Here is a 288,358-nt window from a genome sequence, read left to right on the forward strand (position 1 = left end):
AAAAAAATGAAGTAAGAGAGATAAAGATAAGGAAAAAGAAAGAAGTAAAGTAGTAGAAGACAAAGGAAGAAGAAGAAAGAAAAGAGAAACATTTAAAGAGGGCAAACTTGAAAAATTCGACTACACCTCACTCAAGCATTGCATTTACTTAAATATGAGAGTGATTACATGATTACAAAATTACCCCCAAGGTTCTCAATAAACTACACTCGTACATATTTTAATTAACTTTTCACACTCCTCCTCAAGCTAAGAAATATGCATCAAATAATACCAGTTTGGAGCACGAGGTATCACACTAAGCTCCATGCAATGCCTTAGTAAATATATTTGTCAATTGATGTTCAATTCTCATATGAGGGGTTATGATTCTTCCACTTAGTACACTTAATCTTTGGTGAAATGACCATATAATTTGATGAACTTCGTTCGTTCATAAAAAACAAGATTATTGGCTATAAAGATAAAGGTCTGATTATCGCTTGATAACTATCAATCAAATTTACCTCCACACCAAATTTTGACAAAAGAGATTGCATCTGGATCATTTCACAAGTGATAGGTGCCATAGATTTGCATTCAGCCTCTGTACTTGATCTTGCTATTACTTCTTGTTCATTTACTTTTCAATGCTCCAAATGTTCCCAACAAAGGTACAATAACCAGTGCTTGACTTCATGTCACCTTTCATCCAACATAGTCTCTAGCATAGTAGTCCATCACTTTTATGTGATGCTAATACTTACAAAATATTTTCTCCCTAGTCCTCCTTTTAGATGCTAAAGTATTCATTGAACAACCTTTGCATGAACTTTTCTATGTTTTCCCATAAACCTACTAACTAGTCCCACAACATACAATATATCAACCTCATCACCAATAACATATATGAGCTTTCCAACTAAGCATATATAAGAAGTTAGATCTTTTAAAGGAGGAAAACTAGCATAAAATAAATCAAGATTAGGTTCTAGTGGTGTATCAACTAGTTTAGCTCCCAATAATCCAATTTCACTTAGAAGATAAATTATAGATTTCCTTTGAGACAAAATAATACATGATTTGTTTCTTGCCACATCTATTTCCAAAAAAAGTATTTAAGAATCCCAAAGTTTTTAATTTGAAAATGCTTTTGAAGATAGGCATTAATCTTAACAAGTCCACCTTTGTCATCTCCAGACAAAATTTTATCATCACTATCAATATCACACAACTTGTTACTCTTTCCAAAATAAATATAGATTGATCATAGTTACTTCTATGAAATCCAAACCCTAGAACAACACGATTGAATTGCTCAAACTATGATCGAAGGGTTTGTTTCAACCCATAAATGGCTTTATGCAATTTGCATGCTTTACTTAACTCTCCCTAAGCAACAAAACTAGGTGGTTGTTCTATATAGACTTTTGCATTGAGATCGCTGTATAAAAAATGTCATCCAATTGTTGAAGTGAGCATCCCTTTTTCACAACCATAGATATCAAATTGGTTTGAATTTAATTTGGCAACTAGGAAAAATCTCACACGATAGTCAATGCCGTAAGTTTGTATGTAATCTTTAGTTACCAATTGAGCTTTGACTTGAATGGTAAAGACCCATATGCAATCCACATTTTTGGCATTTAGGGGAGGAATATAAAGAGATACCAAGTACTCTAAGACACAAGAGCAACACTTTCATCTTCAATTCTAGATTTTCAATGAGGACTCTAAAAAGCTTCGACACAACTAATGGGAACACATGAAACATCAAGAGTAGACAAAACAAACCTTATAGCAAGAAGAGAATCAATCAAATGATGACAAAAACTTTGAGATGGGAAATCAAGTACATTGTCTAACTCCCTTACTAATAACAACAAGCAAATGCAAATTAGGAAATAAGGAAGAGGAGGACTCTCCTTCGGAAGAAATGACTATAGGGAGCCTTGAAGAGGAGCATCACAATTCTCAACTCTGCCATTATCTGTATCTTCCAATGCATTCATTGGTAGGACAATAAGTACTTCCCCATGAGAATGATATTTGAACATGTTGGGCCGGTAGTTAAGGATTATCTTAAAAGAAGGAAACATATATCGAAACATACTAAGTTCTACTTTGAGGGTCATAACATCTATATACCCTTTCTCAAATCTAGGGTAACCCATGAAAAACACTGAATGGATCAATAATACATTTTTTTTCTTGGATGGACTTGAATTATTATTAAATTCCATGGTTTAATCCATATGAACTAGGTTTTATAACTTTATATAAAATTTGACTTTTACGATCTTTAAGGTCTTCCACTTTACTTGCCATCTTCATAATAGTTTTCTTTCAATTTTTTCTTTGGGGTATTGACTCAACAACTTAAATCTTCTATTTTCTCGCTCCAACTCATACCATAGGCCACTAGAGTGTGTAATAAAGGGTATGTATCTAACAACATCAATACTTTTCTTCACTTCAATTTCCAATTTAATGCACAATTGATGGCAATTCAGCTGTTGTAAGAGATGATTTAGTTAATTTTGATAGTTGCATAAGACATTAACATCAACGCTTAACAATCATTTGTGTCGACTTAGGAAAATAAAACGGTGAGAAAATTATTTTTTCTTTTACTAATTTTCTCATTGGATGATGTTTTTATTGACAAATTCCCTTAGAAAATTTTCTTGCATTTGTGACGCCATTGAAAATAAAATAAAATAATAATTACGTAGCTCCAGTGTTTACCATTGGAACAAAATAAGAAATTAAATATAGAAAATGAGCGATCAACATAAATCTTCTTGGCTTACTTTTCCCATGATATCAGATTAAACAATAAGAAACATAGTTATTTTTTTTAAAGACAAGAAGATAAAAAAGAAAACTTTTTCTATTCATTAAATAGTGCAAATATTAGAAAAAAATTCAAAAAAGAATTCCTCTATTTATTTTTCTTATAATGTTCTATCGGCATATACACACCCTTAAATTTTTTATGACTCGTTACATGTAATCTCCATAACATAAGTAAAATATGTGCTAGCTAGGGTATACCTTATTATTTTTCAATCATGTTTCTCATGACCTCCACAAACCTGAGGTTACATTGTCCTCATCAAAGACTCAGGTCCAACAAATAATCAAAACTAGGAGTGTGCGAAAAAAAAAACTTAAATTCACTTCGTTGGGTGGAGAAGGGATAGAAGGGGAAAACCCTAAGTTCAGGTCAAGTTTGGGACTCGAGTTCCAACACAAAATCAAAGTTAGGAGTGGGCAAAAAAAAAAAAAAACTTAAATTCACTCCGTTGGGAGGAGAAGGGATGGAGGGAAAGAAACCGAAGTTGGAGGTAGGCTTGGGTTTTCCCAAATTTGACCTAAACTTGATGGAAATACCTTATTGATATTTTTTTAAAATTAAAATAACATATATATAAAACTTATCTATTTTTTTATTTTTTATTATTTATATTTTGACATTGTATAATAATTTTATGCATTGTATTCTTTAACTATTTTTATATTTAAAAAATATTTTAATTGGAGAATTACTAGGTTGATTTGGGAATGAGACAATGGATAATGTTTGATTTCTAAACCGTTCGGATTTCCGAGTTGGGGTTCGGGTTCTCAAAACCCGAACCATGCTTTCCCCTCTGAATTAACCCGCTTTTTCTTTGGCCGGACCAGCTCAAACGGCGTTTACTATCGCTGGTTTAGACGAATCGAGGCAAGCAGGGTAAGAAGTCTAGGTAAGAAGTCTGTGTGTTTTTTTTCTCCCTCATTATTTGGGTTTTTATCGACCTCGCGATTCTGCAACTCTGCTGCTGTCTTCTCGTCGATGGCGGTTAGGGCGACAGTATCTCATTTCCGGACCGATCCCGATGCACAGGAAGCCTCCGGCCTTCCTTGGGGAGTCACCGTTTCCCCATTTTCTCTAGTTGACGAGCTTGGTAACCCCTCTGTTTCCGGGTCCAACGGTAACCTTGTTCCTCGCTGCGATTAGGGCGACAGTATCTCGTTTCCCGATCGATCCCGATGCACAGGAAGCCTCCAGCCTTCCTTGGGGAGTCACCGTTTCCCCATTTTCTCCGGTTGACGAGCTTGGTAACCCCCCTGTTTTCGGGTCCAACGGTAACCTTGTTCCTCGCTGCGATAATTGTTGGGCTTATTTCAATTCCTATTGCGAGCTTGAACAATGGGATGGGACTTGTTCTCTCTGTGGCACTCTTAATGGGTTAACGTCAGAAACAATCGCTTGTTACTCTCAACTGGAGTTATGTGCAGAGATGTGCTCTTCCTTCATAGATCTCGAGCTACCTGGTAGAGTTCCGTTTTATTATAATTGAACCCGAGTTTTACTAGATCATTTAGCTGTGAGAATTTAAGTCTAATAGTGTTTGATCTTACCAGATGACGGCGAGGAAGTTGTGAAGGCTCGGCCGGTTTATGTTGCAGCAGTGGATCTTGCATGTAAGATCCGATAGTCTTACTGATGATACCCTTCATTTCATATGCGAACTTTGCTACATTTTATCTTTATCGATGTTACTACTGCATTTTGCTTTTTTTCGAAAGTGTTTATTAGTACCTTATATAGGCTTGTATTTCGTAGATCGAGGTGTAAGTGTTGTAGGGGTGTCTTCTTTTGTTACTGTTAAATGTTTAACCATGGTTTACTGATAAGATGGCTCATGTACTGAGGTGATTATGTTGCTATGTTTGTATGTTTACGTTACCTGTTAGGAGCCAAATGTTGCCTGAAGATTTATTGGGAGAAAAGATAATTGGCATTCTTCTTTTTTCTTTTTTGGTGTCATCAAGCATTAACAAATGGCTACTTCATTAAAGATACTGTTCATGTTTCAGGAACATTGTATAGTTCAATCACTTGAATGCTCATCCACTAAATATTTATGACCCTACATCCATTATGGTATTGCATTATAGTTCTTCTAGCCTTTTTTATTTTTTCTAAATGGATCATAGTAAGCAAAACTTTCTCAAAGATGTCTCAAAAGCCCATCTAAAAGTTGTTTGCGGCTGTGATGCAAAAGCAAGATGATGAGGGTAATCTTGTGTTCATGGTTATCATTCATGGATATTACATGGAGGTGGAATTATAATCATAAATCTTGTCTTCTACAAGTTCAACATGATGAGTTGGCATGAGGCTCAAAACTGTATTAATTATTTTGCACATTTATTAGTGATATAAAAATTTTAAGTTCTCAACATGCTCTATCCCTTACATTGTGCTAGAATTCACTTACTAGTTTTTTGTTGTACTTCTGAACATAAATGCAGCATCTGAGGAGTTTTTGGAGTTGATCAAAAGTGCGCTACTGGCTGCTCTAGAAGGTGGGCAATTGTTTATCTCAGTATTGGCCTTCATAAGGTGATCAATATTTTAGAAGATCACCCTCAGCTTTTCACACATTTGTGGTTGCATTGGTAATTATTATTCTTGTTTATGATAATGTTTTAATACCAATTACCTTTTACATTTGCAGCACTTGGGCCGGGTTCTCTGTTTGGGCTTGTTACATTCAGTCATAAGATAGGCTTATACGATGTGCAAGGACCCATACCAGTTGTCAAAAATGTCTTTATTCCCCCCAGATACAGATGCTTCATTGCCCTTTGAGCTTGAAGATGCCATGCCATTGTTTTCTTTCTTGGCTCCTGTATGTTCATGATGGACAATGTCAACATACCCTTGACTTCAAATTGTTAAAAAAAAAAGAATCTCTACCAACACTACAATCAATTGGAAAATGGATTTTAGTGAAGGTTTGGTTCATTCTCCAAGGACTGAAGCCTTGGAAAGACCGAATAGCTGCAGCCTTGGAAACACTGAAACCTACAACTTCATGGGAAAGAACTATAGCTGCTGGACAAGGACTTGATGGTATATTATTAGGTGGCAGAGGTTTTGGTGCTGCAATGGAGGCTCTAATTAACTACCTTGGATCAGAATACGGAAATACATTTGCACTGGGTATGGTAAAGTCCAATTCTTACTTCCCTGTGCTTCTTTTACATTATCATGGACCAAAATAAATTAACATATGTTTCTTTTATAGTCATCTTTGTTCTAACTATTTAGTGATGTTTGTTGAAAATCAAGTAAATGCATATTACCTGTAAATGGATTTACAGAATGACATTTTGTTTCTTAGGAAGTGGTCTTGAATTGCAAAGCCTCCATCCTTGGATGAGAAAAGGCTATGAGGAAATTTCTGTTAATCTTTCAACTTATTGACATCTGGTGGCACCAGATTTAGATCATCAAACATTCTTGCAGTTACTGCCACCAAAGTGTGTCATCCATGTTTGATGTCTTCCTCTTTTCCATGCACAAGATATATCTGGTTCTATTTTCCTTATGGGTAGACTTATTCTTTCAACTAAAATCTATCATTAATTTTTTTCTAATAAAATCTTTTTCATTATTGAAAAAATGGCATGTACCCCTTATTGCTGGATGCTCTCTCTTTAAAAAAGTTGAGTGTTTTCATTGTTCTTTTCCCATTGATGTTCATTAGTCATATGCATGCAACTTATTGTGAGGGATAAATCTGGAGAGTCATTCCTTGTTTTTCTATTCGTATTTTTGAAGATTTCTGCTTTGAATCTAGGATTGTCTTTATCCCTCACTATGAAAAGTATATGTTCATTCTATTAATTATGTCTTGTGAAACCATAATGGCTGGAAATGAGCTAAATGTTGCCAATTGAAAGAATTGGTTTTTCAATGGTTGATTATCGGTTTCCTGGAAAAGCACTGGTCACAATTTTTTTGGATACTTCCTCTTACCAGGTAATAACATGTTCTTTTCCTTGGGTGAAGTGTTTCCTCTCAAGGGCGACAATAGGGGCCTGGAAGAATATCTTGTCTCAATTTACTTTCTGAATTTTGTTTTCTAAAATTGATTGTACTAATTGTATTAGTATTTATAAACATTCGTTTATTGGTTATGTGGCTCCAAAATCGACTGCATTAGTGACTATCAGCATTTGTTTATTAGATATTTATGTGGGTCAAAAATTGATTGCAACTAGGGTTTTTACATTTTTGTCTGGTCCTCCTGATTATGGAGCTAGTCAATTAGATATAAGGCGTTATGGTGAGCAATATGCTAGTAAAGGAGAGGATGCAGACTGTACACTACTTCCTGAGCAGACACCCTTCTACAAAGAACTGGTAAATTGCCTTATGCCTATATACACCCAAGTGCTGAAATGGTTGAGTTTTGTAGAATCTACAGATCTTTGGAAAAATAACCCATGATGACTTTGCACAGGCAGCTGTTGCTGTTCAATCGGGGGTTTGTGTGGACATATTTGCTGTTACCAATGAATATACAGACTTAGCTTCATTAAAATTCCTTAGCATCAAGAGTGGCGGTTCACTGTTTCTGTACTCTAATACTGATGACTCTACACTTCCTCAGGACATGTAAGTTGATTTGCTTATATCCATCATTTTGAGAAATCATACTTTTTTTTTTTGTTGTGAATGAACGTGGAATCACTTTTTTTGAATGATTAAAGAATAATTTTTTTTTTGAAATGATGTAGAATGACATTAACTGTTCATCTGCATTCAAGAGTAAAATTCACTCTTAATTACTCAGAAAATATTTTTTTCATAGGGATCATTATTTTTTTAAATCGATTTTGGTGAGACGATTTGGCCTGCTCATTCATTCATGGGGTGCCATACTGTGAAAAGATCATGCTTGTAATGTTAGAGCTTAGGTGTTGCATGGGTTCAGTTATGCAGTGGAAAGTTGAATTTACTTTTACCTGTGTCGGCCTAGTTGCGTCCTTGGGATAACCCACACTAGTCAGCCTCCCTTGCATACAAATAGTTGGCACACAATAAACCTTTTCTCATATACACAAATCTGTCTACATACAAGATATTCGAGCGCTCCTTTGTGTCTCTATGTCAATGTCTGATTGATTGGCACTCATCCAGCCCCCCTAAATATAGTTGGGGAAATTGCTGGACACATGCCCCTTCGAATGGTCATGTGCTTCTTGGCGCATGCCTCCTCATGTACAATCGCCCCAGCTAACACCCCATGGCCCACGTGACTAGAAACCGTTTAGGAACCATTATAAGCTGAATTTTGATGGTAGCGCCTTTGGGAACCCGGGTTTGGATGATTTTGGAGGGGTGATTTTTGATCCGGGCGGCACTGCCATACTCTCTTACTGTGGCCCTCTCGGAATTGCTGACTCGACCATTGCTGAGCTCTCTGGTCTCCTTCACGGCTTGTGTATTTTTAAGGATAGCTTTAGTGGTCTCCTTATCATGGAGGGAGACTCCAAGGTCGTCATCAGATGGTGCTCCACCTCATCCTTCCCCCCGTGGCGTCACTGGCAGATTTTTCTTGATATTTTGGATATTGTATCCACCATTTCTTGTACTTCGTCTCATATACTTAGATCAGCCATTTCGGTTGCTGATTTGTGTGCCTAGGTCCCCCCTTCAATCTCTTATTGTTAGGGGAGGTCTCCCTTGATGTATCTTCCCTTTCTTTGAAATAAGTTTATCATCATTAAAAAAAAAGTGGGCTGCCACCAATCTGACTTGCCTCCATGCCTTGGTGTTTAGGCACTAGTCTGTATGTGCCCAGCCTATACGTGCAGTGCCTAGGGGTGGCATCAAGTCGAGTCGAGCTGAGTTTGAATCTGCATATGTTCAAGCTGGGATTGATTTAAATACTTCGAACTCAAGCTAGAGCCGAGCCCAGCCTTAAGCTTAAAATTGGAATTGAGCTTGAGCAGGGTTCAAGCTCCAACCTACATTTAAAACTTTGCATAAAATACAAGTCAAATAAACTGTGCATAAAATTATGCATAAATTTTACTTAAAATTGGGCGTGACCTTTGTACATAAACTTTGCATAAAATTGTCTATAAACTCTGCATAAAATTGTTTATAAACACTGCATAATATTATGCCAATGTGACTTATATAAAAACATGACCTATATACAAAATGTGACTTTTATATACATTTCCCACTCTTTTGAGCCTAGCCAAACTCGAACCTGTATATGTTCGAGCTTTGCTTGATTTGAATACTTTGAACTTGAGTTCGAGCTCAAGCTTAGCTTTGAGACTAAAATTGGAATCGAGCTCAAGCCCAAGAATTTTAACCAAATTTGAGCTCAAGCTCGAGTCGGGTTTGAACTTTAACCTACATTTAAAATTTTCCATAAAATACATATTTAATATTAAGTTCAAAGAATCCTAAAAGTATGGAAAACAAATAGAGATAATCTTGCATATCAGAGTTATTAAGAAACGAAATATGACTAGATCTATAACTCATAAAGGATCTCCAAATAATTTGTATTGCATAAATTATATACTACATTGCATGGAGAGAATAAGGATGAAGGAGATCAAATGGGAGAAATGAGCTTACCTGTGGCTGACATATATTCCGTGACTTTCGTCTGCAACGCCCAGGTCAGCAATGTCTAAATGCGGTTGTGCGATGAAGAGATTGAAAGCGCTGAAGATGGAACATGGCAGAAATAGGTTGAGGAAGGACTGAAATACGAAACTTCCGTAAAAATCTGAGCATGCATATTACTACTGGTTGGTAATATGCATGCTCTCTTTTCTTTTCTCTTCCATTTTCCTTGTGCCTCCAAACAAGAGAAACGACATTTCTCTTTTTTTTCTCTCTTATTTTTCATGGGCATCCAAAGAAGAGAATCGATCTTTTAGTCCCATTCATCTTGTTGGGTAAATCTTTCTCAACGTCTGTCATTTTTGAATAACTGGTGCGCCCAACACTGTCAATAATACCATACGGTTTGACATTGTGCATAGCTCCTTTAGGGAAAAACCTCGCGGAAGGGAGCCAGTCCTGGTTATGAAAAAGCTGAGTCTCATCCCTCTCCGACCACAGATCGTAGCCTCCAGAAAACTGAGACCTGTTAGCCAAAGCCTTCAACTGCTCGTCGGCTTTGATGGAAAAGAGAGTTGGGGCTCGCTCAAGCTCAGAAATTGTGGCTCTAAGTTCCGCCCACTGCTTCATTTTGTAAATCTGGCACTCACGGTAAAGACGGGCCTTTACGAGTTGTTTGGCTTTTGTGGCCTGCATCCGCTTCCACTGTCATTTCGAGACTCCGCCGAGGTAGGTACAAGGCCCCCCACCCAGTTTGTCACGAGGTCAGATGAGCCTAAACTCACTTAGGCTAGCGGAACTCCAACTCTCGTGATGGCCTACCTTCAATTTGTCAAAGGGAGTACAGCCTCTCACCCCTTAGATCAACGTTGCAAACTCCTTCCTCTCAAATGAAGCACTAGGAATGAAAAGATAGAAAGACAATGGAATAGGAAGAGAAAGTAACCTTGTATTAATACTAGAGAAGATTACAAGGAGTGGCTGTCCAAGGTGGAAGGCCAGCACTCTACAAAAACTCTCCTTCTCGTCTATGCTGAATGAATCTACAAGGGTTGAATGCCTTGGTATTTATAGGCTTCAACCCCTCCCTTCTCTCATGCTTCCGTCCAATGAAAGCAGAGATCCTCCCTTATCAAATCTCCTTAATTTGAACCTCCATTCAAATCCCTTGATTTGATCTTTTTTCTTAAAATTCGTTTTACCATTGTTATTTTCCTTAGACACTTTGTTAGCCGAATAATTCTTTCTCTCATATTCGGTTAACTTTTTAGTAGTAGATAAAGCTGAAGCTAATGTCTTTACTTCCCGTGGGCTGAGCAAGAATTGAGAAGACGGGAAGTAAAGACATTAGCTTCAGCTTTATCTACTGCTGAAAAGTTAACCGAATATGAGAGAAAGAATGATTCGGCTAACAAAGTGCCTAAGAAAAATAACAATGGTATAACGAATTTTAAGAAGAAGGAGAAAGGGGAGAAGAAGTCATGGGCAAAGGACGCCAAGGCTAGGCCGGAAGAGAAGAAACGAGGGGACAAATAGAAAAAGAAGGTCCATTGTTTCATATGCGAGGGATTGTCTTAGAAAGAGGTATACAATACTAAATTGGAAATTATGGCCAGAAAAATAGAAAACTGTGAGGCAATAGAAAAAGATTCTTATGATGGTATCACTGTAGGGTTAGAAGAACCAGAAACTTCCTACGTATGTAACCAAGATAAATCTATTTCCAGTATCCTTGTTAGAGCAAAGATTATTTTCCCTAAGAAACAGTCCCTCGTGTTAGATGCTTTAGTAGATTCCGGTTGTACCAAATGTATTATCCATAGAAGATTAGTTCCTCTTCAGTTCCTCAAGAAAACCAATAAATAAGTGTTTAGCCAACATGTAGATGGTACCTATAACCCATATACAACCTATTTTGATGAAGGCAAAATCCAGTTCTTTACCAATTGTTCAACTTTTTCTGGATCTTATCCTTTACCTTTAACATGGGTTAGAGATCTCAAACTCAAAGTAGACTTTATTTTAGGTCTTAATTTTATTCTTCATAACAATGGTTCTCTTTACTTCTTGTTTGCAACGTCCTTTTTACAACTATCTTTAGAATTAATGTTCTGTCTTTTAGGGCAAGTGTTGCTTCAGTGTTCTGTCTGACAGAACATTAAAAGACAGAAGCGTTTTAGGAACTACCTTCTGGAAGTTTTTACAACTATCTTTTCCTTCTCTTACGATTGCTTTCATGCTTATACTTTTCATAATATTAGGCATCGTTCTTGTTACCTTAATACTTACTGCTTTTATTGTGTGTTGAGTATTTTTGTTTTTGTTCATATTTACTACTTTATTTTAAGACGTTATTACAAAAAGGTATATAAGGCTGGAAACTACTGGGTGAGGGCTAAGCCCTGACAAACGCCTCTGCCTCAGTTGACCGAAGCGTTGCTCTTGGTTGTCACAACACCGCTGTACCTTTTTATGTATATTTGGTTAATTAATAAGATAATAAAACAGTTTTTGAGATTTGTTTTGCGAATATTACCTATATATTACTTACACGTAGGATTATTATATAATACCTTAAGAGATTATTGTGCAATATTATAGGAAATTATAGCTACATATTGTTCTTGGTAATAATAGCATTAGAATTATTTGGATATTTTATATTTCTCCCAGAACAATTAGATAATCTTTTAGCCTCTGATATATTCTTTTTCCTTAATATTTTAGCCTGAATCATAGATAGAACCTTAGATACATGATTTTTATCTTTATGGCTTTAACAGTAGTCTTCTGTAATTTAGTTATCTTTAGTTTTGTCTTTTTTACCTTATCTTTTTATTCATACAGAAGATTTGTAGAGGCTCCATGCCAAATATTTATACCTAAAACACAAGTAATTAGAAGAACCCCAAATAATTCACCTCTAAATACATCAGATTAAAGCAGATTAAAATAGTACCCCTCGGGAGGGAGGGAGGGAGGGAGGCTAAGTGTTCTGTCTGACAGAACATTAGAAGACAGAAGCGTTTTAGGAACTACCTTCTGGAAGTTTTTAGAACTATCTTTTCCTTCTCTTACAATTGCTTTCATGCTTATACTTTTCATAATATTAGGGACAGAACATTAAAAGACAGAAGCGTTTTAGCAACTACCTTCTGGAAGTTTTTACAACTATCTTTTCCTTCTCTTATGATTTCTTTCATGCTTATACTTTTCATAATATTAGGCATCGTTCTTGTTACCTTAATACTTACTGCTTTTATTTTGTGTTGAGTATTTTCGTTTTTGTTCATATTTACTACTTTATTTTAAGACGTTATTACAGGAAGGTATATAAGGCTAGAAACTTCTGGGTGAGGGCTAAGCCCTGACAAACGCCTCTGCCTCAGTTGAGCCAAGCGTTGCTCTCGGTTGTCACAACGCCGCTGTACCTTTTTTATGTATATTTGGTTAATTAATAAGATAATAAATCAGTTTTTGAGATTTGTTTTGCGTATATTACCTATATATTACTTATACTTAGGATTATTATATAATACCTTAAGAGATTATTGTGAAATATCATAGGAACTTATAGCTACATATTGTTCTTGGTAATAATAACATTAGAATTATTTGGATGTTTTATATTTCTCGTAGAACAAGTAGATAATCTTTTAGCATCTGATATATTCTTTTTCCTTAATATTTTAGCCAGAATCATAGATAGATCCTTAGATACATGATTTTTATCTTTATTGCTTTAACAATAGTCTTCTGTAATTTAGTTATCTTTAGTTTTGTCTGTTTTACCTTATCTTTATATTCATACAGAAGATTTGTAGAGACTCCTAGGCAAATAGTTATACCTAGAATACAAGTAATTAGAAGAACCCCAAATAATTCACCTCTAAATACTCCATATTAAAGCAGATTAAAGTAGTACCCCTCCGAATTTGTATCTACAGGGAGGGAGGGAGGGAGGGAGGGAGGGAGGCTAAGTGTTCTGACTGAAAATTAAAAGACAGTAGCGTTTTAGGAACTACCTTTTGGGTAAGTGTTCTGACAGAACATTAAAAGACAGAAGCGATTTAGGAACTACCTTCTGGAAGTTTTTACAACTATCTTTTCCTTCTCTTACGATTGCTTTCATGCTTATACTTTTCATAATATTTGGCATAATTTTTGTTACCTTAATACTTACTGCTTTTATTGTGTGTTGAGAATTTTTCGTTTTTTTTCATATTTACTACTTTATTTTAAGACGTTATTTTACTTAAATTTTACTTGATTTGAATACTTTGAACTTGAGTACGAACACAAGCTTAGCTTTGAGACTAAAATTGGAATCGAGCTCTAGCCCAAGAATTTTAACCAAATTTGAGCTCAAGCTCGAGTCGGGTTTGAACTTTAACCTACATTTAAAACTTTCCATAAAATACATATTTAATATTAAGTTCAAAGAATCCTAAAAGTATGGAAAACAAATAGAGATAATCTTGCATATCAGAGTTATTAAGAAACGAAATATGACTAGATCTATAACTCATAAAGTTTCTCCAAATAATTTGTATTGTATAAATTTTTTATTACATTGCATGGAGAGACTAAGGATGAAGGAGATCAAATGGGAGAAATGAGCTTACCTGTGGTTGACATATATTCCGTGAATTTTGTCTGCAACGCCCAGGTCAGCAATGTCTAAATGCGGTTGTGCGATGAAGAGATTGAAAGCGCTGAAGATGGAACATGGCGGAAATAGGTTGAGGAAGGACTGAAATACGAAACTTCCGTAAAAATCTGAGCATGCATATTACTAGTGGTTGGTAATATGCATGCTCTCTTTTCTTTTCTTTTCCATTTTCCTTGTGCATCCAAACAAGGGAAACCACATTTCTCTTTTTTTCTCTCTTATTTTTCATGGGCATCCAAACAAGAGAATCGATCTTTTAGTCCCATTCCTCTTCTTGGGTAAATCTTCCTCAACGTCCATCATTTTTGAATCATTGGTGCGCCCAACACTGTCAATAATACCACACGGTTTGACTTTGTGCACAACCCCTTTAGGGAAAAACCTCACGGAAGGGAGCCAGTCCTGGTTATGACAAAGCTGAGTCTCATCCCGCTCCGACCACAGATCGTAGCCTCCAGAAAACTGAGACCTATTAGCCAAAGCCTTCAACTGCTCGTCGGCTTTGATGGAAAAGAGAGTTGGGGCTCGCTCAAGCTCAGAAACTCCGGCTCTAAGTTCCGCCCTCTGCCTCATTTCATAAATCCGGCACTCACGGCAAAGACGGGCCTTTTGGAGGTTTTTGGCTTTTGTGGCCAGCATCCGCTTCCACTGTCATTTCGAGACTCCACTGAGGTAGGGACAAGGCCCCCCACCCAGTTTTTCACGAGGTCAAATGAACCTAAACTCACTTAGGCTAGCGGAACTCCAACTCCCGTGATGGCCTACCTTCAATTCGTCAAAGGTAGTACAACCTCTCACCCCTTAGGTCAACGTTGCAAACTCCTTCCTCTCAAATGAAGCACGAGCTATGAAAAGATAGAAAGACAATGGAATAGGAAGAGAAAGTAACCTTGTATTAATACTAGAGAAGATTACAAGTAGTGGCCGTCCAAGGTGGAAGGCCAGCACTCTACAAAAACTGTCCTTCTCGTCTATGCTGAATAAATCTACAAGGGTTGAATGCCTTGGTATTTATAGGCTTCAACCCCTCCCTTCTCTCATGCTTCCGTCCAATGAGAGCAGAGATCCTCCCTTATCAAATCTCCTTAATTTGATCCTCCATTCAAATCCCTTGATTTGCTCCTTTTTCTTAAAATTCGTTTTACCATTGTTATTTTCCTTAGACACTTTGTTAGCCGAATCATTCTTTCTCTCATATTCGGTTAACTTTTCAGCAGTAGATAAAGCTGAAGCTAATGTCTTTACTTCCCGTCTTCTCAATTCTTGCTCAGCCCACGGGAAGTAAAGACATTAGCTTCAGCTTTATCTAGTGCTGAAAAGTTAACCGAATATGAGAGAAAGAATTATTCGGCTAACAAAGTGCCTAAGAAACATAACAATGGTATAACGAAGTTTAAGAAGAAGGAGAAAGGGGAAAAGTAGTCAAGGGCAAAGGACGCCAAGGCTAGGCCGGAAGAGAAGAAATGAGGGGACAAATAGAAAAAGAAGGTCCATTGTTTCATATGCGATGGATTGTCTTAGAAAGAGGTATACAATACTAAATTGGAAATTATGGCCAGAAAAATAGAAAACTGTGAGGCAGAAATAACTCTTCTCAAACATAGATTAGATAAAATAGAAAAAGATTCTTATGATGGTATCACTGTAGGGTTAGAAGAACCAGAAACTTCCTACGTATGTAACCAAGATAAATCTATTTCCAGTATCCTTGTTAGAGCAAAGATTATTTTCCCTAACAAACAGTCCCTCGTGTTAGATGCTTTAGTAGATTCCGGCTGTACCAAATGTATTATCCATAGAAGATTAGTTCCTCTTCAGTTCCTTAAGAAAACCAATAAATAAGTGTTTAGCCAACAGGTAGATGGTATCTATCACCCATATACAACCTATTTTGATGAAGGCAAAATCCAGTTCTTTACCAATTATTCAACTTTTTCTGGATCTTATCCTTTACCTTTAACATGGGTTAGAGATCTCAAACTCAAAGTAGACTTTATTTTAGGTCTTAATTTTATTCTTCATAACAATGGTTCTCTTTACTTCTTGTTTGCAACGTCCTTTTTACAACTATCTTTAGAATTAATGTTCTGTCTTTTAGGGCAGGTGTTGGCTCAGTGTTCTGTCTGACAGAACATTAAAAGACAGAAGCGTTTTAGGAACTACCTTCTGGAAGTTTTTACAACTATCTTTTCCTTCTCTTACGATTGCTTTCATGCTTATACTTTTCATAATATTAGGCATCGTTCTTGTTACCTTAATACTTACTGCTTTTATTGTGTGTTGAGTATTTTCGTTTTTGTTCATATTTACTACTTTATTTTCAGATGTTATTACAGAAAGGTATATAAGGCTAGAAACTACTGGGTGAGGGCTAAGCGCTGACAAACGCCTTTGCCTCAGTTGAGCCAAGCGTTGCTCTCGGTTTTCACAATGCCGTTGTACCTTTTTATGTATATTTGGTTAATTAATAAGATAATAAAACAAGTTTTGAGATTTGTTTTGCGAATATTACCTATATATTACTTTACTTAGGATTATTATATAATACCTTAAGAAATTATTGTGCAATATCATAGGAACCTATAGCTACATATTGTTCTTGGTAATAATAGCATTAGAATTATTTGGATATTACATATTTCTCCCAGAACAAGTAGATAATCTTTTAGCCTCTGATATATTTTTATTCCTTAATATTTTGGCCTAAATCATAGATAGAACCTTAGATACATTATTTTTATCTTTATAGCTTTAACAATAGTCTTCTGTAATTTTGTTATCTTTAGTTTTATCTGTTTTACCTTATCTTTATATTCATACAGAAGATTTGTACAGACTCATAGGCAAATATTTATACCTAGAAGAAATGTAATTAGAAGAACCCCAAATAAATCATCTCTAGATACTCCAGATTAAAGCAGATTAAAGTAGTACCCCTCAGGAGGGAGGGAGGAAGGGAGGCTAAGTGTTCTGTCTGACAGAACATTAAAAGACAGAAGCATTTTAGGAACTACCTTCTGGAAGTTTTTACAACTATCTTTTCCTTCTCTTATGACTGCTTTAATGCTTATAATTTTCATAATATTAGGCATCGTTCTTGTTACCTTAATACTTACTGCTTTTATTGTGTGTTGAGTATTTTCTTTTTTGTTCATATTTACTACTTTATTTTAAGACGTTATTACAAAAAGGTATATAAGGCTGGAAACTACTAGGTGAGGGCTAAACACTGACAAACGCCTCTGCCTCAGTTGAACCAAGGGTTGCTCTCGGTTGTCACAACACCGCTTTACCTTTTTTATGTATATTTGGTTAATTAATAAGATAATAAAACAGTTTTTGTGATTTGTTTTGTGAATATTACCTATATATTACTTATACTTAGGATTATTATATAATACCTTGAGAGATTATTGTGCAATATCATAGGAACCTATAGCTACATATTGTTCTTGGTAATAATAGCATTAGAATTATTTGGATATTTTATATTTCTCCCAGAACAATTAGATAATCTTTTAGCCTCTAATATATTCTTATTCCTTAATATTTTAGCCAGAATCATAGATAGAACCTTAGATACATGATTTTTATCTTTATAGCTTTAACAATAGTGTTTTGTAATTTAGTTATCTTTAGTTTGGTCTGTTTTACCTTATCTTATATTCATACAGAAGATTTGTAGAGACTCCAAGGCAAATATTTATACCTAGAGGACAAGTAATTTGAAGATCCCCAAATAATTCACCTCTAAATACTCTAGATTAAAGCAGATTAAAGTAGAACTCCTCAGGAGGGAGGGAGGGAGGGAGGCTAAGTGTTCTGTCTGACAGAACATTAAAATACAGAAGCGTGTTTAGGAACTACCTTCTGGAAGTTTTTACAACTATCTTTTCCTTCTCTTACTATTGCTTTCATGCTTATACTTTTCATAATATTAGGCATCGTTCTTGTTACCTTAATACTTACTACTTTTATTGTGTGTTGCGTATTTTCGGTTTTGTTCATATTTACTACTTTATTTTAAGACATTATTATAGAAAGGTATATAAGGCTGGAAACTACTGGGTGAGGGCTAAGCCCTGACAAACGCCTCTGCCTCAGTTGAGCCAAGCGTTGCTCTCGGTTGTCACGAAGCCGCTGTACCTTTTTATGTATATTTTGTTAATTAATAAGATAATAAAACAGTTTTTGAGATTTGTTTTGCGAATATTACCTATATATTACTTATACTTAGGATTATTATATAATACCTTAAGAGATTATTGTGCAATATCATAGGAACTTATAGCTACATATTGTTTTTGGTAATAATAGCATTAGAATTATTTGGATATTTTAAATTTCTCCCAGAACTAGTAGATAATCTTTTAGCCTCGGATATTTTTTTATTCCTTAATATTTTAGCCTGAATCATAGATAGATCCTTAGATACATGATTTTTATCTTTATAGTTTTAACAATAGTCTTCTGTAATTTAGTTATCTTTTCCATTGTCTGTTTTACCTTATCTTTCTATTCATTCAGGAGATTTGTAGAGACTCCTAGGCAATTATTTATACCTAGAAGACATGTAATTAGAAGAACCCCAAATAATTCACCTCTAAATACTCCATATTAAACCAGATTAAAGTAGTACCCCTCCGAATTGGTATCTAGAGGGAGGGAGGGAGGGACGGTGGGAGGGAAGCTAAGTGTTCTGACATAACAATAAAAGGCAGAGGCGTTTTAGGAACTACCTTTTGGCTAAGTGTTATGACAGAAAATCAAAAGACAGAAGCGTTTTAGGAACTACCTTCTAGAAGTTTTTACAACCATCATTTCCTTCTCTTCCGATTGCTTTCATGCTTATACTTTTCATAATATTAGGCATCGTTCTTGTTACCTTAATACTTACTGCTTTTATTGTGTGCTGAGTATTTTCGTTTTTGTTCATATTTACTACTTTATTTTAAGATGTTATTACAGAAAGGTATATAAGGTTGGAAACTACTGGTGAGGGCTAAGCGCTGACAAACGCCTCTGCCTCAGTTGTGCCAAGCGTTGCTCTCGGTTGTCACAACGCCGCTGTACCTTTTTATGTATATTTAGTTAATTAATAAGATAATAAAACAGTTTTTGAGATTTGTTTTGCGAATATTACCTATATATTACTTTTACTTAGGATTATTATATAATACCTTAAGAGAATATTGTGCAATATCATTGGAACTGATAGCTACATATTGTTCTTGGTAATAATAGCATTAGAATTATTTGGATATTTTATATTTTTCCTAGAACAAGTAGATAATCTTTTAGCCTCTAATATATTCTTATTCCTTATTATTTTAGCCAGAATCATAGATAGATCCTTAGATACATGATTTTTATCTTTATAGCTTGAACAATAATCTTTTGTAATTTAGTTATCTTTAGTTTTGTCTGTTTTGCCTTATCTTTATATTCATACAGAAGATTTGTAGAGACTTCTAAGTAAATATTTATACCTAGAAGACAAGTAATTAGAAGAACCCCAAATAATTCACCTCTAAGTACTCCATATTAAAGCAGATTAAAGTAGTACCCCTCCGAATTGGTATCTAGAGGGAGGGAGGGAGGGAGGCTAAGTGTTCTGACAGAACATTAAAAGACAGAAGCGTTTTAGGAACTTCCTTCTGGCTAAGTGTTATGACAGAACATTAAAAGACATAAACGTTTTAGGAACTACCTTCTGGAAGTTTTTACAACTATCTTTTCCTTCTCTTACGATTGCTTTCATGCTTATACTTTTCATAATATTAGGCATCGTTATTGTTACCTTAATACTTACTGCTTTTATTGTGTGTTGAGAATTTTTCGTTTTTGTTCATATTTACTACTTTATTTTAAGACGTTATTACAGAAATAGGATTAGATACAGGGTGAAGGATTTACCTCGGAAATAGGAAGTTCTTCTAAAAACCTTAATATAATAGACAGAATAACAGGAAGGAGAAATGTAGACCAAAGAGATATACAATTAGACGAAATAATAGATATAGATCAAGACATTACAAATTTAGCAATAACCAATTAAACCTTCTTAACCCCAGACAATTATATAGAACAGGACCATTAAACTTTAATACCGGATTATTTAGATATTACCGAGAAATCCAGATTAGTTGTGTAGGACAAGATTTTGTTAACAATAACTTAATAACAGAACAAGCCTTTAAAGAAATAGGGGTAAAAGGATTCATTTAGGTCTGATTGTAATAGGGGTAAAAGGATTAGGACGAAAACATCTAGGAACTAAAACCTTACTTAGTATCTACGATGATAGATGGGCAGACCCTAAAAAGGCAATGTTAGGAATTACTGAGGTAGATATGAATCAAAATGGAGGAATATTTTATTGCTCCCCAGACTTCCTTATTGGACTACAAGATTTTAGAAACTATATCAAAATAGGTATTCAGACAAAAGGATATGAATCCTTTGTAGGAAACAATCTTTTATTGTGTATTGAATTCTTAGGAAGGTGTACTTGTTCTAGCACTACTAGGTTCAAAGTTAAAATAGCTGAAGTAGTTAGTTTAATAGGAAACAATGGAATAAAATTAATTAAGCCTATTAAATATTCTCCAGACATTTTAGCAGGATTAGAATGGAACCATAAATTTAGAGAAGAAAAAATAATCAGTCCTGAAGAAAGTATCATGTACACAGATACTAAAGGTAACATAAATATTAGATTTAATAGCTATGAACAAAAGAATATAGAAGATACAGAATCAATCTCTATTGAAAATTATCACCTAGTCAATATAGAATTTGAAACAGATGAGATAATATACCCTAAAGAATTATATATATATATATATATATATATATATATAGAGAGAGAGAGAGCGAGAGAGAGAGAGTCTGGTCTGCAGCTTCTATACCTAGGGCTTTTAGACCAGGGATGCAAGCTTCTAGGGAACACTGATTGCATTTTAGCTCTTTGTTTCTTGCTAGGATACCGAGCACATTAAAAAGAGGATTACTATCTAACACTGTATTCCATGACCACGCATGTACACATTCTGAAGTAGTGTCCACTCTGAAGGTTCTTAATTACTCAGAAAATATTTTTTAATAGGGATTATTTTGTTTTAAATCGATTTTGGTGAGACGATTTGGCCTGCTCATTCATTCATGGGGTGCCATACTGTGAAAAGATCATGCTTGTAATGTTAGAGCTTAGGTGTTGCATGGGTTCAGTTATGCAGTGGAAAGTTGAATTTACTTTTACCTGTGTCGGCCTAGTTGCGTCCTTGGGATAACCCACACTAGTCAGCCTCCCTTGCATACAAATAGTTGGCACACAATAAACCTTTTCTCAAATACACAAATCTGTCTACATACAAGATATTCGAGCGCTCCTTTGGGTCTCTATGTCTATGTCTTATTGATTGGCACTCATCCAGCCCCCCTATATATAGTTGGGGAAATTGCTGGCCACATGCCCCTTCGAATGGTCATGTGCTTCTTGGCGCATGCCTCCTCATGAACAACCGCCCCAGCTAACACCCCATGGCCCACGTGACTAGAAACCGTTTAGGAACCATTATAAGCTGAATTTTGATGGTAGCGCCTTTGGGAACCCGGGTTTGGATGATTTTGGCGGGGTGATTTTTGATCCGGGCGGCACTGCCACACTCTCTTACTATGGCCCCCTCGGAATTGCTGACTCGACCATTGCTGAGCTCTCTGGTCTCCTTCACGGCTTGTGTATTTTTAAAGATCGCTTTAGTGGTCTCTTTATCATGGAGGGAGACTCCAAAGTCGTCATCGGATGGTGCTCCACCTCATCCTTCCCCCCGTGGCGTCACTGGCAGATTTTTCTTGATTTTTTGGATATTGTATCCACCATTTCTTGTACTTCATCTCATATACTTAGATCAGCCATTTTGGTTGCTGATTTGTGTGCCTAGGTCCCCCCTTCAATCTCTTATTGTTAGGGGAGGTCTCCCTTGATGTATCTTCCCTTTCTTTGAAATAAGTTTATCATCATTAAAAAAAAAGTTGGCTGCCACTAATCTGACTTGCCTCCATGCCTTGGTGTTCAGGCACTAGTCCGTATGTGCCCAGCCTATACGTGCAGTGCCTAGGGCTGGCATCAAGTCAAGTCAAGTCGGGCCGAGTTTGAATCTGCATATGTTCAAGCTGGGCTTGATTTAAATACTTCGAACTCAAGCTAGAGCCGAGCCCAGCCTTAAGCTTAAAATTGGAATTGAGCTTGAGCAGGGTTCAAGCTCCAACCTACATTTAAAACTTTGTATAAAATACAAGTCAAATAAACTGTGCATAAAATTATGCATAAATTTTACTTAAAATTGGGCATGACCTTTGTACATAAACTCTGCATAAAATTGTCTATAAACTCTGCATAAAATTGTTTATAAACACTGCATAATATTATGCCAATGTGACTTATATAAAAACATGACCTATATACAAAATGTGACTTTTATATACATTTCCCACTCTCTTGAGCCTAGCCAAACTCGAACTTGTATATGTTCGAGCTTTGCTTGATTTGAATACTTTGAACTTGAGTTCGAGCTCAAGCTTAGCTTTGAGACTAAAATTGGAATCGAGCTCTAGCCCAAGAATTTTAACCAAATTTGAGCTCAAGCTCGAGTCGGGTTTGAACTTTAACCTACATTTAAAAATTTCCATAAAATACATGTTTAATATTAAGTTCAAAGAATCCTAAAAGTATGGAAAACAAATAGAGATAATCTTACATATCAGAGTTATTAAGAAACGACTAGATCTATAACTCATAAGGGATCTCAAAATAATTTGTATTGCATAAATTCTGTACTACATTGCATGGAGAGAATAAGGATGAAGGAGATCAAATGGGAGAAATGAGCTTACCTGTGGCTGACATATATTCCATGACTTTCGTCTGCAATGCCCAGGTCAGCAATGTCTAAATGCGGTTGTGCGATGAAGAGATTGAAAGCGCTGAAGATGGAACATGGCGGAAATAGGTTGAGGAAGGACTGAAATACGAAACTTTCGTAAAAATCTGAGCATGCATATTACTAGTGGTTGGTAATATGCATGCTCTCTTTTATTTTCTTTTCCATTTTCCTTGTGCATCCAAACAAGAGAAACCACATTTCTCTTTTTTCTCTCTCTTATTTTTCATGGGCATCGAAACAAGAGAATCGATCTTTTAGTCCCATTCCTCTTCTTGGGTAAATCTTCCTCTTCCTCAACGTCCGTCATTTTTGAATAACTGGTGCGCCCAACACTGTCAATAATACCATACGGTTTGACATTGTGCACAGCCCCTTTAGGGAAAAACCTCGCGGAAGGGAGCCAGTCTTGGTTATGAAAAAGCTGAGTCTCATCCCGCTCCAACCACAGATCGTAGCCTCCAGAAAATTGAGACCTGTTAGCCAAAGCCTTCAACTGCTCGTCGGCTTTGATGGAAAAGAGAGTTTGGGCTCACTCAACATCCTCACACGGTCGCTCAAGCTCAGAAACTACGGCTCTAAGTTCCGCCCTTTGCCTCATTTCGTAAATCTGGCACTCACGACTAAGATAGGCCTTTAGGAGCTGTTTGGCTTTTTTGGCCTGCATCCGTTTCCACTGCCATTTCGAGACTCCGCCGAGGTTGGTACAAGGCCCCCCACCCAGTTTGTCACGAGGTCAGATGAGCCTAAACTCACTTGGGCTAGCGGAACTCCAACTCTTGTGATGGCCTACCTTCAATTCGTCAAAGGTAGTACAGCCTCTCACCCCTTAGATCAACGTTGCAAACTCCTTCCTCTCAAATGAAGCACGAGCAATGAAAGATAGAAAGACAATGGAATAGGAAGAGAAACTAACCTTGTATTAATACTAGAGAAGATTACAAGGAGTGACCGTCCATGGTGGAAGGTCAGCACTCTACAAAAACTCTCCCTCTCGTCTATGCTGAATGAATCTACAAGGGTTGAATGCCTTGGTATTTATAGGCTTCAACCCCTCCCTTCTCTCATGCTTCTGTCCAATGAGAGCAGAGATCCTCCCTTATAAAATCTCCTTGATTTGATCCTCCATTCAAATCCCTTGATTTGCTCATTTTTTTCAAAATTCGTTTTACCTTTGTTATTTTCCTTAGACACTTTGTTAGCCGAATCATTCTTTCTCTCATATTCGGTTAACTTTTCAGTAGTAGATAAAGATGAAGCTTATGTTTTTTACTTCCCGTGGGCTTAGCAAGAATTGAGAAGACGGGAAGTAAAGACATTAGCTTCAGCTTTATCTACTACTGAAAAGTTAATCGAATATGAGAGAGAATTATTCGGCTAACAAAGTGCCTAAGGAAAATAACAATGGTATAACGAATTTTAAGAAGAAGGAGAAAGGGGAGAAGAAGTCATGGGCACTCAACAAGGTGACTATAAAGAATAAGTACCCTATTCCTCTTATTGTAGATCTCTTTGATCAGTTGAAAGAGGCGCAAGTTTTCTCCAAATTGGATTTTCGATGTGGTTATTACCAAGTCCGGATTGCTGAAGGAGACGAGGGGAAGACTACTTGTGTAACCAGATGTGGGGCTTACGAATTCATGGTTATGCCCTTTGGCCTAACCAATGCACCTACAACATTTTTCACTCTCATGAGCGAGGTATTTCCCGAAAACTTGGACAAGTTTGTCGTTGTTTATTTGGATGACATTGTGGTGTACAACAAGAGTATGGACGAGCACAAGCAACACCTTCGAAACGTTGAGAAATAATCAGCTGTATGTCAAGGAGGAGAAGTGCTCATTTGGGTTGCAAGAGGTGTCCTTTCTTGGACATTGGATAGGGGGAGGACGGATATGGATGGACAGCAAGAAGGTGGAGGCTGTGCATGACTGGTCGATCCCTTCCAAGGTGATTGAGCTTAGGAGTTTCCATGGTCATGCAAATTATTACACGAGGTTTATCAAGGGCTTCTCAGCTATAGCAGCCCCCTTGACCGACCTTCTCAAGAAAGACCAAAAGTGGCAATGGACGGACTCATGCCAAAGAGCATTCCAACGGCTAAAGGACACCATGGTGGCTGAACCAGTGCTGCACCTTGCTGATTTCAGCAAGCCGTTTGAGGTAAATACAGATGCCTCCAAACAAAAGGATATGAATCCTTTGTAGGAAATAATGTATTATTATGTATTGGATTCTTAGGAAGATGGACTAGTGCTAGTACCAGCAGGTTTAAAGTTATTTCCAATACATAATAATAGATTATTTCCAATACTAGTACCACCAGGTTTAAAGTTATTCTAGTACCACCAGGTTTAAAGTTAAGGTAGATGATGTAGTAAATGTAATAGGTAATAAAGGAATCAAATTACTTAAAACTATTAAATATTCTCCAAATATTTTGGTAGGACTAGAATGGAATCTTAAATTTAGAGAAAAAAAAAAAAATTAGTCCCGAAGAAAGTATCATGTATACAGACACAAAGGGTAACATAAACATTAGATTTAATAGCTACGAACAGAAAAATACAGAAGACACTGAATCAGCCTCCAGTGAGAACTATGATTTAGTTTATATTGAATTAGAAACAGATGAAATAATATATCCTAAGGAACTAGAATTAAAATTGGTAGAAAGAGAACTTCTTCACCTGGAAGAAGATCTGATAAAAAAACAAGAGGATAAAAGAAGAAGAATACTTGTATTACGACAGTGAAATGAAGATTAGAATAGGAAAAATGCCTTTAGCACCAAAAGAAGATGAAACCTTTAGTATCAAAGAATATATGGATGAAGAAAGTTCTACTAATATTCCTGGAAGTAGTTACACTACGTATCCAAGACCTCCACCTAGAGAAGTATATTATTCAGGCAACATACCTAGGATTCCTTATAGTGAACCCATAAGTTTGGATAGAAAAATACATTCAAAGGGAAAACAGAAAAGAAATAGAAAGACCTATAACTTTTTAGGAAAAGGGCAAAGGAAAAATTCTTAATCTTTCAGCCCATGATCCTCAAGAATGGACAACTGTATTAGACCTTTGGAAAAACCAAGTAGTATCAGATTATATCCAGAACATTTCATCCCAAGATGTAGAAGAAATTTATAGGTACTTAGAAACACTCCTAGGAGAAAGCGTTAAAGCTTTATGGGAAAGCTACAAAAGAAGTAATCCAGAAGAATTTGGTCATTTAATGGGCCTAGGATCCAACCCATATAATTTTGTTAACAAAGTTTACTAGTTAGTAACAGGAGATGACCCTAATTTAGGTTCTATAACACTACATTAAGATGTTGTAGTTTACTTAGAACAACTTAGTTTACATAATTATAAATATGTTAAAAAATTCCTACAAGACTACTTTTATTATACCTGCATTTCAGGTAATGCCTTTAACAAAGACTTAGGAATCAAATTATTTAGAAAACTACCTGGAGCTTTAGGAAAAGAAATTTATGACAATGGGAAAACATAGAATCAGCAAACCCTACATCGGTATACTCTATCGGACAGAGAACAAAAATCATTATGACAGTTCTCCAAGAAAAATGTACAGATATCTAGATACAAAGACAGCTTAAGGGAAATGACTTTGGCTTCTGCAAACAGATATATACTACTCAAGCTTATGGTCTAAAAGATTAAAGACAAAAACCTAGAAATAAAAGATATTTTAAGAAAGGATATTTTATCCGAAGATCTAAGAGTAGAAAGCCTTACCTGAACAAAGATAGACATGTCAGAAGATACAACCCAAAAAGAACTTATAAAAATAAATTATCATGTTATATTTGTGGTCAGACAGAACACTTAGCCAACACTTGCCCTAAAAGACAGAACATTAATTCTAGAAGATCCACCCTTGTAGAAAACGTACAACAAGATCTTATAGAAGTAGATGAATATATGTCAGACACAAAATCCATCTATAGGATTGTAAGCATACCCAATGCTCCTTTAGATACATCAGACTCTGATGAAGATCTTGTCCTAGACCTTAATATTGAAGAAAACCTTTACCTTATGGATACAGTAATAGAATGTACCCATACCTGGTCCTGGAATACTGGTTTAGACAGTAACCCCTGCTTTAAATGCTCCTGGTATCCTAGTAAGAAACAAAGAGCAATATGCACTCAATGTTTCCTAGAAGCTTGTATTGAACATGTAGAATCCCCTAATCATAATAAGGTATACAATACTAAATTGGAAATTATGGCCAGAAAAATAGAAAATTGTGAGGCAGAAATAACTCTTCTCAAACAAAGATTAGATACAATAGAAAAAGATTCTTATGATGGTATCACTGTAGGATTAGAAGAGCCAGAAACTTCCTACGTATGTAACCAAGATAAATCTTTTTCTAGTATCCTTGTTAGAGCAAAGATTATTTTCCCTAACAAACAATCCCTCGTGTTAGATGCTTTAGTAGATTCCAGCTGTACCAAATGTATTATCCATAGAAGATTAGTTCCTCCTCAGTTCCTTAAGAAAACCAATAAACAAGTGTTTAGCCAACAGGTAGATGGTACCTATAACCCATATACAACCTATTATGATGAAGGGCAAATCCAGTTCTTTATAACCAGTTCAACTTTTTCTGGATCTTATCCTTTACCTTTAACATGGGTTAGAGATCTCAAACTCAAAGTAGACTTTATTTTAGGTCTTAATTTTATTCTTCATAACAAAGGTTCTCTTTACTCCTTGTTTGCAATGTCCTTTTTACAACTATCTTAAGAATTAATGTTCTGTCTTTTAGGGCAAGTATTGGCTAAGTGTTCTGTCCGACAGAACATTAAAAGACAGAAGTGTTTTAGGAACTACCTTCTGGATGTTTTTACCACTATCTTTTCCTTCTCTTACGATTGCTTTCATGCTTATACTTTTCATAATATTAGGCATCGTTCTTGTTACCTTAATACTTACTGTTTTTATTGTGTGTTGAGTATTTTCGTTTTCGTTCATATTTACTACTTTATTTTAAGACGTTATTACAGAAAGGTATGTAAGGTTGGAAACTACTGGGTGAGGGCTAAGCCGTGACAAACGCCTCTGCCTCAGTTGAGCCAAGCGTTGCTCTCGGTTGTCACAATGCTGCTGTACCTTTTTATATATATTTGGTTAATTAATAAGATAATAAAACAATTTTTGAGATTTGTTTTGCGAATATTACCTATATATTATGAAATACCTTAAGAGATTATTGTGCAATATCATAGGAACTTATAGCTACATATTGTTCTTGGTAATAATAGCATTAGAATTATTAGGATATTTTATATTTCTCCTAGAACAAGTAAATAATCTTTTAGCCTCTGATATATTCTTATTCCTTAATATTTTAGCCAGAATCATAGATAGAACCTTAGATACATGATTTTTATGTTTATTGCTTTAACAATAGTCTTCTGTAATTTAGTTATCTTTAGTTTTGTCTGTTTTACCTTATCTTATATTCATACAGAAGATTTGTAGAGACTCCTAGGCAAATATTTATACCTAGAAGACAAGTAATTAGAAGAACCCCAAATAATTCACCTCTAAATACTCCATATTAAAGCAAATTAAAGTAGTACCCCTTCGAATTAGTATCTAGAGGGAGGGAGGGAGGCTAAGTGTTCTGACAGAACATTAAAAACAGAAGCGTTTTAGGAACTTCCTTCTGGCTAAGTGTTATGACAGAACATTAAAAGACAAAAACGTTTTAGGATCTACCTTCTGGAAGTTTTTACAACTATCTATTCCTTCTCTTACAATTGCTTTCATGCTTATACTTTTCATAATATTAGGCATCATTCTTGTTAGCTTAATACTTACTGCTTTTATTGTGTCTTGAGTATTTTCGTTTTTGGTCATATTTACTACTTGATTTTAAGACGTTATTACAGAAAGGTACATAAGGCTGGAAACTACTGGGTAAGGGCTAAGCCCTGACAGACGCCTCTGCCTCAGTTGAGCCAAGCGTTGCTCTCGGTTGTCACAACACCGCTGTACCTTTTTATGTATATTTGGTTAATTAATAAGATAATAAAACAGTTGTTGAGATTTGTTTTGCGAATATTACCTATATATTACTTATACTTAGGATTATTATATAATACCTTAAAGATATTATTGTGCAATATCATAGGAACTTATTGTTACATATTGTATATATCTCCCAGAACAAGTAGATAATCTTTTAGCCTCTGATATATTCTTATTCCTTAATATTTTAGCCAGAATCATAGATAGAACCTTAGATACATGATTTTTATCTTTAATTCTTTAACAATAGTCTTCTGTAATTTATTTATTTTTAGTTTTGTCTGTTTTACCTTATATTTATATTCATTTAGAAGATTTGTAGGTACTCCTAGGCCAATATTTATACCTAGAAGACAAGTAATTAGAAGAACCCCAAATATTTCACCTCTAAATACTCTAGATTAAAGCAGATTAAAGTAGTACCCCTCCGAATTGGTATCTAGAGGGAGGGAGGGAGGGAGGCTAAGTGTTCTGACTGAACATGAAAAGACAGAAGCGTTTTAGGAACTACCTTCTGGCTAACTGTTATGACAGAACATTAAAAGACAGAAGCGTTTTAGGAACTACCTTCTGGAAGTTTTTATAACTATCTTTTCCTTCTCTTACGATTGATTTCATGCTTATACTTTTCATAGTATTAGGCATCATTTTTTTTACCTTAATACTTACTGCTTTTATTGCGTGTTGAGTATTTTCGTTTTTGTTCAAATTTACTACTTTATTTTAAGACGTCATTACAGAAAGGTATATAAGGCTGGAAACTACTGGGTGAGGGCTAAGCCCTGACAAATGCCTCTGCCTCAGTTGAGCCAAGCGTTGCTCTCGGTTATCACAACGCCGCTGTACCTTTTTATGTATATTTGGTTAATTAATAAGATAATAAAACAGTTTTTGAGATTTGTTTTGCGAATATTACCTATATATTACTTATACTTAGGATTATTATATAATACCTTAAGAGATTATTGTGCAATATCATAGGAACTTATAGCTACATATTGTTCTTGGTAATAATAGCATTAGAATTATTTGGATATTTTATAATTCTCCCAGAACAATTAGATAATCTTTTAGCCTCTGATATATTCTTATTCCTTAATATTTTAGCTTGAATCATAGATAGAACCTTAGATACATGATTTTTATGTTTATAGCTTTAACAATAGTCTTCTGTAATTTAGTTATCTTTAGTTTTGTCTGTTTGACCTTATCTTTTTATTCATACAGATGATTTGTAGAGACTCCTAGTCAAATATTTATACCTAGATGACTAGTATTTAGAAGAACCCCAAATAATTCACCTCTAAATACTCTAGATTAAAGCAGATTAAAGTAGTAGCCCTCCGAATTGGTATCGAGAGGGAGGGTGGGCGGGAGGGAGGCGAGGGAGGGAGGGAGGGAAGCTAAGTGTTCTGACAGAACATTAAAAGACAGAAGCGTTTTAAGAACTACCTTCTGGAAGTTTTTACAACTATCTTTTCCTTCTCTTACGATTGCTTTCATGCTTATACTTTTCATAGTATTAGGCATCGTTTTTGTTACCTTAATACTTACTGCTTTTATTGCGTGTTGAGTATTTTCGTTTTTGTTCAAATTTACTACTTTATTTTGAGACGTTATTACAGAAAGGTATATAAGGCTGGAAACTACTGGGTGACAGCTAAGCCCTGACAAACGCCTCTGCCTCAGTTGAGCCAAGCGTTGCTCTCGGTTATCATAACGCCGTTGTACCTTTTTATGTATATTTGGTTAATTAATAAGATAATCAAACAGTTTTTGAGATTTGTTTTGCGAATATTACTTATACTTAGGATTATTATATAACACCTTAAGAGATTATTGTGCAATATCATAGGAACTTATAGCTACATATTCTTTTTTGTAATAATAGCATTAGAATTATTTGGATATTTTATATTTCTCCCAGAACAAGTAGATAATCTTTTAGCCTCTGATATATTTTTATTCCTTAATATTTTAGCCAGAATCATAGATAGATCCTTAGATACATGATTTTTATCTTTATAGCTTTAACAATAGTCTTCTGTAATTTATTTATCTTTAGTTTTGTCTGTTTTACCTTTTCTTTATATTCATACGGAAGATTTGTAGAGACTCCTAGGCAAATATTTATACCTAGAAGACAAGTAATTAGAAGAACCCCAAATAATTCACCTCTAGATACTCATTAAAGCAGATTAAAGTAGTACCCCTCCGAATTGGTATCTAGAGGGAGGGAGGGAGGGAGGCTAAGTGTTCTGACAGAACATTAAAAACAGAAGCGTTTTAGGAAATACCTTCTGGCTAAGTGTTATGACAGAACATTAAAAGACAAAAACGTTTTAGGATCTACCTTCTGGAAGTTTTTACAACTATCTATTCCTTCTCTTACAATTGCTTTCATGCTTATACTTTTCATAATATTAGGCATCGTTCTTGTTACCTTAATACTTACTGCTTTTATTGTGTCTTGAGTATTTTCATTTTTGTTCATATTTACTACTTTATTTTAAGACGTTATTACAGAAAGGTATATAAGGCTGGAAACTACTGGGTAAGGGCTAAGCCCTGACAAACGCCTCTGCCTCAGTTGAGCCAAGCGTTGCTCTCGGTTGTCACAACACTGCTGTACCTTTTTATGTATATTTGGTTAATTAATAAGATAATAAAACAGTTGTTGAGATTTGTTTTGCGAATATTACCTATATATTACTTATACTTAGGATTATTATATAATACCTTAAAGAGATTATTGTGCAATATCATAGGAACTTATAGCTACATATTGTTCTTGGTAATAATAGCATTAGAATTATTTGGATATTGTATATTTCTCCCAGAACAAGTAGATAATCTTTTAGCCTCTGATATATTCTTATTCCTTAATATTTTAGCCAGAATCATAGATAGAACCTTAGATACATGATTTTTATCTTTATAGCTTTAACAATAGTGTTTTGTAATTTAGTTATCTTTAGCTTTGTGTGTTTTACCTTATCTTATATTCATACAGAAGATTTGTAGAGACTCCAAGGCAAATATTTATACCTAGAGGACAAGTAATTTGAAGATCCCCAAATAATTCACCTCTAAATACTCTAGATTAAAGCAGATTAAAGTAGAACTCCTCGGGAGGGAGGGAGGGAGGGAGGCTAAGTGTTCTGTCTGACAGAACATTAAAATACAGAAGCGTTTTAGGAACTACCTTCTGGAAGTTTTTACAACTATCTTTTCCTTCTCTTACTATTGCTTTCATGCTTATACTTTTCATAATATTAGGCATCGTTCTTGTTACCTTAATACTTACTGCTTTTATTGTGTGTTGAGTATTTTCATTTTTGTTCATATTTACTACTTTATTTTAAGACGTTATTACAGAAAGGTATATAAGGCTGGAAACTACTGGGTAAGGGCTAAGCCCTGACAAACGCCTCTGCCTCAGTTGAGCCAAGCGTTGCTCTCGGTTGTCACAACACCGTTGTACCTTTTTATGTATATTTGGTTAATTAATAAGATATTAAAACAGTTGTTGAGATTTGTTTTGCGAATATTATCTATATATTACTTATACTTAGGATTATTATATAATACCTTAAAGAGATTATTGTGCAATATCATAGGAACTTATAGCTACGTATTGTTCTTGGTAATAATCGCATTAGAATTATTTGGATATTGTATATTTCTCCCAGAACAAGTAGATAATCTTTTAGCCTCTGATATATTCTTATTCCTTATTATTTTAGCCAGAATCATAGATAGAACCTTAGATACATGATTTTTATCTTTAATGCTTTAACAATAGTCTTCTGTAATTTATTTATTTTTAGTTTTGTCTATTTTACCTTATATTTATATTCATTTAGAAGATTTGTAGTGACTCCTAGGCCAATATTTATACCTAGAAGACAAGTAATTAGAAGAACCCCAAATAATTCACCTCTAAATACTTTAGATTAAAGCAGATTAAAGTAGTACCCCTTCGAATTGGTATCTAGAGGGAGGGAGGGAGGGAGGCTAATTGTTCTGACTGAACATGAAAAGACAGAAGCGTTTTAGGAACTACCTTCTGGCTAACTGTTCTGACAGAACATTAAAAGACAGAAGCGTTTTAGGAACTACCTTCTGGAAGTTTTTACAACTATCTTTTCCTTCTCTTACGATTGCTTTCATGCTTATACTTTTCATAGTATTAGGCATCGTTTTTGTTACCATAATACTTACTGCTTTTATTGCGTGTTGAATATTTTCGTTTTTGTTCAAATTTACTACTTTATTTTGAGACGTTATTACAGAAAGGTATATATGGCTGGAAACTACTGGGTGAGGGCTAAGCCCTGACAAACGCCTCTGCCTCAGTTGAGCCAAGCGTTGCTCTTGGTTATCACAATTCCGCTGTACCTTTTTATGTATATTTGGTTAATTAATAAGATAATAAAATAGTTTTTGAGATCTTTTTTGCGAATATTACCTATATATTACTTATACTTAGGATTATTATATAATACCTTAAGAGATTATTGTGCAATATCATAGGAACTTATAGCTACATATTGTTCTTGGTAATAATAGCATTAGAATTATTTGGATATTTTATAATTCTCCCAGAACAATTAGATAATCTTTTAGCCTCTAATATATTCTTATTCCTTAATATTTTAGCTTGAATCATAGATAGAACCTTAGATACATGATTTTTATGTTTATAGCTTTAACAATAGTCTTCTGTAATTTAGTTATCTTTAGTTTTGTCTGTTTGACCTTACCTTTTTATTCATATAGATGATTTGTAGAGACTCCTAGTCAAATATTTATACCTAGAAGACTAGTATTTAGTAGAACCCCAAATAATTCACCTCTAAATACTCCAGATTAAAGCAGATTAAAGTAGTACCCCTCCGAATTGGTATCGAGAGGGAGGGTGGGCGGGAGGGAGGGAAGCTAAGTGTTCTGACAGAATATTAAAAGACAGAAGTGTTTTAGGAACTACCTTCTAGCTAAATGTTTTGACAGAACATTAAAAGACAGAAGCGTTTTAGGAACTACCTTCTGGAAGTTTTTACAACTATCTTTTCCTTCTCTTACGATTGCTTTCATGCTTATACTTTTCATAGTATTAGGCATCGTTTTTGTTACCATAATACTTACTGCTTTTATTGCGTGTTGAATATTTTCGTTTTTGTTCAAATTTACTACTTTATTTTGAGACGTCATTACAGAAAGGTATATAAGGCTGGAAACTACTGGGTGAGGGCTAAGCCCTGACAAACGCCTCTGCCTCAGTTGAGCCAAGCGTTGCTCTCGGTTATCACAATTCCGATGTACCTTTTTATGTATATTTGGTTAATTAATAAGATAATAAAATAGTTTTTGAGATCTTTTTTGCGAATATTACCTATATATTACTTATACTTAGGATTATTATATAATACCTTAAGAGATTATTGTGCAATATCATAGGAACTTATAGCTACATATTGTTCATGGTAATAATAGCATTAGAATTATTTGGATATTTTATAATTCTCCCAGAACAATTAGATAATATTTTAGCCTCTGATATATTCTTATTCCTTAATATTTTAGCTTGAATCATAGATAGAACCTTAGATACATGATTTTTATGTTTATAGCTTTAACAATAGTCTTCTGTAATTTAGTTATCTTTAGTTTTGTCTGTTTGACCTTACCTTTTTATTCATATAGATGATTTGTAGAGACTCCTAGTCAAATATTTATACCTAGAAGACTAGTATTTAGTAGAACCCAATAATTCACCTCTAAATACTCCAGATTAAAGCAGATTAAAGTAGTACCCCTCCGAATTGGTATCGAGAGGGAGGGTGGGCGGGAGGGAGGGAAGCTAAGTGTTCTGACAGAATATTAAAAGACAGAAGTGTTTTAGGAACTACCTTCTGGCTAAATGTTTTGACAGAACATTAAAAGACAGAAGCGTTTTAGGAACTACCTTCTGGAAGTTTTTACAACTATCTTTTCCTTCTCTTACGATTGCTTTCATGCTTATACTTTTCATAGTATTAGGCATCGTTTTTGTTACCTTAATACTTACTGCTTTTATTGCGTGTTGAGTATTTTCGTTTTTGTTCAAATTTACTACTTTATTTTAAGACGTCATTACAGAAAGGTATATAAGGCTGGAAACTACTGGGTGAGGGCTAAGCCCTGACAAATGCCTCTGCCTCAGTTGAGCCAAGCGTTGCTCTCGGTTATCACAATGCCGCTGTACCTTTTTATGTATATTTGGTTAATTAATAAGATAATAAAACAGTTTTTGAGATCTTTTTTGCGAGTATTTCCTATATATTACTTTTACTTAGGATTATTATATAATTCCTTAAGAGATTATTGTGGAATATCATAGGAACTTATAGCTACATATTGTTCTAGGTAATAATAGCATTAGAATTATTTGGATATTTTATATTTCTCCCAGAACAAGTAGATAATCTTTTAGCCTCTGATATATTCTTATTCCTTAATATTTTAGCCTGAATCATAGATAGATCCTTAGATACATGATTTTTATCTTTATAGCTTTAACAATAGTCTTCTGTAATTTACTTATCATTAGTTTTGTCTATTTTACCTTATCTTTATATTCATACAGAAGATTTGTAGAGACTCCTAGGCAAATATTTATACCTAGAAGACAAGTAATTAGAAGAACCCCAAATAATTCACCTCTAAATACTCCATATTAAAGCAGATTAAAGTAGTACCCCTCCGAATTGGTATCTACAGGGAGGGAGGGAGGGAGGGGGGGAGGGAGCGAGGCTAAGTGTTCTGACTGAACATTAAACGACAGAGGCGTTTTAGGAACTACCTTCTGGCTAAGTGTTATGACAGAACATTAAAAGACAGAAGCGTTTTAGGAACTACCTTCTGGAAGTTTTTACAACCATCTTTTCCTTCTCTTCCGATTGCTTTAATGCTTGTACTTTTCATAATATTAGGCATCGTTCTTGTTACCTTAATACTTACCGCTTTTATTGTGTGTTGAGTATTTTCGTTTTTGTTCATATTTACTATTTTTTTAAGACGTTATTACAGAAAGGTATATAAGGCTGGAAACTACTGGGTGAGGGCTAAACCCTGATAAACGCTTCTACCTCAGTTGAGCCAAGCGTTGCTCTAGGTTGTCACAACGCCGCTGTACCTTTTTATGTATATATGGTTAATTAATAAGATAATAAAACAGTTTTTGAGATTTGTTTTGCGAATATTACCTATATATTACTTATAATTAGGATTATTATATAATACCTTAAGAGATTATTGTGCAATATCATAGGAACTTATAGCTACATATTGTTTTTAGTAATAATAGCATTAAAATTATTTGGATATTTTATATTTCTCCCGGAACAAGTAGATAATCTTTTAGCCTCTGATATATTTTTATTCCTTAATATTTTAGCCAGAATCATAGATAGATCCTTAGATACATGATTTTTATATTTATAGCTTTAATTTAGCTATATTTAGTTTTGTCTATTTTACCTTATCTTTATATTCATACAGAAGATTTGTAGAGACTCCAAGGCAAATATTTATACCTAGAAGACAAGTAATTAGAAGAACCCAAAATAATTCACCTCTACATACTTCAGATTAAAGTAGTACCCCTCGGGAGGGAGGGAGGGAGGGAGGGAGGCTAAGTGTTCTGTCTGACAGAACATTTAAAGACAGAAGCATTTTAGGAACTACCTTTTGGAAGTTTTTATAACTATCTTTTCCTTCTCTTACGATTGCTTTCATGCTTATACTTTTGATAATATTAGGCATCGTTCTAGTTACATTAATACTTACTGCTTTTATTATGTATTGAGTATTTTCGTTTTTGTTCATATTTACTACTTTATTTTAAGACGTCATTACAGAAAGGTATATAAGGCTGGAAACTACTGGGTGAGGGCTAAGCCCTAACAAACGCCTCTGCCTCAGTTGAGCCAAGCGTTGCTCTCGGTTGTCACAACGCCGATGTACCTTTTTATGTATATTTGGTTAATTATTAAGATAATAAAACAGTTTTTGAGTTTTGTTTTGCGAATATTACCTATATATTACTTTTACTTAGGATTATTATGTAATACCTTAAGAGATTATTGTGCAATATCATAGGAACTTATAGCTACATATTGTTCTTGGTAATAATAGCATTAGAATTATTTGGATATTTTATATTTCTCCCAGAACAAGTAGATAATCTTTTAGCCTCTGATAAATTCTTATTCCTTAATATTTTAGCCAGAATCATTGACAGATCCTTAGATACATGATTTTTATCTTTATAGCTTGAACAATAGTCTTCTGTAATTTAGTTATCTTTAGTTTTGTCTGTTTTACCTTATCTTTATATTCATACAGAAGATTTGTAGAGACTGTTACGCAAATATTTATACCTAGAAGACAAGTAGTTAGAAGAACCCCAAATAATTCACCTCTAAATACTCCATATTAAAGCAGATTAAAGTAGTACCCTCCGAACTGGTATCTAGAGGGAGGGAGGGAGGGAGGCTAAGTGTTCTGACAGAACATTAAAAGACAGAATCGTTTTAGGAACTTCCTTCTGGCTAAGTCTTATGACAGAACATTAAAAGACATAAGCGTTTTAGGAACTACCTTTTGGAAGTTTTTACAACTATCTTTTCCTTCTCTTACGATTGCTTTCATGCATATACTTTTCATAATATTAGGCATTGTTCTTGTTACATTAATACTTACTGCTTTTATTGTGTGTTGAGAATTTTTCGTTTTTGTTCATATTTACTACTTTATTTTAAGACGTAATTATAGAAATAGGATTAGATACAAGCTGAAGGATTTACCTCGGAAATAGGAAGTTCTTCTAAAAACCTTAATATAATAGACAGAATAACAGGAAGGAGAAGTGTAGACCAAAGAGATATACAATTAGACGAAATAATAGATATAGATCAAGACATTACAAATTTGGCAATAACCAATTTAACCTTCTTAACCCCAGACAATTATATAGAACAGGACCATTAAACTTTAATACCGGATTATTTAGACATTACCGAGAAATCCAGATTAGTTGTGTAGGACAAGATTCTGTTAACATTAACTTAATAGCAGAACAAGCCTTTAAAGAAATAGGGGTAAAATGATTCATTTAGGTCTGATTGTAATAGGGGTAAAAGGATTAGGACGAAAACATCTAGGAACTAAAACCTTACTTAGTATCTACAATGATAGATGGGCAGACCCTAAAAATGCAATGTTAGGAATCACTGAGGTAGATATGAATCAAAATGGAGGCATATTTTATTGCTCCCCAGACTTCCTTATTGGACTACAAGATTTTAGAAAATATATCAAAATAGGTGTTCAGACAAAAGGATATGAATCCTTTGTAGGAAACAATCTTTTATTGTGTGTTGAATTCTTAGGAAGGTGTACTTGTTCTAGCACTACTAGGTTCAAAGTTAAAATAGATGATGTAGTTAGTTTAAAAGGAAACAATGGAATAAAAATAATTAAGCCTATTAAATATTCTCCAGACATTTTAGCAGGATTAGAATGGAACCTTAAATTTAGAGAAGAAAAAATAATCAGTCCTGAAGAAAGTATCATGTACACAGATACTAAAGGTAACATAAATATTAGATTTAATAGCTATGAACAAAAGAATATAGAAGATACGGAATCAATCTCTAGTGAAAATTATCACCTAGTCAATATAGAATTAGAAACAGATGAGATAATATACCCTAAAGAATTATATATATATATATATATATATATAGAGAGAGAGAGAGAGAGAGAGAGAGAGAGAGAGAGAGAGAGAGAGAGAGAGTCTGGTCTGCAGCTTCTATACCTAGGGCTTTTAGACAAGGGATGCAAGCTTCTAGGGAACACTGATTGCATTTTAGCTCTTTGTTTTTTGCTAGGATACCGAGCACATTAAAAAGAGGATTACTATCTAACCCTGTATTCCATGACCACGCATGTACACATTCTGAAGTAGTGTCCACTCTTAAGGTTCTTAATTACTCAGAAAATATTTTTTTAATAGGGATCATTTTGTTTGAAATCGATTTTGGAGAGACGATTTGGCTTGCTCATTCATTCATGGGGTGCCATACTGTGAAAAGATCATGCTTGTAATGTTAGAGCTTAGGTGTTGCATGGGTTCAGTTATGCAGTGGAAAGTTGAATTTACTTTTACCTGTGTCGGCCTAGTTGCGTCCTTGGGATAACCCACACTAGTCAGCCTCCCTTGCATACAAATAGTTGGCACACAATAAACCTTTTCTCATATACACAAATCTGTCTACATACAAGATATTCAAGCGCTCCTTTGAGTCTCTATGTCAATGTCTGATTGATTGACACTCATCCAGCCCCCCTATATATAGTTGGGGAAATTGCTGGCCACATGCCCCTTCGAATGGTCATGTGCTTCTTGGCGCATGCCTCCTCATGAACAACCGCCCCAGCTAACACCCCATGGCCCACGTGACTAGAAACCGTTTAGGAACCATTATAAGCTGAATTTTGATGGTAGCGCCTTTGGGAACCCGGGTTTGGATGATTTTGGCGGGGTGATTTTTGATCCGGGCGGCACTGCCACACTCTCTTACTATGGCCCCCTCGGAATTGCTGACTCGACCATTGCTGAGCTCTCTGGTCTCCTTCACGGCTTGTGTATTTTTAAGGATCGCTTTAGTGGTCTCTTTATCATGGAGAGAGACTCCAAAGTCGTCATCGGATGGTGCTCCACCTCATCCTTCCCCCCGTGGCGTCACTGGCAGATTTTTCTTGATATTTTGGATATTGTATCCACCATTTCTTGTACTTCGTCCCATATACTTAGATCAGCCATTTCGGTTGCTGATTTGTGTGCCTAGGTCCCCCCTTCAATCTCTTATTGTTAGGGGAGGTCTCCCTTGATGTATCTTCCCTTTCTTTGAAATAAGTTTATCATCATTAAAAAAAAAGTTGGCTGCCACTAATCTGACTTGCCTCCATGCCTTGGTGTTCAGGCACTAGTCCGTATGTGCCCAGCCTATACGTTCAGTGCCTAGGGGTGGCATCGAGTCGAGTCGAGTCGAGCCGAGTTTGAATCTGCATATGTTCAAGCTGGGCTTGATTTAAATACTTCGAACTCAAGCTAGAGCCGAGCCCAGCCTTAAGCTTAAAATTGGAATTGAGCTTGAGCAGGGTTCAAGCTCCAACCTACATTTAAAACTTTGTATAAAATACAAGTCAAATAAACTGTGCATAAAATTATGCATAAATTTTACTTAAAATTGGGCATGACCTTTGTACATAAACTCTGCATAAAATTGTCTATAAACTCTGCATAAAATTGTTTATAAACACTGCATAATATTATGCCAATGTGACTTATATAAAAACATGACCTATATACAAAATGTGACTTTTATATACATTTCCCACTCTCTTGAGCCTAGCCAAACTCGAACTTGTATATGTTCGAGCTTTGCTTGATTTGAATACTTTGAACTTGAGTTCGAGCTCAAGCTTAGCTTTGAGACTAAAATTGGAATCGAGCTCTAGCCCAAGAATTTTAACCAAATTTGAGCTCAAGCTCGAGTTGGGTTTGAACTTTAACCTACATTTAAAACTTTCCATAAAATACATGTTTAATATTAAGTTCAAAGAATCCTAAAAGTATGGAAAACAAATAGAGATAATCTTGCATATCAGAGTTATTAAGAAACGACTAGATCTATAACTCATAAAGGATCTCAAAATAATTTGTATTGCATAAATTTTGTACTACATTGCATGGAGAGAATAAGGATGAAGGAGATCAAATGGGAGAAATGAGCTTACTTGTGGCTGACATATATTCCGTGACTTTCGTCTGCAACTCCCAGGTCAGCAATGTCTAAATGCGGTTGTGCGATGAAGAGATTGAAAGCGCTGAAGATGGAACATGGCGAAAATAGGTTGAGGAAGGACTGAAATACGAAACTTCCGTAAAAATCTGAGCATGCATATTACTAGTGGTTGGTAATATGCATGCTCTCTTTTCTTTTCTTTTCCATTTTCCTTGTGCATCCAAACAAGAGAAACCACATTTCTCTTTTTTTTCTCTCTTATTTTTCATGGGCATCGAAACAAGAGAATCGATCTTTTAGTCCCATTCCTCTTCTTGGGTAAATCTTCCTCAACGTTCGTCATTTCTGAATAACTGGTGCGCCCAACACTGTCAATAATACCATTCGGTTTGACATTGTGCACAGCCCCTTTAGGGAAAAACCTCGCGGAAGGGAGCCAGTCCTGGTTATGAAAAAACTGAGTCTCATCCTACTCCGACCACAGCTCGTAGCCTCCAGAAAATTGAGACCTGTTAGCCAAAGCCTTCAACTGCTCGTCGGCTTTGATGGAAAAGAGAGTTGGGGCTCACTCAAGAACCTCCCACGGTCTCTCAAGCTCAGAAACTGCGGCTCTAAGTTCCGCCCTCTGCCTCATTTCATAAATCTGGCACTCACGGCAAAGACGGGCCTTTAGGAGCTGTTTGGCTTTTTGGGCCTGCATCCGTTTCCACTGCCATTTCGAGTCTCCGCCGAGGTAGGTACAAGGCCCCCCACCGAGTTTGTCACGAGGTCAGATGAGCCTAAACTCACTTGGGCTAGCGGAACTCCAACTCCTGTGATGGCCTACCTTCAATTCGTCAAAGGTAGTACAGCCTCTCACCCCTTAGATCAACGTTGCAAACTCCTTCCTCTCAAATGAAGCACGAGCATTGAAAGATAGAAAGACAATGGAATAGGAAGAGAAAGTAACCTTGTATTAATACTAGAGAAGATTACAAGGAGTGACCGTCCAAGGTGGAAGGCCAGCACTCCACAAAAACTCTCCCTCTCGTCTATGCTGAATGAATCTACAAGGGTTGAATGCCTTGGTATTTATAGGCTTCAACCCCTCCCTTCTCTCATGCTTCCGTCCAATGAGAGCAGAGATCCTCCCTTATAAATTCTCCTTGATTTGATCCTCCATTCAAATCCCTTTATTTACTCCTTTTTTTTAAAATTCGTTTTACCATTGTTATTTTCCTTAGACACTTTGTTAGCCGAATCATTCTTTCTCTCATATTCGGTTAACTTTTCAGCAGTAGATAAAGCTGAAGCTAATGTTTTTACCTCCCGTGGGCTTAGAAAGAATTGAGAAGACGGGAAGTAAAGACATTAACTTCAGCTTTATCTACTGCTGAAAAGTTAACCGAATATGAGAGAAAGAATTATTCTGCTAACAAAGTGCCTAAGGAAAATAACAATGGTATAACGAATTTTAAGAAGAAGGAGAAAGGGGAGAAGAAGTCATGGGCAAAGGACGCCAAGGCTAGGCCGGAAGAGAAGAAACGAGGGGACAAAAAGAAAAAGAAGGTCCGTTGTTTCATATGCGAGGGATTGTCTTAGAAAGAGGTTCCTCAATGCTGCTCAAACTGAGGTGAACAATGAAGGGATTGAGCCTAGGTTGGGCTCCTTAACACTTCTCCATTCTGTTGTCCTTGCAAAGGAGGAAGGCTGCTCCACTTCCGGTAAGACCCTTAAGAGAACTTCTTTTTATCTATCTAACACTTGCTGGACGTATTGTTAGAGTAGTGGTGGACACTGGCGCCACCCACAACTTCCTTTCGTCGGTGGAGGCTAGGCGCCTAAATAAACAAGGAGAGAAAGATGGGAGCAAAATGAAAGCTGTAAATTCTGCTGCTCGTGAAGTCCAAGGCATTGCCAAGAACGTCCCGGTGGAGATAGGCAAGTGGGTTGGATTTCTGAATTTTACTATTGTTGTCATGGATGATTTCAATGTGATTTTGGGAAAGAGTTTTTCACGGTTTGTAAGGCATTTGTAATGCCGCATGTTGGGGTAGTGGGGATTATGGACGACCAAAGTCCTTGTACTATTTCTGAACTTGACAACAATGATGTAACAAAAAAGGACTTAATGCTATTAGCCCTCCAGCTTAAGAAAGGTCTTAAGCAGGGCCGCTCTACTTACATTGCTTTTATTTGTGTTGGTAGAGGTCATGCCTACCCCTAAAGAGATACAAGCCGTACTGCATGAATATAGAGATGTCATGCCTGAACAACTTCCACCGAGGTTGCCACCTAGGAGAGGGGTGGACCATCGCATAGAGCTTGAGCTCGGAGCAAGAAAGCCAGCACAAGCACCATACCGAATGGCACCCAAAGAGCTGGATGAACTGCGAAGACAACTCAGTGAGCTGTTGGACGCTGGGTTCATAAGGCCAAGCAAAGCACCTTATGGGGCCCCTATACTGTTTCAGACTAAGAAGGATAGAAGTATGAGACTGTGCATCGATTGTAGGGCGCTCAACAAGGTAACTATAAAGAATAAGTACCCTATTCCTCTTATTGCAGATCTCTTTGATCAGTTGAAAGAGGCGCAAGTTTTCTCCAAATTGGATTTTCGAAGTGGTTATTACCAAGTCCGTATTGGTGAAGGAGACGAGGGGAAGACTACTTGTGTAACCAGATATGGGGCTTACAAATTCATGGTAATGTCCGTTGGCCTAACCAATGCACCTGCAACATTTTTCACTCTCATGAGCGAGGTATTTTCAGAATACTTGGACAAGTTTGTCGTTGTTTATTTTGATGACATCATGGTGTAAAACAAGAGTATGGACGAGCACAAGAAACACCTTCGAAACGTTGAGAAATAATCAGTTGTATGTCAAGGAGGAGAAGTGCTCCTTTGGGTTGCAAGAGGTGTCCTTTCTTGGACATTGGATAGGGGGAGGACGGATATGGATGGACAGCAAGAAGGTGGAGGTTGTGCATGACTGGTCGATCCCTTCCAAGGTGATTGAGCTTACGAGTTTCCATGGTCTTGCAAATTATTACACGAGGTTTATCAAGGGCTTCTCAGCTATAGCAGCCCCCTTGACCGACCTTCTCAAGAAAGACCAAAACTGGCAATGGACGGACTCATGCCAAAGAGCATTCCAACGGCTAAAGGACACCATGGTGGCTGAACCAGTGCTGCACCTTGCTGATTTCAACAAGCCGTTTGAGGTAAATACAGATGCCTCCAAACAAAAGGATATGAATCCTTTGTAGGAAATAATCTATTATTATGTATTGGATTCTTAGGAAGATGGACTAGTTCTAGTACCACCAGGTTTAAAGTTAAGGTAGATGATGTAGTAAATGTAATAGGTAATAAAGGAATCAAATTACTTAAACCTATTAAATATTCTCCAGATATTTTGGTAGGAATAGGATGGAATCTTAAATTTAGAGAAAAAAAATAATTAGTCCCAAAGAAAGTATTATGTATACAGACACAAAGGGTAACATAAACATTAGATTTAATAGCTACGAACAGAAAAATACAGAGAACACTGAATCAGCCTCCAGTGAGAATTATGATTTAGTTAATATTGAATTTGAAAAAGATGAAATAATATATCCTAAGGAACTAGAATTGAAATTGGTAGAAAGAGAACTTCTTCACCTGGAAGAAGATCTTATAAAAAACAAAAGGATCAAAGAAGAAGAATACTTGTATTACGACAATGAAATGAAGATTAGAATAGGAAAAATGCCTTTAGAACCAAAAGAAGATGAAACCTTTAGTATCAAAGAATATATGGATGAAGAAAGTTCTACTAATATTCCCGGAAGTACTTACACTACGTATCCAAGACCTCCACCTAGAGAAGTATATTATTCAGGCAACATGCCTAGGATTCCTTATAGTGAACCCATAAATTTGGATTGAAAAATACATCCAAAGGGAAAACAGAAAAGAAATAGAAAGACCTATAACTTTTCAGGAAAAGAGCAAAGGAAAAATTCTTAATCTTTCAGCCCATGATCCTCAAGAATGGACAACTGTATTAGACCTTTGGAAAAACCAAGTAGTATCAGATTATATCCAGAACTTTTCTTCCCAAGATGTAGAAGAAATGTATAGGTACTTAGAAACACTCCTAGCAGAAAACGTTAAAGCTTTATGGGAAAGCTACAAAAGAAGTAATCCAGAAGAATTTGGTCATTTAATGGGCCTAGGATCCAACCCTTATAATTTTGTTAACAAAGTTTACGAGTTAGTAACAGGAGATGACCCTAATTTAGGTTCTATAACACTACAGAAAGATGCTGTAGTTTACTTAGAACAACTTAGTTTACATAATTATAAATATGTTAAAAAATTCCTACAAGACTACTTTTATTATACCTGCATTTCAGGTAATGCCTTTAACAAAGACTTAGGAATCAAATTATTTAGAAAACTACCTGGAGCTTTAGGAAAAGAAATTTATGACAATGGCAAAACATAGAATCAGCAAACCCTACATCGGTATACTCCATCGGACAGAGAACAAAATTCATTATGACAGTTCTCCAAGAAAAATGTACAGATATCTAGATACAAAGACAGCTTAAGAGAAATGACTTTGGCTTCTGCAAACAGATATTACTACTCAAGCTTATGGTCTAAAAGATTAAAGACAAAAACCTAGAAATAAAAGATATTTTAAGAAAGGATATTTTATCCGAAGATCTAAGAGTAGAAAGCCTTACCTGAACAAAGATAGACATGTCAGAAGATACAACCCAAAAAGAACTTATAAAAATAAATTATCATGTTATATTTGTGGTCAGACAGAACACTTAGCCAACACTTGCCCTAAAAGATAGAACATTAATTCTAGAAGATCCACCCTTGTAGAAAACGTACAACAAGATCTTATAGAAGTAGATGAATATATGTCAGACACAGAATCCATCTATAGTATTGTAAGCATACCCAATGCTCCTTTAGATACATCAGACTCTGATGAAGATCTTGTCCTAGACCTTAATATTGAAGAAAACCTTGACCTTATGGATACAGTAATAGAATGTACCCATACCTGGTCCTAGAATACTGGTTTAGACAGTAACCCCTGCTTTAAATGCTCCTGGTATCCTAGTAAGAAACAAAGAGCAATATGCACTCAATGTTTCCTAGAAGCTTGTATTCCTTGCTTAAAACTCTTAGGTATTGAACATGTAGAATCCCTAATCATAATAAGGTATACAATACTAAATTGTAAATCATGGCCAGAAAAATAGAAAACTGTGAGGCAGAAATAACTCTTCTCAAACATAGATTAGATACAATAGAAAAAGATTCTTATGATGGTATCACTGTAGGATTAGAAGAACCAGAAACTTCCTACGTATGTAACCAAGATAAATCTTTTTTCCAGTATTCTTGTTAGAGCAAAGATTATTTTCCCTAACAAACAATCCCTCGTGTTAGATGCTTTAGTAGATTCCGGTTGTACCAAATGTATTATCCATAGAAGATTAGTTCCTCCTCAGTTCCTTAAGAAAACCAATAAACAAGTGTTTAGCCAACATGTAGATGGTATACAACCTATTTTGATGAAGGCAAAATCCAGTTCTTTACCAACTGTTCAACTTTTTCTGGATCTTTTCCTTTACCTTTAACATGGGTTAGAGATCTCAAACTCAATGTAGACTTTATTTTAGGTCTTAATTTTATTCTTCATAACAATGGTTCTCTTTACTCCTTGTTTGCAATGTCCTTTTTACAACAATCTTTAGAATTAATGTTATGTCTTTTAGGGCAAGTGTAGGCTAAGTGTTCTGTCTAACAAAACACTAAAAGATAGAAGCGTTTTAGGAACTACCTTCTGGACGTTTTTACAACTATCTTTTCCTTCTCTTACGATTGCTTTCATGCTTATACTTTTCATAATATTAGGCATCGTTCTTGTTACCTTAATACTTACCGCTTTTATTGTGTGTTGAGTATTTTCGTTTTTGTTCATATTTACTACTTTATTTTAAGACGTTATTGCAGAAAGGTATATAAGGCTGGAAACTACTGGGTGAGGGCTAAGCCCTGACAAACGCCTCTGCCTCAGTTGTGCCAAGCGTTGCTCTCGGTTGTCACAATGCCACTGTACCTTTTTATATATATTTGGTTAATTAATAAGATAATAAAACGGTTTTTGAGATTTTTTTTGCGAATATTACCTATATATTACTTATACTTAGGATTATTATATAATACCTTAAGAGATTATTGTGCAATACCATAGAAACTTATAGCTACATATTGTTCTTGGTAATAATAGCATTAGAATTATTTGGATATTTTATATTTCTCCCAGAACAATTAGATAATCTTTTAGCCTCTGATATATTCTTATTCCTGAATATTTTAGCCTGAATCATAGATAGAACCTTAGATACATCATTTTTATGTTTATAGCTTTAACAATAGTCTTCTGTAATTTAGTTATCTTTAGTTTTGTCTGTTTTACCTTATCTTTATATTCATACAGAAGATTTGTAGAGACTCCTAGGCAAATATTTATACCTAGAGGACAAGTAATTAGAAGAACCCCAAATAATTCACCTCTAAATACTCCAGATTAAAGCAGATTAAAGTAGTACCGCTCCGAATTGGTATCTAGAGGGAAGGGAGGGAGGGAGGCTAAGTGTTCTGACAGAACATTAAAAGACAGAAGCGTCTTAGGAACTACCTTCTGGCTAAGTGTTATGACAAAACATTAAAAGACATAAGCATTTTAGGAACTACGTTCTGGAAGTTTTTACAATTATCTTTTCCTTCCCTTACGATTGCTTTCATGCTTATACTTTTCATAATATTAGGTATCGTTCTTGTTACGTTAATACTTACTACTTTTATTGTGTGTTGAGTATTTTCGTTTTTGTTCATATTTACTACTTTATTTTTAGACGTTATTATAGAAAGGTCTATAAGGTTGGAAACTACTGGGTGAGGGCTAAGCCCTGACAAACACCTCTGCCTTAGTTGAGCCTAGCGTTGCTCTCGGTTGTCACAACGCCGCTGTACCTTTTTATGTATATTTGGTTAATTAATAAGATAATAAAACAGTTTTTGAGATTTGTGTTGCGAATATTACCTATATATTACTTATACTTAGGATTATTATATAATACCTTAAGAGATTATTGTGCAATATTATAGGAACTTATAGCTACATATTGTTCTTGGTAATAATAGCATTAGAATTATTTGGATGTTTTATATTTCTCCCAGTACAAGTAGATAATCCTTTAGCCTCTGATATATTCTTATTCCTTAATATTTTAGCCAGAATCATAGATAGAACCTTAGATACATGATTTTTATCTTTATAGCTTTAAACAATAGTCTTCTGTAATTTAGTTATCTTTAGTTTTGTCTGTTTTACCTTATCTTTATTTTCATACAGAAGATTTGTAGAGACTCCTAGGCAAATATTTATACCTAGAAGTCAAGTAATTAGAAGAACCCCAAATAATTCACCTCTAAATACTCCAGATTAAAGCAGATTAATGTAGTACCCCTCCGAATTGGTATCTAGAGGGAGGGAGGGAGGGAGGGAGCGAGGCTTAGTGTTCTGACAGAACATTAAAGACAGAAGCGTTTTAGGAACTACCTTCTGGCTATAAGTGTTCTGACAGATAATTTAAACACAGAAGCATTTTAGGAACTACCTTCTTGAAGTTTTTACAACTATCTTTTCCTTCTTTTACGTTTGCTTTCATGCTTATAATTTTCATAATATTAGGCATCGTTCTTGTTACCTTAATACTTACTGCTTTTATTGTGTCTTGAGTATTTTCGTTTTTGTTCATATTTACTACTTTATTTTAAGACATTATTGTATAAAGGTATATAAGGCTGAAACTATTGGGTGAGGGCTAAGCCCTGACAAACGCCTTTGCCACAGTTGAGCCAAGCGTTGCTCTCGGTTGTCACAACGCCGTTGTACCTTTTTATGTATATTTTGTTAATTAATAAGATAATAAAACAGTTTTTGATATTTGTTTTGCGAATATTACCTATATATTACTTATACTTAGGATTATTATATAATATCTTAAGAGATTATTGTGCAATATCATAGGAACTTATAGCTACATATTGTTCTTGGTAATAATAGCATTAGAATTATTTATATATTTTATATTTCTCCCAGAACAAGTAGATAATCTTTTAGCCTCTGATATATTCTTATTCCTTAATATTTTAGCCAGAATCATAGATAGAACCTTAGATACATGATTTTTATCTTTATAGCTTTAACAATAGTCTTCTGTAATTTAGTTATCTTTAGTTTTGTCTGTTTTACCTTATCTTTATATTCGTACAGAAGATTTGTAGAGACTCCTAGGCAAATTATTATACCTAGAAGACAAGTAATTAGAAGAACCCCAAATAATTCACCTCTTAATACTCCAGATTAAAGCAGATTAAAGTAGTACCCCTCCGAATTGGTATCTAGAGGGAGGGAGGGAGGGAGGCTAAGTGTTCTGACAGAACATTAAAGAGAGAAGCGTTTTAGGAACTACCTTCTGGCTAAGTGTTCTGATAGAAAATTAAAAGACAAAAACGTTTTAGGAACTACCTTCTGAAAGTTTTTACAACTATCTTTTCGTTCCCTTATGATTGCTTTCATGCTTATACTTTTCATAATACTAGGCATCGTTCTTGTTACCTTAATACTTACTGCTTTTATTGTGTGTTGAGTATTTTCGTTTTTGTTCATATTTACTACTTTATTTTAAGACGTTATTATAGAAAGGTATATAAGGCTGGAAACTACTGGGTGAGGGCTAAGCCCTGACAAACGCCTCTGCCTCAGTTGAGCCAAGCATTGCTCTTGGTTGTCACAACGTCGTTGTACCTTTTTATGTATATTTAGTTAATTAATAAGATAATAAACAGTTTTTGAGATTTGTTTTGCGAATATTACCTATATATTACTTATACTTAGGATTATTATATAATACCTTAAGAGATTATTGTGCAATATGATTGGAACTTATAGGTACATATTGTTCTTGGTAATAATAGCATTAGAATTATTTGGATATTTTATATTTCTCCATGAACAAGTTGATAATCTTTTAGCCTCTGATATATTCCTATTCGTTAATATTTTAGCCAGAATCATAGATAGAACCTTAGATTCATGATTTTTATCTTTATAGCTTTAACAATAGTCTTCTGTAATTTAGTTATCTTTAGTTTTGTCTGTTTTACCTTATCTTTTTATTCATACAGAAGATTTGTTGAGACTCCTAGGCATATATTTATACCTAGAAGACAAGTAATTAGAAGAACCCCAAATAATTCACCTCTAAATACTCCAGATTAAAGCAGATTAAAGTAGTACCCCTCCGAATTGGTATCTAGAGGGAGAGAGAGAGAGGGAGGGAGGGAGAGAGAGAGAGTGAGATGGAGAGAGAGAGAGAGCAGCCTATCCGTAATAGGATACATAACACTAAGTTAGAAATTATGGCCAGAAAAATAGAAAACTGTGAATTACTCTCCTCAAATATAGATTAGATACAATCGAAAAAGACTCCTTTGATGGGATTACTGTAGGCATAGAAGACCCATAAACTTTCTACATCTGCAACCAAGACATATCTTTTTCTAGCATACTTGTCAGGGCCAAGATTATTTTCCCTAATAAACAATTATTAATATTAGATGCCTTAGTAGACTCTGGCTGTACAAAATGTATCATCCATAGAAGACTCGTTCCCCCTCGATGAAGGAAAGATCCAATTCTTTACCAACTGCTCCAGTTTTTCTGGATCTTATTCTTTACCTTTGACATGGGTTAGAGCGTTGCTAATATACTTTTATGTATTATGTATTAAACACACACCATCTATAAAACTTAGGAAACAATAAACACAGTAAGTACTAAAGCGATAAGAACAATTCCTAAGGTTATGAAAAGCACAAGCATAGAGATTTTTTTAGGTTCCTATATATTCTTAATTATTAATATTATAGTTAGAATCGTAGATACATGATCTTTGTCTTTATAGCCTTAGTAATAGTTTTCTGTAATTTGGTTATTTTTAGTTTTATCTATTTTACTTTGTCTTTATATTCTTATAGAAGATTCGTAGAAACCCCTAGGCAAATCTTTATACCTAGAAGACAAATAGTAAGGAGACCTGCAAATCATTCAGCTTTAAATACTCCAGATTAATCAGTACCCCCTCCAAATTGGTATCAGAGCCCTAAGACCTGGAACCCTCCAAAAAACTAGATTATTTAGACCTTAGACTTCTATCAAGATTTGAGATAAAATATATAGGACCTAATTCCCATAGGTGTCATTTCAACAGTGAAGAACATATTTTACACGGGAATAATCCCCAACTAAATACTATCACAGATCTTATTATAAGTCTAGGTAATAATCTTCAAACAAAGTAACTGAAAAAGAATTCACTTTATCTAAGATACAAGACGAAATTAAGACTTTAAAATTAAAAACAGAAAAACTCTCTGAGAATTTAGACTATCTAAAAAGTAGTAAAGGATCGCAACAAAATATTGATAAAGAAATAGATTTAATATCCCAGAAATTGAAAGGTATCACAATAGAACCTAGAACCTCCTTAGCTAAAAAACCATGGCACTTTCAGAGCAAGGTGAAGGATTTACCTCGGAAATAGGAAGTTCTCCTAGAAACCTTAATATAATAGACAGAATAACAGGAAGGAGAAGTGTAGACCAAAGAGATATACAATTAGACGAAATAATAGATATAGATCAAGACATTACTATATTTAGCAATAACCAATTAAACCTTCTTAACCCCAGACAATTAAACCTTCTTAACCCCATTGAAATCGTCGGAGGAGGCTAGGCGCCTAAATATATGAGGAGAGAAAGATGGGAGCAAAATGAAAGCTGTAAATTCTGCTGCTCGTGAAGTCCAAGGCATTGCCAAGAACATCCCGATGGAGATAGGCAAGTGGGTTGGATTTCTGAATTTTACTATTGTTGTCATGGATGATTTCAATGTGATTTTGGGAATAAAGTTTTTCACGGTTTGTAAGGCATTTGTAATGCCGCATGTTGGGGTAATGGGGATTATGGACGAGCAAAGTCCTTGTACTATTTCTGAACTTGACAACAATGATGTAACAAAAAAGGACTTAATGCTATCAGCCCTCTAGCTTAAGAAAGGTCTTAAGCAAGGCTGCTCTACTTACATTGCTTTTATGTGTGCTGGTAGAGGTCATGCCTACCCCTAAAGAGATACAAGCCGTACTGCATGAATATAGAGATGTCATGCCTGAACAACTTCCAGCGAGGTTACCACCTAGGAGAGGGGTGGACCATTGCATAGAGCTTGAGCCCGGAGTAAGAAAGCCAGTACAAGCACCATACCGATTGGCGCCCAAAGAGCTGGATGAACTGCGAAGACAACTCAGTGAGCTGTTGGACGCTGGGTTCATAAGGCCAAGCAAAACACCTTATGGGGCCCCTATACTGTTACAGACTAAGAAGGATGGAAGTATGAGACTATGCATCGATTGTAGGGCGCTCAACAAGGTAACTATAAAGAATAGGTACCCTATTCCTCTTATTGCAGATCTCTATGATCAGTTGAAAAAGGCGCAAGTTTTCTCCAAATTGGATTTGCGAAGTGTTTTTTACAAAATTCGGATTGCTGAAGGAGACGATCTGAAGAATCTAAAGGTGCATTTTGGATACTTACTATGCTATAAATAGATTCTGTATCTGACATGTATTCATCTACTTCTATGAGATCTTGTTGGACATTTTCTACAAGGGTGGATCTCTTAGAGTTAATGTTTTGTCTTTTGGGACAGGTGTTGGCTAAGTGTTCTGTTTGGCCGCAAATATAGCAAGAAACTTTATTCTTATAGGTTCTTTTTGGGTTAAATCTTCTAACATGTCTATCTTTGTTTAAATATGGTTTCCTACTTTTGAATCTACGGATAAAGTATCCTTTCTTGAAATATTTTTTATGTTTTCTTAGTTTCTGTCCCGAGTCTTTTAGACCATAAGCTTGGGTAGTATATATCTGCTTACAGAACCCATAATCATCTCCTTTAAGTTGTCTTTGTATTTGAATGTCTGTACATTTTTCTTGAAGGATAGTCATAATAAACTTGGTTCTTTGTCCTATTGAATACACTGCTGTAGGATTTGTTGTTTCTACGTTTTGCCATTTATCATATATTTCTTTTCCTAGTGCTCCTGGTAATTTCCTAAATAACTTTGTGCCTAAGTCTTTGTTGAAAGCATTTCCTGAAACACAGGTATAATAAAAGTAATCTTGGAGAAATTTCTTAACATATTTATAATTATGTAAACTAAGTTGCTCTAAATAAACTACTGCATCTTTTTGTAATGTTACAAATCCTAGATTAGGGTCATCTCCTGTTACTAATTGATAAACATTATTAACAAAATTATAGGGATTGGATCCTAGGCTCATTAGATGGCCAAATTCTTCTGGATTCCCTCTTTTATAACTTTCCCATAAAGCTTTTACGCTTTCTCCTAAAAATGTCTCCAAGTATATGTACATTTCTTCTACATCTTGAGACTGAAAGTTTTGAATATAGTCTGACACTACCTGATTTTTCCAAAGGTCTAATACTGTTGTCCATTCTTGGGGATCATGGGCTGAAAGATTAAAAAAATTTCCTTTGCCCATTTCTTGAAACTTTATAGGTCTTTCTATTTCTTTTCTTTTTCCTTTGGGACCTATCTTGTGATCAAAAGTTACTGGGTCACTATAAGGAATCCTTGGCATATTACCAGAATAATATACTTCCCTTGGAGGTTCTGTTTGGACGGAAACTTGAACTAAGCCTGTATGTACTACTGCTTCAGGCAAAGTCTGGGAGTGTTGGATAGGAACTTCTGTTAGGGCTTCATCTATTTCTTCGTAGCATAACAATTTATTATCTAATTTGACTATGGAGTTGTCTATCTGTTGTTCAAGGGCAAGAATTGTAGAATTATTGGGTTGTTTACAGCTTCCTGGAACTTTACAGGGACAAGATGTTGATTCTGATACCAATTTAAAGGGGGTACTAATTTAATTTAATCTAGTCTGGAGTATTTAAAGGTGAATTATTACGAGATTTTCTTATTACTTGCCTTCTAGGTATAAATATTTGCCTAGGGGTTTCTACTACTCTTCTGTAGGAATAAAGGATAATATAAGACAGATAATACTAAATATGAAAATATTACAAATAACTATTGTTAATGCTATAAAAACAAAGATCATGTATCTAATATTCTACCTATAGTATTAGCAATTAAAAATATGTAAGAAACTAAAAGGTTTTCTAATTGTTCTGGCAGGAAAACAAAGTAATTAAATAATTCAACCACTAATATAAATAAAAACAGGATACTAGTATAAGTTCCTATATTTTAAATCTTCTACCGTAATATATGGAGTTGTAAAAAATAGCTAGATATATATAGTATATAGGCAATATGGGTAAGATTATTCTAAAAAACTGTCTTAATATTTTATTAACTAACCAAATAAACATAAAAGTATAGCAGCGTTGTGCTTCCGGGAGCAACGCTTGGCTCCGAAGAGGCAGAGGCATTTGTCAGCCCTCACCCAGCAGTTTCCAGCCTCATATACCCTTGTGTATAAACACAAAAACAAACACCAAGCCACACAATCTATAAAACTTAGCAGACAATAAAAACAGTGAGGATTAAACAGATAAGAACAATACATAAAGTTATAAAAAGCACAAGCATGGAGATGATTACAAAAAATAAGTAAGAAGTGTAATTCCCGAGGGGTTTATCTTTAGATCAAAGTTGTTTAGATCTTTATGCTTACTCCTTCAGGTATGGGAAACCCAAGACACAGAGAGGTGTGCAATTTCCTAGCATTAAGCTTCTGCCACGGGCTCCAACATTTTGTCCCAAGAAAACAAAGCCCTGAAACCTCCTTGGGTATAAACGAGCAGAAACAAGGGACGCATGGACCGTGAAGCATCAAAGGAATACCGCAATGCTTTTACTCTGTGCTTGGGATTAACCCCGGGTTAGAGGAGGAAGGTACAGATCTAAACAGACAGAGATATTCTTTGATTAAATATCTTTGGGTTTGAGGATCTTCCTCTTGATCAATGTTCTTAAGCACAAGTTGTTGTTCATTCGTAAGAACATTAATCTGATGCATTTGTGCCATAGATTGTAGATGAGAACAGCTACAATGTTGGTCTTCTTCTGATTGGCTGGATGAGGCATAATCAATATCATCCCCAGAATCAAAGTTTAAGAGAATTTTGGCCAACTGAATTCTTAATCCTTCATCAATCTGAAGTTTGTTAAGTTTCTCTTTAGTTTTGCATCTATTTGAATAGTGGCCTAATTTACCACATTTGTAACAGACAATTTTCTTTTTGTCTGGAGGATTTCTTCTAGGAGGTGGTCTATGAGGAGGAGGAGGTCTCCTAGATTCATGACGAGTCTTTTGATGAGACTGTCTTTTTGGATATCTCCTACTCTGGTGTGAATAGGGTTCATGTCTCTTAGAGTGAGAGACTTTACCTTTTCCCTTCCTTTGATTGGAAGGTGATAGACCTGTGTCACAAGCAAATTGTTCACAGAATTCACCAAGCTCACGCTTTCCAGTAAGATTTTGTTTCTTAAGCTGAGCTTGAAGCTTTAAATCATTACATAAGGTCAGCCCTTCTTGGATGATAGCACTGGTAAGGAGACCATATGTATATTGATGGTAGTTTATAATTCCTACCTCATTACCTAACCTTTTTCTTACCTTGCTGGCAAAAAGAGTTGGTAAACCATCAATAAATTTTGCTTTCCAATATTCATTATTGGCATCTGGTCTTTGCATAACCTTAGTGAGGAAAACATCTTTATACCAGCAAAACTGGCTAAGTGTTCGACACCTAAGGTTTTGCAAAACCTCTCTTCCCTTATCTGATTGGGAAGTCAGATTTCCAATGAAATGATGAACAATACAGGAAATCAAGTTATAAACTGCATCGTCCTCACCTAGGTAGGCTTGGCCAGATTCAGTTTTGATAACCTTCTTTGAATTATAAATTTCCTGATGTTGTTCAGGGGTGAGGATATTATCCCACCAACCTTTGAGAGTTCCAGAAAACCCTGCAGTAAGCATTTCTGCAATTCCTTGATCGAAATTCTTATGTTGCCGATAGATTGTACAATACATAAGCATTCGGTGACAATGTTCCAATATCTGATATTCAGATAATCCATCTATATTCCATTCATAAATGGATTTGCCATCATAAGATTTTTTATCTAAATAAACATTCTCTTCATACAATAGGTCTAGAGGTGTAGGCTAATAGAGTTTGTTAGGTAGATCCCATTTCCGAGTAGACTTTTTCTCATAATCCAATTTTTGGATACTCGGATCTTGTATCATGTCTTGAAGAATTTCTTCAGTCTGATTGACATTGGTAAAACCTAAATCGTTGAGATTAGAGTTTTGACCAATATCAGAATCAGAATATGCTGAAGGAGTTAAATCCTCAAAATTTTGAGATGAAAATTCTTCATTTAGATATTCGTGAGATTCTAATGTTCGAATACTTTTCAAAATCTTCGCAGCTTTTGCTTCTTTGGCTTGTTTTAGTTGATCTTCAGAAAGATTCAATCTTCCAAGCTGAGATAATAATTCATCAACAACTTTAGAATTATTATCCCATTTAAAGTTCCTAATAGGAACGGGTGGTTTGATGAGCGGTTTATTGTTCATCAACAAAGGTAATTTTCGAGAAGATAAGTCATAAGGATTTTGACAATATTTCTCTGGAATTTACCTTTATCCAAAAAATCTTCAATACGAATTAGCTGTTGACCAATTGTTTTGAGATTTAAATTGGTAAAATTGTTTTGCCTCCTGATTTGACCCATAGGATTAAGAGTGGAGAGAGAGAGAGAGATGCTCGTGCTTGTCAGCCAACCAGATGATTATTGTCGGAGAGTAGACAGTTAATGACCCTATGTGCTGTCTTTCCAAACCATGAGGTCAACAACCTGTCCTAAGAATGTATCTGTTCTCAAGGTGGTTAAGAAGGTTTCTTGCCTCATCCATCCCAATGTTGGTCAAAGCACGCCTCTGATTAAGGTCTCAAGGACAAAATGTACCACTGTGATGAAGGGAATTTTGGACCTTAACTTGAGCATGTTTGGCATATGCATGTAGACCTCTGACCCAAGATCAAGCAAACATCTGGTGAAGTTATCTTTCTGGACATCAATTCGTAATCCACTAAAAAAACTGAGTGAGCTTGTAGATGGATTTCATAGCACTAAATGCAGAGTGAGGGAGGGGATGTGGAGGAAACCATGAGACTGTTCAAGCATTGTGGCCTCTGCTTCATGGTTTGAGGCTGTCTAGAGATTGCTTTTTCATCTTGCTTAGACTTGAAGGAGCCTCTTCAAATGTCACCTAGTGGGTTTAGGCTAGATCCCTCCATTTTGGAAGCTCTCACATATGTTTAAGGAGATCGATGACAAGTTTTTTTTTAAAAAAGTTCTCTTGCTGTTTCTTGGGTATGCACCCCTTGCTCAGCAATTCTCCATGATATTTCTTTCGTTGGGAGTGGCTACAGCAGTCAATCCTATCATGGGTGATTGCATTCCCCTCGTATAGATGGACTGGCGATGATGGGCTCCTTGCAGTCATCTAATGTTTTTAGTAGCCAGCTCATGTATCTATTTCTCTACTATCTAAAATAAAAATGACAGAGAGAAGGAAAAGGAAGTATTGTGCAGTGATGGGGAAGATGCAGTCATTAGATTTTGTTGGTTCTCTTATAAATGTTTCTTGGGAAGGGGCTTAGAAGCTCTGTTTGTGCACCAATTGGTGTATTGGTCTTTGTTTCACCCTTATGATGTTATTTGTGGTTGTGATTTGGAGCTTGGATGCAGGTGGTATGAAGCTGAAAGCTGCTTAGCCTTTGCATGCATCCGCTCTTTGCCCTTGATTTCTCATAGTGGAAGACATAAAGGCAGATTATGTTGTTGTTTTTTCTATTGAATTTCTTTAATATTACATAAAAAATTTATGGGAGAGGAAGGGAGGAGGGGAAATTAACAGATTAGTGGCTGGAGTACCAAAAAATGTAAAAAAGGGCTTGTCGTCTTTGCTGCCTGCCACAATGGCAATGAGGCTCTGTGCTTTCATGGACATTTTGATTGTGTGGTCACTACCTTCTCCATTGATTACATGAAAATTTTGCGTTATCTTTATTCTTAAATAAAACATCTATGAGTAAGCTGATTGGTAGTGAGTGCTAGATTACCCTCAAACTGGTTTGTTTGACTGTTTTATTAATTGAAAGAGGGTGAAGCTTTATTCCGATATTACATGTATGACTCAACACAAGTATATGACTCATAATGGGCAAGGATAAGCTATAGTCCACTACTGTCTATATTTTGACAGTTTCATGGGTAGCTTAATCTAAGTTCATTTTTGAAGATATAATTGATGTTTCAGATACCGGATGCTTAGCCGTTCATATGCCTTTCGATGCATACTAAGATTGAGAACATCCTCTGATTTCCAGCCAGAACGCTCGGTATGGTCTTGGAGATCTTCAAAAACATTTAAGTTTTGCTTCTGATTCATATCTAACTAAGAGCTGCTCTTATGTGGTCTGATTTAATTTTTTCTTCTATAGTATGGTTATTTCTTTGTAGATCCTCAGTATGAGAACGTTCAGCACATTATATGTTGCGACTCTTATGCCACTTATGGTTATGACTTTGATTTTTCTAATTCTGTGGGATTCTCGAGGTATTCAGATCCTGTCTTGATGTCATATACTGAGAAGGATGGGTCTTTATTTTAGAAATATGAAACAATGTCTTAAATCATGTACAGACACACAGAGCCTCCTGTGATACAAATTGCTTTCCAGTATACTGTCATTGTGCCACCTGAGGAATCTTCAGTTTCAGGATCAAGTGCTAAAAACAAGTACATATAACCAGCTGCCATATGCTAGGAAGTCCTTGTCTTTTCATTTGTGGTCATTCTGTGTTTTAATCGACTCTGAAATTTATAATTGCTCTTACCTTCAGTTAAAGTTGTGTAAACATCAAAGTTTTTTTAACCCAGAATCATATGTATTTTAGGTTTCTTGTACTATGTCATCACAAGGATTTCTCTGGTTTTTCATATTATATTGTAATTAGTATTATAGAAGCAGTGTATGGAGATCAGAAATTGGTCTAATATTAGAGTTTCTTGGGAAGAGGAGTAATAAGCTGTTCTCTATCTCTTTTTTCATTTTTTGTATAAAAGCGAGATAGTAATTTATTAGTAGAGAGAGGTACAAGATGTTAAAAGCAAACATAAAAGCATACAACTGAATAGTTATTAGCTGTTCTCTATCTCTTTTTTCTTTTTTTGTATAAAAGCGAGATAGTAATTTATTAGTAGAGAGAGGTACAAGATGTTAAAAGCAAACTTAAAAAGCATACAACTGAATAGTTATTAGAGGACATTAAAGAAAACAAATACAATAGCACAACCAATCTATTACAATGTTAAGCAATGGGAAGGGAATCTCCCACAATGAGTTGTTGTTCCAAGAAATTAGTTAGATGATTCACATCCCCATAGAGTGGCATCCAGCTCTTCCATAAAATGCCTATAAAGGTCGACAATTTTCTCAAAAATCAGAATTAAGCATCAAGGTGAGGACTTCCCTAAACATCCTGCTTGAAACAACAGCCAAATCACCTCAATGATGGCAGGATTAGAAAAAAGAGTTGGTAAACACTCTTAAGGCCTATGAGGAGGATCAAAAACTCTGCCTCAATGGGTAACACTGCATCCACCAGCTAGGCTAGGATTGCTCTGAGATCAAAATTGTGCTTTTACCACCTGTTCTATGGTGGTGTCTACTCCTTGATTGTCTCCATTCTAGCAGTCAAATGTGAGGCAATCAGCTTTTTGTTTCTCTCTGAATGGATCCAAGGAGATGAAAAAGGTCAGGAATTTCACTGGACCAAAATTTTATAGATTGTTTTGCTTCACCTACTAATACTAATGTTATTTGGTGCAGGCCTCTTGCGAACAACAATTAACAAACTGAAACAAGACAGAAGTATCACTCCAAAGCTCACATTTATTCAAGGGGGACAGGACGATGCCACTGTGTTCGAAAACTATCTCATAGAAGAGCAGGATGTTGATGGTAATGGTTTAACAAGTGTGGTAGGCTTTGTATCCTTCTTGGATGAAGTGACTCAGCGGGTGGCGGAGTATCTTGCATAAATGAGTTAGCTAGATAAATGTTCTTGCAGTACCAAATCATGCTTTGTGTCAAAACCCATAGAGCATTGGTATTCTGCTTCCTCGTCTTTTAGTTTCTGCTCTTTCCAGAGGCGGTAGTCAGAAGGGGCGACGAACGGTCCACCCCTATAATCACTTTCGAGTGAAGAAAGAAATAGGTCCCTCATCTATGTCCCTTAGAGTGAGCGACAGAGAACTAATTAGAATCGAGAATACTGAAACCGAAAAGTATTTCTTCCCTTTTTAGAAGCAACTCGTTCGTTTTGACGGTTACTACATCGAACTGTGGGACTCATAAAATATGGCTGGACATGGTACTACTTTCTTTCTTTCTCCTAATTATTCAATCCTATGGTTCAATTCTCTGCGAGCTGAAATGTCTTCATGTCTCTGCATTTGCAAGGAAAAAATGTCGGCCTAGTAAGAAGCTCAGGACTTCCACTAAGGTTTTATAATTTTGAAAACCCCAACTCTCGTTATGTATTTGGTTGCTCTCCTGTTCTTCCCCTGATTGTTTTTTCTTGGCAGGAGGATTATCGAATTGCTATTGTTGATGATGATGTTGATTATGCCGAAGATTTTGGTGAGGATCGTCGTGAAGGTATTACTTTTGCTCACTTTTTCGTTTTTTTTAACTTTTTGTTTGTAGTTCACTTTAGGTGCTTGAATTGTGTTTATGGGTACGGAATATGGATTATGAAGATGAAAGCGAACTGACGAAGAGGGATTTTTCTAAACTCGAATTAAAGCCTGATCATGCAAACTGCCCTTTATGGGCTTGCGCTGATGGCCGGATCCTTCTTGAGACATTCTCACCATTGTATAAGCAAGCCTATGATTTCCTCATTGCAATTGCTGAGCCCATTTGCCGGTATTTAAGATGTCCTTCTATTTTCTTCTACTTAAAACTCTGTGTGGTTGCTCATTTTCATTTTGTTGGAAAAATGTTGTGCAGGCCAGAGTCTATGCATGAGTATAACTTGACGCCTCATTCCTTATATGCTGTTGTTTCTGTTGGGTTCGAGACTGAAACAATAATTACTGTTTTGAACAAGCTATCAAATACTAAGCTCCCTAAAGAAATGATTGATTTCATTTATGCTTCAACTTCTAATTATGGGAAAGTAAAACTTGTACTGAAGAAGAACCGGTACTTTGTGTAGTCCCCTTTCCCAGTGGTGCGAATTTGGTCTCGTATTCTATCACAAGTGGTTTATTATTATTATTGATGTTGTTATTATCATTATTATTATTCTTATGGTGATGAGGGGAATTTGGAACTTATTGCTTTACATGATACTTGCAGGTGCTGAAGACTTTGCTGAAGGACGAGGTTTATATCAAAAGCGAGAATTTATTCCCATGAGGTAATTTATTTTGCTGTTATTTTCTTCATGCATGTCCACTTTATTTTTCTGAGGTGTTATTTTGAGTTGTGCCTTTTTATATTTTGTCTTTTATCTTATCTTTTTGGCGAGTGACAGGAAATTTACATAGGAGTTTCTATGGATTCATCTATATGCCTATTCTTTACATATTTTACTATTATTCAAAATGGTTGCATTTACCATTTAAATCATGAAGTTGTTTGCTTGTTACAGTGGAAGAAAATAACTTCTGCTCTTTTTCTTTTTCATAGAAGGGAAGTGGAGTTTGAACATCTCTTTTGAAAAAAAAAAAACTATGCTATTAAATAATTTAATCATTTTTTGCCTGCATAGTGAATCAAAACTCATTTGAATTGAAATTATGAAATCATCTCCAAAGCCACTATCACACTGCAGCATGGAGAGATTATTTGTCACTATGGTTAAACCTTCAGATAAATGGTTAAATTTCTATGATAGATCATGAGAACTCTGACACAAGTCTGATGGTGATGCAAACTCTTGATCTACTGTTTAGGGTTCACAAGGAAGTGATGTATTTACAGACAGCAAAGCTTTGAGTGAAATGGATGGTGGTGGTCATCAGGAGTTGTTCACTTGTGCTGATGTGGCAGCAATAGCTGAAGAGAAAGAAACCCATTCTTTTGAAATAGATCCTACTCAAGTAGGGTGGTCTATGAATGATGATGTATATTTAAGTGATTAGTGGTTATAATTTTTTTGACCCAACTTAAACATTTACAGGTTGAAAGTGTCAAGCAAAGGTGCTTACCAAATGCAATAAAGTATCCCATGTTGGAGGAGTGTGACTTCAGAAATGATACAGTAAGCTTTATTTCTCACCAAATGCTTGATTTGTGGCAGTGATTGAATTCGGGTTCTTCACAGTGTAAAGAAAAATCAAAAGGTGAATTTCTTTGATCAATTCTTTATTATGATATTTTTTAGTATATTTTTTAGTTTTATTTATTAAAATTTTGTTTTATGATTACAGCCTGAGAAGAAGAGTGTAGAGATAATGCTACCAGCTACATGATTTTTCATGTTTCTCTCATCATGGTAATTTTAATATTTTTAACGACATTAAGTAACTAGTAATGGAAGAGTATTTTTTTATCTGACAATAACTAATTTTATTTTTTTGTTTTTGTCGTAGGTGGAGATTTTGCTCATGCAAGGACGTATATTATTTCCTAGCATTAAGAGAAACAATTATAGTTTGTAATTTTATAATGGATTTATAGTTTTTATTTGGGTGATTGTAAATTGATAGTGATATTTCATTTAATTTTGTTGTGTTTGATTATTGTATGAAGTTTATTTATAATATTATGTAGTGTATAAAGTGTTTAGACTATTTTATGGAGTGTTTATGGAATGTATAGATAATTTTATGGAGTGTTTATGGAGTTTTTATGGAGTATTTATGGTGTGTTTATGGAGTGTTTATGGAGTATTTATGGAGTGTTTATACAGGTATTATGTATATTGATTATGCCGAATTTTAAGTAGAGGTTATGCCGAATTTTATACAGGTATTATATACATAAATTATTCTCAATTTTAAGAAGAGGTTATGCCTCAATCTTATACATGTATTATATATATAGGTTATGCCTAATTTTTTGTAGAGGTCATGTCCAATTTTATGTACAATGTATGTATAATTTTATATATAATTTATTTGATATATATTTTTTGAAAATTTTTAAATGTATGTGAGGCTCGAGTTCGGCTCGAAGCTCGGCTCGAGCTCGGTTAAAATTTTTGGGCTCGAGCTCGATAACAATTTTAGGCTCGAGACGAGGATCGGCTCGAAATATTTAATCAAGTTCGACTCGAACATAGGCAGGTTCGGGCTCGGCTCGGCTCAATGCCACCCCTAATTACACACATTGGTTATCCATGATTTCATTCAATTTCATGTATAATCTTACTTCATCTTGGTACTGTGATTATACTAATTGTCACATAGGCTAAACATAATCATGCTTACCAGTGGACATCTCCATCATGATAGGTGCAATTTCAATTAATTTTTCTATTACCAAAAATTTAAAGAATCATGTAGTTGGAAGTAGGCTGCTCTCTTTTGTAGTGTGGAATACCAAATGTCTGACATGGTCTATTTAAAGTAACTTATCAAGAACTTTGGTGGTGATGCTATTGGATGAAAAAATTTAAATTTCAGAACTTCCGTTGTGGTTGCCAGTCATTTGGAGTTGTTGTACTGACGTAGTGCTTGGTGATATCTTATATCGCGATCTATATCATATAAGATTCTATATCAAGAATATGTTAATGAAGCATAATATTATCATATCCATTCTTGATAATCCTTTTCTAAATTTGCTTTCATTTTTCTCCTATCAAATAGTCAGGCTGTTCCATGTATTTCTTAATAAATTCTTTCTTTTTTCTTGTTGTCATTGAAAAAAAATTCTTGTTGTGCCTTGGTTTTTGTGTTTTTTGCCACAAATTAGTTGAGCTGCATTTTACTGATTGGTGTTCTGCATCTTGTCCAAGCATATTGATTTGTTGTACGTTTATATTTGAACTTTTTTTCTTATATTACCTGACCTTGTAGATGCAATGTTGAGAACCTGTGTGGCTCGATTATTTGCTATTTTGAGGGTGCCAGTTTTGGATGTACCACCCAAGAGGTGGCCTAGAGTTGGTTGGTCAATGCTACCACATGCTTGCACTTGCAAAGACATCATGCTGCTGAGTTATGTAGGAGTTTGTCCTATGTAGTGGATTGAATAATGTGGCAATGATGAGGCTGTCAATTTGCTCTAACATGAGCGAGCCTCTTCATGGTATGAGCCCTCCATTGGTGGGTGCAAGCTGTCGATTGTCAGTCACTTGTTAGAAATAATGTTGGTTTTGAAGAAGACCACCTTGGATGTGTATACCTTGAGGATTTCATTTAAGAAATGATCTTTAAATAGGATGCTAGGTTCACACCTACATATATGAGTCCATGTTAAAAGTCAGTTTTCTACAATGACAACCATATATATGATTTTTTTTAATATTATATTGGTATTTATCAAATAAATATTTATTTTCTTCTATTTTAAAAGAAAAAAACCCTCTTTGGATATGTGCTTAATGATGATCAGTTCTTCTCTATTAAGGGTAAAACAAAGCATCAATTATGGCTTGATAGATAGATAGATAGATAAATAAATGTTCTTGTAGTACCAAATCATGCTTTGTGTCAAAACTCATGGAGCAGCCTTTGATATCGTATTGGTATTCTGCTTCTTCGTCTTTTAGTTTCTGCTCTTTCCAAAGGCGGTGGTCAGAAGGGGCGACGAACGAGTCGTCCACCCCTGTAATCACTTTCAAGTGAAGAAAGAAATAGGTCCCTCTTCTGTGTCCCTTACAGTGAGCGACAGAGAACTAATTAGAATCGAGAATACTGAAACCGAAAAGTATTTCTTCCCTTTTTAGAAGTAACTCGTTCGTTCATTGTCTAACTCCCTTCCTAATAACAAGAAGCAAATGCAAATTAGGAAATAAGGAAGAGGACTCTCCTTCGGAAGAAATGATTACAGGGAGCCTTGAAGAGGAGTATCACAATTATCAACTCTGCCTATCTTCCAATGCCTTCATTGGTAGGACAATAAGTACTTCTTCATGAGAATGATCTTTGAACATGTTGGGCCGATAGTTAAGGATTATCTTAAAAGAAGGAAACATATGTCGAAACATACGAAGTTCTACTTTGAGGGTCATAACATCTATATACCCTTTCTCAAATCTAGGGTAACCCATGAAAAACACTGAATGGATCAATAATACATTTTTTTTTTTGTGGATGGACTTGAATTATTGTTAAATTCCCTGGTTTAATCCATATGAACTAGGTTTTAAAACTTTTATATAAAATTTGACTTTTACGATCTTCTATTTTCTCACTCCAACTCATACCATAGACCACTAGAGTGTGTAATAAAGGGTATGTATCTAACAACATCAATACTTTTCTTCACTTCAATTTCCAATTTAATGCATAATTGATGGCAATTCAGCTGTTGTAAGAGATGATTTAGTTAATTTTGATAATTGCATAAGACATTAACATCAACGCTTAAGGATCATTTGTGTCGACTTAGGAAAATAAAACGGTGAGAAAATTATTTTTTCTTTTACTAATTTTCTCATTGGATGATGTTTTTATTGACAAATTTTCTTGCATTTGTGACGCCATTGAAAATAAAATAAAATAATAATTACGTAGCTGTAGTGTTTACAATTCGGAACAAAATAAGAAATTAAATATAGAAAATGAGCAATCAACATAAATCTTCTTGGCTTACTTTTCCCATGATATCAGATTAAGCAATAAGAAACATACTTATTTTTTTTTAAAGACAAGAAGATAAAAAAGAAAACTTTTTTCTATTCATTAAATAGTGCAAATATTAGAAAAAAATTCAAAAAAAAAATTCCTCTATATATTTTTCTTATACACACCCTTAAATTTTTTATGACTCGTTACATGTAATCTCCATAACATAAGTAAAATATGTGTGATGGATCTAGTAACTCGGCGAGTTGAATATGAATCCAGCACTGTTAGAGGGTTTCTTAACACGTTTTTGTGAAAAGAAACTCTCTTTTTCTTCCCTCACACGTTATAATTGAAAAGGAGTTTCCTTTTCTCAATTATAGATGCAACCAGCAAGTTAAAGGACTGTTTAAGCACTCAGATATGAAACCCCTCTTTAATGATGCATGTGAAGAGGGTTTACTTGCTGTAATTACTCAAGAACAACCCCTTTCCCTTTACTGAATTCATTCCCCTTGAAAAGGAGTTTCCTTTTCTTAATTATGAATGCACCAATTCCAGCAAGAGACTGTTTTAAGGATCCAATTATGAAACCCCACTTTATACCTCACGTCAATGAGTAGGGTTTCTGAATTCATGCAACTACCAATGTTGAATGTAAAGAGGGCAGTCTCTAGCTCTTCTAAATTCGGAAAAGATAGACAAAAATACCTCTTGAAGACCTCCTTCAATTCAGCAACTCGAAAATCCCTTTCTTGATGCTAAGACTCAACCAAATCCTTCTTCCCTCACTGCTGGTTCGTGGAAGAGATGGATGACTATTGCAGCATGGAAGAGAAGGCTGATTCCTCCTCCTTTTCCTTCCAAGATCTCCTCAAAGACTCCCCAATGGATGCAGCAAACCCCCAAGAGAGTTCACACCAAGAACCCTAGAATAGAGAGCCTAGAAGGAACCTAAATTACCCTAGTTTATGCTAATTCCGAACTTGCTTTATTTCTCAATCCTTACCCCTTAAATAGGGTGATTAACATTAACATAGGTTAGGGTTATAAAACCCAATTCTACCCCTACCTTTAAGTCTTATTACAAATCAATAAAATTCGAAATTAAAAGCAACATAAATAATAAAAGTAAAGTAGATGACTTAGTCTTATTGAGTCCATAACATCTACCCCCCCTTGGAGATCGAGCTTGACCTCAAGCTCGGAAGCTGGATAGACCTGGTGGAAGTTGTCGAGCCGCTCCCATTTTGAGTAATTGTGGCCGATTGCTGCCCAGTAATGGCATGCAGGGAGATGTCCGGTGGTTCTTCCTCAATCATATCCTCTGTCACCTCGATATCCTCATCTTCAACCTTATCGATCAAAAACAATCTTTTGCACTGATGTCCAACCCGATATGGTTCATCACAGTTGTAACATAGATTCTTAGCCCGTCGTTCTGCCATCTCAGCACTTGTCAATTTTTTTTATATAAAGAGTTGTAGGATGACTAGATCTCGGATCCCCTGTCAAAGTATTATCTGGGTTGTTTCTCGGAGGAATGCGCTCCCCTGACCCTGGAGGTCGTCTGTGTTGTGCCTGCTGTCGCAGTTCTAAAGCACGAGCTATATTCATAGCGCTGGATAAGTCAACAGGTGCATAGAGCTCCACCTCAAGCTTTAAGGCCTCCGTCAGTCCTGCTGTAAATAGCGCAACTTGCTGATCCACTTGTACCATATTGCTGGCTCGTGCTAATTTTTCCTGGAACAATTTTTGATATTGCTCCACGGCCCCAGTTTAGCGTAATAAAACCAAATCTCCCAAAGGGTTACTGTAAGCCGGAGGACCAAAACGGAGAGAGCACAGTCGCTTAAATTCATCCCAATCTACCACTTCACTATCAACCTCAACTAGCTGGTACCAAAGTTGTGCTTCCCCTAGTAAGTGGAAAACAGCTACGTTGACTCGGTCATAGGTTGGCACTCGCTGATGGCTAAAAAATTTTTCACATCGATACAACCATATCAAAGGGTCTTCTGACCCATTATAAGTAGGGAATTCCATTTTAGTATACCTCGGAACAGTGCCTCCCCCCTGGTAGAAGTGTCCCCCCGGAATGAAGGGTCCTTGCTGTCCCAAGAAACTCGTGCGTCTCTGAAATTCATCTCCCCCTCTGTTATACGAATGGTCCCCTCCTCTCTGATATGGAATGAGAGGTACAGTGCCTCCCCCCTGGTTGAGGTGTCCCCCCAGAATGAAGGATCCTTGCTGACCCGAGAAACTCGTGTGTCTAGTAAACTCATCTCCCCCTCTGATCTGCGAATGGTCTCCCGGAATTGGGTTCTTGCCAGTGCTCAGACCAGTCTCCATGCTATCCATCCTTCCTTTCAAAGTTTCCACACTGAGAGTGAACTTCTCCTCCAATGCAGCAAATTTCTTGCCAGTAGTTAGACCATTCTCCATGCTATCCATCCTTCCCTTCAAGGTCTCCATATCGATATCAATTTTTGAGAACCTCTCTAGGACAGTATCAAATTTTCTTTCAAGCAATTCAAAGTATTCATTGGTGCTTCTCTCTGCCGGGTTACCCTGCTCTGATACCAAGTTGTTATGGTCCCTAGCCATGGATCCAGTAACTCGGCGAGTTGAATATGAATCCAGCACTGTTAGAGGGTTTCTTAACACGTTTTTGTGAAAAGAAACTCTCTTTTTCTTCCCTCACACGTTATAATTGAAAAGGAGTTTCCTTTTCTCAATTATAGATGCAACCAGCAAGTTAAAGGACTGTTTAAGCACTCAGATATGAAACCCCTCTTTTATGATTCATGTGAAGAGGGTTTACTTGCTGTAATTACTCAAGAACAACCCCTTTCCCTTTACTGAATTTACTCCCCTTGAAAAGGAGTTTCCTTTTCTTAATTATGAATGCACCAATTCCAGCAAGAGACAGTTTTAAGGTCCAATTATGAAACCCCACTTTATACCTCACGTCAATGAGTAGGGTTTCTGAATTCATGCAACTACCAATGCTGAATGTAAAGAGGGCAGTCTCTAGCTCTTCTAAATTCGGAAAAGATAGACAAAAATACCTCTTGAAGACCTCCTTCAATTCAGCAACTCGAAAATCCCTTTCTTGATGCTAAGACTCAACCAAATCCTTCTTCCCTCACTGCTGGTTCGTGGAAGAGATGGATGACTATTGCAGCATGGAAGAGAAGGCTGATTCCTCCTCCTTTTCCTTCCAAGATCTCCTCAAAGACTCCCCAATGGATGCAGCAAACCCCCAAGAGAGTTCACACCAAGAACCCTAGAATAGAGAGCCTAGAAGGAACCTAAATTACCCTAGTTTATGCTAATTCCGAACTTGCTTTATTTCTCAATCCTTACCCCTTAAATAGGGTGAATAACATCAACATAGGTTAGGGTTATAAAACCCAATTCTACCCCTACCTTTAAGTCTTATTACAAATCAATAAAATTCGAAATTAAAAGCAACATAAATAATAAAAGTAAAGTAGATGACTCAGTCTTATTGAGTCCATAACAATGTGCTAGCTAGGGTATACCTTGTTATTTTTCAATCATGTTTCTCATGACCTCCACAAACCTAAGGTTGCATTGCCCTCATCAAAGACTCAGGTCAAACACATAATCAAAACTAGGAGTGTGTGAAAAAAAAAACAACTTAAATTCACTCCATTGGGTGGAGAAATAGAAGGAAATAACCCTAAGTTCAGGTCAAGTTTGGGACTCGAGGTCCAACACATAATCAAAGTTAGGAGTGGGCGAAAAAAAAAACTTAAATTCACTCTGTTGGGAGGATAAGGGATGGAGCGAAAGAACCCTAAGTTGGAGATAGGCTTGGGTTTTCCCAAATTTGGCCTAAACTTGATGGAAATACCTTATTGATATTTTTTAAAAATTAAAATAACATATAAATAAAACTTATCTATTTTTATTTTTTATTATTTATATTTTGACATTGTATAATAATTTTATGCATTGTATTCTTTAATTATTTTTATATTTAAAAAATATTTTAATTGGAGAATTACTAGGTTGACTTGGGAATGAGACAATGGATAATGTTTGATTTCAAAACCGTTCAGGTTTTCGAGTTGGGGTTCGGGTTCTCAAAACTAGACCCATGCTTTCCCCTTTGAATTAACCCACTTTTTCTTTGGCCGAACCAGCTCAAACAGCGTTTACTAGATCGCTGGTTTAGACGAATAGAGCCAAGCAGGGAAAGAAGTTTGTGTTTTTTTTGCTTCCTCATTATTTGGGTTTTTATCGACCTCGCGACTTTGCAACTCTACTGTTGTCTTCTCGTCGATGGCAGTTAGGCCGACAGTATCTCATTTCCCGACCGATCCCAATGCACTGGAAGCCTCCGGCCTTCCTTGGGGAGTCACCGTTACCCCATTTCTCCAGTTGACGAGCTTGGTAACCCCCCTGTTTCCGGGTCCAATGGTAACCTTGTTCCTCGCTGCGATAATAGCTGGGCTTATTTCAATTCCTACTGCGAGCTTGAACAATGGGCTTGGACTTCTTCTCAATTCTTACTCAGCCCACGGAAAGTAAAGATGTTAGCTTCACCTTTATCTACTGCTGAAAAGTTAACCGAATATGAGAGAAAGAATTATTCGGCTAACAAAGTGTCTAAGGAAAATAACAATGGTAAAAAAAATTTTAAGAAGGAGAAAGGGGAGAAGAAGTCATGGGCAAAGGAAGCCAAGACTAGACCGGAAGAGAAGAAACGAGGGGACAAACAGAAAAAGAAGGTCCATTATTTCATATGCGAGGGATTGTCTTAGAAAGAGGTTCCTCAATGCTGCTCAAACTGAGGTGAACAATGGAGGGATTGAGCCTAGGTTGGGCTCCTTAACACTTCTCCATGCTATTGTCCGTTCAAAGGAGGAGAAGGTTGCTCCACTTTCGGTAAGACCCTTAAGAGAACTTCTTTTTATCTCTCTAACACTTGCTGGACGTACTATTAGAGCAGTGGTGGACACTGGCACCACCCACAACTTCCTTTCGTCAGAGGAGGCTAGGCGCCTAAATATACGAGGAGAGAAAGATGGGAGCAAAATGAAAGCTGTAAATTCTGCTGCTCGTGAAGTCCAAGGCATTACCAAGAACGTCCCGGTGGAGATAGGCAAGTGGGTTGGATTTCTGAATTTTACTATTATTGTCATGGATGATTTCAATGTGATTTTGGGAATGGAGTTTTTCACGGTTTGTAAGGCATTTGCAATGCCGTATGTTGGGGTAGTGGGGATTATGGACGAGTAAAGTCCTTGTACTATTTCTGAACTTGACAACAAAGATGTAACAAAAAAGGACTTAATGCTATCAGCCCTCCAGCTTAAGAAAGGTCTTAAGCAGGGTCGCTCTACTTACATTACTTCTATTTGTGCTATAGAGCAGGTAGAGGTCATGCCTACCCCTAAAGAGATAGAAGTCGTACTGCATGAATATAGAGATGTCATGCCTGAACAACTTCCAGCGCGGTTACCACCTAGGAGAGGGATGGACCATCGCATAGAGCTTGAGCCCGGAGCAAGAAAGCCAGCACAAGCACCATACCGAATGGCACCCATAGAGTTGGACGAACTGCGAAGACAACTCAGTGAGCTGCTGGACGTTGGGTTCATAAGGCCAAGCGAAGCACCTTATGGGGCCCCTATACTGTTTCAGACTAAGAAGGATGGAAGTATGAGGCTGTGCATCGATTGTAGGGCGCTCAACTAGGTAACTATAAAGAATAAGTACCCTATTCCTCTTATTGCAGATCTCTTTGATCAGTTGAAAGAGGCGCAAGTTTTCTCCAAATTGGATTTCCGAAGTGGTTATTACCAAGTCCGGATTGCTGAAGGAGACGAGGGGAAGACTACTTGTGTAACCAGATATGGGGCTTACGAATTCATGGTTATGCCCTTTGGCCTAACCAATGCACCTGCAATATTTTGCACTCTCATGAGCGAGGTATTTTCCGAATACTTGGACAAGTTTGTCATTGTTTATTTGGATGACATCGTGGTGGACAACAAGAGTATGGACGAGCACAAGAAACACCTTCGAAAGGTGTTCAAAACGTTGAGAAATAATCAATTGTATGTCAAGGAGGAGAAGTGCTCCTATGGGTTGCAAGAGGTGTCCTTTCTTGGACATTGGATAGGGGGATGGTGGATATGGATGGACAGCAAGAAGGTGAAGGTTGTGCGTGACTGATCGATCCCTTCCAAGGTGCATGAGCTTAGGAGTTTCCTTGGTCTTGCAAGGGCTTCCCAGCTATAGCAGCCCCCTTGACTGACCTTTTCAAGAAAGACCAAAAGTGACTATGGACGGACTCATGCCAAAGAGCATTCCAACGGCTAAAGGACACCATGGTGGCTGAACCAGTGTTGCACCTTGCTGATTTCAGCAAGCCGTTTGAGGTAAATATAGATGCCTCGAACTATGCCATTGGAGGTGTACTAGAACAAGACAGACACCCAATCGCTTATGAGAGTAGGAAGCTGAATGAAACTGAGCAACACTGTATTGTACAAGAGAGAGAGATGACGACTATAGTACATCGTTTACGTCTTTGGAGGCACTATCTTTTAGGCTCCAAATTTACTGTAAATACTGACAATGTCGCATCTAGCTACTTTCTTACGCAGAAAAAGCTCAATCCAAAGTAGGCTCGGTGGCAAGATTTATAGGAAAGGGACTTCTAACTGATCCTAACATGTTTTAAATGTGGTGGACATGCATGCCAGAAACATGTTGCAGATGCAAATGACCTAATGATCCAAAAATTTCGAGTAAAAAACTCAAATTCTCAAGTGGTTGGATATTTACCAGAGCTAAACAACCCACTTTTCGCCTATCCTTAAAAATCACAGATACTTTTTGGAATTATCTTTCTCAGCATTTGTGCATTTTCATTTTGGATGTTCAATTTTTTTTTTAGATCCAAAACTCTCCTATTTTTCTCATAAACAAAAAAGATATGAGACATAACAAAATGAAAATTTTATGCAAAAAAATTTGAAAATTATAATAAATGTAAGAGAACACACTAAAAATGAACTCCAAGGTTTTGTTATCCATGTTTGGGAAATTCGACAAATACAACCCTTAATAATAAGCTTGGTGGAATTTTATAGGAAAGGACTTCCAACTGATCCAAACATGCTTTAAATGTGGTGGACATGCATGCCAGAAACATGTTGAGGATGCAAGTGACCTAATGATCCAAAAATTTCAAGGAGTAGAAAAAATCAAATTCTCAAGTGGTTGGATATTTACCAAAGCCAAACAACCCACTTTTTGCCTATCCTTAAAAATCACAGATACATTTTGGGATTATCTCTCTCAGCATTTGTGCATTTCCATTTTGGATGTTCAAATTTTTTTTCAGATCCAAAACTCACTCTCCCATTTTTCTCGTAAACAAAAAAGATATGAGGCATAACAAAATGAAAATTTAAGAGTTCATGTGTGAAATTTTTTTTGAAAACTATAATAAATGTAAGTGAACGCACTAAAAATGAACTCCAATGTTTTGTTATCCATGTTTGAGAAATTCCACTAGTACAACCCCTAATAATAAGCTTGGTGGAATTTTATAGGAAAGGGACTTCTAACTGATCCTAACATGCTTCAAATATTGTGGACATGCATGCCAGAAACATGTTGAGGATGCAAGTGACCTAATGATCCAAAATTTTCAAGGAGTAGAAAAAATCAAATTCTCAAGTGGTTGGATATTTACCAGAGCCAAACAACCCACTTTTTGGAATTATCTCTCTTAGCATTTGTGCATTTCCATTTTGGATGTTCAATTTTTTTTCAGATCCAAAACTCACTCTCCCATTTTTCCGAATACTTGGACAAGTTTGTCGTTGTTTATTTGGATGACATCGTGGTGTACAACAAGAGTATAGACGAGCACAAGAAACACCTTTGAAAGGTGTTCGAAACGTTGAGAAATAATCAGTTGTATGTCAAGGAAGAGAAGTGCTCCTATGGGTTGCAAGAGGTATCCTTTCTTGGACATTGGATAGGGGGAGGACGGATATGGATGGACAGCAAGAAGGTGGAGGTTGTGCATGACTGGTCGATCCCTTCCAAGGTGCGTGAGCTTAGGAGTTTCCTTGGTCATGCAAATTATTACAGGAGGTTTATCAAGGGCTTCTCAGCTATAGCAGCCCCCTTGACTGACCTTTTCAAGAAAGACCAAAAGTGACGATGGACGGACTCATGCCAAAGAGCATTCCAACGGCTAAAGGACACCATGGTGGCTGAACCAGTGTTGCACCTTGCTGATTTCAGCAAGCCGTTTGAGGTAAATACAGATGCCTCGAACTTTGCCATTGGAGGTGTACTAGAACAAGACAGACACCCAATCGCTTATGAGAATAGGAAGCTGAATGAAACTGAGCAACACTGTATTGTACAAGAGAGAGAGATGACGACTATAGTACATCGTTTACGTCTTTGGAGACACTATCTTTTAGGCTCCAAATTTACTGTAAAAATTGACAACGTCGTATCTAGCTACTTTCTTACGCAGAAAAAGCTCAATCCAAAGCAGGCTCGGTGGCAAGATTTCTTGGCTGAGTTTGACTTTCAGATGATGTATAAAGCAGGGAAGGCCAATGGTGCTACAGACGCACTGAGCAGGATGGTGGACGCACCTAACTCTTACGAGGAAGAGACTAGCATGAGCTTGGCGCACATGGTGCAACTAGCACCAGCAAGTGCAGTCTTGGCGCACGCAGCAACCCTTCCAACTTGTGCGGCAACCACGTGCAAATGAAAAGGGCGCAGCAGCCGCTGGCAAGGGCACAGACGCACACGGTGCAGCAAACTGGAGCAACATGCGTGTGCGCGACTAAGGAGGAAACGTGTGCGGCACCTTGCTTTCGAGCGGCTGCAACCCCGCATACCGCAGCAAGCGGCACTTGCTTCACGGGTGGTGCAGTAGCATCAGAACATGAAGAGGCGCGATGAGAAGGACCGGGGAAGCGTGGTAGTTGTCACACTCCCTGCCTTCCAAAGGTGCCTAGAGGACGGGCCAGATGCAGCAGAGCGACGACCTGGGAGCGGATTCCCCACCGGTAGTGGGACAGGAGACGGCCATCTCGAGGCACATCATGACCTACAGGCAACACCGGCGAGACCCAGTTTGGCAACCCGATTGGGAGTCAGGGGATCCATAGTACCTACTACCTCCCGAACTTCATCTTAATCATTTTGAAATGCGGGGGTATGGGAACCCGTGTTGGCTTTTATAGAGAGGCATTTGACATGTATGTCGACAAAAGAATGTTACTATCACTCTATTTGGAAAATATTTTTATATTTCCAACAACACATGAGATTTGGCCGCTTGCCGCCATAATAATGGAAGACAGCTGGTTCAAAGCAATTGGCCCTCCGGGAGTACCAAAGACAGCTAGATATATAATAATGGCAAGGTCCACTTAGAGAACCTACAACCTCAATAATGGAGGCATCATGTTACATTTTTATTGGTGGACTTGTAAAAAAGTTTTATCCACCTTTGCAAGCTCCATCTATATAAGGAGCGTTGTTTTATTGTAGAAGGTATCATTTGGAAAATAATTTTCTCTGTCTCCAAGGTTGCTTAGCAGTGTGCTTGTTTTTTGCAGTTTAAATTGTAAGTTTGTTTTCCTTCTTTTCTTGTTGTTTTTAAAGTTGAATTTTCTTCGCTTTCTGTGTATTAATTTTTTTTTGAATTCGATATTCAACTAATTGTGAATTCTTCACAGATCTTCTACTACTAGAAGCCATTGGAACTAAATTGAAATGAATGTTCTATATGACTATTGATGTTTTATGAAAATTATAAAATAACAGGAAGTGTGTTAATCAAAGCATAGAAAATTAAACCTCTATTCTACTGTTCATTATACAGTACATGTCTATCAATGATTTAAGAGTATGCACGGCTTTCAAAGCCTTTCTGGCAACATGGCCTAACTCAACTCGACTTGGGTGACGTCCCATACTTTCTCAGGAAGATGGTGAGCAGAAGAAACGATGTTTAAGCAACAAGCTTGAATAAACACATTACTAATTATGATATAAGAAACCTAGAACATCATAGAGTCATATAGAAACATTCTTATTTAGCCAATCATGACTCTGATATCATACACGAAAAGCGAAGGAAATTCAACTTTAAAAACAACAAGAAAAGAAGGAAATCAAACTTACAATTTAAACTGTAAAACACAAACACATTGCTAAGCAACCTGGGAGACAGAGAAGATTATTTTCCAGGTGATGCCTTCTATAGTAAAACAATCCTCCTTATATAGATGGAGCTTACAAAGGTGCATTCAAATTTTTTACAAGTCCACCAATAAAAATGTAACACGATGCCTCCATAATTGAGGCGGTTGATGCCTCTATTATTGAGGCGGCAGGTTCTCTGAGTGGACCTTGCTATCATTATATATCCAACTGTCTTTGGTACTATTGGAGGGCTAGTTGCTTTGCACCAACTGTCTTCCATAATTATGGCGACTAGTGGCCAAATCCCTTGTGATGTTAGAAATATAAAAAGATTTTCCAAATAGAGTGATAGTGACATTCTTTTGTCGACATACAGGCCAACTGTCCACTAGTTGTGGATAAGATTTTTTCTTTTTTTCTTTGAGAGAGAGAGAGAGAGAGAGACTTTAAATATTCTCTAATTTTTTTTTTGTCTTTTTAGTCTTTTCTATCCAGTCTCTTTTCTAAAGTACTATGTCTTTTAGTCTTTTCTATCCAGTCTCTTTTGTAATGAAGTGTCTTATTTTCCATCAAGTGTAGTCAAATTATGGATGGCCTCTGAGTCATAATCAAAATCTTCGTCTTCATCTTGAGAATAGCATTGGAGAGTCTGGGTACCGTTTCCAGTGGAGCCAATTTTGCTAGAAGTGTCTGAATTATTCTTTTCATACCCTTGTTCTTTAAGATATTCTTGAAAATAGTCATGCATCATCTTCTTGATGTCTGCTGAGTCTGTATACTGTTTTTCTTCAGTCTTTTCTTGCTTCTTGTCTTTTGACATTTTTGGCAAATGTCTAGCCATCAACGGACTTGATGTGTCTTTACCGGCTGCCGTTTGAGCCGGACTAGCTAGTGAAAACCCTGCACTAGTAGGGATCTAGGTACAAATAGTACCTGTTGTCTTTGCCTTAAGTCTTCTATTCTCTTCTTCTAAAGTCTTGATATATTATTTCTGGAAGTCATTTTTCTCTTCTAGTAATCTTCTCTTCTCATTGAGTCTTTGAATAGTCTTGGCCAGGGTATCACAATGGTCACAAAATATAATTCTTTTTGTATCCTTGGCAACACCGTAGGATACTTGGTCTTCTCTCATATGTCTTAAGGAAGGGGCTATGTAGTAATTGGTGCCAATAATTAATTTGGCTGCCTCTAGTGCTTCTTGAAGGTTATTAAAGCCTTTGTAAATGGGTCTTTTAAAATTCTGGATACTTTCAACAACTTCTGTCCAGGAATGACAAACTCCTGGAGTGTGACCTTGGAAAACAACATAAAAATTAAAACTTTTCTTTTTCTGTGAAAAATATTCTGAAAGTTCGTTAATGATAGCTAAAAAATATTTCTGGTCTTTGGGAATTCTCTGGTAAGAAAGCCATAAGTTATCTAATAAACATTGTTCTTCTTTTGTAATTGAAATACTTGGTAAAGTCTTAAAAGTAATATTAGATTTTGGAAAAACTACTAATTTCTGATTACCAAAGCTGAGAAATTCTTGTCCATAATTATTGAATCTGGAGGAAGATGATCTGGAAGAGTCGTGGTCTAGAAAATCCATCTGTTCAATTAGTCATAATATGTGTGTCAAAAAATCTTCTACTAAGAGTATCTGCAAGGTTATTATTTTTACCTTTAATCTGTTCAAATTCAATCTTGTACCCATTACCTGTAATAATATCGACAAGGTTTAACCATCTTCTCCTACTTATCTTATTTTCTTTGCTTCTTTGGAAATATTTTACTATAGCTTCGTAGTCTGTTCTTAGGGTAAATTCTTGTTTGTTAATAATAAACAATCTAAAAGATTCTAAGGAATAAATTACTGCTAAAATCTCAGAATCTATGCTACTCATGTTGCCTTTTTCTTTAAATTTTCCACTAGCGTAGCCACAAATTTTTTCTTCTTCTTTTTCACTATATTTGTTGGGTTTGGCAATAAGGACTCCGCCCCATCCAAGATTACTACCATCTGTCTCTATGATTAGATAATCTAAATCTAAAGGTATTTGTAATTTGGATAATGTCTAGATTTTCTCTTTAACCTTTTTAACCAGATTTTTATCTTCTTGGTTAAAGAATTTTTGGCCTGTTGGAGATGTTTTTCCATACAAAGGGCCAATAATTTTTCCTATGTCTTTAATAAAAGGTCTGGCATAATTGACCAATCCTAAAAACCTGTGTAATTGTTTTGTATCTGATAAATCATCTGGCATTTCTAATATTTTCTTAGAAATATGATCTTGTAATTCTATATGTCCTTGTCCTATATTTACTCCTAAGAATTTTATATATTCTTTGAATAATTCAATTTTTATTTTGCTAATAATGATTCCTTCTTGCATAAAGGTGGCTAATACTAATTGTAAATGACCTATATGTTCTTCAATAGTTTTGCTAAACACTAAGATGTCATCTCTATATACTAGCACAAATGTATCATATTTCTTGAATATATTATCCATTTTTCTCTGGAAAATAGCTGGTGCATTTTTTAATCCAAAAGGCATTACTAACCATTCGAAATGTCCTACTGGACATGTGAATGCGGTCCATTCTATGCTATCTAGATGCATTTTTACCTACCAAAATTCTGATTTACAATCAAATTTACTAAATATTTTTTTATCTTGAATCCTATTAATTAATTGAGATTTATCTGGTATGTTATAACTATCTGTGACTGTATTATCATTTAGTCTTTTGTAATTAATAACCATTCTAGACTTTCCTCTTTTTTGTTCACTATGTTTTCTAACTATAAAGGTTGTTGATCTATGGGGACTTATGGATTTTCTAATAATTCCTAGGTTTAATAATTCTGTGATTTGAAGTTTAAAGTCTTCTTTGTCTAAATTTGTAGCTTCTATGTTGCCTGTTTTTACTATGTAATTAGGATTTAATAATTCTAGCCTGCACTGTATATGATTATTTTCCCAATGTTTTAAGGGATTTTCTCTGAAATATTCTAATTGATCTAATTTGTCTATGATCTGTTGCAAGTGTTGTTTATCTTTATGATGGACATTAATTATTTCTAAATAAAGTTTTTCTGTATCTAAAAAGGTGTAATCTAGGTCTATCATTCGTTCTATCCAATTATCAAAGTCTTCATTTTCTCCCATTATTTCTTCTGGATAATCCTGTGGACTTGGTAATGGTTGGATATAAGGTTCTGGTTGGACTGAGACTTGGACTAAGCCTGTATGTGCTACTGCTTCAGGAAAAGTCTGGGAGTGTTGTATTGGAACTTCTGTTAAGTCTTCATCTATTTCTTCATAACAGAAGAGCTTATTATCTAATTTAACAATATTATTATCTAATTGTTGTTCTAAGGCTAAAATTGTAGGATTGTTAACTTGTTTGCAGCTTCCTAAAATTTTACATTGACAACTAGTTTCTTTTGCTTTGTTAGTTTTTGTATCTAGGGGACCACCATGCTCTGCTGTAGAGGTGAGAGTTGGTGAATAAGTGGTTTGGACAGGAATAGTACTAGAGTTCTTGTGAAATTGTAAATAGTCTCGGGAAATAGTAAGGAAGCCATTATTATGTAAGATGAAATTAAGACCTAAAATAAAGTCTACTTTAAGTTTGAGGTCTCTAACCCATGTTAAGGGTAAAGAATAAGATCCAGAAAAGGTAGAGCAATTAGTAAAAAATTGGATCTTGCCTTCATCGAAATAGGTGGTGTAAGGGTTATAAGTACCATATACCTGTTGGCTACATACTTGCTTAGTTGTTTTCTTAAGAAACTGAGGGGAACTAGTCTCCGGTGAATAATACATTTTGTGCAGCCAGAGTCTACGAGAGCATCTAATATGAGGGATTGTTTATTAGGGAAAAGGATCTTAGCCCTAACAAGTATGCTGGAAAAAGATTTATCTTTACAGACGTAAGAGGTTCTTGCCTATAGTAATCCCATCGTAGGAGTCTTTTTCGATTGTATCTAATCTATGTTTGAGGAGAGTAATTTCTGCTTCACAATTTTCTATTTTTCTGGCCATGATATCGAGTTTAGTGTTATGTATCCTATTATGGATAGTCTGGTCGACGGGTTCTATTCCTAAGATTTTGAGGCAAGGGATACAGGCTTCTAAGAAACATTGATTTCACTTTGCTCGTTGTTTCTTACTGGGATACCAGGCACACTTAAAACAAGGGTTGCTGTCTAACCCAGTATTCCAAGACCAGGTATGTGTGCATTCTGAAGTTGTATCCATAAGATCAAGGTTTCCTTCTATGTCTAAGACTAAGTCTTCATCGGAATCTGATAAGTCTAGAGGAGCATTTTGTATGCTTACAATGATGTAAATGGATTCTGTGTCTGACATATATTCGTCAACTTCTATAAGGTCTTATTGGACATTCACTACAAGGGTAGATCTTCTAGAGTTAATATTTTGTCTTTTAGGCAGGTGTTGGCTAAATGTTCAGTTTGTCCGCAAATATAGCAAGATAATTTATTCTTATAGGTTCTTTTTGGGTTAAATCTTCTAACATGTCTATCTTTATTTAAATATGGTTTTCTACTTTTCAATCTTCGGATAAAATATCCTTTTTTGAAATATCTTTTGTTTTTTCTAGGTCTTTGTCCTGAGTCTTTTAAACCATAAGCTTGGGTGGTATATATCTGTTTACATAACCCAAAGTCATCTCCTTTGAGTTGTCTTTGTATTTGGATATCTGTACATTTTTCTTGAAGGATAGTTATTATGAATTTTGTTCTTTGTCCTATTGAATAAACTATTGTAGGATTTGCAATTTCTAAGTTTTGCCATTTATCATAAATTTCCTTTCCTAATGCTCCTGGTAATTTTCTAAACAGTTTAGTACCTAAATCTCTATTGAATGCATTTCCTGAAATGCAGGTATAGTTGAAGTAATCTTGGAGAAATTTCTTCACATATTTGTAATTGTGTAAACTAAGTTGTTCTAGATAAACTACCGCATCTTTTTGTAATGTAACAAATCCTAGATTAGGATCATCTCCTATTACTAATTGATAGACTTTGTTAACAAAGTTATATGGGTTAGATCCTAAACTCATTAAATGACCAAATTCTTCGGGATTACTTCTTTTATAGCCTTCCCATAAAGCTTTTACACTTTCTCCTAAAAATGTTTCTAAGTACCTATACATTTCTTCTACATCTTGGGATTGAAAGTTCTGAATGTAGTCTGAAACTACTTGGTTTTTCCAGAGGTCTAGGACTATTGTCCACTCTTGAGGGTTATGGGCTGAAAGATTAAGAATTTTTCCTTTGCCCAATTCTTGGAATTTTATAGGTCTTTCTATTTCTTTTCTTTTTCCTTTGGGATGTATCTTTTGATCATAAGTTACTGGTTCACTATAAGGAATCCTTGGCATATTACCTGAGTAATATACTTCCCTAGGAGGGGTTATTGGGTAAGTTGTATAGCTACTTCTGGGAATAGTGTTAGAATTTTCTTCAACCATATATTCTTTAATACTTAAGGTTTCTTCTCTTTCTATTTTTTCATCTTCTTTTGGTTCTAGGGGCATTTTTCCTATTCTAATATTCGCTTCATTATCATAATATAGGTATTCTTCTTCTTTTATTCTTCTATTTTTTATCAGATCTTCTTCAAGATGAAGAAGTTCTCTTTCTGATAATTTTAATTCTAATTCTTTAGGATATATTATCTCATCTATGTCTAATTCTATATTGAGTAGAAATTGATTCAGCATCTTCTATATTCTTTTGGCCATAGCTATTAAATCTAATATTGATGTTACCCTTTGTATCTGTGTACATAATACTTTATTCAGGACTAATTATTTTTTCTTCTCTAAATTTAATATTCCATTCTAAGCCTGCTAAAATGTCTAGGGAATACTTAATAGGTTTGATTAATTTAATTCCTTTATTCCCTATTAAATTAACAACATCATCTATTTTAACTTTGAACTTAGTAGTACTAGAACAAGTACTTCTCCCTAAGAATCCAATACATAGTAAAAGATTATTTCCTACAAAGGATTCGTATCCTTTTGTCTGAATGCCTAATTGTATATCTCTTTGGTGTATACTTCTTCTTCCTGTTATTCTATCTATAATATTTAAGTTTCTAGAGGAACTCCCTATTTCCGAGGTGCATCCTTCACCTCGTTGTGAAAGTGCCATGATTTTTTAGACCGGGTTGTTCTAGGTTGTTCTATTTTAACAGCTTTTAATTTTTGAGTTATTAAATCTATTTCCTTATCAATGTTTTGTTGGGATCCTTTACTAGTTTTTAGATAGTCTAAATTTTCGGCTAATTTGTCTGTTTTTATTCTTAAGTTTCTTATTTCTTCTTGTGTTTTACTTATACTAACCTCTATTTCTGTTATTTTACTCTGCATATTATTTCCTAAACTTATAATAAGATCGATAATACTCTTGAGTTGAGGGTTATTTCCGTGTAGACTATGTTCTTCGCTATTAAAGTGACACCTAAGAGTATTAGGTCCTATGTATTTTGTGTCAAATCTTGTCAGAAGTCTAAAGTCTAAATAATCTATTTTTCTAAAGGGTTCCGGGTCGTATGGCTTTGATACCAAAATGAGAGGGGTACTAATTAAGGTTCTAATTAATCTAGAGTATTTAAAGATGAATTATTTGCAGGTCTCCTTACTATTTGTCTTTTGGGTATAAAGATTTGCCTAGGAGTCTCGACAAATCTTCTATAAGAATATAAAGACAAAGTGAAACAGATAAAACTAAAAATAACCAGATTACAGAAAACTATTATTAAGGCTATAAAGACAAAGATCATGTATCTATAATTCTGACTAAAATAATAATAATTAAGAATATATAGGAAACTAAAAGATTCTCTAGTTGTTCTGGGAGGAACACAAAATAGCTGAATAATTCTACTGCTATTACTAATAAAAACAGAATGTAAGTATATGTTCCTATAGCTTTAATCTTAAGGTGTTGTAAAATAGACCTAGATTTAAGTAATATATGGGTAATATGCGTAGGATAATTCTAAAAAACTGTCTTAATATTCTATTTACTAACCAAATAAACATAAAAGTATTGCGGCATCGTGGCTTCCGGGAGCAACAATTGGCTCCGAAGAGGTAGAGGCGTTTGTCAGGGCTTAGCCCTCACCCAGCAGTTTCCAGCCTAATATACTTTTATGTATAAACACAAGCACACACAATCTATATAATCTTAGTAGACTATAAAGGCGGTAAGAATCAAACAGGTAAGAACGATGCCTAAAGTTATGAAAAGAACAAGCATGAGATTAATACGGAAAAGAGATAAGAAGTGTAATTCCCGAGGACTTTTACTTTAGATCAAAGTTGTTTAGATCTTTATGCTTCCTCCTTCAGGTATGGAGAACCCAAGACACAGAGAGGTGTGCAGTTTCCTAGCATTAAGCTTCTGCCACGGGCTCCAGCATTTAGTCCCAAGAAAAAACAAAGCCCTGAAACCTCCTTGGGTATAAACGGGCAGAAACAAGGGACGCATGGACCGTGAAGCATCAGAGGAATACCACAATGCTTTTACTTTTTGCTTGGGATTAACCCCGGGTTAGAGGAAGAAGGTACAGATCTAAACAGACCGAGATCTAAAGCTTCCCCTTAGGGAAGTCCCGAAAACTGAACGAAAAAGGCGGAGAGTAACACTTACTTTAAAAACAGGGGTGTTCGTGAGGAAGACGTAGGTTGAGAAGAAGATGGAGTTCATGGGTTGAAACAAGATAATGCTCTGAAACACTCTTTCATTCATATCCTTTGTAATGTACAAGGGGGGCTATTTATAAGCAAACTCTACCGACACACTTGGAAAAAGAGGTGTTTATCCCGGTGCTCATTGGGCCCCATCGACAATAAACTTTCCCCAGAATCTTCCAAGTGGACGGTGAGAGTTATTCCAAGCCAAAAAATGAAAAAGTACACTTTTTACAAGTCAAAAACAAGGTGCCCAAAACAGTAGGGGAAATTTAAAACCACTATCTTTTACAAAACCATGGGTTATAAACCATGAGCTGAAACTATGTGTCTGCAAACCGGAGATCTGGCAAATAGTAGATTTCAAAAACCATGTGCTTTTTTAAATCAGTGTACTGGAGAGTACCGGGTTGCTTTTTGGAGAGCCTTCTAGTGTTCTGAGTTCTTGAGTTCTTGAGTTCTTGAGAGCTCTTCTTTTTTTTTTTTTCTTGAGAGAGAGAGAGAGAGAGAGAGAGAGAGAGAGCAGCCTATCCATAATAGGATACATAACACTAACTTAGAAATTATGGCCAGAAAAATAGAAAACTGTGAATTACTCTCCTCAAACATAGATTAGATACAATCGAAAAAGACTCCTATGAGGGGATTACAGTAGGCATAGAAGACCCAGAAACTTCCTACGTCTGCAACCAAGACAAATCTTTTTCTAGCATACTTGTCAGGGCCAAGATTATTTTTCCTAATAAACAATCCTTAATATTAGATGCCTTAGTAGACTCTGGCTGTACAAAATGTATCATCCATAGAAGAATCGTTCCCCCTCAGTTTTTCAAGAAAACAACTAAACAAGTTTTTAGCCAACAAGTAGATGGTACTTATAACTCATATACCACCTATTTCGATGAAGGAAAAATCCAATTCTTTACCAACTGCTCCACCTTTTCTGGATCTTATTCTTTACCTTTGACATGGGTTAGAGCGTTGCTAATATATTTTTTTGTATTATGTATTAAACACGCACAATCTATAAAACTTAGCAAACAATAAACGCAGTAAGTACTAAAGCGATAAGAACAATTCCTAAGGTTATGAAAAGCACAAGCATAGAGAATCTTTTAGGTTCCTATATATGTTTATTTATTAATATTATAGTTAGAATCGTAGATACATGATCTTTGTCTTTATAGCCTTAGTAATAGTTTTCTGTATTTTAGTTATTTTTAGTTTTATCTGTTTTACTATCTTTATATTCTTATAGAAGATTCGTAGAAACCCCTAGGCAAATCTTTATACCTAGAAGACAAATAGTAAGGAGACATGCAAATCATTCAGCTTTAAATACTCCAGATTAATCAATACCCCCTCCAAATTGGTATCAGAGCCCTAAGACCTGGAACCCTCCAAAAAACTAGATTATTTTGACCTTAGACTTCCATCAAGATTTGAGATCAAATATATAGGACCTAATTCCCTTAGGTGTCATTTCAACAGTGAAGAACATATTTTACACGGGAATAATCCCCAATTAAATACTATCACAGATCTTATTATAAGTCTAGGTAATAATTTTCAAACAAAGTAACCGAAATAGAATTCACTTTAACTAAGATACAAGACGAAATTAAGACTTTAAAAATAAAAACAGAAAAACTCTCTGAGAATTTAGACTATCTAAAAAGTAGTAAAGGATCGCAACAAAATATTGATAAAGAAATAGATTTAATATCCCAAAAATTGAAAGGTATCACAATAGAACCCAAAACCTCCTTAGCTAAAAAACCATGGCACTTTCACAGCGAGGTGAAGGATTTACCTCGGAAATAGGAAGTTTTTTCTAGAAACCTTAATATAATAGACAGAATAAGAGGAAGGAGAAGTGTAGACCAAAGAGATATACAATTAGACGAAATAATAGATATAGACCAAGACATTACTATATTTAGCAATAACCCAATTAAACCTTCTTAACCCTAGACAATTATATAGAACAGGACCATTAAACTTTAATACCGGATTATTTTGACATTACCGAGAAATCCAGATTAGTTGTGTAGGACAAGATTCTGTTAACATTAACTTAATAGCAGAACAAGCCTTTAAAGAAATAGGGGTAAAAGGATTAGGACGAAAACATCTAGGAACTAAAACCTTAGTATCTACGATGATAGATGGGTAGACCCTCAAAAGGCAATGTTAGGAATCACTGAGGTAGATATGAATCAAAATGGAGAAATATTTTATTGTTCCCCTGACTTCCTTATTGGACTATAAGATTTTAAAAAATATATCAAAATAGGTATTCAGACAAAAGGATATGAATCCTTTGTAGGAAACAATCTTTTATTGTGTATTGGATTCTTAGGAAGATGTACTTGTTCTAGCACTACTAGGTTCAAGGTTAAAATAGATGATGTAGTTAATTTAATAGGAAACAAAGGAATAAAATTAATTAAGCCTATTAAATATTCTCCAGACATTTTAGCAGGATTAGAATGGAACCTTAAATTAGAGAAGAAAAAATAATCAGTCCTGAAGAAAGTATCATGTACACAGATACTAAAGGTAACATAAATATTAGATTTAATAGCTATGAACAAAAGAATACAGAAGATACAGAATCAATCTCTAGTGAAAATTATGACCTAGTCAATATAGAATTAGAAACAGATGAGATAATATACCCTATATATATATATATATATAGAGAGAGAGAGAGAGTCTGGTCTGCAGGTTCTATACCTAGGGCTTTTAGACAAGGGATGCAAGCTTCTAGGGAACACTGATTGCATTTAGCTCTTTGTTTTTTGCTAGGATACCAAGCACACTTAAAACAAGGATTACTATCTAACCCTGTATTCCATGACCACGTATGTATACATTCTGAAGTAGTGTCCATAAGGTCAAGGTTTTCTTCTAGGCTTATGACTAAATCTTCATCTGAATCTAAAGGTGCATTTTGGATACTTACTATGCTATAAATAGATTCCGTATCTGACATGTATTCATCTACTTCTATGAGATCTTGTTGGACATTTTCTACAAGGGTGGATCTCTTAGAGTTAATGTTTTGTCTTTTGGTACAGGTGTTGGCTAAGTGTTCTGTTTGGCCGCAAATATAGCAAGAAAGTTTATTCTTATAGGTTCATTTTGGGTTAAATCTTCTAATATGTCTATCTTTGTTTAAATATGGTTTCCTACTTTTGGATCTACGAATAAAGTATCCTTTCTTGAAGTATTATTTATGTTTTCTTACTTTCTTTCCTGAGTCTTTTAGACCATAAGCTTGGGTAGTATATATCTGCTTACAGAACCCATAATCATCTCCTTTAAGTTTTCTTTGTATTTGAATGTCTGTACATTTTTCTTGAAGGATAGTCATAATAAACTTGGTTCTTTGTCCTATTGAATACACTCCTGTAGGATTTGTTGTTTCTACGTTTTGCCATTTATCATATATTTCTTTTCCTAGAGCTCCTGGTAATTTCCTAAATAACTTTGTGCCTAAGTCTTTGTTGAAAGCATTTCCTGAAATACAGGTATAATAAAAGTAATTTTTTAGAAATTTCTTAACATATTTATAATTATGTAAACTAAGTTGCTCTAAATAAACTACTGCGTCTTTTTGTAATGTTAGAAATCCTTGATTTGGGTCATCTCTTGTTACTAATTGATAAACTTTATTAACAAAATTATAGGGATTTGATCCTACGCTAATTAGATGGCCAAATTCTTCTGGATTCCCTCTTTTATAACTTTCCCATAAAGCTTTTACGCTTTCTCCTAAAAATGTCTCTAAGTATCTGCACATTTCTTCTACATCTTGAGACTGAAAGTTCTGAATATAGTCTGACACTACCTGATTTTTCCAAAAGTCTAATATTGTTGTCCATTCTTGGGGATCATGGGCTGAAAGATTAAAAAAATTTCCTTTGCCCATTTATTGAAACTTTATAGGTCTTTCTATTTCTTTTCTTTTTCCTTTGGGACGTATCTTGTGATCAAAAGTTACTGGGTCACTATAAAGAATCCTTGGCATATTACCAGAATAATATACTTCCCTAGGAGGAGTTCGTGGATAAGTGGTATAACTATTTCGGGGAATAGTATTAGAGATTTTTTCATCCATGTATTCTTTGATACTTATAGTTTCTTCATCTTTTGTTGGCTCTAGAGGCATTTTTCCTATTCTGATGTTAGTTTCTTAGTCATAGTACATATATTCTTCCTCTTGGATTTTTCCATTTTTAATTAAGTGTTCTTCTAAATGAAAAAGTTCTTTTTCTGTTAATTTTAATTCTAGTTCTTTAGGGTATATTATTTCATCTGTCTCTGATTCTCCTTCTAAGTGAACTAAATCATAATTTTTGCTAGAAATTGATTTTGTGTCCTCTGTATTCTTTTGTTTATAACTATTAAATCTAATATTTATATTACCTTTTGTATCTGTATACATAATACTTTCTTCAGCACTAATTATTTTTTCTTCTTTGAATTTAAGGTTCCATTCTAATCCTGCTAAGATATCTGGGGAATATTTGATAGGCTTAATTAATTTAATTCCCTTGTTACCTATTAAATTAACTACATAATCTATTTTAACTTTAAACCTAGTAGTACTGGAGCTAGTACATCTTCCTAAAAATCCAATACATAATAAAATATTGTTTCCTACAAAGGATTCATATCCTTTTGTCTAAATACCTATTTTAATATATTTTCTGAAATCTTGTAGTCCTATGAGGAAATCAGGGGAGCAATAAAATATTCCTCCGTTCTGATTCATATCTACTTCCGTGATTCCTAACATAGCTATTTTAGGATCGGCCCATCTATCATCATAGATGTTGAGCAGAGTTTTGGTTCCTAGATGTTTTCGTCCTAATCCTTTTACCCCTATGACAATTAAACCTAAATGAATTAGAGTATATAATTTCTTAATTTCTTTGAAAGCTTGTTCTGCTATTAAGTTTATGTTGACGGAATCATGTCCTACACAACTAACTTGAATTTCCCTATAGTGTCTGAATAATCCAGTATTAAAATTCAAAGGTCCTGTTCTATATAACTGTCTAGGATTAAGGAGAATTAATTGATTATTACTGAAGAAAGTAATATCTTGGTCTAAGTCGATTATTTCGTCTAACAGAATATCTCTTTGGTCTACACTTCTTCTTCCTGTTATTCTATCTATTATATTAAGATTTCTAGAAGAACTTCCTTTTTCCGAGGTAAATCCTTCACGTCGCTGTGAAAGTGCCATGGTTTTGTTGATGATGAAGTTCTAGGTTCTATTTTGACAGCTTTTAATTTCTGAGTTGTTAAATTTATCTCTTTATCAATATTTTGTTGTGATCTTTACTAGTTTTTAGATAATCTAAATTTCCAGAGAGTTTTTTTGTTTTTACTCTTAAGGTTCTTAATTCGTCTTGTAGTTTGTTCAAAGTAAATTCTATTTCTGTTACTTTGCTTTGTAGATTATTGCCTAAACTTGCGCTAGTATTTAATTGTGAATTATTTCCGTGTAATATGTGTTCTTCACTATTAAAATGACACCTAAGACAATTAGGTCCTAAGTATTTTATATCAAATCTTGATGGAATTCTTATGTCTAAATAATCTACTTTTTTAAAAGGTTCCAGGTCTTAAAGCTCTGATACCAAATTTACGGGGTACTAATTTAATTTATTCTTGAGTATTTAAAGGAGAATTATTAGGAGATCTTCTTATTACTTGCCTTCTGGGAATAAAAACTTGCCTAGGAGTTTCTACTATTCTCCTACGGGAATAGAGGGATAAAGTGAAATAGATAATACTAAATATGAAAAAGTTACAAATAACTATTGTTAATGCTATAAAAACAAAGATCATGTATCAAGGATTCTCCAGCCAAATAAACATAAAAGTACGGCAGCGTTGTGGCTTCCGGGAGCAACGCTTGGCTCCGAAAAGGCAAAGGCGTTTGTCAGGGCTTAGCCATCACCCAGCATTTTCCAGCCTAATATACCTTTATGTATAAGCACAAAAAACAAACACAAGCACACAATCTATAAAACTTAGCAAACAATAAAAGCGGTAAGTATTAAACAGATAAGAACAATACCTAAAGTTATAAAGAGCACAAGCATGGAGAGGATTTCGGAAAATAAGTAAGAAATATAATTCCCGAGGGGTTTGACTTTAGATCAAAGCTGTTTAGATCTTTATGCTTACTCCTTCAGGTATGGGGAACCCAAGACATAGTGAGGTGTGCAGTTTCCTAGCATTAAGCTTCTGCCACGAGCTCCAGCATTTAGTCCCAAGAAAAATAAAGCCATGAAACCTCCTTGGGTATAAACAGGTAGAAACAAGGGACGCATGGACCGTGAAGCATCAGAGGAATACCACAATGCTTTTACTCTGGGCTTGGGATTAACCCCGGGTTAGAGGAGGAAGGTACAGATCTAAACAGACATAGATCTAAAGCTTCCCCTTAGGGAAGTCCCGAAAACTAAACGAAAATGGTAGAGAGTAACACTTATTGTTTAAAACAGGGGTGTTAGTGAGGAATGCTTAGGTTAGAAGAAGATGGAACTCATGGGTGGAAGACGAAGGATGCTCTGAAAGACACTCTTTCATTCATATGGTTTAAATGTACACAAGGCTATTTATAGCCAAGAGCTGCTGACACTAGGAGACAATGAGAATCACCTGGGTGCTCATTGGGCCCCATCGTCAGTGACGTGTCTCATGATGCTTTCCAAGTGTGCTGTTTACAATGGAAGTGTCTGAATTATTCTTCTCATAACCTTGTTCTTTCAGATATTCCTGAAAATAGTCTTACATCATCTTCTTGATTTCTTTTGGGTCTGTGTATGTTTTTTCTTTACTGTCTTCCTACCGTTTGACTTTTTTCTTTTCATTTGACATTTTTGGCAAATGTCCAGCCATCAACGGACTTGATTTGTCTTTATCGGCTACCGTTTGAACTGGACTAGCTAGTGAAAACCCTTCACTAGTAGGGATCTGGGTACAAATAGTACATGTGGTCTTGGCTTTGATCCTTCTATTTTCTTCTTCCAAAGTCTTAATATATTCTTTTTGAAAGTCATTCTTTTCTTCGAGCAGTCTTTTTTCTTCATTGAGTCTTTGAATGGTCTTGGCTAGAGTATCACAATGGTCACAAAATATAATTCTTTTATTATCGTTGGCAACACCATAGGATACTTGGTCTTCTCTCATATGTCTCAAAGAAGGAGCTATGTAATAATTGATGCCAATAGTTAACTTGGCTGCCTCTAGTGCTTCTTGAAGATTATTAAAGCCTTTGTAAATAGGTCTGTTGAAATTTTGAATACTTTTGACAACTTCTGTCCAAGAATGAAAAACTCCTGGAGTGTGACCTTGGAAAACTACATAAAAATTAAAACTTTTCTTTTTCTATGAAAAATATTCTGAAAGTCCGTTAATACTGGCTAAAAAGTATTTCTGATCTTTGGGAATTCTTTGGTAAGAAAGCCATAAGTTATCTAATAAACACCGTTCTTCTTTTGTAACTGAAATGCTAGGTAAAGTCTTAAAAGTAATATTAGATTTTTGAAAAACTACTAATTTCTGATTGCCAAAACTAAGAAATTCTTGTCCATAATTATTGAATCTGAAGGGCGTTGGTCTGGAAGAGTCGTGGTCTGGAAAATCCGTCTGTTCAATTAATCATAATATTTGTGTCAAAAAATCTTCTACTTAGAGTATCTGCAAGACTATTATTTTTACCTTTAATATGTTCAAATTCAATCTTGTACCCATTTCCTGTAATAATGTCTACAAGATTTAACCATCTTCTTCTACTTATCTTATTTTCTTTGCTTCTTTGGAAATATTTTACTATAGCCTCACAGTCTGTTCTTAAAGTAAATTCTTGTTTATTAATAATAAACAGTCTAAAAGATTCTAGGGAATAAATTACTGCTAGAATCTCAGAATCTATGCTACTCATGTTTCCTTTTTCTTTAAATTTTCCACTAGCATAACTACAAATTTTTTCTTGTTCTTTCTCACTATATTTGTGGGGTTTGGCTATAAGAACTCCACCCCATCCTAGATTACTCCCATTTGTTTCAATGATTAGATAATCAGAATCTAAGGGCATTTGTAATTTTGATAATGTTTGAATTTTTTCTTTAACTTTTTTAACCAAATTCTTATCTTCATTGGTTAAAGAATTTTTGGCCAGTTGGAGAAGTTTTTCTGTTTAGAGGGCCAATAATTTTTCCTATGTCTTTAATAAAAGGTCTGGCATAATTGACCAATCCTAAAAATCTTTGGAGTTGTTTTGTATCTGATAAATCATCTGGCATTTCTAATATTTTCTTAGAAATATGATCTTGTAGTTCTATCTGACCTTGTCCTATATTTACTCCTAAGAATTTTATGTATTCTTTAAATAGTTCAATTTTTGTTTTACTAATAATGATTCCTTCTTGCATAAAGGTGACTAATACTAATTGTAAGTGACCTAAATGTTCTTCAATGGTTTTGCTAAACATTAAGATATCATCTATGTATACTAGTACAAATGTATCATATTTCTTGAATATATTATCCATTTTTCTCTAAAAAATAGCTGGTGCATTTTTTAACCCAAAAGGCATTACTAACCATTCAAAATGTCCTTCTGGACATATGAATGTTGTCCATTCTATACTATCTGGATGCATTTTTACCTGCCAAAATCCTGATTTGCAATCAAACTTACTAAATATCCTTTTATCTTGAATCCTATTAATTAGCTGAGACTTATCTGGTATGTTATAACTATATATAACTGTATTATCATTTAGTCTTTTGTAATTAATAACTATTCTAGATTTTCCCCTTTTCTGTTTGCTATTTTTCTAACTATAAAGGCTGCAGATCTATGGGGGTTTATGGATTTTCTAATAATTCCAAAATTTAATAATTCTGTGATATGAAGTTTAAAGTCTTCTTTGTCTAAATTTGTAGCTTCTATGTTGGCTGTTTTCACTATGTAATTAGGATTTAATAATTCTAACCTGCACTGTATGTGATTATTATCCCAGTGTTTTAAGGGATTTTCTCCAAAATATTCTGGTTGGTCTAATTTGTCTATAATTTGTTGTAAGTGTTGTTTATCTTTACGTTGAACATTAATTATTTCTAAATAAAGTTTTTCAGTATCTAAAAAGGTACATTCTAAATCTATCATTCTTTCTATCCAATCATCAAAGTCTTCATTTTCTCCCATTACTTCTTCTAGATAATCATGGGGACTTGGTAATGGTTGGATATAAGGTTCTGGTTGGACGGAAACTTGAACTAAGCCTGTATGTGTTACTGCTTTAGGAAAAGTCTGGGAGTGGTGTATAGGAACTTCCGTTAAAGCTTCATCTATTTCTTCATAACATAATAACTTATTATCTAATTTAACAATATTGGTTTCTATTTGTTTTTCTAAGGCTAGGATTGTAGGATGATGTATTTGTTTGCAGCTACCTGGAACCGGACATTGACAACTAGTGGTTTCTTTGTCTTTTGCTTCTAGGGGACCACCACGCTCCGCTGAAGAGGTGAGAGTAGGAGAATAGGTGGTTTAGATAGGAATAGTACTAGAATTCTTATGAAATTGAAGATAATCTCGGGAAATGGTAAGGGAGCCATTATTATGTAAAATGAAATTAAGGCCTAGGATGAAGTCTACTTTAAGTTTATGGTCTCTAACCCATGTTAAGGGCAACGGATAAGATCCAGAAAAGGTAGAACAGTTGGTATAGAATTGGATCTTGCCTTCGTCAAAATAAGTAGTATATGGGTTATAAGTACCATCTACTTGTTGACTAAATACTTGTTTAGTAGTCTTCTTTAGGAACTGAGGAGGGACTAAGCGTCTGTGGATAATGCATTTAGTACATCCAGAGTCTACTAGGGCATCTAAAATTAAAGAGTGTTTATTATGGAAAATGATTTTGGCTCGAACAAGGATACTAGAAAAGGATTTGTCTTGATTACAGACACAAGAAGCTTCTGGGTCTTCTAAACCTACAGTAATCCCATCATAGGAATCTTTTTCTATTGTATCTAATCGGTGTTTTAGGAGTCTAATTTTTGCTTCACAATTTTCTATAAAAAGAGTGATAGTGACATTCTTTTGTCGACATACAGGCCAACTGTCCACTAGTTGTGGAAAAGACTTTTGCTTTTTCTCTTGAGAGAGAGAGAGAGAGAGAGAGAGAGAGGGGTTTGGCTATAAGAACTCCACCCCATCCAAGATTACTACCGTCTATTTAAATGATTAGATAATCAGAATCTAAAGACATCTAATGGTTGGATGTAAGGTTCTATTTGGACGAAAACTTGAACTAAGCCTGTATGTACTACTGCTTCAGGCAAAGTCTGGGAGTGTTGGATAGGAACTTCTGTTAAGGCTTCATCTATTTCTTCGTAGCATAACAATTTATTATCTAATTTGACTATGGAGTTGTCTATCTATTGTTCAAGGGCAAGAATTGTAAAATTATTGAGTTGTTTACAACTTCCTGGAAGTTTACAGGGACAAGATGTTGATTCTGATACCAATTTAAAGGGGGTACTAATTTAATTTAATCTTGTCTGGAGTATTTAAAGGTGCATTATTAGGAGATCTTCTTATTACTTGCCTTCTAGGTATAAATATTTGACAAGGGGTTTCTACTACTCTTCTGGAGGAATAAAGGATAATGTAAGACAGCTAATACTAAATATGAAAAGATTACAGATAACTATTGTTAATGCTATAAAAACAAAGATCATGTATCTAATATTCTACCTATAATATTAGCAATTAAAAATATATAAGAAACTAAAAGGTTTTCTAATTGTTCTGGCAGGAAAACAAAGTAATTAAATAATTCAACCACTAATATAAATAAAAACAGGATACTAGTATAAGTTCCTATATTTTAAATCTTCTACCGTAATATATGGAGTTGTAAAAAAGATCTAGATATATATAGCATATAGGTAATATGCGTAAGATTATTCTAAAAAACTGTCTTAATATTTTATTAACTAACCAAATAAACATAAAAGTACAGCGGCGTTGTGGCTTCTGGGAGCAACGATTGGCTCCGAAGAGGCAGAGGCGTTTGTCAGGGGTTAGCCCTCACCCAGCAGTTTCTAGCCTAATATACCTTTATGTATAAATACAAAAACAAACACCAAGCCACACAATCTATAAAACTTAGCAAACAATAAAAGTAGTAAGGATTAAACAGATAAGAACAATACCTAAATTTATAAAAAGCACAAGCATGGAGATGATTACGGAAAATAAGTAAGAAGTGTAATTCCCGAGGGGTTTATCTTTAGACCAAAGCTGTTTAGATCTTTATGCTTACTCCTTTCGGTATGGGAAACCCAAGACACAGAGATGTGTGCAATTTCCTAGCATTAAGCTTTTGCACGGGCTCCAGCATTTAGTCCCAAGAAAAACAAAGCCCTGAAACCTCCTTGGGCATAAACGGGCAAAAACAAGGGACGCATGGACCGTGAAGCATCAGAGGAATACCGCAATGCTTTTACTCTGTGCTTGGGATTAACCTCGGGTTAGAGGAGGAAGGTACAGATCTAAACAGACAGAGATCTAAAGCTTCCCCTTAGGGAAGTCCCGAAAACTAAACGAAAATGGCGGAGAGTAACACTTACTTTTTTAAAACATTGGTGTTCGTGAGGAATGCTTAGGTTGAGAAGAAGAGGGAACTCATGGGTGAACAACAAAGGATGCTCTGAAAAATACTCTTTCATTCATGTATTCTTTGATACTTATAGTTTCATCTGTTGTTGGTTCTAGAGGCATTTTTCCTATTCTGATGTTAGTTTCTTGGTCATAGTACAGATATTCTTCCTCTTGGATTTTTCCATTTTTAACTAAATCTTCTTCTAAATGAAGAAGTTCTCTTTCTGTTAATTTTAATTCTAGTTCTTTAGGGTATCTTATTTCATCTGTCTCTGATTCTCCTTTTATGTGGACTAAATCGTAATTTTCTCTAGAAATTGATTATGTGTCCTCTGTATTCTTTTGTTCATAACTATTAAATTAAATATTTATATTACCTTTTGTATCTGTATACATAATACTTTCTTCAGGACTAATTATTTTTTCTTCTCTAATTATTATAGAACTAGAATTAAAATAATTAGAGAAGAAAAAATAATTAGTCCTAAAGAAAGTATTATGTATACAGATACAAAAGGTAATATAAATATTAGATTTAATAGTTATGAACAAAAGAATACAGAGGACACATAATCAATTTTTAGCGAAAATTACGATTTAGTCCACATAGAAGGAGAATCAGAGATAGATGAAATAAGATACCCTAAAGAACTAGAATTAAAATTAAAAGAAAGAGAACTTCTTCATTTAGAAGAAGATTTAGTTAAAAATGGAAAAATCCAAGAGGAAGAATATCTGTACTATGACCAAGACACTAACATCAGAATAGGAAAAATGCCTCTAGAACCAACAAAAGATGAAACTATAAGTATCAAAGAATACATGAATGAAAGAGTGTTTTTCAGAGCATCCTTTGTTGTTCACCCATGAGTTCCCTCTTCTTCTCAACCTAAGCATTCCTCACGAACACCCCTGTTTTAAAAAAGTAAGTGTTACTCTCCGCCATTTTCGTTTAGTTTTCGGGACTTTCCTAAGGGGAAGCTTTAGATCTCTATCTGTTTAGATCTGTACCTACCTCCTCTAACCCGGGGTTAATCCCAAGCACAGAGTAAAAGCATTGCGGTATTCCTCTGATGCTTCACGGTCCATGCGTCCCTTGTTTCTGCCTGTTTATACCCAAGGAGGTTTCAGGGCTTTGTTTTTCTTGGGACTAAATCTTGGAGCCCGTGGCAGAAGCTTAATGCTAGGAAATTGCACACCTCTCTATGTCTTGGGTTTCCCATACCTGAAGGAGTAAGCATAAAGATCTAAACAGTTTTGATCTAAAGATAAACCCCTCGGGAATTACACTCCTTACTTATTTTCCGTAATCATCTCCATGCTTGTGCTTTTTATAACTTTAGGTATTGTTCTTATCTGTTTAATCCTTACTGATTTTATTGTCCGCTAAGTTTTATAGATTGTGTGGCTTGGTGTTTGTTTTTGTGTTTATACATAAAGGTATATTAGGCTGGAAACTGTTGGGTGAGGGTTAAGCCCTGACAAACGCCTCTGCCTCTTCGGAGCCAATCGTTGCTACCGGAAGCCACAACGCCGCTGTACTTTTATGTTTATTTGGCTAGTTAATAAAATATTAAGACAGTTTTTTTAGAATAATCTTACGCATATTACCTATATACTATATATATCTAGATCTTTTTTACAACTCCATATATTACAGTAGAAGATTTAAAATATAGGAACTTATACTAGTATCCTGTTTTTATTTATATTAGTGGTTGAATTATTTAATTACTTTGTTTTCCTGCCAAAACAATTAGAAAACCTTTTAGTTTCTTACATATTTTTAATTGCTATTATTATAGGTAGAATATTAGATACATGATCTTTGTTTTTATAACATTAACAATAGTTATCTGTAATCTTTTCATATTTAGTATTATCTGTCTTACATTATCCCTTCATTCCTACAGAAGAGTAGTAGAAACCCCTAGGCAAATATTTATACTTAGAAAGCAAGTAATAAAAATATCTCCTAATAATTCACCATTAAATACTCCAAACTAGATTAAATTAAATTAGTACCCCCTCTAAATTAAATCAGGCCAACTGTCCACTAGCTGTGGATAAGATTTTTTCTTTTTCTCTTGCGAGAGAAAGAGAGAGAAAGAGTGAGATCCTTAGATACACCAGGTTAAAGTAGGTATCCCCCTGAATTGGTATTATTCAGAGCCAAAACGATCAACAAAGGCACATGTCAGGGCTTCGCCCTCACCCAAGCCAAATAAACATAAAAGGTACATTGGCGTTGTGGCTTCCGGGAGTGACGCTTGGCTCAGTAGAGGCGCCTATCAGGGCTTAGCCCTCACCCAAGCCAAATAAACATAAAAGGTACGTTGGCGTTGTGGCTTCCGGGAGTGACGCTTGGCTCAGCAGAGGTGTCTATCAGGGCTTAGCCCTCACCCAATAGTTTCCAGCCTGAAATACCCTTTGTTTTTTTTTTTTTTTTGTAACAAACTATAAAAGCTATAAGAGTAAGACTAACAAATACAATAGCAATTACGACTAATAAGATAAGCATAGCAAGAGGAAAGACAAGAAGGGTGTAAAATCGATTTGTAAAAACTTCCAGAAGGTAGCTCCAAAAACATTTACTGTTTAGATCTTTGTCTGGTTTTCGACAAGTCTCAAACACTCAAGACACGCAGAGGTGTGTGCTTCCCTAGCATATAGCTTCAGCCACGGGCTCCGTCTATGTTCCGAAAATTCAAGAATCCCTAACGTCTTTGTGGACAACAACGGGCATATAATCGGAACTCTGGACCAAGCAACTTCATAGGGTTACACAATGCTTTTTCTAAGCACTTGAAATGAATCCAAAGTAAGGGAAAACCATTACAAATCTAAACAGAAAAAGTTTGAGGAGTTCCCTTTGGGAAGACCCCTAAACTGTAGAAATTAAAAGAGAAAGAAAAGACTTACTTTGAAAACGTTGCAGCTAAAGTGTTTAGGAGAGTTTCGGGATGGAAAAGGTAGAAGACATCGGAAGCAAGGAGTTTGGAAAGCTCACTCTTTCATTCATATCCTTTGTAATGTACAAGGGGGGCTATTTATAAGCAAACTCTGCTGACACACTTGGAGAAAGAGGTGTTTATCCGGGTGCTCATTGGGCCCCATCGACGATAAACTTTCCCCAGAATCTTTCAGGTGGACGGTGAGAGTTATGCAAAGCCAAAAAAAGAAAAGTACACTCCTTTTTACAAGTCAAAAACCAGGTGCCCAAAACAGCGGGCAAAAATCAAAACCACAACCTTTTACAAAACCATGGGTATAAACTATGGGTGTCTAATGATCTGCAAAGCGGTCTTCTCAAACCGTGTGCTTGTCTTGTCGTTTGGAATTTTCTATCCTTGTGCTGAAACCATAGTTTTGTCGGGCTGAAACCATGGTGTTGTTGAGATTATTCTATGTTATCATAGTCTTTTGTATTTTCTAACTTTATTATTCTTTTTGAAAATAATCTTCTTTTCTATTTTAGTCTTCTCATTGCTTTTGTCTATTTTCCAGCCAACGTTGTGAGATTATGAATGGCTTCTGAGTCAAAATCAAAATCTTCATCTTCTTCTTGGGAATAACACTGAATGGTCTGAGTACCTGTAGATCCAGTCTTACTAGATGTTTCTGAGTCATTCTTCTCATATCCTTGGTCTTTGAGATATTCTTCAAAATATTCTTTCAACATTCTTTTAATTTTGTCAGGGTCTGTCTGCTGATTTTCTTTCTTTTTATCATCTGACATTTTTGGCAAATGTCCAGCCATCAACGGATTTGTTTTGTCTTTACCAACTACCGTTTGAGCTGGACTAGCTAGTGAATGACCAACACTAGTAGGTATCTAGGTAGAGAAACTACCTGTCAATCTTGCTCTGAGTTGGAATTTTCTTCTTCCAAAGTGCCAATATATTCTTTCTGGAAGGCATTCTTTTCTAAGAGGAATCTTCTCTTTTCATTTAATCTTTGAAATAGTCTTGGATAAAGTCTCAAAATGCTCACAGAAAATAATCTTTGTAGGAGTATCTTTGGCGACTCCATAAGATACTTGGTCTTCTTTGATAAATCTTAGTGAAGGGGCTATGTAGTAATTAGTACCAATACTTTGTTTTGCTGCTTCTAAAGCTTCTTGTAAATTATTGAATCCTTGGTAAACCGGTCTTTGAAAATCTTGAATTCTTGCTACTACTTCTGTCTAGGAATAAAAAACTCCTGGAGTTTTACCTTTAAAAACTACTTAAAAGTTAAAACGTTTCTTTTTTTGGCAAAAATATTCTGATCGGCTATTATTACTGGCTAAAAAATATTTTTGGTCTTTTGGAATTCTTTGGTAAGAAAGCCATAAATTATCTAACAAACATTGTTCTTGTGTTAAGTCTTAAATGTAATGTTAGATCTAGGAAAAACTACTAACTTCTGATTACCAAAATTTAAGAATTCTTGACCATAATTATTCAATCTGGAAAAGGATGGCCTTGAGGACGTCTGGTCTGGAGGATCGATCTGTTCAATTGACAAGGAATGAATAAAAAAATCGTCTACTTAATGTATCTACAAGACTATTATTTTTACCTTTAATATGTTCAAATTCTATTATATATCCATTTCTTGTAATAATATCTACTAAATTTAACCACCTTCTTCTGCTTATTTTATTCTCCTTATTTCTTTGAAAATATTTGACTATTGCTTCGCAATCTATTCTTAAAGTAAATTCTAGTTTATTAATAATGAATATTCTAAAAGACTCTAAAGAATACATTACTGCTAGGATTTCTGAGTCTATGCTACTCATATTTCCTTTTTCTTTAAATTTTCCACTAGAATAGCTACAAATTTTTTCTTGTTCTTTTTCACTGTACTTATGCGATTTGGAGATAAGAACACCACCCCATCCTAAGTTACTTCCATCAGTTTCTATTATAAGGTAATCAGAGTCTAAAGACATTTGTAATTTGGACAAAGTTTGAATTTTTTCTTGGACTTTTTTTACCAAATTTTTGTCTTCTTGATTAAAGAATTTTTGGCCTATAGGGGAAGTTTTTCCATACAAAGGACCAATGATTTTTCCTATGTCTTTAAGGAAGGGTCTAGCATAATTTACTAATCCTAAAAATCTTTGAAGTTTTTTTGTATACGATAGGTCATCTAGCATTTCTAGAATTTTCTTGGAAATGTGTTCTTGTAATTCTATCTGTCCTTGACCTATATTAACTCCTAAGAATTTAATGTATTCTTTAAATAATTCTATTTTTGTTTTACTAATAATGATTCCTTCTTGCATGAATGTGGCTAGTACTAATTGTAAGTGTCCTATATGTTCTTCAATGGTTTTTTTGAAGACTAAAATATTGTCTATATAAACTAAAACAAAAGTATCATATTTACTAAATATGTCATCCATTTTCCTTTGGAAAATAGCAGGTGCATTCTTTAAATAAAATGGTATGATTAACCATTCAAAATGTCCTTCAGGGCATGTAAATGCCCTCATAGATCTGCTGCTTTTATAGTAAAAAAACATAGTGAACAAAAAAGAGGCAATTCTAGAATGGTTATAAATTATAAAAGATTAAATGATAATACTATTACTGATAGTTATAACATACCAGACAAATCACAGTTAATTAATAGGATTCAAGATAAGAAGATATTTAGTAAAAGAGAGAGAGAGACAGACAGACAGACAGAGAGACAGAGAGATTCCATTATTGTACCTTTTGACTTTGTATACTTTTTGTACAGTTTATTTTTTGTAACCGCACACCTGGAAAGCAGTAAGAGAAAACTCACTGATGATGGGGCCCAATGAGCACCTGGGTGATTCCCTTTGTCTCCAAGTGTCGGCAACCCTTGGCTATAAATAGCCTTATGTATGTTTCACAAGATATGAATGAAAGAGTGCAGTTTGTTTCCTCCTTGATCTTCCACCCATGAGCTTCCTTTTCTTTTCTTTCTGAGTTCACCTACGACCAACTCCTGCTTCCAAAGTAAGTGTGCATCCCAGTTATTTTCTTTCAGTCTTCAGAACTTCCCTAAGGGGAAACTTTAGATCTTTGTCTGTTTAAGTCTATACCTCTCTCCTCTAATCCGGGGTCAATCCCAAGCACAGAGTAAAAATATTGTTGTATTCCTCTAATGTTTCACGGTCCATGCGTCCCTTGTTCCTACCCGTTTATACCCAAGGAGGTTTGAGGGCTTTGTTTATCTTGGGACTAAATGCTGGAGCCCGTGGTAGAAGCATTACAGTGCTAGGAAATTGCACACCTCTCTGTGTCTTTGGTTCCCTATACCTGAAGGAGTGAGAATAAAGATTTAAACAGCTTTGATCTAAAGTATGCCTCTCGGGAATTACACATCCTATTTGATTTCAAAAATCCTTTCTATGCTTGTGCTTTTGATTACCCTAGGAATTGTTCTTACATGTTTAATCCATACTGCTTTTATTGTCTGTTAAGAATATCTATATATATATTGTGTGTCTATACATAAAAGGTATATTAGGCTGGAAACTACTGAGTGAGGGCTACGCCCTGACAGACGCCTCTGCCTCTTTTGAGCCAAGCGTCGCTCTCGGAAGTCACAACGTCGTCGTACCGTTTATGTTTTTTTGGCTAGTTTATAATTTAATCAAACAGTTTTCTAGAATAATTTTACTCTTCCTACCTATCTTTTACTTATACTTAGCCCTGTTTTACAAAGCTTTACATTACGGTAAAAGATTTAAACTATAGGAACTTATTCTAGCATCCTGTTCTTAGGAATCAAAGTAATAGAGTTATTTGGATATTTTGTCTTTCTGCCAGAAAAATTAGAAATTATTCTAGAATCTTATATATTTTTAATTGCTAATATTAGAGTCAGAATTTTAGACGCATGATATTTGTTCTAATAGCTTTAGTGATAGTTATTTTTAATCTTTTCATTTTTAATTGTATCTGTTTTACTTTATCTTTATATTCCTATAGAAGGTTTGTAGAAACCCCTAGACAAGTTTTTACACCCAGAAGACAAAGACTTCAAACACAAAGACCTTCAAATACTCCTGATTTAAATAATCCTGATTAATTTAAATAGAGTACCCCCTTCAATTTGGTATCAGAGCCTATAAGACCTGGAACCTTTCAGAAAAATAGATTATTTAGACCTTAGACTTCCTACAAGATTTGATACAAAATATATAGGACCTAATACTCTTAGGTGTCATTTTAATAGTGAAGAACATATTCTACACAAAAATAACCCTCAGCTCAATAGCATTGTAGACCTTATTATAAGTCTAGGAAATAATCTACAAATTAAATTAACAGAAATAGAAATCAATTTAAACAAAATACAAGAATAAACAAGAAACTTAAGAATAAGAATAGAAAAATTAGCAGGAAACCTAGATTATCTTAAAACGAGTAAAGGATCCCAGCAAAACATAGATAAAGAAATAGATTTAATTACCCAAAAATTAAAATTTGTCAAAATAGAACCTAGAATATCAGCAACTACAAAATCATGACACTTTCACAGCGAGGTGAAGGAATCACCTCAGAAATAGGAAGTTCCTCTAGAAACCTTAATATAATAGATAGGATAACAGGAAGAAGAAGTGTAGATCAACGAGACATACAATTAGATGAAATAATAGATATATATCAAGATATTACTTTATTCAGTAACAATCAAGTTAACCTTCTTAATCCTAGACAACTATATAGAACATGACCTTTAAATTTCAACACTGGATTATTTAGACATTATAGAGAAATTCAAATTAGCTGTGTAGGAAAAGATTCAGTAAACATAAATTTAATAGTAGAACAAGCCTTCAAAGAAATTAAGAAATTATATACTTTGATTCATTTAGGTTTAATCTTCATAGGAGTTAAAGGATTAGGGAGAAAACATTTAGGAACTAAAACTCTTCTTAGCTTCTATGATGATAGATGGGCAGATCCTAAAAAGGCTATGTTAGGGATTACCGAATTAGACATGAACCAGAACGGAGGAATATTTTATTGCTCCCCTGATTTTCTTATAGGATTACAAGATTTTAGGAAATATATTAAAATAGGTATTCAGACAAAAGGATATGAATCCTTTGTAGGAAACAATCTTTTATTTTGCATTGGATTTTTAGGGAGATGCACTTGTTCTAGTACTACTAGGTTTAAAGTCAAGATAGACGATGTAGTAAATCTAATAGGTAAGGGAATTAAACTAATTAAGTCCATCAAATATTCCCCAGATGTCTTAGCAGGATTAGAATGGAACCTGAAATTTAGAGAAGAAAAAATAATTAGTCCTGAAAAAAGTATTATGTACACTGATACAGAAGGTAATATAAATATTAGACTTAATAGTTATGAACAAAAGAGTACAGAAGATACAAAGTCAATTTCTAGTGAAAATTATGACTTAGTTGATATACAATTAGAAACAGATGAAATAATATACCCTAAAGAATTTGAATTAAAACTGACAGAAAGAGAACTTCTTCATCTAGAAGAAGACTTAATAAAAAATGGAAAAATCCAAGAAGAAGAATATCTCTATTATGACCAAGAAGCCAACATAAGAATAGGAAAAATGCCATTGGAACCTAAAGAAGATGAAAAAATAGAAACAGAAGAAACTCTTAAGTATCAAAGAATATATGGATGAAGAAAGCTCTAATTCTATTCCTCGTAATAGCTATACCACTTACCCAAGAACTCCTTCTAGAGAAGTATATTACTCAAGAAATGTGCCAAGGATTCCTTATAGTGATCCAGTAAACTTCGATCATAGGATACGTCCTAAAGGAAAAAGAAAGGAGACAGAAAGACCTATAAAGTTTCAAGAAATGGACAAAGGAAAAATTCTTAATCTTTCAGCCCATGATCCTCAAGAATGGACAACAGTATTAGATCTTTGGAAAAACCAGGTAGTCTCAAACTATATCCAAAACTTTCAATCCCAAGATTTAGAAGAAAAGTATAGATACTTAGAAACATTTTTAGGAGAAAGTGTAAAAGACTTATGGGAAAGCTACAAAAGAGGAAATCTAGAAGAATTTGGTCATTTAATGAGTCTTGGATCCAATCCATATAATTTTGTTAATAAAGTTTATCAGTTAGTAACAGGAGATGATCCCAACTTAGGATTCATTACATTACAAAAAGATGCAGTAGTTTACTTAGAACAACTTAGTCTCCATAATTACAAATATGTTAAGAAATTCCTCCAAGATTACTTTTATTATGCAAGCATATCAAGGAATGCATTTAATAAAGATTTAGGTACAAAGTTATTCAGGAAATTACCAGGAGCCTTAGGAAAAGAAATTTATGATAAATGGAAAAATCTAGAAACAACAAACCCAACAGCAGTTTACTCTATAGGGCAAAGAACTAAATTCATTATGACCATTCTTCAAAAAATTGTACAGACATCTATAGGGCAAAGAACTAAATTCATTTTGATGAGGATCGTCGTGAAGGTATTACTTTTATTCATTTTTTCGTTTTGTTATAGCTTTTTGTTTTTAGTTTACTTTAGGTGCTTGAATTGTGTTTATGGGTACGGAATATGGATCATGAAGATGAAAGCGAACTGACGAAGAGGGGATTTTCTAAACTTGAATTAAAGCCTGATCATGCAAACCGCCCTTTATGGGCTTGCGCTGATGGCCGGATCTTTCTTGAGACATTATCACCATTGTATAAGCAAGCCAATGATTTCCTCATTGCAATTGCTAAGCCTGTTTGCCGGTATTTAAGATGTCCTTCTATTTTCTTCTACTTAAAACTCTATGTGGTTGCTCATTTTCATTTTGTTGGAAAAATGTTGTGCAGGCCAGACTCTATGCATGAGTATAACTTGGCGCCTCATTCCTTGTATGGTGCTGTTTCTGTTGGGCTCGAGACTGAAACTATAATTACTGTTTTGAACAAGCTATCAAAGACTAAGCTCCCTAAAGAAATGATTGATTTCATTTATGCTTCAACTTCTAATTATGGGAAAGTAAAACTTGTACTTAAGAAGAACCGGTACTTTGTGGAGTCCCCTTTCCCGGAGGTGCGAATCTGGTCTCGTATTCTATCACAAGTGGTTTATTATTATTATTAATGTTGTTATTATCATTATTATTATTCTTACGGTGATGAGGAGAATTTGGAAGTTATGCTTTAAATGATACTTGCAGGTGCTGAAGACTTTGCTGAAGGACGAGGTTATATCTAAAGAGAGAATTTATTCCAATGAGGTAATTTAGTTTGCTGTTATTTTCTTCATGCATGTCCACTATATTTTTCTGAGGTGTTATTCTGAGTTGTGCCTTTTTTTTTTAGTCTTTTCTCTTATCTTTTTGGCGAGTGACATAAAATTTACATAGGAGTTTCTATGGATTCATCTATATGCCTATTCTTTACATATTTTACTATTATTCAAAATGGTTGAATTTACCATTTAAATCATGAAGTTGTTTGCTTGTTACAGTGGAAGAAAATAACTTCTGATCTTGTTCTTTTTCATAGAAGGGAAGTGGAGTTTGAACATCTCTTTTGAAAAAAAAATTGTGTTGTTAAATAATTTAATCATTTTTTGCCTGCATAGTGAATCAAAACTATCATCTCCAAAGCCACTATCACACTACAGCATGGAGAGATTATTTGTCACTATGGCTAAACCTTCAGATAAATGGTTAAATTTCTATGATAGATCATGAGAACTTTGACACAATTCTGATGGTGATGCAAACTCTTGATCTACTGTTTAGGGTTCACAAGGAAGTGATGTATTTACAGTTAGCAAAGCTTTGAGTGAAATGGATGGTGGTGGTCATCAGAAGTTGTTCACTGATGCTGATGTGGCAGCAGTAGCTGAAGAGAAAGAAACCCATTCTTTTGAAATAGATCCTGCTTAGGTAGGGTGGTCTATGAATGATGATGTATATTTAAGTGATTAGTGGTTATAATTTTTTTGACCTAACTTAAACATTTACAGGTTGAAAGTGTCAAGCAAAGGTGCTTACCAAATGCATTAAATTATCCCATGTTGGAGGAGTATGACTTCAGAAATGATACAGTAAGCTTTATTTCTCACAAATGCTTGATGTTCTGCCAGTTTTGTTCCTTGTCACACATCATGGGTATGTTGTTGACTTGATGTTGCTAACTGCAGGTGAACCCTGACTTAAACATGGAATTGAAGGCTCAGCCACGCCCATACCAGGAAAAGAGTCTGAGTAAAATGTTTGGAAATGGTGAGGCCTATTGTAAGACAATATTTTTCAGGTCAATATAACTCTCCAGCAAAATAGTTGAGACTGTTGAAGACATTGTGTAGAATTCTCAGAGAGGCTACATTGGCTAGTGCACTAGAACTGGATATTACACACATTGGTTATCCATGATTTCTTCCAATTTCATGTATAATCTTACTTCATCTTGGTACTGATTGTCACATAGGCCAAACATAATCATGCTTACCAGTGGACATCTCCATCATGATAGGTGCAATTTCAACTGATTTTTCTATTACAAAAAATTTAAAGAATCATGTAGTTGGAAGTAGGCTGCTCTCTTTTGTAGTGTGGAATACCAAATGTCTGACATGGTCTGTTTAAAGTAACTTATCAGGAACTTTGGTGGTGATGCTATTGGATGAAAAAATTTAAATTTCAGAACTTCTGTTGTGGTTGCCAGTCATTTGGAGTTGTTGTACTGACATAGTGCTTGGTGATATCTTATATCGCGATCTATATCATATAAGATTCTATATTAAGAATATGTTAATGAAGCATAATATTATCATATCCATTCTTGATAATCCTTTTCTACATTTGCTTTCATTTTCTCCTATCAAATAGTCTGGCTGTTCCATGTATTTCTTAATAAATTCTTTCTTTTTACTTGTTGTCGTTGAAAAAAAATTCTTGTTGTGCCTTGGTTTTTGTGTTTTCTGCCACAAATTAGTTGAACTACATTTTACTGATTGGTGTTCTGCATCTTGTCCAAGCATATTGATTTGTTGTACATTTATATTTGAACTTTTCTTCTTATATTACTTGACCTTGTAGATGCAATGTCGAGAACCTGTGTTCGATTATTTGCTATTTTGAGGGTGCCAGCTTTGGATGTACCACCCAAGAGGTGGCCTAGAGTTGGTTGGTCAATGCTACCACATGCTTGCACTTGCAAAGACATCATGCTGCTGAGTTATGTAGGAGTTTGTCCTATGTAGAGGATTGAATAATGTGGCAATGATGAGGCTGTCAATTTGCTCTAACATGAGCGAGCCTCTTCATGGTATGAGCCCTCAATTGGTGGGTGCAAGCTGTCGATTGTCAGTCACTTGTTAGAAATAACGTTGGTTTTGAAGAAGACCACCTTGGATGTGTATACCCAGAGGCTTTCATTTAAGAAATGATCTCTTAAATAGGATGCTAGGTTCACACCTTTCTTTAAACATTTGTGTCTTAAAGCTGAGATTTGATTATTTTGTTTACTTCTCTGTGTAGCTTGGTCTTTTCTGTTTCGATTATAGATTTTTCAGCATGAGGGTGAACTTGTAGTAAATTGTAGGAAGAGCAAGATCAGGAATTATAGTTCTTCCTTGTGGGGCCGGGAAGTCTCTTGTTGGTGTCTCTGCAGCGTGTCGAATACGAAAGAGTTGCCTCTGTTTAGCAACAAATGCTGTTTCTGTAGACTAGTGGGCCTTCCAATTCAAGTTGTGGTCTACTATTCGAGATGATCATATATGTCGTTTCACTTTTGATAGTAAAGAGAGATTTCGTGGTAATGCTAGTGTGGTTGTACAACTTATAACATGGTTGCTTTTGGCGGGAAAAGGTCTGAAGAGTCTGAGAAGATAATTGAGGAGATAAGAAATCGAGAATGGGGTTTGCTTCTCATGGATGAGGTACATTTCTTGTGTAAAGCTATATTTTAGTTATGTGTGTATGCTTTGGACTTATAGTAGGTGTTTAATGGAAGAAAGGAAAAATTGATGTCAATGGCAAAAAGCGACATAAAATATGAAATAGAGTATGGGCTACGATCCAAAACTCTCACCTATTAGATAATTTTAGTTGTTAGACCATGAGGGAAAACTATTTTGAACTATGACCTAGACCCTCTTGCTGAGTACAGGTTCTTAAGTGGATGATTTTCGGAGCAACTGCTTCAGCGTAGCTAAGTTGTTTGTTGTATATACAAAGTGCATTTATGCAGCATCATCTCTTGATCATTTTGGTTAGCGAATTGTGTGTTGTCACTATTGGACGTGGATTGCACACTAGGCTTGTGAGGTTAAGCAGTTCCTGACATGGATATATGATCTTGGTGCTCTTGAATAAAGATTTCACTAAATTTAAACTCTTTCACACTGTTGATTTACACATTTTTTACTTCGGAGATTATCTACCTGCTTCCTGTGTTTTCTAATTGAATTTTTCTTACTGTTTCCTTTTATTTGGGTTTCAAACGGTGTTTTTAGGTGCATGTTGTCCCTGCACATATGTTTCAGAAGGTCATTAGTATCACTAAATCTCATTGTAAACTTGGGCTAACTGGTCAGTATTGGTGTTTGATGGATTTTGGATCTGCCCTTCTTAAAGAATGTTGTCTTCACTCTTCATATTTGCTAGGAACTGACTTTCGAACTTCATACCACAGCAACCCTCGTGAGAGAGGATGAACGTATCACAGATTTGAACTTCCTTATTGGCCCTAAATTATATGAATCAAACTGGTTGGATCTTGTAAAAGGAGGGTTCATTGCAAATGTCCAGTGTGCTGAAGTATGGTGTCCAATGACAAAAGAGTTTTTTTTAGAATATTTGAAGAAAGAAAATTCTAAAAAAAATAGGTTAGTTACATATGCTCTCTGCACTCGTTTGTATTTTCACCTTTCTAGATTATTCATAAATTTGGTTATGTAAAAAAACAGTTTGTGATTTTGATTGCCTTAACTATGAAATATGTTATGTCCTATATTTCTTATTGACAGCTATTATGCATTGTGAGAGCTTGTGCCTTTTAGCATATAGTAATTTTACATCTTTAAGTGTATATCAATTGACAATGCAATTTTTAGTGACATTACAATTTTCCAACAATTTCGAGGTGTTAATAGTCCTGTTCCTAGACTAATTTCAGTGAATTTACATTTTAAAATGACTAGCTAAATGTACTTTATTTTTTCAAGTGGATGGGTTTATTAATTTAATCTGCATGAAGCTGACTTCGTTAATGAATTGCCCATAGTGTTGAAGTAACTTGATTTTGACTTCAACCAACTTAGATCTCTCTTTTGGTAGGAGTCAGCATATGTAGAAGTTCACCCTTCAGATGAGTTTGCCATGATTTTGGTATTGAACAAGTACAATCTTTGCAGTTTTATTTGTTGTACTGGGGAATTTCACACTGAAATCATGGAAATGCACCGTCATAAACTAATTGGATTGTTATTAAAAAATACATTGATACTGTGTTTATGTCATCATGCTCTTATTTTTAGGATGTTAACAGTCTGCTTCACCCAAAGAGTATTTCTATTAGTTACTCTTCTTTCCTGCTTAACTGTTCTTATATTTTATTTTTTGAATAAAATTGTGGTCTTATTTATTTCTTTGCAACGGTCTTTATTCTTTCAGGCTTTATATATAATGAACCCAAATAAATTTAGGGCATGTGAGTTTCTTATCCGGTTTCATGAACAACAGCGCGGTGATAAGATCATTGTGTTTGCTGATAATCTTTTTGCACTTACTGAGTATGCTATGAGAGAGAGAGAGAGAGAGAGAGCTCTAGAGAGAGAGAGAGAAAGAAAGGAATTTCAGAAGGGAGCAGACAGTAGAGGTGGGGCAGAAGAAGAAAGAGACAAGTCCCCCACCACTGAAAGCCTAGGGAAAAGAGCCATCACATAAGCTAGCTCTGCATATTTCGGGTGAATTTTGCAACTGGATCAAGAAAATCGACAGTTCAGCTTTTAGGGATTTTTAGTTCTTCCGATGAAAACCAAAAATAAAACCCACATCCCAAAAACTCACTCTCCAGTCAAATTATACGAAGTAAAGCCCAGAGTCATCTCAACTTTTCAGTTGCAGAAGATTTTAACTCTCAGAGCAGGGGCGGGTAACAGATAATCCATCAAAGTCTCCTCTCGCTCTTGTTCTCACCCTCTCAGCCAAAGAAGAAGAAGAATAAAAAAAAACAAGGAGAAGAGGAGAAGATATAGGACGGAGAGGCTGCAGAAGAGGGGAAGATATAGGATTGAAGAGACTGCAGAAGATTACAGAGGAGGAGTCTGGTTTTGTTTCTAGTTTTGGTGGCAAGTGAGGTGGTCGGCCTTGCAATTGTCCTGACATGGGTGTTGGATTTTGTCTAGTAATGAAAGGGAAGAAGGGGATTGGAAGTCTGTTTAGCTCACGGGCCAGGCCATATCATGAGCAAATCATTTGTAATTACTTTTAAGACTCTTAGGGTTCCGCCGCTTTTGGGGCTGGATGGAGTTTATTCCACCATTTTGGAGTCTTCCATCTTTAAGCTCGTTTAGGTATCAATAGAGAAATCAGCCTCCCCTAGCTTGATTCAATTTTTTTTATTGACTAATCATATGAAGATGAAATTTATTTATCTAAATATACAATACAACCCTCTTAAAATGTCATGTTGTAAAAAATCAACTTTGTGCATAAATAATTGATATTGAAACAATCAAGACCACATGTAGGACTTACATGAAATAGAGAAGGAGGTAGGCCCCTCCTCTCTTTGCGTGTTGACGAGAACATTGTCGATAGATGGGGTTGGCCTTCCCCTTCCTTATTTGAGGGTTGGGGTAGGGGAACCCCCCCTAATGCTCGTTTGCGCCAATAAAGCCAATTGGAGGGGAAGGTCTCCTTTTTTGGAATGTGATAATCAAGTAACATAACGGAATTTTATGAGAAAATAATTTTTTCTTCTTCTAAATTCCATTAGTAAAGTTATTTTAGTAGGTATATTATTTTGTTATCATATTCTTGCAATATATTTATTTCTCAAGACTAGAAATTCTCCTTTATTTCGTAAGTCAATTTATTATGATTTTGATTTAAAAGCTTCAAAACACATTTGAAATGAGTCAAATATTACTTTTTATTTTAAAACTCTTATATTAGATGCATATTTGAAATGTGATACTTATCTCTAAAATCGGTTTTAGAGATAAGGCATGGTGTGTTTAGGGAGAACGAATGATCCATTGGGCAACCTAGAAAGAAGGTTCCCAAGGAAAATTGAATTCAGATAAAAACTCCATAGAAATCACTTATGATTGTTTATCATTATAAACAGGGGGAGATTGTAGATCTCAAGATCTTCATTGAGATATTTTTTTCTTATAACAAATACTCAAGTTACTAATGATATACATAAAGTATGCCTCTTACCTCAAAAGGCCTCAAAAGAGATTTCTGGTAACATATCCTTTTGACCGGCCATGGTCTTTCCAAATGGCTCATACAAAAGGGTTAGCAAGCAGTTCATCGTTAAACAGCCTGCAACACCATTTGTCCAAATAAGAGAGAGAAGAGACTCTACTGAGGAATGTTTGCCCAAACTTCAGGATGACCAACCCAAAAGAGGGTAAAAGAGTAAAAATGATCAAAAAAGTTGACCACTGCAAAGATCAAGTTTAAGGTACAAAGGAGTCAAACTCTTCAATAGGAGGAAGTGAAAACATCATAAGAGGTCAAACACAATGAAAGAAGTTGGCCACATTCTAAAATTGTTGTTGTGTTGCACAAAAAATATATTCTACAATATTTCAAGCTCAGTTTTAGGAGCTTTAAGTTTCAAAATTTTACTAATGACCTATTATTGTGTTCAACATCAAAAAAAGAATTTAATATATTTTAAAAAAAAATTAACCTTTGTTAACCCATTATTTCTAAAATACAAAAAAATTCATTTTCTAGCCATAATAACTAATTTTTTAAATGTTGGAACTCGTGCTATTTAACCCAAACACACCCCAAACAAACTTTCTCTCTCATCACAGTGAAAACCAAACCTCCTAAGCCCTCCCGCATGATTCAAGGAGTTTTTTAGCTCCTCTAAAGCTTGAAAGGAAGCCAAACTCGATAATTTTTTTCATTGACCTATGTATTTTTTTACTTGATCATTTAAATCCTTATCGAATGCTTATATTTCAGCTTTTTAAATGTGTGCCAAGTAATTTTAAGTTCATATTTGAATCAATCATAACATTGTGAATAGTTGTGCGGTTGACAACCATTTGAAATCAATTTTGGAGCATCAATAATATCAATACATGTTTGTATGTTGTTTTAGTGGGGTATTTGAAAGGGCCTTTCATAAGTATTAAAATGTGGATCAAATCTAAGTATTTGACATGCATATACTTTGAGATATTTCAATCATTACATTAAGTAGTTGTATGTGCATTACCCAGTTTGCAATTAAAACCAATCTCGAATTTACATGGAGACTACACTTTTTAATCAAGTCATTGAAGTAAGAGAGATGAAGATAAGGAAAAAGAAAGAAGTAAAGTAGTAGAAGACAAAGGAAGAAGAAGAAAGAAAAGAGAAACATTTAAAGAGGGCAAACTTGAAAAATTCGACTACACCTCACTCATGCATTGCATTTACTTAAATATGAGAGTGATTACATGATTACAAAATTACCCCCAAGGTTCTCAATAAACTACACTCGTACATATTTTAATTAACTTTTAACACTCCTCCTCAAGCTAAGAAATATGCATCAAATAATACCAGTTTGGAGCACGAGGTATCACACTAAGCTCCATGCAATGCCTTAGTAAATATATTTGTCAATTGATGTTCAATTCTCATATGAGGGGTTATGATTCTTCCACTTAGTACACTTAATCTTTGGTGAAATGACCATATAATTTGATGAACTTCGTTCGTTCATAAAAAAACAAGATTATTGGCTATAAAGATAAAGGTCTGATTATCGCTTGATAACTATCAATCAAATTTACCTCCACACCAAATTTTGACAAAAGAGATTGTATCTGGATCATTTCACAAGTGATAGGTGCCATAGATTTGCATTCAGCCTCTGTACTTGATCTTGTTCTTACTTCTTGTTCATTTACTTTTCAATGCTCCAAATGTTCCCAACAAAGGTACAATAACCAGTGCTTGACTTCATGTCACCTTTCATCCAACATAGTCTCTAGCATAGTAGTCCATCACTTTTATGTGATGCTAATACTTACAAAATATTTTCTCCCTAGTCCTCCTTTTAGATGCTAAAGTATTCATTGAACAACCTTTGCATGAACTTTTCTATGTTTTCCCATAAACCTACTAACTAGTCCCACAACATACAATATATCAACCTCATCACCAATAACATATATGAGCTTTCCAACTAAGCATATATAAGAAGTTAGATCTTTTAAAGGAGGAGAACTAGCATAAAATAAATCAAGATTAGGTTCTAGTGGTGTATCAACTAGTTTAGCTCCCAATAATCCAATTTCACTTAGAAGATAAATTATAGATTTCCTTTGAGACAAAATAATACATGATTTGTTTCTTGCCACATCTATTTCCAAAAAAAGTATTTAAGAATCCCAAAGTTTTTAATTTGAAAATGCTTTTGAAGATAGGCATTAATCTTAACAAGTCCACCTTTGTCATCTCCAAACAAAATTTTATCATCACTATCAATATCACACAACTTGTTACTCTTTCCAAAATAAATATAGATTGATCATAGTTACTTCTATGAAATCCAAACCCTAGAACAACACGATTGAATTGCTCAAACTATGATCGAAGGGTTTGTTTCAACCCATAAATGGCTTTATGCAATTTGCATGCTTTACTTAACTCTCCCTAAGCAACAAAACTAGGTGGTTGTTCTATATAGACTTTTGCATTGAGATCACTGTATAAAAAATGTCATCCAATTGTTGAAGTGAGCATCCCTTTTTCACAACCATAGATATCAAATTGGTTTGAATTTAATTTGGCAACTAGGAAAAATCTCACACGATAGTCAATGTCGTAAGTTTGTATGTAATCTTTAGTTACCAATTGAGCTTTGACTTGAATGGTAAAGACCCATATGCAATCCACATTTTTGGCATTTAGGGGAGGAATATAAAGAGATACCAAGTACTCTAAGACACAAGAGCAACACTTTCATCTTCAATTCTAGATTTTCAATGAGGACTCTAAAAAACTTCGACACAACTAATGGGAACACATGAAACATCAAGAGTAGACAAAACAAACCTTATAGCAAGAAGAGAATCAATCAAATGATGACAAAAACTTTGAGATGGGAAATCAAGTACATTGTCTAACTCCCTTCCTAATAACAACAAGCAAATGCAAATTAGGAAATAAGGAAGAGGAAGACTCTCCTTCGGAAGAAATGACTATAGGGAGCCTTGAAGAGGAGCATCACAATTCTCAACTCTGCCATTATCTGTATCTTCCAATGCATTCATTGGTAGGACAATAAGTACTTCCCCATGAGAATGATATTTGAACATGTTGGGCCGGTAGTTAAGGATTATCTTAAAAGAAGGAAACATATATCGAAACATACTAAGTTCTACTTTGAGGGTCATAACATCTATATACCCTTTCTCAAATCTAGGGTAACCCATGAAAAACACTGAATGGATCAATAATACATTTTTTTCTTGGATGGACTTGAATTATTATTAAATTCCATGGTTTAATCCATATGAACTAGGTTTTATAACTTTATATAAAATTTGACTTTTACGATCTTTAAGGTCTTCCACTTTACTTGCCATCTTCATAATAGTTTTCTTTCAATTTTTTCTTTGGGGTATTGACTCAACAACTTAAATCTTCTATTTTCTCGCTCCAACTCATACCATAGACCACTAGAGTGTGTAATAAAGGGTATGTATCTAACAACATCAATACTTTTCTTCACTTCAATTTCCAATTTAATGCACAATTGATGGCAATTCAGCTGTTGTAAGAGATGATTTAGTTAATTTTGATAGTTGCATAAGACATTAACATCAATGCTTAACGATCATTTGTGTCGACTTAGGAAAATAAAACGATGAGAAAATTATTTTTTCTTTTACTAATTTTCTCATTGGATGATGTTTTTATTGACAAATTCCCTTAGAAAATTTTCTTGCATTTGTGACGCCATTGAAAATAAAATAAAATAATAATTACGTAGCTGTAGTGTTTACAATTGGAACAAAATAAGAAATTAAATATAGAAAATGAGCGATCAACATAAATCTTCTTGGCTTACTTTTCCCATGATATCAGATTAAACAATAAGAAACATAGTTATTTTTTTTAAAGACAAGAAGATAAAAAAGAAAACTTTTTCTATTCATTAAATAGTGAAAATATTAGAAAAAAATTCAAAAAAAAAATTCCTCTATTTATTTTTCTTATAATGTTCTATCGGCATATACACACCCTTAAATTTTTTATGAGTCGTTACATGTAATCTCCATAACATAAGTAAAATATGTGCTAGCTAGGGTATACCTTGTTATTTTTCAATCATGTTTCTCATGACCTCCACAAACCTGAGGTTACATTGTCCTCATCAAAGACTCAGGTCCAACACATAATCAAAACTAGGAGTGTGCAAAAAAAAAAAACTTAAATTCACTCCGTTGGGTGGAGAAGGGATAGAAGGGGAAAACCCTAAGTTCAGGTCAAGTTTGGGACTCGAGGTCCAACACATAATCAAAGTTAGGAGTGGGCAAAAAAAAAAAACTTAAATTCACTCTGTTGGGAGGAGAAGGGATGGAGGGAAAGAAACCGAAGTTGGAGGTAGGCTTGGGTTTTCCCAAATTTGACCTAAACTTGATGGAAATACCTTATTGATATTTTTTTAAAATTAAAATAACATATATATAAAACTTATCTATTTTTTTATTTTTTATTATTTATATTTTGACATTGTATAATAATTTTATGCATTGTATTCTTTAACTATTTTTATATTTAAAAAATATTTTAATTGGAGAATTACTAGGTTGATTTGGGAATGAGACAATGGATAATGTTTGATTTCTAAACCGTTCGGTTTCCGAGTTGGGGTTCGGGTTCTCAAAACCCGAACCATGCTTTCCCCTCTGAATTAACCCGCTGTTTCTTTGGCCGGACCGGCTCAAACGGCGCTGGTTTAGACGAATCGAGGCAAGCAGGGTAAGAAGTCTGGGTAAGAAGTCTTGTGTGTTTTTTTTCTCCCTCATTATTTGGGTTTTTATCGACCTCGCGACTCTGCAACTCTGCTGCTGTCTTCTCGTCGATGGCGGTTAGGGCGACAGTATCTCGTTTCCCGACCGATCCCGATGCACAGGAAGCCTCCGGCCTTCCTTGGGGAGTCACCGTTTCCCCATTTTCTCCAGTTGACGAGCTTGGTAACCCCCCTGTTTCCGGGTCCAACGGTAACCTTGTTCCTCGCTGCGATTAGGGCGACAGTATCTCGTTTCCCGACCGATCCCGATGCACAGGAAGCCTCTGGCCTTCCTTGGGGAGTCACCGTTTCCCCATTTTCTCCGGTTGACGAGCTTGGTAACCCCCCTGTTTCCGGGTCCAACGGTAACTTGTTCCTCGCTGCGATAATTGCTGGGCTTATTTCAATTCCTACTGCGAGCTTGAACAATGGGCTGGGACTTGTTCTCTCTGTGGCACTCTTAATGGGTTAACGTCAGAAACAATCGCTCGTTACTCTCAACCGGAGTTATGTGCAGAGATGTGCTCTTCCTTCATAGATCTCGAGCTACCTGGTAGAGTTCCGTTTTATTATAATTGAACCCGAGTTTTACTAGATCATTTAGCTGTGAGAATTTAAGTCTAATAGCGTTTGATCTTACCAGATGACGACGAGGAAGCTGTGAAGGCTCGGCCGGTTTATGTTGCAGCAGTGGATCTTGCATGTAAGATCCGATAGTCTTTGTGATGATACCCTTCATTTCATATGCGAACTTTGCTACATTTTATCTTTATCGATGTTACTACTGCATTTTATTTTTTTTTGAAAGTGTTTATTAGTACCTTATATAGAGTTTGTATTTCGTAGATCGAGGTGTAAGTGTTGTAGGGGTGTCTTCTTTTGTTACTGTTAAATGTTTAACCATGGTTTACTGATAAGATGGCTCATGTATTGAGGTGATTATGTTGCTATGTTTGTATGTTTACGTTACCTGTTAGGAGCCAAATGTTGCCTGAAGATTTATTGGGAGAAAAGATAATTGGCATTCTTCTTTTTTCATTTTTGGTGTCATCAAGCATTAACAAATGGCTACTTCATTAAAGATACTGTTCATGTTTCAGGAACATTGTATAGTTCAATCACTTGAATGCTCATCCACTAAATATTTATGACCCTACATCCATTATGGTATTGCATTACAGTTCTTCTAGCCTTTTTTATTTTTTCTAAATGGATCATAGTAAGCAAAACTTTCTCAAAGATGTCTCAAAAGCCCATCTAAAAGTTGTTTGCGGCTGTGATGCAAAAGCAAGATGATGAGGGTAATCTTGTGTTCATGGTTATCATTCATGGATATTACATGGAGGCGGAATTATAATCATAAATCTTGTCTTCTACAAGTTCAACATGATGAGTTGGCATGAGGCTCAAAACTGTATTAATTATTTTGCACATTTATTAGTGATATAAAAATTTCTCAACATGCTCTATCCCTTACATTGTGCTAGAATTCACTTACTAGTTTTTTGTTGTACTTCTGAACATAAATGCAGCATCTGAGGAGTTTTTGGAGTTGATCAAAAGTGCGCTACTGGCTGCTTTAGAAGGTGGGCAATTGTTTATCTCAGTATTGGCCTTCATAAGGTGATCAATATTTTAGAAGATCACCCTCATCTTTTCACACATTTGTGGTTGCATTGGTAATTATTTTTCTTGTTTATGATGATGTTTTAATACCAATTACCTTTTACATTTGCAGCACTTGGGCCGGGTTCTCTGTTTGGGCTTGTTACATTCAGTCATAAGATAGGCTTATACGATGTGCAAGGACCCATACCAGTTGTCAAAAATGTCTTTATTCCCCCCAGATACAGATGCTTCATTGCCCTTTGAGCTTGAAGATGCCATGCCATTGTTTTCTTTCTTGGCTCCTGTATGTTTATGATGGACAATGTCATCATACCTTGACTTCAAATTGTTAAAAAAAAAAGAATCTCTACCAACACTACAATCAATTGGAAAATGGATTTTAGTGAAGGTTTGGTTCATTCTCCAAGGACTGAAGCCTTGGAAAGACCGAATAGCTGCAGCCTTGGAAACACTGAAACCTACAACTTCATGGGAAAGAACTATAGCTGCTGGACAAGGACTTGATGGTATATTATTAGGTGGCAGAGGTTTTGGTGCTGCAATGGAGGCTCTAATTAACTACCTTGGATCAGAATACGGAAATACATTTGCACTGGGTATGGTAAAGTCCAATTCTTACTTCCCTGTGCTTCTTTTACATTATCATGGACCAAAATAAATTAACATATGTTTCTTTTATAGTCATCTTTGTTCTAACTATTTAGTGATGTTTGTTGAAAATCAAGTAAATGCATATTACCTGTAAATGGATTTACAGAATGACATTTTGTTTCTTAGGAAGTGGTCTTGAATTGCAAAGCCTCCATCCTTGGATGAGAAAAGGCTATGAGGAAATTTCTGTTAATCTTTCAACTTATTGACATCTGGTGGCACCAGATTTAGATCATCAAACATTCTTGCAGTTACTGCCACCAAAGTGTGTCATCCATGTTTGATGTCTTCCTCTTTTCCATGCACAAGATATATCTGGTTCTATTTTCCTTATGGGTAGACTTATTCTTTCAACTAAAATCTATCATTAATTTTTTTCTAATAAAATCTTTTTCATTATTGAAAAAATGGCCTGTACCCCTTATTGCTGGATGCTCTCTCTTTAAAAAAGTTGAGTGTTTTCATTGTTCTTTTTCCATTGATGTTCATTAGTCATATGCATGCAACTTATTGTGAGGGATAAATCTGGAGAGTCATTCCTTGTTTTTCTATTCGTATTTTTGAAGATTTCTGCTTTGAATCTAGGATTGTCTTTATCCCTCACTATGAAAAGTATATGTTCATTCTATTAATTATGTCTTGTGAAACCATAATGGCTGGAAATGAGCTAAATGTTGCCAATTGAAAGAATTGGTTTTTCAATGGTTGATTATCGGTTTCCTGGAAAAGCACTGGTCACAATTTTTTTGGATACTTCCTCTTACCAGGTAATAACATGTTCTTTTCCTTGGGTGAAGTGTTTCCTCTCAAGGGCGACAATAGGGGCCTGGAAGAATATCTTGTCTCAATTTACCTTTCTGAATTTTGTTTTCTTAAAATTGATTGTACTAATTGTATTAGTATTTATAAACATTCGTTTATTGTTTATGTGGCTCCAAAATCGACTGCATTAGTGACTATCAGCATTTGTTTATTAGATATTTATGTGGGTCAAAAATTGATTGCAGCTAGGGTTTTTACATTTTTGTCTGGTCCTCCTGATTATGGAGCTAGTCAATTAGATACAAGGCGTTATGGTGAGCAATATGCCAGTAAAGGAGAGGATGCAGACTGTACACTGCTTCCTGAGCAGACACCCTTCTACAAAGAACTGGTAAATTGCCTTATGCCTATATACACCCAAGTGCTGAAATGGTTGAGTTTTGTAGAATCTACAGATCTTTGGAAAAATAACCCATGATGACTTTGCACAGGCAGCTGTTGCTATTCAATCGGGGGTTTGTGTGGACATATTTGCTGTTACCAATGAATATACAGACTTAGCTTCATTAAAATTCCTTAGCATCGAGAGTGGCGGTTCACTGTTTCTGTACTCTAATACTGATGACTCTACACTTCCTCAGGACATGTAAGTTGATTTGCTCATATCCATCATTTTGAGAAATCATACTTTTTTTTTTTTGTTGTTGTGAATGAACGTGGAATCACTTTTTTTGAATGATTAAAGAATAATTTTTTTTTTTAAATGATGTAGAATGACATTAACTGTTCATCTGCATTCAAGAGTAAAATTCACTCTTAATTACTCAGAAAATATTTTTTTCATAGGGATCATTTTTTTTTAAATCGATTTTGGTGAGACGATTTGGCTTGCTCATTCATTCATGGGGTGCCATACTGTGAAAAGATCATGCTTGTAATGTTAGAGCTTAGGTGTTGCATGGGTTCAGTTATGCAGTGGAAAGTTGAATTTACTTTTACCTGTGTCGGCCTAGTTGCGTCCTTGGGATAACCCACACTAGTCAGCCTCCCTTGCATACAAATAGTTGGCACACAATAAACCTTTTCTCATATACACAAATCTGTCTACATACAAGATATTCGAGCGCTCCTTTAAGTCTCTATTTCAATGTCTGAATGATTGGCACTCATCCAGCCCCCCTAAATATAATTGGGGAAATTGCTGGACACATGCCCCTTCGAATGGTCATGTGCTTCTTGGCGCATGCCTCCTCATGTACAACCGCCCCAGCTAACACCCCATGGCCCACGTGACTAGAAACCGTTTAGGAACCATTATAAGCTGAATTTTGATGGTAGCGCCTTTGGGAACCCGGGTTTGGATGATTTTGGAGGGGTGATTTTTGATCCGGGCGGCATTGCCATACTCTCTTACTGTGGCCCTCTCGGAATTGCTGACTCGACCATTGCTGAGCTCTCTGGTCTCCTTCACGGCTTGTGTATTTTTAATGATAGCTTTAGTGGTCTCCTTATCATGGAGGGAGACTCCAAGGTCGTCATCGGATGGTGCTCCACCTCATCCTTCCCCCCGTGGCGTCACTGGCAGATTTTTCTTGATATTTTGGATATTGTATCCACCATTTCTTGTACTTCGTCTCATATACATAGATCAGCCATTTCGGTTGGTGATTTGTGTGCCTAGGTCCCCCCTTCAATCTCTTATTGTTAGGGGAGGTCTCCCTTGATGTATCTTCCCTTTCTTTGAAATAAGTTTATCATCATTAAAAAAAAGTTGGCTGCCACTAATCTGACTTGCCTCCATGCCTTGGTGTTCAGGCACTAGCCTGTATGTGCCCAGCCCATACGTGCAGTGCCTAGGGGTGGCATCAAGTCGAGTCGAGCTGAGTTTGAATCTGCATATGTTCAAGCTGGGCTTGATTTAAATACTTGGAACTCAAGCTAGAGCCGAGCCCAGCCTTAAGCTTAAAATTGGAATTGAGCTTGAGCAGGGTTCAAGCTCCAACCTACATTTAAAACTTTGCATAAAATACAAGTCAAATAAACTGTGCATATAAAAATTGGGCATGACCTTTGTACATAAACTCTGCATAAAATTGTCTACAAACTCTACATAAAATTGTTTACAAACACTGCATAATATTATGCCAATGTGACTTATATAAAAACATGACCTATATACAAAATGTGACTTTTATATACATTTCCCACTCTCTTGAGCCTACCCAAACTCGAACCTGTATATGTTCGAGCTTTGCTTGATTTGAATACTTTGAACTTGAGTTCGAGCTCAAGCTTAGCTTTGAGACTAAAATTGGAATCGAGCTCAAGCCCAAGAATTTTAACCAAATTTGAGCTCAAGCTCGAGTCGGGTTTGAACTTTAACCTACATTTAAAACTTTCCATAAAATACATATTTAATATTAAGTTCAAAGAATCCTAAAAGTATGGAAAACAAATAGAGATAATCTTGCATATCAGAGTTATTAAGAAACGAAATATGACTAGATATATAACTCATAAAGGATCTCCAAATAATTTGTATTGCATAAATTCTATACTACATTGCATGGAGAGAATAAGGATGAAGGAGATCAAATGGGAGAAATGAGCTTACCTGTGGCTGACATATATTCCGTGACTTTCGTCTGCAACGCCCAGGTCAGCAATGTCTAAATGCGGTTGTGCGATGAAGAGATTGAAAGCGCTGAAGAAGGAACATGGCAGAAATTGGTTGAGGAAGGACTGAAATACGAAACTTCTGTAAAAATCTGAGCATGCATATTACTAGTGGTTGGTAATATGCATGCTCTCTTTTCTTTTCTTTTCCATTTTCCTTGTGCATCCAAACAAGAGAAACCACATTTCTCTTTTTTTCTCTCTTATTTTTCATGGGCATCCAAACAAGAGAATCGATCTTTTAGTCCCATTCCTCTTCTTGGGTAAATCTTTCTCAACGTTTGTCATTTTTGAATAACTGGTGCGCCCAACACTGTCAATAATACCATACGGTTTGACATTGTGCATAGCCCCTTTAGGTAAAAACCTCGCGGAAGGGAGCCAGTCCTGGTTATGAAAAAGTTGAGTCTCATCCCTCTCCAACCACAGATCGTAGCCTCCAGAAAACTGAGACCTGTTAGCCAAAGTCTTCAACTGCTCGTCGGCTTTGATGGAAAAGAGAGTTGGGGCTCGCTCAAGCTCAGAAACTGCGGCTCTAAGTTCCGCCCACTGCTTCATTTTGTAAATCTGGCACTCACGGCAAAGACGGGCCTTTACGAGTTGTTTGGCTTTTGTGGCCTGCATCCACTTCCACTGTCATTTCGAGACTCCGCCGAGGTAGGTACAAGGCCCCCCACCCAGTTTGTCACGAGGTCAGATGAGCCTAAACTCACTTAGGCTAGCGGAACTCCAACTCCCGTGATGGCCTACCTTCAATTTGTCAAAGGTAGTACAGCCTCTCACCCCTTAGATCAACGTTGCAAACTCCTTCCTCTCAAATGAAGCACTAGGAATGAAAAGATAGAAAGACAATGGAATAGGAAGAGAAAGTAACCTTGTATTAATACTAGAGAAGATTACAAGGAGTGGCCGTCCAAGGTGGAAGGCCAGCACTCTACAAAAACTCTCCTTCTCGTCTATGCTGAATGAATCTACAAGGGTTGAATGCCTTGGTATTTATCGGCTTCAACCCCTCCCTTCTCTCATGCTTCCGTCCAATGAGAGCAGAGATCCTCCCTTATCAAATCTCCTTAATTTGATCCTCCATTCAAATCTCTTGATTTGCTCCTTTTTCTTAAAATTCGTTTTACCATTGTTATTTTCCTTAGACACTTTGTTAGCCGAATCATTCTTTCTCTCATATTCGGTTAACTTTTCAGCAGTAGATAAAGCTGAAGCTAATGTCTTTACTTTCCGTCTTCTCAATTCTTGCTCAGCCCACGGGAAGTAAAGACATTAGCTTCAGCTTTATCTACTGCTAAAAATTTAACCGAATATGAGAGAAAGAATTATTCGGCTAACAAAGTGCCTAAGAAAAATAACAATGGTATAACGAATTTTAAGAAGAAGGAGAAAGGGGAGAAGAAGTCATGGGGAAAGGACGCCAAGGCTAGGTCGGAAGAGAAGAAACGAGGGGACAAACAGAAAAAGAAGGTCCATTGTTTCATATGCGAGGGATTGTCTTAGAAAGAGGTATACAATACTAAATTGGAAATTATGGCCAGAAAAATAGAAAACTGTGAGGCAGAAATAACTCTTCTCAAACATAGATTAGATAAAATAGAAAAAGATTCTTATGATGGTATCACTGTAGGGTTAGAAGAACCAGAAACTTCCTACGTATGTAACCAAGATAAATCTATTTCCAGTATCCTTGTTAGTGCAAAGATTATTTTCCCTAACAAACAGTCCCTCGTGTTAGATGCTTTAGTAGATTCCGGCTGTACCAAATGTATTATCCATAGAAGATTAGTTCCTCTTCAGTTCCTTAAGAAAACCAATAAATAAGTGTTTAGCCAACTGGTAGATGGTACCTATCACCCATATACAACCTATTTTGATGAAGGCAAAATCCAGTTCTTTACCAATTATTCAACTTTTTCTGGATCTTATCCTTTACCTTTAACATGGGTTCGAGATCTCAAACGCAAAGTAGACTTTATTTTAGGTCTTAATTTTATTCTTCATAACAATGGTTCTCTTTACTTCTTGTTTGCAACGTCCTTTTTACAACTATCTTTAGAATTAATGTTCTGTCTTTTAGGGCAAGTGTTGGCTCAGTGTTCTGTCTGACAGAACATTAAAAGACAGAAGTGTTTTAGGAACTACCTTCTGGAAGTTTTTACAACTATCCTTTCCTTCTCTTACGTTTGCTTTCATGCTTATACTTTTCATAATATTAGGCATCATTCTTGTTACCTTAATACTTACTGCTTTTATTGTGTGTTGAGTATTTTCGTTTTTGTTCATATTTACTACTTTATTTTAAGACGTTATTACAGAAAGGTATATAAGGCTGGAAACTACTGGGTGAGGGCTAAGCCCTGACAAACGCCTCTGCCTCAGTTGAGCCAAGCGTTGCTCTCGGTTGTCACAACACCGCTGTACCTTTTTATGTATATTTGGTTAATTAATAAGATAATAAAACAGTTTTTGAGATTTGTTTTGCGAATATTACTTATACTTAGGATTATTATATAATACCTTAAGAGATTATTGTGCAATATCATAGGAACTTATAGCTACATATTGTTCTTGGTAATAATAGCATTAGAATTATTTGGATATTTTATTTTTCTCCCATAACAAGTTGATAATCTTTTAGCCTCTGATATATTCTTATTCCTTAATATTTTAGCCAGAATCATAGATAGTACCTTAGATACATGATTTTTATCTTTATAGCTTTAACAATAGTCTTTTGTAATTTAGTTATTTTTATTTTTGTCTGTTTTACCTTATCTTTATATTCATACAGAAGATTTGTAGAGACTCCAAGGCAAATATTTATACCTAAAAGACAAGTAATTAGAAGAACCCCAAATAATTCACCTCTAAATACTCTAGATTAAAGCAGATTATAGCAGTACCCCTCCGAATTGGTATCTACAGGGAGGGAGGGAGGGAGGCTAAGTGTTCTGACAGAACAATAAAGACAAAAGTGTTTTAGGAACTACCTTCTGGTTAAGTGTTCTGACAGAACATTAAAATACAGAAGCGTTTTAGGAACTACCTTCCGAAAGTTTTTACAACTATCTTTTCCTTCTCTTACGATTGCTTTCATGCTTATACTATTCATAATATTAGGCATCGTTCTTGTTACCTTTATACTTATTGCTTTTATTGTGTGTTGAGTATTTTCGTTTTTGTTCATATTTAATACTTTATTTTCAGACGTTATTACAGAAAGGTATATAAGGCTGGAAACTACTGGGTGAGGGCTAAACCCTGACAAATGCCTCTGCCTCAGTTGAGCCGATCGTTGCTCTTGGTTGTCACAACGCCGCTGTACCTTTTTATGAGTTAATTAATAAGATAATAAAACTGTTTTTGAGATTTGTTTTGCGAATATTACCTATATATTACTTATACTTAGGATTATTATATAATACCTTAAGAGATTATTGTGCAATATCATAGGAACCTATAGCTACATATTGTTCTTGGTAATAATAGCATTAGAATTATTTGAAAATTTTATATTTCTCCCTAACGAGTAGATAATCTTTTAGCCTCTGATATAATTTTATTCCTTTATATTTTGGCCTGAATCATAGATAGAACCTTAGATACATGATTTTTATCTCTATAACTTTAACAATAGTCTACTGTAATTTAGTTATCTTTAGTTTTATTTGTTTTACCTTATCTTTATCTTCATACAGAAGATTTGTAAAGACTCTTAGGCAAATATTTATACCTAGAAGACATGTAATTAGAAGAACCCCAAATAAATCACCTCTAAATACTCCAGATTAAAGCCGATTAAAGTAGTACCCCTCGGGAGGGAAAGAGGAAGGGAGGCTAAGTGTTCTGTCTGAAAGAACATTAAAAGACAAAATCGTTTTAGGAACTACCTTCTGGAAGTTTTTACAACTATCTTTTCCTTCTCTTACGATTGCATTAATGCTTATACTTTTCATAATATTAGGCATCGTTCTTGTTACCTTAATACTTACTGCTTTTATTGTGTGTTGAGTATTTTTCATTTTTGTTCATATTTACTACTTTATTTTAAGACGTTATTACAGAAAGGTATATAAGGCTGGAAACTACTGGGTGAGGGCTAAGCCCTAACAAACGCCTCTGCCTCAGTTGAGCCAAGCGTTGCTCTCGGTTGTCACAACACCGTTGTACCTTTTTATGTATATTTGGTTAATTAATAAGATAATAAAACAGTTTTTGAGATTTGTTTTGCGAATATTACCTATATATTACTTATACTTAGGATTATTATATAATACCTTAAGAGATTATTGTGCAATATCATAGGAACTTATAACTACATATTATTCTTGGTAATAATAGCATTAGAATTATTTGGATATTTTATATTTCTCCCAGAACAATTAGATAATCTTTTAGCCTCTGATATATTCTTATTCCTTAATATTTTTGCCAGAATCATAGATAGAACCTTAGGTACATGATTTTTATCTTTATAGCTTTAACAATAGTGTTCTGTAATTTAGTTAACTTTAGTTTTGTCTGTTTTACCTTATCTTTATATTCATACTGAAGATTTGTAGAGACTCTAAGGCAAATATTTATACCTAAAGGACAAGCAATTAGAAGAACCCCAAATAATTCACCTCTAAATACTCCAGATTAAAGCAGATTAAAGTAGTACACCTCCGAATTGTTATCTAGAGGGAGGGAGGGAGGGAGGCTAAGTGTTCTGACAGAACATTAAAAGACAGAAGCGTTTTAGGAACTACCTTTTGGCTAAGTGTTCTGACAGAACATTAAAAGACAGAAGCGTTTTAGGAACTACCTTCTGGAAGTTTTTCCAACTATCTTTTCCTTCTCTTCCGATTGCTTTCATGCTTATACTTTTCATAATATTAGACATCATTCTTGTTACCTTAATACTTACTGCTTTTATTGTGTGTTGAGTATTTTCGTTTTTGTTTATATTTACTACTTTATTTTAAGACGTTATTACAGAAAGGTATATAAGGCTGGAAACTACTGGGTGAGGGCTAAGCCCTGACAAACGCCTCTGCCTCAGTTGACCCAAGCGTTGCTCTTGGTTTTCACAACACCGCTGTACCTTTTTATGTATATTTTGTTAATTAATAAGATAATAAAACAGTTTTTGAGATTTGTTTTGCGAATATTACCTATATATTACTTATACATAGGATTATTATATAATACCTTAAGAGATTATTGTGCAATATTATAGGAACTTATAGCTACATATTGTTCTTGGTAATAATAGCATTAGAATTATTTGGATATTTTATATTTCTCCCAGAACAATTAGATAATCTTTTAGCCTCTGATATATTCTTTTTCCTTAATATTTTAGCCTGAATCATAGATAGAACCTTAGATACATGATTTTTATCTTTATAGCTTTAACAGTAGTCTTCTGTAATTTAGTTATCTTTAGTTTTGTCTTTTTTACCTTATCTTTTTATTCATACAGAAGATTTGTAGAGGCTCCAAGGCAAATATTCATACCTAGAACACAAGTAATTAGAAGAACCCCAAATAATTCACCTCTAAATACATCAGATTAAAGCAGATTAAAGTAGTACCCCTCGAGAGGGAGGGAAGCTAAGTGTTCTGTCTGACAGAACATTAGAAGACAGATGCGTTTTAGGAACTACCTTCTGGAAGTTTTTAGAACTATCTTTTCCTTCTCTTACAATTGCTTTCATGCTTATACTTTTCATAATATTAGGGACAGAACATTAAAAGACAGAAGCGTTTTAGCAACTACCTTCTGGAAGTTTTTACAACTATCTTTTCCTTCTCTTATTATTGCTTTCATGCTTATACTTTTCATAATATTAGGCATCGTTCTTGTTACCTTAATACTTACTGCTTTTATTTTGTGTTGAGTATTTTCGTTTTTGTTCATATTTACTACTTTATTTTAAGACGTTATTACAGAAAGGTATGTAAGGCTAGAAACTTCTGGGTGAGGGCTAAGCCCTGACAAACGCCTCTGCCTCAGTTGAGCCAAGCGTTGCTCTCGGTTGTCACAACGCTGCTGTACCTTTTTTATGTAAATTTTGTTAATTAATAAGATAATAAAACAGTTTTTGGGATTTGTTTTGCGAATATTACCTATATATTACTTATACGTAGGATTATTATATAATACCTTAAGAGATTATTGTGCAATATTATAGGAACTTATAGCTACATATTGTTCTTGGTAATAATAACATTAGAATTATTTGGATAGTTTATATTTCTCCCAGAACAATTAGATAATCTTTTAGCCTCTTATATATTCTTTTTCCTTAATATTTTAGCCTGAATCATAGATAGAACCTTAGATACATGATTTTTATCTTTATAGCTTTAACAGTAGTCTTCTGTAATTTAGTTATCTTTAGTTTTGTCTTTTTTACCTTATCTTTTTATTCATACAGAAGATTTGTAGAGGCTCCATGGCAAATATTTATACCTAGAACACAAGTAATTAGAATAACCCCAAATAATTCACCTCTAAATACTTCAGATTAAAGCAGATTAAAGTAGTACCCCTCGGGAGGGAGGGAGGGAGGGAGGCTAAGTGTTCTGTCTGACAGAACATTAGAAGACAAAAGCGTTTTAGGAACTACCTTATGGAAGTTTTTAGAACTATCTTTTCCTTCTCTTACAATTGCTTTCATGCTTATACTTTTCATAATATTAGGGACAGAACATTAAAAGACAGAAGCATTTTAGCAACTACCTTCTAGAAGTTTTTACAACTATCTTTTCCTTCTCTTATGATTGCTTTCATGCTTATACTTTTCATAATATTAGGCATCGTTCTTGTTACCTTAATACTTACTGCTTTTATTTTGTGTTGAGTATTTTCGTTTTTGTTCATATTTACTACTTTATTTTAAGACGTTATTACAGAAAGGTATGTAAGGCTAGAAACTACTGGGTGAGGGCTAAGCCCTGACAAACGCCTCTGCCTCAGTTGAGCCAAGCGTTGCTCTCGGTTGTCACAATGCCGCTGTACCTTTTTTATGTATATTTGGTTAATTAATAAGATAATAAAACAGTTTTTGAGATTTGTTTTGCGAATATTACCAATATATTACTTATACTTAGGATTATTATATAATACCTTAAGAGATTATTGTGCAATATCATAGGAACTTATAGCTACATATTGTTCTTGGTAATAATAACATTAGAATTATTTGGATATTTTATATTTCTCCCAGGACAAGTAGATAATCTTTTAGCATCTGATATATTCTTATTCCTTAATATTTTAGCCAGAATCATAGATAGATCCTTAGATACATGATTTTTATCTTTATTGCTTTAACAATAGTCTTCTGTAATTTAGTTATCTTTAGTTTTGTCTGTTTTACCTTATCTTTATATTCGTACAGAAGATTTGTAGAGACTCCTAGGCAAATAGTTAAACCTAGAAGACAAGTAATTAGAAGAACCCCAAATAATTCACCTCTAAATACTCCATATTAAAGCAGATTAATGTAGTACCCCTCCGAATTGGTATCTACAGGGAGGGAGGGAGGGAGGCTAAGTGTTTTGACTGAACATTAAAAGACAATAGCGTTTTAGGAACTACCTTCTGGCTAAGTGTTATGATAGAACATTAAAAGACAGAAGCATTTTAGGAACTACTTTCTGGAAGTTTTTACAACTATCTTTTCCTTCTGTTGTGATTGCTTTCATGCTTATACTTTTCATAATATTTGGCATCGTTTTTGTTACCTTAATACTTATTGCTTTTATTGTGTGTTGAGAATTTTTCGTTTTTGTTCATATTTACTACTTTATTTTAAGACGTTATTACAAAAATAGGATTAGATACAAGGTGAAGGATTTACCTTGGAAATTGGAAGTTCTTCTAGAAATCTTAATATAATAGACAAAATAACATGTAGGAGAAGTGTAGACCAAAGAGATATACAATTAGACGAAATAATAGATATAGATCAAGACATTACTATATTTAGCAACAATTAATTAAACCTTCTTAACCCCAGACAATTATATAGAACAGGACCATTAAACTTTAATACCAGATTATTTAGACATTACCGAGAAATCCAGATTAGTTGTGTAGGACAAGATTCTGTTAACATTAACTTAATAGCAGAACAAGCCTTTAAAGAAATAGGGGTAAATGGATTCATTTAGGTCTGATTGTAATAGGGGTAAAAGGATTAGGACGAAAATATCTAGGAACTAAAACCTTACTTAGTATCTACGATGATAGATGGGCAGACCCTAAAAAGGCAATGTTAGGAATCATTGAGGTAGATATGAATCAAAATGGAGGAATATTTTATTGCTCCCCCAGACTTCCTTTTTGGACTACAAGATTTTAGAAAATATATCAAAATAGGTATTCAGACAAAAGGATATGAATCCTTCGTAGGAAACAATCTTTTATTGTGTATTGAATTCTTAGGAAGGTGTACTTGTTCTAGCACTACTAGGTTCAAGGTTAAAATAGATGATGTAGTTAATTTAATAGGAAACAAAGGAATAAAATTAATTAAGCCTATTAAATATTATCCAGACATTTTAGCAGGATTAGAATGGAACCTTAAATTTATAGAAGAAAAAATAATCAGTCCTGAAGAAAGTATCATGTACACAGATACTAAAGGTAACATAAATATTAGATTTAATAGCTATGAACAAAAGAATATAGAAGATACGGAATCAATCTCTAGTGAAAATTATGACCTAGTCAATATAGAATAAGAAATAGATGAGATAATATACCCTAAAGAATTATATGTATATATATATATATATATATATATATATATATATATATATATATATATATATTCAGAGAGAGAGAGAGAGAAAGAGAGAGAGAGAGAGAGAGTCTGGTCTGTAGCTTTTATACCTAGGGCTTTTTAATAGGGATCATTTTTTTTTAAATCGATTTTGGTGAGGCGATTTGGCCTGCTCATTCATTCATGGGGTGCCATACTGTGAAAAGATCATGCTTGCAATGTTAGAGCTTAGGTGTTGCACGGGTTCAGTTATGCAGTGGAAAGTGGAATTTACTTTTACCTGTGTCGGCCTAGTTGCGTCCTTGGGATAACCCACACTAGTCAGCCTCCCTTGCATACAAATAGTTGGCACACAATAAACCTTTTCTCATTTACACAAATCTGTCTACATACAAGATATTTGAGCGCTCCTTTGAGTCTCTATGTCAATGTCTGATTGATTGGCACTCATCCAGCCCCCCTATTTATAGTTGGGGAAATTGCTGGCCACATGCCCCTTCGAATGTTCATGTGCTTCTTAGCGCATGCCTCCTCATGTACAACCGCCCCAGCTAACACCCCATGGCCCACGTGACTAGAAACCGTTTAGGAACCATTATAAGCTGAATTTTGATGGTAGTGCCTTTGGGAACCCGGGTTTGGATGATTTTGGCGGGGTGATTTTTTATCCGGGCGGCACTGCCATACTCTCTAACTGTGGCCCTCTCGGAATTGCTGACTCGACCATTGCTTAGCTCTCTGGTCTCCTTCACGGCTTGTGTATTTTTAAGGATCGCTTTAGTGTCTCCTTATCATGGAGGGAGACTCCAAGGTCGTCATCGGATGGTGCTCCACCTCATCCTTTCCCCCATGGCGTCACTGGCAGATTTTTCTTGATATTTTGGATATTGTATCCACCATTTCTTGTACTTCGTCTCATATACTAAGATCAGCCATTTCGGATGCTGATTTGTGTGCCTAGGTCCCCCCTTCAATCTCTTTTTGTTAGGAGAGGTCTCCCTTGATGTATCTTCCCTTTCTTTGAAATAAGTTTATTATCATTAAAAAAAAGTTGGCTACCACTAATCTGACTTGCCTCCATGCCTTGGTGTTCAGGCACTAGTCCGTATCTGCCCAGCCTATACGTGCAGTGCCTAGGGGTGACATCGAGTCGAGTCGAGCCGAGTTTGAATCTGCATATGTTCAAGCTGGGCTTGATTTAAATACTTCAAACTCAAGCTAGAGCCGAGCCCATCCTTAAGCTTAAAATTGGAATTGAGCTTGAGCAGGGTTCAAGCTCCAACCTACATTTAAAACTTTGCATAAAATACAAGTCAAATAAACTGTGCATAAAATTATGCATAAATTTTACTTAAAATTAGGCATGACCTTTGTACATAAACTCTACATAAAATTGTCTATAAAATTTGCATAAAATTGTTTATAAACACTGCATAATATTATGCCAATGTGACTTATATAAAAACATGACCTATATACAAAATGTGACTTTTATATACATTTCCCACACTCTTGAGCCTACCCAAACTCGAACCTGTATACGTTCGAGCCTAGCCAAACTCGAACCTGTATATGTTCGAGCTTTGCTTGATTTGAATACTTTGAACTTGAGTTCGAACACAAGCTTAGCTTTGAGACTAAAATTGGAATCGAGCTCAAGCCCAAGAATTTTAACCAAATTTGAGCTCAAGCTCGAGTTGGGTTTGAACTTTAACCTACATTTAAAACTTTCCATAAAATACATATTTAATATTAAGTTCAAAGAATCCTAAAAGTATGGAAAACAAATAGAGATAATCTTGCATATCAGAGTTATTAAGAAACGAAATATGACTAGATCTATAACTCATAAAGGATCTCCAAATAATTTGTATTGTATAAATTCTGTACTACATTGCATGGAGAGACTAAGGATGAAGGAGATCAAATGGGAGAAATGAGCTTACCTGTGGCTGACATATATTCCGTGACTTTCGTCTGCGACGCCCAGGTCAGCAATGTCTAAATGCGGTTGTGCGATGAAGAGATTGAAAGCGCTGAAAATGGAACATGGCGGAAATAGGTTGAGGAAGGACTGAAATACGAAACTTCCGTAAAAATCTGAGCATGCATATTACTAGTGGTTGGTAATATGCATGCTCTCTTTTCTTTTCTTTTCCATTTTCCTTGCGCATCCAAACAAGGGAAACCACATTTCTCTTTTTTTCTCTCTTATTTTTCATGGGCATCCAAACAAGAGAATCGATCTTTTAGTCCCATTCCTTTTCTTGGGTAAATCTTTCTCAACGTCCGTCATTTTTTAATAACTGGTGCACCCAACACTGTCAATAATACCATACGGTTTGACATTGTGCATAGCCCCTTTAAGGAAAAACCTCGCGGAAGGGAGCCAGTCCTGGTTATGAAAAAGCTGAGTCTCATCCCTCTCCGACCACAGATCGTAGCCTCCAGAAAACTGAGACCTATTAGCCAATGCCTTCAACTGCTCGTCGGCTTTGATGGAAAAGAGAGTTGGGGCTCGATCAAGCTCAGAAACTGCGGCTCTAAGTTCCGCCCACTGCTTCATTTTTTAAATCTGGCACTCACGGCAAAGACGGGCCTTTACGAGTTGTTTGGCTTTTGTGGCCTGCATCCGCTTCCACTGTCATTTCGAGACTCCGCCGAGGTAGGTACAAGGCCCCCCACCCAGTTTGTCACGAGGTCAGATGAGCCTAAACTCACTTAGGCTAGCGGAACTCCAACTCCCGTGATAGCCTACCTTCAATTCGTCAAAGGTAGTACAACCTCTCACCCCTTAGATCAACGTTGCAAACTCCTTCCTCTCAAATGAAGCACTAGCAATGAAAAGATAGAAAGACAATGGAATAGGAAGAGAAAGTAACCTTGTATTAATACTAGAGAAGATTACAAGGAGTGGCCGTCCAAGGTGGAAGGCCAGCACTCTACAAAAACTCTCCTTCTCGTCTATGCTGAATGAATCTACAAGGGTTGAATGCCTTGGTATTTATAGGCTTCAACCCCTCCCTTCTCTCATGCTTCCGTCCAATGAGAGCAGAGATCCTCCCTTATCAAATCTCCTTAATTTGATCCTCTATTCAAATCCCTTGATTTGCTCCTTTTTCTTAAAATTCGTTTTACCATTGTTATTTTCCTTAGACACTTTGTTAGCCGAATCATTCTTTCTCTCATATTCGGTTAACTTTTCAGCAGTAGATAAAGCTGAAGCTAATGTCTTTATTTCCCGTCTTCTCAATTCTTGCTCAACCCACGGGAAGTAAAGACATTAGCTTCAACTTTATCTACTGCTGAAAAGTTAACCGAATATGAGAGAAAGAATTATTTGGCTAACAAAGTGCCTAAGAAAAATAACAATTGTATAACGAATTTTAAGAAGAAGGAGAAATGGGAGAAGAAGTCATGGGCAAAGGACGCCCAGGCGAGGCCGGAAGAGAAGAAACGAGGGGACAAACAGAAAAAGAAGGTCCATTGTTTCATATGCGAGGGATTGTCTTAGAAAGAGGTATAGAATACTAAATTGGAAATTATGGCCAGAAAAATAGAAAACTGTGAGGCAGAAATAACTCTTCTCAAACATAGATTAGATATAACAGAAAAAGATTCTTATGATGGTATCACTGTAGGGTTAGAAGAACCAGAAACTTCCTACGTATGTAACCAAGATAAATCTATTTCCAATATCCTTTTTAGAGCAAAGATTATTTTCCCTAACAAACAGTCCCTCGTGTTAGATGCTTTAGTAGATTCCGGCTGTACCAAATGTATTATCCATTGAAGATTAGTTCCTCTTTAGTTCCTTAAGAAAACCAATAAATAAGTGTTTAGCCAACACGTAGATGGTACCTATCACCCATATACAACCTATTTTGATGAAGGCAAAATCCAGTTCTTTACCAATTGTTCAACTTTTTCTGGATCTTATCCTTTACCTTTAACATGGGTTAGAGATCTGAAAGTCAAAGTAGACTTTATTTTAGGTCTTAATTTTATTCTTCATAACAATGGTTCACTTTACTTCTTGTTTGCAATGTCCTTTTTACAACTATCTTTAGAATTAATGTTCTGTCTTTTAGGGCAAGTGTTGGCTAAGTGTTCTGTCTGACAGAACATTAAAAGACAGAAGCGTTTTAGGAACTACCTTCTGGAAGTTTTTACAACTATCTTTTCCATCTCTTACGATTGCTTTCATGCTTATACTTTTCATAATATTAGGCATCGTTCTTGTTACCTTAATACTTATTGCTTTTATTGTGTGTTGAGTATTTTCGTTTTTGTTCATATTTACTACTTTATTTTAAGACGTTATTACAGAAAGGTATATAAGGCTGGAAACTACTGGGTCAAGGCTAAGCCCTGACAAACGCCTCTGCCTCAGTTGAGCCAAGCGTTGCTCTCGGTTGTCACAACACCGCTGTACCTTTTTATGTATATTTTGTTAATTAATAAGATAATAAAACAGTTTTTGAGATTTGTTTTGCGAATATTACCTATATATTACTTATACGTAGGATTATTATATAATACCTTAAGAGATTATTGTGCAATATTATAGGAACTTATAGCTACATATTGTTCTTGGTAATAATAACATTAGAATTATTTGGATAGTTTATATTTCTCCCAGAACAATTAGATAATCTTTTAGCCTCTGATATATTCTTTTTCCTTAATATTTTAGCCTGAATCATAGATAGAACCTTAGATACATGATTTTTATCTTTATAGCTTTAACAGTAGTCTTCTGTAATTTAGTTATCTTTAGTTTTGTCTTTTTTACCTTATCTTTTTATTCATACAGAAGATTTGTAGAGGCTCCATGGCAAATATTTATAGCTAGAACACAAGTAATTAGAAGAACCCCAAATAATTCACCTCTAAATACTTCAGATTAAAGCAGATTAAAGTAGTACCCCTCGGGAGGGAGGCTAAGTGTTCTGTCTGACAGAACATTAGAAGACAAAAGCGCTTTAGGAACTACCTTCTCGAAGTTTTTAGAACTATCTTTTCCTTCTCTTACAATTGCTTTCATGCTTATGCTTTTCATAATATTAGGGACAAAACATTAAAAGACAGAAGCGTTTTAGCAACTACCTTCTGGAAGTTTTTACAACTATCTTTTCCTTCTCATATTATTGCTTTCATGCTTATACTTTTCATAATATTAGGCATCGTTCTTGTTACCTTAATACTTACTGCTTTTATTTTGTGTTGAGTATTTTCGTTTTTGTTCATATTTACTACTTTATTTTAAGACGTTATTACAGAAAGGTATATAAGGCTAGAAACTACTGGGTGAGGGCTAAGCCCTGACAAACGCCTCTGCCTCAGTTGAACCAAGCGTTGCTCTCGGTTGTCACAACGCCGCTGTACCTTTTTTATGTATATTTGATTAATTATTAAGATAATAAATCAGTTTTTGAGATTTGTTTTGCGAATATTACCTATATATTACTTATACTTAGGATTATTATATAATACCTTAAGAGATTATTGTGCAATATCATAGGAACTTATAGCTACATATTGTTCTTGGTAATAATAACATTAGAATTATTTGGATATTTTATAATTCTCCTAGAACAAGTAGATAATCTTTTAGCATCTGATATATTCTTATTCCTTAATATTTTAGCCAGAATCATAGATAGATCCTTAGATACATGATTTTTATCTTTATAGCTTTAATTTAGTTATATTTAGTTTTGTCTGTTTTACCTTATCTTTATATTCATACAGAAGATTTGTAGAGACTCCTAGGCAAATAGTTATACCTAGAAGACAAGTAATTAGAAGAACCCCAAATAATTCACCTCTAAATACTCCATATTAAAGCAGATTAAAGTAGTACCCCTCCGAATTTGTATCTACAGGGAGGGAGGGAGGGCGGGAGGGAGGCTAAGTGTTCTGACTGAAAATTAAAAGACAGTAGCGTTTTAGGAACTACGTTTTGGCTAAGTGTTCTGACAGAACATTAAAAGACAGAAGCGTTTTAGGAACTACCTTCTGGAAGTTTTTACAACTATCTTTTCCTTCTCTTACGATTGCTTTCATGCTTATACTTTTCATAATATTTGGCATCATTTTTGTTACCTTAATACTTACTGCTTTTATTGTGTGTTGAGAATTTTTCGTTTTTGTTCATATTTACTACATTATTTTAAGACGTTATTACAAAAATAGGATTAGATACAAGGTGAAGGATTTACCTTGGAAATTGGAAGTTCTTCTAGAAATCTTTATATAATAAACAAAATAACATGTAGGAGAAGTGTAGACCAAAGAGATATACAATTAGACGAAATAATAGATATAGATCAAGACATTACTATATTTAGCAAGAATTAATTAAACCTTCTTAACCCCAGACAATTATATAGAACAGGACCATTAAACTTTAATACCGGATTATTTAGACATTACCGAGAAATCCAGATTAGTTGTGTAGGACAAGATTCTGTTAACATTAACTTAATATCAGAACAAGCCTTTAAAGAAATAGGGGTAAAAGGATTCATTTAGGTCTGATTGTAATAGGGGTAAAAGGATTAGGACGAAAACATCTAGGAACTAAAACCTTACTTAGTATCTACGATGATAGATGGGCAGACCCTAAAAAGGCAATGTTAGGAATTATTGAGGTAGATATGAATCAAAATGGAGGAATATTTTATTCCTCCCCAGACTTCCTTATTGGACTACAAGATTTTAGAAAATATATCAAAATAGGTATTCAGACAAAAGGATATGAATCCTTCGTAGGAAACAATCTTTTATTGTGTATTGAATTCTTAGGAAGGTGTACTTGTTCTAGCACTACTAGGTTCAAGGTTAAAATAGACGATGTAGTTAATTTAATAGGAAACAAAGGAATAAAATTAATTAAGCCTATTAAATATTCTCCAGACATTTTAGCAGGATTAGAATGGAACCTTAAATTTATAGAAGAAAAAATAATCAGACCTGAAGAAAGTATCATGTACACAGATACTAAAGGTAACATAAATATTAGATTTAATAGCTATGAACAAAAGAATATAGAAGATACGAAATCAATCTCTAGTGAAAATTATGACCTAGTCAATATAGAATTAGAAACAGATGAGATAATATACCCTAAAGAATTATATGTATATATATATATACAGAGAGAGAGAGAGAGAGACAGAGAGAGAGAGAGAGAGAGAGTCTGGTCTGCAGCTTTTTTACCTAGGGCTTTTAGACAAGGGATGCAAGCTTCTAGGGAACACTGATTGCATTTTAGCTCTTTGTTTTTTGCTAGGATACAAAGCACATTAAAACAAGGATTACTATCTAACCCTGTATTCCATGACCACGCATGTACACATTCTGAAGTAGTGTCCACTCTTAAGGTTCTTAATTACTCAGAAAATATTTTTTTAATAGGGATCATTTTTTTTAAATCGATTTTGGTGAGGCGATTTGGCCTGCTCATTCATTCATGGGGTGCCATACTGTGAAAAGATCATGCTTGTAATGTTAGAGCTTAGGTGTTGCACGGGTTCAGTTATGCAGTGGAAAGTTGAATTTACTTTTACCTGTGTCGGCCTAGTTGCGTCCTTGGGATAACCCACACTAGTCAGCCTCCCTTGCATACAAATAGTTGGCACACAATAAACCTTTTCTCATTTACACAAATCTGTCTACATACAAGATATTCAAGCACTCCTTTGAGTCTCTATGTCAATGTCTGATTGATTGGCACTCATCCAGCCCCCCTATTTATAGTTGGGGAAATTGCTGGCCACATGCCCCTTCGAATGTTCATGTGCTTCTTGGCGCATGCCTCCTCATGAACAACCGCCCCAGCTAACACCCCATGGCCCACGTGACTAGAAACCGTTTAGGAACCATTTTAAGCTGAATTTTGATGGTAGTGCCTTTGGGAACCCGGGTTTGGATGATTTTGGCGGGGTGATTTTTTATCCGGGCGGCACTGCCATACTCTCTAACTGTGGCCCTCTCGGAATTGCTGACTCGACCATTGCTTAGCTCTCTGGTCTCCTTCACGGCTTGTGTATTTTTAAGGATCGCTTTAGTGTCTCCTTATCATGGAGGGAGACTCCAAGGTCGTCATCGGATGGTGCTCCACCTCATCCTTTCCCCCATGGCGTCACTGGCAGATTTTTCTTGATATTTTGGATATTGTATCCACCATTTCTTGTACTTCGTCTCATATACTAAGATCAGCCATTTCGGTTGCTGATTTGTGTGCCTATGTCCCCCCTTCAATCTCTTATTGTTAGGGGAGGTCTCCCTTGATGTATCTTCCCTTTCTTTGAAATAAGTTTATCATCATTAAAAAAAAAGTTGGCTGCCACTAATCTGACTTGCCTCCATGCCTTGGTGTTCAGGCACTAGTCCGTATGTGCCCAGCCTATACGTGCAGTGCCTAGGGGTGACATCGAGTCGAGTCGAGCCGAGTTTGAATCTGCATATGTTCAAGCTGGGCTTGATTTAAATACTTCAAACTCAAGCTAGAGCCGAGCCCACCCTTAAGCTTAAAATTGGAATTGAGCTTGAGCAGGGTTCAAGCACCAACACCTACATTTAAAACTTTGCATAAAATACAAGTCAAATAAACTGTGCATAAAATAATGCATAAATTTTACTTAAAATTGGGCATGACCTTTGTACATAAACTCTGCATAAAATTGTCTATAAACTTTGCATAAAATTGTTTATAAACACTGCATAATATTATGCCAATGTGACTTATATAAAAACATGACCTATATACAAAATGTGACTTTTATATACATTTCCCACTCTCTTGAGCCTACCCAAACTCGAACCTGTATATGTTCGAGCTTTGCTTGATTTGAATACTTTGAACTTGAGTACGAACACAAGCTTAGCTTTGAGACTAAAATTGGAATCGAGCTCAAGCCCAAGAATTTTAACCAAATTTGAGCTCAAGCTCGAGTCGGGTTTGAACTTTAACCTACATTTAAAACTTTCCATAAAATACATATTTAATATTAAGTTCAAAGAATCCTAAAAGTATGGAAAACAAATAGAGATAATCTTGCATATCAGAGTTATTAAGAAACGAAATATGACTAGATCTATAACTCATAAAGTTTCTCCAAATAATTTGTATTGTATAAATTCTGTACTACATTGCATGGAGAGACTAAGGATGAAGGAGATCAAATGGGAGAAATGAGCTTACCTGTGGCTGACATATATTCCGTGACTTTCGTCTGCAACACCCAGGTCAGCAATGTCTAAATGTGGTTGTGCGATGAAGAGATTGAAAGCGCAAAAGATGGAACATGGCGGAAATAGGTTGAGGTAGGACTGAAATACGAAACTTCCGTAAAAATCTGAGCATGCATATTACTAGTGGTTGGTAATATGCATGCTCTCTTTTCTTTTCTTTTCCATTTTCCTTGTGCATCCAAACAAGAGAAACCACATTTCTCTTTTTTTCTCCCTTATTTTTCATGGGCATCCAAACAAGAGAATCGATCTTTTAGTCCCATTCCTCTTCTTGGGTAAATCTTCCTCAACGTCCGTCATTTTTGAATAATTGGTGCGCCCAACACTGTCAATAATACCACACGGTTTGACATTGTGCACAGCCCCTTTAGGGAAAAACCTCGCGGAAGGGAGCCAGTCCTGGTTGTGACAAAGCTGAGTCTCATCCCGCTCCGACCACAGATCGTAGCCTCCAGAAAACTGAGACCTATCAGCCAAAGCCTTCAACTGCTCATCGGCTTTGATGGAAAAGAGAGTTGGGGCTCGCTCAAGCTCAGAAACTGCAGCTCTAAGTTCCGCCCTCTGCCTCATTTCGTAAATCCGGCACTCACGGCAAAGACGGGCCTTTTGGAGGTTTTTGGCTTTTGTGGCCAGCATCCGCTTCCACTGTCATTTCGAGACTCCGCTGAGGTAGGGACAAGGCCCCCCACCCAGTTTGTCACGAGGTCAAATGAACCTAAACTCACTTAGGCTAGCGGAACTCCAACTCCAGTGATGGCCTACCTTCAATTCGTCAAAGGTAGTACAACCTCTCACCCCTTAGATCAACGTTGCAAACTCCTTCCTCTCAAATGAAGCACGAGCTATGAAAAGATAGAAAGACAATGGAATAGGAAGAGAAAGTAACCTGTATTAATACTAGAGAAGATTACAAGTAGTGGCCGTCCAAGGTGGAAGGCCAGCACTCTACAAAAACTGTCTTTCTCGTCTATGCTGAATGAATCTACAAGGGTTGAATGCCTTGGTATTTATAGGCTTCAACCCCTCCCTTCTCTCATGCTTCCGTCCAATGAGAGCAGAGATCCTCCCTTATCAAATCTCCTTAATTTGATCCTCCATTCAAATCCCTTGATTTGCTCCTTTTTCTTAAAATTCGTTTTACCATTGTTATTTTCCTTAGACACTTTGTTAGCCGAATCATTCTTTCTCTCATATTCGGTTAACTTTTCAATAGTAGATAAAGCTGAAGCTAATGTCTTTACTTCCCGTCTTCTCAATTCTTGCTCAGCCCACGGGAAGTAAAGACATTAGCTTCAGCTTTATCTACTTCTGAAAAGTTAACCGAATATGAGAGAAAGAATTATTCGGTTAACAAAGTGCCTAAGAAAAATAACAATGGTATAACGAAGTTTAAGAAGAAGGAGAAAGGGGAAAAGAAGTCATGGGCAAAGGATGCCAAGGCTAGGCCGGAAGAGAAGAAACGAGGGGACAAACAGAAAAAGAAGGTCCATTGTTTCGTATGCGAGGGATTGTCTTAGAAAGAGGTATAGAATACTAAATTGGAAATTATGGCCAGAAAAATAAAAAACTGTGAGGCAGAAATAACTCTTCTCAAACATAGATTAGATACAATAGAAAGAGATTCTTATGATGGTATCACTGTAGGATTAGAAGAACCAGAAACTTCCTACGTATGTAACCAAGATAAATCTTTTTCAAGTATCCTTGTTAGAACAAAGATTATTTTCCCTAACAAACAATCCCTCGTGTTAGATGCTTTAGTAGATTTCGGCTGTACCAAATGTATTATCCATAGAAGATTAGTTCCTCCTCAGTTCCTTAAGAAAACCAATAAAAAAGTGTTTAGCCAACAGGTAGATGGTACCTATAACCCATATACAACCTATTTTGATGAAGGCAAAATCCAGTTCTTTACCAACTGTTCAACTTTTTCTGGATCTTATCCTTTACCTTTAACATGGGTTAGAGATCTCAAACTCAAAGTAGACTTTATTTTAGGTCTTAATTTTATTCTTCATAACAATGGTTCTCTTTACTCCTTTTTTGCAATGTCCTTTTTACAACTATCTTTAGAATTAATGTTCTGTCTTTTAGGGCAAGTGTTGGCTAAGTGTTCTGTCTGACAGAACATTGAAAGACAGAAGTGTTTTAGGAACTACCTTCTGGAAGTTTTTACAACTATATTTTCCTTCTCTTACGATTGCTTTCATGCTTATACTTTTCATAATGTTAGGCATCGTTCTTGTTACCTTAATACTTACTGCTTTTATTGTGTGTTGAGTATTTTCGTTTTTGTTCATATTTACTACTTTATTTTAAGACGTTATTACAGAAAGGTATACAAGGCTGGAAACTACTGGGTGAGGGCTAAGCCCTGACAAACGCCTTTGCCTCAGTTGAGCCAAGCGTTGCTCTCGGTTTTCACAACGCCGTTGTACCTTTTTATGTATATTTGGTTAATTAATAAGATAATAAAACAGTTTTTGAGATTTGTTTTGCGAATATTACCTATATATTACTTATACTTAGGATTATTATATAATACCTTAAGAGATTATTGTGCAATATCATAGGAACTTATAGCTACATATTGTTCTTGGTAATAATAGCATTAGAATTATTTGGATATTTTATATTTCTCCCAGAACAAGTAGATAATCTTTTAGCCTCTGATATATTTTTATTCCTTAATATTTTAGCCAGAATCATAGATAGATCCTTAGATACATGATTTTTATCTTTATTGCTTTAATTTAGTTATATTTAGTTTTGTCTGTTTTACCTTATCTTTATATTTATACAGAAGATTTGTAGGTACTCCAAGGCTAATATTTAGACCTAGAAGACAAGTAATTAGAAGAACCCCAAATAATTCACCTCTACATACTCCAGATTAAAGTAGTACCCCTTGGGAGGGAGGGAGGGAGGCTAAGTGTTCTGTCTGACAGAACATTTAAAGACAGAAGCGTTTTAGGAACTACCTTCTGGAAGTTTTTACAACTATCTTTTCCTTCTCTTACGATTGCTTTCATGCTTATACTTTTGATAATATTAGGCATTGTTTTTGTTACCTTAATACTTACTGCTTTTATTGTGTATTGAGTATTTTCGTTTTTGTTCATATTTACTACTTTATTTTAAGACGTCATTACAGAAAGGTATATAAGGCTGGAAACTACTGGGTGAGGGGTAAGCCCTGACAAACGCCTCTGCCTCAGTTGAGCCAAGCGTTGTTCTCGGTTGTCACAACGCCGCTGTACCTTTTTATGTATATTTGGTTAATTAATAAGATAATAAAATAGTTTTTGAGATTTGTTTTGCGAATATTACCTATATATTACTTTTACTTAGGATTATTATGTAATACCTTAAGAGATTATTGTGCAATATCATAGGAACTTATAGCTACAAATTGTTCTTGGTAATAATAGCATTAGAATTATTTGGATATTTTATATTTCTCCCAGAACAAGTAGATAATCTTTTAGCCTCTGATATATTCTTATTCCTTAATATTTTAGCCAGAATCATAGATAGATCCTTAGATACATGATTTTTATCTTTATAGCTTGAACAATAGTCTTCTGTAATTTAGTTATCTTTAGTTTTGTCTGTTTTACCTTATCTTGATATTCATACATAAGATTTGTAGAGACTGCTAAGCAAATATTTATACCTAGAAGACAAGTAGTTAGAAGAACCCCAAATAATTCACCTCTAAATACTCCATATTAAAGCAGATTAAAGTAGTACCCCTCCGAATTGGTATCTAGAGGGAGGGAGGGAGGGAGGCTAAGTGTTCTGACAGAACATTAAAAGACAGAAGCGTTTTAGGAACTTCCTTCTGGCTAAGTGTTATGACAGAACAATAAAAGACATAAACGTTTTAGGAACTACCTTCTGGAAGTTTTTACAACTATCTTTTCCTTCTCTTACGATTGCTTTCATGCTTATACTTTTCATAATATTAGGCATCGTTCTTGTTACCTTAATACTTACTGCTTTTATTGTGTGTTGAGAATTTTTCGTTTTTGTTCATATTTACTACTTTATTTTAAGACGTTATTACAGAAATAGGATTAGATACAAGGTGAAGGATTTACCTCGAAAATAGGAAGTTCTTCTAAAAACCTTAATATAATAGACAAAATAACAGGAAGGAGAAGTGTAGACCAAAGAGATATACAATTAGACGAAATAATAGATATAGATCAAGACATTACAAATTTGGCAATAACCAATTAAACCTTCTTAACCCCAGACAATTATATAGAACAGGACCATTAAACTTTAATACCGGATTATTTAGATATTACCGAGAAATCCAGATTAGTTGTGTAGGACAAGATTCTGTTAACATTAACTTAATAGCAGATCAAGCCTTTAAAGAAATAGGGGTAAAAGGATTCATTTAGGTCTGATTGTAATAGGGGTAAAAGGATTAGGACGAAAACAGCTAGGAACTAAAACCTTACTTAGTATCTACGATGATAGATGGGCAGACCCTAAAAAGGCAATGTTAGGAATCACTGAGGTAGATATGAATCAAAATGGAGGAATATTTTATTGCTCCCCAGACTTCCTTATTGGACTACAAGATTTTAGAAAATATATCAAAATAGGTATTCAGACAAAAGGATATGAATCCTTTGTAGGAAACAATCTTTTATTGTGTATTGAATTCTTAGGAAGGTGTACTTGTTCTAGCACTACTAGGTTCAAAGTTAAAATAGATGATGTAGTTAGTTTAATAGGAAACAATGGAATAAAATTAATTAAGCCTATTAAATATTCTCCAGACATTTTAGCAGGATTAGAATGGAACCTTAAATTTAGAGAATAAAAAATAATCAGTCCTGAAGAAAGTATCATGTACACAGATACTAAAGGTAACATAAATATTAGATTTAATAGCTATGAACAAAAGAATATAGAAGATACGGAATCAATCTCTAGTGAAAATTATCACCTAGTCAATATAGAATTAGAAACAGATGAGATAATATACCCTAAAGAATTATATATATATAAGTATATATATATATCTATATATATATATATAGAGAGAGAGAGAGAGAGAGTCTGGTCTGCAGCTTCTATACCTAGGGCTTTTAGACAAGGGATGCAAGCTTCTAGGGAACACTGATTGCATTTTAGCTCTTTGTTTTTTGCTAGGATACCGAGCACATTAAAAAGAGGATTACTATCTAACCCTGTATTCCATGACCACGCATGTACACATTCTGAAGTAGTGTCCACTCTTAAGGTTCTTAATTACTCAGAAAATATTTTTTTAATAGGGATCATTTTGTTTTAAATCGATTTTGGTGAGACGATTTGGCCTGCTCATTCATTCATGGGGTGCCATACTGTGAAAAGATCATGCTTGTAATGTTAAAGCTTAGGTGTTGCATGGGTTCAGTTATGCAGTGGAAAGTTGAATTTACTTTTACCTGTGTCGGCCTAGTTGTGTCCTTGGGATAACCCACACTAGTCAGCCTCCCTTGCATACAAATAGTTGGCACACAATAAACCTTTTCTCATATACACAAATCTGTCTACATACAAGATATTCGAGCGCTCCTTTGAGTCTCTATGTCAATGTCTGATTGATTGGCACTCATCCAGCCCCCCTATATATAGTTGGGGAAATTGCTGGCCACATGCCCCTTCGAATGGTCATGTGCTTCTTGGCGCATGCCTCCTCATGTACAACCGCCCCAGCTAACACCCCATGGCCCACGTGACTAAAAACCGTTTAGGAACCATTATAAGCTGAATTTTGATGGTAGCGCCTTTGGGAACCCGGGTTTGGATGATTTTGGCGGGGTGATTTTTGATCCGGGCGGCATTGCCATACTCTCTTACTATGGCCCCCTCGGAATTGCTGACTCGACCATTGCTGAGCTCTCTGGTCTCCTTCACGGCTTGTGTATTTTTAAGGATCGCTTTAGTGGTCTCTTTATCATGGAGGGAGACTCCAAAGTCGTCATCGGATGGTGCTCCACCTCATCCTTCCCCCCGTGGCATCACTGGCAGATTTTTCTTGATATTTTGGATATTGTATCCACCATTTCTTATACTTCGTCTCATATACTTAGATCAGCCATTTCGGTTGCTGATTTGTGTGCCTAGGTCCCCCCCTTCAATCTCTTATTGTTAGGGGAGGTCTCCCTTGATGTATCTTCCCTTTCTTTGAAATAAGTTTATCATCATTAAAAAAAAAGTTGACTGCCACTAACTCCATGCCTTGGTGTTCAGGCACTAGTCCGTATGTGCCCAGCCTATACGAGCAGTGCCGAGGGGTGGCATCGAGTCGAGCCGAGTTTGAATCTGCATATGTTCAAGCTGGGCTTGATTTAAATACTTCGAACTCAAGCTAGAGCCGAGCCCACCCTTAAGCTTAAAATTTGAATTGAGCTTGAGCAGGGTTCAAGCTCCAACCTACATTTAAAACTTTGTATAAAATACAAGTCAAATAAACTGTGCATAAAATTATGCATAAATTTTACTTAAAATTGGGCATGACCTTTGTACATAAACTCTGCATAAAATTGTCTATAAACTCTGCATAAAATTTTTTATAAACACTGCATAATATTATGCCAATGTGACTTATATAAAAACATGACCTATATATACAAAATGTGACTTTTATATACATTTCCCACTCTCTTGAGCCTAGCCAAACTCAAACTTGTATATGTTCGAGCTTTGCTTGATTTGAATACTTTGAACTTGAGTTCGAGCTCAAGTTTAGCTTTGAGACTAAAATTGGAATCGAGCTCTAGCCCAAGAATTTTAACCAAATTTGAGCTCAAGCTCGAGTCGGGTTTGAACTTTAACCTACATTTAAAACTTTCCATAAAATACATGTTTAATATTAAGTTCAAAGAATCCTAAGAGTATGGAAAACAAATAGAGATAATCTTGCATATCAGAGTTATTAAGAAACGACTAGATCTATAACTCATAAAGGATCTCAAAATAATTTGTATTGCATAAATTCTGTACTACATTCATGGAGAGAATAAGGATGAAGGAGATCAAATGGGAGAAATGAGTTTACCTGTGGCCGACATATATTCTGTGACTTTCGTCTGCAACGCCCAGGTCAGCAATGTCTAAATGCGGTTGTGCGATGAAGAGATTTAAAGCGCTGAAGATGGAACATGGCGGAAATAGGTTGAGGAAGGACTGAAATACGAAACTTCCGTAAAATTCTGAGCATGCATATTACTAGTGGTTGGTAATATGCATGCTCTCTTTTCTTTTCTTTTCCATTTTCCTTGTGCATCCAAACAAGAGAAACCACATTTCTCTTTTTTTTCTCTCTTATTTTTCATGGGCATCGAAACAAGAGAATCGATCTTTTAGTCCCATTCCTGTTCTTGGATAAATCTTCCTCTTCCTCAACGTCCGTCATTTTTGAATAACTGGTGCGCCCAACACTGTCAATAATACCATACGGTTTGACATTGTGCACAGCCCCTTTAGGGAAAAACTTCGCGGAAGGGAGCCAGTCTTGGTTATGAAAAAGCTGAGTCTCATCCCGCTCCGACCACAGATCGTAGCCTCCAGAAAATTGAGACCTGTTAGCCAAAGCCTTCAACTGCTCGTCGGCTTTGATGGAAAAGAGAGTTGGGGCTCACTCAACAACCTCCCACGGTCGCTCAAGCTCAGAAACTGCGGCTCTAAGTTCCGCCCTCTGCCTCATTTCGTAAATCTGGCACTCACGTCAAAGACAGGCCTTTAGGAGCTGTTTGGCTTTTTTGGCCTGCATCCGTTTCCACTGCCATTTCGAGACTCCGCTGAGGTTGGTACAAGGCCCCCCACCCAGTTTGTCACGAGGTCAGATGAGCCTAAACTCACTTGGGCTAGCGAAACTCCAACTCCTGTGATGGCCTACCTTCAATTCGTCAAAGGTAGTACAGCCTCTCACCCCTTAGATCAACGTTGCAAACTCCTTCATCTCAAATGAAGCACGAGCAATGAAAGATAGAAAGACAATGGAATAGGAAGAGAAAGTAACCTTGTATTAATACTAGAGAAGATTACAAGTAGTGGCCGTCCAAGGTGGAAGGCCAGCACTCTACAAAAACTCTCCCTCTCGTCTATGCTGAATGAATCTACAAGGGTTGAATGCCTTGGTATTTATAGGCTTCAACCCCTCCCTTCTCTCTTGCTTCCGTCCAATGAGAGCAGAGATCCTCCCTTATAAAATCTCTTTGATTTGATCCTCCATTCAAATCCCTTGATTTGCTCATTTTTTTCAAAATTCGTTTTACCATTATTATTTTCCTTAGACACTTTGTTAGCCGAATCATTCTTTCTCTCATATTCGGTTAATTTTTTAGTAGTAAATAAAGATGAAGCTAATGTTTTTACTTCCCGTGGGCTTAGCAAGAATTGAGAAGACGGGAAGTAAAGACATTAGCTTCAGCTTTATCTACTACTGAAAAGTTAATCGAATATGAGAGAGAATTATTCGGCTAACAAAGTGCCTAAGGAAAATAACAATGGTATAACGAATTTTAAGAAGAAGGAGAAAGGGGAGGACGGATATGGCCTAACCAATGCACCTACAACATTTTTCACTCTCATGAGCGAGGTATTTCCCGAAAACTTGGACAAGTTTGTCATTGTTTATTTGCATGACATTGTGTGTACAACAAGAGTATGGACGAGCACAAGAAACACCTTCGAAACGTTGAGAAATAATCAGCTGTATGTCAAGGAGGAGAAGTGCTCCTTTGGGTTGCAAGAGGTGTCCTTTCTTGGACATTGGATAGGGGGAGGACGGATATGGATGGACAGCAAGAAGGTGGAGGCTGTGCATGACTGGTCGATCCCTTCCAAGGTGATTGAGCTTAGGAGTTACCATGGTCTTGCAAATTATTACAGGAGGTTTATCAAGGGCTTCTCAGCTATAGCAGCCCCCTTGACCGACCTTCTCAAGAAAGACCAAAAGTGGCAATGGACGGACTCATGCCAAAGAGCATTCCAACGGCTAAAGGACACCATGGTGGCTGAACCAGTGCTGCACCTTGCTGATTTCAGCAAGCCGTTTGAGGTAAATACAGATGCCTCCAAACAAAAGGATATGAATCCTTTGTAGGAAATAATCTATTATTATGTATTGGATTCTTAGGAAGATGGACTAGTTCTAGTACCGCCAGGTTTAAAGTTAAGGTAGATGATGTAGTAAATGTAATAGGTAATAAAGGAATCAAATTACTTAAACCTATTAAATATTCTCCAAATATTTTGGTAGGACTAGAATGGAATCTTAAATTTAGAGAAAAAAAAATAATTAGTCCCGAAGAAAGTATCATGTATACAGACACAAAGGGTAACATAAACATTAGATTTAATAGCTACGAACAAAAAAATACAGAGGACACTGATTTAGTTTATATTGAATTAGAAACAGATGAAATAATATATCCTAAGGAACTAGAATTAAAATTGGTAGAAAGAGAACTTCTTCACCTGGAAGAAGATCTGATAAAAAACAAGAGGATAAAAGAAGAAGAATACTTGTATTACGACAGTGAAATGAACATTAGAATAGGAAAAATGCCTTTAGAACCAAAAGAAGATGAAACCGTTAGTATCAAAGAATATATGGATGAAGAAAGTTCTACTAATATTCCTGGAAGTAGTTACACTACGTATCCAAGACCTCCACCTAGAGAAGTATATTATTCAGGCAACATACCTAGGATTCCTTATAGTGAACCCATAAGTTTGGATAGAAAAATACATTCAAAGGGAAAACAGAAAAGAAATAGAAAGACCTATAACTTTTCAGGAAAAGGGCAAAGGAAAAATTCTTAATCTTTCAGCCCATGATCCTCAAGAATGGACAACTGTATTAGACCTTTGGAAAAACCAAGTAGTATCAGATTATATCCAGAACATTTCATCCCAAGATGTAGAAGAAATTTATAGGTACTTAGAAACACTACTAGGAGAAAGCGTTAAAGCTTTATGGGAAAGCTACAAAAGAAGTAATCCAGAAGAATTTGGTCATTTAATGGGCCTAGGATCCAACCCTTATAATTTTGTTAACAAAGTTTACCAGTTAGTAACAGGAGATGACCCTAATTTAGGTTCTATAACACTACAGAAAGATGTTGTAGTTTACTTAGAACAACTTAGTTTACATAATTATAAATATGTTAAAAAATTCCTACAAGACTACTTTTATTATACCTGCATTTCAGGTAATGCCTTTAACAAAGACTTAGGAATCAAATTATTTAGAAAACTACCTGGAGCTTTAGGAAACGAAATTTATAACAATGGCAAAACATAGAATCAACAAACCCTACATCGGTATACTCTATCGGACAGAGAACAAAATTCATTATGACAGTTCTCCAAGAAAAATGTACAGATATCTAGATACAAAGACAGCTTAAGGGAAATGACTTTGGCTTCTGCAAACAGATATATACTACTCAAGCTTATGGTCTAAAAGATTAAAGACAAAAACCTAGAAATAAAAGATATTTTAAGAAAGGATATTTTATCCGAAGATCTAAGAGTAGAAAGCCTTACCTGAACAAAGATAGACATGTCAGAAGATACAACCCAAAAAGAACTTATAAAAATAAATTATCATGTTATATTTGTGGTCAGACAGAACACTTAGCCAACACTTGCCCTAAAAGACAGAACATTAATTCTAGAAGATCCACCCTTGTAGAAAACGTACAACAAGATCTTATAGAAGTAGATGAATATATGTCAGACACAGAATCCATCTATAGTATTGTAAGCATACCCAATGCTCCTTTAGATACATCAAACTCTGATGAAGATCTTGTCCTAGACCTTAATATTGAAGAAAACCTTGACCTTATGGATACAGTAATAGAATGTACCCATACCTGGTCCTGGAATACTGGTTTAGACAGTAACCCCTGCTTTAAATGCTCCTGGTATCCTAGTAAGAAACAAAGAGCAATATGCACTCAATGTTTCCTAGAAGCTTGTATTCCTTGCTTAAAACTCTTAGGTATTGAACATATAGAATCCCCTAATCATAATAAGGTATACAATACTAAATTGGAAATTATGGCCAGAAAAATAGAAAATTGTGAGGCAGAAATAACTCTTCTCAAACATAGATTAGATACAATAGAAAAAGATTCTTATGATGGTATCACTGTAGGATTAGAAGAACCAGAAACTTCCTACGTATGTAACCAAGATAAATCTTTTTCCAGTATCCTTGTTAGAGCAAAGATTATTTTCCCTAACAAACAATCCCTCGTGTTAGATGCTTTAGTAGATTCCAGCTGTACCAAATGTATTATCCATAGAAGATTAGTTCCTCCTCAGTTCCTTAAGAAAACCAATAAACAAGTGTTTCGCTAACAGGTAGATGGTACCTATAACCCATATACAACTGATTATGATGAAGGGCAAATCCAGTTCTTTATAACCTGTTCAACTTTTTCTGGATCTTATCCTTTACCTTTAACATGGGTTAGAGTTCTCAAACTCAAAGTAGACTTTATTTTAGGTCTTAATTTTATTCTTCATAACAAAGGTTCTCTTTACTCCTTGTTTGCAATGTCCTTTTTACAACTATCTTAAGAATTAATGTTCTGTCTTTTAGGGCAAGTGTTGGCTAAGTGTTCTGTCTGACAGAACATTAAAAGACAGAAGTGTTTTAGGAACTACCTTCTGGAAATTTTTACCACTATCTTTTCCTTCTCTTACGATTGCTTTCATGCTTATACTTTTCATAATATTAGGCATCGTTCTTGTTACCTTAATACTTACTGTTTTTATTGTGTTTTGAGTATTTTCGTTTTCGTTCATATTTACTACTTTATTTTAAGACGTTATTACAGAAAGGTATATAAGGTTGGAAACTACTGGGTGAGGGCTAAGCCCTGACAAACGCCTCTGCCTCAGTTGAGCCAAGCGTTGCTCTCAGTTGTCACAACGCCGCTGTACCTTTTTATGTATATTTGGTTAATTAATAAGATAATAAAACAGTTTTTGAGATTTGTTTTACGAATATTACCTATATATTACTTTTACTTAGGATTATTATGTAATACCTTAAGAGATTATTGTGCAATATGATAGGAACTTATAGCTACATATTGTTCTTGGTAATAATAGCATTAGAATTATTAGGATATTTTATATTTCTCCTAGAACAAGTAAATAATCTTTTACCCTCTGATATATTCTTATTCCTTAATATTTTAGCCAGAATCATAGATAGAACCTTACATACATGATTTTTATGTTTATTACTTTAACAATAGTCTTCTGTAATTTAGTTTTCTTTAGTTTTGTTTGTTTTACCTTATCTTATATTCATACAGAACATTTGTAGAGACTCCTAGGCAAATATTTATACCTAGAAGACAAGTAATTAGAAGAACCCCAAATAATTCACCTCTAAATACTCCAGATTAAAGCAGATTAAAGTAGTACCCCTTCGAATTAGTATCTAGAGGGAGGGAGGGAGGCTAAGTGTTCTAACAGAACATTAAAAACAGAAGCGTTTTAGGAACTACCTTCTGGCTAAGTGTTATGACAGAACATTAAAAGACAAAAACGTTTTAGGATCTACCTTCAGGAAGTTTTTACAATTATCTTTTCCTTCTCTTACAATTGCTTTCATGCTTATACTTTTCATAATATTATGCATCGTTCTTGTTACCTTAATACTTACTGCTTTTATTGTGTGTTGAGTATTTTCGTTTTTGTTCATATTTACTACTTTATTTTAAGACGTTATTACAGAAAGGTATATAAGGCTAGAAACTACTGGGTAAGGGCTAAGCCCTGACAAACGCCTCTGCCTCAGTTGAGCCAAGCGTTGCTCTCGGTTGTCACAACACCGTTGTACCTTTTTATGTATATTTGGTTAATTAATAAGATAATAAAACAGTTGTTGAGATTTGTTTTGCGAATATTACCTATATATTACTTATACTTAGGATTATTATATAATACCTTAAAGAGATTATTGTGGAATATCATAGGAACTTATAGCTACATATTGTTCTTTGTAATAATAGCATTAGAATTATTTGGATATTGTATATTTCTCCCAGAACAAGTAGATAATCTTTTAGCCTCTGATATATTCTTATTCCTTAATATTTTAGCCAGAATCATAGATAGAACCTTAGATACATGATTTTTATCTTTAATGCTTTAACAATAGTCTACTGTAATTTATTTATTTTTAGTTTTGTCTGTTTTAGCTTATATTTATATTCATTTAGAAGATTTGTAGGGTATCCTAGGCCAATATTTATACCTAGAAGACAAGTAATTAGAAGAACCCCAAATAATTCACCTCTAAATACTCTAGATTAAAGCAGATTAAAGTAGTACCCCTCCGAATTGGTATCTAGAGGGAGGGAGGGAGGGAGGCTAAATGTTCTGACTGAACATGAAAAGACAGAAGCGTTTTAGGAACTACCTTCTGGCTAACTGTTCTGACAGAACATTAAAAGACAGAAGCGTTTTAGGAACTACCTTCTGGAAGTTTTTACAACTATCTTTTCCTTCTCTTACGATTGCTTTCATGCTTATACTTTTCATAGTATTAGGCATCGTTTTTGTTACCTTAATACTTATTGCTTTTATTGCGTGTTGAGTATTTTCGTTTTTGTTCAAATTTACTACTTTATTTTGAGACTTTATTACAGAAAGGTATATAAGGCTGGAAACTACTGGGTGAGGGTTAAGCCCTGACAAACGCCTCTGCCTCAGTTGAGCCAAGCGTTGCTCTCGGTTATCACAACACCGCTGTACCTTTTTATGTATATTTGGTTAATTAATAAGATAATAAAACAGCTTTTGAGATTTGTTTTGCGAATATTACTTATACTTAGGATTATTATATAATACCTTAAGAGATTATTGTGCAATATCATAGGAACTTTTAGCTACATATTGTTCTTGGTAATAATAGCATTAGAATTATTTGGATATTTTATAATTCTCCCAGAACAATTAGATAATCTTTTAGCCTCTGATATATTCTTATTCCTTAATATTTTAGCTTGAATCATAGATAGAACCTTAGATATATGATTTTCATGTTTATAGCTTTAACAATAGTCTTCTGTAATTTAGTTATCTTTAGTTTTGTCTGTTTGACCTTATCTTTTTATTCATACAGATGATTTGTAGAGACTCCTAGTCAAATATTTATACCTAGAAGACTAGTATTTAGAAGAACCCCAAATAATTCACCTCTAAATACTCCAGATTAAAGCAGATTAAAGTAGTAGCCCTCCGAATTGGTATCGAGAGGGAGGGTGGGCGGGCGGGAGGGAGGCGAGGGAGGGAGGGAGGGAAGCTAAGTGTTCTGACAGAACATTAAAAGACAGAAGCGTTTTAGGAACTACCTTCTGGCTAAATGTTTTGACAGAACATTAAAAGACAGAAGCGGTTTAGGAACTACCTTCTGGAAGTTTTTACAACTATCTTTTCCTTCTCTTACGATTGATTTCATGCTTATACTTTTCATAGTATTAGGCATCGTTTTTGTTACCTTAATACTTACTGCTTTTATTGTGTGTTGAGTATTTTCGTTTTTGTTCAAATTTACTACTTTATTTTGAGACGTTATTACAGAAAGGTATATAAGGCTGGAAACTACTGGGTGACGGCTAAGCCCTGACAAACGCCTCTGCCTCAGTTGAGCCAAGCGTTGCTCTCGGTTATCACAACGCTGCTGTACCTTTTTATGTATATTTGGTTAATTAATAAGATAATCAAACAGTTTTTGATTTTTGTTTTGCGAATATTACTTATACTTAGGATTATTATATAATACCTTCAGAGATTATTGTGCAATATCATAGGAACTTATAGCTACATATTGTTTTTGGTAATAATAGCATTAGAATTATTTGGATATTTTATATTTCTCCCAGAACAAGTAGATAATCTTTTAGCCTCTAATATATTTTTATTCCTTAATATTTTAGCCAGAATCATAGATAGATCCTTAGATACATGATTTTTATCTTTATAGCTTTAACAATAGACTTCTGTAATTTACTTATCTTTAGTTTTGTCTGTTTTACCTTATCTTTATATTCATACGGAAGATTTGTAGAGACTCCTAGGCAAATATTTATACCTAGAAGACAAGTAATTAGAAGAACCCCAAATAATTCACCTCTAAATACTCATTAAAGTAGATTAACGTAGTACCCCTCCGAATTGATATCTAGAGGGAGGGAGGGAGGGAGGCTAAGTGTTCTGACAGAACATTAAAAGACAGAGGCGTTTTAGGAACTACCTTTTGGCTAAGTGTTCTGACAGAACATTAAAAGACAAAAGCGTTTTAGGTACTACCTTCTGGAAGTTTTTACAACCATCTTTTCCTTCTCTTCCGATTGCTTTCATGCTTATACTTTTCATAATATTAGGCATCGTTCTTGTTACCTTAATACTTACTGCTCTTATTGTGTGTTGAGTATTTTCGTTTTTGTTCATATTTACTAGTTTATTTTAAGATGTTATTACAGAAAGGTATATAAGGCTGGAAACTACTGGGTGAGGGCTAATCCCTGACAAACGCCTCTGCCTCAGTTGAGCCAAGCGTTTCTCTCGGTTGTCACAACGCCGTTGTACCTTTTTATGTATAGTTTGTTAATTAATAAGATAATAAAACAGTTTTTGAGATTTGTTTTGCGAATATTTCCTATATATTACTTTTACTTAGGATTATTATATAATTCCTTAAGAGATTATTGTGGAATATCATAGGAACTTATAGCTACATATTGTTCTAGGTAATAATAGCATTAGAATTATTTGGATATTTTATATTTCTCCCAGAACAAGTAGATAATCTTTTAGCCTCTGATATATTCTTATTCCTTAATATTTTAGCCTGAATCATAGATAGATCCTTAGATACATGATTTTTATCTTTATAGCTTTAACAACAGTCTTCTGTAATTTAGTTATCTTTAGTTTTGTCTGTTTTACCTTATCATTGTATTCATACAGAAGATTTGTAGAGACTCCTAGGCAAATATTTATACCTAGAAGACAAGTAATTAGAAGAACCCCAAATAATTCACCTCTAAATACTCCATATTAAAGCAGATTAAAGTAGTACCCCTCCGAATTGGTATCTACAGGGAGGGAGGGAGGGAGGGAGGCTATGTGTTCTGACAGAACATTAAAAGACAGAGGCGTTTTAGGAACTACCTTCTGGCTAAGTGTTCTGACAGAACATTAAAAGACAGAAGCGTTTTAGGAACTACCTTCTGGAAGTTTTTACAACCATCTTTTCCTTCTCTTCCGATTGCTTTAATGCTTATACTTTTCATAATATTAGGCATCGTTCTTGTTACCTTAATACTTACTGCTTTTATTGTGTGTTGAGTATTTTCGTTTTTTTTCATATTTACTATTTTTTTTTAAGACGTTATTACAGAAAGGTATATAAGGCTGGAAACTACTGGGTGAGGGCTAAACCCTGACCAACGCTTCTACCTCAGTTGAGCCAAGCGTTGCTCTAGGTTGTCACAACGCCGCTGTACCTTTTTATGTATATATGGTTAATTAATAAGATAATAAAACAGTTTTTGAGATTTGCTTTGCGAATATGACCTATATATTACTTATACTTAGGATTATTATATAATATCTTAAGAGATTATTGTGCAATATCATAGGAACTTATAGCTACATATTTTTTTTAGTAATAATAGCATTAGAATTATTTGGATATTTTATATTTCTCCCAGAACAAGTAGATAATCTTTTAGCCTCTGATATATTCTTATTCCTTAATATTTTAGCCAGAATCATAGATAGATCCTTAGATACATGATTTTTATATTTATAGCTTTAATTTAGTTATATTTAGTTTTGTCTGTTTTACTTTATCTTTATTTTCACACAGAAGATTTGTAGAGACTCCAAGGCAAATATTTATACCTAGAAGACAAGTAATTAGAAGAACCCCAAATAATTCACCTCTACATACTCCAGATTAAAGTAGTACCCCTCGGGAGGGAGGGAGGGAGGGAGGGAGGCTAAGTGTTCTGTTCCCAGAACAAGTAGATAATCTTTTAGCCTCTGATATATTCTTATTCCTTAATATTTTAGCCAGAATCATAGATAGATCCATAGATACATGATTTTTATATTTATAGCTTTAATTTAGTTATATTTAGTTTTGTCTGTTTTACCTTAACAGAAGATTTGTAGAGACCCCAAGGCAAATATTTATACCTAGAAGACAAGTAATTAGAAGAACCCCAAATAATTCACCTCTACATACTCCAGATTAAAGTAGTACCCCTTGGGAGGGAGGGAGGGAGGCTAAGTGTTCTGTCTGACAGAACATTTAAAGACAGAAGCGTTTTAGGAACTACCTTCTGGAAGTTTTTACAACTATCTTTTCCTTCTCTTACGATTGCTTTCATGCTTATACTTTTGATAATATTAGGCATCGTTCTTGTTACCTTAATACTTACTGCTTTTATTGTGTATTGAGTATTTTCGTTTTTGTTCATATTTACTACTTTATTTTAAGACGTCATTACAGAAAGGTATATAAGGCTGGAAACTACTGGGTGAGGGCTAAGCCCTGACAAATGCCTCTGCCTCAGTTGAGCCAAGCGTTGCTCTCAGTTGTCACAACGCCGCTGTACCTTGTTATGTATATTTGGTTAATTATTAAGATAATAAAACAGTTTTTGAGTTTTGGTTTGCGAATATTACCTATATATTACTTTTACTTAGGATTATTATGTAATACCTTAAGAGATTATTGTGCAATATCATAGGAACTTATAGCTACATATTGTTCTTGGTAATAATAGCATTAGAATTATTTGGATATTTTATATTTCTCCCAGAACAAGTATATAATCTTTTAGCCTCTGATAAATTCTTATTCCTTAATGTTTTAGCCAGAATCATAGATAGATCCTTAGATACATGATTTTTATCTTTATAGCTTGGACAATAGTCTTCTGTAATTTAGTTATCTTTAGTTTTGTCTGTTTTACCTTATCTTTATATTCATACAGAAGATTTGTAGAGACTATTAAGCAAATATTTATACCTAGAAGACAAGTAGTTAGAAGAACCCAAAATAATTCACCTCTAAGTACTCCATATTAAAGCATATTAAAGTAGTACCCCTCCGAATTGGTATCTAGAGGGAGGGAGGGAGGGAGGCTAAGTGTTCTGACAGAACATTAAAAGACAGAATCGTTTTAGGAACTTCCTTCTGGCTAAGTGTTATGACAGAACATTAAAAGACATAAGCGTTTTAGGGACGACCTTCTGGAAGTTTTTACAACTATCTTTTCCTTCTCTTACTATTACTTTCCTGCTTATACTTTTCATAATATTAGGCATCGTTCTTGTTACCTTAATACTTACTGCTTTTATTGTGTGTTGAGAATTTTTCGTTTTTGTTCATATTTACTACTTTATTTTAAGAAGTTATTACAGAAATAGGATTAGATACAAGGTGAAGGATTTACCTCGGAAATAGGAAGTTCTTCTAAAAACCTTAATATAATAGACAGAATAACAGGAAGGAGAAGTGTAGACCAAAGAGAAATACAATTAGACAAAATAATAGATATAGATCAAGACATTACAAATTTGGCAATAACCAATTAAACCTTCTTAACCCCAGACAATTATATAGAACAGGACCATTAAACTTTAAAACCGGATTATTTAGATATTACCGAGAAATCCAGATTAGTTGTGTAGGACAAGATTCTGTTAACATTAACTTAATAGCAGAACAAGCCTTTAAAGAAATAGGGGTAAAAGGATTCATTTAGGTCTGATTGTAATAGGGGTAAAAGGATTAGGACGAAAACATCTAGGAACTAAAACCTTACTTAGTATCTACGATGATAGATGGGCAGACCCTAAAAAGGCAATGTTAGGAATCACTGAGGTAGATATGAATCAAAATGGAGGAATATTTTATTGCTCCCCAGACTTCCTTATTGGACTACAAGATTTTAGAAAATATATCAAAATAGGTATTCAGACAAAAGGATATGAATCCTTTGTAGGAAACAATCTTTTATTGTGTATTGAATTCTTAGGAAGGTGTACTTGTTCTAGCACTACTAGGTTCAAAGTTAAAATAGATGATGTAGTTAGTTTAATAGGAAACAATGGAATAAAATTAATTAAGCCTATTAAATATTCTCCAGACATTTTAGCAGGATTAGAATGGAACCTTAAATTTAGAGAAGAAAAAATAATCAGTCCTGAAGAAAAGCTATGAACAAAAGAATATAGAAGATACATAATCAATCTCTAGTGAAAATTATCACCTAGTCAATATAGAATTAGAAACAGATGAGATAATATACCCTAAAGAATTATATATATATATATATATATATATATATAGAGAGAGAGAGAGAGAGAGAGAGAGAGAGAGAGAGAGTCTGGTCTGCAGCTTCTATACCTAGGGCTTTTAGACAAGGGATGCAAGCTTCTAGGGAACACTGATTGCATTTTAGCTCTTTGTTTTTTGCTAGGATACCAAGCACATTAAAAAGAGGATTACTATCTAACCCTGTATTCCATGACCACGCATGTACACATTCTGAAGTAGTGTCCACTCTTAAGGTTCTTAATTACTCAGAAAATATTTTTTTAATAGGGATCATTTTGTTTTAAATCGATTTTGGTGAGACGATTTGGCCTGCTCATTCATTCATGGGGTGCCATACTGTGAAAAGATCATGCTTGTAATGTTAGAGCTTAGGTGTTGCATGGGTTCAGTTATGCAGTGGAAAGTTGAATTTACTTTTACCTGTGTCGGCCTAGTTGCGTCCTTGGGATAACCCACACTAGTCAGCCTCCCTTGCATACAAATAGTTGGCACACAATAAACCTTTTCTCATATACACAAATCTGTCTACATACAAGATATTCGAGCGCTCCTTTGAGTCTCTATGTCAATGTCTGATTGATTGGCACTCATCCAGCCCCCCTATATATAGTTGGGGAAATTGCTGGCCACATGCCCCTTCGAATGGTCATGTGCTTCTTGGCGCATGCCTCCTCATGTACAACCGCCCCAGCTAACACCCCATGGCCCACGTGACTAGAAACCATTTAGGAACCATTATAAGCTGAATTTTGATGGTAGCGCCTTTGGGAACCCGGGTTTGGATGATTTTGGCGGGGTGATTTTTGATCCGGGCGGCACTGCCATACTCTCTTACTATGGCCCCCTCGGAATTGCTGACTCGACCATTGCTGAGCTCTCTGGTCTCCTTCACGGCTTGTGTATTTTTAAGGATCGCTTTAGTGGTCTCTTTATCATGGAGGGAGACTCCAAAGTCGTCATCGGATGGTGCTCCACCTCATCCTTCCCCCCGTGGCGTCACTGGCAGATTTTTCTTGATATTTTGGATATTGTATCCACCATTTCTTGTACTTCGTCTCATATACATAGATCAGCCATTTCGGTTGCTGATTTGTGTGCCTAGGTCCCCCCTTCAATCTCTTATTGTTAGGGGAGGTCTCCCTTGATGTATCTTCCCTTTCTTTGAAATAAGTTTATCATCATTAAAAAAAAAGTTGGCTGCCACTAATTTGACTTGCCTCCATGCCTTGGTGTTCAGGCACTAGTCCGTATGTGCCCAGCCTATACGTGCGGTGCCTAGGGGTGGCATCGAGTCGAGCCGAGTTTGAATCTGCATATGTTCAAGCTGGGCTTGATTTAAATACTTTGAACTCAAGCTAGAGCCGAGCCCAGCGTTAAGCTTAAAATTGGAATTGAGCTTGACCAGGGTTCAAGCTCCAACCTACATTTAAAACTTTGTATAAAATACAAGTCAAATAAACTATGCATAAAATTATGCATAAATTTTACTTAAAATTGGGCATGACCTTTGTACATAAACTCTGCATAAAATTGTCTGTAAACTCTGCATAAAATTGTTTATAAACACTGCATAATATTATGCCAATGCGACTTATATAAAAACATGACCTATATACAAAATGTGACTTTTATATACATTTCCCACTCTCTTGAGCCTAGCCAAACTCGAACTTGTATATGTTCGAGCTTTGCTTGATTTGAATACTTTGAACTTGAGTTCGAGCTCAAGCTTAGCTTTGAGACTAAAATTGGAATCGAGCTCTAGCCCAAGAATTTTAACCAAATTTGAGCTCAAGCTGGAGTCGGGTTTGAACTTTAACCTACATTTAAAACTTTCCATAAAATACATGTTTAATATTAAGTTCAAAGAATCCTAAAAGTATGGAAAACAAATAGAGATAATCTTGCATATCAGAGTTATTAAGAAACGACTAGATCTATAACTCATAAAGGATCTCAAAATAATTTGTATTGCATAAATTCTGTACTACATTGCATGGAGAGAATAAGGATGAAGGAGATCAAATGGGAGAAATGAGCTTACCTGTGGCTGACATATATTCCGTGACTTTCATCTGCAACGCGTAGGTCAGCAATGTCTAAATGCGGTTGTGCAAAGAGATTGAAAGCGCTGAAGATGGAACATGGCGGAAATAGGTTGAGGAAGGACTGAAATACGAAACTTCCGTAAAAATCTGAGCATGCATATTACTAGTGGTTGGTAATATGCATGCTCTCTTTTCTTTTCTTTTCCATTTTCCTTGTGCATCCAAACAAGAGAAACCACATTTCTCTTTTTTTTCTCTCTTATTTTTCATGGGCATCGAAACAAGAGAATCGATCTTTTAGTCTCATTCCTCTTCTTGGGTAAATCTTCCTCAACGTTCGTCATTTCTGAATAACTGGTGCGCCCAACACTGTCAATAATACCATACGGTTTGACATTGTGCACAGCGCCTTTAGGGAAAAACCTCGCGGAAGGGAGCCAGTCCTGGTTATGAAAAAACTGAGTCTCATCCCGCTCCGACCACAGATCGTAGCCTCCAGAAAATTGAGACCTGTTAGCCAAAGCCTTCAACTGCTCGTCGGCTTTGATGGAAAAGAGAGTTGGGGCTCGCTCAAGAACCTCCCACGGTCGCTCAAGCTCAGAAACTGCGGCTCTAAGTTCCGCCCTCTGCCTCATTTCGTAAATCTGGCACTCACGGCAAAGACGGGCCTTTAGGAGCTGTTTGGCTTTTTTGGCGTGCATCCGTTTCCACTGCCATTTCGAGTCACCGCCGAGGTAGGTACAAGGCCCCCCACCCAGTTTGTCATGAGGTCAGATGAGCCTAAACTTACTTGGGCTAGCGGAACTCCAACTCCTGTGATGGCCTACCTTCAATTCGTGAAAGGTAGTACAGCCTCTCACCCCTTAGATCAACGTTGCAAACTCCTTCCTCTCAAATGAAGCACGAGCATTGAAAGATAGAAAGACAATGGAATAGGAAGAGAAAGTAACCTTGTATTAATACTAGAGAAGATTACAAGGAGTGACCGCCCAAGGTGGAAGGCCAGCACTCCACAAAAACTCTTCCTCTCGTCTATGCTGAATGAATCTACAAGGGTTGAATGCCTTGGTATTTATAGGCTTCAACCCCTCCCTTCTCATGCTTCCGCCCAATGAGAGCAGAGATCCTCCCTTATAAATTCTCCTTGATTTGATCCTCCATTCAAATCCCTTTATTTGCTCCTTTTTTTTAAAATTCGTTTTACCATTGTTATTTTCCTTAGACATTTTGTTAGCCGAATCATTCTTTCTCTCATATTCGGTTAACTTTTCAGCAGTAGATAAAGCTGAAGCTAATGTTTTTACCTCCCGTGGGCTTAGCAAGAATTGAGAAGATGGGAAGTAAAGACATTAGCTTCAGCTTTATCTACTGCTGAAAAGTTAACCGAATATGAGAGAAAGAATTATTCGGCTAACAAAGTGCCTAAGGAAAATAACAATGGTATAACGAATTTTAAGAAGAAGGAGAAAGGGGAGAAGAAGTCATGGGCAAAGGATGCCAAGGCTAGGCTGGAAGAGAAGAAACGAGGGGACAAACAGAAAAAGAAGGTCCGTTGTTTCATATGCGAGGGATTGTCTTAGAAAGAGGTTCCTCAATGCTGCTCAAACTGAGGTGAACAATGAAGGGATTGAGCCTAGGTATGGCTCCTTAACACTTCTCCATGCTGTTGTCCGTTCAAAGGAGGAAGGCTGCTCCACTTCCGGTAAGACCCTTAAGAGAACTTATTTTTATCTGTCTAACACTTGCTGGACGTATTGTTAGAGTAGTGGTGGACACTGGCGCCACCCACAACTTCCTTTCGTCGGTGGAGGCTAGGCGCCTAAATAAACGAGGAGAGAAAGATGGGAGCAAAATGAAAGCTGTAAATTCTGCTGCTCGTGAAGTCCAAGGCATTGCCAAGAACGTCCCGGAGGAGATAGGCAAGTGGGTTGGATTTCTGAATTTTACTATTGTTGTCATGGATGATTTCAATGTGATTTTGGGAATGGAGTTTTTGACGGTTTGTAAGGCATTTGTAATGCCGCATGTTGGGGTAGTGGGGATTATGGACGAGCAAAGTCCTTGTACTATTTCTGAACTTGACAACAATGATGTAACAAAAAAGGACTTAATGCTATCAGCCCTCCAGCTTAAGAAAGGTCTTAAGCAGGGCCGCTCTACTTACATTGCTTTTATTTGTGCTGGTAGAGGTCATGCCTACCCCTAAAGAGATACAAGCCGTACTGCATGAATATAGAGATGTCATGCCTGAACAACTTCCAGCGAGGTTGCCACCTAGGAGAGGGGTGGACCATCGCATAGAGCTTGAGCTCGGAGCAAGAAAGCCAGCACAAGCACCATACCGAATGGCGCCCAAAGAGCTGGACGAACTGCGAAGACAACTCAGTGAGCTGTTGGACACTGGGTTCATAAGGCCAAGCAAAGCACCTTATGGGGCCCCTATACTGTTTCAGACAAAGAAGAATGGAAGTATGAGACTATGCATCGATTGTAGGGCGCTCAACAAGGTAACTATAAAGAATAAGTACCCTATTCCTCTTATTGCAGATCTCTTTGATCAGTTGAAAGAGGCGCAAGTTTTCTCCAAATTGGATTTTCGAAGTGGTTATTACCAAGTCCGTATTGCTGAAGGAGACGAGGGGAAGACTGCTTGTGTAACCAGATATGGGGCTTACGAATTCATGGTAATGTTCGTTGGCCTAACCAATGCACCTGCAACATTTTTCACTCTCATGAGCGACGTATTTTCCGAATACTTGGACAAGTTTGTCGTTGTTTATTTTGATGACATCGTGGTGTACAACAAGAGTATGGACGAGCACAAGAAACACCTTCGAAACGTTGAGAAATAATCAGCTGTATGTCAAGGAGGAGAAGTGCTCCTTTGGGTTGCAAGAGGTGTCCTTTCTTGGACATTGGATAGGGGGAGGACGGATATGGATGGACAGCAAGAAGGTGGAGGCTGTGCATGACTGGTCGATCCCTTCCAAGGTGATTGAGCTTAGGAGTTTCCATGGTCTTGCAAATTATTACAGGAGGTTTATCAAGGGCTTCTCAGCTATAGCAGCCCCCTTGACCGACCTTCTCAAGAAAGACCAAAAGTGGCAATGGACGGACTCATGCCAAAGAGCATTCCAACGGCTAAAGGACACCATGGTGGCTGAACCAGTGCTGCACCTTGCTGATTTCAACAAGCCGTTTGAGGTAAATACAGATGCCTCCAAACAAAAGGATATGAATCCTTTCTAGGAAATAATCTATTATTATGTATTGGATTCTTAGGAAGATGGACTAGTTCTAGTACCACCAGGTTTAAAGTTAAGGTAGATGATGTAGTAAATGTAATAGGTAATAAAGGAATCAAATTACTTAAACCTATTAAATATTCTCCAGATATTTTGGTAGGACTAGAATGGAATCTTAAATTTAGAGAAAAAAAAATAATTAGTCCCGAAGAAAGTATCATGTATACAGACACAAAGGGTAACATAAACATTAGATTTAATAGCTACGAACAGAAAAATACAGAGGACACTGAATCAGCCTCCAGTGAGAACTATGATTTAGTTAATATTGAATTAGAAACAGATGAAATAATATATCCTATGGAACTAGAATTAAAACTGGTAGAAAGAGAACTTCTTCACCTGGAAGAAGATCTGATAAAAAACAAGAGGATAAAAGAAGAAGAATACTTGAATTACGACAGTGAAATGAACATTAGAATAGGAAAAATGCCTTTAGAACCAAAAGAAGATGAAACCTTTAGTATCAAAGAATATATGGATGAAGAAAGTTCTACTAATATTCCTGGAAGTAGTTACACTACGTATCCAAGACCTCCACCTAGAGAAGTATATTATTCAGGCAACATGCCTAGGATTCCTTATAGTGAACCCATAAATTTGGATAGAAAAATACATCCAAAGGGAAAACAGAAAAGAAATAGAAAGACCTATAACTTTTCAGGAAAAGGGCAAAGGAAAAATTCTTAATCTTTCAGCCCATGATCCTCAAGAATGGACAACTGTATTAGACCTTTGGAAAAACCAAGTAGTATCAGATTATGTCTAGAACTTTTCATCCCAAGATGTAGAAGAAATGTATAGGTACTTAGATACACTCCTAGGAGAAAGCGTTAAAGCTTTATGGGAAAGCTACAAAAGAAGTAATCCAGAAGAATTTGGTCATTTAATGGGCCTAGGATCCAACCCTTATAATTTTGTTAACAAAGTTTACCAGTTAGTAACAGGAGATGACCCTAATTTAGGTTCTATAACACTACAGAAAGATGTTGTAGTTTACTTAGAACAACTTAGTTTACATAATTATAAATATGTTAAAAAATTCCTACAAAACTACTTTTATTATACCTGCATTTCAGGTAATGCCTTTAACAAAGACTTAGGAATCAAATTATTTAGAAAACTACCTGGAGCTTTAGGAAAAGAAATTTATGACAATGGCAAAACATAGAATCAGCAAACCCTACATCGGTATACTCCATCGGACAGAGAACAAAATTCATTATGACAGTTCTCCAAGAAAAATGTACAGATATCTAGATACAAAGACAGCTTAAGGGAAATGGCTTTGGCTTCTGCAAACAGATATATACTACTCAAGCTTATGGTCTAAAAGATTAAAGACAAAAACCTAGAAATAAAAGATATTTTAAGAAAGGATATTTTATCCGAAGATCTAAGAGTAGAAAGCCTTACCTGAACAAAGACAGACATGTCAGAAGATACAACCCAAAAAGAACTTATAAAAATAAATTATCATGTTATATTTGTGGTCAGACAGAACACTTAGCCAACACTTGCCCTAAAAGACAGAACATTAATTCTAGAAGATCCACCCTTGTAGAAAACGTACAACAAGATCTTATAGAAGTAGATGAATATATGTCAGTCACAGAATCCATCTATAGTATTGTAAGCATACCCAATGCTCCTTTAGATACATCAAACTCTGATGAAGATCTTGTCCTAGACCTTAATATTGAAGAAAACCTTGACCTTATGGATACAGTAATAAAATGTACCCATACCTGGTCCTGGAATACTGGTTTAGACAGTAACCCTTGCTTTAAATGCTCCTGGTATCCTAGTAAGAAACAAAGAGCAATATGCACTCAATGTTTCCTAGAAGCTTGTATTCCTTGCTTAAAACTCTTAGGTATTGAACATGTAGAATCCCTAATCATAATAAGGTATACAATACTAAATTGTAAATTATGGCCAGAAAAATAGAAAACTGTGAGGCAGAAATAACTCTTCTCAAACATAGATTAGATACAATAGAAAAAGATTCTTATGATGGTATCACTGTAGGATTAGAAGAACCAGAAACTTCCTACGTATGTAACCAAGATAAATCTTTTTTCCAGTATCCTTGTTAGAGCAAAGATTATTTTCCCTAACAAACAATCCCTCGTGTTAGATGCTTTAGTAGATTCCAGCTGTACCAAATGTATTATCCATAGAAGATTAGTTCCTCCTCAGTTCCTTAAGAAAACCAATAAACAAGTGTTTAGCCAACATGTAGATGGTACCTATAACCCGTATACAACCTATTTTGATGAAGGCAAAATCCAGTTCTTTACCAACTGTTCAACTTTTTCTGGATCTTTTCCTTTACCTTTAACATGGGTTAGAGACCTCAAACTCAACGTAGACTTTATTTTAGGTCTTAATTTTATTCTTCATAACAATGGTTCTCTTTACTCCTTGTTTGCAATGTCCTTTTTACAACTATCTTTAGAATTAATGTTCTGTCTTTGAGGGCAAGTGTAGGCTAAGTGTTCTGTCTGACAAAACATTAAAAGATAGAAGCGTTTTAGGAACTACCTTCTGGACGTTTTTACAACTATCTTTTCCTTCTCTTACGATTGCTTTCATGCTTATACTTTTCATAATATTAGGCATCATTCTTGTTACCTTAATACTTACTGCTTTCATTGTGTGTTGAGTATTTTCGTTTTTGTTCATATTTACTACTTTATTTTAAGACGTTATTGCAGAAAGGTATATAAGGCTGGAAACAACTGGGTGAGGGCTAAGCCCGGACAAACGCCTCTGCCTCAGTTGAGCCAAGCATTGCTCTCAGTTGTCACAAGGCCACTGTACCTTTTTATATATATTTGGTTAATTAATAAGATAATAAAACGGTTTTTGAGATTTGTTTTGCGAATATTACCTATATATTACTTATACTTAGGATTATTATATAATGCCTTAAGAGATTATTGTGCAATATCATAGGAACTTATAGCTACATATTGTTCTTGGTAATAATAGCATTAGAATTATTTGGATATTTTATATTTCTCCCAAAACAATTAGATAATCTTTTAGCCTCTGATATATTCTTATTCCTGTATATTTTAGCCTGAATCATAGATAGAACCTTAGATACATCATTTTTATCTTTATAGCTTTAACAATAGTCTTCTGTAATTTAGTTATCTTTAGTTTTGTCTGTTTTACCTTATCTTTATTTTCATACAGAAGATTTGTAGAGACTCCTAGGCAAATATTTATACGTAGAGGACAAGTAATTAGAAGAACCCCAAATAATTCACCTCTAAATACTCCAGATTAAAGCAGATTAAAGTAGTACCGCTCCGAATTGGTATCTAGAGGGAAGGGAGAGAGGGAGGGAGGGAGGCTAAGTGTTCTGACAGAACATTAAAAGACAGAAGCGTTTTAGGAACTACCTTCTGGCTAAGTGTTCTGACAGAACATTAAAAGACATAAGCATTTTAGGAACTACATTCTGGAAGTTTTTACAATTATCTTTTCCTTCCCTTACGATTACTTTCATGCTTATACTTTTCATAATATTAGGTATCGTTCTTGTTACGTTAATACTTACTGCTTTTATTGTGTGTTGAGTATTTTCGTTTTTGTTCATATTTACTACTTTATTTTAAGACGCTATTATAGAAAGGTCTAGAAGGTTGGAAACTACTGGGTGAGGGCTAAGCCCTGACAAACACCTCTGCCTTAGTTGAGCCTAGCGTTGCTCTCGGTTGTCACAACGCCGCTGTACCTTTTTATGTGTATTTGGTTAATTAATAAGATAATAAAACATTTTTTGAGATTTGTTTTGCGAATATTACCTATATATTACTTATACTTAGGATTATTATAAAATACCTTAAGAGATTGTTGTGCAATATTATAGGAACTTATAGCTACATATTGTTCTTGGTAATAATAGCATTAGAATTATTTGGATGTTTTATATTTCTCCCAGAACAAGTAGATAATCTTTTAGCCTCTGATATATTCTTATTCCTTAATATTTTAGCCAGAATCATAGATAGAACCTTAGATACATGATTTTTATCTTTATTGCTTAGCAATAGTCTACTGTAATTTTGTTATCTTTAGTTTTGTCTGTTTTACCTTATCTTTATATTCATACAGAAGATTTGTAGAGACTCCTAGGCAAATATTTATACCTAGAAGACAAGTAATTAGAAGAACCCCAAATAATTCACCTTTAAATACTCCAGATTAACACAGATTAATGTAGTACCCCTCCGAATTGGTATCTAGAGGGAGGGAGGGAGGGAGGGAGGGAGGGAGGGAGGGAGGGAGGCTTAGTGTTCTGACTGAACATTAAAGACAGAAGCGTTTTAGGAACTACCTTCTGGAAGTTTTTACAACTATCTTTTCCTTCTCTTACGATTGCTTTCATGCTTATACTTTTGATAATATTAGGCATCGTTCTTGTTACCTTAATACTTACTGCTTTTATTGTGTGTTGAGTATTTTCGTTTTTGTTCATATTTACTACTTTATTTTAAGACGTTATTGCATAAAGGTATATAAGGCTGAAACTACTGGGTGAGGGCTAAGCCCTGACAAACGCCTTTGCCTCAGTTGAGCCAAGCGTTGCTCTCGGTTGTCACAACGCCGCTGTACCTTTTTATGTATATTTTGTTAATTAATAAGATAATAAAACAGTTTTTGATATTTGTTTTGCGAATATTACCTATATATTACTTATACTTAGGATTATTATATAATACCTTTAGAGATTATTGTGCAATATCATAGGAACTTATAGCTACATATTGTTCTTGGTAATAATAGCATTAGAATTATTTATATATTTTATATTTCTCCCAGAACAAGTAGATAATCTTTTAGCCTCTGATATATTCTTATTCCTTAATATTTTAGCCAGAATCATAGATAGAACCTTAGATACATGATTTTTATCTTTATAGCTTTAACAATATTCTTCTGGAATTTAGTTATCTTTAGTTTTGTCTGTTTTACCTTATCTTTATATTCGTACATAAGTTTTGTAGAGACTCCTAGGCAAATTATTATACCTAGAAGACAAGTAATTAGAAGAACCCTAAATAATTCACCTCTTAATACTCCAGATTAAAGCAGATTAAAGTAGTACCCCTCCGAATTGGTATCTAGAGGGAGGGAGGGAGGGAGGGAGGCTAAGTGTTCTGACAGAACATTAAAGACAGAAGTGTTTTAGGAACTACCTTCTGGCTAAGTGTTCTGACAGAAAATTAAAAGACAAAAACGTTTTAGGAACTACCTTCTGAAAGTTTTTACAACTATCTTTTCGTTCTCTTACGATTGCTTTCATGCTTATACTTTTCATAATACTAGGCATCGTTCTTGTTACCTTAATACTTACTGCTTTTATTGTGTGTTGAGTATTTTCGTTTTTGTTCATATTTATTACTTTATTTTAAGACGTTATTATAGAAAGGTATATAAGGCTGGAAACTACTGGGTGAGGGCTAAGCCCTGACAAACGCCTTTGCCTCAGTTGAGCCAAGCGTTGCTCTTGGTTGTCACAACGCCGTTGTACCTTTTTATGTATATTTAGTTAATTAATAAGATAATAAAACAGTTTTTGAGATTTGTTTTGCGAATATTACCTATATATTACTTATACTTAGGATTATTATATAATACCTTAAGAGATTATTGTGCAATATGATTGGAACTTATAGGTACATATTGTTCTTGGTAATAATAGCATTAGATTTATTTGGATATTTTATATTTCTCCCAGAACAAGTTGATAATCTTTTAGCCTCTGATATATTCTTATTCGTTAATATTTTAGCCAGAATCATAGATAGAACCTTAGATACATGATTTTTATCTTTATAGCTTTAACAATAGTGTTCTGTAATTTAGTTATCTTTAGTTTTGTCTGTTTTACCTTATCTTTATATTCATACAGAAGATTTGTAGAGACTCCTAGGCAAATATTTATACCTAGAAGACAAGTAATTAGAAGAACCCCAAATAATTCACCTCTAAATACTCCAGATTAAAGCAGATTAAAGTAGTACCCCTCCGAATTGGTATCTAGAGGGAGAGAGGGAGAGAGGGAGGGAGGGAGAGAGAGAGAGTGAGATGGAGAGAGAGAGAGAGAGCAGCCTATCCATAATAGGATACATAACACTAAGTTAGAAATTATGGCCAGAAAAATAGAAAACTGTGAATTACTCTCCTCAAATATAGATTAGATACAATCGAAAAAGACTCCTTTGATGGGATTACTGTTGGCATAGAAGGCCAAGATTGTTTTCCCTAATAAACAATCCTGAACATTAGATGCCTTAGTAGACTCTGGCTGTACAAAATGTATCATCCATAGAAGACTCGTTCCCCCTCGATGAAGGAAAGATCCAATTCTTTACCAACTGCTCCAGTTTTTCTGGATCTTATTCTTTACCTTTGACATGGGTTAGAGCGTTGCTAATATACTTTTATGTATTATGTATTAAACACACACCATCTATAAAACTTAGGAAACAATAAACGCAGTAAGTACTAAAGCGATAAGAACAATTCCTAAGGTTATGAAAAGCACAAGCATAGAGATTTTTTTAGGTTCCTATATATTCTTAATTATTAATATTATAGTTAGAATCATAGATACATGATCTTTGTCTTTATAGCCTTAGTAATAGTTTTCTGTAATTTGGTTATTTTTAGTTTTATCTGTTTTACTTTGTCTTTATATTCTTATAGAAGATTCGTAGAAACCCCTAGGCAAATCTTTATACCTAGAAGACAAATAGTAAGGAGACCTGCAAATCATTCAGCTTTAAATACTCCAGATTAATCAGTACCCCCTCCAAATTGGTATCAGAGCCCTAAGACCTGGAACCCTCCAAAAAACTAGATTATTTAGACCTTAGACTTCCATCAAGATTTGAGATAAAATATATAGGACCTAATTCCCTTAGGTGTCATTTCAACAGTGAAGAACATATTTTACACGGGAATAATCCCCAATTAATACTATCACAGATCTTATTATAAGTCTAGGTAATAATCTTCAAACAAAGTAACCGAAAAAGAATTCACTTTAACTAAGATACAAGATGAAATTAAGACTTTAAAATTAAAAACAGAAAAACTCTCTGAGAATTTAGACTATCTAAAAAGTAGTAAAGGATCGCAACAAAATATTGATAAAGAAATAGATTTAATATCCCAGAAATTGAAAGGCATCACAATAGAACCCAAAACCTCCTCAGCTAAAAAACCATGGCACTTTCACAGCAAGGTGAAGGATTTACCTCGGAAATAGAAAGTTCTTCTAGAAACCTTAATATAAAAGACAGAATAACAGGAAGGAGAAGTGTAGACCAAAGAGATATACAATTAGACGAAATAATAGATATAGATCAAGACATTACTATATTTAGCAATAACCAATTAAACCTTCTTAACCCCAGACAATTATATAGAACATGACCATTAAACTTTCATACCGGATTATTTAGACATTACTGAGAAATCCAGATTAGTTGTGTAGGACAAGATTCTGTTAACATTAACTTAATAGCAGAACAAGCCTTTAAAGAAATAGGGGTAAAAGGATTCGTTTAGGTCTGATTGTAATAGGGGTAAAAGGATTAGGACGAAATCATCTAGGAACTAAAACCTTACTTAGTATCTACGATGATAGATGGGCAGACCCTAAAAAGGCAATGTTAGGAATCACTGAGGTAGATATGAATCAAAATGGAGGAATATTTTATTGCTCCCTAGACTTCCTTATTGGAATACAAGATTTTAGAAAATATATCAAAATAGGTATTCAGACAAAAGGATATGAATCCTTTGTAGGAAACAATCTTTTATTGTGTATTGAATTCTTAGGAAGGTGTACTTGTTCTGGCACTACTAGGTTCAAGGTTAAAATAGATGATGTAGTTAATTTAATAGGAAACAAAGGAATAAAATTAATTAAGCCTATTAAATATTCTCCAGACATTTTAGTAGAATTAGAATGGAACCTTAAATTTATAGAAGAAAAAATAATCAGTCCTGAAGAAAGTATCATGTACACAGATACTAAAGGTAAATCATGGGCATCCAAACAAGAGAATCGATCTTTTAGTCCCATTCCACTTCTTGGGTAAATCTTCCCTCAACGTCCGTCATTTCTGAATAACTGGTGCGCCCAACACTGTCAATAATACCATACGGTTTGACATTGTGCACAGCCCTTTTAGGGAAAAACCTCGCGGAAGGGAGCCAGTCCTGGTTATGAAAAAGCTGAGTCTCATCCCGCTTCGACCACAGATCGTAGCCTCCAGAAAATTGAGACCTGTTAGCCAAAGCCTTCAATTGCTCGTCGGCTTTGCTGGAAAAGAGAGTTGGGGCTCGCTCAACAGCCTCCCACGGTCGCTGAAGCTCAGAAACTGTGGCTCTAAGTTCCGCCCTCTGCCTCATTTCGTAAATCTGGCACTCACGGCAAAGACGGGCCTTTAGGAGCTGTTTGGCTTTTTGGGCCTGCTTCCGCTTCCACTGCCATTTCGAGACTCTGCAGAGGTAGGTACAAGGCCCCCCACCCAGTTTGTCACGAGGTCAGATGAGCCCAAACTCACTTGGGCTAGCGGAACTCCAACTCCCGTGATGGCCTACCTTCAATTCGTCAAAGGTAGTACAACCTCTCACCCCTTAGATCAACGTTGCAAACTCCTTCCTCTCAAATGAAGCATGAGCAATGAAAAGATAGAAAGACAATGGAATAGGAAGAGAAAGTAACCTTGTATTAATACTAGAGAAGATTACAAGGAGTGACCGTCCAAGGTGGAAGGCCAGCACTCTAAAAAAACTCTCCCTCTCGTCTATGCTGAATGAATCTACAAGGGTTGAATGCCTTGGTATTTATAGGCTTCAACCCCTCCCTTCTCTCATGCTTCCGTCCAATGAGAGCAGAGATCCTCCCTTATAAAATCTCCTTGATTTGATCCTCCATTCAAATCCCTTGATTTGCTCCTTTTTCTTAAAATTCGTTTTACCATTGTTATTTTCCTTAGTCACTTTGTTAGCCGAATCATTCTTTCTCTCATATTCGGTTAACTTTTCAGCATTAGATAAAGCTGAAGCTAATGTCTTTACTTCCAGTGGGCTGAGCAAGAATTGAGAAGACGGGAAGTAAAGACATTAGCTTCAGCTTTATCTACTGCTGAAAAGTTAACCGAATATGAGAGAAAGAATTATTCGGCTAACAAAGTGCCTAAGGAAAATAACAATGGTAAAACAAATTTTAAGAAGAAGGAGAAAGGGGAGAAGAAGTCATGGGCAAAGGACGCCAAGGCTAGGCCGGAAGAGAAGAAACAAGGGGACAAACAAAAAAAGGTCCATTGTTTCATATGCGAGGGATTGTCTTAGAAAGATGTTCCTCAATGCTGCTCAAACTGAGGTGAACAATGGAAGGATTGAGCCTAGGTTGGGCTCCTTAACACTTCTCCATGCTGTTGTCCGTTCAAAGGAGGAGAAGGCTGCTCACACTTCTGGTAAGACCCTTAAGAGAACATCTTTTTATCTCTCTAACACTTGCTGGACGTATTGTTAGAGCAGTGGTGGACACTGGCGCCACCCACAACTTCCTTTCGTCGGAGGAGGCTAGGCGCCTAAATATACGAGGAGAGAAAGATGGGAGCAAAATGAAAGCTGTAAATTCTGCTGCTCGTGAAGTCCAAGGCATTGCCAAGAACGTCCCGGTGGAGATAGGCAAGTGGGTTGGATTTCTGAATTTTACTATTGTTGTCATGGATGATTTCAATGTGATTTAGGGAATAGAGTTTTTCACGGTTTGTAAGGCATTTGTAATGCCGCATGTTGGGGTAATGGGGATTATGGACGAGCAAAGTCCTTGTACTATTTCTGAACTTGACAACAATGATGTAACAAAAAAGGACTTAATGCTATCAGCCCTCTAGCTTAAGAAAGGTCTTAAGCAAGGCTGCTCTACTTACATTGCTTTTATTTGTGCTGGTAGAGGTCATGCCTACCCCTAAAGAGATACAAGCCGTACTGCATGAATATAGAGATGTCATGCCTGAACAACTTCCAGCGAGGTTACCACCTAGGAGAGGGGTGGACCATTGCATAGAGCTTGAGCCCGGAGTAAGAAAGCCAGTACAAGCACCATACCGATTGGCGCCCAAAGAGCTGGATGAACTGCGAAGACAACTCAGTGAGCTGTTGGACGCTGGGTTCATAAGGCCAAGCAAAACACCTTATGGGGCCCCTATACTGTTTCAGACTAAGAAGGATGGAAGTATGAGACTATGCATCGATTGTAGGGCGCTCAACAAGGTAACTATAAAGAATAAGTACCCTATTCCTCTTATTGCAGATCTCTATGATCAGTTGAAAGAGGCGCAAGTTTTTTCCAAATTGGATTTGCGAAGTGGTTTTTACAAAATTCGGATTGCTGAAGGAGACGATCTGAAGAATCTAAAGGTGCATTTTGGATACTTACTATGCTATAAATAGATTCCGTATCTGACATGTATTCATCTACTTCTATGAGATCTTGTTGGACATTTTCTACAAGGGTGGATCTCTTAGAGTTAATGTTTTGTCTTTTGGGACAGGTGTTGGCTAAGTGTTCTGTTTGGCCACAAATATAGCAAGAAAGTTTATTCTTTTAGGTTCTTTTTGGGTTAAATCTTCTAACATGTCTATCTTTGTTTAAATATGGTTTCCTACTTTTGAATCTACGGATAAAGTATCCTTTCTTGAAGTATTTTTTATGTTTTCTTAGTTTCTGTCCCGAGTCTTTTAGACCATAAGCTTGGGTAGTATATATCTGCTTACAGAACCCATAATCATCCCCTTTAAGTTGTCTTTGTATTTGAATGTCTGTACATTTTTCTTGAAGGATAGTCATAATAAACTTGGTTCTTTGTCCTATTGAATACACTGCTGTAGGATTTGTTGTTTCTACGTTTTGCCATTTATCATATATTTCTTTTCCTAGTGCTCCTGGTAATTTCCTAAATAACTTTGTGCCTAAGTCTTTGTTGAAAGCATTTCCTGAAACACAGGTATAATAAAAGTAATCTTGGAGAAATTTCTTAACATATTTATAATTATGTAAACTAAGTTGCTCTAAATAAACTACTGCATCTTTTTGTAATGTTACAAATCCTAGATTAGGGTCATCTCCTGTTACTAATTGATAAACATTATTAACAAAATTATAGGGATTGGATCCTAGGCTCATTAGATGGCCAAATTCTTCTGGATTCCCTCTTTTATAACTTTCCCATAAAGCTTTTACGCTTTCTCCTAAAAATGTCTCCAAGTATATGTACATTTCTTCTACATCTTGAGACTGAAAGTTTTGAATATAGTCTGACACTACCTGATTTTTCCAAAGGTCTAATACTGTTTTCCATTCTTGGGGATCATGGGCTGAAAGATTAAAAAAATTTCCTTTGCCCATTTCTTGAAACTTTATAGGTCTTTCTATTTCTTTTCTTTTTCCTTTGGGACCTATCTTGTGATCAAAAGTTACTGGGTCACTATAAGGAATCCTTGGCATATTACCAGAATAATATACTTCCCTTGGAGGTTCTGTTTGGACGGAAACTTGAACTAAGCCTGTATGTACTACTGCTTCAGGCAAAGTCAGGGAGTGTTGGATAGGAACTTCTGTTAGGGCTTCATCTATTTCTTCGTAGCATAACAATTTATTATCTAATTTGACTATGGAGTTGTCTATCTGTTGTTCAAGGGCAAGAATTGTAGAATTATTGGGTTGTTTACAGCTTCCTGGAACTTTACAGGGACAAGATGTTGATTCTGATACCAATTTAAAGGGGGTACTAATTTAATTTAATCTAGTCTGGAGTATTTAAAGGTGAATTATTACGAGATTCTCTTATTACTTGCCTTCTAGGTATAAATATTTGCCTAGGGGTTTCTACTACTCTTCTGTAGGAATAAAGGATAATATAAGACAGATAATACTAAATATGAAAATATTACAAATAACTATTGTTAATGCTATAAAAACAAAGATCATGTATCTAATATTCTACCTATAGTATTAGCAATTAAAAATATGTAAGAAACTAAAAGGTTTTCTAATTGTTCTGGCAGGAAAACAAAGTAATTAAATAATTCAACCACTAATATAAATAAAAACAGAATACTAGTATAAGTTCCTATATTTTAAATCTTCTACCGTAATATATGGAGTTGTAAAAAATAGCTAGATATATATAGTATATAGGTAATATGGGTAAGATTATTCTAAAAAACTGTCTTAATATTTTATTAACTAACCAAATAAACATAAAAGTATAGCAGCGTTGTGCTTCCGGGAGCAACGCGTGGCTCCGAAGAGGCAGAGGCATTTGTCAGCCCTCACCCAGCAGTTTCCAGCCTCATATACCCTTATGTATAAACACAAAAACAAACACCAAGCCACACAATCTATAAAACTTAGCAGACAATAAAAACAGTGAGGATTAAACAGATAAGAACAATACCTAAAGTTATAAAAAGCACAAGCATGGAGATGATTACGAAAAATAAGTAAGAAGTGTAATTCCCGAGGGGTTTATCTTTAGATCAAAGTTGTTTAGATCTTTATACTTACTCCTTCAGGTATGGGAAACCCAAGACACAGAGAGGTGTGCAATTTCCTAGCATTAAGCTTCTGCCACGGGCTCCAACATTTTGTCCCAAGAAAACAAAGCCTTGAAACCTCCTTGGGTATAAACGGGCAGAAACAAGGGACGCATGGACCGTGAAGCATCAAAGGAATACCGCAATGCTTTTACTCTGTGCTTGGGATTAACCCCGGGTTAGAGGAGGAAGGTACAGATCTAAACAGATAGAGATATTCTTTGATTAAATATCTTTGGGTTTGAGGATCTTCCTCTTGATCAATGTTCTTAAGCACAAGTTGTTGTTCATTCGTAAGAACATTAATCTGATGCATTTGTGCCATAGATTGTAGATGAGAACAACTACAATCTTGGTCTTCTTCTGATTGGCTGGATGAGGCATAATCAATATCATCCCCAGAATTAGAGTTTAAGAGAATTTTGGCCAACTGAATTCTTAATCCTTCATCAATCTGAAGTTTGTTAAGTTTCTCTTTAGTTTTGCATCTATTTGAATAGTGGCCTAATTTACCACATTTGTAACAGACAATTTTCTTTTTGTCTGGAGGATTTCTTCTAGGAGGTGGTCTCTGACGAGGAGGAGGTCTCCTAGATTCATGACGAGTCTTTTGATGAGACTGTCTTTTTGGATATCTCCTACTCTGGTGTGAATAGGGTTCATGTCTCTTAGAGTGAGAGACTTTACCTTTTCCCTTCCTTTGATTGGAAGGTGATGGACCTGTGTCACAAGCAAATTGTTCACAGAATTCACCAAGCTCACGCTTTCCAGTAAGATTTTGTTTCTTAAGCTGAGCTTGAAGCTTTAAATCATTACATAAGGTCAGCCCTTCTTGGATGATAGCACTAGTAAGGAGACCATATGTATATTGATGGTAGTTTATAATTCCTACCTTATTACCTAACCTTTTTCTTACCTTGCTGGCAAAAAGAGTTGGTAAACCATCAATAAATTTTGCTTTCCAATATTCATTATTGGCATCTGGTCTTTGCATAACCTTAGTGAGGAAAACATCTTTATACCAGCAAAACTGGCTAAGTGTTCGACACCTAAGATTTTGCAAAACCTCTCTTCCCTTATCTGATTGGGAAGTCAGATTTCCAATGAAATGATGAACAATACAGGAAATCAAGGTATAAACTGCATCGTCCTCACCTAGGTAGGCTTGGCCAGATTCAGTTTTGATAACCTTCTTTAAATTATAAATTTCCTGATGTTGTTCAGGGGTGAGGATATTATCCCACCAACCTTTGAGAGTTCCAGAAAACCCTACAGTAAGCATTTCTGCAATTCCTTGATCGAAATTCTTATGTTGCCGACAGATTGTACAATACATAAGCATTCGGTGACAATGTTCCAATATCTGATATTCAGATAATCCATCTATATTCCATTCATAAATGGATTTGCCATCATAAGATTTTTTATCTAAATAAACATTCTCTTCATACAATAGGTCTTGAGGTGTAGGCCTATGGTAATAGAGTTTGTTAGGTAGATCCCATTTCCGAGTAGACTTTTTCTCATAATCCAATTTTTGGATACTCGGATCTTGTATCATGTCTTGAAGAATTTCTTCAGTCTGATTGACATTGGTTAAACCTAAATCGTTGAGATTAGAGTTTTGACCAATATCAGAATCAGAATATGCTGAAGGAGTTAAATCCTCAGAATTTTGAGATGAAAAATCTTCATTTAGATCTTCGTGAGATTCTAATGTTTGAATACTTTTCAAAATCTTCGCAGCTTTTGCTTCTTTGGCTTGTTTTAGTTGATCTTCAGAAAGATTCAATCTTCCAAGCTGAGATAATAATTCATCAACAACTTTAGAATTATTATCCCATTTAAAGTTCCTAATAGGAACGGGTGGTTTGAAGAGCGGTTTATTGTTCATCAACAAAGGTAATTTTCGAGAAGATAAGTCATAAGGATTTTGACAATATTTCTCTGGATTTTACCTTTATCCAAAAAATCTTCAATACGAATTAGCTGTTGGCCAATTGTTTTGAGATTTAAATTGGTAAAATTGTTGTCTCCTGATTTGACCCATAGGATTAAGAGTGGAGAGAGAGAGAGAGATGCTCGTGCTTGTCAGCCAACCAGATGATTATTGTCGGAGAGTAGACAGTTAATGACCCTATGTGCTGTCTTTCCAAACCATGAGGTCAACAACCTGTCCTAAGAATGTATCTGTTCTCAAGGTGGTTAAGAAGGTTTCTTGCCTCATCCATCCCAGTGTTGGTCAAAGCACGCCTCTGATTAAGGTCTCAAGGACAAAATGTACCACTGTGATGAAGGGAATTTTGGACCTTAACTTGAGCGTGTTTGGCATATGCATGTAGACCTCTGACCCAGGATCAAGCAAACATCTGGTGAAGTTATCTTTCTGGACATCAATTCGTAATCCACTAAAAAAACTGAGTGAGCTTGCAGATGGATTTCATAGCACTAAATGCAGAGTGAGGGAGGGGATGTGGAGGAAACCATGAGACTGTTCAAGCATTGTGGCCTCTGCTTCATTGTTTGAGGCTGTCTAGAGATTGCTTTTTCATCTTGCTTAGACTTGAAGGAGCCTCTTCAAATGTCACCTAGTGGGTTTAGGCTAGATCCCTCCATTTTGGAAGCTCTCACATATGTTTAAGGAGATCGATGACAAGTTTTTTTAAAAAAAAGTTCTCATGCTGTTTCTTGGGTATGCACCCCTCGCTCAGCAATTCTCCATGATATTTCTTTCGTTGGGAGTGGCTACAGCAGTCAATCCTATCATGGGTGATTGCATTCCCCTCGTATAGATGGACTGGCGATGATGGGCTCCTTGCAGTCATCTAATGTTTTTAGTAGGCTCATGTATCTATTTCTCTACTATCTAAAATAAAAATGACAGAGAGAAGGAAAAGTAAGTGCTGTGCAGTGATGGGGAAGATGCAGTCATTAGATTTTGTTGGTTCTCTTATAAATGTTTCTTGGGAAGGGGCTTAGAAACTCTGTTTGTGCACCAATTGGTGTATTGGTCTTTGTTTCACCCTTATGATGTTATTTGTGGTTGTGATTTGGAGCTTGGATGCGGGTGGTATGAAGCTGAAAGCTGCTTAGCCTTTGCATGCATCCGCTCTTTGCCCTTGATTTCTCATAGTGGAAGACATAAAGGCAGATTATGTTGTTGTTTTTTCTATTGAATTTCTTTAATATTACATAAAAAATTTATGGGAGAGGAAGGGAGGAGGGGAAATTAACAGATTAGTGGCTGGAGTGCCAAAAAATGTAAAAAAGGGCTTGTCGTCTTTGCTGCCTGCCACAATGGCAATGAGGCTCTGTGCTTTCATGGACATTTTGATTGTGTGGTCACTACCTTCTCCATTGATTACATGAAAATTTTGCGTTATCTTTATTCTTAAATAAAACATCTATGAGTAAGCTGATTGGTAGTGAGTGCTAGATTACCCTCAAACTGGTTTGTTTGACTGTTTTATTAATTGAAAGAGGGTGAAGCTTTATTCCGATATTACATGTATGACTCAACACAAGTATATGACTCATAATGGGCAAGGATAAGCTATAGTCCACTACTGTCTATATTTTGACAGTTTCATGGGTAGCTTAATCTAAGTTCATTTTTGAAGATATAATTGATGTTTCAGATACCGGATGCTTAGCCGTTCATATGCCTTTCGATGCATACTAAGATTGAGAACATCCTCTGATTTCCAGCCAGGACGCTCGGTATGGTCTTGGAGATCTTCAAAAACATTTAAGTTTTGTTTCTGATTCATATCTAACTAAGAGCTGCTCTTATGTGGTCTGATTTACTTTTTTCTTCTATAGTATGGTCATTTCTTTGCAGATCCTCAGTATGAGAACGTTCAGCACATTATATGTTGCGACTTTTATGCCACTTATGGTTATGACTTTGATTTTTCTAATTCTGTGGGATTCTCGAGGTATTCAGATCCTGTCTTGATGTCATATACTGAGAAGGATGGGTCTTTATTTTAGAAATATGAAACAATGTCTTAAATCATGTACAGACACACAGAGCCTCCTGTGATACAAATTGCTTTCCAGTATACTGTCATTGTGCCACCTGAGGAATCTTCAGTTTCAGGATCAAGTGCTGAAAACAAGTACGTATAACCAGCTGCCATGTGCTAGGAAGTCCTTGTCTTTTCATTTGTGGTCATTCTGTGTTTTAATCGACTAAAATTTATAATTGCTCTTACCTACAGTTAAAGTTGTGTAAACATCAAAGTTTTTTTAACCCAGAATCATATGTATTTTAGGTTTCTTGTACTATGTCATCACAAGGATTTCTCTGGTTTTTCATATTATATTGTAATTAGTATTATAGAAGCAGTGTATGGAGATCAGAAATTGGTCTAATATTAGAGTTTCTTGGGAAGAGGAGTAATAAGCTGTTCTCTATCTCTTTTTTCGTTTTTTGTATAAAAGCGAGATAGTAATTTATTAGTAGAGAGAGGTACAAGATGTTAAAAGCAAACTTAAAAAGCATACAACTGAATAGTTATTAGCTGTTCTCTATCTCTTTTTTCTTTTTTTGTATAAAAGCGAGATAGTAATTTATTAGTAGAGAGAGGTACAAGATGTTAAAAGTAAACTTAAAAAGCATACAACTGAATAGTTATTAGAGGACATTAAAGAAAACAAATACAATAGCACAACCAATCTATTACAATGTTAAGCAATGGGAAGGGAATCTCCCACAATGAGTTGTTGTTCCAAGAAATCAGTTAGATGATTCACATCCCCATAGAGTGGCATCCAGCTCTTCCATCAAATGCCTATAAAGGTCGACAATTTTCTCAAAAATCAGAATTAAGCATCAAGGTGAGGACTTCCCTAAACATCCTGCTTGAAACAACAGCCAAATCACCTCAATGATGGCAGGATTAGAAAAAAGAGTTGGTAAACACTCTTAAGGCCTATGAGGAGGATCAAAAACTCTGCCTCAATGGGTAACACTGCATCCACCAGCTAGGCTAGGATTGCTCTGAGATCAAAATTGTGCTTTTACCACCTGTTCTATGGTGGTGTCTACTCCTTGATTGTCTCCATTCTAGCAGTCAAATGTGAGGCAATCAGCTTTCTGTTTCTCTCTGAATGGATCCAAGGAGATGAAAAAGGTCAGGAATTTCACTGGACCAAAATTTTATAGATTGTTTTGCTTCACCTACTAATACTAATGTTATTTGGTGCAGGCCTCTTGCGAACAACAATTAACAAACTGAAACAAGACAGAAGTATCACTCCAAAGCTCACATTTATTCAAGGGGGACAGGACGATGCCACTGTGTTCGAAAACTATCTCATAGAAGAGTAGGATGTTGATGGTAATGGTTTAACAAGTGTGGTAGGCTTTGTATCCTTCTTGGATGAAGTGACTCAGCGGGTGGCGGAGTATCTTGCATAAATGAGTTAGCTAGATAAATGTTCTTGCAGTACCAAATCATGCTTTGTGTCAAAACCCATAGAGCATTGGTATTCTGCTTCCTCGTCTTTTAGTTTCTGCTCTTTCCAGAGGCGGTAGTCAGAAGGGGCGACGAACGAGTCGTCCACCCCTATAATCGCTTTCGAGTGAAGAAAGAAATAGGTCCCTCATCTGTGTCCCTTAGAGTGAGCGACAGAGAACTAATTAGAATCGAGAATACTGAAACCGAAAAGTATTTCTTCCCTTTTTAGAAGCAACTCGTTCATTTTGACGGTTACTACATCGAACTGTGGGACTCATAAAATATGGCTGGACATGGTACTACTTTCTTTCTTTCTCCTAATTATTCAATCCTATGGTTCAATTCTCTGCGAGCTGAAATGTCTTCATGTCTCTTCATTTGCATGGGAAAAAGGTCGGCCTAGTAAGAAGCTCAGGACTTCCACTAATGTTATGTATTTGGTTGCTCTCCTGTTCTTCCCCTGATTGTTTTTTCTTGGCAGGAGGATTATCGAATTGCTATTGTTGATGATGATGTTGATTATGCCGAAGATTTTGGTGAGGATCGTCGTGAAGGTATTACTTTTGCTCGTTTTTTCGTTTTGTTTTAGCTTTTTGTTTTTAGTTCACTTTAGGTGCTTGAATTGTGTTTATGGGTACGGAATATGGATTATGAAGATGAAAGCGAACTGACGAAGAGGGATTTTTCTAAACTCGAATTAAAGCCTGATCATGCAAACCGCCCTTTATGGGCATGCGCTGATGGCCGGATCTTTCTTGAGACATTCTCACCGTTGTATAAGCAAGCCTATGATTTCCTCATTGCAATTGCTGAGCCCGTTTGCCGGTATTTAAGATGTCCTTCTATTTTCTTCTACTTAAAACTCTGTGTGGTTGCTCATTTTCATTTTGTTGGAAAAATGTTGTGCAGGCCAGAGTCTATGCATGAGTATAACTTGACGCCTCATTCCTTATATGCTGCTGTTTCTGTTGGGTTCGAGACTGAAACAATAATTACTGTTTTGAACAAGCTATCAAATACTAAGCTCCCTAAAGAAATGATTGATTTCATTTATGCTTCAACTTCTAATTATGGGAAAGTAAAACTTGTACTGAAGAAGAACCGGTACTTTGTGTAGTCCCCTTTCCCAGTGGTGCGAATTTGGTCTCGTATTCTATCACAAGTGGTTTATTATTATTATTGATGTTGTTATTATCATTATTATTATTCTTATGGTGATGAGGGGAATTTGGAACTTATTGCTTTACATGATACTTGCAGGTGCTGAAGACTTTGCTGAAGGACGAGGTTATATCTAAAGCGAGAATTTATTCCAATGAGGTAATTTATTTTGCTGTTATTTTCTTCATGCATGTCCACTTTATTTTTCTGAGGTGTTATTTTGAGTTGTGTCTTTTTATATTTTGTCTTTTATCTTATCTTTTTGGCGAGTGACAGAAAATTTACATTAGAGTTTCTATGGATTCATCTATATGCCTATTCTTTACATATTTTACTATTATTCAAAATGGTTGCATTTACCATTTAAATCATGAAGTTGTTTGCTTGTTACAGTGGAAGAAAATAACTTCTGCTCTTTTTCTTTTTCATAGAAGGGAAGTGGAGTTTGAACATCTCTTTTGAAAAAAAAAAACTGTGCTGTTAAATAATTTAATCATTTTTTGCCTGCATAGTGAATCAAAACTCATTTGAATTGAAATTATGAAATCATCTCCAAAGCCACTATCACACTGCAGCATGGAGAGATTATTTGTCACTATGGCTAAACCTTCAGATAAATGGTTAAATTTCTATGATAGATCATGAGAGCCACTATCACACTGCAGCATGGAGAGATTATTTGTCACTATGGCTAAACCTTCAGATAAATGGTTAAATTTCTATGATAGATCATGAGAACTCTGACACAAGTCTGATGGTGATGCAAACTCTTGATCTACTGTTTAGGGTTCACAAGGAAGTGATGTATTTACAGTTAGCAAAGCTTTGAGTGAAATGGATGGTGGTGGTCATCAGGAGTTGTTCACTTGTGCTGATGTGGCAGCAATAGCTGAAGAGAAAGAAACCCATTCTTTTGAAATAGATCCTACTCAAGTAGGGTGGTCTATGAATGATGATGTATATTTAAGTGATTAGTGGTTATAATTTTTTTGACCCAACTTAAACATTTACAGGTTGAAAGTGTCAAGCAAAGGTGCTTACCAAATGCATTAAAGTATCCCATGTTGGAGGAGTGTGACTTCAGAAATGATACAGTAAGCTTTATTTCTCACCAAATGCTTGATTTGTGGCAGTGATTGGATTCGGGTTCTTCAGAGTGTAAAGAAAAATCAAAAGGTGAATTTCTTTGATCAATTCTTTATTATGATATTTTTTAGTATATTTTTTAGTTTTATTTATTAAAATTTTGTTTTATGATTACTGCCTGAGAAGAAGAGTGTAGAGATAATGCTACCGGCTACATGATTTTTCATGTTTCTCTCATCATGGTAATTTTAATATTTTTAACGACATTAAGTAACTAGTAATGGAAGAGTATTTTTTTATCTGACAATAACTAATTTTTTTTTTTTTTTTTGTCGTAGGTGGAGATTTTGCTCATGCAAGGACGTATATTATTTTCTAGCATTAAGAGAAACAATTATAGTTTGTAATTTTATAATGGATTTATAGTTTTTATTTGGGTGATTGTAAATTGATAGTGATATTTCATTTAATTTGTTGTGTTTGATTATTGTATGAAGTTTATTTATAATATTATGCAGTGTATAAAGTGTTTAGACTATTTTATGGAGTGTTTATGGAATGTATAGATAATTTTATGGAGTGTTTATGGAGTTTTTATGGAGTGTTTATGGAGTGTTTATGGAGTATTTATGGAGTGTTTATACAGGTATTATGTATATTGATTATGCCGAATTTTAAGTAGAGGTTATGCCGAATTTTATACAGGTATTATATACATAAATTATTCTCAATTTTAAGAAGAGGTTATGCCTCAATCTTATACATGTATTATATATATAGGTTATGCTTAATTTTTTGTAGAGGTCATGTCCAATTTTATGTAAAATGTATGTATAATTTTATATATAATTTATTTGATATATATTTTTTGAAAATTTTTAAATGTATGTGAGGCTCGAGTTCGGCTCGAAGCTCGGCTCGAAGCTCAGCTCGAGCTCGGTTAAAATTTTTGGGCTCGAGCTCAATAACAATTTTAGGCTCGAGACGAGGCTCGGCTCGAAATATTTAAATCAAGTTCGACTCGAACATAGGCAGGTTCGGGCTCGGCTCGGCTCAATGCCACCCCTAATTACACATTGGTTATCCATGATTTCATCCAATTTCATGTATAATCTTACTTCATCTTGGTACTGTGATTATACTGATTGTCACATAGGCTAAACATAATTATGCTTACCGGTGGACATCTCCATCATGATAGGTGCAATTTCAATTAATTTTTCTATTACCAAAAATTTAAAGAATCATGTAGTTGGAAGTAGGCTGCTCTCTTTTGTAGTGTGGAATACCAAATGTCTGACATGGTCTATTTAAAGTAACTTATCAAGAACTTTGGTGGTGATGCTATTGGATGAAAAAATTTAAATTTCAGAACTTCCGTTGTGGTTGCCAGTCATTTGGAGTTGTTGTACTGACGTAGTGCTTGGTGATATCTTATATCGCGATCTATATCATATAAGATTCTATATCAAGAATATGTTAATGAAGCATAATATTATCATATCCATTCTTGATAATCCTTTTTTACATTTGCTTTCATTTTTCTCCTATCAAATAGTCAGGCTGTTCCATGTATTTCTTAATAAATTCTTTCTTTTTTCTTGTTGTCATTGAAAAAAAATTCTTGTTGTGCCTTGGTTTTTGTGTTTTTTGCCACAAATTAGTTGAGCTGCATTTTACTGATTGGTGTTCTGCATCTTGTCCAAGCATATTGATTTGTTGTACGTTTATATTTGAACTTTTTTTCTTATATTACCTGACCTTGTAGATGCAATGTCGAGAACCTGTGTGGCTCGATTATTTGCTATTTTGAGGGTGCCAGTTTTGGATGTACCACCCAAGAGGTGGCCTAGAGTTGGTTGGTCAATGCTACCACATGCTTGCACTTGCAAAGACATCATGCTGCTGAGTTATGTAGGAGTTTGTCCTATGTAGTGGATTGAATAATGTGGCAATGATGAGGCTGTCAATTTGCTCTAACATGAGCGAGCCTCTTCATGGTATGAGCCCTCCATTGGTGGGTGCAAGCTGTCGATTGTTAGTCACTTGTTAGAAATAATGTTGGTTTTGAAGAAGACCACCTTGGATGTGTATACCTTGAGGATTTCATTTAAGAAATGATCTTTAAATAGGATGCTAGGTTCACACCTACATATATGAGTCCATGTTAAAAGTCAGTTTTCTACAATGACAACCATATATATGATTTTTTTTAGTATTATGTTGGTATTTATCAAATAAATATTTATTTTCTTCTATTTTAAAAGAACAAAACCCTCTTTGGATATGTGCTTAATGATGATCAGTTCTTCTCTATTAAGGGTAAAACAAAGCATCAATTATGGCTTGATAGATAGATAGATAGATAAATAAATGTTCTTGTAGTACCAAATCATGCTTTGTGTCAAAACCCATGGAGCAGCCTTTGATATCGCATTGGTATTCTGCTTCTTCGTCTTTTAGTTTCTGCTCTTTCCAGAGGCGGTGGTCAGAAGGGGCAACGAACGAGTCGTCCACCCCTGTAATCACTTTCAAGTGAAGAAAGAAATAGTAGGTCCCTCTTCTGTGTCCCTTACAGTGAGCGACAGAGAACTAATTAGAATCGAGAATACTGAAACCGAAAAGTATTTCTTCCCTTTTTAGAAGCAACTCGTTCGTTCATTGTCTAATTCCCTTCCTAATAACAAGAAGCAAATGCAAATTAGGAAATAAGGAAGAGGACTCTCCTTCGGAAGAAATGATTACAGGGAGCCTTGAAGAGGAGTATCACAATTATCAACTCTGCCTATCTTCCAATGCATTCATTGGTAGGACAATAAGTACTTCTTCATGAGAATGATCTTTGAACATGTTGGGCCGATAGTTAAGGATTATCTTAAAAGAAGGAAACATATGTCGAAACATACCAAGTTCTTTGAGGGTCATAACATCTATATACCCTTTCTCAAATCTAGGGTAACCCATGAAAAACACTGAATGGATCAATAATACATTTTTTTTTTGTGGATGGACTTGAATTATTGTTAAATTCCATGGTTTAATCCATATGAACTAGGTTTTATAACTTTTATATAAAATTTGACTTTTACGATCTTCTATTTTCTCACTCCAACTCATACCATAGACCACTAGAGTGTGTAATAAAGGGTATGTATCTAACAACATCAATACTTTTCTTCACTTCAATTTCCAATTTAATGCATAATTGATGGCAATTCAGCTGTTGTAAGAGATGATTTAGTTAATTTTGATAATTGCATAAGACATTAACATCAACGCTTAAGGATCATTTGTGTCGACTTAGGAAAATAAAACGGTGAAAAAATTATTTTTTCTTTTACTAATTTTCTCATTGGATGATGTTTTTATTGACAAATTTTCTTGCATTTGTGACGCCATTGAAAATAAAATAAAATAATAATTACGTAGCTGTAGTGTTTACAATTGGAACAAAATAAGAAATTAAATATAGAAAATGAGCAATCAACATAAATCTTCTTGGCTTACTTTTCCCATGATATCAGATTAAGCAATAAGAAACATACTTATTTTTTTTTTTAAAGACAAGAAGATAAAAAAGAAAACTTTTTCTATTCATTAAATAGTGCAAATATTAGAAAAAAATTCAAAAAAAAAAAATTCCTCTATATATTTTTCTTATAATGTTCTATCGGCATATACACACCCTTAAATTTTTTATGACTCGTTACATGTAATCTCCATAACATAAGTAAAATATGTGCTAGCTAGGGTATACCTTGTTATTTTTCAATCATGTTTCTCATGACCTCCATAAACCTAAGGTTGCATTGCCCTCATCAAAGACTCAGGTCAAACACATAATCAAAACTAGGAGTGCGAAAAAAAAAAAACTTAAATTCACTCCATTGGGTGGAGAAATAGAAGGAAATAACCCTAAGTTCAGGTCAAGTTTGGGACTCGAGGTCCAACACATAATCAAAGTTAGGAGTGGGCGAAAAAAAAAAAACTTAAATTCACTCTGTTGGGAGGAGAAGGGATGGAGGGAAAGAACCCTAAGTTGGAGATAGGCTTGGGTTTTCCCAAATTTGGCCTAAACTTGATGGAAATACCTTATTGATATTTTTAAAAAATTAAAATAACATATAAATAAAACTTATCTATTTTTATTTTTTATTATTTATATTTTGACATTGTATAATAATTTTATGCATTGTATTCTTTAATTATTTTTATATTTAAAAAATATTTTAATTGGAGAATTACTAGGTTGACTTGGGAATGAGACAATGGATAATGTTTGATTTCTAAACCGTTCGGGTTTTCGAGTTGGGGTTCGGGTTCTCAAAACTAGACCCATGCTTTCCCCTCTGAATTAACCCACTTTTTCTTTGGCCGAACCAGCTCAAACAGCGTTTACTAGATCGCTGGTTTAGACGAATAGAGCCAAGCAGGGAAAGAAGTTTGTGTTTTTTTTGCTTCCTCATTATTTGGGTTTTTATCGACCTCGTGACTTTGCAACTCTGCTGTTGTCTTCTCGTCGATGGCAGTTAGGCCGACAGTATCTCATTTCCCGACCGATCCCAATGCACTGGAAGCCTCCGGCCTTCCTTGGGGAGTCACCGTTACCCCATTTTCTCCAGTTGACGAGCTTGGTAACCCCCCTGTTTCCGGGTCCAATGGTAACCTTGTTCCTCGCTGCGATAATAGCTGGGCTTATTTCAATTCCTACTGCGAGCTTGAACAATGGGCTTGGACTTCTTCTCAATTCTTACTCAGCCCACGGAAAGTAAAGATGTTAGCTTCACCTTTATCTACTGCTGAAAAGTTAACCGAATATGAGAGAAAGAATTATTCGGCTAACAAAGTGTCTAAGGAAAATAACAATGGTAAAACAAATTTTAAGAAGGAGAAAGGGGAGAAGAAGTCATGGGCAAAGGAAGCCAAGACTAGGCCGGAAGAGAAGAAACGAGGGGACAAACAGAAAAAGAAGGTCCATTATTTCATATGCGAGGGATTGTCTTAGAAAGAGGTTCCTCAATGCTGCTCAAACTGAGGTGAACAATGGAGGGATTGAGCCTAGGTTGGGCTCCTTAACACTTCTCCATGCTATTGTCCGTTCAAAGGAGGAGAAGGTTGCTCCACTTTCGGTAAGACCCTTAAGAGAACTTCTTTTTATCTCTCTAACACTTGCTGGACGTACTGTTAGAGCAGTGGTGGACACTGGCACCTCCCACAACTTCCTTTCGTCGGAGGAGGCTAGGCGCCTAAATATACGAGGAGAGAAAGATGGGAGCATAATGAAAGCTGTAAATTCTGCTGCTCGTGAAGTCCAAGGCATTACCAAGAACGTCCCGGTGGGGATAGGCAAGTGGGTTGGATTTCTGAATTTTACTATTATTGTCATGGATGATTTCAATGTGATTTTGGGAATGGAGTTTTTCACGGTTTGTAAGGCATTTGCAATGCCGTATGTTGGGGTAGTGGGGATTATGGACGAGTAAAGTCCTTGTACTATTTCTGAACTTGACAACAAAGATGTAACAAAAAAGGACTTAATGCTATCAGCCCTCCAGCTTAAGAAAGGTCTTAAGCAGGGTCGCTCTACTTACATTACTTCTATTTGTGCTATAGAGCAGGTAGAGATCATGCCTACCCCTAAAGAGATAGAAGCCGTACTGCATGAATATAGAGATGTCATGCCTGAACAACTTCCAGCGCGGTTACCACCTAGGAGAGGGATGGACCATCGCATAGAGCTTGAGCCCGGAGCAAGAAAGCCAGCACAAGCACCATACCGAATGGCACCCATAGAGTTGGACGAACTGCGAAGACAACTCAGTGAGCTGCTGGACGTTGGGTTCATAAGGCCAAGCGAAGCACCTTATGGGGCCCCTATACTGTTTCAGACTAAGAAGGATGGAAGTATGAGACTGTGCATCGATTGTAGGGCGCTCAACTAGGTAACTATAAAGAATAAGTACCCTATTCCTCTTATTGCAGATCTCTTTGATCAGTTGAAAGAGGCGCAAGTTTTCTCCAAATTGGATTTGCGAAGTGGTTATTACCAAGTCCGGATTGCTGAAGGAGACGAGGGGAAGACTACTTGTGTAACCAGATATGGGGCTTACGAATTCATGGTTATGCCCTTTGGCCTAACCAATGCACCTGCAATATTTTGCACTCTCATGAGTGAGGTATTTTCCGAATACTTGGACAAGTTTGTCATTGTTTATTTGGATGACATCGTGGTGTACAATAAGAGTATGGACGAGCACAAGAAACACCTTCGAAAGGTGTTCAAAACGTTGAGAAATAATCGATTGTATGTCAAGGAGGAGAAGTGCTCCTATGGGTTGCAAGAGGTGTCCTTTCTTGGACATTGGATAGGGGGATGGTGGATATGGATGGACAGCAAGAAGGTGAAGGTTGTGCGTGACTGATCGATCCCTTCCAAGGTGAATGAGCTTAGGAGTTTCCTTGGTCTTGCAAATTATTACAGGAGGTTTATCAAGGGCTTCTCACCTATAGCAGCCCCCTTGACTGACCTTTTCAAGAAAGACCAAAAGTGACGATGGACGGACTCATGCCAAAGAGCATTCCAACGGCTAAAGGACACCATGGTGGCTGAACCAGTGTTGCACCTTGCTGATTTCAGCAAGCCGTTTGAGGTAAATATAGATGCCTCGAACTATGCCATTGGAGGTGTACTAGAACAAGACAGACACCCAATCGCTTATGAGAGTAGGAAGTTGAATGAAACTGAGCAACGCTGTATTGTACAAGAGAGAGAGATGACGACTATAGTACATTGTTTACATCTTTGGAGGCACTATCTTTTAGGCTCCAAATTTACTGTAAAAACTGACAATGTCGCATCTAGCTACTTTCTTACGCAAAAAAAGCTCAATCCAAAGTAGGCTCGGTGGCAAGATTTATAGGAAAGGGACTTCTAACTGATCCTAACATGTTTTAGATGTGGTGGACATGCATGCCAGAAACATGTTGCAGATGCAAATGACCTAATGATCCAAAAATTTCGAGTAGAAAAACTCAAATTCTCAAGTGGTTGGATATTTACCAGAGCTAAACAACCCACTTTTTGCCTATCCTTAAAAATCACAGATACTTTTTGGAATTATCTTTCTCAGCATTTGTGCATTTTCATTTTGGATGTTCAAATTTTTTTTCAGATCCAAAACTCACTCTCCTATTTTTCTCGTAAACAAAAAAGATATGAGACATAAAAAAATGAAAATTTTATGAAAAAAAATTTGAAAATTATAATAAATGTAAGAGAACACACTAAAAATGAACTCCAAGGTTTTGTTATCCATGTTTGGGAAATTCGACAAATACAACCCTTAATTATAAGCTTGGTGGAATTTTATAGGAAAGGACTTCCAACTGATCCAAACATGCTTTAAATGTGGTGGACATGCATGCCAGAAACATGTTGAGGATGCAAGTGACCTAATGATCCAAAAATTTCAAGGAGTAGAAAAAATCAAATTCTCAAGTGGTTGGATATTTACCAAAGCCAAACAACCCACTTTTTTCCTATCCTTAAAAATCACATATACATTTTGGGATTATCTCTCTCAGCATTTGTTCATTTCCATTTTGGATGTTCAAATTTTTTTTCAGATCCAAAACTCACTCTCCCATTTTTCTCGTAAACAAAAAAGATATGAGGCATAACAAAATGAAAATTTAAGAGTTCATGTGTGAAATTTTTTTTGAAAACTATAATAAATGTAAGTGAACGCACTAAAAATGAACTCCAATGTTTTGTTATCCATGTTTGGGAAATTCCACTAGTACAACCCCTAATAATAAGCTTGGTGGAATTTTATAGGAAAGGGACTTCTAACTGATCCTAACATGCTTCAAATGTTGTGGACATGCATGCCAGAAACATGTTGAGGATGCAAGTGACCTAATGATCCAAAATTTTCAAGGAGTAGAAAAAATCAAATTCTCAAGTGGTTGGATATTTACCAGAGCCAAACAACCCACTTTTTGGAATTATCTCTCTTAGCATTTGTGCATTTCCATTTTGGATGTTCAATTTTTTTTCAGATCCAAAACTCACTCTCCCATTTTTCCGAATACTTGGACAAGTTTGTCGTTGTTTATTTGGATGACATCGTGGTGTACAACAAGAGTATAGACGAGCACAAGAAACACCTTTGAAAGGTGTTCGAAACGTTGAGAAATAATCAGCTGTATGTCAAGGAAGAGAAGTGCTCCTATGGGTTGCAAGAGGTATCCTTTCTTGGACATTGGATAGGGGGAGGACGGATATGGATGGACAGCAAGAAGGTGGAGGTTGTGCATGACTGGTCGATCCCTTCCAAGGTGCGTGAGCTTAGGAGTTTCCTTGGTCTTGCAAATTATTACAGGAGGTTTATCAAGGGCTTCTCAGCTATAGCAGCCCCCTTGACTGACCTTTTCAAGAAAGACCAAAAGTGACGATGGACGGACTCATGCCAAAGAGGATTCCAACGGCTAAAGGACACCATGGTGGCTGAACCAGTGTTGCACCTTGCTGATTTCAGCAAGCCGTTTGAGGTAAATACAGATGCCTCGAACTTTGCCATTGGAGGTGTACTAGAACAAGACAGACACCCAATCGCTTATGAGAGTAGGAAGCTGAATGAAATTGAGCAACGCTGTATTGTACAAGAGAGAGAGATGACGACTGTAGTACATTGTTTACATCTTTGGAGGCACTATCTTTTAGGCTCCAAATTTACTGTAAAAACTGACAACGTCGTATCTAGCTACTTTCTTACGCAGAAAAAGCTCAATCCAAAGCAGGCTCGGTGGCAAGATTTCTTGGCTGAGTTTGACTTTCAGATGATGTATAAAGCAGGGAAGGCCAATGGTGCTACAGACGCACTGAGCAGGATGGTGGACGCACCTAACTCTTACGAGGAAGAGACTAGCATGAGCTTGGCGCACATGGTGCAACTAGCACCAGCAAGTGCAGTCTTGGCACACGCAGCAACCCTTCCAACTTGTGCGGCAACCAGGTGCAAATGAAAAGGGCGCAGCAGCCGCTGGCAAGGGCACAGACGCACACGGTGCAGCAAACTGGAGCAACATGCGTGTGCGCGACTAAGGAGGAAACGTGTGCGGCACCTTGCTTTCGAGCGGCTACAACCCCGCATACCGCAGCAAGCGGCACTTGCTTCACGGGTGGTGCAGTAGCATCAGAAAATGAAGAGGCGCGATGAGAAGGACCGGGGAAGCGTGGTAGTTGTCACACTCCCTGCCTTCCAAAGGTGCCTAGAGGACGGGCCAGATGCAGCAGAGCGACAACCTGGGAGCGGATTCCCCACCGGCAGTGGAACAGGAGACGGCCATCTCGAGGCACATCATGACCTACAGGCAACACCGGCGAGACCCAGTTTGGCAACCCGATTGGGAGTCAAGGGATCCATAGTACCTACTACCTCCCGAACTTCATCTTAATCATTTTGAAATGCGGGGGTATGGGAACCCGTGTTGGCTTTTATAGAGAGGCATTTGACATGTATGTCGACAAAAGAATGTTACTATCACTCTATTTGGAAAATATTTTTATATTTCCAACAACACATGAGATTTGGCCGCTTGCCGCCATAATAATGGAAGACAGCTGGTTCAAAGCAATTGGCCCTCCGGGAGTACCAAAGACAGCTAGATATATAATAATGGCAAGGTCCACTTAGAGAACCTACAACCTCAATAATGGAGGCATCATGTTACATTTTTATTGGTGGACTTGTAAAAAAGTTTTATCCACCTTTGCAAGCTCCATCTATATAAGGAGCGTTGTTTTATTGTAGAAGGTATCATTTGGAAAATAATTTTCTCTGTCTCCAAGGTTGCTTAGCAGTGTGCTTGTTTTTTGCAGTTTAAATTGTAAGTTTGTTTTCCTTCTTTTCTTGTTGTTTTTAAAGTTGAATTTTCTTCGCTTTCTGTGTATTAATTTTTTTTTGAATTCGATATTCAACTAATTGTGAATTCTTCACAAATCTTCTACTACTAGAAGCCATTGGAACTAAATTGAAATGAATGTTCTATATGACTATTGATGTTTTATGAAAATTATAAAATAAGAGGAAGTGTGTTAATCAAAGCATAGCAAATTAAACCTCTATTCTACTGTTCATTATACAGTACATGTCTATCAATGATTTAAGAGTATGCACGGCTTTCAAAGCCTTTCTGGCAACACGGCCTAACTCAACTCGACTTGGGTGACGTCCCATACTTTCTCAGGAAGATGGTGAGCAGAAGAAACGATGTTTAAGCAACAAGCTTGAATAAACACATTACTAATTATGATATAAGAAACCTAGAACATCATAGAGTCATATAGAAACATTCTTATTTAGCCAATCATGACTCTGATATCATACACGAAAAGCGAAGGAAATTCAACTTTAAAAACAACAAGAAAAGAAGGAAATCAAACTTACAATTTAAACTGTAAAACACAAACACGTTGCTAAGCAACCTGGGAGACAGAGAAGATTATTTTCCAGGTGATGCCTTCTATAGTAAAACAATCCTCCTTATATAGATGGAGCTTACAAAGGTGCATTCAAATTTTTTACAAGTCCACCAATAAAAATGTAACATGATGCCTCCATAATTGAGGCGGTTGATGCCTCTATTATTGAGGCGGCAGATTCTCTGAGTGGACCTTGCCATCATTATATATCCAATTGTCTTTGGTACTATTGGAGGGCTAGTTGCTTTGCACCAACTGTCTTCCATAATTATGGCGACTAGTGGCCAAATCCCTTGTGATGTTAGAAATATAAAAAGATTTTCCAAATAGAGTGATAGTGACATTCTTTTGTCGACATACAGGCCAACTGTCCACTAGTTGTGGATAAGATTTTTTCTTTTTTTCTTTGAGAGAGAGAGAGAGAGAGAGACTTTAAATATTCTCTGATTTTTTTTTTTTTGTCTTTTTAGTCTTTTCTATACAGTCTCTTTTCTAAAGTACTATGTCTTTTAGTCTTTTCTATCCAGTCTCTTTTGTAATGAAGTGTCTTATTTGCCATCAAGTGTAGTCAAATTATGGATGGCCTCTGAGTCATAATCAAAATCTTCGTCTTCATCTTGAGAATAGCATTGGAGAGTCTGGGTACCGGTTCCAGTGGAGCCAATTTTGCTAGAAGTGTCTGAATTATTCTTTTCATACCCTTGTTCTTTAAGATATTCTTGAAAATAGTCTTGCATCATCTTCTTGATGTCTGCTGAGTCTGTATACTGTTTTTCTTCAGTCTTTTCTTGCTTTTTGTCTTTTGACATTTTTGGCAAATGTCTAGCCATCAACGGACTTGATGTGTCTTTACCGGCTGCCGTTTGAGCCGGACTAGCTAGTGAAAACCCTGCACTAGTAGGGATCTAGGTACAAATAGTACCTGTTATCTTTGCCTTAAGTCTTCTATTCTCTTCTTCTAAAGTCTTGATATATTATTTCTGGAAGTCATTTTTCTCTTCTAGTAATCTTCTCTTCTCATTGAGTCTTTGAATAGTCTTGGCCAGGGTATCACAATGGTCACAAAATATAATTCTTTTTGTATCCTTGGCAACACCGTAGGATACTTGGTCTTCTCTCATATGTCTTAAGGAAGGGGCTATGCAGTAATTGGTGCCAATAATTAATTTGGCTGCCTCTAGTGCTTCGTGAAGGTTATTAAAGCCTTTGTAAATGGGTCTTTTAAAATTCTGGATACTTTCAACAACTTCTGTCCAGGAATGACAAACTCCTGGAGTGTGACCTTGGAAAACAATATAAAAATTAAAACTTTTCTTTTTCTGTGAAAAATATTCTGAAAGTTCGTTAATGATAGCTAAAAAATATTTCTGGTCTTTGGGAATTCTCTGGTAAGAAAGCCATAAGTTATCTAATAAACATTGTTCTTCTTTTGTAATTGAAATACTTGGTAAAGTCTTAAAAGTAATATTAGATTTTGGAAAAACTACTAATTTCTGATTACCAAAGCTGAGAAATTCTTGTCCATAATTATTGAATCTGGAGGAAGATGATCTGGAAGAGCCGTGGTCTAGAAAATCCATCTGTTCAATTAGTCATAATATGTGTGTCAAAAAATCTTCTACTAAGAGTATCTGCAAGGCTATTATTTTTACCTTTAATCTGTTCAAATTCAATCTTGTACCCATTACCTGTAATAATATCGAAAAGGTTTAACCATCTTCTCCTACTTATCTTATTTTCTTTGCTTCTTTGGAAATATTTTACTATAGCTTCGTAGTCTGTTCTTAGGGTAAATTCTTGTTTGTTAATAATAAACAATCTAAAAGATTCTAAGGAATAAATTACTGCTAAAATCTCAGAATCTATGCTACTCATGTCGCCTTTTTCTTTAAATTTTCCACTAGCGTAGCCACAAATTTTTTCTTCTTCTTTTTCACTATATTTGTTGGGTTTGGCAATAAGGACTCCGCCCCATCCAAGATTACTACCATCTGTCTCTATGATTAGATAATCTAAATCTAAAGGTATTTGTAATTTGGATAATGTCTGGATTTTCTCTTTAACCTTTTTAACCAGATTTTTATCTTCTTGGTTAAAGAATTTTTGGCCTGTTGGAGATGTTTTTCCATACAAAGGGCCAATAATTTTTCCTATGTCTTTAATAAAAGGTCTGGCATAATTGACCAATCCTAAAAACCTGTGTAATTGTTTTGTATCTGATAAATCATCTGGCATTTCTAATATTTTCTTAGAAATATGATCTTGTAATTCTATATGTCCTTGTCCTATATTTACTCCTAAGAATTTTATATATTCTTTGAATAATTCAATTTTTATTTTGCTAATAATGATTCCTTCTTGCATAAAGATGGCTAATACTAATTGTAAATGACCTATATGTTCTTCAATAGTTTTGCTAAACACTAAGATGTCATCTATATATACTAGCACAAATGTATCATATTTCTTGAATATATTATCCATTTTTCTCTGGAAAATAGCTGGTGCATTTTTTAATCCAAATGGCTTTACTAACCATTCGAAATGTCCTACTGGACATGTGAATGCGGTCCATTCTATGCTATCTAGATGCATTTTTACCTACCAAAATTCTGATTTACAATCAAATTTACTAAATATTTTTTTATCTTGAATCCTATTAATTAACTGAGACTTATCTGGTTTGTTATAACTATCTGTGACTGTATTACCATTTAGTCTTTTGTAATTAATAACCATTCTAGACTTTCCTCTTTTTTGTTCACTATGTTTTCTAACTATAAAGGTTGCTGATCTATGGGGACTTATGGATTTTCTAATAATTCCTAGGTTTAATAATTCTGTGATATGAAGTTTAAAGTCTTCTTTGTCTAAATTTGTAGCTTCTATGTTGGCTGTTTTTACTATGTAATTAGGATTTAATAATTCTAGCCTGCACTGTATATGATTATTTTCCCAATGTTTTAAGGGATTTTCTCTGAAATATTCTAATTGATCTAATTTGTCTATGATCTGTTGCAAGTGTTGTTTATCTTTATGATGGACATTAATTATTTCTAAATAAAGTTTTTTTGTATCTAAAAAGGTGTAATCTAGGTCTATCATTCGTTCTATCCAATCATCAAAGTCTTCATTTTCTCCCATTATTTCTTCTGGATAATCCTGTGGACTTGGTAATGGTTGGATATAAGGTTCTGGTTGGACTGAGACTTGGACTAAGCCTGTATGTGCTACTGCTTCAGGAAAAGTCTGGGAGTGTTGTATTGGAACTTCTGTTAAGTCTTCATCTATTTCTTCATAACAGAAGAGCTTATTATCTAATTTAACAATATTATTATCTAATTGTTGTTCTAAGGCTAAAATTGTAGGATTGTTAACTTGTTTGCAGCTTCCTAAAATTTTACATTGACAACTAGTTTCTTTTGCTTTGTCAGTTTCTGTATCTAGGGGACCACCACGCTCTGTTGTAGAGGTGAGAGTTGGTGAATAAGTGGTTTGGACAGGAATAGTACTAGAGTTCTTGTGAAATTGTAAATAGTCTCGGGAAATAGTAAGGAAGCCATTATTATGTAAGATGAAATTAAGACCTAAAATAAAGTCTACTTTAAGTTTGAGGTCTCTAACCCATGTTAAGGGTAAAGAATAAGATCCAAAAAAGGTAGAGCAATTAGTAAAAAATTGGATCTTGCCTTCATCGAAATAAGTGGTGTAAGGGTTATAAGTACCATATACCTGTTGGCTACATACTTGCTTAGTTGTTTTCTTAAGAAACTGAGGGGGAACTAGTCTCCGGTGAATAATACATTTTGTGCAGCCAGAGTCTACGAGAGCATCTAATATGAGGGATTGTTTATTAGGGAAAAGGATCTTAGCCCTAACAAGTATGCTGGAAAAAGATTTATCTTTACAGACGTAAGAGGTTTCTGGGTCTTCGATGCCTATAGTAATCCCATCGTAGGAGTCTTTTTCGATTGTATCTAATCTATGTTTGAGGAGAGTAATTTCTGCTTCACAATTTTCTATTTTTCTGGCCATGATATCGAGTTTAGTGTTATGTATCCTATTATGGATAGTCTGGTCGACGGGTTCTATTCCTAAGATTTTGAGGCAAGGGATACAGGCTTCTAAGAAACATTGATTTCACTTTGCTCGTTGTTTCTTACTGGGATACCAGGCACACTTAAAACAAGGGTTGTTGTCTAACCCAGTATTCCAAGACCAGGTATGTGTGCATTCTGAAGTTGTATCCATAAGATCAAGGTTTCCTTCTATGTCTAAGACTAAGTCTTCATCGGAATCTGATAAGTCTAGAGGAGCATTTTGTATGCTTACAATGATGTAAATGGATTCTGTGTCTGACATATATTCGTCAACTTCTATAAGGTCTTATTGGACATTCACTACAAGGGTAGATCTTCTAGAGTTAATATTTTGTCTTTTAGGCAGGTGTTGGCTAAATGTTCAGTTTGTCCGCAAATATAGCAAGATAATTTATTCTTATAGGTTCTTTTTGGGTTAAATCTTCTAACATGTCTATCTTTATTTAAACATGGTTTTCTACTTTTCAATCTTCGGATAAAATATCCTTTTTTGAAATATCTTTTGTTTTTTCTAGGTCTTTGTCCTGGGTCTATTAAACCATAAGCTTGGGTGGTATATATCTGTTTACATAACCCAAAGTCATCTCCTTTGAGTTGTCTTTGTATTTGGATATCTGTACATTTTTCTTGAAGGATAGTTACTATGAATTTTGTTCTTTGTCCTATTGAATAAACTGTTGTAGGATTTGCAATTTCTAAGTTTTGCCATTTATCATAAATTTCCTTTCCTAATGCTCCTGGTAATTTTCTAAACAGTTTAGTACCTAAATCTCTATTGAATGCATTTCCTGAAATGCAGGTATAGTTGAAGTAATCTTGGAGAAATTTCTTCACATATTTGTAATTGTGTAAACTAAGTTGTTCTAGATAAACTACTGCATCTTTTTGTAATGTAACAAATCCTAGATTAGGATCATCTCCTATTACTAATTGATAGACTTTGTTAACAAAGTTATATGGGTTAGATCCTAAACTCATTAAATGACCAAATTCTTCGGGATTACTTCTTTTATAGCCTTCCCATAAAGCTTTTACACTTTCTCCTAGAAATGTTTCTAAGTACCTATACATTTCTTCTACATCTTGGGATTGAAAGCTCTGAATGTAGTCTGAAACTACTTGGTTTTTCCAGAGGTCTAGGACTATTGTCCACTCTTGAGGGTCATGGGCTGAAAGATTAAGAATTTTTCCTTTGCCCAATTCTTGGAATTTTATAGGTCTTTCTATTTCTTTTCTTTTTCCTTTGGGATGTATCTTTTGATCATAAGTTACTGGTTCACTATAAGGAATCCTTGGCATATTACCTAAGTAATATACTTCCCTAGGAGGGGTTATTGGGTAAGTTGTATAGCTACTTCTGGGAATAGTGTTAGAATTTTCTTCAACCATATATTCTTTAATACTTAAGGTTTCTTCTCTTTCTATTTTTTCATCTTCTTTTGGTTCTAGGGGCATTTTTCCTATTCTAATATTAGCTTCATTATCATAATATAGGTATTCTTCTTCTTTTATTCTTCTATTTTTTATCAGATCTTCTTCAAGATGAAGAAGTTCTCTTTCTGATAATTTTAATTCTAATTCTTTAGGATATATTATCTCATCTATGTCTAATTCTATATTGAGTAGAAATTGATTCAGCATCTTCTATATTCTTTTGGCCATAGCTATTAAATCTAATATTGATGTTACCCTTTGTATCTGTGTACATAATACTTTATTCAGGACTAATTATTTTTTCTTCTCTAAATTTAATATTCCATTCTAAGCCTGCTAAAATGTCTAGGGAATACTTAATAGGTTTGATTAATTTAATTCCTTTATTCCCTATTAAATTAACAACATCATCTATTTTAACTTTGAACTTAGTAGTACTAGAACAAGTACTTCTCCCTAAGAATCCAATACATAGTAAAAGATTATTTCCTACAAAGGATTCGTATCCTTTTGTCTGAATGCCTATTTTTATATATTTTCTAAAATCTTGTAATCCAATAAGGAAGTCTGGGGAGCAATAAAATATTCCTCCATTCTGATTCATATCTACTTCAGTAATTCCTAACATTGCTTTTTTAGGATCTGCGCATCTATCATCGTAAATGCTAAGTAAAGTTTTGGTTCCTAGATGTTTTCGTCCTAATCCTTTTACGCCTATTACAATTAAACCTAAATGAATAAAGTATTTAATTTTTTAATTCCTCTAAAAGCTTGTTTTGCTAGTAGGTTAATGTTAACAGAATCTTGTCCTACACAACTAATCTGGATTTCTTTGTAATGTCTGAATAATCCTGTATTAAAGTTTAATGGTCCTGTTCGATATAATTGTCTAGGGTTAAGGAGGTTTAATTGATTATTGCTGAATAAGGTAATGTCTTGGTCTATCTATGATTTCATCTAATTGTATATCTCTTTGGTGTATACTTCTTCTTCCTGTTATTCTATCTATAATATTTAAGTTTCTAGAGGAACTCCCTGTTTACGAGGTGCATCCTTCACCTCGTTGTGAAAGTGCCATGATTTTTTAGGCCGGGTTGTTCTAGGTTGTTCTATTTTAACAGCTTTTAATTTTTGAGTTATTAAATCTATTTCCTTATCAATGTTCTGTTGGGATCCTTTACTAGTTTTTAGATAGTCTAAATTTTCGGCTAATTTGTCTGTTTTTATTCTTAAGTTTCTTATTTCTTCTTGTGTTTTGCTTATACTAACTTCTATTTCTGTTATTTTACTCTGCAGATTATTTCCTAAACTTATAATAAGATCGATAATACTCTTGAGTTGAGGGTTATTTCCGTGTAGACTATGTTCTTCACTATTAAAGTGACACCTAAGAGTATTAGGTCCTATGTATTTTGTGTCAAATCTTGTCAGAAGTCTAAAGTCTAAATAATCTATTTTTCTAAAGGGTTCCGGGTCTTATGGCTTTGATACCAAAATGAGAGGGGTACTAATTAAGGTTCTAATTAATCTAGAGTATTTAAAGATGAATTATTTGCAGGTCTCCTTACTATTTGTCTTTTGGGTATAAAGATTTGCCTAGGAGTCTCGACAAATCTTCTATAAGAATATAAAGACAAAGTGAAACAGATAAAACTAAAAATAACCAGATTACAGAAAACTATTATTAAGGCTATAAAGACAAAGATCATGTATCTATAATTCTGACTAAAATATTAATAATTAAGAATATATAGGAAACTAAAAGATTCTCTAGTTGTTCTGGGAGGAACACAAAATAGCTGAATAATTCTACTGCTATTACTAATAAAAACAAAATGTAAGTATATGTTCCTATAGCTTTAATCTTAAGGTGTTGTAAAATAGACCTAGATTTAAGTAATATATGGGTAATATGCGTAGGATAATTCTAAAAAAATGTCTTATTATTCTATTTACTAACCAAATAAACATAAAAGTATTGCGGCATCGTGGCTTCCGGGAGCAACAATTGGCTCCGAAGAGGTAGAGGCGTTTGTCAGGGCTTAGCCCTCACCCAGCAGTTTCCAGCCTAATATACTTTTATGTATAAACACAAGCACACACAATCTATATAATCTTAGTAGACTATAAAGGCGGTAAGAATCAAACAGGTAAGAACGATGCCTAAAGTTATGAAAAGAACAAGCATGAGATTAATACGGAAAAGAGATAAGAAGTGTAATTCCCGAGGACTTTTACTTTAGATCAAAGTTGTTTAGATCTTTATGCTTCCTCCTTCAGGTATGGAGAACCCAAGACACAGAGAGGTGTGCAGTTTCCTAGCATTAAGCTTCTGCCACGGGCTCCAGCATTTAGTCCCAAGAAAAAACAAAGCCCTGAAACCTCCTTGGGTATAAACGGGCAGAAACAAGGGACGCATGGACCGTGAAGCATCAGAGGAATACCACAATGCTTTTACTTTTTGCTTGGGATTAACCCCGGGTTAGAGGAAGAAGGTACAGATCTAAACAGACCGAGATCTAAAGCTTCCCCTTAGGGAAGTCCCGAAAACTGAACGAAAAAGGCGGAGAGTAACACTTACTTTAAAAACAGGGGTGTTCGTGAGGAAGACGTAGGTTGAGAAGAAGATGGAATTCATGGGTTGAAACAAGATAATGCTCTGAAACACTCTTTCATTCATATCCTTTGTAATGTACAAGGGGGGCTATTTATAAGCAAACTCTACCGACACACTTGGAAAAAGAGGTGTTTATCCCGGTGCTCATTGGGCCCCATCGACAATAAACTTTCCCTAGAATCTTCCAAGTGGATGGTGAGAGTTATTCCAAGCCAAAAAATGAAAAAGTACACTTTTTACAAGTCAAAAACAAGGTGCCCAAAACAGCGGGGGAAATTAAAAACCACTATCTTTTACAAAACCATGGGTTATAAACCATGGGCTTAAACTATGTGTCTGTAAACCGGAGATCTGGCAAATAGTAGATTTCAAAAACCATGTGCTTTTGTAAATCAGTGTACTGGAGAGTACCGGGTTGCTTTTTGGAGAGCCTTCTAGTGTTCTGAGTTCTTGAGTTCTTGAATTCTTGAGAGCTCTTCTTTTTTTTTTTTTTCTTGAGAGAGAGAGAAAGAGAGAGAGAGAGAGAGAGAGAGAGAGAGCAGCCTATCCATAATAGGATACATAACACTAACTTAGAAATTATGGCCAGAAAAATAGAAAACTGTGAATTACTCTCCTCAAACATAGATTAGATACAATCGAAAAAGACTCCTATGAGGGGATTACAGTAGGCATAGAAGACCCAGAAACTTCCTACGTCTGCAACCAAGACAAATCTTTTTCTAGCATACTTGTCAGGGCCAAGATTATTTTCCCTAATAAACAATCCTTAATATTAGATGCCTTAGTAGACTCTGGCTGTACAAAATGTATCATCCATAGAAGAATCGTTCCCCCTCAGTTTTTCAAGAAAACAACTAAACAAGTTTTTAGCCAACAAGTAGATGGTACTTATAACTCATATACCACCTATTTCGATGAAGGAAAAATCCAATTCTTTACCAACTGCTCCACCTTTTCTGGGTCTTATTCTTTACCTTTGACATGGGTTAGAGCGTTGCTAATATATTTTTTTGTATTATGTATTAAACACGCACAATCTATAAAACTTAGCAAACAATAAACGCAGTAAGTACTAAAGCGATAAGAACAATTCCTAAGGTTATGAAAAGCACAAGCATAGAGAATCTTTTAGGTTCCTATATATTTTTAATTATTAATATTATAGTTAGAATCGTAGATACATGATCTTTCTCTTTATAGCCTTAGTAATAGTTTTCTGTATTTTAGTTATTTTTAGTTTTATCTGTTTTACTGTCTTTATATTCTTATAGAAGATTCGTAGAAACCCCTAGGCAAATCTTTATACCTAGAAGACAAATAGTAAGGAGACATGCAAATCATTCAGCTTTAAATACTCCAGATTAATCAGTACCCCCTCCAAATTGGTATCAGAGCCCTAAGACCTGGAACCCTCCAAAAAACTAGATTATTTAGACCTTAGACTTCCATCAAGATTTGAGATAAAATATATAGGACCTAATTCCCTTAGGTGTCATTTCAACAGTGAAGAACATATTTTACATGGGAATAATCCCCAATTAAATACTATCACAGATCTTATTATAAGTCTAGGTAATAATTTTCAAACAAAGTAACCGAAATAGAATTCACTTTAACTAAGATACAAGACGAAATTAAGACTTTAAAAATAAAAACAGAAAAACTCTCTGAGAATTTAGACTATCTAAAAAGTAGTAAAGGATCGCAATAAAATATTGATAAAGAAATAGATTTAATATCCCAAAAATTGAAAGGTATCACAATAGAACCCAAAACCTCCTTAGCTAAAAAACCATAGCACTTTCACAGCGAGGTGAAGGATTTACCTCGGAAATAGGAAGTTTTTCTAGAAACCTTAATATAATAGACAGAATAAGAGGAAGGAGAAGTGTAGACCAAAGAGATATACAATTAGACGAAATAATAGATATAGATCAAGACATTACTATATTTAGCAATAACCCAATTAAACCTTCTTAACCCTAGACAATTATATAGAACAGGACCATTAAACTTTAATACCGGATTATTTTGACATTACCGAGAAATCCAGATTAGTTGTGTAGGACAAGATTCTGTTAGCATTAACTTAATAGCAGAACAAGCCTTTAAAGAAATAGGGGTAAAAGGATTAGGACGAAAACATCTAGGAACTAAAACCTTAGTATCTACGATGATAGATGGGTAGACCCTCAAAAGGCAATGTTAGGAATCACTGAGGTAGATATGAATCAAAATGGAGAAATATTTTATTGTTCCCCAGACTTCCTTATTGGACTACAAGATTTTAAAAAATATATCAAAATAGGTATTCAGACAAAAGGATATGAATCCTTTGTAGGAAACAATCTTTTATTGTGTACTAGATTCTTAGGAAGATGTACTTGTTCTAGCACTACTAGGTTCAAGGTTAAAATAGATGATGTAGTTAATTTAATAGGAAACAAAGGAATAAAATTAATTAAGCCTATTAAATATTCTCCAGACATTTTAGCAGGATTAGAATGGAACCTTAAATTAGAGAAGAAAAAATAATCAGTCCGAAAGAAAGTATCATGTACACAGATACTAAAGGTAACATAAATATTAGATTTAATAGCTATGAACAAAAGAATACAGAAGATACAGAATCAATCTCTAGTGAAAATTATGACCTAGTCAATATAGAATTAGAAACAGATGAGATAATATACCCTATATATATATATATATATATATATATATATAGAGAGAGAGAGAGAGAGAGAGAGAGAGAGAGAGAGAGAGAGAGAGAGTCTGGTCTGCAGGTTCTATACCTAGGGCTTTTAGACAAGGGATGCAAGCTTCTAGGGAACACTGATTGCATTTAGCTCTTTGTTTTTTGCTAGGATACCAAGCACACTTAAAACAAGGATTACTATCTAACCCTGTATTCCATGACCATGTATGTATACATTCTGAAGTAGTGTCCATAAGGTCAAGGTTTTCTTCTAGGCTTATGACTAAATCTTCATCTGAATCTAAAGGTGCATTTTGGATACTTACTATGCTATAAATAGATTCCATATCTGACATGTATTCATCTACTTCTATGAGATCTTGTTGGACATTTTCTACAAGGGTGGATCTCTTAGAGTTAATGTTTTGTCTTTTGGTCCAGGTGTTGGCTAAGTGTTCTGTTTGGCCGCAAATATAGCAAGAAAGTTTATTCTTATAGGTTCATTTTGGGTTAAATCTTCTAATATGTCTATCTTTGTTTAAATATGGTTTCCTACTTTTGGATCTACGAATAAAGTATCCTTTCTTGAAGTATTATTTATGTTTTCTTACTTTCTGTCCTGAGTCTTTTAGACCATAAGCTTGGGTAGTATATATCTGCTTACAGAACCCATAATCATCTCCTTTAAGTTGTCTTTGTATTTGAATGTCTGTACATTTTTCTTGAAGGATAGTCATAATAAACTTGGTTCTTTGTCCTATTGAATACACTCCTGTAGGATTTGTTGTTTCTACGTTTTGCCATTTATCATATATTTCTTTTCCTAGAGCTCCTGGTAATTTCCTAAATAACTTTGTGCCTAAGTCTTTGTTGAAAGCATTTCCTGAAATACAGGTATAATAAAAGTAATTTTTTAGAAATTTTTTAACATATTTATAATTATGTAAACTAAGTTGCTCTAAATAAACTACTGCGTCTTTTTGTAATGTTACAAATCCTTGATTTGGGTCATCTCTTGTTACTAATTGATAAACTTTATTAAAAAAATTATAGGGATTTGATCCTAGGCTAATTAGATGGCCAAATTCTTATGGATTCCCTCTTTTATAACTTTCCCATAAAGCTTTTACGCTTTCTCCTAAAAATGTCTCTAAGTATCTGCACATTTCTTCTACATCTTGAGACTGAAAGTTCTGAATATAGTCTGACACTACCTGATTTTTCCAAAAGTCTAATATTGTTGTCCATTCTTGGGGATCATGGGCTGAAAGATTAAAAAAATTTCCTTTGCCCATTTATTGAAACTTTATAGGTCTTTCTATTTCTTTTCTTTTTCCTTTGGGACGTATCTTGTGATCAAAAGTTACTGGGTCACTATAAAGAATCCTTGGCATATTACCAGAATAATATACTTCCCTAGGAGGAGTTCGTGGATAAGTGGTATAACTATTTCGGGGAATAGTATTAGAGCTTTTTTCATCCACGTATTCTTTGATACTTATAGTTTCTTCATCTTTTGTTGGCTCTAGAGGCATTTTTCCTATTCTGATGTTAGTTTCTTACTCATAGTACATATATTCTTCCTCTTGGATTTTTCCATTTTTAATTAAGTGTTCTTCTAAATGAAAAAGTTCTTTTTCTGTTAATTTTAATTCTAGTTCTTTAGGGTATATTATTTCATCTGTCTCTGATTCTCCTTCTATGTGAACTAAATCGTAATTTTTGCTAGAAATTGATTTTGTGTCCTCTGTATTCTTTTGTTTATAACTATTAAATCTAATATTTATATTACCTTTTGTATCTGTATACATAATACTTTCTTCAGCACTAATTATTTTTTCTTCTTTGAATTTAAGGTTCCATTCTAATCCTGCTAAGATATCTGGGGAATATTTGATAGGCTTAATTAATTTAATTCCCTTGTTACCTATTAAATTAACTACATCATCTATTTTAACTTTAAACCTAGTAGTACTGGAGCTAGTACATCTTCCTAAAAATCCAATACATAATAAAATATTGTTTCCTACAAAGGATTCATATCCTTTTGTCTAAATACCTATTTTAATATATTTTCTGAAATCTTGTAGTCCTATGAGGAAATCAGGGGAGCAATAAAATATTCCTCCGTTCTGATTCATATCTACTTCGGTGATTCCTAACATAGCTATTTTAGGATCAGCCCATCTATCATCATAGATGTTGAGCAGAGTTTTGGTTCCTAGATGTTTTCGTCCTAATCCTTTTACCCCTATGACAATTAAACCTAAATGAATTAAAGTATATAATTTCTTAATTTCTTTGAAAGCTTGTTCTGCTATTAAGTTTATGTTGACGGAATCATGTCCTACACAACTAACTTGAATTTCCCTATAGTGTCTGAATAATCCAGTATTAAAATTCAAAGGTCCTGTTCTATATAACTGTCTAGGATTAAGGAGAATTAATTGAATATTACTGAAGAAAGTAATATCTTGGTCTAAGTCGATTATTTCGTCTAACAGAATATCTCTTTGGTCTACACTTCTTCTTCCTGTTATTCTATCTATTATATTAAGATTTCTAGAAGAACTTCCTTTTTCCGAGGTAAATCCTTCACCTCGCTGTGAAAGTGCCATGGTTTTGTTGATGATGAAGTTCTAGGTTCTATTTTGACAGCTTTTAATTTTTGAGTTGTTAAATTTATCTCTTTATCAATATTTTGTTGCGATCCTTTACTAGTTTTTAGATAATCTAAATTTCCAGAGAGTTTTTTTGTTTTTACTCTTAAGGTTCTTAATTCGTCTTGTAGTTTGTTCAAAGTAAATTCTATTTCTGTTACTTTGCTTTGTAGATTATTGCCTAAACTTGCGCTAGTATTTAATTGTGAATTATTTCCGTGTAATATGTGTTCTTCACTATTAAAATGACACCTAAGACAATTAGGTCCTAAGTATTTTATATCAAATCTTGATGGAATTCTTATGTCTAAATAATCTACTTTTTTAAAAGGTTCCAGGTCTTAAGGCTCTGATACCAAATTTAGGGGGTACTAATTTAATTTATTCTTGAGTATTTAAAGGAGAATTATTAGGAGATCTTCTTATTACTTGCCTTCTGGGAATAAAAACTTGCCTAGGGGTTTCTACTATTCTCCTACGGGAATAGAGGGATAAAGTGAAATAGATAATACTAAATATGAAAAAGTTACAAATAACTATTGTTAATGCTATAAAAACAAAGATCATGTATCTAGGATTCTCCAGCCAAATAAACATAAAAGTACGGCGGCGTTGTGGCTTCCGGGAGCAACGCTTGGCTCCGAAAAGGCAAAGGCGTTTGTCAGGGCTTAGCCATCACCCAGCATTTTCCAGCCTAATATACCTTTATGTATAAGCACAAAAAACAAACACAAGCACACAATCTATAAAACTTAGCAAACAATAAAAGCGGTAAGTATTAAACAGATAAGAACATTACCTAAAGTTAAAAAGAGCACAAGCATGGAGAGGATTTCAGAAAATAAGTAAGAAATATAATTCCCGATGGGTTTGACTTTAGATCAAAGCTGTTTAGATCTTTATGCTTACTCCTTCAGGTATGGGGAACCCAAGACATAGTGAGGTGTGCAGTTTCCTAGCATTAAGCTTCTGCCACGAGCTCCAGCATTTAGTCCCAAGAAAAATAAAGCCCTGAAACCTCCTTGGGTATAAACAGGTAGAAACAAGGGACGCATGGACCGTGAAGCATCAGAGGAATACCACAATGCTTTTACTCTGGGCTTGGGATTAACCCCGGGTTAGAGGAGGAAGGTACAGATCTAAACAGACATAGATCTAAAGCTTCCCCTTAGGGAAGTCCCGAAAACTAAACGAAAATGGTAGAGAGTAACACTTATTGTTTAAAACAGGGGTGTTAGTGAGGAACGCTTAGGTTAGAAGAAGATGGAACTCATTGGTGGAAGACGAAGGATGCTCTTAAAGACACTCTTTCTTTCATATGGTTTAAATGTACACAAGGCTATTTATAGCCAAGAGCTGCTGACACTAGGAGACAATGAGAATCACCTGGGTGCTCATTGGGCCCCATCGTCAGTGATGTGTCTCATGATGCTTTCCAAGTGTGCGGTTTACAAAATAATCTTTAAAAAAGAGGTACAAAAAGTCAAAAAAGTACAAGATATTATCTTGAAAAACCATGTGTTGTCTTGAAAACTGTGTGCCAAAACTGGGTGTTGGAGAAACTGCTTCTGGAAACCTATGTGCCGAAACTGGGTGCTGGAAAAAGTGCTTCTGGATACCGTGTGCTTAGTGGTCTTTTGAATAATCTTTTGTGTTGTTTTTTTTTTATGATCTTGTCTCTTTTCTAAGTTTTTCTTTTTAGTCTTTTCTATCCTGTCTCTTTTTTATAGTACAGTCTTACTGCTTTATCTATTTGCCATCAAGTGTTATTAAATTATGGATGGCCTCTGAGTCATAATCAAAGTCTTCGTCTTCTTCTTGGGAATAACATTGGAGAGTCTGAGTATCAGTTCCGGTGGAGCCGATTTTACTGGAAGTGTCTGAATTATTCTTCTCATAACCTAGTTCTTTCAGATATTCCTGAAAATAGTCTTACATCATCTTCTTGATTTCTTCTGGGTCTGTGTATTTTTTTTCTTTACTGTCTTCCTACCGTTTGACTTTTTTCTTTTCATTTGACATTTTTGGCAAATGTCCAGCCATCAACGGACTTGATTTGTCTTTACCGGCTGCCGTTTGAACTGGACTAGCTAGTGAAAACCCTTCACTAGTGGGGATCTGGGTACAAATAGTACCTGTGGTCTTGGCTTTGATCCTTCTATTTTCTTCTTCCAAAGTCTTAATATATTCTTTTTGAAAGTCATTCTTTTCTTCGAGCAGTCTTTTTTCTTCATTGAGTCTTTGAATGGTCTTGGCTAGAGTATCACAATGGTCACAAAATATAATTCTTTTATTATCGTTGGCAACACCATAGGATACTTGGTCTTCTCTCATATGTCTCAAAGAAGGAGCTATGTAATAATTGATGCCAATAGTTAACTTGGCTGCCTCTAGTGCTTCTTGAAGATTATTAAAGCCTTTGTAAATAGGTCTGTTGAAATTTTGAATACTTTTGACAACTTCTGTCCAAGAATGAAAAACTCCTGGAGTGTGACCTTGGAAAACTACATAAAAATTAAAACTTTTCTTTTTCTATGAAAAATATTCTGAAAGTCCGTTAATACTGGCTAAAAAGTATTTCTGATCTTTGGGAATTCTTTGGTAAGAAAGCCATAAGTTATCTAATAAACACCGTTCTTCTTTTGTAACTGAAATGCTAGGTAAAGTCTTAAAAGTAATATTAGATTTTGGAAAAACTACTAATTTCTGATTGCCAAAACTAAGAAATTCTTGTCCATAATTATTGAATCTGAAGGGCGTTGGTCTGGAAGAGTCGTGGTCTGGAAAATCCATCTGTTCAATTAATCATAATATTTGTGTCAAAAAATCTTCTACTTAGAGTATCTGCAAGACTATTATTTTTACCTTTAATATGTTCAAATTCAATCTTGTACCCATTTCCTGTAATAATGTCTACAAGATTTAACCATCTTCTTCTACTTATCTTATTTTCTTTGCTTCTTTGGAAATATTTTACTATAGCCTCACAGTCTGTTCTTAAAGTAAATTCTTGTTTATTAATAATAAACAGTCTAAAAGATTCTAGGGAATAAATTACTGCTAGAATCTCAGAATCTATGCTACTCATGTTTCCTTTTTCTTTAAATTTTCCACTAGCATAACTACAAATTTTTTCTTGTTCTTTCTCACTATATTTGTGGGGTTTGGCTATAAGAACTCCACCCCATCCTAGATTACTCCCATTTGTTTCAATGATTAGATAATCAGAATCTAAGGGCATTTGTAATTTTGATAATGTTTGAATTTTTTCTTTAACTTTTTTAACCAAATTCTTATCTTCATTGGTTAAAGAATTTTTGGCCAGTTGGAGAAGTTTTTCTGTATAGAGGGCCAATAATTTTTCCTATGTCTTTAATAAAAGGTCTGGCATAATTGACCAATCCTAAAAATCTTTGGAGTTGTTTTGTATCTGATAAATCATCTGGCATTTCTAATATTTTCTTAGAAATATGTAGTTCTATCTGACCTTGTCCTATATTTACTCCTAAGAATTTTATGTATTCTTTAAATAGTTCAATTTTTGTTTTACTAATAATGATTCCTTCTTGCATAAAGGTGGCTAATACTAATTGTAAGTGACCTATATGTTCTTCAATGGTTTTGCTAAACATTAAGATATCATCTATGTATACTAGTACAAATGTATCATATTTCTTGAATATATTATCCATTTTTCTCTAAAAAATAGCTGGTGCATTTTTTAACCCAAAAGGCATTACTAACCATTCAAAATGTCCTTCTGGACATGTGAATGTTGTCCATTCTATACTATCTGGATGCATTTTTACCTGCCAAAATCCTGATTTGCAATCAAACTTACTAAATATCCTTTTATCTTGAATCCTATTAATTAGCTGAGACTTATCTGGTATGTTATAACTATATATAACTGTATTATCATTTAGTCTTTTGTAATTAATAACCATTCTAGATTTTCCCCTTTTCTGTTTGCTATTTTTCTAACTATAAAGGCTGCAGATCTATGGGGGTTTATGGATTTTCTAATAATTCCAAAATTTAATAATTCTGTGATATGAAGTTTAAAGTCTTCTTTGTCTAAATTTGTAGCTTCTATGTTGGCTGTTTTCACTATGTAATTAGGATTTAATAATTCTAACCTGCACTGTATGTGATTATTATCCCAGTGTTTTAAGGGATTTTCTCCAAAATATTCTGATTGGTCTAATTTGTCTATAATTTGTTGTAAGTGTTGTTTATCTTTACATTGAACATTAATTATTTCTAAATAAAGTTTTTCAGTATCTAAAAAGGTATATTCTAAATCTATCATTATTTCTATCCAATCATCAAAGTCTTCATTTCCTCCATTACTTCTTCTAGATAATCATGGGGACTTGGTAATGGTTGGATATAAGGATCTGGTTGGACGGAAACTTGAACTAAGCCTGTATGTGTTACTGCTTTAGGAAAAGTCTGGGAGTGGTGTATAGGAACTTCCATTAAAGCTTCATCTATTTCTTCATAACATAATAACTTATTATCTAATTTAACAATATTGGTTTCTATTTGTTTTTCTAAGGCTAGGATTGTAGGATGATGTATTTGTTTGCAGCTACCTGGAACCGGACATTGACAACTAGTGGTTTCTTTGTCTTTTGCTTCTAGGGGACCACCACGCTCCGCTGAAGAGGTAAGAGTAGGAGAATAGGTGGTTTAGACAGGAATAGTACTAGAATTCTTATGAAATTGAAGATAATCTCGGGAAATGGTAAGGGAGCCATTATTATGTAAAATGAAATTAAGGCCTAGGATGAAGTCTACTTTAAGTTTAAGGTCTCTAACCCATGTTAAGGGCAACGGATAAGATCCAGAAAAGGTAGAACAGTTGGTATAGAATTGGATCTTGCCTTCGTCAAATAAAGTAGTATATGGGTTATAAGTACCATCTACTTGTTGACTAAATACTTGTTTAGTAGTCTTCTTTAGGAACTGAGGAGGGACTAAGCGTCTGTGGATAATGCATTTAGTACATCCAGAGTCTACTAGGGCATCTAAAATTAAAGAGTGTTTATTAGGGAAAATGATTTTGGCTCGAACAAGGATACTAGAAAAGGATTTGTATTGATTACAGACACAAGAAGTTTCTGGGTCTTCTAAACCTACAGTAATCCCATCATAGGAATCTTTTTCTATTGTATCTAATCGGTGTTTTAGGAGTCTAATTTTTGCTTCACAATTTTCTATAAAAAGAGTGATAGTGACATTCTTTTGTCGACATACAGGCCAACTGTCCACTAGTTGTGGAAAAGACTTTTGCTTTTTCTCTTGAGAGAGAGAGAGAGAGAGGGGTTTGGCTATAAGAACTCCACCCCATCCGAGATTACTACCGTCTATTTAAATGATTAGATAATCAGAATCTAAAGACATCTAATGGTTGGATGTAAGGTTCTATTTGGACGAAAACTTGAACTAAGCCTGTATGTACTACTGCTTCAGGCAAAGTCTGGGAGTGTTGGATAGGAACTTCTGTTAAGGCTTCATCTATTTCTTCGTAGCATAACAATTTATTATCGAATTTGACTATGGAGTTGTCTATCTATTGTTCAAGGGCAAGAATTGTAGAATTATTGAGTTGTTTACAACTTCCTGGAACTTTATAGGGACAAGATGTTGATTCTGATACCAATTTAAAGGGGGTACTAATTTAATTTAATCTTGTCTGGAGTATTTAAAGGTGAATTATTAGGAGATCTTCTTATTACTTGCCTTCTAGGTATAAATATTTGACAAGGGGTTTCTACTACTCTTCTGGAGGAATAAAGGATAATGTAAGACAGCTAATACTAAATATGAAAAGATTACAGATAACTATTGTTAATGCTATAAAAACAAAGATCATGTATCTAATATTCTACCTATAATATTAGCAGTTAAAAATATATAAGAAACTAAAAGGTTTTCTAATTGTTCTGGCAGGAAAACAAAGTAATTAAATAATTCAACCACTAATATAAATAAAAACAGGATACTAGTATAAGTTCCTATATTTTAAATCTTCTACCGTAATATATGGAGTTGTAAAAAAGAGCTAGATATATATAGCATATAGGTAATATGCGTAAGATTATTCAAAAAAACTGTCTTAATATTTTATTAACTAACCAAATAAACATAAAAGTACAGCGGCGTTGTGGCTTCTGGGAGCAACCATTGAGGCAGAGGCGTTTGTCAGGGGTTAGCCCTCACCCAGCAGTTTCTAGCCTAATATACCTTTATGTATAAATACAAAAACAAACACCAAGCCACACAATCTATAAAACTTAGCAAACAATAAAAGTAGTAAGGATTAAACAGATAAGAACAATACCTAAAGTTATAAAAAGCACAAGCATGGAGATGATTACGGAAAATAAGTAAGAAGTGTAATTCCCGAGGGGTTTATCTTTAGATCAAAGTTGTTTAGATCTTTATGCTTACTCCTTCAGGTATGGGAAACCCAAGACACAAAGAGGTGTGCGATTTCCTAGCATTAAGCTTCTGCCACGGGCTCCAGCATTTAGTCCCAAGAAAAATAAAGCCCTGAAACCTCCTTGGGCATAAACGGGCAAAAACAAGGGACGCATGGACCGTGAAGCATCAGAGGAATACCGCAATGCTTTTACTCTGTGCTTGGGATTAACCTAGGGTTAGAGGAGGAAGGTACAGATCTAAACAGACAGAGATCTAAAGCTTCCCCTTAGGGAAGTCCCGAAAACTAAACGAAAATGGCGGAGAGTAACACTTACTTTTTTAAAACAGGGGTGTTCGTGAGGAATGCTTAGGTTGAGAAGGAGAGGGAACTCATGGGTGAACAACAAAGGATGCTCTGAAAAACACTCTTTCATTCATGTATTCTTTGATACTTATAGTTTCATCTTTTGTTGGTTCTAGAGGCATTTTTCCTATTCTGATGTTAGTTTCTTGGTCATAGTACAGATATTCTTCCCCTTGGATTTTTCCATTTTTAACTAAGTCTTCTTCTAAATGAAGAAGTTCTCTTTCTGTTAATTTTAATTCTAGTTCTTTAGGGTATCTTATTTCATCTGTCTCTGATTCTCCTTTTATGTGGACTAAATCGTAATTTTCTCTAGAAATTGATTATGTGTCCTCTGTATTCTTTTGTTCATAACTATTAAATCTAATGTTTATATTACCTTTTGTATCTGTATACATAATACTTTCTTCAGGACTAATTATTTTTTCTTCTCTAATTATTATAGAACTAGAATTAAAATAATTAGAGAAGAAAAAATAATTAGTCCTAAAGAAAGTATTATGTATACAGATACAAAAGGTAATATAAATATTAGATTTAATAGTTATGAACAAAAGAATACAGAGGACACATAATCAATTTTTAGCGAAAATTACGATTTAGTCCACATAGAAGGAGAATCAGAGACAGATGAAATAAGATACCCTAAAGAACTAGAATTAAAATTAAAAGAAAGAGAACTTCTTCATTTAGAAGAAGACTTAATTAAAAATGGAAAAATCCAAGAGGCAGAATATTTGTACTATGACCAAGAAACTAACATCGGAATAGGAACAATGCCTCTAGAGCCAACAAAAGATGAAACTATAAGTATCAAAGAATACATGAATGAAAGAGTGTTTTTTAGAGCATCTTTTGTTGTTCACCCATGAGTTCCCTCTTCTTCTCAACCTAAGCATTCCTCACAAACACCCCTGTTTTAAAAAAGTAAGTGTTACTCTCTGCCATTTTCGTTTAGTTTTCGGGACTTCCCTAAGGGGAAGCTTTAGATCTCTATCTGTTTAGATCTGTACCTACCTCCTCTAACCCGGGGTTAATCCCAAGCACAGAGTAAAAGCATTGCGGTATTCCTCTGATGCTTCACGGTCCATGCGTCCCTTGTTTCTGCTTGTTTATACCCAAGGAGGTTTCAGGGCTTTGTTTTTCTTGGGACTAAATCTTGGAGCCCGTGGCAGAAGCTTAATGCTAAGAAATTGCACACCTCTCTGTGTCTTGGGTTTCCCATACCTGAAGGAGTAAGCATAAAGATCTAAACAGTTTTGATCTAAAGATAAACCCCTCAGGAATTACACTTCTTACTTATTTTCCGTAATCATCTCCATGCTTGTGCTTTTTATAACTTTAGGTATTGTTCTTATCTGTTTAATCCCTACTGTTTTTATTGTCTGCTAAGTTTTATAGATTGTGTGGCTTGGTGTTTGTTTTTGTGTTTATACATAAAGGTATATTAGGCTGGAAACTGCTGGGTGAGGGTTAAGCCCTGACAAACGCCTCTGCCTCTTCGGAGCCAATCGTTGCTACCGGAAGCCACAACGCCGCTGTACTTTTATGTTTATTTGGCTAGTTAATAAAATATTAAGACAATTTTTTAGAATAATCTTATGCATATTACCTATATACTATATATATCTAGCTCTTTTTTACAACTCCATATATTACAGTAGAAGATTTAAAATATAGGAACTTATACTAGTATCCTGTTTTTATTTATATTAGTGGTTGAATTATTTAATTACTTTGTTTTCCTGCCAGAACAATTAGAAAACCTTTTAGTTTCTTACATATTTTTAATTTCTATTATTATAGGTAGAATATTAGATACATGATCTTTGTTTTTATAACATTAACAATAGTTATCTGTAATCTTTTCATATTTAGTATTATCTGTCTTACATTATCCCTTCATTCCTACAGAAGAGTAGTAGAAACCCCTAGGCAAATATTTATACCTAGAAATCAAGTAATAAAAATATCTCCTAATAATTCACCATTAAATACTCCAAACTAGATTAAATTAAATTAGTACCCCCTCTAAATTAAATCAGGCCCACTGTCCACTAGTTGTGGATAAGATTTTTTCTTTTTCTCTTGCGAGAGAAAGAGAGAGAAAGAGTGAGATCCTTAGATACACCAGGTTAAGTAGGTATCCCCCTAAATTGGTATTATTCAGAGCCAAAATGATCAACAAAGGCACATGTCAGGGCTTCGCCCTCACCCAAGCCAAATAAACATAAAAGGTACATTGGCGTTGTGGCTTCCGGGAGTGACGCTTGGCTCAGTAGAGGCGCCTATCAGGGCTTAGCCCTCACCCAAGCCAAATAAACATAAAAGGTACGTTGGCATTGTGGCTTCCGGGAGTGACGCTTGGCTCAGCAGAGGTGTCTATCAGGGCTTAGCCCTCAACCAATAGTTTCCAGCCTGAAATACCCTTTGTTTTTTTTTTTTTTTGTAGCAAACTATAAAAGCTATAAGAGTAAGACTAACAAATACAATAGCAATTACGACTAATAAGATAAGCATAGCAAGAGGAAAGACAAGAACGGTGTAAAATCGATTTGTAAAAACTTCTACAAGGTAGCTCCAAAAACATTTACTGTTTAGATCTTTGTCTGGTTTTCGACAAGTCTCAAACACTCAAGACACACAGAGGTGTGTGCTTCCCTAGCATATAGCTTCAGCCACGGGCTCCGTCTATGTTCCGAAAATTCAAGAATCCCTAACGTCTTTGTGGACAACAATGGGCATATAATCGGAACTCTAGACCAAGCAACTTCAGAGGGTTACACAATGCTTTTTCTAAGCACTTGAAATGAATCCAAAGTAAGGGAAAACCATTACAAATCTAAACAGAAAAAGTTTGAGGAGTTCCCTTTGGGAAGACCCCTAAACTGTAGAAATTAAAAGAGAAAGAAAAGACTTACTTTGAAAACGTTGCAGCTAAAGTGTTTAGGAGAGTTTCGGGATGGAAAAGGTAGAAGACATCAGAAGCAAGGAGTTTGGAAAGCTCACTCTTTCATTCATATCCTTTGTAATGTACAAGGGGGGCTATTTATAAGCAAACTCTGCTGACACACTTGGAGAAAGAGGTGTTTATCCAGGTGCTCATTGGGCCCCATCGACGATAAACTTTCCCCAGAATCTTCCAGGTGGACGGTGAGAGTTATGCAAAGCCAAAAAAAGAAAAGTACACTCCTTTTTACAAGTCAAAAACCAGGTGCCCAAAACAGCGGGCAAAAATCAAAACCACAACCTTTTACAAAACCATGGGTATAAACTATGGGTGTCTAATGATCTGCAAAGCGGTCTTCTCAAACCGTGTGCTTGTCTTGTCGTTTGGAATTTTCTATCCTTGTGCTGAAACCATAGTTTTGTCGGGCTGAAACCATGGTGTTGTTGAGATTATTCTATGTTATCATAGTCTTTTGTATTTTCTAACTTTATTATTCTTTTTGAAAATAATCTTCTTTTCTATTTTAGTCTTCTCATTGCTTTTGTCTATTTGCCAGCCAATGTTGTGAGATTATGAATGGCTTCTGAGTCAAAATCAAAATCTTCATCTTCTTCTTGGGAATAACACTGAATGGTCTGAGTACCTGTAGATCCAGTCTTACTAGATGTTTCTGAGTCATTCTTCTCATATCCTCGGTCTTTGAGATATTCTTCAAAATATTCTTTCAACATTCTTTTAACTTCGTCAGGGTCTGTCTGCTGATTTTCTTTCTTTTTATCATCTGACATTTTTGGCAAATGTCCAGCCATCAACGGATTTGTTTTGTCTTTACCAACTACCGTTTGAGCTGGACTAGCTAGTGAATGACCAACACTAGTAGGTATCTAGGTAGAGAAACTACCTGTCAGTCTTGCTCTGAGTTGGCGATTTTCTTCTTCCAAAGTGCCAATATATTCTTTCTGGAAGGCATTCTTTTCTAAGAGGAATCTTCTCTTTTCATTTAATCTTTGAAATAGTCTTGGATAAAGTCTCAAAATGCTCACAGAAAATAATCTTTGTAGGAGTATCTTTGGCGACTCCATGAGATACTTGGTCTTCTTTGATAAATCTTAGTGAAGGGGCTATGTAGTAATTAGTACCAATAGTTAGTTTTGCTGCTTCTAAAGCTTCTTGTAAATTATTGAATCCTTGGTAAACCGGTCTTTGAAAATCTTGAATATTTGCTACTACTTCTGTCTAGGAATGAAAAACTCCTGGAGTTTTACCTTTAAAAACTACTTAAAAGTTAAAACGTTTCTTGTTCTGGCAAAAATATTCTGATCGGCTATTATTACTGGCTAAAAAATATTTTTGGTCTTTTGGAATTCTTTGGTAAGAAAGCCATAAATTATCTAACAAACATTGTTCTTGTGTTAAGTCTTAAATGTAATGTTAGATCTAGGAAAAACTACTAACTTCTGATTACCAAAATTTAAGAATTCTTGACCATAATTATTCAATCTGGAAAAGGATGGCCTTGAGGACGTCTGGTCTGGAGGATCGATCTGTTCAATTGACAAGGAAAGAATAAAAAAATCATCTACTTAATGTATCTACAAGACTATTATTTTTACCTTTAATATGTTCAAATTCTATTATATATCCATTTCTTGTAATAATATCTACTAAATTTAACCACCTTCTTCTGCTTATTTTATTCTCCTTACTTCTTTGAAAATATTTGACTATTGCTTCGCAATCTGTTCTTAAAGTAAATTCTAGTTTATTAATAATGAATATTCTAAAAGACTCTAAAGAATACATTACTGCTAGGATTTCTGAGTCTATGCTACTCATATTTCCTTTTTCTTTAAATTTTCCACTAGAATAGCTACAAATTTTTTCTTGCTCTTTTTCACTGTACTTATGCGGTTTGGAGATAAGAACACCACCCCATCCTAAGTTACTTCCATCAGTTTCTATTATAAGCTAATCAGAGTCTAAAGACATTTGTAATTTGGACAAAGTTTGAATTTTTTCTTGGACTTTTTTAACCAAATTTTTGTCTTCTTGATTAAAGAATTTTTGGCCTGTAGGGGAAGTTTTTCCATACAAAGGACCAATGATTTTTCCTATGTCTTTAAGGAAGGGTCTAGCATAATTTACTAATCCTAAAAATCTTTGAAGTTTTTTTGTATACGATAGGTCATCTAGCATTTCTAGAATTTTCTTGGAAATGTGTTCTTGTAATTCTATCTATCCTTGACCTATATTAACTCCTAAGAATTTAATGTATTCTTTAAATAATTTTATTTTTGTTTTACTAATAATGATTCCTTCTTGCATGAATGTGGCTAGTACTAATTGTAAGTGTCCTATATGTTCTTCAATGGTTTTTTTGAAGACTAAAATATTGTCTATATAAACTAAAACAAAAGTATCATATTTACTAAATATGTCATCCATTTTCCTTTGGAAAATAGCAGGTGCATTATTTAAATAAAACGGTATGATTAACCATTCAAAATGTCCTTTAGGGCATGTAAATGCCCTCATAGATCTGCTGCTTTTATAGTAAAAAAACATAGTGAACAAAAAAGAGGCAATTCTAGAATGGTTATAAATTATAAAAGATTAAATGATAATACTATTACTGACAGTTATAACATACCAGACAAATCACAGTTAATTAATAGGATTCAAGATAAAAAGATATTTAGTAAAAGAGAGAGAGAGACAGACAGACAGACAGAGAGACAGAGAGATTCCATTATTGTACCTTTTGACTTTGTATACTTTTTGTACAGTTTATTTTTTGTAACCGCACACCTGGAAAGCAGTAAGAGAAAACTCACTGATGATGGGGCCCAATGAGCACCTGGGTGATTCCCTTTGTCTCCAAGTGTCGGCAACCCTTGGCTATAAATAGCCTTATGTATGTTTCACAAGATATGAATGAAAGAGTGCAGTTTGTTTCCTCCTTGATCTTCCACCCATGAGCTTCCTTTTCTTTTCTTTCTGAGTTCACCTACGACCAACTCCTGCTTCCAAAGTAAGTGTGCATCCCAGTTATTTTCTTTCAGTCTTCAGAACTTCCCTAAGGGGAAAACTTTAGATCTTTGTCTGTTTAAGTCTGTACCTCTCTCCTCTAATCCGGGGTCAATCCCAAGCACAGAGTAAAAATATTGTTGTATTCCTCTAATGTTTCACGGTCCATGCGTCCCTTGTTCCTACCCGTTTATACCCAAGGAGGTTTGAGGGCTTTGTTTATCTTGGCACTAAATGCTGGAGCCCGTGGCAGAAGCATTACAGTGCTAGGAAATTGCACACCTCTCTGTGTCTTTGGTTCCCTATACCTGAAGGAGTGAGAATAAAGATTTAAACAGCTTTGATCTAAAGTATGCGTCTCAGGAATTACACATCCTATTTGATTTCAAAAATCCTTTCTATGCTTGTGCTTTTGATTACCCTAGGAATTGTTCTTACATGTTTAATCCATACTGCTTTTATTGTCTGTTAAGAATATCTATATATATTGTGTGTCTATACATAAAAGGTATATTAGGCTGGAAATTACTGAGTGAGGGCTACGCCCTGACAGACGCCTCTGCCTCTTTTGAGCCAAGCGTCGCTCTCGGAAGTCACAACGTCGTCGTACCGTTTATGTTTTTTTGGCTAGTTTATAATTTAATCAAACAGTTTTCTAGAATAATTTTACTCTTCCTACCTATCTTTTACTTATACTTAGCCCTGTTTTACAAAGCTTTACATTACGGTAAAAGATTTAAACTATAGGAACTTATTCTAGCATCCTGTTCTTAGGAATCATAGTAATAGAGTTATTTGGATATTTTGTCTTTCTGCCAGAAAAATTAGAAAATATTTTAGAATCTTATATATTTTTAATTGCTAATATTAGAGTCAGAATTTTAGACACATGATATTTGTTCTAATAGCTTTAGTGATAGTTATTTGTAATCTTTTCATTTTTAATTGTATCTGTTTTACTTTATCTTTATATTCCTATAGAAGGTTTGTAGAAACCCCTAGACAAGTTTTTACACCCAGAAGACAAAGACTTCAAACACAAAGACCTTCAAATACTCCTGATTTAAATAATCCTTATTAATTTAAATAGAGTACCCCCTTCAATTTGGTATCAGAGCCTATAAGACCTGGAACCTTTCAGAAAAATAGATTATTTAGACCTTAGACTTCCTACAAGATTTGATACAAAATATATAGGACCTAATACTCTTAGGTGTCATTTTAATAGTGAAGAACATACTCTACACAAAAATAACCCTCAGCTCAATAGCATTGTAGACCTTATTATAAGTCTAGGAAATAATCTACAAATTAAATTAACAGAAATAGAAATCAATTTAAACAAAATACAAGAATAAACAAGAAACTTAAGAATAAGAACAGCCAAATTAGCAGGAAACCTAGATTATCTTAAAACGAGTAAAGGATCCCAGCAAAACATAGATAAAGAAATAGATTTAATTACCCAAAAATTAAAAATTTTCAAAATAGAACCTAGAATATCAGCAACTACAAAATCATGACACTTTCACAGCGAGGTGAAGGAATCACCTCAGAAATAGGAAGTTCCTCTAGAAACCTTAATATAATAGATAGGATAACAGGAAAAAGAAGTGTAGATCAACGAGACATACAATTAGATGAAATAATAGATATATATCAAGATATTACTTTATTCAGTAACAATCAAGTTAACCTTCTTAATCCTAGACAACTATATAGAACAGGACCTTTAAATTTCAACACTGGATTATTTAGACATTATAGAGAAATTCAAATTAGCTGTGTAGGAAAAGATTCAGTAAACATAAATTTAATAGTAGAACAAGCCTTCAAAGAAATTAAGAAATTATATACTTTGATTCATTTAGGTTTAATCTTCATAGGAGTTAAAGGATTAGGGAGAAAACATTTAGGAACTAAAACTCTTCTTAGCATCTATGATGATAGATGGGCAGATCCTAAAAAGGCTATGTTAGGGATTACCGAAGTAGACATGAACCAGAACGGAGGAATATTTTATTGCTCCCCTGATTTTCTTATAGGATTACAAGATTTTAGGAAATATATTAAAATAGGTATTCAGACAAAAGGATATGAATCCTTTGTAGGAAACAATCTTTTATTATGCATTGGATTTTTAGGGAGATGCACTTGTTCTAGTACTACTAGGTTTAAAGTCAAGATAGACGATGTAGTAAATCTAATAGGTAAGGGAATTAAACTAATTAAGTCCATCAAATATTCCCCAGATGTCTTAGCAGGATTAGAATGGAACCTGAAATTTAGAGAAGAAAAAATAATTAGTCCTGAAAAAAGTATTATGTACACTGATACAGAAGGCAATATAAATATTAGACATAATAGTTATGAACAAAAGAGTACAGAAGATACAAAGTCAATTTCTAGTGAAAATTATGACTTAGTTGATATACAATTAGAAATAGATGAAATAATATACCCTAAAGAATTTGAATTAAAACTGATAGAAAGAGAACTTCTTCATCTAGAAGAAGACTTAATAAAAAATGGAAAAATCCAAGAAGAAGAATATCTCTATTATGACCAAGAAGCCAACATAAGAATAGGAAAAATGCCATTGGAACCTAAAGAAGATGAAAAAATAGAAACAGAAGAAACTCTTAAGTATCAAAGAATATATGGATGAAGAAAGCTCTAATTCTATTCCTCGTAATAGCTATACCACTTACCCAAGAACTCCTCATAGAGAAGTATATTACTCAAGAAATATGCCAAGGATTCCTTATAGTGATCCAATAAACTTCGATCATAGGATACGTCCTAAAGGAAAAAGAAAGGAGACAGAAAGACCTATAAAGTTTCAAGAAATGGACAAAGGAAAAATTCTTAATCTTTCAGCCCATGATCCTCAAGAATGGACAACAGTATTAGATCTTTGGAAAAACCAGGTAGTCTCAAACTATATCCAAGACTTTCAATCCCAAGATTTAGAAGAAAAGTATAGATACTTAGAAACATTTTTAGGAGAAAGTGTAAAAGACTTATGGGAAAGCTACAAAAGAGGAAATCTAGAAGAATTTGGTCATTTACTGAGTCTTGGATCCAATCCATATAATTTTGTTAATAAAGTTTATCAGTTAGTAACAGGAGATGATCCCAACTTAGGATTCATTACATTACAAAAAGATGCAGTAGTTTACTTAGAACAACTTAGTCTCCATAATTACAAATATGTTAAGAAATTCCTCCAAGATTACTTTTATTATGCATGCATATAAAGGAATGCATTTAATAAAGATTTAGGTACAAAGTTATTCAGGAAATTACCAGGAGCCTTAGGAAAAGAAATTTATGATAAATGGCAAAATCTAGAAACAGCAAACCCAACAGCAGTTTACTCTATAGGGCAAAGAACTAAATTCATTATGACCATTCTTCAAAAAAATGTACAGACATCTATAGGGCAAAGAACTAAATTCATTTTGATGAGGATCGTCGTGAAGGTATTACTTTTATTCATTTTTTCGTTTTGTTATAGCTTTTTGTTTTTAGTTTACTTTAGGTGCTTGAATTGTGTTTATGGGTACGGAATATGGATCATGAAGATGAAAGCGAACTGACGAAGAGGGGATTTTCTAAACTTGAATTAAAGCCTGATCATGCAAACCGCCCTTTATGGGCTTGCGCTGATGGCCGGATCTTTCTTGAGACATTATCACCGTTGTATAAGCAAGCCAATGATTTCCTCATTGCAATTCCTAAGCCCGTTTGCCGGTATTTAAGATGTCCTTCTATTTTCTTCTACTTAAAACTCTGTGTGGTTGCTCATTTTCATTTTGTTGGAAAAATGTTGTGCAGGCCAGAGTCTATGCATGAGTATAACTTGGCGCCTCATTCCTTGTATTGTGCTGTTTCTGTTGGGCTCGAGACTGAAACTATAATTACTGTTTTGAACAAGCTATCAAAGACTAAGCTCCCTAAAGAAATGATTGATTTCATTTATGCTTCAACTTCTAATTATGGGAAAGTAAAACTTGTACTTAAGAAGAACCGGTACTTTGTGGAGTCCCCTTTCCCGGAGGTGCGAATCTGGTCTCGTATTCTATCACAAGTGGTTTATTATTATTATTGATGTTGTTATTATCATTATTATTATTCTTATGGTGATGAGGGGAATTTGGAACTTATGTTTTAAATGATACTTGCAGGTGCTGAAGACTTTGCTGAAGGACGAGGTTATATCTAAAGAGAGAATTTATTCCAATGAGGTAATTTAGTTTGCTGTTATTTTATTCATGCATGTCCACTATATTTTTCTGAGGTGTTATTCTGAGTTGTGCCTTTTTTTTTTTTAGTCTTTTCTCTTATCTTTTTGGCGAGTGACATAAAATTTACATAGGAGTTTCTATGGATTCATCTATATGCCTATTCTTTACATATTTTACTATTATTCAAAATGGTTGAATTTACCATTTAAATCATGAAGTTGTTTGCTTGTTACAGTGGAAGAAAATAACTTTTGCTCTTGTTCTTTTTCATAGAAGGGAAGTGGAGTTTGAACATCTCTTTTGAAAAAAAAATTGTGTTGTTAAATAATTTAATCATTTTTTGCCTGCATAGTGAATCAAAACTATCATCTCGAAAGCCACTATCACACTGCAGCATGGAGAGATTATTTGTCACTATGGCTAAACCTTCAGATAAATGGTTAAATTTCTATGATAGATCATGAGAACTTTGACACAATTCTGATGGTGATGCAAACTCTTGATCTACTGTTTAGGGTTCACAAGGAAGTGATGTATTTACAGTTAGCAAAGCTTTGAGTGAAATGGATGGTGGTGGTCATCAGAAGTTGTTCACTGATGCTGATGTGGCAGCAGTAGCTGAAGAGAAAGAAACCCATTCTTTTGAAATAGATCCTGCTCAGGTAGGGTGGTCTATGAATGATGATGTATATTTAAGTGATTAGTGGTTATAATTTTTTTGACCTAACTTAAACATTTACAGGTTGAAAGTGTCAAGCAAAGGTGCTTACCAAATGCATTAAATTATCCCATGTTGGAGGAGTATGACTTCAGAAATGATACAGTAAGCTTTATTTCTCACAAATGCTTGATGTTCTGCCAGTTTTGTTCCTTGTCACACATCATGGGTATGTTGTTGACTTGATGTTGCTAACTGCAGGTGAACCCTGACTTAAACATGGAATTGAAGGCTCAGCCACGCCCATACCAGGAAAAGAGTCTCAGTAAAATGTTTGGAAATGGTGAGGCCTATTGTAAGACAATATTTTTCATGTCAATATAACTCTCCAGCAAAATAGTTGAGACTGTTGAAGACATTGTGTAGAATTCTCAAAGAGGCTACATTGGCTAGTGCACTAGAACTGGATATTACACACATTGGTTATCCATGATTTCTTCCAATTTCATGTATAATCTTACTTCATCTTGGTACTGATTGTCACATAGGCCAAACATAATCATGCTTTCCAGTGGACATCTCCATCATGATAGGTGCAATTTCAACAAATTTTTCTATTACCAAAAATTTAAAGAATCATGTAGTTGGAAGTAGGCTGCTCTCTTTTGTAGTGTGGAATACCAAATGTCTGACATGGTCTATTTAAAGTAACTTATCAGGAACTTTGGTGGTGATGCTATTGGATGAAAAAATTTAAATTTCAGAACTTCTGTTGTGGTTGCCAGTCATTTGGAGTTGTTGTACTGACATAGTGCTTGGTGATATCTTATATCGCGATCTATATCATATAAGATTCTATATTAAGAATATGTTAATGAAGCATAATATTATCATATCCATTCTTGATAATCCTTTTCTACATTTGCTTTCATTTTCTCCTATCAAATAGTTTGGCTGTTCCATGTATTTCTTAATAAATTCTTTCTTTTTACTTGTTGTCGTTGAAAAAAAATTCTTGTTGTGCCTTGGTTTTTGTGTTTTCTGCCACAAATTAGTTGAACTACATTTTACTGATTGGTGTTCTGCATCTTGTCCAAGCATATTGATTTGTTGTACGTTTATATTTGAACTTTTCTTCTTATATTACTTGACCTTGTAGATGCAATGTCGAGAACCTGTGTTCGATTATTTGCTATTTTGAGGGTGCCAGCTTTGGATGTACCACCCAAGAGGTGGCCTAGAGTTGGTTGGTCAATGCTACCACATGCTTGCACTTGCAAAGACATCATGCTGCTGAGTTATGTAGGAGTTTGTCCTATGTAGAGGATTGAATAATGTCGCAATGATGAGGCTGTCAATTTGCTCTAACATGAGCGAGCCTCTTCATGGTATGAGCCCTCAATTGGTGGGTGCAAGCTGTCGATTGTCAATCACTTGTTAGAAATAATGTTGGTTTTGAAGAAGACCACCTTGGATGTGTATACCCAGAGGCTTTCATTTAAGAAATGATCTCTTAAATAGGATGCTAGGTTCACACCTTTCTTTAAACATTTGTGTCTTAAAGTTGAGATTTGATTATTTTGTTTACTTCTCTGTGTAGCTTGGTCTTTTCTGTTTCGATTATAGATTTTTCAGCATGAGGGTGAACTTGTAGTAAATTGTAGGAAGAGCAAGATCAGGAATTATAGTTCTTCCTTGTGGGGCCGGGAAGTCTCTTGTTGGTATCTCTGCAGCCTGTCGAATACGAAAGAGTTGCCTCTGTTTAGCAACAAATGCTGTTTCTGTAGACCAGTGGGCCTTCCAATTCAAGTTGTGGTCTACTATTCGAGATGATCAGATATGTCGTTTCACTTTTGATAGTAAAGAGAGATTTCGTGGTAATGCTGGTGTGGTTGTACAACTTATAACATGGTTGCTTTTGGCGGGAAAAGGTCTGAAGAGTCTGAGAAGATAATTGAGGAGATAAGAAATCGAGAATGGGGTTTGCTTCTCATGGATGAGGTACATTTCTTGTGTAAAGCTATATTTTAGTTATGTGTGTATGCTTTGGACTTATAGTAGGTGTTTAATGGAAGAAAGGAAAAATTGATGTCAATGGCAAAACGCGACATAAAATATGAAATAGAGTATGGGCTACGATCCAAAACTCTCACCTATTAGATAATTTTAGTTGTTAGACCATGAGGGAAAACTATTTTGAACTATGACCTAGACCCTCTTGCTGAGTACAGGTTCTTAAGTGGATGATTTTCGGAGCAACTGCTTCAGCGTAGCTAAGTTGTTTGTTGTATATACAAAGTGCATTTATGCAGCATCATTTCTTGATCATTTTGGTTAGCGAATTGTGTGTTGTCACTATTGGACGTGGATTGCACACTAGGCTTGTGAGGTTAAGCAGTGCCTGACATGGATATATGATCTTGGTGCTCTTGAATAAAGATTTCACTAAATTTGAACTCTTTCACACTGTTGATTTACACATTTTTTACTTCGGAGATTATCTACCTGCTTCCTGTGCTTTCTAATTGAATTTTTCTTACTGTTTCCTTTTATTTGGGTTTCAAACGGTGTTTTTAGGTGCATGTTGTCCCTGCACATATGTTTCAGAAGGTCATTAGTATCACTAAATCTCATTGTAAACTTGGGCTAACTGGTCAGTATTGGTGTTTGATGGATTTTGGATCTGCCCTTCTTAAAGAATGTTGTCTTCACTCTTCATATTTGCTAGGAACTGACTTTCGAACTTCATACCACAGCAACCCTCGTGAGAGAGGATGAACGTATCACAGATTTGAACTTCCTTATTGGCCCTAAATTATATGAATCAAACTGGTTGGATCTTGTAAAAGGAGGGTTCATTGCAAATGTCCAGTGTGCTGAAGTATGGTGTCCAATGACAAAAGAGTTTTTTTTAGAATATTTGAAGAAAGAAAATTCTAAAAAAAAATAGGTTAGTTACATATGCTCTCTGCACTCGTTTGTATTTTCACCTTTCTAGATTATTCATAAATTTGGTTATGTAAAAAAATAGTTTGTGATTTTGATTGCCTTAACTATGAAATATGTTATGTCCTATATTTCTTATTGACAACGGTTATGCATTGTGAGAGCTTGTGCCTTTTAGCATATAGTAATTTTACATCTTTAAGTGTATATCAATTGACAATGCAATTTTTAGTGACATTACAATTTTCCAACAATTTCGAGGTGTTAATAGTCCTGTTCCTAGACTAATTTCAGTGAATTTACATTTTAAAATGACTAGCTAAATGTACTTTATTTTTTCAAGTGGATGGGTTTATTAATTTAATCTGCATGAAGCTGACTTCGTTAATGAATTGCCCATAGTGTTGAAGTAACTTGATTTTGACTTCAACCAACTTAGATCTCTCTTTTGGTAGGAGTCAGCATATGTAGAAGTTCACCCTTCAGATGAGTATGCCATGATTTTGGTATTGAACAAGTACAATCTTTGCAGTTTTATTTGTTGTACTGGGGAATTTCACACTGAAATCATGGAAATGCACCGTCATAAACTAATTGGATTGTTATTAAAAAATACATTGATACTGTGTTTATGTCATCATGCTCTTATTTTTAGGATGTTAACAGTCTGCTTCACCCAAAGAGTATTTCTATTAGTTACTCTTCTTTCCTGCTTAACTGTTCTTATATTTTATTTTTTTGAATAAAATTGAGGTCTTATTTATTTCTTTGCGACGGTCTTTATTCTTTCAGGCTTTATATATAATGAACCCAAATAAATTTAGGGCATGTGAGTTTCTTATCCGGTTTCATGAACAACAGCGCGGTGATAAGATCATTGTGTTTGCTGATAATCTTTTTGCACTTACTGAGTATGCTATGAGAGAGAGAGAGAGAGAGAGAGAGAGAGAGAGAGAGAGAGAGAGAGAGAGAGAGAGAGAGAGAGAGAGAAAGAAAGGAATTTCAGAAGGGAGCAGACAGTAGAGGTGGGGCAGAAGAAGAAAGAGACAAGTCCCCCACCACTGAAAGCCTAGGGAAAAGAGCCATCACAGAAGCTAGCTCTGCATATTTCGGGTGAATTTTGCAACTGGATCAAGAAAATCGACAGTTCAGCTTTTAGGGATTTTTAGTTCTTCCGATGAAATTTAAAAATAAAACCCACATCCCAAAAACTCACTCTCCAGTCAAATTATGCGAAGTAAAGCCCAGAGTCGTCTCAACTTTTCAGTTGCAGAAGATTTTAACTCTCAGAGCAGGGGCGGGTAACAGATAATCCATCAAAGTCTCCTCTCGCTCTTGTTCTCACCCTCTCAGCCAAAGAAGAAGAAGAATAAAAAAAACAAGGAGAAGAGGAGAAGATATAGGACGGAGAGGCTGCAGAAGAGGGGAAGATATAGGATTGAAGAGACTGCAGAAGATTACAGAGGAGGAGTCTGGTTTTGTTTCTGGTTTTGGTGGCAAGTGAGGTGGCCGGCCTTGCAATTGTCCTGACATGGGTGTTGGATTTTGTCTTGTAATGAAAGGGAAGAAGGGGATTGGAAGTCTGTTTAGCTCACGGGCCAGGCCATATCATGAGCAAATCATTTGTAATTACTTTTAAGACTCTTAGGGTTCCGCCGCTTTTGGGGCTGGATGGAGTTTATTCCACCATTTTGGAGTCTTCCATCTTTAAGCTCGTTTAGGTATCAATAGAGAAATCAGCCTCCCCTAGCTTGATTCAATTTTTTTTATTGACTAATCATATGAAGATGAAATTTATTTATCTAAATATACAATACAACCCTCTTAAAATGTCATGTTGTAAAAAATCAACTTTGTGCATAAATAATTGATATTGAAACAATCAAGACCACATGTAGGACTTACATGAAATAGAGAAGGAGGTAGGCCCCTCCTCTCTTTGCGTGTTGACGAGAACATTGTCGATAGATGGGGTTGGCCTTCCCCTTCCTTATTTGAGGGTTGGGGTAGGGGAACCCCCCCCCTAATGCTCGTTTGCGCCAATAAAGCCAATTGGAGGGGAAGGTCTCCTTGTTTGGAATGTGATAATCAAGTAACATAACGAAATTTTATGAGAAAATAATTTTTCTTCTTCTAAATTCCATTAGTAAAGTTATTTTAGTAGGTATATTATTTTGTTATCATATTCTTGCAATATATTTATTTCTCAAGACTAGAAATTCTCCTTTATTTCGTAAGTCAATTTATTATGATTTTGATTTAAAAGCTTCAAAACACATTTGAAATGAGTCAAATATTACTTTTTATTTTAAAATTCTTATATTAGATGCATATTTGAAATGTGATACTTATCTCTAAAATCGGTTTTAGAGATAAGGCATGGTGTGTTTAGGGAGAACGAATGATCCATTGGGCAACCTAGAAAGAAGGTTCCCAAGGAAAATTGAATTCAGATAAAAACTCCATAGAAATCACTTATGATTGTTTATCATTATAAACAGGGGGAGATTGTAGATCTCAAGATCTTCATTGCGATATTTTTTTCTTATAACAAATACTCAAGTTACTAATGATATACATAAAGTATGCCTCTTACCTCAAAAGGCCTCAAAAGAGATTTCTGGTAACATATCCTTTTGACCGGCCATGGTCTTTCCAAATGGCTCATACAAAAAGGGTTAGCAAGCAGTTCATCGTTAAACAGCCTGCAACACCATTTGTCCAAATAAGAGAGAGAAGAGACTCTACTGAGGAATGTTTGCCCAAACTTCAGGATGACCAACCCAAAAGAGGGTAAAAGAGTAAAAATGATCAAAAAAGTTGACCACTGCAAAGATCAAGTTTAAGGTACAAAGGAGTCAAACTCTTCAATAGGAGGAAGTGAAAACATCATAAGAGGTCAAACACAATGAAAGAAGTTGGCCACATTCTAAAATTGTTGTTGTGTTGCACAAAAAATATATTCTACAATATTTCAAGCTCAGTTTTAGGAGCTTTAAGTTTCAAAATTTTACTAGTGACCTATTATTGTGTTCAACATCAAAAAAAGAATTTAATATATTTTAAAAAAAAATTAACCTTTGTTAACCCATTATTTCTAAAATACAAAAAAATTCATTTTCTAGCCATAATAACTAATTTTTTAAATGTTGGAACTCGTGCTATTTAACCCAAACACACCCCAAACAAACTTTCTCTCTCATCACAGTGAAAACCAAACCTCCTAAGCCCTCCCGCATGATTCAAGGAGTTTTTTAGCTCCTCTAAAGCTTGAAAGGAAGCCAAACTCGATAATTTTTTTCATTGACCTATGTATTTTTTTACTTGATCATTTAAATCCTTATCGAATGCTTATATTTCAGCTTTTTAAATGTGTGCCAAGTAATTTTAAGTTCATATTTGAATCAATCATAACATTGTGAATAGTTGTGCGGTTGACAACCATTTGAAATCAATTTTGGAGCATCAATAATATTAATACATGTTTGTATGTTGTTTTAGTGGGGTATTTGAAAGGGCCTTTCATAAGTATTAAAATGTGGATCAAATCTAAGTATTTGACATGCATATACTTTGAGATATTTCAATCATTACATTAAGTAGTTGTATGTGCATTACCCAGTTTGCAATTAAAACCAATCTCGAATTTACATGGAGACTACACTTTTTAATCAAGTCATTGAAGTAAGAGAGATGAAGATAAGGAAAAAGAAAGAAGTAAAGTAGTAGAAGACAAAGGAAGAAGAAGAAAGAAAAGAGAAACATTTAAAGAGGGCAAACTTGAAAAATTCGACTACACCTCACTCATGCATTGCATTTACTTAAATATGAGAGTGATTACATGATTACAAAATTACCCCCAAGGTTCTCAATAAACTACACTCGTACATATTTTAATTAACTTTTAACACTCCTCCTCAAGCTAAGAAATATGCATCAAATAATACCAGTTTGGAGCACGAGGTATCACACTAAGCTCCATGCAATGCCTTAGTAAATATATTTGTCAATTGATGTTCAATTCTCATATGAGGGGTTATGATTCTTCCACTTAGTACACTTAATCTTTGGTGAAATGACCATATAATTTGATGAACTTCGTTCGTTCATAAAAAAACAAGATTATTGGCTATAAAGATAAAGGTCTGATTATCGCTTGATAACTATCAATCAAATTTACCTCCACACCAAATTTTGACAAAAGAGATTGTATCTGGATCATTTCACAAGTGATAGGTGCCATAGATTTGCATTCAGCCTCTGTACTTGATCTTGTTATTACTTCTTGTTCATTTACTTTTCAATGCTCCAAATGTTCCCAACAAAGGTACAATAACCAGTGCTTGACTTCATGTCACCTTTCATCCAACATAGTCTCTAGCATAGTAGTCCATCACTTTTATGTGATGCTAATACTTACAAAATATTTTCTCCCTAGTCCTCCTTTTAGATGCTAAAGTATTCATTGAACAACCTTTGCATGAACTTTTCTATGTTTTCCCATAAACCTACTAACTAGTCCCACAACATACAATATATCAACCTCATCACCAATAACATATATGAGCTTTCCAACTAAGCATATATAAGAAGTTAGATCTTTTAAAGGAGGAGAACTAGCATAAAATAAATCAAGATTAGGTTCTAGTGGTGTATCAACTAGTTTAGCTCCCAATAATCCAATTTCACTTAGAAGATAAATTATAGATTTCCTTTGAGACAAAATAATACATGATTTGTTTCTTGCCACATCTATTTCCAAAAAAAGTATTTAAGAATCCCAAAGTTTTTAATTTGAAAATGCTTTTGAAGATAGGCATTAATCTTAACAAGTCCACCTTTGTCATCTCCAGACAAAATTTTATCATCACTATCAATATCACACAACTTGTTACTCTTTCCAAAATAAATATAGATTGATCATAGTTACTTCTATGAAATCCAAACCTAGAACAACACGATTGAATTGCTCAAACTATGATCGAAGGGTTTGTTTCAACCCATAAATGGCTTTATGCAATTTGCATGCTTTACTTAACTCTCCCTAAGCAACAAAACTAGGTGGTTGTTCTATATAGACTTTTGCATTGAGATCACTGTATAAAAAATGTCATCCAATTGTTGAAGTGAGCATCCCTTTTTCACAACCATAGATATCAAATTGGTTTGAATTTAATTTGGCAACTAGGAAAAATCTCACACGATAGTCAATGCCGTAAGTTTGTATGTAATCTTTAGTTACCAATTGAGCTTTGACTTGAATGGTAAAGACCCATATGCAATCCACATTTTTGGCATTTAGGGGAGGAATATAAAGAGATACCAAGTACTCTAAGACACAAGAGCAACACTTTCATCTTCAATTCTAGATTTTCAATGAGGACTCTAAAAAACTTCGACACAACTAATGGGAACACATGAAACATCAAGAGTAGACAAAACAAACCTTATAGCAAGAAGAGAATCAATCAAATGATGACAAAAACTTTGAGATGGGAAATCAAGTACATTGTCTAACTCCCTTCCTAATAACAACAAGCAAATGCAAATTAGGAAATAAGGAAGAGGAAGACTCTCCTTCGGAAGAAATGACTATAGGGAGCCTTGAAGAGGAGCATCACAATTCTCAACTCTGCCATTATCTGTATCTTCCAATGCATTCATTGGTAGGACAATAAGTACTTCCCCATGAGAATGATATTTGAACATGTTGGGCCGGTAGTTAAGGATTATCTTAAAAGAAGGAAACATATATCGAAACATACTAAGTTCTACTTTGAGGGTCATAACATCTATATACCCTTTCTCAAATCTAGGGTAACCCATGAAAAACACTGAATGGATCAATAATACATTTTTTTCTTGGATGGACTTGAATTATTATTAAATTCCATGGTTTAATCCATATGAACTAGGTTTTATAACTTTATATAAAATTTGACTTTTACGATCTTTAAGGTCTTCCACTTTACTTGCCATCTTCATAATAGTTTTCTTTCAATTTTTTCTTTGGGGTATTGACTCAACAACTTAAATCTTCTATTTTCTCGCTCCAACTCATACCATAGACCACTAGAGTGTGTAATAAAGGGTATGTATCTAACAACATCAATACTTTTCTTCACTTCAATTTCCAATTTAATGCACAATTGATGGCAATTCAGCTGTTGTAAGAGATGATTTAGTTAATTTTGATAGTTGCATAAGACATTAACATCAATGCTTAACGATCATTTGTGTCGACTTAGGAAAATAAAACGATGAGAAAATTATTTTTTCTTTTACTAATTTTCTCATTGGATGATGTTTTTATTGACAAATTCCCTTAGAAAATTTTCTTGCATTTGTGACGCCATTGAAAATAAAATAAAATAATAATTACGTAGCTGTAGTGTTTACATATGGAACAAAATAAGAAATTAAATATAGAAAATGAGCGATCAACATAAATCTTCTTGGCTTACTTTTCCCATGATATCAGATTAAACAATAAGAAACATAGTTATTTTTTTTAAAGACAAGAAGATAAAAAAGAAAACTTTTTCTATTCATTAAATAGTGAAAATATTAGAAAAAAATTCAAAAAACAAATTCCTCTATTTATTTTTCATATAATGTTCTATCGGCATATACACACCCTTAAATTTTTTATGACTCGTTACATGTAATCTCCATAACATAAGTAAAATATGTGCTAGCTAGGGTATACCTTGTTATTTTTCAATCATGTTTCTCATGACCTCCACAAACCTGAGGTTACATTGTCCTCATCAAAGACTCGGGTCCAACACATAATCAAAACTAGGAGTGTGCAAAAAAAAAAAACTTAAATTCACTCCGTTGGGTGGAGAAGGGATAGAAGGGGAAAACCCTAAGTTCAGGTCAAGTTTGGGACTCGAGGTCCAACACATAATCAAAGTTAGGAGTGGGCAAAAAAAAAAAAACTTAAATTCACTCCGTTGGGAGGAGAAGGGATGGAGGGAAAGAAACCGAAGTTGGAGGTAGGCTTGGGTTTTCCCAATTTTGACCTAAACTTGATGGAAATACCTTATTGATATTTTTTTAAAATTAAAATAACATATATATAAAACTTATCTATTTTTTTTATTTTTTATTATTTATATTTTGACATTGTATAATAATTTTATGCATTGTATTCTTTAACTATTTTTATATTTAAAAAATATTTTAATTGGAGAATTACTAGGTTGATTTGGGAATGAGACAATGGATAATGTTTGATTTCTAAACCGTTCGGGTTTCCGAGTTGGGGTTCGGGTTCTCAAAACCCGAACCATGCTTTCCCCTCTGAATTAACCCGCTTTTTCTTTGGCCGGACCGGCTCAAACGGCGCTGGTTTAGACGAATCGAGGCAAGCAGGGTAAGAAGTCTGGGTAAGAAGTCTTGTGTGTTTTTTTTCTCCCTCATTATTTGGGTTTTTATCGACCTCGCGACTCTGCAACTCTGCTGCTGTCTTCTCGTCGATGGCGGTTAGGGCGACAGTATCTCGTTTCCCGACCGATCCCGATGCACAGGAAGCCTCCGGCCTTCCTTGGGGAGTCACCGTTTCCCCATTTTCTCCAGTTGACGAGCTTGGTAACCCCCCTGTTTTCGGGTCCAACGGTAACCTTGTTCCTCGCTGCGATTAGGGCGACAGTATCTCGTTTCCCGACCGATCCCGATGCACAGGAAGCCTCTGGCCTTCCTTGGGGAGTCACCGTTTCCCCATTTTCTCTGGTTGACGAGCTTGGTAACCCCCCTGTTTTCGGGTCCAACGGTAACTTGTTCCTCGCTGCGATAATTGCTGGGCTTATTTCAATTCCTACTGCGAGCTTGAACAATGGGCTGGGACTTGTTCTCTCTGTGGCACTCTTAATGGGTTAACGTCAGAAACAATCGCTCGTTACTCTCAACCGGAGTTATGTGCAGAGATGTGCTCTTCCTTCATAGATCTCGAGCTACCTGGTAGAGTTCCGTTTTATTATAATTGAACCCGAGTTTTACTATATCATTTAGCTGTGAGAATTTAAGTCTAATAGCGTTTGATCTTACCAGATGACGACGAGGAAGCTGTGAAGGCTCGGCCGGTTTATGTTGCAGCAGTGGATCTTGCATGTAAGATCCGATAGTCTTTGTGATGATACCTTTCATTTCATATGCGAACTTTGCTACATTTTATCTTTATCGATGTTACTACTGCATTTTGTTTTTTTTCGAAAGTGTTTATTAGTACCTTATATAGAGTTTGTATTTCGTAGATCGAGGTGTAAGTGTTGTAGGGGTGTCTTCTTTTGTTACTGTTAAATGTTTAACCATGGTTTACTGATAAGATTGCTCATGTATTGAGGTGATTATGTTGCTATGTTTGTATGTTTACGTTACCTGTTAGGAGCCAAATGTTGCCTGAAGATTTATTGGGAGAAAAGATAATTGGCATTCTTCTTTTTTCATTTTTGGTGTCATCAAGCATTAACAAATGGCTACTTCATTAAAGATACTGTTCATGTTTCAGGAACATTGTATAGTTCAATCACTTGAATGCTCATCCACTAAATATTTATGACCCTACATCCATTATGGTATTGCATTACAGTTCTTCTAGCCTTTTTTATTTTTTCTAAATGGATCATAGTAAGCAAAACTTTCTCAAAGATGTCTCAAAAGCCCATCTAAAAGTTGTTTGCGGCTGTGATGCAAAAGCAAGATGATGAGGGTAATCTTGTGTTCATGGTTATCATTCATGGATATTACATGGAGGCGGAATTATAATCATAAATCTTGTCTTCTACAAGTTCAACATGATGAGTTGGCATGAGGCTCAAAACTGTATTAATTATTTTGCACATTTATTAGTGATATAAAAATTTCTCAACATGCTCTATCCCTTACATTGTGCTAGAATTCACTTACTAGTTTTTTGTTGTACTTCTGAACATAAATGCAGCATCTGAGGAGTTTTTGGAGTTGATCAAAAGTGCGCTACTGGCTGCTTTAGAAGGTGGGCAATTGTTTATCTCAGTATTGGCCTTCATAAGGTGATCAATATTTTAGAAGATCACCCTCAGCTTTTCACACATTTGTGGTTGCATTGGTAATTATTTTTCTTGTTTATGATAATGTTTTAATACCAATTACCTTTTACATTTGCAGCACTTGGGCCGGGTTCTCTGTTTGGGCTTCTTACATTCAGTCATAAGATAGGCTTATACGATGTGCAAGGACCCATACCAGTTGTCAAAAATGTCTTTATTCCCCCCAGATACAGATGCTTCATTGCCCTTTGAGCTTGAAGATGCCATGCCATTGTTTTCTTTCTTGGCTCCTGTATGTTTATGATGGACAATGTCATCATACCCTTGACTTCAAATTGTTAAAAAAAAAAAGAATCTCTACCAACACTACAATCAATTGGAAAATGGATTTTAGTGAAGGTTTGGTTCATTCTCCAAGGACTGAAGCCTTGGAAAGACCGAATAGCTGCAGCCTTGGAAACACTGAAACCTACAACTTCATGGGAAAGAACTATAGCTGCTGGACAAGGACTTGATGGTATATTATTAGGTGGCAGAGGTTTTGGTGCTGCAATGGAGGCTCTAATTAACTACCTTGGATCAGAATACGGAAATACATTTGCACTGGGTATGGTAAAGTCCAATTCTTACTTCCCTGTGCTTCTTTTACATTATCATGGACCAAAATAAATTAACATATGTTTCTTTTATAGTCATCTTTGTTCTAACTATTTAGTGATGTTTGTTGAAAATCAAGTAAATGCATATTACCTGTAAATGGATTTACAGAATGACATTTTGTTTCTTAGGAAGTGGTCTTGAATTGCAAAGCCTCCATCCTTGGATGAGAAAAGGCTATGAGGAAATTTCTGTTAATCTTTCAACTTATTGACATCTGGTGGCACCAGATTTAGATCATCAAACATTCTTGCAGTTACTGCCACCAAAGTGTGTCATCCATGTTTGATGTCTTCCTCTTTTCCATGCACAAGATATATCTGGTTCTATTTTCCTTACGGGTAGACTTATTCTTTCAACTAAAATCTATCATTAATTTTTTTCTAATAAAATCTTTTTCATTATTGAAAAAATGGCCTGTACCCCTTATTGCTGGATGCTCTCTCTTTAAAAAAGTTGAGTGTTTTCATTGTTCTTTTCCCATTGATGTTCATTAGTCATATGCATGCAACTTATTGTGAGGGATAAATCTGGAGAGTCATTCCTTGTTTTTCTATTCGTATTTTTGAAGATTTCTGCTTTGAATCTAGGATTGTCTTTATCCCTCACTATGAAAAGTATATGTTCATTCTATTAATTATGTCTTGTGAAACCATAATGGCTGGAAATGAGCTAAATGTTGCCAATTGAAAGAATTGGTTTTTCAATGGTTGATTATCGGTTTCCTGGAAAAGCACTGGTCACAATTTTTTTGGATACTTCCTCTTACCAGGTAATAACATGTTCTTTTCCTTGGGTGAAGTGTTTCCTCTCAAGGGCGACAATAGGGGCCTGGAAGAATATCTTGTCTCAATTTACCTTTCTGAATTTTGTTTTCTTAAAATTGATTGTACTAATTGTATTAGTATTTATAAACATTCGTTTATTGGTTATGTGGCTCCAAAATCGACTGCATTAGTGACTATCAGCATTTGTTTATTAGATATTTATGTGGGTCAAAAATTGATTGCAGCTAGGGTTTTTACATTTTTGTCTGGTCCTCCTGATTATGGAGCTAGTCAATTAGATACAAGGCGTTATGGTGAGCAATATGCCAGTAAAGGAGAGGATGCAGACTGTACACTGCTTCCTGAGCAGACACCCTTCTACAAAGAACTGGTAAATTGCCTTATGCCTATATACACCCAAGTGCTGAAATGGTTGAGTTTTGTAGAATCTACAGATCTTTGGAAAAATAACCCATGATGACTTTGCACAGGCAGCTGTTGCTGTTCAATCGGGGGTTTGTGTGGACATATTTGCTGTTACCAATGAATATACAGACTTAGTTTCATTAAAATTCCTTAGCATCGAGAGTGGCGGTTCACTGTTTCTGTACTCTAATATTGATGACTCTACACTTCCTCAGGACATGTAAGTTGATTTGCTCATATCCATCATTTTGAGAAATCATACTTTTTTTTTTTTTGTTGTGAATGAACGTGGAATCACTTTTTTTGAATGATTAAAGAATAATTTTTTTTTTGAAATGATGTAGAATGACATTAACTGTTCATCTGCATTCAAGAGTAAAATTCACTCTTAATTACTCAGAAAATATTTTTTTCATAGGGATCATTTTTTTTTTAAATCGATTTTGGTGAGACGATTTGGCTTGCTCATTCATTCATGGGGTGCCATACTGTGAAAAGATCATGCTTGTAATGTTAGAGCTTAGGTGTTGCATGGGTTCAGTTATGCAGTGGAAAGTTGAATTTACTTTTACCTGTGTCGGCCTAGTTGCGTCCTTGGGATAACCCACACTAGTCAGCCTCCCTTGCATACAAATAGTTGGCACACAATAAACCTTTTCTCATATACACAAATCTGTCTACATACAAGATATTCGAGCGCTCCTTTAAGTCTCTATGTCAATGTCTGATTGATTGGCACTCATCCAGCCCCCCTAAATATAATTGGGGAAATTGCTGGACACATGCCCCTTCGAATGGTCATGTGCTTCTTGGCGCATGCCTCCTCATGTACAACCGCCCCAGCTAACACCCCATGGCCCACGTGACTAGAAACCGTTTAGGAACCATTATAAGCTGAATTTTGATGGTAGCACCTTTGGGAACCCGGGTTTGGATGATTTTGGAGGGGTGATTTTTGATCCAGGTGGCATTGCCATACTCTCTTACTGTGGCCCTCTCGGAATTGCTGACTCGACCATTGCTGAGCTCTCTGGTCTGCTTCACGGCTTGTGTATTTTTAATGATAGCTTTAGTGGTCTCCTTATCATGGAGGGAGACTCCAAGGTCGTCATCGGATGGTGCTCCACCTCATCCTTCCCCCCGTGGCGTCACTGGCAGATTTTTCTTGATATTTTGGATATTGTATCCACCATTTCTTGTACTTCGTCTCATATACATAGATCAGCCATTTCGGTTGCTGATTTGTGTGCCTAGGTCCCCCCTTCAATCTCTTATTGTTAGGGGAGGTCTCCCTTGATGTATCTTCCCTTTCTTTGAAATAAGTTTATCATCATTAAAAAAAAAGTTGGCTGCCACTAATCTGACTTGCCTCCATGCCTTGGTGTTCAGGCACTAACCTGTATGTGCCCAGCCTATACGTGCAGTGCCTAGGGGTGGCATCAAGTCGAGTCGAGCTGAGTTTGAATCTGCATATGTTCAAGCTGGGCTTGATTTAAATACTTCGAACTCAAGCTTAAAATTGGAATTGAGCTTGAGCAGGGTTCAAGCTCCAACCTACATTTAAAACTTTGCATAAAATACAAGTCAAATAAACTGTGCATATAAAAATTGGGCATGACCTTTGTACATAAACTCTGCATAAAATTGTCTATAAACTCTACATAAAATTGTTTACAAACACTGCATAATATTATGCCAATGTGACTTATATAAAAACATGACCTATATACAAAATGTGACTTTTATATACATTTCCCACTCTCTTGAGCCTACCCAAACTCGAACCTGTATATGTTCGAGCTTTGCTTGATTTGAATACTTTGAACTTCAGTTCGAGCTCAAGCTTAGCTTTGAGACTAAAATTGAAATCGAGCTCAAGCCCAAGAATTTTAACCAAATTTGAGCTCAAGCTCGAGTCGGGTTTGAACTTTAACCTACATTTAAAACTTTCCATAAAATACATATTTAATATTAAGTTCAAAGAATCCTAAAAGTATGGAAAACAAATAGAGATAATCTTGCATATCAGAGTTATTAAGAAACGAAATATGACTAGATCTATAACTCATAAAGGATCTCCAAATAATTTGTATTGCATAAATTCTATACTACATTGCATGGAGAGAATAAGGATGAAGGAGATCAAATGGGAGAAATGAGCTTACCTGTGGCTGACATATATTCTGTGACTTTCGTCTGCAACGCCCAGGTCAGCAATGTCTAAATGCGGTTGTGCGATAAAGAGATTGAAATCGCTGAAGAAGGAACATGGCAGAAATTGGTTGAGGAAGGACTGAAATACGAAACTTCTGTAAAAATCTGAGCATGCATATTACTAGTGGTTGGTAATATGCATGCTCTCTTTTCTTTTCGTTTCCATTTTCCTTGTGCATCCAAACAAGAGAAACCACATTTCTCTTTTTTTCTCTCTTATTTTTCATGGGCATCCAAACAAGAGAATCGATCTTTTAGTCCCATTCCTCTTCTTGGGTAAATCTTTCTCAACGTTCGTCATTTTTGAATAACTGGTGCGCCCAACACTGTCAATAATACCATACGGTTTGACATTGTGCATAGCCCCTTTAGGTAAAAACCTCGCGGAAGGGAGCCAGTCCTGGTTATGAAAAAGTTGAGTCTCATCCCTCTCCAACCACAGATCGTAGCCTCCAGAAAACTGAGACCTGTTAGCCAAAGCCTTCAACTGCTCGTCGGCTTTGATGGAAAAGAGAGTTGGGGCTCGCTCAAGCTCAGAAACTGCGGCTCTAAGTTCCGCCCACTGCTTCATTTTGTAAATCTGGCACTCACGGCAAAGACGGGCCTTTACGAGTTGTTTGGCTTTTGTGGCCTGCATCCGCTTCCACTGTCAATTCGAGACTCCGCCGAGGTAGGTACAAGGCCCCCCACCCAGTTTGTCACGAGGTCAGATGAGCCTAAACTCACTTAGGCTAGCGGAACTCCAACTCCCGTGATGGCCTACCTTCAATTTGTCAAAGGTAGTACAGCCTCTCACCCCTTAGATCAACGTTGCAAACTCCTTCCTCTCAAATGAAGCACTAGGAATGAAAAGATAGAAAGACAATGGAATAGGAAGAGAAAGTAACCTTGTATTAATACTAGAGAAGATTACAAGGAGTGGCCGTCCAAGGTGGAAGGCCAGCACTCTACAAAAACTCTCCTTCTCGTCTATGCTGAATGAATCTACAAGGGTTGAATGCCTTGGTATTTATAGGCTTCAACCCCTCCCTTCTCTCATGCTTCCGTCCAATGAGAGCAGAGATCCTCCCTTATCAAATCTCCTTAATTTGATCCTCCATTCAAATCCCTTGATTTGCTCCTTTTTCTTAAAATTCGTTTTACCATTGTTATTTTCCTTAGACACTTTGTTAGCCGAATCATTCTTTCTCTCATATTCGGTTAACTTTTCAGCAGTAGATAAAGCTGAAGCTAATGTCTTTACTTTCTGTCTTCTCAATTCTTGCTCAGCCCACGGGAAGTAAAGACATTAGCTTCAGCTTTATCTACTGCTAAAAATTTAACCGAATATGAGAGAAAGAATTATTCGGCTAACAAAGTGCCTAAGAAAAATAACAATGGTATAACGAATTTTAAGAAGAAGGAGAAAGGGGAGAAGAAGTCATGGGCAAAGGACGCCAAGGCTAGGTCGGAAGAGAAGAAACGAGGGGACAAACAGAAAAAGAAGGTCCATTGTTTCATATGCGAGGGATTGTCTTAGAAAGAGGTATACAATACTAAATTCGAAATTATGGCCAGAAAAATAGAAAACTGTGAGGCAGAAATAACTCTTCTCAAACATAGATTAGATAAAATAGAAAAAGATTCTTATGATGGTATCACTGTAGGGTTAGAAGAACCAGAAACTTCCTACGTATGTAACCAAGATAAATCTATTTCCAGTATCCTTGTTAGAGCAAAGATTATTTTCCCTAACAAACAGTCCCTCATGTTAGATGCTTTAGTAGATTCCGGCTGTACCAAATGTATTATCCATAGAAGATTAGTTCCTCTTCAGTTCCTTAAGAAAACCAATAAATAAGTGTTTAGCCAACTGGTAGATGGTACCTATCACCCATATACAACCTATTTTGATGAAGGCAAAATCCAGTTCTTTACCAATTATTCAACTTTTTCTGGATCTTATCCTTTACCTTTAACATGGGTTAGAGATCTCAAACGCAAAGTAGACTATGTTTTAGGTCTTAATTTTATTCTTCATAACAATGGTTCTCTTTGCTTCTTGTTTGCAACGTCCTTTTTACAACTATCTTTAGAATTAATGTTCTGTCTTTTAGGGCAAGTGTTGGCTCAGTGTTCTGTCTGACAGAACATTAAAAGACAGAAGTGTTTTAGGAACTACCTTCTGAAAGTTTTTACAACTATCCTTTCCTTCTCTTACGATTGCTTTCATGCTTATACTTTTCATAATATTAGGCATCGTTCTTGTTACCTTAATACTTACTGCTTTTATTGTGTGTTGAGTATTTTCGTTTTTGTTCATATCTACTACTTTATTTTAAGACGTTATTACAGAAAGGTATATAAGGCTGGAAACTACTGGGTGAGGGCTAAGCCCTGACAAACGCCTCTGCCTCAGTTGAGCCAAGCGTTGCTCTCGGTTGTCACAACACCGCTGTACCTTTTTATGTATATTTGGTTAATTAATAAGATAATAAAACAGTTTTTGAGATTTGTTTTGCGAATATTACTTATACTTAGGATTATTATATAATACCTTAAGAGATTATTGTGCAATATCATAGGAACTTATAGCTACATATTGTTCTTGGTAATAATAGCATTAGAATTATTTGGATATTTTATATTTCTCCCAGAACAAGTAGATAGTCTTTTAGCCTTTGATATATTCTTATTCCTTAATATTTTTGCCTGAATCATAGATAGAACCTTAGATACATGATTTTTATCTTTATAGCTTTAACAATAGTCTTCTATAATTTAGTTATCTTTAGTTTTGTCTGTTTTACCTTATCTTTATATTCATATAGAAGATTTGTAGAGACTCCTAGGCAAATATTTATACCTAGAGGACAAGTAATTAGAAGAACCCCAAATAATTCACCTCTAAATACTCTAGATTAAAGCAGATTATAGCAGTACCCCTCCGAATTGGTATCTACAGGGAGGGAGGGAGGGAGGGAGGGAGGGAGGCTAAGTGTTCTGACAGAACAATAAAGACAAAAGTGTTTTAGGAACTACCTTCTGGTTAAGTGTTCTGACAGAACATTAAAATACAGAAGCGTTTTAGGAACTACCTTCCGAAAGTTTTTACAACTATCTTTTCCTTCTCTTACGATTGCTTTCATGCTTATACTATTCATAATATTAGGCATCGTTCTTGTTACCTTAATACTTATTGCTTTTATTGTGTGTTGAGTATTTTCGTTTTTGTTCATATTTAATACTTTATTTTCAGACGTTATTACAGAAAGGTATATAAGGCTGGAAACTATTGGGTGAGGGCTAAACCCTGACAAATTCCTCTGCCTCAGTTGAGCCGATCGTTGCTCTTGGTTGTCACAATGCCGCTGTACCTTTTTATGGGTTAATTAATAAGATAATAAAACTGTTTTTGAGATTTGTTTTGCGAATATTACCTATATATTACTTATACTTAGGATTATTATATAATACCTTAAGAGATTATTGTGCAATATCATAGGAACCTATAGCTACATATTGTTCTTGGTAATAATAGCATTAGAATTATTTGAAAATTTTATATTTCTCCCTAACGAGTAGATAATCTTTTAGCCTCTGATATAATTTTATTCCTTTATATTTTGGCCTGAATCATAGATAGAACCTTAGATACATGATTTTTATCTTTATAACTTTAACAATAGTCTACTGTAATTTAGTTATCTTTAGTTTTATTTGTTTTACCTTATCTTTATCTTCATACAGAAGATTTGTAAAGACTCTTAGGCAAATATTTATACCTAGAAGACATGTAATTAGAAGAACCCCAAATAAATCACCTCTAAATACTCCAGATTAAAGCCGATTAAAGTAGTACCCCTCGGGAGGGAAAGAGGAAGGGAGGCTAAGTGTTCTGTCTGAAAGAACATTAAAAGACAAAATCGTTTTAGGAACTACCTTCTGGAAGTTTTTACAACTATCTTTTCCTTCTCTTACGATTGCATTAATGCTTATACTTTTCATAATATTAGGCATCGTTCTTGTTACCTTAATACTTACTGCTTTTATTGTGTGTCGAGTATTTTTCGTTTTTGTTCATATTTACTACTTTATTTTAAGACGTTATTACAGAAAGGTATATAAGGCTGGAAACTACTGGGTGAGGGCTAAGCCCTAACAAACGCCTCTGCCTCAGTTGAGCCAAGCGTTGCTCTCGGTTGTCACAACGCCGTTGTACCTTTTTATGTATATTTGGTTAATTAATAAGATAATAAAACAGTTTTTGAGATTTGTTTTGCGAATATTACCTATATATTACTTATACTTAGGATTATTATATAATACCTTAAGAGATTATTGTGCAATATCATAGGAACTTATAGCTACATATTATTCTTGGTAATAATAGCATTAGAATTATTTGGATATTTTATATTTCTCCCAGAACAATTAGATAATCTTTTAGCCTCTGATATATTCTTATTCCTTAATATTTTTGCCAGAATCATAGATAGAACCTTAGGTACATGATTTTTATCTTTATAGCTTTAACAATAGTGTTCTGTAATTTAGTTAACTTTAGTTTTATCTGTTTTACCTTATCTTTATATTCATACTGAAGATTTGTAGAGACTCCAAGGCAAATATTTATACCTAAAGGACAAGCAATTAGAAGAACCCCAAATAATTCACCTCTAAATACTCCAGATTAAAGCAGATTAAAGTAGTACCCCTCCGAATTGTTATCTAGAGGGAGGGAGGGAGGGAGGCTAAGTGTTCTGACAGAACATTAAAAGACAGAAGCGTTTTAGGAACTACCTTTTGGCTAAGTGTTCTGACAGAACATTAAAAGACAGAAGCGTTTTAGGAACTACCTTCTGGAAGTTTTTCCAACTATCTTTTCCTTCTCTTCCGATTGCTTTCATGCTTATACTTTTCATAATATTAGACATCGTTCTTGTTACCTTAATACTTACTACTTTTATTGTGTGTTGAGTATTTTCGTTTTTGTTTATATTTACTACTTTATTTTAAGACGTTATTACAGAAAGGTATATAAGGCTGGAAACTACTGGGTGAGGGCTAAGCCGTGACAAACGCCTCTGCCTCAGTTGACCCAAGCGTTGCTCTTGCTTTTCACAACACCGTTGTACCTTTTTATGTATAATTTGTTAATTAATAAGATAATAAAACAGTTTTTGAGATTTGTTATGCGAATATTACCTATATATTACTTATACGTAGGATTATTATATAATACCTTAAGAGATTATTGTGCAATATTATAGGAACTTATAGCTACATATTGTTCTTGGTAATAATAGCATTAGAATTATTTGCATATTTTATATTTCTCCCAGAAGAATTAGATAATCTTTTAGCCTCTGATATATTCTTTTTCCTTAATATTTTAGCCTGAATCATAGATAGAACCTTAGATACATGATTTTTATCTTTATAGCTTTAACAGTAGTCTTTTGTAATTTAGTTATCTTTAGTTTTGTCTTTTTTACCTTATCTTTTTATTCATACAGAAGATTTGTAGAGGCTCCATGGCAAATATTTATACCTAGAACACAAGTAATTAGAAGAACCCCAAATAATTCACCTCTAAATACGTCAGATTAAAGCAGATTAAAGTAGTACCCCTCGAGAGGGAGGGAGGCTAAGTGTTCTGTCTGACAGAACATTAGAAGACAGAAGCGTTTTAGGAACTACCTTCTGGAAGTTTTTAGAACTATCTTTTCCTTCTCTTGCAATTGCTTTCATGCTTATACTTTTCATAATATTAGGGACAGAACATTAAAAGACAGAAGCGTTTTAGCAACTACCTTCTGGAAGTTTTTACAACTATCTTTTCCTTCTCTTATTATTGCTTTCATGCTTATATTTTTCATAATATTAGGCATCGTTCTTGTTACCTTAATACTTACTGCTTTTATTTTGTGTTGAGTATTTTCGTTATTGTTCATATTTACTACTTTATTTTAAGACGTTATTACAGAAAGGTATGTAAGGCTAGAAACTTCTGGGTGAGGGCTAAGCCCTGACAAACGCCTCTGCCTCAGTTGAGCCAAGCGTTGCTCTCGGTTGTCACAACGCCGCTGTACCTTTTTTATGTATATTTTGTTAATTAATAAGATAATAAAACAGTTTTTGGGATTTGTTTTGCGAATATTACCTATATATTACTTATACGTAGGATTATTATATAATACCTTAAGAGATTATTGTGCAATATGATAGGAACTTATAGCTACATATTGTTCTTGGTAATAATAACATTAGAATTATTTGGATAGTTTATATTTCTCCCAGAACAATTAGATAATCTTTTAGCCTCTGATATATTCTTTTTCCTTAATATTTTAGCCTGAATCATAGATAGAACCTTAGATACATGATTTTTATCTTTATAGCTTTAACAGTAGTCTTTTGTAATTTAGTTATCTTTAGTTTTGTCTTTTTTACCTCATCTTTTTATTCATACAGAAGATTTGTAGAGGCTCCATGGCAAATATTTATACCTAGAACACAAGTAATTAGAAGAACCCCAAATAATTCACCTCTAAATACTTCAGATTAAAGCAGATTAAAGTAGTAACCCTCGGGAGGGAGGGAGGGTGGGAGGCTACGTGTTCTGTCTGACAGAACATTAGAAGACAAAAGCGTTTTAGGAACTACCTTCTGGAAGTTTTTAGAACTATCTTTTCCTTCTCTTACAATTGCTTTCATGCTTATACTTTTCATAATATTAGGGACAGAACACTAAAAGATAGAAGCGTTTTAGCAACTACCTTCTGGAAGTTTTTACAACTATCTTTTCCTTCTCTTATGATTGCTTTCATGCTTATACTTTTCATAATATTAGGCATCGTTCTTGTTACCTTAATACTTACTGCTTTTATTTTGTGTTGAGTATTTTCGTTTTTGTTCATATTTACTACTTTATTTTAAGACGTTATGACAGAAAGGTATGTAAGGCTAGAAACTTCTGGGTGAGGGCTAAGCCCTGACAAACGCCTCTGCCTCAGTTGAGCCAAGCGTTGCTCTCGGTTGTCACAACGCCGCTGTACCTTTTTTAGGTATATTTGGTTAATTAATAAGATAATAAAACAGTTTTTGAGATTTGTTTTGCGAATATTACCAATATATTACTTATACTTAGGATTATTATGTAATACCTTAAGAGATTATTGTGCAATATCATAGGAACTTATAGCTACATATTGTTCTTGGTAATAATAACATTAGAATTATTTGGATATTTTATATTTCTCCCAGGACAAGTAGATAATCTTTTAGCATTTGATATATTCTTATTCCTTAATATTTTAGCCAGAATCATAGATAGATCCTTAGATACATGATTTTTATCTTTATTGCTTTAACAATAGTCTTTTGTAATTTAGTTATCTTTAGTTTTGTCTGTTTTACCTTATCTTTATATTCGTACAGAAGATTTGTAGAGACTCCTAAGCAAATAGTTATACCTAGAAGACAAGTAATTAGAAGAACCCGAAATAATTCACCTCTAAATACTCCATATTAAAGCAGATTAATGTAGTACCCCTCCGAATTGGTATCTACAGGGAGGGAGGGAGGGAGGCTAAGTGTTTTGACTGAACATTAAAAGACAATAGCGTTTTAGGAACTACCTTCTGGCTAAGTGTTATGACAGAACATTAAAAGACAGAAGCGTTTTAGGAACTACTTTCTGGAAGTTTTTACAACTATCTTTTCCTTCTGTTGTGATTGCTTTCATGCTTATACTTTTCATAATATTTGGCATCGTTTTTGTTACCTTAATACTTATTGCTTTTATTGTGTGTTGAGAATTTTTCGTTTTTGTTCATATTTACTACTTTATTTTAAGACGTTATTACAAAAATAGGATTAGATACAAGGTGAAGGATTTACCTTGGAAATTGGAAGTTCTTCTAGAAATCTTAATATAATAGACAAAATAACATGTAGGAGAAGTGTAGACCAAAGAGATATACAATTAGACGAAATAATAGATATAGATCAAGACATTACTATATTTAGCAAGAATTAATTAAACCTTCTTAACCCCAGACAATTATATAGAACAGGACCATTAAACTTTAATACCAGATTATTTAGACATTACCGAGAAATCCAGATTAGTTGTGTAGGACAAGATTCTGTTAACATTAACTTAATAGCAGAACAAGCCTTTAAAGAAATAGGGGTAAAAGGATTCATTTAGGTCTGATTGTAATAGGGGTAAAAGGATTAGGACGAAAATATCTAGGAACTAAAACCTTACTTAGTATCTACGATGATAGATGGACAGACCTAAAAAGGCAATGTTAGGAATCATTGAGGTAGATATGAATCAAAATGGAGGAATATTTTATTGCTCCCCCAGACTTCCTTTTTGGACTACAAGATTTTAGAAAATATATCAAAATAGGTATTCAGACAAAAGGATATGAATCCTTCGTAGGAAACAATCTTTTATTGTGTATTGAATTCTTAGGAAGGTGTACTTGTTCTAGCACTACTAGGTTCAAGGTTAAAATAGATGATGTAGTTAATTTAATAGGAAACAAAGGAATAAAATTAATTAAGCCTATTAAATATTCTCCAGACATTTTAGCAGGATTAGAATGGAGCCTTAAATTTATAGAAGAAAAAATAATCAGTCCTGAAGAAAGTATCATGTACACAGATACTAAAGGTAACATAAATATTAGATTTAATAGCTATGAACAAAAGAATATAGAAGATACGGAATCAATCTCTAGTGAAAATTATGACCTAGTCAATATAGAATTAGAAACAGATGAGATAATATACCCTAAAGAATTATATATATATATATATATATATTCAGAGAGAGAGAGAGAGAGAGAGAGAGAGAGAGAGAGACTGGTCTGTAGCTTTTATACCTAGGGCTTTTTAATAGGGATCATTTTTTTTTAAATCGATTTTGGTGAGGCGATTTGGCCTGCTCATTCATTCATGGGCTGCGATACTGTGAAAAGATCATGCTTGTAATGTTAGAGCTTAGGTGTTGTACGGGTTCAGTTATGCAGTGGAAAGTGGAATTTACTTTTACCTGTGTCGGCCTAGTTGCGTCCTTGGGATAACCCACACTAGTCAGCCTCCCTTGCATACAAATAGTTGGCACACAATAAACCTTTTCTCATTTACACAAATCTGTCTACATACAAGATATTCGAGCGCTCCTTTGAGTCTCTATGTCAATGTCTGATTGATTGGCACTCATCCAGCCCCCCTATTTATAGTTGGGGAAATTGCTGGCCACATGCCCCTTCGAATGTTCATGTGCTTCTTAGCGCATGCCTCCTCATGTACAACCGCCCCAGCTAACACCCCATGGCCCACGTGACTAGAAACCGTTTAGGAACCATTATAAGCTGAATTTTGATGGTAGTGCCTTTGGGAACCCGGGTTTGGATGATTTTGGCGGGGTGATTTTTTATCCGGGCGGCACTGCCATACTCTCTAACTGTGGCCCTCTCGGAATTGCTGACTCGACCATTGCTTAGCTCTCTGGTCTCCTTCACGGCTTGTGTATTTTTAAGGATCGCTTTAGTGTCTCCTTATCATGGAGGGAGACTCCAAGGTCGTCATCGGATGGTGCTCCACCTCATCCTTTCCCCCATGGCGTCACTGGCAGATTTTTCTTGATATTTTGGATATTGTATCCACCATTTCTTGTACTTCGTCTCATATACTAAGATCAGCCATTTCGGATGCTGATTTGTGTGCCTAGGTCCCCCCTTCAATCTCTTTTTGTTAGGAGAGGTCTCCCTTGATGTATCTTCCCTTTCTTTGAAATAAGTTTATTATCATTAAAAAAAAGTTGGCTACCACTAATCTGACTTGCCTCCATGCCTTGGTGTTCAGGCACTAGTCCGTATCTGTCCAGCCTATACGTGCAGTGCCTAGGGGTGACATCGAGTCGAGTCGAGCCGAGTTTGAATCTGCATATGTTCAAGCTGGGCTTGATTTAAATACTTCAAACTCAAGCTAGAGCCGAGCCCAGCCTTAAGCTTAAAATTGGAATTGAGCTTGAGCAGGGTTCAAGCTCCAACCTACATTTAAAACTTTGCATAAAATACAAGTCAAATAAACTGTGCATAAAATTATGCATAAATTTAACTTAAAATTAGGCATGACCTTTGTACATAAACTCTACATAAAATTGTCTATAAACTTTGCATAAAATTGTTTATAAACACTGCATAATATTATGCCAATGTGACTTATATAAAAACATGACCTATATACAAAATGTAACTTTTATATACATTTCCCACACTCTTGAGCCTACCCAAACTCGAACCTGTATACGTTCGAGCCTAGCCAAACTCGAACCTGTATATGTTCGAGCTTTGCTTGATTTGAATACTTTGAACTTGAGTTCGAACACAAGCTTAGCTTTGAGACTAAAATTGGAATCGAGCTCAAGCCCAAGAATTTTAACCAAATTTGAGCTCAAGCTCGAGTTGGGTTTGAACTTTAACCTACATTTAAAACTTTCCATAAAATACATATTTAATATTAAGTTCAAAGAATCCTAAAAGTATGGAAAACAAATAGAGATAATCTTGCATACCAGAGTTATTAAGAAACGAAATATGACTAGATCTATAACTCATAAAGGATCTCCAAATAATTTGTATTGTATAAATTCTGTACTACATTGCATGGAGAGACTAAGGATGAAGGAGATCAAATGGGAGAAATGAGCTTACCTGTGGCTGACATATATTCCGTGACTTTCGTCTGCGACGCCCAGGTCAGCAATGTCTAAATGCGGTTGTGCGATGAAGAGATTGAAAGCGCTGAAAATGGAACATGGCGGAAATAGGTTGAGGAAGGACTGAAATACGAAACTTTCGTAAAAATCTGAGCATGCATATTACTAGTGGTTGGTAATATGCATGCTCTCTTTTCTTTTCTTTTCCATTTTCCTTGCGCATCCAAACAAGGGAAACCACATTTCTCTTTTTTTCTCTCTTATTTTTCATGGGCATCCAAACAAGAGAATCGATCTTTTAGTCCCATTCCTCTTCTTGGGTAAATCTTTCTCAACGTCCGTCATTTTTGAATAACTGGTGCACCCAACACTGTCAATAATACCATACGGTTTGACATTGTGCATAGCCCCTTTAAGGAAAAACCTCGCGGAAGGGAGCCAGTCCTGGTTATGAAAAAGTTGAGTCTCATCCCTCTCCGACCACAGATCGTAGCCTCCAGAAAACTGAGACCTATTAGCCAAAGCCTTCAACTGCTCATCGGCTTTGATGGAAAAGAGAGTTGGGGCTCGCTCAAGCTCAGAAACTGCGGCTCTAAGTTCCGCCCACTGCTTCATTTTTTAAATCTGGCACTCACGGCAAAGACGGGCCTTTACGAGTTGTTTGGCTTTTGTGGCCTGCATCCGCTTCCACTGTCATTTTGAGACTCCGCCGAGGTAGGTACAAGGCCCCCCACCCAGTTTGTCACGAGGTCAGAAGAGCCTAAACTCACTTAGGCTAGCGGAACTCCAACTCCCGTGATAGCCTACCTTCAATTCGTCAAAGGTAGTACAACCTCTCACCCCTTAGATCAACGTTGCAAACTCCTTCCTCTCAAATGAAGCACTAGCAATGAAAAGATAGAAAGACAATGGAATAGTAAGAGAAAGTAACCTTGTATTAATACTAGAGAAGATTACAAGGAGTGGCCGTCCAAGGTGGAAGGCCAGCACTCTACAAAAACTCTCCTTCTCGTCTATGCTGAATGAATCTACAAGGGTTGAATGCCTTGGTATTTATAGGCTTCAACCCCTCCCTTCTCTCATGCTTCCGTCCAATGAGAGCAGAGATCCTCCCTTATCAAATCTCCTTAATTTGATCCTCTATTCAAATCACTTGATTTGCTCCTTTTTCTTAAAATTCGTTTTACCATTGTTATTTTCCTTAGACACTTTGTTAGCCGAATCATTCTTTCTCTCATATTCGGTTAACTTTTCAGCAGTAGATAAAGTTGAAGCTAATGTCTTTATTTCCCGTCTTCTCAATTCTTGCTCAACCCACGGGAAGTAAAGACATTAGCTTCAACTTTATCTACTGCTGAAAAGTTAACCGAATATGAGAGAAAGAATTATTCGGCTAACAAAGTGCCTAAGAAAAATAACAATGGTATAACGAATTTTAAGAAGAAGGAGAAATGGGAGAAGAAGTCATGGGCAAAGGACGCCAAGGCTAGGCCGGAAGAGAAGAAACGAGGGGACAAACAGAAAAAGAAGGTCCATTGTTTCATATGCGAGGGATTGTCTTAGAAAGAGGTATACAATACTAAATTGGAAATTACGGCCAGAAAAATAGAAAACTGTGAGGCAGAAATAACTCTTCTCAAACATAGATTAGATACAACAGAAAAAGATTCTTATGATGGTATCACTGTAGGGTTAGAAGAACCAGAAACTTCCTACGTATGTAACCAAGATAAATCTATTTCCAATATCCTTGTTAGAGCAAAGATTATTTTCCCTAACAAACAGTCCCTCGTGTTAGATGCTTTAGTAGATTCCGGCTGTACCAAATGTATTATCCATTGAAGATTAGTTCCTCTTTAGTTCCTTAAGAAAACCAATAAATAAGTGTTTAGCCAACACGTAGATGGTACCTATCACCCATATACAACCTATTTTGATGAAGGTAAAATTCAGTTCTTTACCAATTGTTCAACTTTTTCTGGATCTTATCCTTTACCTTTAACATGGGTTAGAGATCTCAAAGTCAAAGTAGACTTTATTTTAGGTCTTAATTTTATTCTTCATAACAATGGTTCACTTTACTTCTTGTTTGGAATGTCCTTTTTACAACTATCTTTAGAATTAATGTTCTGTCTTTTAGGGCAAGTGTTGGCTAAGTGTTCTGTCTGACAGAACATTAAAAGACAGAAGTGTTTTAGGAACTACCTTCTGGAAGTTTTTACAACTATCTTTTCCATCTCTTACGATTGCTTTCATGCTTATACTTTTCATAATATTAGGCATCGTTCTTGTTACCTTAATACTTATTGCTTTTATTGTGTGTTGAGTATTTTCGTTTTTGTTCATATTTACTACTTTATTTTAAGACGTTATTACAGAAAGGTATATAAGGTTGGAAACTACTGGGTCAGGGCTAAGCCCTGACAAACGCCTCTGCCTCAGTTGAGCCAAGCGTTGCTCTCGGTTGTCACAACACCGCTGTACCTTTTTATGTATATTTTGTTAATTAATAAGATAATAAAACATTTTTTGAGATTTGTTTTGCGAATATTACCTATATTATACTTATACGTAGGATTATTATATAATACCTTAAGAGATTATTGTGCAATATTATAGGAACTTACAGCTACTTATTGTTCTTGGTAATAATAACATTAGAATTATTTGGATAGTTTATATTTCTCCCAGAACAATTAGATAATCTTTTAGCCTCTGATATATTCTTTTTCCTTAATATTTTAGCCTGAATCATAGATAGCACCTTAGATACATGATTTTTATCTTTATAGCTTTAACAGTAGTCTTCTGTAATTTAGTTATCTTTAGTTTTGTCTTTTTTACCTTATCTTTTTATTCATACAGAAGATTTGTAGAGGCTCCATGGCAAATATTTATAGCTAGAACACAAGTAATTAGAAGAACCCCAAATAATTCACCTCTAAATACTTCAGATTAAAGCAGATTAAAGTAGTACCCCTCGGGAGGGAGGCTAAGTGTTTTGTCTGACAGAACATTAGAAGACAAAAGCGTTTTAGGAACTACCTTCTGGATGTTTTTAGAACTATCTTTTCCTTCTCTTACAATTGCTTTCATGCTTATACTTTTCATAATATTAGGGACAGAACATTAAAAGACAGAAGCGTTTTAGCAACTACCTTCTGGAAGTTTTTACAACTATCTTTTCCTTCTCATATTATTGCTTTCATGCTTATACTTTTCATAATATTAGGCATCGTTCTTGTTACCTTAATACTTACTGCTTTTATTTTGTGTTGAGTATTTTCGTTTTTGTTCATATTTACTACTTTATTTTAAGACGTTATTACAGAAAGGTATATAAGGCTAGAAACTACTGGGTGAGGGCTAAGCCCTGACAAACGCCTCTGCCTCAGTTGAACCAAGCGTTGCTCTCGGTTGTCACAACGCCGCTGTACCTTTTTTATGTATATTTGATTAATTATTAAGATAATAAATCAGTTTTTGAGATTTGTTTTGCGAATATTACCTATATATTACTTATACTTAGGATTATTATATAATACCTTAAGAGATTATTGTGCAATATCATAGGAACTTATAGCTACATATTGTTCTTGGTAATAATAACATTAGAATTATTTGGATATTTTATAATTCTCCTAGAACAAGTAGATAATCTTTTAGCATCTGATATATTCTTATTCCTTAATATTTTAGCCAGAATCATAGATAGATCCTTAGATACATGATTTTTATCTTTATAGCTTTAATTTAGTTATATTTAGTTTTGTCTGTTTTACCTTATCTTTATATTCATACAGAAGATTTGTAGAGACTCCTAGGCAAATAGTTATACCTAGAAGACAAGTAATTAGAAGAACCCGAAATAATTCACCTCTAAATACTCCATATTAAAGCAGATTAAAGTAGTACCCCTCCGAATTTGTATCTACAGGGAGGGAGGGAGGGCGGGAGGGAGGCTAAGTGTTCTGACTGAAAATTAAAAGACAGTAGCGTTTTAGGAACTACCTTTTGGCTAAGTGTTCTGACAGAACATTAAAAGACAGAAGCGTTTTAGGAACTACCTTCTGGAAGTTTTTACAACTATCTTTTCCTTCTCTTACGATTGCTTTCATGCTTATACTTTTCATAATATTTGGCATCATTTTTGTTACCTTAATACTTACTGCTTTTATTGTGTGTTGAGAATTTTTCGTTTTTGTTCATATTTACTACATTATTTTAAGACGTTATTACAAAAATAGGATTAGATACAAGGTGAAGGATTTACCTTGGAAATTGGAAGTTCTTCTAGAAATCTTTATATAATAAACAAAATAACATGTAGGAGAAGTGTAGACCAAAGAGATATACAATTAGACGAAATAATAGATATAGATCAAGACATTACTATATTTAGCAAGAATTAATTAAACCTTCTTAACCCCAGACAATTATATAGAACAGGACCATTAAACTTTAATACCGGATTATTTAGACATTACTGAGAAATCCAGATTAGTTGTGTAGGACAAGATTCTGTTAACATTAACTTAATATCAGAACAAGCCTTTAAAGAAATAGGGGTAAAAGGATTCATTTAGGTCTGATTGTAATAGGGGTAAAAGGATTAGGACGAAAACATCTAGGAACTAAAACCTTACTTAGTATCTACGATGATAGATGGGCAGACCCTAAAAAGGCAATGTTAGGAATTATTGAGGTAGATATGAATCAAAATGGAGGAATATTTTATTGCTCCCCAGACTTCCTTATTGGACTACAAGATTTTAGAAAATATATCAAAATAGGTATTCAGACAAAAGGATATGAATCCTTCGTAGGAAACAATCTTTTATTGTGTATTGAATTCTTAGGAAGGTGTACTTGTTCTAGCACTACTAGGTTCAAGGTTAAAATAGACGATGTAGTTAATTTAATAGGAAACAAAGGAATAAAATTAATTAAGCCTATTAAATATTCTCCAGACATTTTAGCAGGATTAGAATGGAACCTTAAATTTATAGAAGAAAAAATAATCAGTCCTGAAGAAAGTATCATGTACACAGATACTAAAGGTAACATAAATATTAGATTTAATAGCTATGAACAAAAGAATATAGAAGATACGAAATCAATCTCTAGTGAAAATTATGACCTAGTCAATATAGAATTAGAAACAGATGAGATAATATACCCTAAAGAATTATATGTATATATATATATATATATAGAGAGAGAGAGAGAGACAGACACAGAGAGAGAGAGAGTCTGGTCTGCAGCTTTTTTACCTAGGGCTTTTAGACAAGGGATGCAAGCTTCTAGGGAACACTGATTGCATTTTAGCTCTTTGTTTTTTGCTAGGATACAAAGCACATTAAAACAAGGATTACTATCTAACCCTGTATTCCATGACCACGCATGTACACATTCTGAAGTAGTGTCCACTCTTAAGGTTCTTAATTACTCAGAAAATATATTTTTAATAGGGATCATTTTTTTTAAATCGATTTTGGTCATTCATTCATGGGGTGCCATACTGTGAAAAGATCATGCTTGTAATGTTAGAGCTTAGGTGTTGCACGGGTTCAGTTATGCAGTGGAAAGTTGAATTTACTTTTACCTGTGTCGGCCTAGTTGCGTCCTTGGGATAACCCACACTAGTCAGCCTCCCTTGCATACAAATAGTTGGCACACAATAAACCTTTTCTCATTTACACAAATCTGTCTACATACAAGATATTCAAGCACTCCTTTGAGTCTCTATGTCAACGTCAGATTGATTGGCACTCATCCAGCCCCCCTATTTATAGTTGGGGAAATTGCTGGCCACATGCCCCTTCGAATGTTCATGTGCTTCTTGGCGCATGCCTCCTCATGAACAACCGCCCCAGCTAACACCCCATGGCCCACGTGACTAGAAACCGTTTAGGAACCATTATAAGCTGAATTTTGATGGTAGTGCCTTTGGGAACCCGGGTTTGGATGATTTTGGCGGGGTGATTTTTTATCCGGGCGGCACTGCCATACTCTCTAACTGTGGCCCTCTCGGAATTGCTGACTCGACCATTGCTTAGCTCTCTGGTCTCCTTCACGGCTTGTGTATTTTTAAGGATCGCTTTAGTATCTCCTTATCATGGAGGGAGACTCCAAGGACGTCATCGGATGGTGCTCCACCTCATCCTTTCCCCCATGGCGTCACTGGCAGATTTTTCTTGATATTTTGGATATTGTATCCACCATTTCTTGTACTTCGTCTCATATACTAAGATCAGCCATTTTGGTTGCTGATTTGTGTGCCTATGTCCCCCCTTCAATCTCTTATTGTTAGGGGAGGTCTCCCTTGATGTATCTTCCCTTTCTTTGAAATAAGTTTATCATCATTAAAAAAAAAGTTGGCTGCCACTAATCTGACTTGCCTCCATGCCTTGGTGTTCAGGCACTAGTCCGTATGTGCCCAGCCTATACGTGCAGTGCCTAGGGGTGACATCGAGTCGAGTCGAGCCGAGTTTGAATCTGCATATGTTCAAGCTAGGCTTGATTTAAATACTTCAAACTCAAGCTAGAGCCGAGCCCAGCCTTAAGCTTAAAATTGGAATTGAGCTTGAGCAGGGTTCAAGCACCAACCTACATTTAAAACTTTGCATAAAATACAAGTCAAATAAACTGTGCATAAAATAATGCATAAATTTTACTTAAAATTGGGCATGACCTTTGTACATAAACTCTGCATAAAATTGTCTATAAACTTTGCATAAAATTGTTTATAAACACTGCATAATATTATGCCAATGTGACTTATATAAAAACCTGACCTATATACAAAATGTGACTTTTATATACATTTCCCACTCTCTTGAGCCTACCCAAACTCGAACCTGTATATGTTCGAGCTTTTTTTGATTTGAATACTTTGAACTTGAGTACGAACACAAGCTTAGCTTTGAGACTAAAATTGGAATCGAGCTCAAGCCCAAGAATTTTAACCAAATTTGAGCTCAAGCTCGAGTCGGGTTTGAACTTTAACCTACATTTAAAACTTTCCATAAAATACATATTTAATATTAAGTTCAAAGAATCCTAAAAGTATGGAAAACAAATAGAGATAATCTTGCATATCAGAGTTATTAAGAAACGAAATATGACTAGATCTATAACTCATAAAGTTTCTCCAAATAATTTGTATTGTATAAATTCTGTACTACATTGCATGGAGAGACTAAGGATGAAGGAGATCAAATGGGAGAAATGAGCTTACCTGTGGCTGACATATATTCCGTGACTTTCGTCTGCAACACCCAGGTCAGCAATGTCTAAATGTGGTTGTGCGATGAAGAGATTGAAAGCGTTGAAGATGGAACATGGCGGAAATAGGTTGAGGAAGGACTGAAATACGAAACTTCCGTAAAAATCTGAGCATGCATATTACTAGTGGTTGGTAATATGCATGCTCTCTTTTCTTTTCTTTTCCATTTTCCTTGTGCATCCAAACAAGAGAAACCACATTTCTCTTTTTTTCTCTCTTATTTTTCATGGGCATCCAAACAAGAGAATCGATCTTTTAGTCCCATTCCTCTTCTTGGGTAAATCTTCCTCAACGTCCGTCATTTTTGAATAATTGGTGCGCCCAACACTGTCAATAATACCACACGGTTTGACATTGTGCACAGCCCCTTTAGGGAAAAACCTTGCGGAAGGGAGCCAGTCCTGGTTGTGACAAAGCTGAGTCTCATCCCGCTCCGACCACAGATCGTAGCCTCCATAAAACTGAGACCTATCAGCCAAAGCCTTCAACTGCTCGTCGGCTTTGATGGAAAAGAGAGTTGGGGCTCGCTCAAGCTCAGAAACTGCAGCTCTAAGTTCCGCCCTCTGCCTCATTTCGTAAATCCGGCACTCACGGCAAAGACGGGCCTTTTGGAGGTTTTTGGGTTTTGTGGCCAGCATCCGCTTCCACTGTCATTTCGAGACTCCGCTGAGGTAGGGACAAGGCCCCCCACCCAGTTTGTCACGAGGTCAAATGAACCTAAACTCACTTAGGCTAGCGGAACTCCAACTCCAGTGATGGCCTACCTTCAATTCGTCAAAGGTAGTACAACCTCTCACCCCTTAGATCAACGTTGCAAACTCCTTCCTCTCAAATGAAGCACGAGCTATGAAAAGATAGAAAGACAATGGAATAGGAAGAGAAAGTAACCTTGTATTAATACAAAGTGCCTAAGAAAAATAACAATGGTATAACGAAGTTTAAGAAGAAGGAGAAAGGGGAAAAGAAGTCATGGGCAAAGGATGCCAAGGCTAGGCCGGAAGAGAAGAAACGAGGGGACAAACAGAAAAAGAAGGTCCATTGTTTCGTATGCGAGGGATTGTCTTAGAAAGAGGTATAGAATACTAAATTGGAAATTATGGCCAGAAAAATAAAAAACTGTGAGGCAGAAATAACTCTTCTCAAACATAGATTAGATACAATAGAAAGAGATTCTTATGATGGTATCACTGTAGGATTAGAAGAACCAGAAACTTCCTACGTATGTAACCAAGATAAATCTTTTTCAAGTATCCTTGTTAGAACAAAGATTATTTTCCCTAACAAACAATCCCTCGTGTTAGATGCTTTAGTAGATTTCGGCTGTACCAAATGTATTATCCATAGAAGATTAGTTCCTCCTCAGTTCCTTAAGAAAACCAATAAATAAGTGTTTAGCCAACAGGTAGATGGTACCTATAACCCATATACAACCTATTTTGATGAAGGCAAAATCCAGTTCTTTACCAACTGTTCAACTTTTTCTGGATCTTATCCTTTACCTTTAACATGGGTTAGAGATCTCAAACTCAAAGTAGACTTTATTTTAGGTCTTAATTTTATTTTTCATAACAATGGTTCTCTTTACACCTTTTTTGCAATGTCCTTTTTACAACTATCTTTAGAATTAATGTTCTGTCTTTTAGGGCAAGTGTTGGCTAAGTGTTCTGTCTGACAGAACATTAAAAGGCAGAAGTGTTTTAGGAACTACCTTCTGGAAGTTTTTACAACTATATTTTCCTTCTCTTACGATTGCTTTCATGCTTATACTTTTTATAATATTAGGCATCGTTCTTGTTACCTTAATACTTACTACTTTTATTGTGTGTTGAGTATTTTCGTTTTTGTTCATATTTACTACTTTATTTTAAGACGTTATTACAGAAAGGTATATAAGGCTGGAAACTACTGGGTGAGGGCTAAGCCCTGACAAACGCCTTTGCCTCAGTTGAGCCAAGCGTTGCTCTCGGTTTTCACAACGCCGTTGTACCTTTTTATGTATATTTGGTTAATTAATAAGATAATAAAACAATTTTTGAGATTTGTTTTGCGAATATTACCTATATATTACTTATACTTAGGATTATTATATAATACCTTAAGAGATTATTGTGCAATATCATAGGAACTTATAGCTACATATTGTTCTTGGTAATAATAGCATTAGAATTATTTGGATATTTTATATTTCTCCCAGAACAAGTAGATAATCTTTTAGCCTCTGATATATTTTTATTCCTTAATATTTTAGCCAGAATCATAGATAGATCCTTAGATACATGATTTTTATCTTTATTGCTTTAATTTAGTTATATTTAGTTTTGTCTGTTTTACCTTATCTTTATATTTATACAGAAGATTTGTAGGTACTCCAAGGCTAATATTTATACCTAGAAGACAAGTAATTAGAAGAACCCCAAATAATTCACCTCTACATACTCCAGATTAAAGTAGTACCCCTTGGGAGGGAGGGAGGGAGGCTAAGTGTTCTGTCTGACAGAACATTTAAAGACAGAAGCGTTTTAGGAACTACCTTCTGGAAGTTTTTACAACTATCTTTTCCTTCTCTTACTATTGCTTTCATGCTTATACTTTTGATAATATTAGGCATTGTTTTTGTTACCTTAATACTTACTGCTTTTATTGTGTATTGAGTATTTTCGTTTTTGTTCATATTTACTACTTTATTTTAAGACGTCATTACAGAAAGGTATATAAGGCTGGAAACTACTGGGTGAGGGCTAAGCCCTGACAAACGCCTCTGCCTCAGTTGAGCCAAGCGTTGCTCTCGGTTGTCACAACGCCGCTGTACCTTTTTATGTATATTTGGTTAATTAATAAGATAATAAAATAGTTTTTGAGATTTGTTTTGCGAATATTACCTATATATTACTTTTACTTAGGATTATTATGTAATACCTTAAGAGATTATTGTGCAATATCATAGGAACTTATAGCTACAAATTGTTCTTGGTAATAATAGCATTAGAATTATTTGGATATTTTATATTTCTCCCAGAACATGTAGATAATCTTTTAGCCTCTGATATATTCTTATTCCTTAATATTTTAGCCAGAATCATAGATAGATCCTTAGATACATGATTTTTATCTTTATAGCTTGAACAATAGTCTTCTGTAATTTAGTTATCTTTAGTTTTGTCTGTTTTACCTTATCTTGATATTCATACAGAAGATTTGTAGAGACTGCTAAGCAAATATTTATACCTAGAAGACAAGTAGTTAGAAGAACCCCAAATAATTCACCTCTAAATACTCCATATTAAAGCAGATTAAAGTAGTACCCCTCCGAATTGGTATCTAGAGGGAGGGAGGGAGGGAGGCTAAGTGTTCTGACAGAACATTAAAAGACAGAAGCGTTTTAGGAACTTCCTTCTGGCTAAGTGTTATGACAGAACAATAAAAGACATAAACGTTTTAGGAACTACCTTCTGGAAGTTTTTACAACTATCTTTTCCTTCTCTTACGATTGCTTTCATGCTTATACTTTTCATAATATTAGGCATCGTTCTTGTTACCTTAATACTTACTGCTTTTATTGTGTGTTGAGAATTTTTCGTTTTTGTTCATATTTACTACTTTATTTTAAGACGTTATTACAGAAATAGGATTAGATACAAGGTGAAGGATTTACCTCGGAAATAGGAAGTTCTTCTAAAAACCTTAATATAATAGACAGAATAACAGGAAGGAGAAGTGTAGACCAAAGAGATATACAATTAGACGAAATAATAGATATAGATCAAGACATTACAAATTTGGCAATAACCAATTAAACCTTCTTAACCCCAGACAATTATATAGAACAGGACCATTAAACTTTAATACTAGATTATTTAGATATTACCGAGAAATCCAGATTAGTTGTGTAGGACAAGATTCTGTTAACATTAACTTAATAGCAGATCAAGCCTTTAAAGAAATAAGGGTAAAAGGATTCATTTAGGTCTGATTGTAATAGGGGTAAAAGGATTAGGACGAAAACATCTAGGAACTAAAACCTTACTTAGTATCTACGATGATAGATGGGCAGACCCTAAAAAGGCATTGTTAGGAATCACTGAGGTAGATATGAATCAAAATGGAGGAATATTTTATTGCTCCCCAGACTTCCTTATTGGACTACAAGATTTTAGAAAATATATCAAAATAGGTATTCAGACAAAAGGATATGAATCCTTTGTAGGAAACAATCTTTTATTGTGTATTGAATTCTTAGGAAGGTGTACTTGTTCTAGCACTACTAGGTTCAAAGTTAAAATAGATGATGTAGTTAGTTTAATAGGAAACAATGGAATAAAATTAATTAAGCCTATTAAATATTCTCCAGACATTTTAGCAGGATTAGAATGGAACCTTAAATTTAGAGAATAAAAAATAATCAGTCCTGAAGAAAGTATCATGTACACAGATACTAAAGGTAACATAAATATTAGATTTAATAGCTATGAACAAAAGAATATAGAAGATACGGAATCAATCTCTAGTGAAAATTATCACCTAGTCAATATAGAATTAGAAACAGATGAGATAATATACCCTAAAGAATTATATATATATAAGTATATATATATATATATATATATATATATATAGAGAGAGAGAGAGAGAGAGAGTCTGGTCTGCAGCTTCTATACCTAGGGCTTTTAGACAAGGGATTGCATTTTAGCTCTTTGTTTTTTGCTAGGATACCGAGCACATTAAAAAGAGGATTACTATCTAACCCTGTATTCCATGACCACGAATGTACACATTCTGAAGTAGTGTCCACTCTTAAGGTTCTTAATTACTCAGAAAATATTTTTTTAATAGGGATCATTTTGTTTTAAATCGATTTTGGTGAGACGATTTGGCCTGCTCATTCATACATGGGGTGCCATACTGTGAAAAGATCATGCTTGTAATGTTAAAGCTTAGGTGTTGCATGGGTTCAGTTATGCAGTGGAAAGTTGAATTTACTTTTACCTGTGTCGGCCTAGTTGCGTCCTTGGGATAACCCACACTAGTCAGCCTCCCTTGCATACAAATAGTTGGCACACAATAAACCTTTTCTCATATACACAAATCTGTCTACATACAAGATATTCGAGTGCTCCTTTGAGTCTCTATGTCAATGTCTGATTGATTGGCACTCATCCAGCCCCCCTATATATAGTTGGGGAAATTGCTGGCCACATGCCCCTTCGAATGGTCATGTGCTTCTTGGCGCATGCCTCCTCATGTACAACCGCCCCAGCTAACACCCCATGGCCCACGTGACTAGAAACCGTTTAGGAACCATTATAAGCTGAATTTTGATGCTAGCGCCTTTGGGAACCCGGGTTTGGATGATTTTGGCGGGGTGATTTTTGATCAGGGCGGCATTGCCATACTCTCTTACTATGGCCCCCTCGGAATTGCTGACTCGACCATTGCTGAGCTCTCTGGTCTCCTTCACGGCTTGTGTATTTTTAAGGATCGCTTTAGTGGTCTCTTTATCATGGAGGGAGACTCCAAAGTCGTCATCGGATGGAGCCCCACCTCATCCTTCCCCCCGTGGCGTCACTGGCAGATTTTTCTTGATATTTTGGATATTGTATCCACCATTTCTTATACTTCGTCTCATATACTTAGATCAGCCATTTCGGTTGCTGATTTGTGTGCCTAGGTCCCCCCCTTCAATCTCTTATTGTTAGGGGATGTCTCCCTTGATGTATCTTCCCTTTCTTTGAAATAAGTTTATCATCATTAAAAAAAAAGTTGACTGCCACTAACTCCATGCCTTGGTGTTCAGGCACTAGTCCGTATGTGCCCAGCCTATACGTGCAGTGCCTAGGGGTGGCATCGAGTCGAGCCGAGTTTGAATCTGCATATGTTCAAGCTGGGCTTGATTTAAATACTTCGAACTCAAGCTAGAGCCGAGCCCAGCCTTAAGCTTAAAATTTGAATTGAGCTTGAGCAGGGTTCAACCTCCAACCTACATTTAAAACTTTGTATAAAATACAAGTCAAATAAACTGTGCATAAAATTATGCATAAATTTTACTTAAAATTGGGCATGACCTTTGTACATAAACTCTGCATAAAATTGTCTATAAACTCTGCATAAAATTGTTTATAAATACTGCATAATATTATGCCAATGTGACTTATATAAAAACATGACCTATATACAAAATGTGACTTTTATATACATTTCCCACTCTCTTGAGCCTAGCCAAACTCGAACTTGTATATGTTCGAGCTTTGCTTGATTTGAATACTTTGAACTTGAGTTCGAGCTCAAGCTTAGCTTTGAGACTAAAATTGGAATCGAGCTCTAGCCCAAGAATTTTAACCAAATTTGAGCTCAAGCTCGAGTCGGGTTTGAACTTTAACCTACATTTAAAACTTTCCATAAAATACATGTTTAATATTAAGTTCAAAGAATCCTAAAAGTAAGGAAAACAAATAGAGATAATCTTGCATATCAGAGTTATTAAGAAACGACTAGATCTATAACTCATAAAGGATCTCAAAATAATTTGTATTGCATAAATTCTGTACTACATTGCATGGAGAGAATAAGGATGAAGGAGATCAAATGGGAGAAATGAGCTTACCTGTGGCCGACATATATTCTGTGACTTTCTTCTGCAACGCCCAGGTCAGCAATGTCTAAATGCGGTTGTGCGATGAAGAGATTTAAAGCGCTGAAGATGGAACATGGCGGAAATAGGTTGAGGAAGGACTGAAATACGAAACTTCCGTAAAATTCTGAGCATGCATATTACTAGTGGTTGGTAATATGCATGCTCTCTTTTCTTTTCTTTTCCATTTTCCTTGTGCATCCAAACAAGAGAAACCACATTTCTCTTTTTTTTCTCTCTTATTTTTCATGGGCATCGAAACAAGAGAATCGATCTTTTAGTCCCATTCCTCTTCTTGGATAAATCTTCCTCTTCCTCAACGTCCGTCATTTTTGAATAACTGGTGCGCCCAACACTGTCAATAATACCATACGGTTTGACATTGTGCACAACCCCTTTAGGGAAAAACTTCGCGGAAGGGAGCCAGTCTTGGTTATGAAAAAGCTGAGTCTCATCCCGCTCCGACCATAGATCGTAGCCTCCAGAAAATTGAGACCTGTTAGCCAAAGCCTTCAACTGCTCGTCGGCTTTGATGGAAAAGAGAGTTGGGGCTCACTCAACAACCTCCCACGGTCGCTCAAGCTCAGAAACTGCGGCTCTAAGTTCAGCCCTCTGCCTCATTTCGTAAATCTGGCACTCACGGCAAAGACAGGCCTTTAGGAGCTGTTTGGCTTTTTTGGGCTGCATCCGTTTCCACTGCCATTTCGAGACTCCACCGAGGTTGGTACAAGGCCCCCCACCCAGTTTGTCACGAGGTCAGATGAGCCTAAACTCACTTGGGCTAGCGGAACTCCAACTCCTGTGATGGCCTACCTTCAATTCGTCAAAGGTAGTACAGCCTCTCACCCCTTAGATCAACGTTGCAAACTCCTTCCTCTCAAATGAAGCACGAGCAATGAAAGATAGAAAGACAATGGAATAGGAAGAGAAAGTAACCTTGTATTAATACTAGAGAAGATTACAAGGAGTGACCGTCCATGGTGGAAGGCCAGCACTCTACAAAAACTCTCCCTCTCGTCTATGCTGAATGAATCTACAAGGGTTGAATGCCTTGGTATTTATAGGCTTCAACCCCTCCCTTCTCTCATGCTTCCGTCCAATGAGAGCAGAGATCCTCCCTTATAAAATCTCCTTGATTTGATCCTCCATTCAAATCCCTTGATTTGCTCATTTTTTTCAAAATTCGTTTTACCATTGTTATTTTCCTTAGACACTTTGTTAGCCGAATCATTCTTTCTCTCATATTCGGTTAACTTTTCAGTAGTAAATAAAGATGAAGCTAATGTTTTTACTTCCCGTGGGCTTAGCAAGAATTGAGAAGACGGGAAGTAAAGACATTAGCTTCAGCTTTATCTACTACTGAAAAGTTAATCGAATATGAGAGAGAATTATTCGGCTAACAAAGTGCCTAAGGAAAATAACAATGGTATAACGAATTTTAAGAAGAAGGAGAAAGGGGAGGACGGATATGGCCTAACCAATGCACCTACAACATTTTTCACTCTCATGAGCGAGGTATTTCCCGAAAACTTGGACAAGTTTGTCGTTGTTTATTTGCATGACATTGTGGTGTACAACAAGAGTATGGACGAGCACAAGAAACACCTTCGAAATGTTGAGAAATAATCAGCTGTATGTCAAGGAGGAGAAGTGCTCCTTTGGGTTGAAAGAGGTGTCCTTTCTTGGACATTGGATAGGGGGAGGACGAATATGGATGGACAGCAAGAAGGTGGAGGCTGTGCATGACTGGTCGATCCCTTCCAAGGTGATTGAGCTTAGGAGTTACCATGGTCTTGCAAATTATTACAGGAGGTTTATCAAGGGCTTCTCAGCTATAGCAGCCCCCTTGACCGACCTTCTCAAGAAAGACCAAAAGTGGCAATGGACGGACTCATGCCAAAGAGCATTCCAACGGCTAAAGGACACCATGGTGGCTGAACCAGTGCTGCACCTTGCTGATTTCAGCAAGTCGTTTGAGGTAAATACAGATGCCTCCAAACAAAAGGATATGAATCCTTTGTAGGAAATAATCTATTATTATGTATTGGATTCTTAGGAAGATGGACTAGTTCTAGTACCACCAGGTTTAAAGTTAAGGTAGATGATGTAGTAAATGTAATAGGTAATAAAGGAATCAAATTACTTAAACCTATTAAATATTCTCCAAATATTTTGGTAGGACTAGAATGGAATCTTAAATTTAGAGAAAAAAAAATAATTAGTCCCGAAGAAAGTATCATGTATACAGACACAAAGGGTAACATAAACATTAGATTTAATAGCTACGAACAAAAAAATACAGAGGACACTGATTTAGTTTATATTGAATTAGAAACAGATGAAATAATATATCCTAAGGAACTAGAATTAAAATTGGTAGAAAGAAAACTTCTTCACCTGGAAGAAGATCTGATAAAAAACAAGAGGATAAAAGATGAAGAATACTTGTATTACGACAGTGAAATGAAGATTAGAATAGGAAAAATGCCTTTAGAACCAAAAGAAGATGAAACCGTTAGTATCAAAGAATATATGGATGAAGAAAGTTCTACTAATATTCCTGGAAGTAGTTACACTACGTATCCAAGGCCTCCACCTAGAGAAGTATATTATTCAGGCAACATACCTAGGATTCCTTATAGTGAACCCATAAGTTTGGATAGAAAAATACATTCAAAGGGAAAACAGAAAAGAAATAGAAAGACCTATAACTTTTCAGGAAAAGGGCAAAGGAAAAATTCTTAATCTTTCAGCCCATGATCCTCAAGAATGGACAACTGTATTAGACCTTTGGAAAAACCAAGTAGTATCAGATTATATCCAGAACATTTCATCCCAAGATGTAGAAGAAATTTATAGGTACTTAGAAACACTACTAGGAGAAAGCGTTAAAGCTTTATGGGAAAGCTACAAAAGAAGTAATCCAGAAGAATTTGGTCATTTAATGGGCCTAGGATCCAACCCTTATAATTTTGTTAACAAAGTTTACCAGTTAGTAACAGGAGATGACCCTAATTTAGGTTCTATAACACTACAGAAAGATGCTGTAGTTTACTTAGAACAACTTAGTTTACATAATTATAAATATGTTAAAAAATTCCTACAAGACTACTTTTATTATACCTGCATTTCAGGTAATGCCTTTAACAAAGACTTAGGAATCAAATTATTTAGAAAACTACCTGGAGCTTTAGGAAACGAAATTTATAACAATGGCAAAACATAGAATCAACAAACCCTACATCGGTATACTCTATCAGACAGAGAACAAAATTCATTATGACAGTTCTCCAAGAAAAATGTACAGATATCTAGATACAAAGACAGCTTAAGGGAAATGACTTTGGCTTCTGCAAACAGATATATACTACTCAAGCTTATGGTCTAAAAGATTAAAGACAAAAACCTAGAAATAAAAGATATTTTAAGAAAGGATATTTTATCCGAAGATCTAAGAGTAGAAAGCCTTACCTGAACAAAGATAGACATGTCAGAAGATACAACCCAAAAAGAACTTATAAAAATAAATTATCATGTTATATTTGTGGTCAGACAGAACACTTAGCCAACACTTGCCCTAAAAGACAGAACATTAATTCTAGAAGATCCACCCTTGTAGAAAACGTACAACAAGATCTTATAGAAGTAGATGAATATATGTCAGACACAGAATCCATCTATAGTATTGTAAGCATACCCAATGCTCCTTTAGATACATCAAACTCTGATGAAGATCTTGTCCTAGACCTTAATATTGAAGAAAACCTTGACCTTATGGATACAGTAATAGAATGTACCCATACCTGGTCCTAGAATACTGGTTTAGACAGTAACCCCTGCTTTAAATGCTCCTGGTATCCTAGTAAGAAACAAAGAGCAATATGCACTCAATGTTTCCTAGAAGCTTGTATTCCTTGCTTAAAAATCTTAGGTATTGAACATATAGAATCCCCTAATCATAATAAGGTATACAATACTAAATTGGAAATTATGGCCAGAAAAATAGAAAATTGTGAGGCAGAAATAACTCTTCTCAAACATAGATTAGATACAATAGAAAAAGATTCTTATGATGGTATCACTGTAGGATTAGAAGAACCAGAAACTTCCTACGTATGTAACCAAGATAAATCTTTTTCCAGTATCCTTGTTAGAGCAAAGATTATTTTCCCTAACAAACAATCCCTCGTGTTAGATGCTTTAGTAGATTCCAGCTGTACCAAATGTATTATCCATAGAAGATTAGTTCCTCCTCAGTTCCTTAAGAAAACCAATAAACAAGTGTTTCGCTAACAGGTAGATGGTACCTATAACCCATATACAACCTATTATGATGAAGGGCAAATCCAGTTCTTTATAACCTGTTCAACTTTTTCTGGATCTTATCCTTTACCTTTAACATGGGTTAGAGATCTCAAACTCAAAGTAGACTTTATTTTAGGTCTTAATTTTATTCTTCATAACAAAGGTTCTCTTTACTCCTTGTTTGCAATGTCCTTTTTACAACTATCTTAAGAATTAATGTTCTGTCTTTTAGGGCAAGTGTTGGCTAAGTGTTCTGTCTGACAGAACATTAAAAGACAAAAGTGTTTTAGGAACTACCTACTGGAAGTTTTTACCACTATCTTTTCCTTCTCTTACGATTGCTTTCATGCTTATACTTTTCATAATATTAGGCATCGTTCTTGTTACCTTAATACTTACTGTTTTTATTGTGTTTTGAGTATTTTCGTTTTCGTTCATATTTACTACTTTATTTTAAGACGTTACTACAGAAAGGTATATAAGGTTGGAAACTACTGGGTGAGGGCTAAGCCCTGACAAACGCCTCTGCCTCAGTTGAGCCAAGCGTTGCTCTCAGTTGTCACAACGCCGCTGTACCTTTTTATGTATATTTGGTTAATTAATAAGATAATAAAACAGTTTTTGAGATTTGTTTTACGAATATTACCTATTTATTACTTTTACTTAGGATTATTATGTAATACCTTAAGAGATTATTGTGCAATATGATAGGAACTTATAGCAACATATTGTTCTTGGTAATAATAGCATTAGAATTATTAGGATATTTTATATTTCTCCTAGAACAAGTAAATAATCTTTTACCCTCTGATATATTCTTATTCCTTAATATTTTAGCCAGAATCATAGATAGAACCTTAGATACATGATTTTTATGTTTATTGCTTTAACAATAGTCTTCTGTAATTTAGTTTTCTTTAGTTTTGTCTGTTTTACCTTATCTTATATTCATACAGAACATTTGTAGAGACTCCTAGGCAAATATTTATACCTAGAAGACAAGTAATTAGAAGAACCCCAAATAATTCACCTCTAAATACTCCAGATTAAAGCAGATTAAAGTAGTACCCCTTCGAATTAGTATCTAGAGGGAGGGAGGGAGGCTAAGTGTTCTGACAGAACATTAAAAACAGAAGCGTTTTAGGAACTACCTTCTGGCTAAGTGTTATGACAGAACATTAAAAGACAAAAACGTTTTAGGATCTACCTTCTGGAAGTTTTTACAATTATCTTTTCCTTCTCTTACAATTGCTTTCATGCTTATACTTTTCATAATATTAGGCATCGTTCTTGTTACCTTAATACTTACTGCTTTTATTGTGTGTTGAGTATTTTCGTTTTTGTTCATATTTACTACTTTATTTTAAGACGTTATTACAGAAAGGTATATAAGGCTGGAAACTACTGGGTAAGGGCTAAGCCCTGACAAACGCCTCTGCCTCAGTTGAGACAAGCGTTGCTCTCGGTTGTCACAACACCGCTGTACCTTTTTATGTATATTTGGTTAATTAATAAGATAATAAAACAGTTGTTGAGATTTGTTTTGCGAATATTACCTATATATTACTTATACTTAGGATTATTATATAATACCTTAAAGAGATTATTGTGCAATATCATAGGAACTTATAGCTACATATTGTTCTTTGTAATAATAGCATTAGAATTATTTGGATATTGTATATTTCTCCCAGAACAAGTAGATAATCTTTTAGCCTCTGATATATTCTTATTCCTTAATATTTTAGCCAGAATCATAGATAGAACCTTAGATACATTATTTTTATCTTTAATGCTTTAACAATAGTCTTCTGTAATTTATTTATTTTTAGTTTTGTCTGTTTTACCTTATATTTATATTCATTTAGAAGATTTGTAGGGACTCCTAGGCCAATATTTATACCTAGAAGACAAGTAATTAGAAGAACCCCAAATAATTCACCTCTAAATACTCTAGATTAAAGCAGATTAAAGTAGTACCCCTCCGAATTGGTATCTAGAGGGAGGGAGGGAGGGAGGCTAAATGTTCTGACTGAACATGAAAAGACAGAAGCGTTTTAGGAACTACCTTCTGGCTAACTGTTCTGACAGAACATTAAAAGACAGAAGCGTTTTAGGAACTACCTTCTGGAAGTTTTTACAACTATCTTTTCCTTCTCTTACGATTGCTTTCATGCTTATACTTTTCATTGTATTAGGCATCATTTTTGTTACCTTAATACTTTTTGCTTTTATTGCGTGTTGAGTATTTTCGTTTTTGTTCAAATTTACTACTTTATTTTGAGACTTTATTACAGAAAGGTATATAAGGCTGGAAACTACTGGGTGAGGGTTAAGCCCTGACAAACGCCTCTGCCTCAGTTGAGCCAAGCGTTGCTCTCGGTTATCACAACACCGCTGTACCTTTTTATGTATATTTGGTTAATTAATAAGATAATAAAACAGTTTTTGAGATTTGTTTTGCGAATATTACTTATACTTAGGATTATTATATAATACCTTAAGACATTATTGTGCAATATCATAGGAACTTATAGCTACATATTGTTCTTGGTAATAATAGCATTAGAATTATTTGGATATTTTATAATTCTCCCAGAACAATTAGATAATCTTTTAGCCTCTGATATATTCTTATTCCTTAATATTTTAGCTTGAATCATAGATAGAACCTTAGATACATGATTTTCATGTTTATAGCTTTAACAATAGTCTTCTGTAATTTAGTTATCTTTAGTTTTGTCTGTTTGACCTTATCTTTTTATTCATACAGATGATTTGTAGAGACTCCTAGTCAAATATTTATACCTAGAAGACTAGTATTTAGAAGAACCCCAAATAATTCACCTCTAAATACTCCAGATTAAAGCAGATTAAAGTAGTAGCCCTCCGAATTGGTATCGAGAGGGAGGGTGGGCGGGAGGGAGGCGAGGGAGGGAGGGAGGGAAGCTAAGTGTTCTGACAGAACATTAAAAGACAGAAGCGTTTTAGGAACTACCTTCTGGCTAAATGTTTTGACAGAACATTAAAAGACAGAAGCGGTTTAGGAACTACCTTCTGGAAGTTTTTACAACTATCTTTTCCTTCTCTTACGATTGCTTTCATGCTTATACTTTTCATAGTATTAGGCATCGTTTTTGTTACCTTAATACTTACTGCTTTTATTGTGTGTTGAGTATTTTCGTTTTTGTTCAAATTTACTACTTTATTTTGAGACGTTATTACAGAAAGGTATATAAGGCTGGAAACTGCTGGGTGACGGCTAAGCCCTGACAAACGCTTCTGCCTCAGTTGAGCCAAGCGTTGCTCTCGGTTATCACAACGCCGCTGTACCTTTTTATGTATATTTGGTTAATTAATAAGATAATAAAACAGTTTTTGAGATTTGTTTTGCGAATATTACTTATACTTAGGATTATTATATAATACCTTAAGAGATTATTGTGCAATATCATAGGAACTTATAGCTACATATTGTTCTTGGTAATAATAGCATTAGAATTATTTGGATATTTTATAATTCTCCCAGAACAATTAGATAATCTTTTAGCCTCTGATATATTATTATTCCTTAATATTTTAGCTTGAATCATAGATAGAACCTTAGATACATGATTTTCATGTTTATAGCTTTAACAATAGTCTTCTGTAATTTAGTTATCTTTAGTTTTGTCTGTTTGACCTTATCTTTTTATTCATACAGATGATTTGTAGAGACTCCTAGTCAAATATTTATACCTAGAAGACTAGTATTTAGAAGAACCCCAAATAATTCACCTCTAAATACTCCAGATTAAAGCAGATTAAAGTAGTAGCCCTCCGAATTGGTATCGAGAGGGAGGGTGGGCGGGCGGGAGGGAGGCGAGGGAGGGAGGGAGGGAAGCTAAGTGTTCTGACAGAACATTAAAAGACAGAAGCGTTTTAGGAACTACCTTCTGGCTAAATGTTTTGACAGAACATTAAAAGACAAAAGCGGTTTAGGAACTACCTTCTGGAAGTTTTTACAACTATCTTTTCCTTCTCTTACGATTGCTTTCATGCTTATACTTTTCATAGTATTAGGCATCGTTTTTGTTACCTTAATACTTACTACTTTTATTGTGTGTTGAGTATTTTCGTTTTTGTTCAAATTTACTACTTTATTTTGAGACGTTATTACAGAAAGGTATATAAGGCTGGAAACTACTAGGTGACGGCTAAACCCTGACAAACGCCTCTGCCTCAGTTGAGCCAAGCGTTGCTCTCGGTTATCACAACGCCGCTGTACCTTTTTATGTATATTTGGTTAATTAATAAGATAATCAAACAGTTTTTGAGATTTGTTTTGCGAATATTACTTATACTTAGGATTATTATATAATACCTTAAGAGATTATTGTGCAATATCATAGGAACTTATAGCTACATATTGTTTTTGGTAATAATAGCATTAGAATTATTTGGATATTTTATATTTCTCCCAGAACAAGTAGATAATCTTTTAGCCTCTGATATATTTTTATTCCTTAATATTTTAGCCAGAATCATAGATAGATCCTTAGATACATGATTTTTATCTTTATAGCTTTAACAATAGACTTCTGTAATTTACTTATCTTTAGTTTTGTCTGTTTTACCTTATCTTTATATTCATACGGAAGATTTGTAGAGACTCCTAGGCAAATATTTATACCTTGAAGACAAGTAATTAGAAGAACCCCAAATAATTCACCTCTAAATACTCATTAAAGCAGATTAACGTAGTACCCCTCCGAATTGGTATCTAGAGGGAGGGAGGGAGGGAGGCTAAGTGTTCTGACAGAACATTAAAAGACAAAGGCGTTTTAGGAACTACCTTTTGGCTAAGTGTTCTGACAGAACATTAAAAGACAGAAGCGTTTTAGGTACTACCTTCTGGAAGTTTTTACAACCATCTTTTCCTTCTCTTCCGATTGCTTTCATGCTTATATTTTTCATAATATTAGGCATCGTTCTTGTTACCTTAATACTTACTGCTCTTATTGTGTGTTGAGTATTTTCGTTTTTGTTCATATTTACTAGTTTATTTTAAGATGTTATTACAGAAAGGTATATAAGGCTAGAAACTACTGGGTGAGGGCTAATCCCTGACAAACGCCTCTGCCTCAGTTGAGCCAAGCATTTCTCTCGGTTGTCACAACGCCGCTGTACCTTTTTATGTATAGTTTGTTAATTAATAAGATAATAAAACAGTTTTTGAGATTTGTTTTGCGAATATTTCCTATATATTACTTTTACTTAGGATTATTATATAATTCCTTAAGAGATTATTGTGGAATATCATAGGAACTTATTGCTACATATTGTTCTAGGTAATAATAGCATTAGAATTATTTGGATATTTTATATTTCTCCCAGAACAAGTAGATAATCTTTTAGCCTCTGATATATTCTTATTCCTTAATATTTTAGCCTGAATCATAGATAGATCCTTAGATACATGATTTTTATCTTTATAGCTTTAACAACAGTCTTCTGTAATTTAGTTATCTTTACTTTTGTCTGTTTTACCTTATCTTTATATTCATACAGAAGATTTGTAGAGACTCCTAGGCAAATATTTATACCAAGAAGACAAGTAATTAGAAGAACCCCAAATAATTCACCTCTAAATACTCCATATTAAAGCAGATTAAAGTAGTACCCCTCCGAATTGGTATCTACAGGGAGGGAGGGAGGGAGGGAGGCTATGTGTTCTGACAGAACATTAAAAGACAGAGGCGTTTTAGGAACTACCTTCTGGCTAAGTGTTCTGACAGAACATTAAAAGACAGAAGCGTTTTAGGAACTACCTTCTGGAAGTTTTTACAACCATCTTTTCCTTCTCTTCCGATTGCTTTAATGCTTATACTTTTCATAATATTAGGCATCGTTCTTGTTACCTTAATACTTACTGCTTTTATTGTGTTGAGTATTTTCGTTTTTTTTCATATTTACTATTTTTTTAAGACGTTATTTCAGAAAGGTATATAAGGCAGGAAACTACTGGGTGAGGGCTAAACCCTGACCAACGCTTCTACCTCAGTTGAGCCAAGCGTTGCTCTAGGTTGTCACAACGCCGCTGTACCTTTTTATGTATATATGGTTAATTAATAAGATAATAAAACAGTTTTTGAGATTTGCTTTGCGAATATGACCTATATATTACTTATACTTAGGATTATTATATAATACCTTAAGAGATTATTGTGCAATATCATAGGAACTTATAGCTACATATTGTTTTTAGTAATAATAGCATTAGAATTATTTGGATATTTTATATTTCTCCCAGAACAAGTAGATAATCTTTTAGCCTCTGATATATTCTTATTCCTTAATATTTTAGCCAGAATCATAGATAGATCCTTAGATATATGATTTTTATATTTATAGCTTTAATTTAGTTATATTAAGTTTTGTCTGTTTTACTTTATCTTTATTTTCATACAGAAGATTTGTAGAGACTCCAAGGCAAATATTTATACCTAGAAGACAAGTAATTAGAAGAACCCCAAATAATTCACCTCTACATACTCCAGATTAAAGTAGTACCCCTCGGGAGGGAGGGAGGGAGGGAGGGAGGCTAAGTGTTCTGTTCCCAGAACAAGTAGATAATCTTTTAGCTTCTGATATATTCTTATTCCTTAATATTTTAGCCAGAATCATAGATAGATCCATAGATACATGATTTTTATATTTATAGCTTTAATTTAGTTATATTTAGTTTTGTCTGTTTTACCTTAACAGAAGATTTGTAGAGACTCCAAGGCAAATATTTATACCTAGAAGACAAGTAATTAGAAGAACCCCAAATAATTCACCTCTACATACTCCAGATTAAAGTAGTACCCCTTGGGAGGGAGGGAGGGAGGCTAAGTGTTCTGTCTGACAGAACATTTAAAGACAGAAGCGTTTTAGGAACTACCTTCTGGAAGTTTTTACAACTATCTTTTCCTTCTCTTACTATTGCTTTCATGCTTATACTTTTGATAATATTAGGCATCGTTCTTAATACTTACTGCTTTTATTGTGTATTGAGTATTTTCGTTTTTATTCATATTTACTACTTTATTTTAAGACGTCATTACAGAAAGGTATATAAGGCTGGAAACTACTGGGTGAGGGCTAAGCCCTGACAAACGCCTCTGCCTCAGTTGAGCCAAGCGTTGCTCTCAGTTGTCACAACGCCGCTGTACCTTTTTATGTATATTTGGTTAATTATTAAGATAATAAAACAGTTTTTGAGTTTTGTTTTGCGAATATTACCTATATATTACTTTTACTAAGGATTATTATGTAATACCTTAAGAGATTATTGTGCAATATCATAGGAACTTATAGCTACATATTGTTCTTGGTAATAATAGCATTAGAATTATTTGGATATTTTATATTTCTCCCAGAACAAGTATATAATCTTTTAGCCTCTGATAAATTCTTATTCCTTAATATTTTAGCCAGAATCATAGATAGATCCTTAGATACATGATTTTTATCTTTATAGCTTGAACAATAGTCTTCTGTAATGTAGTTATCTTTAGTTTTGTCTGTTTTACCTTATCTTTATATTCATACAGAAGATTTGTAGAGACTGTTATGCAAATATTTATACCTTGAAGACAAGTAGTTAGAAGAACCCCAAATAATTCACCTTTAAGTACTCCATATTAAAGCAGATTAAAGTAGTACCCCTCCGAATTGGTATCTAGAGGGAGGGAGGGAGGGAGGCTAAGTGTTCTGACAGAACATTAAAAGACAGAATCGTTTTAGGAACTTCCTTCTGGCTAAGTGTTATGACAGAACATTAAAAGACATAAGCGTTTTAGGGACTACCTTCTGGAAGTTTTTACAACTATCTTTTCCTTCTCTTACTATTGCTTTCCTGCTTATACTTTTCATAATATTAGGCATCGTTCTTGTTACCTTAATACTTACTGCTTTTATTGTGTGTTGAGAATTTTTTGTTTTTGTTCATATTTACTACTTTATTTTAAGAAGTTATTACAGAAATATGATTAGATACAAGGTGAAGGATTTACCTCGGAAATAGGAAGTTCTTCTAAAGACCTTAATATAATAGACAGAATAACAGGAAGGAGAAGTGTAGACCAAAGAGAAATACAATTAGACAAAATAATAGATATAGATCAAGACATTACAAATTTGGCAATAACCAATTAAACCTTCTTAACCCCAGACAATTATATAGAACAGGACCATTAAACTTTAATACCGGATTATTTAGACATTACCGAGAAATCCAGATTAGTTGTGTAGGACAAGATTTTTTTAACATTAACTTAATAGCAGAACAAGCCTTTAAAGAAATAGGGGTAAAAGGATTCATTTAGGTCTGATTGTAATAGGGGTAAAAGGATTAGGACGAAAACATCTAAGAACTAAAACCTTACTTAGTATCTACGATGATAGATGGGCAGACCCTAAAAAGGCAATGTTAGGAATCACTGAGGTAGATATGAATCAAAATGGAGGAATATTTTATTGCTCCCCAGACTTCCTTATTGGACTACAAGATTTTAGAAAATATATCAAAATAGGTATTCAGACAAAAGGATATGAATCCTTTGTAGGAAACAATCTTTTATTGTGTATTGAATTCTTAGGAAGGTGTACTTGTTCTAGCACTACTAGGTTCAAAGTTAAAATAGATGATGTAGTTAGTTTAATAGGAAACAATGGAATAAAATAAATTAAGCCTATTAAATATTCTCCAGACATTTTAGCAGGATTAGAATGGAACCTTAAATTTAGAGAAGAAAAAATAATCAGTCCTGAAGAAAGTATCATGTACACAGATACTAAAGGTAACATAAATATAAGATTTAATAGCTATGAACAAAAGAATATAGAAGATACATAATCAATCTCTAGTGAAAATTATCACCTAGTCAATATAGAATTAGAAACAGATGAGATAATATACCCTAAAGAATTATATATATATAATTATATATATATAATTATATATATATATATATATATATATAGAGAGAGAGAGAGAGAGAGAGTCTGGTCTGCAGCTTCTATACCTAGGGCTTTTAGACAAGGGATGCAAGCTTCTAGGGAACACTGATTGCATTTTAGCTCTTTGTTTTTTGCTAGGATACCAAGCACATTAAAAAGAGGATTACTATCTAACCCTGTATTCCATGACCACGCATGTACACATTCTGAAGTAGTGTCCACTCTTAAGGTTCTTAATTACTCAAAAAATATTTTTTTAATAGGGATCATTTTGTTTTAAATCGATTTTGGTGAGACGATTTGGCCTGCTCATTCATTCATGGGGTGCCATACTGTGAAAAGATCATGCTTGTAATGTTAGAGCTTAGGTGTTGCATGGGTTCAGTTATGCAGTGGAAAGTTGAATTTACTTTTACCTGTGTCGGCCTAGTTGCGTCCTTGGGATAACCCACACTAGTCAGCCTCCCTTGCATACAAATAGTTGGCACACAATAAACCTTTTCTCATATACACAAATCTGTCTACATACAAGATATTCGAGCGCTCCTTTGAGTCTCTATGTCAATGTCTGATTGATTGGCACTCATCCAGCCCCCCTATATATAGTTGGGGAAATTGCTGGCCACATGCCCCTTCGAATGGTCATGTGCTTCTTGGCGCATGCCTCCTCATGTACAACCGCCCCAGCTAACACCCCATGGCCCACGTGACTAGAAACCGTTTAGGAACCATTATAAGCTGAATTTTGATGGTAGCGCCTTTGGGAACCCGGGTTTGGATGATTTTGGCGGGGTGATTTTTGATCCGGGCGGCACTGCCATACTCTCTTACTATGGCCCCCTCGGAATTGCTGACTCGACCATTGCTGAGCTCTCTGGTCTCCTTCACGGCTTGTGTATTTTTAAGGATCGCTTTAGTGGTCTCTTTATCATGGAGGGAGACTCCAAAGTCGTCATCGGATGGTGCTCCACCTCATCCTTCCCCCCGTGGCGTCACTGGCAGATTTTTCTTGATATTTTGGATATTGTATCCACCATTTCTTGTACTTCGTCTCATATACTTAGATCAGCCATTTCGGTTGCTGATTTGTGTGCCTAGGTCCCCCCTTCAATCTCTTATTGTTAGGGGAGGTCTCCCTTGATGTATCTTCCCTTTCTTTGAAATAAGTTTATCATCATTAAAAAAAAAGTTGGCTGCCACTAATCTGACTTGCCTCCATGCCTTGGTGTTCAGGCACTAGTCCGTATGTGCCCAGCCTATACGTGCGGTGCCTAGGGGTGGCATCGAGTCGAGCCGAGTTTGAATCTGCATATGTTCAAGCTGGGCTTGATTTAAATACTTCGAACTCAAGCTAGAGCCGAGCCCAGCCTTAAGCTTAAAATTGGAATTGAGCTTGAGCAGGGTTCAAGCTCCAACCTACATTTAAAACTTTGTATAAAATACAAGTCAAATAAACTATGCATAAAATTATGCATAAATTTTACTTAAAATTGGGCATGACCTTTGTACATAAACTCTGCGTAAAATTGTCTATAAACTCTGCATAAAATTGTTTATAAACACTGCATAATATTATGCCAATGTGACTTATATAAAAACATGACCTATATACAAAATGTGACTTTTATATACATTTCCCACTCTCTTGAGCCTAGCCAAACTCGAACTTGTATATGTTCGAGCTTTGCTTGATTTGAATACTTTGAACTTGAGTTCGAGCTCAAGCTTAGCTTTGAGACTAAAATTGGAATCGATCTCTAGCCCAAGAATTTTAACCAAATTTGAGCTCAAGCTCGAGTCGGGTTTGAACTTTAACCTACATTTAAAACTTTCCATAAAATACATGTTTAATATTAAGTTCAAAGAATCCTAAAAGTATGGAAAACAAATAGAGATAATCTTGCATATCAGAGTTATTAAGAAACGACTAGATCTATAACTCATAAAGGATCTCAAAATAATTTGTATTGCATAAATTCTGTACTACATTGCATGGAGAGAATAAGGATGAAGGAGATCAAATGGGAGAAATGAGCTTACCTGTGGCTGATATATATTCCGTGACTTTCGTCTGCAACGCGTAGGTCAGCAATGTCTAAATGCGGTTGTGCGATGAAGAGATTGAAAGCGCTGAAGATGGAACATGGCGGAAATAGGTTGAGGAAGGACTAAAATACGAAACTTCCGTAAAAATCTGAGCATGCATATTACTAGTGGTTGGTAATATGCATGCTCTCTTTTCTTTTCTTTTCCATTTTCCTTGTGCATCCAAACAAGAGAAACCACATTTCTCTTTTTTTTCTCTCTTATTTTTCATGGGCATCGAAACAAGAGAATCGATCTTTTAGTCTCATTCCTCTTCTTGGGTAAATCTTCCTCAACGTTCGTCATTTCTGAATAACTGGTGCGCCCAACACTGTCAATAATACCATACGGTTTGACATTGTGCACAGCCCCTTTAGGGAAAAACCTCGCGGAAGGGAGCCAGTCCTGGTTATGAAAAAACTGAGTCTCATCCCGCTCCGACCACATATCGTAGCCTCCAGAAAATTGAGACCTGTTAGCCAAAGCCTTCAACTGCTCGTCGGCTTTGATGGAAAAGAGAGTTGGGGCTCGCTCAAGAACCTCCCACGGTCGCTCAAGCTCAGAAACTGCGGCTCTAAGTTCCGCCCTCTGCTTCATTTCGTAAATCTGGCACTCACTGCAAAGACGGGCCTTTAGGAGCTGTTTGGCTTTTTTGGCCTGCATCCATTTCCACTGCCATTTCGAGTCTCCGCCGAGGTAGGTACAAGGCCCCCCACCCAGTTTGTCACGAGGTCAGATGAGCCTAAACTCACTTGGGCTAGCGGAACTCCAACTCCTGTGATGGCCTACCTTCAATTCGTCAAAGGTAGTACAGCCTCTCACCCCTTAGATCAACGTTGCAAACTCCTTCCTCTCAAATGAAGCACGAGCATTGAAAGATAGAAAGACAATGGAATAGGAAGAGAAAGTAACCTTGTATTAATACTAGAGAAGATTACAAGGAGTGACCGCCCAAGGTGGAAGGCCAGCACTCCACAAAAACTCTTCCTCTCGTCTATGCTGAATGAATCTACAAGGGTTGAATGCCTTGGTATTTATAGGCTTCAACCCCTCCCTTCTCTCATGCTTCCGTCCAATGAGAGCAGAGATCCTCCCTTATAAATTCTCCTTGATTTGATCCTCCATTCAAATCCCTTTATTTGCTCCTTTTTTTTAAAATTCGTTTTACCATTGTTATTTTCCTTAGACACTTTGTTAGCCGAATCATTCTTTCTCTCATATTCGGTTAACTTTTCAGCAGTAGATAAAGCTGAAGCTAATGTTTTTACCTCCCGTGGGCTTAGCAAGAATTGAGAAGATGGGAAGTAAAGACATTAGCTTCAGCTTTATCTACTGCTGAAAAGTTAACCGAATATGAGAGAAAGAATTATTCGGCTAACAAAGTGCCTAAGGAAAATAACAATGGTATAACGAATTTTAAGAAGAAGGAGAAAGGGGAGAAGAAGTCATGGGCAAAGGATGCCAAGGCTAGGCCGGAAGAGAAGAAACGAGGGGACAAACAGAAAAAGAAGGTCCGTTGTTTCATATGCGAGGGATTGTCTTAGAAAGAGGTTCCTCAATGCTGCTCAAACTGAGGTGAACAATGAAGGGATTGAGCCTAGGTATGGCTCCTTAACACTTCTCCATGCTGTTGTCCGTTCAAAGGAGGAAGGCTGCTCCACTTCCGGTAAGACCCTTAAGAGAACTTATTTTTATCTGTCTAACACTTGCTGGACGTATTGTTAGAGTAGTGGTGGACACTGGCGCCACCCACAACTTCCTTTCGTCGGTGGAGGCTAGGCGCCTAAATAAACGAGGAGAGAAAGATGGGAGCAAAATGAAAGTTGTAAATTCTGCTGCTCGTGAAGTCCAAGGCATTGCCAAGAACGTCCCAGAGGAGATAGGCAAGTGGGTTGGATTTCTGAATTTTACTATTGTTGTCATGGATGATTTCAATGTGATTTTGGGAATGGAGTTTTTCACGGTTTGTAAGGCATTTGTAATGCCGCATGTTGGGGTAGTGGGGATTATGGACGAGCAAAGTCCTTGTACTATTTCTGAACTTGACAACAATGATGTAACAAAAAAGGACTTAATGCTATCAGCCCTCCAGCTTAAGAAAGGTCTTAAGCAGGGCCGCTCTACTTACATTGCTTTTATTTGTGCTGGTAGAGGTCATGCCTACCCCTAAAGAGATACAAGCCGTACTGCATGAATATAGAGATGTCATGCCTGAACAACTTCCTGCGAGGTTGCCACCTAGGAGAGGGGTGGACCATCGCATAGAGCTTGAGCTCGGAGCAAGAAAGCCAGCACAAGCACCATACCGAATGGCGCCCAAAGAGCTGGACGAACTGCGAAGACAACTCAGTGAGCTGTTGGACGCTGGGTTCATAAGGCCAAGCAAAGCACCTTATGGGGCCCCTATACTGTTTCAGACTAAGAAGGATGGAAGTATGAGACTATGCATCGATTGTAGGGCGCTCAACAAGGTAACTATAAAGAATAAGTACCCTATTCCTCTTATTGCAGATCTCTTTGATCAATTGAAAGAGGCGCAAGTTTTCTCCAAATTGGATTTTCGAAGTGGTTATTACCAAGTCCGTATTGCTGAAGGAGACGAGGGGAAGACTGCTTGTGTAACCAGATATGGGGCTTACGATTTCATGGTAATGTTCATTGGCCTAACCAATGCACCTGCAACATTTTTCACTCTCATGAGCGAGGTATTTTTCGAATACTTGGACAAGTTTGTCGTTGTTTATTTTGATGACATCGTGGTGTACAACAAGAGTATGGACGAGCACAAGAAACACCTTCAAAACGTTGAGAAATAATCAGCTGTATGTCAAGGAGGAGAAGTGCTCCTTTGGGTTGCAAGAGGTGTCCTTTCTTGGACATTGGATAGGGGGAGGACAGATATGGATGGACAGCAAGAAGGTGGAGGCTGTGCATGACTGGTCGATCCCTTCCAAGGTGATTGAGCTTAGGAGTTTCCATGGTCTTGCAAATTATTACAGGAGGTTTATCAAGGGCTTCTCAGCTATAGCAGCCCCCTTGACCGACCTTCTCAAGAAAGACCAAAAGTGGCAATGGACGGACTCATGCCAAAGAGCATTCCAACGGCTAAAGGACACCATGGTGGCTGAACCAGTGCTGCACCTTGCTGATTTCAACAAGCCGTTTGAGGTAAATACAGATGCCTCCAAACAAAAGGATATGAATCCTTTGTAGGAAATAATCTATTATTATGTATTGGATTCTTAGGAAGATGGACTAGTTCTAGTACCACCAGGTTTAAAGTTAAGGTAGATGATGTAGTAAATGTAATAGGTAATAAAGGAATCAAATTACTTAAACCTATTAAATATTCTCCAGATATTTTGGTAGGACTAGAATGGAATCTTAAATTTAGAGAAAAAAAATAATTAGTCCCGAAGAAAGTATCATGTATACAGACACAAAGGGTAACATAAACATTAGATTTAATAGCTACGAACAGAAAAATACAGAGGACACTGAATCAGCCTCCAGTGAGAACTATGATTTAGTTAATATTGAATTAGAAACAGATGAAATAATATATCCTAAGGAACTAGAATTAAAACTGGTAGAAAGATAACTTCTTCACCTGGAAGAAGATCTGATAAAAAACAAGAGGATAAAAGAAGAAGAATACTTGTATTACGACAGTGAAATGAACATTAGAATAGGAAAAATGCCTTTAGAACCAAAAGAAGATGAAACCTTTAGTATCAAAGAATATATGGATGAAGAAAGTTCTACTAATATTCCTGGAAGTAGTTACACTACGTATCCAAGACCTCCCACCTAGAGAAGTATATTATTCAGGCAACATGCCTAGGATTCCTTATAGTGAACCCATAAATTTGGATAGAAAAATACATCCAAAGGGAAAACAGAAAAGAAATAGAAAGACCTATAACTTTTCAGGAAAAGGGCAAAGGAAAAATTCTTAATCTTTCAGCCCATGATCCTCAAGAATGGACAACTGTATTAGACCTTTGGAAAAACCAAGTAGTATCAGATTATGTCTAGAACTTTTCATCCCAAGATGTAGAAGAAATGTATAGGTACTTAGATACACTCCTAGGAGAAAGCGTTAAAGCTTTATGGGAAAGCTACAAAAGAAGTAATCCAGAAGAATTTGGTCATTTAATGGGCCTAGGATCCAACCCTTATAATTTTGTTAACAAAGTTTACCAGTTAGTAACAGGAGATGACCCTAATTTAGGTTCTATAACACTACAGAAAGATGTTGTAGTTTACTTAGAACAACTTAGTTTACATAATTATAAATATGTTAAAAAATTCCTACAAAACTACTTTTATTATACCTGCATTTCAGGTAATGCCTTTAACAAAGACTTAGGAATCAAATTATTTAGAAAACTACCTGGAGCTTTAGGAAAAGAAATTTATGACAATGGCAAAACATAGAATCAGCAAACCCTACATCGGTATACTCCATCGGACAGAGAACAAAATTCATTATGACAGTTCTCCAAGAAAAATGTACAGATATCTAGATACAAAGACAACTTAAGGGAAATGGCTTTGGCTTCTGCAAACAGATATATACTACTCAAGCTTATGGTCTAAAAGATTAAAGACAAAAACCTAGAAATAAAAGATATTTTAAGAAAGGATATTTTATCCGAAGATCTAAGAGTAGAAAGCCTTACCTGAACAAAGACAGACATGTCAGAAGATACAACCCAAAAAGAACTTATAAAAATAAATTATCATGTTATATTTGTGGTCAGACAGAACACTTAGCCAACACTTGCCCTAAAAGACAGAACATTAATTCTAGAAGATCCACCCTTGTAGAAAACGTACAACAAGATCTTATAGAAGTAGATGAATATATGTCAGACACAGAATCCATCTATA

The 288,358-nt window shown here is 35.4% G+C and overlaps 3 protein-coding genes, 1 long non-coding RNA gene and 4 pseudogenes across 4 annotated transcripts; 6 read left to right on the forward strand and 2 right to left on the reverse strand.

Annotated features, from left to right (window-relative positions):
* The first annotated feature begins 3,302 nt into the window (after positions 1-3,302).
* LOC137938375 (protein transport protein SEC23 D-like) lies at positions 3,303-60,269 on the forward strand (annotated as a pseudogene).
* A 329-nt stretch (positions 60,270-60,598) lies between these two features.
* Positions 60,599-110,531, forward strand: LOC137938376 (general transcription and DNA repair factor IIH helicase/translocase subunit XPB1-like; annotated as a pseudogene).
* Positions 110,532-116,919: 6,388 nt separating this feature from the next.
* On the forward strand, positions 116,920-183,283 carry LOC137938377 (protein transport protein SEC23 D-like; annotated as a pseudogene).
* LOC137939325 (probable DEAD-box ATP-dependent RNA helicase 48) lies at positions 162,061-162,832 on the reverse strand (the record flags this gene model as incomplete). The annotated part of the gene is made up of 2 exons (XM_068784608.1): positions 162,061-162,189; positions 162,404-162,832. Coding segments are annotated over 2 exons (558 nt in total), but the record flags the coding sequence as incomplete, so codon positions are not given.
* A 546-nt stretch (positions 183,284-183,829) lies between the features above and the next one.
* LOC137938378 (general transcription and DNA repair factor IIH helicase/translocase subunit XPB1-like) lies at positions 183,830-232,076 on the forward strand (annotated as a pseudogene).
* A 6,056-nt stretch (positions 232,077-238,132) lies between these two features.
* Positions 238,133-239,353, forward strand: LOC137938179 (uncharacterized). Its single transcript, XR_011109872.1, has 3 exons — positions 238,133-238,320; positions 238,411-238,470; positions 239,300-239,353. It is a non-coding gene; the product is annotated as an uncharacterized lncRNA (long non-coding RNA).
* A 194-nt stretch (positions 239,354-239,547) lies between these two features.
* Positions 239,548-242,084, forward strand: LOC137938379 (protein transport protein SEC23 D-like). The gene is made up of 4 exons (XM_068783348.1): positions 239,548-239,994; positions 241,057-241,202; positions 241,303-241,457; positions 241,985-242,084. Exons 1-4 carry the CDS (start codon positions 239,940-239,942, stop codon positions 242,082-242,084), a joined length of 456 nt encoding a protein of 151 aa, XP_068639449.1. The 5' UTR covers positions 239,548-239,939.
* Positions 242,085-252,670: 10,586 nt separating this feature from the next.
* Positions 252,671-256,013, reverse strand: LOC137938380 (uncharacterized). Its single transcript, XM_068783349.1, has 3 exons — positions 255,998-256,013; positions 254,539-254,758; positions 252,671-252,797 (listed from the first exon to the last, which is right to left on the reverse strand). Exons 1-3 carry the CDS (start codon positions 256,011-256,013, stop codon positions 252,671-252,673), a joined length of 363 nt encoding a protein of 120 aa, XP_068639450.1.
* Positions 256,014-288,358: the final 32,345 nt, after the last annotated feature.

The sequence above is a fragment of the Aristolochia californica genome, unplaced genomic scaffold (assembly GCF_029961685.1).
Source record: "Aristolochia californica isolate CCGP_79_NKW_82.1479 unplaced genomic scaffold, dmAriCali1.0.hap1 SCAF_8, whole genome shotgun sequence".
Classification (NCBI taxonomy): domain Eukaryota; kingdom Viridiplantae; phylum Streptophyta; class Magnoliopsida; order Piperales; family Aristolochiaceae; genus Aristolochia; species Aristolochia californica.

Coding starts and splice junctions, on each gene's coding strand:
- LOC137938379 (XM_068783348.1), top strand. CDS start 239,940: ATGGAGGCTCTAATTAACTACCTTGGATCAGAATACGGAAATACATTT. Junction 241,203..241,302: donor CACCCTTCTACAAAGAACTG/GTAAATTGCCTT, acceptor GACTTTGCACAG/GCAGCTGTTGCTGTTCAATC. Junction 241,458..241,984: donor TCTACACTTCCTCAGGACAT/GTAAGTTGATTT, acceptor GCACTCATCCAG/CCCCCCTAAATATAATTGGG.
- LOC137938380 (XM_068783349.1), bottom strand. Junction 252,798..254,538: donor GGTATTATTGACAGTGTTGG/GTGCACCAGTTA, acceptor AACGGTTTCTAG/TCACGTGGGCCATGGGGTGT.